The 215,760-nt window shown below is 38.4% G+C and overlaps 1 protein-coding gene and 1 pseudogene across 2 annotated transcripts; one reads left to right on the forward strand and one right to left on the reverse strand.

The window, feature by feature from the left end:
- The first annotated feature begins 28,247 nt into the window (after window positions 1-28,247).
- LOC125120647 (piezo-type mechanosensitive ion channel component 1-like) lies at window positions 28,248-30,522 on the forward strand (annotated as a pseudogene).
- A 14,187-nt stretch (window positions 30,523-44,709) lies between these two features.
- On the reverse strand, window positions 44,710-155,523 carry HACE1 (HECT domain and ankyrin repeat containing E3 ubiquitin protein ligase 1). 2 transcript variants are annotated; one of them, XM_047761639.1, is made up of 24 exons: window positions 155,181-155,523; window positions 143,243-143,297; window positions 141,739-141,828; window positions 140,856-140,960; window positions 133,671-133,746; window positions 125,077-125,208; window positions 110,743-110,825; window positions 106,592-106,688; window positions 105,522-105,623; window positions 104,824-104,930; window positions 98,588-98,738; window positions 90,913-91,247; window positions 84,286-84,354; window positions 83,955-84,042; window positions 80,410-80,521; window positions 80,217-80,314; window positions 79,945-80,032; window positions 72,828-72,977; window positions 72,117-72,313; window positions 62,479-62,610; window positions 54,755-54,853; window positions 54,406-54,476; window positions 46,911-47,024; window positions 44,710-46,244 (listed from the first exon to the last, which is right to left on the reverse strand). In XM_047761639.1, the coding sequence occupies exons 1-24, from the start codon at window positions 155,254-155,256 to the stop codon at window positions 46,142-46,144; spliced, it is 2,730 nt and encodes a 909-aa protein (XP_047617595.1). In that variant the 5' UTR covers window positions 155,257-155,523; the 3' UTR covers window positions 44,710-46,141. The 2 variants fall into 2 exon arrangements, with proteins under 2 accessions (XP_047617595.1, XP_047617602.1); XM_047761646.1 differs by lacking the exon at window positions 125,077-125,208.
- Window positions 155,524-215,760: the final 60,237 nt, after the last annotated feature.

Here is a 215,760-nt window from a genome sequence, read left to right on the forward strand (position 1 = left end):
AGATTCTTTGAGCTTTTTTTTTCTGCTCCCCCTTACTTCTTCTGGGAGACCGAGTGTATACATGTTTCCAGAGCCCTGAATGGTTATTATTGATAATGTGGTCCAGTTTTATGCTTGCTAAGTTCTAGTTAGAGTTCTCAGCTGTTAACAAAAGTCCCTGAGTGTTTTAATGTCTTTCAAGAAACTGAAGAAATGGGGTTTGTTTTTTAGAATTACTGTTAGTAGTGGAACTGTCCACTTTAGGTCCAGCTTCACTACAGAGCTGTTTCTAAAAACAAACAAACAAATCCTAACTCTGAACCATTCCTGAAGATTTTCATTAAGGGGAGCTGGTTAGGAAGCAGCAGAGGTATAAATTACAATGCACAACACTTGGTAACCCTTGCTAAAAACAAACAAACAAATCCTAACTCTGAACCATTCCTGAAGATTTTCATTAAGGGGAGCTGGTTAGGAAGCAGCAGAGGTATAAATTACAATGCACAACACTTGGTAACCCTTGCTAAAAACCCTCCTTACTCATCTCTGTCCCCCGGGTCCTACTTCATGGCACAGCTGCCCCTGTTCCTCTTCTGTGTCTCTTAAAATATTCCAGCAGCAATAAGTTCTACATCTCACTAACCTATCAGCATCTTTCCTTTATACTCAGATAGTTTCAGGCTCTTTCATAGGTTCAGTCATCAGTCTTCCAAGGCTTCTTCAGTTTTTACCTCCAAGCATTTCCCCAGCTGGATCCAGTAGTTCTACAAGGAATAATATTGGCTCCTGACAAGGCAGAAGAGGAACACAAATTGCTTTTTGCATGTTCATTCTTCATCGTACACACAGAGGCACTCCTACACCACAGTTATAGACTCTATGGAGAAGGTGAAGTTAAAATATTCACTAATGAGCTGACTCTGTTTGCCCCCCACTACTCACACTTCATCTCTCCACTCCCATGCTCTCTGAGGTCAGAATTTGGGTTAGTACCTGGCTGTATGAGTTTCTTGTTACTACAAACCAAGTCCCTTAAAACAACACACATCTCTTCTTTACAATTCTGGAGGTCAGAAGTCTGACATGAGACTAGAGGGATGAACATTAGAGCATTAGCAGGGCTTCCTCCTTCTGGAGCTTCCCGGGAAGATCTGTGCCTTGCCTCCTCTAACTTCTAAAGGATGCAGTCTTCCCTTGGTGAATGGCTGCATCACCCCAATCTCTTGCTTTCATCATCACATTTACTACTCTGATCTCCTGCCTTCCTCTTATAATGACCTTCGTGGTTGTGTCAGACCCACCCCAATAATCCAGGATAGCATCCTTATGATTTCAAGAGCCTTAACTTAAGCATATCAGCAAACCCTTTTGCCATATCAGGTGACATGCACAAGTTCCACAAATTAGGATGTGGAGGGTAGGGGACGGGGACTTTTCAAACTCTCAGATGTGATAAACTTTATAAAAACTCAGTACAAATTCAATGCAAGATGACTGCAAAGTAAATTGCCAGACTCACAAAAGATAAATTAATTCATCAGGGCAACAAAAGTTATGGTTGAGAATTGCTGGAATTATGAGTAAAGCCACTGACAATTCATAATTCAGCAGAAAGAAAATCCTTTATAATTGAAAAAAAAAACAGAAAATCAGCAGGGATTATGACATCTGGGTAGAAGAAAGAAAAAAATTATTTAAATACTGTCTCTTTAAGACAGAATCTTAGAACAACTGATAAGGCCCTCAAATTTTTGGTTTATGATGCAAGAATGTGAATTAAATGATATCATCTATATGATCATACAGTTGTCTTAGACAAAAAAGTTTACCAAAAGTGAATCAACCCTGATGAATACCTTGTTCATTTTAACTTTATATTTGTAATTCTTGTTCATTGTATTCCAGTAAGAAAACTTATTTTCATAGGTCTTAGTTTTATTTTTCAAGACAAAGAACCAGTTTAAACTTTTTTCACTGTTTACTATAAAGTTTTGGTCCCCCTATTCTAAGCCATTCATTTTAAATGGCCATTTTCTAGTAAATTTCATCTTAGGAAAAAAGGCAGGGAGCTTCCAACAAAGACAGAAATGACCATAAAGTTGCAGACTTGAAGACACGACACAGCTGAATTGGGAAAGATGTGGAAAGCAAGGTCTGTGCCACCTTAAACAAAGCCCTTTTCCATATCTGGGCCAACGATTTTCCCCTTATTACAGCCTGAAACTTTAGTTGTGGGGGTAGGAGGGATAAAAATCACTAGTCTGGTAAACTTCACACTACAAAGTAATCATGAAAATCACAGTGATACATAGAAACGTATTTAACCTTACTGAAGAGGGCAGGGAGGGGGGTAGTTTTCATTTATTGAGTGCCTTCACAGTGCCAAGTAAAGTAGGGTACATTCTCACCAGCCCCCTGCAAATTAAGTACCATCCACCAATAACTGAAGAAGAAACTGAATTTCTACAAAAACTGAATAATTTTTCCCAACATCTCACAGATGGGAAATAGCAAAGTCATGGAGGAACTGGAGTCGTCCCTTCCCTAAAGCTTTGTTTACTACACCAAGTTTTTGAGCACGATTGTATGTCATGACAGTGTACTCCATGACCTGTCCCTCCCTGTCATGAGCCGATTGATGAGATTGGCTGGTTGTGTAGATGGTGCACTGCAACAGAAAAATCAGCAGGGTGAGGGAGAACATCTGGTTCTAGGCCCTTATCAAGACGTCATTTTTATGACTTTGAGGAATAAGGATGTTTAGAATCTCTGGGAAGATCTCTGCTTTCTCTATAAAATAAGAATATTACTCTGTTTTTGTTTTTCATCTTTTGCCCTTTTAGGGCCATACCCGTGGCATATGGAGGTTCCCAGGCTAAGGGTCTAATCAGAGCTATTGTTGCTGGCCTACACCACAGCCACAGCAACGCCAGATCCTTAACCCACTGAGTGAGGCCAGGGATCGAACCTGTGTCCTCATGGATGCTAGTTGGATTTGTTTCCCATGAGCCATGATGGGAACTCCTAAAAATATTATTCATACTTGTCCTCATACGTTTGTTAACTTCAAGATAACCTACCTTAAAATACAGATGGACAGCTTGTAAGGCTCAGTATTAAATTAAAGATGTTGGAGTTCCTGTCGTAGCTCAGTGGTTAACAAATCCGACTAGGAACCATGAGTTTGCAGGTTCGATCCCTGCCCTTGCTCAGTGGGTTAAGGATCCGGCATTGCCGTGAGCTGTGGTGTAGGTTGCAGATGCAGCTCGGATCCCGAGTTGCTGTGGCTCTGGCATAGGCCGGCAGCTACAGCTCTGATTCGACCCCTAGCCTGGGAACCTCCATATGCCACAGGAGTGGCCCTAGAAAAGGTAAAAAGACAAAAAAAAAATTAAAGATGTCCATTTAATGCTATCCCAGTAGAGACACCAACAGGAATATTTGGGATGAAACAAGCTAGTTCTAAAGTTAATATGGAAAAATAAGCTCACAAAGTAGTCAAAAATATTCTGGAATATTCTGAGAAACTTGCAAAATAGTTAAGAATATTCTGAGAAGGTAAGCCCAACCAGAGAGAAAAAGATACTATTAAGCTATACTAATTAGGGAGTTCCTATTGTGGCTCAGCAATAACAAACCTGATTAGTGTCCATGAGGACATGGGTTCAAACCCTGGCCCAGCTCAGTGAGTTAAAGATTTGGTGTTGCTGTGAGCTGCAGTGTAGGCTGCAGATGTGGCTCAGATCTGGCATTACTGTGGCTGTGGTGCAGAGGCTGTAGGTTCAGCCCCTGCCCTGGGAACTTCCATATGCCACAGGTTTGGCCCTAAAAAGCAAAAGAAAATTAAAAATTTTTAAAAAGCTATACTAATTAAAGCAGTATGGTATTGTGCCTGAAGAGATATAACAAAAAAGTAGAACAGAAAGTTCTGAAATGGATGAAAATATACACAGAAATTTAAGATTTAAGAAAAGTATCCTTCTAAATTGGTAGGTAAAAGATGAATTGGCCAATAAATGTTGTCAGAAAAATTGAGTAGCCATCTGGGGAAAAATATATTTCTACTTCTCACCTTTCACAAAAATAAATAAATTATGGATGGAGAGAAGTTTTCAGCATACAAAATAAAACCATTATAATTGCTAAAAGAAAACATGGGAGAAATTTTTACAATCTCGGATTAGGATGGTCTTGAAATTACTTTAAACTTGTAATATAAAAAAACAATGAATGTGACTACATAACAATTTTTAATTTCTGTTGAAAAGATATCACAAAGAAAAATAGCCTCACTGTTCTCTCTATTCTTCTTGCATGCCTCAGGATATTTTCACTCACTATTCCCTATGCCAGAAAATGCTCTTTCTCCAGCTTGCAAATAACAAATGGGAGAACATATTTGCAATACATATTAAGATTCCCAACAAATCAAGAAGAAAGTATCAATAGCTCAAAGGAAAAAATGGACAAGAACAGTGAGTTATAGAGGATGAAACACAAATAAATGGATTTCCAGCATATAGAGAGTGGTCAACCTTACTCAAAATAAGTGAAAAGTCACTTTTTTTTTCTTTTAACCACCACACTTGCAGCATATGGAAGTTCCCCAGCTAGGGGTGGAATCAGAGCTGTAGCTGAGGCCTATGCCACAGTTTGTGGCAACACTGGATCCTTAACCCACTCAGCAAGGCCAGGAATCAAACCCGCATCCTTATGAACACAATAGGAGTTCTTAACCTACTGAGCCATGACGAGATCCCCAGTGAAACTCACTTATGAGTCCTCTTTTTAACTATCAGACTGGAGAAAAACAAAGTTTTGATTGTATATTATATTGAAGAGATGAGACAAATGCTCTTATACAATGTTGGTGGGAGTATAAGTAGAACAACTGTTGGTTCGTGACCTTGGGAGTCCCCACATGGAATCTGAAGCCAGCCCCTGCACGTGAAGGACAAGGAGAGACTGAAGAAAGAGGCAGCCATTCCAGAAAGTTAGTTGGTGGCAGGATTAGCAAGCAAGAGACCTCATCCACAAGGCTTGTCTTGGGCAACTGTGAGATGAGTCCATCTCCACACCCACCACCAGAATCTTAAAAGTTTATACAGAGGCCTTAACTGGGTTCAGTCACATATACTGTTCAGGGGCTCTCAACACCACATGACCCTCTCAAAGTCGGGTCCTTGAAAATGGCACCAACTGTGGGAATGGTGGGCGGACATACATTCCAAGAACAGGGAGGGGTGAGGGGCCTCCTACTGCCCAGGTCTGGCTTGCAGGTCAACCAAGTTACATTCTCTCAAGGACCTCCTCCATCAACAATTTCTTTACAGAGAAATTTGAGACTATCTATCAAAAACATAAATGTACATATTTTTGACACATGAGTTCCACTTACATCAAAATTAAACATCTATGAAAATTTTACAGATACATAGTCTGACCCTCATATGTCTTATAAAAATACCCTCACATGGGAATCCCCACTGTAGTGCAGTGGGTTAAGGATCAGGTGTTGCCGCATGTGTGGCATGATTGCAGTTGTGGCTCAGATTTGATCCCTGGCCCAAGAACTTCGATATGCCACAGGTGCAGCCAAAAGAGGGAAAAAAAACTCTCATACGTATAGAAGTGAGTATATAAAGGAAAATTAAAATGTAGCATTTTTTGATATTAGATAACAGATAAAAAATCAAATACCCAGAGTTCCTGCTATGGCTCAGTGGTAACAAACCCAACTAGTATCCACGAGGATGCGGGTTCAATCCCTGGTCCCCTCACTGAACTAAGGATCTGGCACTGGAGTGACCTGCAGTGTAGGTTGCAGCCAAGGCTTAAATCTGGTGTTGCTGCGACTGTGGCCTAGGCCGGCAGCTGCAGCTCCGATTCAACCCCTGGCTTGGGAATCTCCCCATGCACCAGGTGCAGCCCTTAAAAAAAAAAAAAAAAAAAAAAAAAATCAAATACCCTTCATTTGAGGACTGGTTAAATAAGTAATAGCACATACATAAAATGAAATATTCTGCAGCTGATAATAGGAGTTAGCTCTAAGTAAGAATATTGCAGTATGAAACAAATCAAGGTACAGAACAGAACATACGGCTACCGTGAATGAGTGTTTTAAAGGATGCATGTATACAGTCACATGTATACACTGTAAGATCTAGGATGGCAGAAAACTTGAATTTTTTATCATGTTCATATATTATCTATTTAAAAATTAAGAAAAATATTCAAGCAAGGCCTTGAAACATTTGGGCAATTATCTGTGACTTAGTATTGCTGGCACCACTGAGCCTTGTTGACATATAGTGAAGAACTGACTGTATTTAATTTCTTACTGTTCATTGAGCATTGAATTCAGTGAAATCTGAAGTTCAGTGGAAGAAAACATGATGCAGTGTGAACATATAGCAAGTATTTGGAGTTAGAAGACCTGGGTTCAGTTTCCAGCTCCATGTCTTAAAAGCTGAGTGATCTAGAAAAAGGCACTTAAATTTTAAACCTAGGTTTTCTCAACTCTCAGTACTATAGGGGTTTTGTGTGAGGTTCCGACTGGGTAATGATGAAATTGAACGTGCTATGTAAAATTAAAGTGACACAAACATGCTAGTCACTATCTAAGAATTTAGTGCCAGATAAACCGAAGAATTTAGATAAGTTAAATCATCTAAGAATTTAGTGCCAGATAAACTTTAAGTGGCATAAACAAGCTAGTTAATATGTAATTAATTTTTATAAATTAAGAAACTCAGTGGTCTGAGTAGAAGACAATAACATGGACAATCTTGACGAAGATCACGCGACAATGAGGATTAAACAGAAAAACTCAGCAGCTGCAGACAAAGATGTTCAACGTGCCCAACCAGAGGGCGCTGTTCACACATTTGTCCAAAGAGTGGCTTGTGTGTGTCTGGGGTCTGGGTGTGTGTTGGGCGCAGGGGGCAAATATATTTCTTCCTCTCAGCTTGAACCCTACTCAAGAAGTTTTTCTCCCTCTTGGAGGAATTCAATGACTTCAACCCCTCCCTCTGCCCTGGCAGATGCTAACACAAAGGGACACAGCCCAGAGGCGGCTGACCACACAGCCCAGAGCTCAATGAAAGGCAGGAAACCCTCACAAGCCATCTCCAGGTGGGCCAGAAGCATTTCATGGAGTAAATTTGCAAGTCATCATTCCATACAATCATTAAAAGACATATTATTTAAAATCTAAATTTGACTAACCTCAAATGAAAACTGAAAAAAAAAAAAAAAAAAAGCTACAGATAGTGCTAAGGACCCTCCAGTAAGGAAAGAATAGTATGCATGCAGCAAGAATGAAAAGAACGACCAGCAGAACACAGAAAATGCCAAAACAAAAGGAATCAGAAGAACTGCATGCGAGCATTTTAATACACATTTGCAAATTCTTTGACACTCCTGTCACCACAATGTAGGTTTCTCCGTTCCTTGTCCCTGAATCTGGGCTGGCCTAATAGTATATTGGGGATCTATTAATAGCATATGACAAGATTGACACTCTGACTTTCACAGTTATGGCCTGTGAAGTCATACAGGGCCCCATGCCCAGAAGGGCCCCTCATTTGGTTTAATACTCTGATTGCAATCTTGAGATTCTCAGTAATTTCTGAACAAGGAAGCCACATTTTCATTTTGCACTAGACCCCACAAATAATGTAGCCAGTCCTGCTTCTGATCCTGGGTCATAAGGGAGATACAGCTTGCTTTTGATTCTCTAGAACACGTATGCTGGAGCCCTAAACCAACATACAAACACTCTGAATTACCCGAGGCCAATGTGCTATGAGAAAACCAAACTAACCCCACTGGGAACCACAAGTGCTGAGATTCAAGAAGAGAGAGGTGCCCAGTCGGCCCCCCGGGCACCATAGGCCCCTGAGTTCCAGTTCCAGCCACTGCCTGATGTAAACACAGGAGAGACCCAGAGCCAAAACTGCTCAGCTGATTTTGCCTTCCCCAAACTCCTGATAAGAAACTGTCTGAGATAATGCAATGGTTGTTGATGTTCTAAGTCTTTATACTTCAGGCTGAATTTTTTTTTTTTTTCCACAAAAACAGCAGTTAACTGAAACACTGGAATATGCCAGACTCAATTTACTTCCTTAAACCATACCTTCTTTATCTTTATGCAACCAAGGAGAGGGGAGCAGATAAGAGAGAATGGAGACCCTTTCTTTAGACCTTTTCTATAGCCATTAAACAAGAAAGGGAGATCGTTTAGGAGATGGGTTGGGCCTGGCACCCAGGAAACAAGGCACATCCTGACCAGTCACTGCTGAGGCTGGAGCATGACCCGGAGCCTGGTGAGCCGGGTACATCAACTCCATGGGCCTAATTAAAAGAGGTAAAGAGTGAAAAAGAGACTGTATCTTATTAACCTAACTAATCTCCATCAGGTTTGTGTGTCTCATGGGATCAACACTCTCACTACTGAATCCTTCTGCAACTCCAACCTCTGATGAGGTTGGCAGGGCTCAGGGATAATGGTCACCATTCATCTAGGACTCAGCGTGAGCCAGACTCTCCACCTACAGCAGCTCTAATTCCACAAACAACGCCGCGGAGAGGGTTCTAGGGTCCCCGTCTGAGGATTTAGGACAGGGAGCTTAGAGTCATGAAGTGACTTTACAAAGCTGATGTCTACCAAGCGCCGATCAAGGGCAGCTCTGCTGTGTGCCCCGAACACATTATCCCACTGACTGTTCACAGCTGTGCTCTAAAGCAGGCACAGCATCATCCTCATTTACAACAGATGACGCCTAGTTTCAGAGGGGTTAAGTAACTTTCCCAGGGTCACAGAGCAGCCTCGAGAAAGCAGGGTTTGGCTGGTTTGAAATCCTGCTCAGAGCCTCTCTGCTATGGCAACTCTAAAGGCCAGGCTCAGTCCACAGGACACCTTGTTGCCTCCTTGCAAAGGTCCCTCATGAGAAGGAGGAGCAACATCAAGAGTATGATCTTTGGAGCAGGAAAGGGGAGATATCCCTTATTGCCAAGGTCTTCTAATGAGATTATTGAAATGCACAATCTTTACAGGTAGGGAGATGCACAAAGTCTATTTTATAACTGATATCATCACATAACGTCAGTGAGTTCATTCTGCGCCCCACAAAGTCTCCCATCAATGGCGTGTACATTTAGGTTAAGTGTAGCAAACAGCTTAAGAATTGGCAGTGGCCCAAGGAAAGCCCTCTGGAAACACAGGCTCATCTCTCCTGTACTTGCATGAACTGTCTTTCTGTTTCTACAGACATGACTTGTTTAGTTCCACTTCTCTCAGACCAGCAAGACAGTCCTGCTTAAAATAAGCCATCAGCTGTGCCATGCAGGGCCAGGCCCTACCTTCATTACAGGGGTGATATGGAGCCACAGAGAAGCTAAGCTCTTCCTGTCTTTTCAGCTAACAGTCACAGTATTTTATAACTTTCAGAGCCAATTGTGCTGGCAATTCCTAAGGTTAGCAACATCACCCCCATCAGACACCTCTTTTCCATCTCCTAGATGGGATCTTACACCATCTATTCCCAATCATTGCTTCTCGCTTATTGTGTAAATTGCATTTATCACTCTAAAAGGACTTGAGACATCTTGACCATTTTCTCCTCTGTGGAACTTGAAATGCATCGATTTCTGTTTCTCCAGCCCTAGCTATATGTTTATTATCTGTCAGTTCTGGTTTACTCAGAAGTTACCGCTACAGAACGTTAACGGTCTAAAACCAGCTCGCAAAATGAGAGAATCAAAAGCCATATTTCGTCCACAAGCTGACACTTGCCATCCACCTTCCCACTTCTACCCAACATGATTCTACTGAAAAGGCCCGTGCCCTCGAGGGCCCTCTCTCTTTCAGGGGCCAGCAGAAAAGCCCTCTAATGCCTCCATTGCTAGAAGAGAACAAAGTTGTCATTTCTTATGATCAAATTCAGCACCTCCTGTTATTCCTGGCACCGTCATGAATGTTTGTCACACAGCAAAGCCATGTAAGCCTGAGTCCCAGGATACCCATAAAGCCAGAAATACACACAGTTATCTCCATGCAGGTTCTGGGGAACTACCCCAGAGAAGTCAAGGCAGGTCTGGAGGGCAGGGGGTGGGCTTTGGAGCCAGATAGATGCGGTGTTGGAAAAGTCACCGAAGGAGTTCCTGTTGTGACTCAACAAGTTAAGAACCTGACTAGTATCCACAAGATGCAGGTTTGATCCCGGGCCTCGCTCAGTGCATCAAGGATCTGGTGGGATTGTGGATGCAGCTTGGATCTGACGTTGCTGTAGGCCGGCAGCTGCGGCTCCCATTCGACCCTAAGCCTGGGATCATGCCGCAAGTGCAGCTCGAAAAAGACCAAAAAAAAAAGTCACCGAAATTTTCTTGAGGAGTAGTTTTCTTATCATGGGGATGATAACAGCTCACTGGCAGGGTTCATGTAAAAATTAGAGATAATGTCTGAAAAAAAACTTATTTTCATGCCTAACAGATTGAGGGTCCTCAGTAAACAGTGGCTATTATTGTTATGAAAAGAAGCTAACAAAATAACCATCTTTAAAATGTTAGTTTTTATTTTTAATAAAGTTATACATGTGCATATTTTCAGTGATCAAGTGGGGCAATCGGTCTTCCTATAAAAAAAAAAAAGCACTACTTTCCACTCCACATGTAGTGCCAAATTGGTTTGATCCATCTATACTCTCAGGAGTCCACGGGCTCTTTGATTCTGGAAACTCTTGTCCTTCAATACTGGAATGTTGTACCCCCTGTCGAGTAGGCATTTTCCCTATCTTAAAACTGGGCAAACTAAGGCACGGGTAGCCAAGCATTTTGCCAGAGCCTTTATAAATAGTAATCAGTATTTCCAGGATTTGATTCAAGCCGTTCTAATAGGTTTCTGGTGGTATCCTGTGATTTTCATTTCTCATGTGCTTATTTGCTATCCCTATCTCTTCTTTGGTGAGTTTTTTTGTCCACTTAAAAAAAATTTGTTGTTTATTACATTGATTGGTTTTTTTGGCTTGTTAAAGTTTTGAGAGTTCTTATATTCTGGTTACAGGTCCTTTATCAGATACATGCTTTGTAGATATTTTCTTTAAAAAAAAAAAAAACACTGGAATGGGAGTTCCTGTTGTGGCTCAGTGGTAACGAACCCAACTAGTATCCCTGAGGATGCAGGTTCAAGCCCTGGCCTCGCTCAGTGGGTTGGGGTCTGGCATTGCCGTGAGCTGTGGTGTCGGTCTCAGATGCGGTTTGGATCCCACATTGCTGTGGCTGTGGCGTAGGTTGGCAGCTGTAGCTCTGATTCGACCCCTAGCCTGGGAACTTCCACATGCCACCAGTGTGGCCCTAAAAAAGCAAAAAAAAAAAAAAAAAATACTGGAATGTTTTAAAAATTATTTTTGGTCTACCTTCTGGATTACTTCTTCAACTTTACCTTTCTGCCCTTACACTGAATTTTCATTTATTCTCTCATAGTTTAAATTTTTAGGATCTCATTGTTTTTTGAATGTTACTTTTTTTTTTTTGGTCTTTCGTCTTTTGTCTTTTGTTGTTGTTGTTGTTGCTATTTCCTGGGCCGCTCCCGCGGCATATGGAGGTTCCCAGGCTAGGAGTTGAATCAGAGCTGCAGCCACCGGCCCACGCCAGAGCCACAGCAACGCGGGATCCGAGCCGCGTCTGCAACCTATACCACAGCTCATGGCAACGACAGATCGTCAACCCACTGAGCAAGGGCAGGGACCGAACCCGCAACCTCATGGTTCCTAGTCGGATTCGTTAACCACTGCGCCACGACAGGAACTCCTGAATGTTACTTTTTTATAGCCACTATTTTTTGTCCATGGCTGCAGTATCTTATTACATCCCTGACTATATTAATAAGTCTTCCAGTCACATTTTCATCTTCTCTTGTTTTCCTAGTGCTTATTCCCTCCAAAGCACTTTGTTTTTGAGGTTGTTTCTGTCTCTGTCTGCCTTATTGGATGCTTTACTAAAAGGTAGGAAGATCTCCATCTCTGATTGTCTGCCTCTATTTAAAAGTGTTGCACTCACAAGTTCACTGAAGTTCTGTGTGCATCGATAACGTCTGGCAGCTTTGTTCTTCTGTGTAGTCATCTGCTCAAGCCCACTCACTGGCAAACACTCAATGTCAAGAGATGAAGGTCTTTCTTTAAGGCTAGTCAGATTTTTCAGGTAGGACTCTTCCAAGACTCCTCATGTAAGTAAAGCCTGACTCTATTCTTGGAACCAGCAGGAGAAGTGGAGGGGGAATTGGAGCCACACTGCCAGTATGTAAACATTCACTTAATCTCCCTATTTTCAGTATGGTCCTGGATAAATAAACCTCCTGTCTTCTCCCAGAAGCAGACACCTGGTTGTGCAGAGAAGGTCCTAAGATCTGTTTCTGTGTTAACTATGAAGATACTTCATTTTTCTCCCAGATGGCCCTGGATAGGTAGGCTGCGCTCTATGAGGAGCAAAAAACAAAACAAAACAAAAAACAGATCCAGGTGCATTCTATCTGTTCCTCTACCTTTTCGTCTAGGAGGTCGTCTTTGCCTGCTTGGTCAAGGTTAACTCATCACATGATATCCACATTCCAGCCCACAGGAAGAGAGGAGAGAGAAACTGACCGGCAATTAGCTTCTTTTCTAAAAGCCTCACCCATCCCATCCCATTAGCTAAACAGACTTATGTAGCCATCTCTTCCTGCAAAAGTCTGAAAAATGTCATTACCATCTGGGCAGCACATGCTCAGCTAAACCATACTGACCAGGGGCTTCTGTTCCAAAAGGAAGGAGACTGGACGTGGGGACAGCATCTTTCTCTGCCACCACTTCTCAGACAGATTTTCAATCAGTCCTCCTGAACTTGACCCACCTCCACTTCTTCTAGAACTTGTGACATCAATTTGGGGGCTTTATTGGGGTTTTGTGGTACTAATCAGAATGCTTTTTTAACTTTCCCAACTCTGGGCCAGGGTTCAGATTTCTAGAACCTGCTTTGGCATTTGTAATGAATCCATCTGCTCTCCAGCTTCCAGAATTTCATGGCTGTTGTCTTCTTCTGATCTCCTTTTCCTCAAAGATGTATTCCTTGTTAAATAAAACTTTTTACTCTTATAGTGGGAGCAGGGAAGGGAGTGCTGGTTAAATACATATGCTTAATCAGCTGATTTTAAACAACTCTGATTTCACCAATTCTGAGTTTTAATCAGAATGAAAGGTGATAGACATGTACTTTTGGTTCTTTTGTTGGTCATATTTCATATACTCATTAATTAATTCCATTTAGTGTCTCTATATCTATTTAGTGTATGCCATATGGCAGTCTTTGTGATAGGCGCTGGAGAGACAATGGCTTTATCAGTCTCATAGCCCAAAGTAAAAACAAGTAATACATAGATTTTTAAGAGGCAAACATGACATAAAACCTAAGCAACATGCAATAAAGAAAACAAACATTGGAGTTCCTGTCGTGGCACAGTGGTTAACAAATCCGACTAGGAACCATGAGGTTGCGGGTTCGATCCCTGCCCTTGCTCAGTGGGTTAATGATCTGGCGTTGCCGTAAGCTGTGGTGTAGGTTGCAGATGCAGCTGGGATCCCGCATTGCTGTGGCTCTGGCGTAGGCCGGTGGGTGGCTACAGCTCCGATTGGACCCCTAGCCTGGGAACCTCCATTTGCCGCAGGAGCAGCCCAAGAAAGAGCAAAAAGACAAAAAAAAAAAAATTACACGGAGATAGAAAATAAAGAGATAAGAGAAGGCTTCTGAAGTGGTAACATTCCAGATGATATTTGAAGAAGACCTGGAGGCCACCAAAGCAAGGCACATGTGCTAAATGTGCTTGTCCGCAGGACTAAACTGATGCTACTATGCTTTCATGGTTTCTTATCGTTACAACTTCTTACCTGGTGACTTTTAAATAGTCCTATAAAGCTTTACTTGCTTTTCCTTCTCAACTACGGTTTCTGATAGTATCATAAATAGAACATTATCCTTTGACTCAAAAGACAGGGGTTCGAATTCCAGTTCTTCCATTATCCAGCAGTGTGACTCAGCCAAGTTATTCAACTTCTCCAAACTTCAGTTCCTCAGTTGAAAAGTGAAACATTATAAAAGGCTTATTTATCTTGGGAATCAAATTCGATAATTCATGTGGAGGTGCCTGGCATTTAGTAGGAGCTCAGAAATTGTGGGAATGAAATCTGAATACCAAACACATTCTCGAGAGAGGACAAGATGGCGGAGGAGTAGGGGGACATGCTCGCCCTCTCCCACAAACACAACAAAAAAAGCACATCTACAGAATAAATGACTCGCACAGAACAGCAACTAATCGCTGGCAGAGGAACCTAAACTCCAATAACGGCAAGAAGTTCGTGACATTACTGGGCAGAATGGGAGAAAAGAGGAGAGTGAGAGAAGGTGAATCCAAGCGGGACCAGCGCTCCCGAAAGGGAACTGCGGAGGAGAAAGAGATCCCGCACCCTGGAAAGTCACCTACTCGGGGGAAAGATCAAACGAACCGGAGGAATCTCCAGATGCAGAGAAGAGTATAGCAGTAAGTTGGAGTACAGAAAAGCCGATCAAGAACCGAATGGACCATCTGAACTACGGGCACAGTCACCAAAAATTGACTGTGTGGGGGCTGGGCACCGAGCTCTCGCCTCCGAAGTTTAGTCCCTGAGAAAGGGCCGGGGATGTCTGGGTGGGGGCCGGGCACCGAGACCTCGGCTCCAGAGGTTAGTCCCCCGGAAAGGGCCGGGGGACGCCTGGGTGGGGGCCGGCACCGAGACCTCAGCTCCAGAGGTTAGTCCCCGGGGAAGGGACGGGGGACACCTGGATGGGGGCTGGGCACCGAGATCTCGGCTCCAGAGGTTAGACCCCAAGAACGGGCTGGGGGGGGCGGGGCAGAGCGGAAACTGCTTGGGAGGTCTAGAAACCATTTGACGGGGCAGAGACTGCCTGGGAGACTAGAAAACAAAGCTGTAGCAGAGGAAGGGAGCAATACTCTAGGGGCGGGGAAGTGGAAAGCCACATCAGAGGGAACCTGGGAGAAGAGCCTGGTCTGCACCCATGCTGGGGAGGGGAGAGAAGAAGGCGTGGGTCCCCATAGAATACCCCCCACGCCACAGCAAGCTTACAGGCCCGCTAGCTAGCTGAAAGCTGTGCTTCCCAGTGCATCCCCTCCCCCCACCCCCACCACCCCCTATGCTCTCCCCGAACCTGGGGCTGCCTGCCATCCGGGAGGGCTGGCCTCAACAATTGCCTGAAGCCTACCACAGCAGGGCTGTCCCTGCACAGGCCTGCTTGCCCTTTGGAGGGGCTACACTTCCACAGAGCAGCACCAAACACCACCAGCCCCCGAGAAAAGGCCTGCAGCCCAGAAAAGCTAGAACAAGCCTAGCCAGGCCGTGAACAGATCTGCCTAATTCTCGGACGGTTTTTCTGAGTCAGGCTGCCCCGGAGAGGAGCCTCTTGGATTTCCAGCGGCCCTGCTACCTGCCCAAGCCCCCAGGGGGTGCCCTAGTGGATCAGCTGCATAGGACTGCCAGCTCCAGGCAGGACCCCTCTGCAGCCCAGAAAAGCTGCAACAAGCCTGGCCGAGCTGGGAAAAGATCTCAGACGGTCTTTCTGAGTCGGGCTGCCCTGGGGAGGAGCCTCTTGGGTTTCCAGCGGCCCTGCTAGCCACCCAAGCCCCCAGGGGGTGCCCCACTCCCTCGGAATAGCTGCTCAGCACCACCAGCCCCCTAGAAGAGCCCCTGCAGCCCAGAAAAGCTGCAACAAGCTTGGCCAGACTGTGAAAAATCCGCGTACATTCTCAGGCCATCCTTCTGAGTTGGGCTGCCCTAGGGAAGAGCCTCTTAGGTTCTCAGTGACCCAGATAGCTTCTCCAGCCCCCAGGGGGTGCTGCACTCCTGAGGAACAGCTGCCCAACACCGCCAACCCCCTGCAAGAACCCCACAGCCCAAAAACACCAGAGCAAGCTCTGCATGACCAAGTAAATCTGCTACCATCGTGGTGTGGACCTCCCAGTCCTGTCTGCCCTCAGGAAGCCCTCCTTTGCTTCAAAGAAACACTGTTAGCCCCATCAACACTCCAGAAAAGCCACACTGCCTCAAAAAAGATTGACCAACAATGCCAGCCCTCAGGAAATATTCCACGGCAGTGACAAGGCAAACACTGCCCGAACGGATAGTACAACTCCCTCAGGAGAAAGAAAACAACAAGCAAGATGAAGAAGCTGAGAAACCACCCCCAGTCAAACCAACAGGAGAACTCACCTAAAACAGTCAACAATGAAACAGATCTCTGCAGTCTGACAGACCTGGAGTTCAAAAGAGAAAGAGTGAAAATACTGAAGGAATTAAGAGAAGATATGAACAGTAATGCAGATACCCTCAGAAAGGAACTAGAAAATATAAGGAGGAGCCAAGAAAAACTAGAACATTCATTTGCAGAGATGCAAACTGAACTAAGGGCACTAAAAACCATAATGAATAATGCAGAAGAACGAATCAGTGATATGGAAGATAGAATAATGGAAATCACTCAATCCGGTCAACAGACAGAAAACCGAATCAAAAAACTGGAAAGCAATATAAGAGACCTATGGAATAATATAAAGTGGGCCAATCTACGCATAATAGGAATTCCAGAAGGAGTAGAAAAAGATAAGGGGATGGAAAATATATTTGAAGAAATTATCGATGGAAACTTCCCAAATCTAAAGGATACTGGGTTCAAGATACAAGAAGCACAGAGGGCCCCAATCAAACTGAACCCAAACAGACCCACAGCAAGACACATCATAATAAAAATGGCAAAAGTTAGTGATAAAGAGAGGATCCTAAAGGCAGCAAGAGAAAAACAGAATGTTACCTACAAGGGAACCCCCATAAGAATATTAGCTGACTTCTCTACAGAAACACTACAGGCCAGGAGGGAATGGCAAGAGATATTTAAAGTGCTCAAAGGAAAAAATATGCAACCTAGAATACTCTATCCAGCAAGAATATCATTTAAAATAGAAGGGGAAATAAAATTTTTTCCAACAAACAAAAACTTAAAGAATACAGCAACACAAAACCCAGGTTAAAGGAAATATTGAAAGGGCTTCTCTAAACCAAAAAGAAAGGAAGGAAAAGGAAGAAAAAAGAAAAGAAAAAAAAAAGAAGAAGAGGAAGAACTAGGACTGAGGAAACCGCAATCAGAGAGCAGTCACTCAAATAAGCCAGTATACAGATTTAATCATGAACATGCTTCGAACAAAATAAAATTACAAAGAAAAAAATAAAACAGAGTCATCAAAACCATAAAATGTGGGCAAGGGATGTTAGGAAGTAAATAACCCTTTTTGTTTGTTTGTTTGTATGTTTCTCTTCTTAATTTTAATATAGTAATGAAGTGTTTGAACTTACAGGACCATCAGGCTAAAACACACAATTATGGGAAGGGGTTAGCATACTTAAAAAACAGGGTAACCACAAGCCAAAACCAAATACTGCATTTGCAAAAAATGAAGAAAAAAAAATACACCCAAACACATTCTCAGCTAACATTAAACTTGGATTCTCCCCTACACTAATTCAAAAAAGATTTGTGAATTAGGTTTCTATTCAGATAATGAGAAAGATAAATAAATACCATTGGTGCATGTGACAATCAAGTGTCCCAAGTAATGAAATCAGAATTACTGGGTCCGATCCCTGGCTTCCCCACTTAGAACCGCACCTGCTGGTGACATCCAGAACCAGGTTGTATGAAGCTGCAGTTAGACACCTTGACATCTGTTTCAAGAGGAGGGTTGTAACACTCTCCCCTCCCATAGCCTGTTGCAAACTACTACTTATCTGATGGGGTTTTAAGTAATTCTGTTTTTTCAACACATATGAAGTAATGGAAGGCATAAGTTCCATAAGCTTGCATTTGGAGTAGTGTTCACTTTTCCATAACTTAATGTCTTAAATGTTGTGAAATGCTCCTAGTGGCTTTATTTAGACTTAATTCAACAAAACTTTATCCCTGCTTCCTAGAAACGGTTCATGTAGTGGGAAGAATACAAAGATGATCTAATATAATAAAAATACAGCTGCCTGATGGGAGGGGGAGGGAGTGGGAGGGATCGGGAGCTTGGGCTTATCAGACACAACTTAGAATAGATTTACAAGGAGATCCTGCTGAATAGCATTGAGAACTTTGTCTAGATACTCATGTTGCAACAGAAGAAAGGCTGGGGGAAAAATGTAATTGTAATGTATACATGTAAGGATAACCTGACCCCCTTGCTGTACAGTGGGAAAAAATAATAATAAATAATTTAAAAAAATATATAGATAATTCTAAAGTCTGTTTACAGTGATTCAGGGGGACCTTTATCATCTGAGAACATCCCAGAGTAATCATTCTGCACATCAGATACTATTCTCCATGATCACGCTTGTAAGGAAAGGCTGACAAGGTCTATTAGATACGAAACAGTGGCAAAAGAGTGAGTTGTTTTCTTCATGCTCGCATAGGGAGCACTCAGTTCTGAATGAAACTTGGAGATTTGCAGTAACCCAAATGCAGAGAGAACTGCCCTCCCGATTCTGAAGGGCTTAGTGGCCAGGTATGTCCTGTCCATTTTTACATCCTCAGTACCTAAAATCAGGTGAGGCATGCAGTGTACACTCAATAAATGTGGAGTGTTGGCTAGATAGAGGGCTAGCTAAGCCTTTCTCTTTCTATTTATTGCCCCACAAACTATTCAATGATAAATGTTAATTTAAAGACACTATAATAGCACACTGAAGCTTGGTATTAGCGTTGCATCTAGTGATGCTACCATTTCTACAGTAGCATGTGTGAATGTAAATAAAGGGTTAACATCAGGCCTGGCTGAGGCAGGCCTGCCTGAGAATGACCTCGGTCTCCCATGGCCCTGTTTCCTTGGAAACGGTAGAGTTAAGATAGATGGGGAACAGTTGTCTCTCCCTCTGTATTGTGTGAAACAAAAACCTAGGTTAGGGGATCTGCAAGCTGGCATGCAGCCCTCAGGCCTGATGAAAACCATATACAAGATTGGTGGGGGAAAGGGACTATGGTCCCTTTGTGACAAGGTGATCCCACACATCTTGTTCTCACACCTTGGCCCTGTATGGGTGAGAGGGGAAAAAAAAAAAAGCTGCTGCTAGGGTAGCTCTGGGCCTCCCCATGAGTTGACAACACGGTATCTCCTTGCTGTGTCTCCTGCCATTTTCCTTCCAGAAAATTCAGAGAGAGAAGTATTAGATTAAAGCCTGTCAGTGTCTCCCGAGTCTGATTTGCCAACTCAAACTCATAACAGCGGCTGAGCTGTCGTGGTCAGTCATCTTCATACCTACTCTCCTGCTCCTAAATGTCACTCTCAACACAGAGAAGAAGGAATTTAAAGGAAAAACAAAAAAGAAGAAAAACCTTCAGTGCTGTGTCCCCAAGGATGGAAAATAAAATGTTTGTATAAATTTGGGGTTGCTGTGAATTCCAGGCAAAACCCAGACTGGCTCCTGAGAGGTCAGCATGCTTGATGGTCATGCCCCAGCAAGATCAGAACAGAGGGGATTAAAATTAATCCAAGTGGCAATGTCTGGAAGAGACACTGCACAATTTAAACTACATCACCAAAGAAAGGCCATTTGGGAAAGGAAGTGCCAAAGAGAAAAAGCAGGATGAGGGTAATTTGATGACTAGGGAAAGGTCAAAGGGGCATATTCACCGAAGGTCCCTCTGGATCGGTGAAACAAGATGGAATAAAAGCACATGCATGTTCATGGAAATCAAAACCCTTTTTAGATGGTCCTCTCTGCTAAATTCTTATGGCTTGAAAATGATTTTAAAATCCTGAAAGCAACTGCTTCCCCACTGATTGACTGCGTAGCCACTTTAAGATGCTTTGCCTGGGAGTTCGGTGCATGCCTTCAGCCAGGAAAAGTTTTAATGGCATGTACTATTCCTCTCAGGCACAAGCCACAAACAAAGTGGGAGTCCACAAAGCCTAAAACGGCCGTAGAGGTGACATCAGGCAGAGCACCACCCAAAGCACCAGGCTCAGAGCCCTTAGGAAACTCACATCCACTAGGCTGACCATCTTCAGTATCCTTCCTTCATTTATTGTATTGAGAGCCCACCATGAGCAAATCATATTGGCCCTAAATTTCTTCTACTTCATTTACGCCATGTGTTTAGTTCCAAGGAGAAATACACCATAGGTCACAACTCTCCATATACTTAAAAATATCTAAACGACCTTCAGTAGACTGACTCCAAGAAATATCAATAGTTTTAGTTACATCAACATAATAGTAAGGTAGATGCATCTGTGAAATGATGTATCTTGCTCCAACAAAATCCTAAATGCAGTATATTTAAAGTGGTCTCTACATGCTAATATTATTTTAAGTAAACTTGCTTATATACCTATAGCCCTTTATATGTCTAAACATTCTGAATAAATCATATCATTTTATATTCTCATAGTCTTCTGATATGGCAAGGCTAATATTATTACTATTCAGCTGTCTTAGAAAAAGAATCTGGTTTTAAAATGTCCATAAAAACACAGAAATTTGTACAATGACCTTAAATCACCACCCAGGTATTCTGACTTCTAGCAAAATACTCTATTATAGAATTAATAATAAAAATAATTAAAAATTAATAAAAATTTAAAAATTAATGTAAAATATTTTTTCAGTTCATTTCTTCAGAATTTCAGTCAGCTTTAAAAGTTGTTAAACATCTCTCTCTCCCTCAGTAATAAAGTAAGTAGGTAACTCATTTGTAAATTATCATGTAAAAATTCAAGATTTTGAAAAACATGTAGCCATTTTTGTGAAGCTACCAGGTAAGGAACTTATCCTACTTTTTATTTTTTCAGGAGGGATTTATTAGGCAAATACCAAGTGTAAAAATTTATAGAGCTCAAGCACAAGTTCAAAAAATTTAATCCTAGCAATACAAATATTTTAATATCCTAGGAAGAAAAAAATTTTTAAATCAAAATTTGGACCCACTTCCTTTAGTCCTCATTCTAACAGTTCACCAAGTCCATATTTTGTTTCAGAACAATTCTAGTGGGCATTTCAACCCATTGGGGTAATCCTCAGATTTGCTTTAAATTCTTCTGGAAGATTCATACTTTCATAGTTGGGAAAGGAAATTAATGACTTCTATAAAGGATGGGGGAAAAGTATTTATAATGGGATTTAGGGGCAGGAGCTTTGCAATTAAAAATACCATTTAAACATTTTACTTAAATCCAACCAAACTGGAGTGTCAGCGCAATTCTATTCGTTAATTTTGACATGATTTACTGAGTATAAACCCCTTAAGTCAGAAGCTGACCTCCACAGCATTCAAGCTTCCTGTGGGATCAAAAGGAATAATAAGAAACATGTTACTACTGTAAAATAAGCAAGTCTGGTGTTGTGTGCAGGTTTGTTCCTATGTTGTCAAATAGACAAGCATGCAGCAAATACACAGCAATAGCAAAATAAATGTCCAGAGACCTTTTCCCAACCAACGAAGTCGACAACTCAGCAACTTCAAACAGATTTTTTTCTTTCAGAGCCAATTCACTTGCAGTGTAGGCTGATAAAGCAGTATTAATCTCCTGCTTTAAATCAAGTTTCTGTCACTGGGCTCCATTAATCTCCCCCCGTTATCAAGTGTCTCCATGGCAGGAAATTATATTTCTAAATTGAATTTTGCTCTGTTTCGATGCAGTAAGAAATATTTTCCAGACTACTAATAGGATGCATAAAGATTGTGACTCTGACAATGCCGTTAGATAAATAAAAGCTATAAATTAAAACCACCTTCATTCACTAACCAGCATAATAGCAAAATAGAAAGCATTGATTACCTGGAAAGAGTAATCAAATAAAAGATTTTAAATGAAAAGTGAGGTAGCAGATGGTTAACTTTTTAATTTACCTTTTTATAGCAATTGCCCATAAAGGTAAAAAGAAAAAAAAATCAATCCAGTGAGTCTCTCGGTGCTAATAAAACACATATTGATTCTTAGTGCGTATGCTTACTCTACAAGATTCTAGAACTGGGTTCTACCACTGGTAATGGAAGCAGATACTGTTTATGAACACTTCAGTGAAGACAAATTTACAGTAAAGGAACGTCTTAGTACTATATTTATGATCAAAGAACAAAAACTTATAACCACAGGCAGCAAAGAGATTGCATTTTATGGGCAGGAACTCACTCACAGGAGGCCAGGACAATTCAGCCAAATGGCAGTTCAGTCACTGGAAGAGGTCTTTAAAATTACAGTCTCCTTTTTTGTTGGTGAATATTACAGTGATCTTAATAAAGTTTAAATTGTTTCCATTAATATCAATTGCTCTGTACTGCCTTCTTTGACACATCTAGGTTCTCCTTGACAGCAGCAATGTGGGGAAGCCTCCTCAATCTGTTATTGAAAGGATGGTGCCAAGGTGGTCCATTTAAAACTTCTCATATTCAAAGAAACATGGCATGAAAGAAGCTTTTCATTGGGCTTCAATGTAAGAAGCTTGTGGAACACATAGTTAATGCTGCCTATACCGAGACACTTGAAGGATAAGTGGGATTTAACAAATACACAAAGGAATGGGGAAAAGGCTTTCCAGACAGAATAGGGATGAATGGGTAGCAGCACCTTTTTCCCCCTCTAACCTGTAGACATTGCCTGAATAGATAAGATAGGTGAATCAAATCACAAATATCCTCTTTTATCTCACATTTGAAACATTTCAAACAGAATTATCATGGTAGACTTAAACCACTGCTACACATACTATCTTGATCAGTTTAAGTATTTTGAAGCTCCATTAGATTAAATCCATAAAGGTTATTTATAATGGATAAAGAAATAATAAGAAATTGAAGCCACAGGTCTTAAAGTTGACAAAAGTAAAACTAAGAATCTGATGAAAACTATGAAGAATACCTTCAAAATAAGAAATAAATATTAGCCAGAACTGGAAAGCAAACCAAAATGGAATAAATTACTTTCAGAAGAAGAAATGCAGCATGTTCTTTTTTATTAATAAAAGCAGATGGTAAAAGAGAAGTCAAAATTTGAAAAACATTCATCCTCCTTCTTTGTCCTTTGAGCAGATTGTACCTATATGTGTGAAAAAGAAAGAAACTACGGCATCACAAAGTAGGGATCATAAGTCACATTCCCTAAGAGCAACCAACAGCTAATAGTAAGTTTGAAACCCTGTGAAGCTTATTTTTCATTCTTATTATTGTTTAATATAATTTTGACTAGCAAGCAGACACTAATGTGTTCCTGAGAGGAATGACAGCAAAAGAGAATAACAACCATGGCTTTTCTATATGCTCCAATTTGACAATGTATTTTACATAAACAACAACTCCAGATGTCTAGCCTCTGGACTCACTTTTTAATCAGGAAGACCAGCCATCTCATCAAGTATGATGTACATTTCAAACATTAATAGCATGCTCCATTTAATGCCAAAAGGTTTGGTGGGGCTCCACGCGAAATTAATTTATGATCCCGAAAGCCAGTTTAGGACATTCTCAATTTTAAGCTAAGTCCATCTGCCAAAACATTGCTTCACACATGAAATGTACTTGCTAATGGCTAATTTTCAGAAGCATCTCATATACTTCAATGGCCTTATTCGTTAAGGGGGAAAAGATCTATATTGCCTAAATGGAGTACAAAGCAGACGTCACACACAAAGGAGGGAAAGCACTTCAATCTTTCAGTAGAGAGTCTTACACCACATTTACGAAAAATTTTCCAGCAACAGGCATTCTCCTGGGCTGACTGTTCAAGATCTTCATTGTCATTATTAAATGGTCCCACTTTAAAATAATTGCCTTATTTGGCAAAAACATTTTAGACACCCAGTTATGTAGGTTCAAAGGCTTCTAGTTCTAAATGTTTATAGGTAGAAAGGAGAAGGGTTAGGAACCTCCTTCACCTCGCTTTTCCTGAGATTTGTAAAAGACTGACCACACACCAGAAGGTCAGGATGTGGCCAGAGGCTTCATTCTTCTGCTATGAGATAAAGTTTCCCCAGGAAGGAAATCTCAAGTAAGAAAGGAATCAGGAAACTAGGGACTATGGCAGTCATCTGTAAAGAGCTCAAAACACTCTGAGAGCAAAATGTTCAACACAGCTCTTTTTCTGAACAGAGAAATCATATTCCAAGATCAACCAAGGAGAAAAAAATCACAAGGGATAGTCTACCTCCAAAAAAAATTAGCACTCCTTCTCAATTTTTAAATGCATCTTTAGTTATTTCCAAGTATAGCTTTAAATATATTGAGAGTTTTGCTTTGAATAATGGTGCCAGATTTTCCATGGGCCTGTGTCCCAGGCCACTCACCTCAAATGTCAAAGTGCCCAGGCTGCTTCTTTACAGGAGCCTCACTTCCCGAAGACACTAATTCTTAAAACTTGAGCTGAAGAGGAGAACAGATGCTTGATTTTAAAGCATTTTGTCAAGTTCTAGCTGAATAAAAGGGACAGGTCCCAGGGCTAACATAAAGTGGCTTTAAAGATCCAACTTTATAAATGACTGGCTAATCAAGTGTGAAAGCTTAAAGAGGGAAAAAAGTTCACTGACTTAGCTTCTTAATACCTATCTGGTTCCAAATAGCCAACATTTATATTAAAAGGCTAAAGCTAATAACTTTCTTTCTTGCCTGTATCAGTTTTAAGATCTAGTAAGACCTATAATCTTCTAGAACTCCTTCCATTATATTCTTTAGCTACATTATCACCAATCTGCAGCATGCTTAGAACAGAGCAGGATACAAATAAACTAAAAGACAAGGGCCCTTGACTTTAACAGTTTTAAGAGTTTTAATTCATTGCTGCCATTGAAAATGTTGATTTCCCATATATTTGCAGATTTCTGTTTTGTTTTGTTTTGTTTTTTCTTTTTTGACCACACCTGTGGCATATGGAATTTCCCCAGCTGTGGATCTAGCGTGAATCTAAGCCAGAGCTGTGACCTACATCACAGCGGCAGCAATGTTGGATCATTAACATTCGTGCCACAGAGGGAACTCCATTGCTTTGTTTTGTTTTTAATTGAAAACACATGAAAAGATGCTCAACATCACTAATTATTAAAGAAATGCAAGTCAAAATTACAATGACGTATCACCTCAGACCATCATAAAAGAGTCTACAAACAATGAATGCTAGAGAGGATGTGGAGAAAAGGGGGCCTTCCTACTCTGTTGGTAGAAGTGTAAATTGGTGCAATCACTATAGAGGACAATGTTTTCTTAAAAAACTAAATACAGAATTATCATATGATGGAGCAATCCCACTTCTGGGCATATATCCAGAGAAAACCACAATTCAGAAAGAGACATGCACCCTTATGTTCACTGCAGCACAATTTACAGTAGCCATGACATGGGAGCAACCTAAGTGTTCATCAAGAGAGACCTGGATAGGAATTCCTGTCATGGCGCAGTGGTTAACGAATCCGACTAGGAACCATGAGGTTGCGGGTTCAGTCCCTGCCCTTGCTCAGTGGGTTAAAGGATCTGGCGTTGCCATGAGCTGTGGTGTAGGTTGCAGACGTGGCTCGGATCCCACATTGCTGTGGCTCTGGCGTAGGCTGGTGGCTACAGCTCCGATTCGACCCCTAGCCTGGGAACCTCCATATGCCGCAGGAGTGGCCCAAGAAATGGCAAAAAAAAAAAAAGAGAGAGAGGAATGGATAAAAATGTAGTACAAATATACAATGGAATATTATTCAGCCATAAAAAAGGATGAAATAGCGCCATTTGTAGCAACATGGATGGAACTAGAGATTATCATACTGAGTGAATTAAGTCAGATAAAGACAAATATATATCAATTACATGTGGAATATAATAAAAATGATCAAAAGAAATTATTTTAAAAATCAGAAACTCAGATTTCAAAATGAATCTTATGCTTAGCATAGATGAAACCATTTCTGAGAGGGAAGAATTGAGGGGGTGGGAATAACATATACACACTACTGTATAAAATAGATGATTAATGAGAACCTACTCTATTATAGCACAGGAAAATCTACTCAATAGTTTGTAATAATATTTGCAAAAGAGAATGGATATAAGTATGACTGATTCACTTTGTCATACACCTGAAACTAATAGAACATTGTAAGTCAACCATACTCCAATAAAATTAAATTTTAAAAAAAGATCCATCATCTCTAAGCCCTCAGTCCAGTCTACCAATAACTGACAGACACTGAGTAGCTTCTAAGTAATCCCTCAGTCAGATATTCTCCAAAATCTTTCCAGAAACAAAATTCTGAGTGTCTAAATAGAGAGTTTTTTGTTGTTAAACTTTTCATTCAAATAGCATTAGCAAAACAGAATTAATAAGTGTGAAGCTCAGCACATTTCTTCTTTGAAGTTAAAGTGAATTCCAGAATTGTGATTATTTTAAATGACTGGGTATTTCCTCCTATACTAAGTAGGATTTCCATGACAACAACACAACATCAGTAGGGTAAAACTAACCTGTCTGGAGACAATGTAATCCCAGCTCTCCTTCCCTATTAGTAGGTGAACAATCAAATCCAAAACTTGGTGAACTATGCTTCACAATGACAAGAGAGCCAACACCGAGGGATTGAAAAGCAGCATCACTGTGAATGTTTGGCCCCAATTTCATGGTCTGTGTTTCTACTGAAAATCGAGATCAAGTGAGCTTTATCTCCTCTGCCCCATGGGAGGTTTCTCTCTTCCCAGAGCTTGCCTTAGGACAACTGTCTTACCTTCTGACAAGTGTACAGCCCCAGTCCTGGGTATCCTGCTGGTCTCAATGCCGATGTGCTTGTTGAAGGAGATGTTGGAGGGTGAGGGTCGCCCAGCCCTAGTACTGGATGTCAGAGGAGGCTGAGATAGCATCTTTGTCCAAGTTCATCTGCTCCAGACCCATGACCTTGAACTGCAGCCTCTTAAAGACCTCTTCCAGGGCCTGGCATTTCTTATAGTTGAGCTTCTGAACCTCACTCCCAAAGCTCTATATATACCCTTGGACCAGAGGAAGGACATAGCCATGGATAAGGAGGAGGATGGGACATGGAGATGGAGCTGATGGAGGTGGATCAGTGGCCCCAGGACCAGGCTGGGGCTAATGCTGCCAAGGAAGAAGAAGCTGCCCAGAACATGATGCCCATGCCCACAGGGCCTGATACCAAGGATGACAACTGGCCTTGTCTGGTCACATGCTATCCAGACAACACGACTTGTCTGGTTATATGCTATCCAGCAGCCCCAGGCTGGCTAGACCTAGAGAGACACCTCCACTGCATGGCCTGAACCTCCTCATGAAAGTGTATGTGTGTCCTTATCACCATGATGGTGTGGAGCAGCCCCACACAGATGGCTAACCTTTGTGCTGCTCCTCTGGGCCATGTTTTGCTTCCCCTTCATCCTGCTTTATGAACTGTGCAGCCTGTGCTACGTGTGGGCCATGGCCTACAACCCAAGCTGCCACCCTGGGCCCAGTCAGCCTGAGTGAGCTAGGGTAGGGCTGGAGCACACCCACTACCCATGCCTGGACCTGGATGCCGTGCTGCTTTGCAGTCTGACCTTCGAGCCCCTGCAGTGCCAGTCTGTCGAAGGGAAGCTGCTGAAGAAGGCGAAGGCCTCCATGGCATCATGGACATCACCATGGCAGACACAGAGCCCACAGAGATGTAGATGCTGCTACAGAGCCTGGGGGAGCTGATACAGACCTTTGTGTCAAGTTCGTCAAGTTCTGGATCCACCTGTGTGCCGGCATTGTTTATGCGGTCAACTTCATCAGAGGCTTCTGCATCCAGGAGATTGTCTACACATTCCTCTTTCTACTCTGCCTCACCCTCTTCCAGGTCTGCTACCTGTGATGGAAGCTGCTCAAGTTGTTCTGGTAGCTGGAGGTGGCGTACAGAAGGCTGGTTCTCAAGGCTGTCTACACCTTCCAGTTCCGGGACTGCCCCATGATGGAACACATCTGAGCTAAGCAGGAGAAGCCCAGGCAGGGCCAGGCTGGCCATGGCCCCCTCCTGGACCCCAGTTGGAAGCCAGGGCCTGACAGTTCAGGGGGGTCCTCCCTGCCATGGCCCCTGCTGGATCACATCACAGTTCTCCACTCCTGGGACTGCTTCCTTTTTGAGTCAGACAGTGGAGGAGAAGGTCCAGATCAAGAACTTCAGTTCACAGGCACAGAGCACTTTCCAGAAGACTTCCAGGCGTGGATGGCCACAGCCCAGAAGGTGCTGAGACAGTGCATTAGGAGCTTCACGGGACCCAGCCTGAGCCAGGAAGTGGAGCTGGCAGTGGCCAGGAGGACCAGGCGGCGGGCAGGAGCGAGTGCTGGGCTTGCGGCAGCTCCTGCAGGTGCTGAGGCTGGCACCAGTGGCTGCCTACCTTCTTGGGCCACAGCCACCCAGCTGCAGTGCACTTCCTTGCAGGGGCTCCTGAGGCAGGAGGTACATGCGGCCAGCTGTAGGTGAGCAAAGCCCAGGCCTTGCTGACAGTCCCCTCGGAGGCACAAAATGCACCAAGCTCAGCGCCCAGAGGCCTGGGGGATGAGGAGCCACTGAGCAGCCCCCTGAGCCTGGGCTACAGTTCCTGCAGCAGCAGCAGCAGCAACAGAGAGGAGAGGGTTCCCCAGCATTGCGCTCCCTGCGCAGCTTAGCACCTGAACGCCCTGGGCCGGTGAGCAGCTCCTCAAAGTGCGCCTGCGCATCCGGAGCTCTTCGAGGAGCATCCAAAGTGGGAAGACACTGAGCAGCTCAAGGCACGCAGGCTGACAGGGCTGGCACTGCGGCTGCAGCAGGCCGTGGACCACTGTGTGGCCCCCCTCTCAGAACTGCTATGCTCCTTGGTCATCATCCTCAACTGCATGGTCACCGTCTTGCCGCCTCCCTGGCTCTGCCCACGCTCGCCTTCCTGCGGGTCAGGCTGTCCATCTCACGGGCCAGCCAGCGCTTGTGGATGACAGGTGTAGAGAATAAGCCCTACTTCTCACCTTGTATTCTGGGCATTGACAGCTACAAATCATAAGACCTGGTGCAGCTCATGGCCTTCTTCTTCCACAATTCCCAGCAGCTGTGCCATGGCCACTGGAGCAGGACCCGCTCTCCAAGGAGCACAACAGGAGCAGTGGGAAGGAGAAGGGGGCTGAGAAAGAACTGTCTGGGCACCCAGACTGTAGAGGCCACACAGGCTCCAGGAGAAGCCAGAAGTGGCCCAGGACCCCCGCCAAGGAAGACATCTAGGAGGAAGCAAGGGAACAGCCCAGGGGACAAGGCCCCAGTGGAATCCCAGCCCTGGGACAAAAAAGAACATGAGTCTGTGTTTTAGAAGGGAGATAGCCCCAAACCCAGAGGTTCTACAGCCATGTAAGGGCGGGGAGGGAGAGGAGGCAGTTTGATCCCATCTGTTGGCCATGCAATTCATCAGCCGGTACAGCCCCAGAGACATCTGATGATGCAGATCGAGGACACCTGCGGAGTGCCAGGGCTCACCAGCCTGCCAAGCCACACCCAGGTGTAGCTGAAGCTGTACAAAGACAGCTTTTTTTTTTTTTTTAATGGCCAAACCCACAGCATATGGACGTTCCCAAGCCAGGGATTGAATACTCAGCTGCAGCTGTGACAACACCAGATAATGACATGTCCTTTAACCCACTGCACCAGGCCAGAGATGGAAGATTTGCCTCCATCACCACCCAAGCAACTACAGTCAGATTCTTGACCCACTGGGCCATAGTGGGAACTCCAGAGTCACCCTTGACATCATCCTGCACTTCACCTAGAACTTCCAGGGGGACTTGGCCAAGGGCAACACAGTGGAGTACACCAGCAAGAAGCACAACCTGGCCCTGGCCCTGGCCCTGGCCCCCAACAGCACCGTGGGATGGCAGCTCCAGCCTGCTTGAGGGCACCTCAGAGCAGTTAGTGGTCATCCCTAACCTCTTGCCCAAGTGTATCCATGTACCCAATGGGCCTAAAGCCAACCTCAAGAAGCAGCCTGCAGCCTAAGGAGAAGGCTGATGACCTTGGCACACACATCCAGCTTTGGCAGGAGCACATGGGTCACTGAGCTGCTAAACTGACTGGCTGACTGCAGTCTGCTGCCCATGGTAATCTTCAGTGACAAAGTCAACCCCCAGCCTTGGCTGCATGGGGCTCAGCTCATCCATTGTGTTAGTCACTGGCAAGTTTGTGCATGGCTTCTGCAGCAAGACTCCACATTCCAGGGTGTTCAAGGAGCTTCCATGTGTGGACTGCCCCCTCAGATTCTGCCAGAACATCTTCCTGGTGTGGGAAACAGGAGCTGGAGCTGGCGAAGTTGTACGGCAAGTTCACCTTCCTGTTCCACTCCCCAGAGACCGTGATCATGTGGACCTGAGAGAAGGAGAAGGAGCCAGACTCAATGTACTCTGTGAATGAAGGAGATGGCCAGGCAGGTGGTGTTCCTCAGGCTGCCAAAACAGATGCCTTAGTCCAAGGCCACCAGCTGTGACACATCCTCCCAGCCCACTGAGCCCTGGTGCTGCTGTCAGAAGGAAGTCATGGCCCCTCTGAAGCCTAGCACAGGACTCCTGTCCTTTCGCATCATTCCTGCTGGACTCAGGGTGGCCAGTGGCTGGCCACATGGGCCAGGAGGCTCAGGCTGCCTTCCCCATGCTTACTGTAGAATTTTCTAATCAAAAAACTTTATTTATCCAAACAAAAAAAAAGTTTGTTTAACTGGGAAGGACAAGCTCATGCGCACCATCTTTCAACCTCCCCTGGCTACAAAGGAATGGCCTTGGGCCTGGAACACTTTCTTACCGAGAGAAAAAGAACCCACCACCCAGCCTGTGCGGAAATATCTTTTCCTGTTTCCGACTCAAGTGCTCCTTTGTTGTGCTCAATGGCCCTCAGGTGCACCCCCAACTTTCTGTTTCAGACCCCATAGGGGAGGGGTCGAGGTCCATCTGCTGTGGCACAGGATGGGTGTGTGCAGGCTGATTGCTCTGTGTGAAATGCAGCAGGGGGAGTGCTGGCCAGAAGTGACCAGCATATCCTCTTAGAGCTCATCTTGCTCCACTTCTTCTATATATGAATAAGGGTATTGCTCCATGCAGCATGTGACTGTGGTGGGTTTTCCTAGGTGACTCAGAAATGCAGTGGGCAGCATGTTGGTACTTCTATTCCTGGTGGCTTGCACTGTGCTGCCTTTTTTTTTTTTTTTTTTTTTTTTTTGATGTACAGGGCTGTACCTCAGGCACATAGAAGTTCCCAGGCTAGGAGTCAAATTGGAGCTGCAGCTGCTGGCCTATACCACAGCCATAGCAACACGGGATCTGAGCAGCATCTGTGAACTACACCACAGCTCATGGCAACCCTGGATCCTTAACCAGCTGAGCAAGGCCAGGGATCGAACCCGCAGCCTCATGGATACTAGTCGGGTTCGTTACTGCTGAGTCACGGTGGGAACTCCGCACCGTGATGATCTTTACTCTCCTCCCGTCGTTGGAGTCCTCCCCTGGCACTGAATCCTGGTACACAGTGTCCAGCTCGACAGACTGGAACAGATACCTGGGTTTCTTTTGGGTGGTGAAAATGGTCTAAACTCAGGTCATCCTGATGGTTGCACAACTCAACAAACATACTAATAGACAGACATGGTAAAGATACTCTGTTGACAAAAATTCACCACAAGTTCTTAGAACTGTCTAACCAAGGCTTTCCGTAGCCTCAATCCATGTAAGGAGTACACTGTCAGAGGACTTGGACTCCTAAAAAAGTGGAGAGAAGCCCATCAAGGCAGGCTTCTCATCTCCTCCTTTTAAACATCCCAGTCAGCCTCCATATTCAAAGAAATCAAGGAGCCTTAACATAAAAGGAAGCTGTGATGAAAGGGATGGTGTGTATGAGACTTTCCTCTCACTCATACTCGTTTCAATGCTCTATTTATTTGCTGATCCACCAGAGATAGGTTGGATGTCAGCTTAGTGTCATCTCAGCCTCTTTTTTATCTATAGCTCATGCAGGCTGGGAATGCAGTTTCAGGCATTAGGCTTAAATTTCACTTAAATCAGATATTCCATTCTTTTTTAAAAAGGATGATTTCCACCTGACCATACTGCTATTCCACTCTCCTTGATAGTATTGTTTTTTCTATTAAATCCCTGAGTCCATTTGCAAAGGGGAAAGTATGAAACACCTGCCTATATCCCCAAATATTTTCCATTGTTCACCCAGATGATGAGTCCTTGCTGCCCCAGTTCTAACAGTGGTCAGTGTTGCATGACTGTGGAGCAGAGTGGTACCTCACACACCCGTTACCACCTTAGCAGTATCTCGGGCACAAATAAAGATGCTACTGAAAGCAATGTACTCTTCCCTCCCTCATGTGTGACTAAGGTCACTTTTGTTTGGCATCTACACTCCTTCAAGCTATCACAAAACCATATCCTGAGAGTATTGCTAACTCAGTTGTCTTCACTATGGTCGATGTAATTTTCACATCAAGGTGTTGCTATAGACCGGACAGAGTTGGTGTTCAGCTTCTTCTAGCCAAAGTGTTTAAATCTGACTAGACAGCAGCAATTGCTTTTTAATCTAAGCAAACTGATCTGTCAAAGGCAATCAACTCAGGGAAGTTATTCCTAGAGGATCCTAATAATCCCGATGAATCACACTGCCCTATGTGAAACTCAGCCGCTGAACTCTTGACATAGTGTGTCACAAGTACTTGGAGGAATAAGTACATATGGCTGAACTCTGTGCTGACACACAAACTATAGCCTCTTGTGCACAGGTTAATGATCGCTATGTTCAGTCTTCGGGAGGAGTATACTCGTGTGGTGATGTCAATTCATGTTTGATGATATTATATCAACTAGGCTTCATGTTATAAAACCCACTGTCCTCACGAGCACCTGTCAATAGTGTGCTCCATTTCTCAAAATGTAACTAGAAGTTTGTGTTGTTGATATTGTTTTTAATGACCTCCTATCCTTGAACAAGTGTTCCTAATCTCTTCATATTGTTTAATTTTCGCAACAGCTCTGGCAGGTCAGTAAAAATGGTAACATCATTTACCTCATTACTAAGTCACAAGACTGAGACTCAAATCTAGGTCTGATGGTTTCAAGTTTTTAGGTCTTCCCAGTGCCGGAGATCTTGTTACAGGAGCTTTGGCTCCAGTGTTAGTGCAGGGTAGCTAGGCTAGGGAGGAATAACAGTGTTCAGAGTCCTAGTCTGAGTAGGGCAGCCCTCTCAGGGTCTCTCTGCTCCCTACAGAGAACCCTTCCACACTTTAGATAAGGAAACAGAGAGCAGACACAGAGGCAGCAATAAGTGAGTGGGGTCTATTAGAAAGCAGGGCTGAAAATTCTCCCTAAGTGATGGGTCATTCTTTGAGAATGACCTCCACTTGATAACAGTTGGAGAATAGCGTTAAGAAAAATATCGACAGACTTGTGGTTGCCAAGGGGGCAGGGATTTGGGGAGAGATGGAATGAAAGGTTAGACTTAGCAGATATAAGCTATCATATATAGAATGGATAAACAACAAAGCCCTACTGTATAGCACAAGGAACTCTATTCAATATCCTATGATAAACCATAGTAGAAAAGAATATTTTAAAAAAAGAACACACACACACACACTTTGCTGTGCAGAAGAAATTAACACAACATTCAGCCATACAATGAGACACCAACATCAAATGCTATCACTGACATGTGGAATCTGAAAAAAGGACAGAAAGAACTTCTTTGCAGTACAGATACTGACTCACAGACTTTGAAAAACTTATGATCTCCAAAGGAAACAGTTTAGGGGGTGGGGGGATGCGCTGGGGTTGTGGGATGGAAATCCTATAAAATTGGATTGTGATGATCATTGTACAACTATAAATGTAATAAATTCATTGAGTAATAAAAAATAAAATAAAATTAATTAATTAAAAATAAATTAACACATTGCAAATCAACTATACTTCAATAAAAAATAAAGAAAAAATATTGGCACACAGTTCAATCAAAGGGCAATGAAACAATAGATTAGATGAAGGTATATGACAGAATGACCAAAATAGTAATAACAATAGCTAATATATGTTGAGCATTTAATATATTTTCCACTATTCTAAGTGCTTTATGTATGCTAAGGAACAGGAGGTTGATTAAATTACCTGTGGTCACACTGCTAATAAATGTTAGAACTAAGATTCCAGCCTAGGCAAACTGATTCTACAACTTGTGCTCTGATTATTGTGTGACAGTAATGATGAGTTTGGGAAGACTTCCTGAATTCTGGTAAATTTCATTAATTTTTCTGACTAAAACCAATAATTAATATTTCCATTTCAGGCCCCAGTATAGACTCGATAGTCAGTCTAGCTGATCTTCTCATGGAAAACACCCAAAACTGATGCATAAAATTCAAAGGGAAAAAATTTTTGAACATGCTAACAAGCAGGAAAGAAAGGAATACTGAGGTGTCTAAAATTATAAGAAAACATGGGGAGTTCCCGTCGTGGCGCAGTGGTTAACGAACCCGACTAGGAACCATGAGGTTGCGGGTTCGGTCCCTGCCCTTGCTCAGTGGGTTGACGATCCGGCGTTGCCATGAGCTGTGGTGTAGGTTGCAGATGCGGCTCGGATCCCACGTTGCTGTGGCTCTGGCGTAGGCTGGCGGCCACAGCTCCGATTCGACCCCTAGCCTGGGAACCTCCATATGCCGCAGGAGCGGCCCAAGAAATAGCAAAAAGACAAAAAAAAAAAAAAAAGAACAAGAGAAAACATGGACCTAGAGAGACAAGATGAACCATGAAGTCGATTTTCACTCTGATGATATTCACAGATTCTGAGGACCTCGCTCTTTGATTTCCATAAGGTCATGGGGGTGGAGACAGAAGTCAAAGTCCAATCCCTGACCATGATGAGGAGTCTAATAAGAGATCCCCAGATCCACTTCCTCCTACATTAGAGATAGTAAGACTAATTTCTTAATCCCTAGTGCTAGCAGAGGGGAAAAAAAAAAAAAAAAAAACAAACTCTCCTAAGGATTCGTAACAACAAAACAGACTTCATTTGGGTATTTAGTCCAAATTCACATGACTAGAGTGATACGAAAGAAATGTCAGGTTAGAAAAAGGGTTTAAAATTATTCTGGGTTGATGGTGTACTCAGATGTCTGGCAGAATCAAAAGCAGCCCCTCTCTAAAGGAGCCAACCTTAGAGTCAGTTCTCTTTTTGGGTCTCATTTAAGTTTTTCCCCATTCTCAGGCCCAGTGTCCTTTAACTAGTTTTAAGGTTTTATCTCCAAAGGTTTTTGCACTCTTTGAGAGGTTATTTCATAGATACTTTATAGTTTCATCAGCTATTGTAGATAGCATCTAATTTCCAATTAAATTTTATGGTTGGTCCTTGCTGATAAAAATGAAAACTCTCATTCTTATCGTCCATTAATTCTAATAATTGTTCTGTTTGTTCTGTTTCTTTATGTACATAATCATAATATCTGCAAATAATTTCAATTTTGTCTATTTCCCATCTTAATAACTCTTAATTCTTTTCCCTGCATCATAGCCAAACCTTCAGTAGTATGTCAGACATTAACAGTGAGTTATTATTCTTGTCTTAAAGCAGATCTTAATGAGAATGAAAGTTTCTCCATTAATACATTTACTTAGAATTTTTCGTATATTTATCAAATCAAGGAAATTTTTACCTTTTAGATTTTATGATAATTTTTTATCATCAATAGGGGTTGAGTGCATTTATTTCTACATTTATTGACAGAGTCATATGCCTTTTCTCCCTATTCTAATGTTTTGGTATCTAGAACTGTTAGAATGATAAACATGTGTGGTTTTAAGCCACTGAGTTTGTGATAATTTGTTACAGCAGCAATAGGAAACTAACGCAATATGTAATTCTCATAATTTTAAATCTTTGTACATTGCAGCACAGAGAGGTTAAGAAACTTGCCCAAGATCACACAGCTGAGGAGTAGGTACAAGTCCTGTTTAATTACAAAGGCTTCACTTGGCATTCCTCACTGGGAAGGCTGTCCTCCCCACACCAGACTTGGTGCACAACCAATGCACCACAGTCTCTGAAGGAAAATGCAGTCAAGAACTCAGCCCCCTGGCCAGTCGTGCTCTTTGCATGTTGCACTCCCAGCCCTGGCACCCAGACCCTTCATTCCTAGGTCTTTTTATCTGAGGCCGTGGGTGGAAATCTTCTGGCTGAAACCTTTTTATGAGGGGGCAGTGGGAAGCCTTGAAAACACTCCTGCTCCTCTTTTTCCTAATACTTTTACAACTGACACTACAACTTTGCCTCCCCGCAACCTGAGGGCCCATAAAACTGCTGGAGCCTTTAGTCTGGAGCTCCCTCAACAGTGAGACAACCCCATATCTGCTGATGCAGCTGATCCTGGATCAGTGCGCCCTTCCATGGGGGAAATGCAACAGGGAGAGTTGATGTCATCTCCACTTTGAGACTCTTGATTATACCATCACAGTAAGTGATTAAAGGCTTAACTTTTTCATCTGGGGTTTGTTGTTTTAATCAGCTACTACACCTGGCAGCTCAGCACTCTCCCAGCTCAGCTGAGTTCCTGCAACAGCTAATAGTGGGAAAGCTAGAATTCAACTGCAGGCTTTCTAGCTTTAAGACTGCACTCCCAACCGTGATGCTTTGCTGCCTTCTTTTGTGTTAGACCACTCTGGTCCAAGGACCTGATGATGGGGGATTGGACAGGACAATGGAAGTTGACTACATTATAGCGGACAGGTCAATTCAACAAGAGTTGGTGATGGGTTGGAAGTAGATAATATAAGAAAGGGATCACTTCTCCTAATCCAAAATCCCTCCTTCTAGGGCCCTCAAGAATCTGACTGACTTTCATTGCTGATTTTCCTCCTTTTCTCCTTTTGTCCTTCCTCGTCGGCCCTTCTCTCCCTCCTGTGCTATTAGGGCTCATGGTCAGGATTCTCAGGAGAGACCACAGTGTGCTGTCCTGGAGAAGAGGAGGGTGGAGGAAAGGAGCACTGGGGAAGTCTTCTGAGGCCACAGGAAGCTGGTGCACTGATTAGGTCCACAAATCATAGCTAACATCTGCATAACACCAACCATGTGCCAGCACATGGATTAACTCATTAAATCCTTCCAATAACCCAATCAGTTGTTTTGCTATTTCTTATCCCCGTTTTATCGATGAGGAGATCAACGCAGAGGGGTTAGGTGACTTGCCTAAGGACACAGATAAATGTCAAAGTTAAGTTCTTTAGGCTACACTCTTGGCCATGATATCAGTGTCCTTTGAAAGCGAGGATAGCTGTTTGCTGAGACCCCTGTAATTCAGTGCTTCTCAACTGGAGGTGATTTTGCCTCCCAGGAGACAAGTGGCAATGTCTGCAGGCATTTTAGATGGTTATGACTCGGGGGCAGATACTACAGACATTTAGTGGGTAGAGGCAGGGATGCTGTTAAACATTCTGCAGGGCACAGGACAGCCCCTACAACAAAAAAGAATCCAGTCAAAAATGTCAATAGTACCAAGGTTGAGAAACCCTGCTCTCCTTGGACATATGCTGCATATGTAGTCTGAAAATAACAGAATGACAACTACCTCTCTCTTTGGCAAGAAACAGCTAGATACTAATAGCTAGCTAGTAACATCGACTTACTAATGCAGCTAGATAGTTTGCTGACTTCCTAGTATTCATTCATGTCACACTGTTCACTTCTATGGAGCCAGTTAGTGGTCACTGAAAATCCTCAGGGCAGTTTCCCCTCATTAATTACTCTCAAGCCACATGTTCCCTGTATTTTTCAATCTTTTTTGGAAACCAAGATATAAAACTCTTAGCTCTTCAATTTTCACTTTATTAATTCCTATTTTTTCCAGTCCATAGATTACATTTTAAAAACTGAGATATACAGACTTCCTGTTGTGGTTCAACAGGTTAAGAACCCAACGTAGTGTCCCTGAGGATGCAGGTTTGACCCCCTGGCCTTGCTCAGTGAGTTAAGGATCCATTGGTACCACAGGCCAAGGATTAAGTCACAGATGAGGTTCAGATTTGGTGTTAATGTGACTGCAGCCTAGGCCTGCAGCTGCAGCTCTGATTCACCCCCTAGCCTGGGAACATCCATATGCTTCAGATGCAGCCACCAAAAGAAAAAAAAAAGTTGGAGATATAATTGAGATGTATCATATTAGTTTCAGGTGTAAAACATTGATTCAATACTAGTTTATATTGCAAAGTGGTCACAGTCAGTCTAGTTAACATGTCCATCCATATACAGTGACAAAAAATTTTGTGATAATTTTTAATATCTTTTTTTTTGTCTTTTTGCCTTTTCTAGGGCCACTCCCTCGGCATATGGAGGTTTCCAGGCTAGGGGTATATCTGCCTACCTATGCCAGAACCACAGCAAGGCAAGATCTGAGCCGCGTCTGCGACTTACACCACCGCTTACAGCAACGCCAGATCCTTAACCCACTGAGCAAGGCCAGGGATCGAACCCGCAACCTCATGGTTCCTAGTCGGATTTGTTAACCACTAAGCCATGATGGGAACTCCTTTTAATATCAATTCTTAGCAACTTTGAAATATGGAGTACAGTATTATGAACTACAGACACTGATGTACTTCATATCCCCTTATTTACTTTATAACTAGCAGTTTGTACCTTTGACCCTCTTCACCCATTTCACCCACCCTCTACCCTCCTGCAACCACCAGTCTATTCTGAGAATGTTTTTTCATTTTCATTTTTAAGATTCCACATATGAGATCATATGGTGTTCATCTTTCTGTCTGACTTACCTCACTTTGGCATAAGGCCCTCCAGGTCCATCCATGTTGTCACAAACGGCAAGACTTCACTTGCTTTTATGGCTTGAAGAATAGTCCATTGTATATGTGCACTGCATTTTCCTTCTCCATTTATCCATTGATGTACACGTGGGCTGCTTCCATGTCTTGGCTACTGTAAATAATGCTGCAGTAAACATAGGAGTGCAAATTTCTTTTTGAGTGTTTTCAATTTCCTCAGATAAATATCCAGAAGCGGAATTGCTGGATCATATGGTAGTTTTATTTTTATTTATTTATTTTATTTATTTTATTTTTTTTGGTCTTTTTGCTATTTTCTTGGGCCACTTTCGCGGCATATGGAGGTTCCCAGGCTAGGGGTCGAATCGGAGTTGTAGCCACCGGTCTATGCCAGAGCCACAGCAACGCGGGATCTGAGCCGCGTCTGCAACCTACACCACAGCTCACGGCAACGCCAGATCGTTAACCCACTGAGCAAGGGCAGGGACCGAACCCACAACCTCATGGTTCTCCTATTTTTAATTAATTTTTTTTTGTCTTTTTTTAGGGCCACCCCAAGGTATATGGAGATTCCCAGACTAGGGGTCTAATCAGAGCTACAACTGCCGGCCTACGCCACAGCCACAGCAGATCTGAGCCACTTCTGCAACCTACATCACAGCTCATGGCAATGCTGGGTCCTTAACCCACTTAGCAAGGCCAGAGATCAGACGCGCAACCTCATGGCTCCTAGACAGATTCGTTTCCGCTGTACCATAATGGGAACTCCCTATTTTAATTTTCTGAGGAACCTCCATACTGTTTTAGAATTCGGGAATTTGAATATTAATTTTATTTGAATACCAGATAGACATCACGTTAAGTACTCCTCCCCACCTTTACAATAAGCTTTTCAAAAAGAATCAGATATTGCTACTCAGAGAAAATGCAGAGCCATCTGGATACAATAGCCCCTAAACCATGAAAGCCACCAGATCAGAATTCTCAAGGAATAACCAGAACATAGAACTGAGCAAGCTAATAATAATGCACTAAAATTTAGAACCCAATAACAAGCTCATACCAGTTTTATTTTACTCTAACTTTATCATGTTTAAGCTTTTCTGTTATTTGCTCAACTGAGGCTGATCAATTCATTTGTCTCCAAATCTAGAGGACCTATAGGCCAGGTACTTGAAGCTACCTTGGACATTCATTTTATATTAAACTCTTCTTCCCCTGCACTAGTACATTTCTGTAGTTAGTTTTTACACTTAATCATATGCTACATTGCACAGTTTTAAAAACCTGTTTCAAGAAGGCCTCCCATCTGCCCAACTGAGTTTTATTTCCTTTGAGGGTAGGGACCTGGTCACAGTCCCTAAACCAGTATTGAATATAGAAGGCATTAACGGGAATTTGTTGAACTGATTGGAAAAGTTTTCTCCACTAAACGCATATCCAGCACTCACCCAGGACTACTTCCTCTCCATTTCACTCAGCTCGACTCCATTCGCTCATACGAGTACACCGCGATAGTCATTATAGTCTCAGTTTTCGGTTTTAATGGTTTTGCAACATTAGATGTACCACGTATTTCCAAGCACCAAGTATGCTTGAAATTGAACATTTTTATAAAGATAATAAAAGTTAATGACGAGAGATGATCTACGATCTGACAATACATCTGTTCTTTTTCATCCTGAGATGGTAAAATACGCACCCTAGCTTACTGTGGCACAGTGGGAGAGAAGAAATATAGTCCTATTAATCACTCTTAACTATCAGCTTATTAAGTTATAGTTTCCCAACAGACTTGTCTTACAGGACTATTAGTAGGCTGCAGGTGTTTTTCTAAAAGTGTCTTTTTATAATGTAGTTATGTCAAAAAGAGATAGTATGGAGTAAAAGAAAACCTAGTGGTCTAAAAGTCAGAAAATTAAGGTTCTAAATTCTAGTTTGGTTAAGCAGCCATGAAACATGAAGGAAGTCATCATCTCTCTGCTCTCTAATTTTCTCATCTGTAAAAGGAGAGGACTGATTATATAAACTAAACAAATACATTTGGCCTACATGTCCACCTGACCAATAGACAGGTAACCATAACCCAGGACCTAAGAATTCACAAAGGACATTCTAACAGAAATCTTACCCACATTAAAATATCTTAAACCAAACTATGAAACTGGGATTTCTGTTACTAATGTTAATTTTTTTTGTCTTTTTTTACCATTTCTTGGGCCGCTCCCGCGGCATATGGAGGTTCCCAGGCTAGGGGTTGAATCAGAGCTGTAGCTGCCGGCCTACACCAGAGCCACAGCAACATGGGATCTGAGCTGTGTCTGCGATCTACACCACAGCTCATAGCGACGCCAGATCCTTAACCCACTGAGCAAGGACAGGGATCGAACCCTCAACCTCATGGTTCCTAGTCAGATTCGTTAACCACTGAGCCACGACGGGAACTCCATTAATGTTAACTTTAAAAGTAAGTTTTGTTGCCTAACAACTGTGGAAGCACACGGGAACAGAGGAACGTGTCTCACACGAAAAAAACCATTATAACTATAGATATACATTGATAGGCCTACATTGCAGTGAAGATAACCAAAATTGTGATATACCTAAATGCCCATTCATAAAGTCAGCTGTTATACATACCTTCTCTGACAAAAGGGTTGTACTCTAAAAGATTGTAGAAGTCCATTTGGGGGAAACTTTATAAATGGGGAAACTTTATAAATGGAGGCTAACCCCTAAGAGCAAAAGTGAGCCTTGATGTAGCTGTACGTATATGTTGTGTATATAACATTACATTAAATGCTCAAGTTCTGGGTTCTGAGACTGGGGTTTGTATCACATAGAAGATGAATTTTCTCTATTCTGAGGAAGAATACTGAAAGTAAGCAATTATTAAAACTAATTTACCTTTGTCACAGCCTTCTACCTCTTTCCAACCCTTTTATATTTTGGTAAAGTACACAGCCCTAATTGTGCTGCTGGAATAATCCTATCTGGTCCTACTGAAGGGTTCTGTGTTCCAAGTGCCCCTTCTTGAACCTTCAAAGAGTAAGCCCACAACTCTGGAGCAACTGATGAACATTTCAATAAATAATTCCAAAAATGTTACTACTCCTTGACTACACCTAGTGTTGAAAGAGGTCACTTGTTATTTATAAAAGCAAAAATATTAAAAATCTAAGTGTCAAAAATTTTAGAGATATGATCAAGCAAGTTAAGAAACATCCATATAATAGAATATTATGCCACCATTTAAAAAAACTTTACAAATAAGCTATAATAACATAGGAAATGTTTAATACATAATTTTGGGGGGGGGGGCACGGTGTAGCATATGGAAATTCCCAGGCTAGGGGTTGAACTGGAGCTCTAGCACACAGCAGCCACAGCAATACCAGATCTGAGCCACATCTGTGACCTACACCACAGCTCACGGCAACACCAGACCCTTAACCCACTTAGCAAAGCCAGGGATCTAAGCCACATCCTTATGGATACTAGTCAGGTTCTTTACTGATGAGCCACAATGGGAACTCCCTATAATGCTGAATAAACAAAGAAGATACTAAATGCTATTTTCTTTATGAATCTGACTACAGAAAAAATGCATTAAGATTAGAAATATATATAATTGTTGAGTAGTATAATTATAATATTTTGCTTTTTTCCAGTCAGTACATGAAACCACGCTTTCCCGATTTTCCCACATTGAATAAGTTCCTTTATTTAAAAAAAAAGGAAATTGGGGGGAATGTAAATTCAAATAAGTCTCTAATAGAATCTGAGGGAGCTATGAACAGTGCTAATTATCAGGCAATATGGAAAAAGAGCTTTGTGGGCAAGGGAGCATTCCTTCCTTTGACTTTGTTAGCAAGAGTTTAATTAGGAGACATTTTAAATTAATCTCATTATAAAATAAGTTTTGAGATTATGAAAATATTGCTTATCACCACTGCAATGGCATTTTATAGATTCAATAAAACTTATTACTGAAACTTCTCTTGATTTAGGATACTGGACTTTTATATATATATATATATATCTCATATAGAAAATAACACAGGCTTGTGATCTAAACAACACAGGCTTGTGATCTAAACAAACAAGAAATAAAAGTTTTATGGTGAAAAAGTCTTCATCCCATCTTATAACAGTTTCCCAGATACAGTAAGTCTCTGGCCCAGAAATTTTTTCTTGCATATAACCCTACGTATATTGTATTTACACACTAATAAGTCTTCTATACACCTTATTTCACTTGACACACCTTAGAAACATTTACATATCAGTATGTGTAGATCCATTCTTTATAAATACTCACTAATATTCTATTATATGGATATAAGACAATTAGCAACCCCTTACTGATAAATCTTTAAATTATTTCCATTTTTCTCTATCACAAACAAGTTTTCAATGAACATTCTTGTACAAATATCTTACATGAGTAAGTATCTAAAGATAAACTGTTAGAATCATTGAGTCAAAGACTATGGTGTGCATTTTAAATTTCTGATATTCCCAAACTGCCTTCCAGAGAATTCGAATCACTTCACACTCCAAAGGAACATTTCTGATCAACACAGAATTTTCTTTTCTTTTTTTTTTTTTTTAACCAAACTCCAATGCTGTCAATGGCCAGGAAAATAAATGAGTAAAGCAGGCAGGGATAAGAAAATGGTAGAGTGGAGAGCATGTTTAGTCACTGAAAAAAGCCACCTCTACTGGAGCCCAGCCTACTACTAATGACCAATGTTAAACTGTCTGATTTCTCAAAAGCCAAAAGTATGGACTTCTGCATGAAATCTCCAGATGTTTAAAATGTTGACAACCCAGAACTTTAGAATTAGCATGACAAAATACGTGTGAGTGGGAATCATCTGTTGAGCCTCCAACTTGTGACTTGTGCTTTAAAGTTGTTACTCCCCCACCACAGCCCACAAAAAACAGTATGGCAACTAGCTGTGTTCAGCATACTGCTGTAAAATCAGGATCTCCTTAGATTACATTTTGGTTTTGGATAAATTAGAAGATAGGTTTTATTAACTACTGGTCACTATCCTCTCAAACTATTTGAGTAACTTAATCTACTCTTGCCCAGAGTAGATTAACCATTTACATTACATTAACCATTTTCCTAAAATATGTTCTCCTACCTTACAGTTTCATTCCTATAGAGCGCTGTATTTGTTTTCTTCCTTATGTGGAACTACCACGTTATAAGAATTATTTTCCTATTAGTGTAATCTTCTTTTACCGAAAGAGGAAGAAAATCTCTAATCACTTTTCTATACTACCTTTCATTCAACATATCCATCTACTTACAGAAGAAATTGTGGGTAAACTAAAAAGACTGGCTGCCTCTACTTTAATAGTATTTTTAATCTATATAAGATCTTTTTATATTAAATTCTTATAGTGTAAAAGCTAAATAATATAAAAGAATAAATCCTAAAACTGTTACTAGCTCTATATATAAAAATATTCAAATTCATGGATATAAACTGAGATTTTTAATATTTCATTATCTCTTCTTAAATACTTGCAAGAGGACCAATCTGACAAAACCAATGGATGAATATAAACAGAAATTAATGTTTATAATATTAAAATTATAAGTAACATGAGTCACTTACCTATTTGAAGTCAGAAGACAATGACCTCTTGCACCATTAAATTTTGAAAACCAACATTTTAAAAATTATTAACTTCATTCATTGTAATTAAGTATCTGAATCCTAATTTTAGAGCTAACAGTGATTTTTAGATTTCCTAGTTTTTAATGTAATCTGTTGAGAAATGTTTTCTTAATATTAAAAAAAACACATAATAACAAAAGAGGACCAAAAAAACACATATTAAAGAAGTTTTATAATTTAGCAAAGCTTTTGGTGTATATGCCTATATACATGTATATACAACACGTATTTGTCTATACTCACACACACATTGTTTACACTTGTCAGTGACAAATACACTGATGGCTCATGTGAGAAAATATGTATAGTGCAGCAGAAATTAGCACAACACTGTAAATCAACTATAATAGAAAAAATAAAATAAAATATAGACATCATTTTACCAATAATGATGCCACTAGATAGAATATTTTTCGTTTCCAGAGGCAAGACCCAAAACATTACAAATTCCTCCATCAGTATTTTTAATGTGTGAGGGTTCCTCCTTTCCCAAAAGGTATGCTATAACTATCCAAATGTGTCTTTTAATAGAAAACTGATTAGGCCACCCTAAAATTAAAAAACCCAATGTTCTGTATTATGTATATATCACCTGAACTCAACATTCTAATTACAAAAGCAAATTTGCATTTCCCTGGTAGCCTAGTGTTAAGGATTCAGTGTTGTCACTGCTGTGGCTTGGGTGCAATCCCTGGTCTGGAAACTTCTGCCTGCTGCAGGCACGGCCAAAAAAAAAAGTAAATTTAAGAAAAAAATTAACATAAATTGTAATCTACAAAATGGATTACATCTTCAAATACTACCACTAGAGCTCACACAAAAAAACAAAAGTAATGAAAAGAAATATGGTAAAATATCATATTTATCTAAAATATAAATTAAAATAAGACATAAGAAAAACCTTGAGACAATATATGTATATGAAAAAGTGACCACTGAAAGATGCAAATAATACATACAATATAGCATAAGTTTTAATATATAAATCAGACATCATTTCATCAGCTGTTTATTAGTCACATCAGTCTGAACTTTACATATTAAAATATTTAAAAGCTAAAAAACATCATTGCAATATAGATTCAATATGGGAAAATACGTATTTGTGGCTTTATACACAATGTAAATTAATCCATTCTATACAACAGTTTTCCAAAATATAAATGGCACTTTACATGCAATAAGACATACCAGGCTGGATGCCCTAATATAATTTACTACACAGGAAAGTAAAGAGACAGCAGGTTTTAAACAAAACAATTATGCAGCAGATGTGGAATGCAGAATATTTTGCCTTAACACAATCTTGGATTAGATTAAAGACATGAAAAAGGACAGTTTCTACTACTTTCAATTAGCATTTTTTAAATGAAGACTACTGTGATTTTATATTTCCAACTGTATCACGACCTGAGAAAACATAACAGGGAAAAGAAAGCAGAGGACAAAAGAAAACCTGATCCTTTATGAATTTTAAACATCAGCCCTGCCTATGGGCTGCATTTAGGCTGCTTTTCTGTTGACAGTTTCCTAAATTACTTCTGCCACTCTGAATTGCACATCAGCAGTCAGGTGAGTTTTCCAGACTTCATTATGCCATTGTGTAACCATAGCTGCCACAATGCAGAGCCACAAGAAGCCTGTCCTTGAGTATTTCCTTACTTGGGTATTCAGGTAACTTGAGCATGTTGATGCTTTAAAAGAAAAATATACCACCATTAAATAGGAAATTTCTTAATTTTTTTATTGTCTTGTCTGGCAGTGAAAACACTACTCAAAATCAACATAAAACCACTCTCTCAAATTTGCATTCAAATTGGAAAACCCTGAAGTAGTATTTAAAAAGGAAAAAAAAACAACCAAAACTGCTGCATTGCGGTTTCCTTTAGCATGCAAATATAACGGAAGAAAATAAGTTCCCTTCAGCCTAAAATAAATAAGTAATACGACAATTTAGTTTGAAATGACAGTGTAACTTCAGTGATACTTGTATTACACACATTCAATTAGAGTATAAGTAGGTAGTTTCCTCAACTTCCCACTTCCCTACCCCAAAATGGGAAGGCAAGAACCTTTTTTTGGCTGTGCCTGTGATATGTAGAAATTCCCAGGTCACGGAATGAAACAGTGCCACAGCAGAGACCCAGACCTGGGCTGCAGCAGCCATAATACCAGATCCCTAACCCACTATACCACAAGGGAGCTGCTGTAGCTACTTATTTATCAGTGATTATAAAACGCTGAACAGAGATCACTGTTGAGATGTTCCTCCCAATGCACCACACATTAGTTACAACTATGATTACTCAAAATTAATCAGAACAACTTTCAATGCTTTTAAATAAACCAATTTTACATACCACGTGCTCGAGGTCGGTAGAAGATTTGGAGTATATGGCACAGCAGCAATTGTAAAGTTCTGCAATCCACTTCCACCCATGATATTAGCAAATCCTCCATGTGGGACCCTGGAACTAAGAGCTCTTATCTTAATAAGTGGTAGTACAAGTAAAATCTTTGCAATAGATATATTTCAAATTAGCAAACACAGACATTCATTAAATATTTGCTGAATAAATAAATGATTTGCTTCATTAATTCAAGCAACAGAGGCTCTTAAATGTAATCCAAATGATTTCTCTGTGAAAAATATCTAGGATCAAAGGGTTTTGTTTTATTTTTCAAGGTAGGAAACTAGAAAAATTTTTAAACTTCTCTTTCCAGAGATTTATAATATCAGCTGTATTTTTTTAAATGTCACCTAACATAATGAGACCACAAGGTGAGCAAAGTCAGAAGTCTCAGTTCCAAATTTTGAAATTTAAACTACAAAACTACAGTAATCAAAACAGTGTGGCACTGGCATAAAAACAAACATATAGACCAATGGTATAGAATAGAGAGCCTCAAAATAAACTCTCACAAATCTGGCCAAATGACTTTTGAAAAGAGTGTTAAGAACATTCAATGGGAAAAGTATAATCTTTCCAACTAACTGTGTTGAGAAAACTGGATATCCACTACAAAGAAAATGACAGTGAACCTGTACCTAACACCATATACAAAAATAAACTCAAAATGAATCAAAGACTTAAATGAAAAGCTAAAATCATAAAATTTTTATAAGAAAATATATGGGAAAAACTTCATGACACTGGATTTGGTAGTGATTTCTCAGATATGACATCAAAAGCACAGGCAAGAAAAGAAAAACAGATAAATTGGACATCATCAAAATTAAAAACTTGTGTGCCAAAGAACACCATGAACAGAATGAAAAGGTGAGCCATAGGAAAAAATATTCTCAAATCATAAATATGATTAGGAATTAATATCCAAAAAATAGATCTCCTACAACTCAACCACAAAAACCCAATTTAAAAAGTAAGGAAGGACTCATACAGACATTTCTCTAAAGAGGTACACAAATGGCTTAGCTGAATATAAAAAGATGCTCAATCATCACTTGTCATTAGAGAAATGCAGATCAAAACCTCAATGAGACAGCCACTTCATATGCATTGAGTTGACTATTATTAAAAAGAAAAGAAAAGACCACCAGAAAATAACAAGTATTGGAAAGGAAATGCAGCTATCTAAACCCTTATGCATTTGCTGCTGGAAATGTAAAACAGTACAGCCACTGTGGGGAACATTATGGTGGTTTTTTCTCAAAAAATTAAATAGAGAATTATAGTGTATATCCAAAAGAACTGCAAGCAGAAACAGAGATATTTGTATACCCATGTTCACAGGAGCATTATTCACAATAGCCAAAAAGTGGAAGCAACCAAAATAACCATCCATGGATGAAGGGATAAGCAAAGTGTGGCATACACACAGACAACAGAACACTCTTCAGCCTTAAAAAGAAAGGGGATTCTGACATATGCTACAATATGGATGAATCTTGAGGACATTATGCCAAGTGAAATAAGCTAGTCACAAGAAGACAAATAGTTTATGATTCCACTAATATGAGGAATCTAAAGTAACAAAGTAGAAGGTGGCTACCAGAGGCTGGGGGTCGGGGAAAGGAAAAATTAGTTTTAATGGGTACTATTTCAGCTGAGGAAGATTAACAAAAAAGCTCAAGACAGGAATGGCAGTAATGGCTGCACAACAATGTGAATGTTCATAGAACTGTACACTTTAAAATGATTAAAATGTTAAATGTTATCTATTTTTTACCATACACACTAAAAAAAAAAAAAAAAAAAAACTGTTGAAAAATGTACCAGGACTTTCTGCTTGAAATCACAGGTGATATGAATACTATCACAGGGGGAAAAGCAAAAACAACCCAATATAAATAGATCTCTAAAAACAGCAGTTTTCTTTTCTAGTTGAGAAGCAGTTTGGTTGCTATTAAACACTTTATTGATGAAATGCCTAAGCTTACCTTAGAAATCCAAGTGAATGTTAAAAAGATACCTGAATCTTGTTAATAAAACACTAACACATGAGCAATTCTTACTTAGGGCAAGAGAATACCTAAAGACCTGAAAATATCTGTAAAGTGAAATAAAAATTCAACCTTAGTTTATCTATGCATATTAACCTTTGCCTAAAAAATTAACAAAGGCAACCAAAAATGAAAAAGGAAAAAGCTGTTATCAACTTCCTAGAAGCAAAAGGCAAGTTGTTCTCAACTTCCTAGGAGCAGAATTTAAAAACAAGTACCAAAAGTCACTTCACCAGGACAAGGTGAGAAAATGAGCCTTGACACTGACTCTCATACAAATTATAGCACAGTATTTCAGAATCAGAATGAGCAATCTATGTGGAATCTAATTTTGTAAATTATACAAATGAACTTATTTACAAAACAAAAACAGACTCACAGACTTCAAAAAACAAACTTTCAGTTACCTAAGGGGAAATTTGGGGGTGGGGAAGGCAAAAATTAGGAGTTTGGGATTAACATATACACACTATTATACATAAAACAGCCAATAAGACCTACTGCATAGCACAGAGACCTCTACTCAATATTCCAAAATAACCTAGATGGGAAAAGAATCTGAAAAAGAATGGATATATGTATAACTGAATCACTTTGCTGTACACCTGAAACTAACACAACACTGTAAATCAACTATATGCCAATAAAATTTAAATCATCAATCTAATGTCTTTCACATAAATAAGTTTACAGGAGTTCCCGCCATGGTGCAGTGGAAACGAATCTGACTAGGAACCATGAGGTTGCAGGTTCTATCCCTGGCCTCGCTCAGTGGGTTAAGGATCTGGCGTTGCCGTGAGCTGTGGTATAGGTCGCAGACGCAGCTCGGATCTGGCGTGGCTGTGGCTGTGGCAGAGGCCGGTAGCTGTAGCTCTGATTAGACCCCTAGCCTAGGAACCTCCATATGCTGCAGGTGTGGCCTTAAAAAAAAAAGCAAAAATAAATAAATAAATTTAAAAATCATATGACCCTCCAATTTTAATATCTAAATTGAAATTATTTTGTAAACTGATACTCAGAAACAATCCCTGAAAACTTACTCCTCGTCTAAACTACAAACAAACATGACTGGGTCCCATACTTGAATAACCAGTGGATCTTATGCTACGATTATGGCTCATCAAAGTTAATGCATATATGAGAAAAATAAATTGTCTTTGGTTGAATATTATGACATCTGAATTATATAATGTAAAATTACATTACATTAATAAAAGTGAAAATTTCTATTTTATACACAAAGAAATCATCAACTCTGACTTTCATTCTTCTTAAAGGATAATGAAATAAGAGTAAGACATGTAGATCAACAAAATACTGTCACCAACATAAATACATTTAAAAGTTGCTGTTAATACTGATTCTCAGAACAGTTAGAATACTGATTCTTGGAACAATTAGGATGCATCTGACTCTTTAGTAAAACTGTTCTAAATTATCTATAGGTATGAAGAAAGACTTTTTACCATCTAAACAGTAGTCAGAATTTTCCAAAAAGTACAAAAAGAAAAAAAAATACACATTTTATATCTAGATGGGAAATGATACACCTGTTGATAATAACTGGGTCTAGTGTAAAAGGAGAGCTGAGGTTTAAAAGAAATTAGGATTTAGTTTGAATTCAAAACAATGAATCCAAGTAGACTAAGTGCTGAAAAGTGAGTTCTTCAACCTGAAGGTGAAGCTCTTCTCTGCACTGTCTCCCCTCAGGTTCCTTGGCTCTACTCTTTACCCACTTCCTCCACCTCAGTTTGAATGGATTTGCAGCTACACTTCGTGACCAGTTAAATAGTCAACAGTGCACTTCTTTCCAGCACTGCTAACCATGATTATACTATTGACATGGGAGAGGCACTAGGCCTTACCAATCCAGGTGCTTTTTATTCTACAAGAGCAGCAATCCAAAAGACATTTTTAGTACTAAAGAACTTGAGTGTTTTCTTCATTTTAAAGATTCATACCAACCAAATCATGGGGGAAAATATAATAATTAAATGTTGTTTAGATGTAAACCACTAGAAAAACAATAAAAGAGCCCTAGCTTACAACATAAACCAAAATGAAGTCCAGATGGCTTAAAAATTGGTATGTAAAAACCAATTACAGTCACAGAAAAAAAAAAAAAACTGGAGATAAACATATATATACAAAACCTTGGGAGTAGGTAAGAATGTATAAAAACCATAAAGGAAAGTACTAATAATCAACTTCCAACATAATTTAAAACTTCCATTATATAATTTTTATAAATTAAATTTATAATTTCAAATATATGGAAATATCTATGTTTATCTCAGGGAAAAGTACTTGCAGAATTGATGCCCCTCTATATATAAAGAACATTTAAACCTGAACTTTTGAAAATGATGGCAAAATAATACACAAAAAATAAATGACAGGAAGCCCATACCACCTAAAAAGGTATACAAATAAGAAACTATTAAAAATGAGAGAGTTCGTGTTGTGGTGCAGCGCAAACAAATCCGACTAGGAACTATGAGCTTGCGGCTTCCAATCCTATGTATCCTATATTTATCCTATATTTATAATAATCAAACTAACCTGCACGTATATAAGCATAAGAATACTTTATTTGTTCTGCATTATTCATTAAACAGAAAAATTTAGCAAAAAAGGACAATTATCAATTAAGGGAGGTCCACAGACTGAAGAAGAGACAGCCATTTAAAAAATAAAATCTAGGAGTTCCCATCGTGGCTCAGTGGTTAACGAATCCAACTAGGAACCATGAGGTTGCAGGTTCGATCCCTTGCCTTGCTCAGTGGGTTAATGATCCGGTGTTGCCGTGAGCTGTGGTGTAGGTCACAGACATGGCACAGATCCTGAGTTGCTGTGGCTCTGGTGTAGGTCAGCGGCTACAGCTCCGATTCGACCCCTAGCCTGGGAACCTCCATATGCTGTGGGAGTGGCCCAAGAAATGGCAAAAAGACAAAAAAATAAATAAATAAAAATAATAATGACACATTGCTAAGTTCAAACAATAAAATAGTAGTGATTTTGAAAAATGAAAATTTATATATGTAAGAAAAATTCTGGAAGAATAACCAAAATGTTAAGTGATTACCCTCAGAGTCTGAGATTAGAGGTGATTTTTTAAAACAATGAATTGTCTAACTTTCCTACATAGAAAATATAATTTTTGTTTAACTATTAAACTACTCAAATCTCTAGGTATTTCTTGGCACTAAGAAGCCAAAAAAACAAAAAAAAATGTCAATAAAGTTTTCTTTCATATCTTTAAGCTATAATCTATGAATATTGTTTCAGTGATTCTTTGAAACTAGGTGTATAAGGTGACCCCAACTATTTTTCTAATTACATAGGTTTTTTAAAAACTAAGAAAATATAGCAAAATATTAAGGGTGCTATCTCTGAATAGTGTAATTACTTAATAGAATTTTCATTTTCTTCTATCTATAGCTTCTACTTCCCAAAGTTTCTATAATGGTTATAAACCACTTTAAAAATAAAATTGTTGGAGTTCCTGTCGTGGCGCGGTGGTTAACGAATCCGACTAGGAACCTCGAGGTTGCGGGTTCGGTCCCTGCCCTTGCTCAGTGGGTTGACGATCTGGCATTGCCGTGAGCTGTGGTGTAGGTTGCTGACGCGGCTCGGATCCCGCGTTGCTGTGGCTCTGGCGTAGGCCGGTGGCTGCAGCTCCGATTCAACCCTTAGCCTGGGAACCTCCATATGCCTCGGGAGCGGCCCAAGAAATAGCAACAACAACAACAAAAGACAAAAAAAAATAAAATAAAATAAAATTGTGTGGTTTAAATTACATACATGTAATATAGATATATATTCACAACTATGTTTTAAAAGCAGGCAGAAAAAAACAAGTTAATACATCAAATTATTTATAGTGCTTATTGCTGGCAGGCGATGGTTTTTCTTCTAATTTTCTGTGTTCCAACTTTCTTAGAAGAATCATGTACATTTATACTGAAACCAGTGAACTGTATTTTCATAAACAGAAGGGCAGATAAAATTCTCTATCAAGAATGAAAATCAGGAGTTCCCGTCATGGCACAGTGGTTAACGAATCCAACTAGGAACCATGAGGTTGCGGGTTCAGTCCCTGCCCTTGCTCAGTGGGTTAACGATCCGGTGTTGCCATGAGCTGTGGTGTAGGTCGCAGACGCGGCTCGGATCCCACATTGCAGTGGCTCTGGCGTAGGCTGGTGGCTACAGCTCCGATTCGACCCCTAGCCTGGGAACCTCCATATGCCGAGGGAGCGGCCCAAGAAATGGCAAAAAGACAAAAAAAAAAAAAAAGAATGAAAATCAGGAGTTCCCATCGTGGCTCAGTGGTTAAGGAACCCGACTTGTATTCATGAAGATATGGGTTCGGTCCCTGGCCTTGCTCAGTGGGTTAAGGATCCAGCATTGCCGTGAACTGTGGTGTAGGTCACAGACGTGGCTCAGAGCTGTGGTGGTGGTGTAGGCCAGCAGCCACAGCTCTGATTCAACTCCTAGCTTGGGAACCTCCATAATCATGGGTGCAGCCCTAAAAAGACAAAAGACAAAAAAAAAGAGAAAGAAAATCAGACCTTTTCTTTTACATCTTTCAAAACTGTAAGTTAAAAGAGGTTTAAATCATCTAGTTTTCAGGAGTTTCCACTGTGGCTCAGTGGTAATGAAACTGACTTGTATCCATGAGGATGCAGGTTTGCACCCTGGCCTCACTCAGTGGGTTAAAGATCCAGCACTGCCATGAGATGTGGTATAGGTTACAGACATGGCTCTAATCCTGCACTCCTGTGGCTGTGGCGAAGTGCAGAAGCCATAGCTCCCATCTGACCCCTAGCCTGGGAGCTTCCACATGCTGTGGGTGCAGCCCTGGAAAGCAAAAAACAAAAAAATTATCCAGTTTTCTAATATCTATGGTAGTTAATTGGTTCCAAAACCAGACTTTTCAAAGTGCGGTATCACAAATTATTTTTTAGGCCATGAATCTGGAGACCTCAAAGTAAAACGTGATCAGAATTGCAGAAAAATTGCTATGTATGGGTATTATATATATATAGTGTGTGTGTGTATCTGTGTGCATGTGTATTGTCCCAGCAACATATAAATACTGGCTGCTATCACTGACTAACCTGCAGAATGAAAAAAACTATCAAATTAAAAATTCCACCCTGACTAGAACAGTTTTAATACCTTAGATAAAACAAACATTTCTTGAGCACTACTATGTATGTTTTAACTGCGATGCCTAATAAGCCTTTGTTTAATACCTAAAAAAAGTGGAAAAAGAGGTGAGAAACTGACAATTCAGAGTAATAATTCATCTTGGGTTGTTTATCTCTAAGCCATTAAAATGGAATATATTAAATTCTTTCCACATTATCATAAAAAACACTTCTTACCTGCCAGTAACAAACTGCAAGAGAAGAACTCTCTCCTCCGGTGTAATATCTTCCACAACTTCCCAGAACCACTAAAAACAACAACAAAAAACTTAGCTCATATTTCAGAGCAATTGTAGGCTTCTTAATACCAGAGAAATATGCAATATTCATAAAGCATATTTTATTCTATGAAACTCATTTATCAAAAATGATTTCACACAAAGCTTTCATATGAAATTCCCATGAGAGGAATTTAAGGAAAAACTTTACTTTGTTAATTAATGTAGGTTTTCATCCAATAGTGCTGAAAGCTTACAAGATTAAACGGCAAAACTTAACTTCATTCTAAGCTCTAGAGAGATTTTACCTGAATAACTGGATCTTCTCTTTCATAGCCACTTGTGTATTCTGTATTTTTTATCCAATCACTCACATCAATTTCTGGCATGCCAGACAGCAGGAGCTCCTTCAGGGAAGAAGTAAAATATTTCATTAATCTTCTTTGGGGGAAAAAAAAAAAGCAATTACATTTAAATAGTAAATGTGCCTTAATTAGAAACTAATCCTGTGTAAAACTGATTTATTTTTGTGACAGTGTCTGCATGTCATCAATAACAAGTATTACATGGGAGAAAACCCTTGATACAGATAATTTCAAATACTGTGAGATGTGAAGATGTCTCTACACTGATACAATTTAATTAAATCATAAGAAATAATAGTTTATGTCTATATAGAAATACATATGCTACAACAGTTTATATGTACAAGTTCACAAACATTCTCATCTTTGGCTTATGTTTTGGTTTATGTTTATGAATTTGTTAAATTCTATAAAGAATTCCTGTCATGCCCCAGCAGAAATGAATCTGACCAGGAACCATGGGGTTGAGGGTTCGATCCCTGGCCTCGCTCAGTGGGTTAGGGATCCGGCGTTGCTGCGGGCTGTGGCATAGGTGGTGGACATGGTTCAGATCCTGAGTTGCTGTGGCTGTGGCATAGGCCAGCAGCTGTAGCTTCAATTGGACCCCTAGCCTGGGAACCTCCATATGCCATGGGTGTGGCCCTAAAAAAGCAAAATAAAACAAAACAAAAATTCTATAAAGAGACTGTACTTTCAATATTAAAGTAACAACAAATACAAAACTACCATATGATACAGCAATCCTACTCCCGGGCATATATCGGGACAAAACTTTCACTGAAAAAGATACATGCACCCCTATGTTCACTGTAGCACTATTCACAATAGCCAACATGTGGAAACAACCTAAATATCCATCAACAGATGAATGGATTAAGAAGATGTGGTACATATACACCGTGAAATACTACTCAGCCATAAAAAGGACCGAAACAATTCCATTTGCAAAAACATGGATGAACTGGAGACTCTCATTCTAAATGAAGTAAGTCAGAAAGAGGAATACAAACACCATACGATATCACTTCTATCTGGAATCTAATACATGGCATAAATGAACCTATCTACAGAAAAAAAAACAAACTCATGGACATGGAGAACAGACTTGTGGTTGTTAAGGGGGAAAGGGAGGGAGCGGGATGTACCGGGAGTTTGAGAGATGAGATCCTGCTGTATAGCACAGGGAACTATATCCAGTCACTTGTGATGGAACACGACAGAGGATAATGTGAGAAAAAGAATGTACATATATATATATTGCCTGGGTCACTTTGCTATACAGCAGAAATTGACAGAACATTGTAAATCAAGTATAAATTTTTATTAAAATTTTTCTAAAAAGTAATAACAAAGACCTAAATAAATCTGTATTGAGGAAAGGAAAAGATCAAGAAACCCTAATCACCAGAAAAAAAAGTTGTTATAATAAAAGGTTATTATTTAAAAAAAAAAAAAAAACAAACCCTAACAGATTCAGGCCTTTGAAGAACTCTGAAGAATAATTCCAATCCTTTAAAGTCAAGTTTCCCCAAGGTGAGAAAAAAATTTAATTTTCGTAATAGTGACTTTTGGTATTCTTTTGTCCAGGAAGATCATCAAACAAACTATCAATCAAATAACTAAGAATGAAATTAAGAATTGCAAAAGTATTTACCATTCTTTCCCAAGAGAAAAGAGAACATGAAACAACCTTGTCCACATCTCTGAATCAGCTCATATTTCACAGTTGGATGTGTGTGAGGCAATAACTAGCCTATGCTTAACACTGACCAGCAGGAACAGCAGGGTTTGTTATTACAGAGATAGACAGAGTGTGGTTCAAAATCACTTCTCCTATAGCAACTACTCTAATATGTACCTGACAAGTATAGGGTATGCCCTGAAGAAGATTAATGAAGGCCAATATAAGGTAGAGTCTGAGAACTCCTCGGCATTTCTGAGATCTATTCAAGAAGTCTGCAAAGTTCTCCCTTTTCCAACTTATCTGGAGCTAGATTTTCTCCATAAAGTACAACCAAAGAACATACCACAACAGATTATAAGCAGAAGCAGATTTAAGAATCCAGTTTCTTCTATTCTGCCAGATATGAAAGAAACTTGCCAAGATGTAAAACAATGCCACTTTTCTATTTTACTCTGGAAAAATGAAATTTTCATTTCTTAAATGTTATTTATGTTAATATGTAATGAACTGTTATTTTCATAGGAATTAATAAAAATATTTTAAATTTGTCTGAATTTCAAATACAGTAAATACCAATTGCTAGAACCCACATTAAAAAACCCCTCTTTTCTTGTAAAGGGTCCTAAGACCAAAAAGTTTGAGAACTGCTGGTCTAGGGTGTAAACTTGCCATAGCATTATGAAATACTTTTACCAGATGAAGGCACTCTGGTTAGGGTCCATTTGCCACCCCCAAATACATTCTCTACCTTCCTTTGCACATTCTGTGTCCCAGGAGCCTGATCTCCGCAGACTGGCTCTCTTGCCTGTTGGTTTCAGGTTGGCTTTCATCACTGGGGAACAGGCAGGAGTCTGCAGAATTTTCTGCTCTCTCTCTCTGCTTCACTACATCTTTGTGGCAGCCATGGTAACCTACACTTACCACCTGGTTGCCCCTGGTGGTTCAGGCTCATTGGGCTCCTCACAACAATTCTTCCACTTGGTTACAATTCTAGGGGTGATAAAGGCTGTTTATAGTTGCCAGTCTCTGGCTGTCCCAACCATATCTTGTTTATACTTTACCTGCCCATGCCTCAGTAAGCTCTTTCATTAAAGTTCCTTTATTTGAACCACCTGGGGAAAGTCTTCACCCTGACAGGACCCTGATACAGATCTGCCAAAAGGGAATGTAGATGACTGTTACACGTTTCTTACAATCCTCTTCCTTTCCAAGCTGAAGATAAGCTTTTCATAATATTACATCTGCTTTCATTGTTAATAATTGTGAATAAAAATGCCTGAGGCTATATATTCTCTCAAGAAATTTGTTGGAGTTCCCGTTGTGGCACAGTGGTTAACGAATCCGACTAGGAGCCGTGAGGTTGCAGGTTCGATCCCTGGCCTTGCTCAGTGGGTTAAGGATCCGGCGTTGCTGTGAGCTGTGGTGTAAGTCACAGACGTGACTCAAATCTGGCATTGCTGTGGCTCTGGCGTAGGCTGGCAGCAACAGCTCCGAATGGACCCTCAGCCTGGGAACCTCCATATGCTGTGGGAGCAGCCCTAGAAAAGGCAAAAAGACAAAAAAAAAAAAAGAAAAGAAAAGAAATTTGAAGCATTTCATGAACATCATATGTTACAACTTTGTGAAAAGGACAAAAGATCTTTGTTTTCCCATTTAACATTTGGGCAAATAAAGTTAATAAATTGACTGAAAACAAATAGATGAAATGGGAATGCCACAATACAAAATGGGAATACAGGAGTTCCCGTTGTGGCTCAGTGGTTAACGCACTTGACTAATATCCATGAGGATGTGGGTTCAATCTCGACCTCGCTCAGTGGGTTAAAGATCTGGGGTGGCAGTGAGCTGTGGGGTAGGTCACAGACGTGGCTTGGATCATGCATTGTTGTGGCTCTGGAGGAGGCCAGCAGCTGCAGGTCCAATTCGACCCCTAGCCTGGGAACCTCCATATGCCACGGGTGTGGCCCTAAAAAGACAAAAGACAAAAAAAAAAAAAAAAAGGGGAATACATATAACAAAAAGATGGTGAACTCCAATCAATAATTTATTATTTTTTAAAAATGTGACAAAATAACTGAATTGATTTATTGGAACTGAGTGCAATATATATAACCCACTAAGAGAAACTGAGTCATGCAAGTGTTCATAGCTATTACTTTACCTAGTATTCACACAGCTCAATATTTTAATATCTTGGTACCACCACGGATAAATTTATAAGCAGCACAATATAGCAGAACAGTCCCTCAGACATTTGGGGAACACCTCAACCATAATAATATTACAGCTATGGATAGTAATAACAACAATGCTGTCACCATTTCGGACCCGAAGATTATCTCCTGACTTGACAATGCATTCTCTCTCCAATGGATGAATACACCTCCAGTTCAGGACACTGATGCTATCAGATAACTCTCTTTCCACTGAAACTCTAAAATCTAACCCTTATCTCTTAAGTCTGATAACATCTAGCGTCGATGTTTGTGCCAACTTTTTTAAAAAAGTTTCTACCTTAGTGTAGCATAGCTCTTTCCTATGAAAGAGACAAAGTCACACAAAATGTTCCAAGACCATGTCCCATTTATAACTCATGCCCTTGAGAGGCAATACTGATGAAGAGAGACTGGGCTGTGGGTCAGAAAACAGGGATTCAGTCTGGCTATAACATATACTCTATGAATATGAGAAGCTCTGTACCTTCTTTGGCCTAGTTTTCCTCATCTGTAAAATGGGAATAATAATGCTTACCTCAGGGTTCTGATACAAAGGTTTTAAAAGTTAATACACACGAAGCTCTTGGCAAATACTAAGTGTTTTAATAATAATTATCATCACTGCATAAATCAATGTCATGCCTACAACACTGCTCTTCTCAAACAATCCCACCACATGAACCACTCAACTCAGTAAAGCCAGAGTCTAAGACAGACTAGGAATCCTGACCTAATTTCTAATATAGGTACCACAATTAAAAACTTACTGGTAGCAGGCCTAAATGTGAAAGACAAAGGAATAAAGCTTTTCGAAGAAAACACAGGAAAACACTGTTATAACCTTGGAATAAGAAAAAAAATTCTTAAACAGGACCCACAAAGCTCCATTCATTAAAAAGAAAAAGAGAGGAGAGAAAACAAGTGATAAACTGAACTATATTAAAACTAAACATTGGAGTTCCCGTCTTGGCTCAGTAGTTAATGAACCCAACTAGGAACGATGAGGTTGCAGGTTCGATCCCTGGCCGTGCTCAGTGGGTTAGGGATCTGGCGTTGCCGTGAGCTGTGGTGTAGGTTGCAGATGCAGCTCAGATCCTGAGTTGCTGTGGCTCTGGTGTAGGTCAGCGGCTACAGCTCCGATTTGACCCCTAGCCTGAGAACCTCCATATGCTGCGGGAGCAGCCCAAGAAATGGCAAAAAGACCAAAAAAAAAACCCAAAAAACAAAAACAACTACACACTTTCAATAATTAAAAGACACCAGGGGAAGTTCCTCTGTGGCTCAGTGGGTTAAGGATCTGGCATTGCCACAGTTATGGCACAGGTCACAACTGTGGCACAGATTTGATCCTTGGCCTGGGAACTTACACATGCCACGGGCGCAGCAAAAAATAAATTAATAAATAAAAATGAAGAAAAAAAAGCAGAATAGGAGAAGACTTTCACAATACATATACCTAACAAGAACGCCTATAAACAATACATTAAGACTCCCACTGATTGTTTAAAAAAAAAAATAATAGAAAAATGGACAAATTACTTGAACATTTCGGTAACAGAGAATACAAATGGCCAATAAACATATAAAACATGCTCAATCTTACTGATCACCAGGGAAATGCAAGTTAAAATCATCAGGAAACATCACTACTACTTCATCAGAATGGAAAAAAATAAATAGAAAAATATCAAATGCTGATTAGGATGCAGAATACCCAGAACTCTCATACGTGCTAGGGTGTACACTAACATACTACTGTGGAAAACATTTTCTAGTACCTACTCTAATGGAATAAGTGCACACTCTGCATCCCAGCAATTCCACTCCAAGGAATTGCAAACATATGTTCTCCTAAAGACAAGTACTAGAGTGTTGGTAGCAACACTATTTCAAACAGCCAAAAACCAAAAAGTGCCCGCCAAATGTTCATCAAGACTGGAAAAGATGGGAGTTTCTGGGGTGGCTCAGGGGTTTAAGAACCTAAGACAGTGTCCAAGAGGATTCGGGTTCAATCCCAGGTCTCGCTCAGTAGGTTAGGAAGCTGGCGTTGCCACAAACTGTGGCATGGGTAGGAGATGAGGCTCAGACCTGGAGTTGCTGTAGCTGTGGTGTAGGCCAGCAGGTGCAGCTCTGATTAGACCCCTAGCCCGGGAACTTCCATATGCCTTGCGTGTGGCCCTAAAGAGAAAAAAAAATGGATAAGACAAAAAAAAATTATATTAACACAGTGCAGTACTATAGAACATTACAACTGCATGCAACGATAAATAGGACTCTTACAAATAAAAAGATGTGCTGAAGAAGTCAAATATATTTTAGGTGATTATTTCACTTACATCGAGTTCAAAAACAAGTAACCTATATTACCAGAAGTCCTGAGTGACAACCCCATGAAAGGTTGAGGGGTGAGAGTGAAGGGGGACATGAGCGGGATCTGGGGTGTTAGGATTTCTCAGTTTCTTGATCTGGGTGCTGTTTCAATGGGTGTATACAGTTTGTGAAAATACAGTAAGCTAGACATTTATAATGCATGTATTTTTTTCTATGTATATGGTAATTCAATTAAGTTTCAAAAACTTACTAGTATCAGTAAATTATGAAGCAAAGTTTTTGTCAATTATTTGTTTGCTGCTATTTTTTTTGATACAGAGGTCAAGAAAATAATGCAATTTTCTGTTTAAGTTCATAAGTACTCCTCCATTTTCAAATACTAAAAACAGTAACTTTTATGGTTATGCAAAAAACTAATGAGCCTATGCTAAATAAAATTATTCATCTTAAAATCTAAACACAATGAAAAACACTCAAAACTGACATTTAATGAAACTAAGTCAGAATAGACTTCAAAATTATTTAGCAAGTTTATCCATTACTATAATGACATATACTATGAGTGATAAGTTGAAAATACTGATATATGTAAAATCGACTGGTACATACCAGAGTACTTATTCATATATTAAAATAAAAGGCATGGGGGAAACTAATTTTATGAGACAGAATAAAAACCAAAGGATACTTTTTCCATTGACCTAAAATTAATTATTCTAAATTATAATTTTAAAAATAAGAAAACAGCTATATGCTATTTAAGATACTGTGTGCTTTTATTAAGGAGCTGGACAACTCAAATTAAAGAAAATAATTTGTTACCAAAAATAAAAGAGAAAAAAGGAAATGGGGAAAATGCAGACATAAATCATATAAAATTAGAAATCCTGTTAGATCATAGTAAAAGGCAGGCAAATCAAGAAAGGAAAACAAAACATTAGGGACTAGAGGCTAGCAAAGACATAGGACTACACATAGGTTTAAAATGGAAAATTATAAAATTGTATGATGAAATAAGCTGGAGAAGATAACACAAATACAACAGGAAAACCTCTCAATTTTTCTTTTCAGAAGTACAAGAAGTTAGTATCCTTTAACTAACAGGGTCAAATAAAAAAATATAAAATAATGTGAATACTGCTTTTGGGAAGATTGGCCTTCAACATCTCCCATGTTCAACACTTTGGAAATACATTCCATTTTGGTTTATCACCACCTCATTCCATTTCATAGGAAGAAGTTGCTACTCTGGTTATCAAGCTTGAGAGAAGCATAATCACATCTCTTACAACAGCTCTCTCCACATGAACATTACGTTTAATGTCTCATACATCATTCCATTCATCATGGTGCTCCAAAATTATTTCTAAATTACATCAACTGAGTTTGGTGCGGCTGTGTTACGTAACAACAAAAGAACAGATGTTTTTCCTTACCAATTCATATTCATCAAAAAGCTGTATGAGGGAAGGTGGAATGAACATATGAAAGCCCTGTAAAAAAGCATTGATCTGAGGCTGGATGGCTCTGGTCATTCGAAGTTCAGTGACAAGCTGGACATACTCCGCCTAGTAAAAAAAAAAAAAAAAAAAGTTTTTATGATGTCTTTTTAATTTCACATACTGAAGATATGGTTTATTTGATCATTTCTCATTTAAGGGGTAAAGTTTAGAATTAATTTGGCACCAATATTCATACATTTCAGAAAACCAGTAATCTACCATTTACTAAGCTGCTTCAGCCAAAATCCTTAGAATCACTCCTCCGGGGTTCTCTCTCATTCTCTATCAGATAGTGTGTGCCATCACATCTACCTCCAAAAATGTTCTCAATCAGACCTTACCCCACCACCTCCATCTGTCACACTTTAATCCAAGCTCTCACCTGGATCACTACAACATCTGGTGTCACTGCTGCCATGTTTGCCTCAGTACTGCTGCTCCTCCACACCAGAGTGAATTTTTAAAAATATACATGTATTTTCTAATATATAATGCAGATCACATAACCCTCCTTCTCAAAATCCTACCATGATTTTTCATGATACATGGGATAAAGCCCAAATTCTTTTCCTAGTCCATAAGGCCCTACATGACCCAGCCCCTGCCTTGCTCTCTCATCTCATTTCCCTCCACTCTCCCCTTTGCTCCCTCACTCTACTCCCCAAACACAAGTCTGCTTAGGGCTCAGTGTCTGCATACATCCTGGTACCTCTGACTGAAATGTCTCACTGGACTGCAATCTCTCTGCAAGCAGGGGCTCTGTTTTGTTTACCAGTATATATTCTCGGCTCTTAAAAAAAATTCTGTCACTTTCTAAGTGTCCAACAAATACATGATGAATGCATATATTCAACAAATTCATTTAAAACACAATTAGAACATGATAAAACGGCTCATTTAAGTGCGGCCTATTTGATTCTGAGTTAAGGTAATAAGCTATTTTCACACAATTTACTTTAAAATACACACTATCAAAGTTCCCATCGTGGCTCAGCGGAAACGTATCTCATCAGGAACCATTAGGACGCAGGTTCGATCCTTGGCCTCACTCAGTGGGTTAAAGGATCTGGCGTTGCTGTGAGCTGTGGTGTAGGTCACAGACACAGCCTGGATCTGGCAATCCTGTGGCTGTGGTATAGGCCTGCAGCTATATCTCTGATTCGATCCCTAGCCTGGAAACCTCCATATACCATGGGGTGGCCCCAAAAAAGACAAAAAATAAAAATAAAATACACATTATCATCAAAGTAGTGTCACTTAAATTTAACTAGTAGTAAGAAGTGTATTTTGGCTCAGGCCAGAATGAATGATCATATCTCTATGAAACTCTATAAATTGTTATTATTCATATATTTTAAATTATATCTAAGTTAAAGTAATATGCTGTACATCAGTCTCCCCTCCTGGGAGCGAATGCTCTAAACACAGAGTGAGAAAGCCATTTTAGGCACCTTTATTTTATTTTATTTTTATTTTTTAGCACTAATATGATACTCTGTTCCCCTCTCCCCTCCCCCCCGTTAAAAAAAAAAAAAAAACCACAGGCACTGAGCCAGCAAGTTCTATATGACTTTGGCTATGAATTCTCCATACATCTCGGTGCTACAGAATGTCACAATGGATTGCTCACAGCTCCCCGCAAACCCCACATGGCTCCCTGTGCAATCTGGCACATGGAAATCTCCATCTCTGCTATTCAATGTACTCCCACCCCAAATCCCACTTCCAATCACTCAAAAGTTTTTCTCCACTATACAGGAATTAATCAGTTTCTGCAAGTTATATCCAGCTAGCTAATAGAGAGAAAAACAGAAATGTGCGCCAAGCAATCAAACAGAAACACAAACTAAATTTTCAGGATCCAACCTAAGAAATTATATATATAAAACACACTGTCAAGTGATAATCAGAAATGATTTCAGCATTAACACATGATCATCTTTTAACTGAAGCCTGCTCTAACTAAAACTGCTTAATGAACAGATTAAAATTTCTCTGCTCAATTCATTCATTAATTACAGATTTTCCCCCCAAGAGTTCTGCTCTCATAAATCTTTTTTTTTCTTTTTTTGCCATGCCTGCAGCATGTGGATGTTCTTGGGCTAGGGATCAAACCCATGCCACAACAGCTATGTGAACCACTGCAGTGACAATGCCAGATCCTAAACTCGCTGAGCCACAAGGGGATTCCTGGTCTTATAATCTTAAGATACTATTCAATACTCATTGTTAAAGACATCAAATTATGAAGCATCAACTACTCAAGTACACTTTACCTAGTTTAATTTGCCAACGCATTACATATTTATCTGAATAGTACATGTTCTCTTTTCTACCAGTTCCTATTATTTCCTCCTATGTTCTATGTTTAAAAATTAATTTTCAAAAGTACACTAATGTTCCCTCTACTATTAATAATTTCCCATGTTTATTTCCACAATTATTGGATATAGATTTGTGAAAATCAGCTCCTTCAGAGACGTCTCCATATTAAGGAGACATCTTTAACTTAAATGTGGATGAATATTGGTCTAAATTATATCTCAGTAAAATAATAAAATCCTAACCATCACAAATTCCCCTGAGTGGTTTAGTAAGAGTTTTCCAGGTAGTTGAAAGATAACTGTGTTTAACAACAACAACAACAAAAAATTTAAATCCAGATGCTGGAGTTCCCATTGTGGCGCAGCGGAAACAAATCCAACTAGGAAAACATGAGATTGTGGGTTCAATCCCTGGCCTCGCTCAGTGGGTTAAGGATCTGGCGTTGCCATGAGCTGTGGTGTAGGTCACAGAAGCCACTTGGATCTGGTGTTGCTGTGGCTCTGGCATAGGCCAGCAGCTACAGCTCCGATTAGACCCCTAGCCTGGGAACCTCCACACGCCATGAGTGAGTTTCTAAAAAAGGACAAAAGCAAAGAAATTATAATAATAAATAAATAAATAAATACAGATGCTTCTAAAATGTTTCCCTACCCCATTAAAGAGGACATCCTCAAACAGAGTAACACACATAAACATGTTCTTGGCAATACAATTAATACTATGAACATTTAAGGTTTTGACTGTTCCTACTGTGCAGAAATACACTGGCTGTATTCCCACCACCTACAAAGGCATCCAGGTGACTCATCCTACTCTTTACATCCCTGGGTAACTATATCTAATACCTTAAATGCTTTAAGGAAACAGTCAACATGTAAATGACAATCAGTCCACAAACCATTGGCATAAAAAGTTGCTCAAATAGACAAAGTATAAATGAAGGCTAAAATCTCATTTTATTTAAGGTATTTAAAAAGAGATGATATAACTTGAGGGTAAGGGATCTTTATCCCCAACAGACGGCACATTGTAGGAGTTGTATTTGTTCCCACTTGATTTGCTGTTAATTCTTTGAGGGCATAAAATAATACCAGATGCCACAGAATTAAACTGAAGAATTAATGATATTAAAGACTCTGAGTCAGTTACTTGCTCTGGTGAAGTAGTTATGTTTATACTAAGTTTTCATCTCAGAAAGCCTCAGCATATTTATTTTCAACAATAAAAAAAGAAACTTAGTTTTTTCTACTTCAACATCTGAGCCTCATAACTGATATAAGATAAATAACCAAAAATATCTTCGAAGGGAAAATATAAAAACACTAAGATTGAGATTCAACTTTCAGACATTATGTTCCAGTTAAATTACATGTCTAGTTACAGAAACATTTTGTGTTAATAATCTTCTAGTCTTCTGAATGTGTGGAATGAATAACATCACCCCTTGAAAGTCTTCCTTAAAATTTTAACTTCTCTTCAGCCTTTGAACCTATGTCTTCTTATAAGGAGTGGTGGTTAATGCTTGAAAACTGATACCTTTTTCTGAGGCTACTTTTCTTCTTGAATTTTTTTTATTATTTCTTGAAAAATATGTATACAAACCATTTTTATTTAAATAATAACTTCCAATAGTGAAAACAAGATGCTCGTATTCCCCCTAAGTAAAATGACAAACTTGTACATATTTGTAAAACTGTTTGAAAGTTATTTTTACTTTTAAATTAACAGTTTAAATGGCATTATGACTGGCATAATTCAATTCACTGTTTGAATATAAATTCTCTAGTAATCAAAGCTTATTTAAGAGTTCTTTGTGAAAATTTCTTCACTGAAAACTCAAAGGATACCAGGTTTCTTCTGTAGGAAAAAGTAGATGTAAAAAAATGGAGATCAACTTTTTTACAATGTAACGTTTTTCAATAATTTATTATTTACCAGTATATTCTTATTTTTAAGGTCATAAATTAGTTTCAAAGACTGATAATCTGGTAAAAACCCTATTATTTTAGTTTCTTTGGAACAAAGTCAGTCATTGAAAACAGTGAATCTTGAGGTTACCATTACATAGATTTGGTAATTTTTAAAGTGAATTTTTAGAATATACCAACTAAAATACAAAGAAAAAATATGTTCTCCATGTTGACAAGAAGATACTAAAGATAATTTGAAGCCTAACCTAATAATACACACAAACATTCAATATGAAGAACTTTAGACCTAAATTTTAAGTTTTCAGAGTAGAAAAAGATCTCTCATAGTAATTTTCTGAAGATGTACATAATAAATCCACTTTAGGTCAATAATCTATATAGGCAAGTTTGTATTCTGTGCCTGTATGCACATCAAATGTGTTTGTACGTGAAATAAATCAAGCGAAACCAGCAATAAAATATAATGTATTAACTATACAAAAATGAAATGCAGGAAAACATACCAATTTTTTTTTTTTTTTTTTTTACTGAAGTATGGTTGATTTACAACTGTTAAGTTTCAGGCATACAGCAAAGTATAAGTTTCACATATACATATGTGAAAATTTCAGATTCTTTCCATGATAAGTTATTACAAGATAATGAATACAGTTCCCTGTGCTATCCAGTAGAACCTTGCTGTTTATCTACTTTATATAGAACAGTGTATATATCTCTTAATCCAAAACTCCTAATTTATCCCTCCTTCCCTTTCTCTTTGGTAACCATAAGTCTGGAAAACACTAAATTTGTATATGTTACCTTGTTCATATTCACTGCTGTAGTAAATGGGAGGCCCAGCAGTTATACAATTATACAGATCTTGATTTAAACTGAGAGTTTACCAGTTACTAATTTTGAGCCCTTAGACAGTTATTTAACTTCTGAAGAAATACAGTGTGTAGTTACAAGCTCAGGCCTTAAATTTATAGGCTGCCTGGGTTCAAATCCACCACTTACTATTAAGCATGTGATTTGGAAGAAAGCTACTTAACCTCTTCATGCTTCAGCTTCTTCACCTGCAGCAAGCAGTATCTACACCTCACAGGATTATTTAAGTATAAGTTAACACACATAAAGCACTTTTAACCAGTACCTAGCATAAAATAAGTACCTAATAAATGTCAGATGCTTTTATTATTAAAGCTATTTCCATACTGAATAAACAGAAATAACTATCTCAAAAGGCTGTTATAACAGTAAGTGAGAAATGTACAAAGAACACAACTCAAATACATGAAATACACACAAAGCACTCAACAGGCAGTGGCTATTACCATCACTAGAAAACAGAACTGATATGATGAGGCTGATGACAAGGAAGATGACAGCACCACCCATCATTCTGGAAACATCCACCTAAGTGGCTCATCTTCATGTCCTTCTTTTTCATCTTTCCAAACAGCTAATCACCATGTTCTATAAATTCTCCATCCTCAAAACCTATCTCATGTTCTCCAATCCCTCATGCATGCTCCCCAGAATAATGCCACAATCATCTGTCAGTTGCCCTGGCTCCAATACTGCCCCATTTCAACCCAGTTTTCACACATTAAGTTGAGCTGGGTTTTTTCTTAAAAAACAGAAATTTGATCACATCACTGCCCTCCAGAGAATGTGCAATCATCCCCAACCCATCGGAATAATTTTCAAATTCCTAACTGGGAATGCAAAGTCTTTTAGAATTTGGCTCCTGTCCACCCCCCCACCTCATCTTTTCCCACTCATTTTGCCACCTAAGATCTCCAACCTGATCTACCTGTGGTTCCCCAAATGTACCATGCTCTGTCTTCTCTTGCCCTCTTGTAAGCCCAGAACAAATCCTTCTTCCTCTTCCTTACTCACATTCTGACCACTAATGCTTCTCCTCTATAATTCAACAGTCTATGCCACCCTTCTCCATTCCCTGGTATCCTGTCCCATACAACCACATTTTTTCCCTCCCAGTCTAAATGAACTTTATGATTAGTATGATAAAAGTGCTGTTAACACTTAAAACCACAAAACTTAATTCTTCAGTTCTAAGAGCTGGAACCAAAGGTAGAGCACAAATATGTCACTCCTAACTTAAGACTTTACGGTTCTACAATTTTATCATTTGGTAAAGTATTCAAAAGTGAAAAGTGAACACAAAACTCAAAAAGCTGAAAATACCATTTAAATGTAAATGTTCATCCACTTTCCAAAGTTAGACCAAGGAGGTTTTTTTCTTATCTAGATTTTAAAACAAATCATTGACAGATACAAAATTAAACTTAAAAGAGCATTTTACTTCAAATGTGGAACCGATATATATTGTTCTGCCTGCATCACTTCTATTTATTAATGTACTACTTTTTAAACGAAAGTATTTTATCTATTTGGTTTCAGTCTGTTACTATCAACGCCTTTCAACATAACAGGAATAAATGACTCCCCCATGTGGAGATCAGCTTGCATAGACTTTTTCTTACTAACAAGTATGGCAAGTCAGTTGAGCTTCAATATGTTTACAGATTCTGAAGTTGAACTCCAAATATGACAATTTTAACTTTATACCTAAGTAAAAGGCTGACCCTAGAGTTAACAGAAAAGTTCATGACAGGACTGTAAATTAAAAAATAACAATAATCACTAAAGAACATGGTTTGAAAATTTTACTTGTAAATTGAAAATACTTTAACAATTCTAAATCAAGTGATCAATTTAAGACATAGGTTATGTTTCTAAAGATTTTCAATTAAAAAAATCCAGTCGCTTACTGAACAAATATTAAATGTTTAAGCATCAACAACTATACTCAACTGTCACTGATAATATCAGAAAATGAAGAGGCTCAATTTATTGTGAGAAATGCCTATATTAGAAAAACAAAAACTGAGAACTAACATATTAGTGATTGAGATCCTGCTTTTACCTCTATTAGCCTGTCATTAACAAGGCAATGTCAATAATATAGTTAAATAAAAATGTGTTAAACTTATAAACAAAAGTTTTAAGCGCTTTATAGCACTATTCCAGTCACAGGCTAGAGTCACGATAAAGGGTATACCCTCAATGTAAGTAAATTCTTATTTGTTGTTATTTATTAAATATCTTCCTTCTTTCTAGATTTCAATAAAAGATACAATTGCTAAAGAATAAAATACATACTTTAAAAATCTAAGCAAGAATCACATCATAGTGGGAGGGGGCTATTAGGATATGCAAATATAAATCAGCTATCTATCATGCAATTGTTAGTGAGTCTCTTCATCTTGTCATATAAAATACATCTGAGAGGAGTGAGAAGTCCGCTCACCAGATAGTGTATTCACAGACAGGAATCATGTATAAGGTTCTCTCATGAAAAGCAATCATTTGCCCATAATGAAGACTCTACAACTTCATAACCCTTAATTGAGAGGAGGTCCCCAGTGTAAAATAAAATAATGAATGTATTATGAGGTGGATAATCTAATAATTAAAAGATTTTTTTAAATATTTTCATTCACTGACAAGCTCTCATATAGATTTAAAAAATTAAGCATCTTATTACTTTAATCTTCTAGAGCTTAATATGATATTACATTAAAAATCAAGTAAGATCTTCCTCAGCATGATTAATTTAGGTATCAGGATGAAGAACATTAGACTCGAAACTAGGAGACCTGGGTTTTGGCTTTAGCTTTACCATTTACTATTCAGGCTTTAGCATCCTTAGGTGTAAAATAAGAGAGCAGACTAAAAAATTTCTAAGTATAAGTGCACAAGAACTTGGCTCTAATTTTATTTTCAAAAACTAAATTTCATTTTTTAAAATACATATAGTATCTAAGTTTAAATGGTAAAATTAGGAATTCCCGTCGTGGCACGGTGGTTAACGAATCCGACTAGGAACCATGAGGTTGCGGGTTCGGTCCCTGCCCTTGCTCAGTGGGTTGACGATCTGGCGTTGCCATGAGCTGTGGTATAGGTTGCAGACGCGGCTCGGATCCCGCGTTGCTGTGGCTCTGGCGTAGGCTGGTGGCTACAGCTCCGATTCAACCCCTAGCCTGGGAACCTCCATATGCCGCGGGAGCGGCCCAAGAAATAGCAACAACAACAACAAAAAAGACAAAAGACAAAAAAAAAAGGTAAAATTATATAGTTTAATTTAGACTTCATTTCCATATAAATGTGAAACTAAGAATCTATTTTTATGGAAAACTATCTAGTAATAACTCACTTTTGTGTTTTTCAGTTTACAAAATGTTGGTAACAATTCTGTATGGAAGGTATTATTAACCCAATTATACAAAATAGAAAACTGAGGCTCAAAGAGTTTAAAAACATGGCCAAGTCTCTTGGCCATAAAAAAATTTTTTTAAAAACTATATTTTACTAAATCTCTAGTCTACAAAATGATTTAATGGACATTGTTTTTGACAGATAGCTAATCCTAAAACTGTCTTGGAATTATAATCCAACTAAAAGAAAGGAAAAAGAGTCTGGTCCTATTTAAACAGAAAATGCCACTGGTAAGTGATGGAACTGGAATTCCTAAAACTAGATTTTCTGACTCCCAATTTCCTACATAATATAACAAAACATAAAATTGTATTAAAGTAATACAACTTTAAACAGTATAATTTAAAGCATCTACCTAATTTTTTTAAAAACGTACAAACAAGAAATATAATAATAAATAAAAATAACTAAGTTATAAAGTTAAAAAAAATCAAGTTCAGAGGTCTAAAAGAATTTATTGGATCCCAAAAATGTGTTCCAGGTTTAAACCTTGGGATTTCTTCTCTCTCAGAACTCTTAATATCGTACACTAAAAACATGAAATAGTGATTTAACCCAAATATGACACTATAGTAAGTTTATATTTCTAATTGAAATTATCTGATAGGCAGATGCCCAACTTACACCATCAACTGAACTGTGCTCTAGGCTGCTTCAGAACTACCTCAGAATATCTAACACAATATTGAAATGATCCTTTATAATTCAAAATTTAGTATCTGATGATTTAGTTATTTTATTTTTTTTTTTAATTTTTATTTTCCCACTGTACAGCAAGGGGGTCAGGTTATCCTTACATGTATACATTACAATTACATTTTTTCCCCCACCCTTTCTTCTGTTGCAACATGAGTATCTAGACAAAGTTCTCAATTGATTTAGTTATTTTAAATACTTTATCTGTTATAAATGTTATGAAACTTTAACAATGAAAGTGTTTCTAGCTAGTGCCAGGAAACTTTAGAGTAATTAGCAAACCATCAGGGCTAAGTTATAAACAATGGCTGAGGTAAAAATTGGAATACTTACTTTGTTATTTTGTGTAACAAGAATACTTCCACCCCCAGGTTTCAAAGGCACCTCTTCCATTGCTCCAAACACATCAGTCTCAACAGAAAAAGTCAGTTCTAGACCCAGATCACTAATATCATTATCTAAAATCCACTGCAAATTTTTGGCATATTCTGGATCAATGGATGCCACATCTTGGTAATTCACAGGAATACCTAAAAATACAAACATAACAGCAGTTATATTCTAAATGTTTCTGCCTTTCCTTATCTGTTTAATGATGAAATACTGCCCTCTACAGATACTCTGTAAAACTGCAAAATATAATCCAATTCACAGCATGATTTAAATGAATGCTAATTCCTGAATTTGGAAGTCTGTAAATTTAAGCTTATGTTTCTAACACATTTTTTACAATGTAACCTTTCTTTAAAATAGCTATTCAGGAAATTATTGTAAATTTTTTAAAGTGCCAATTCTTTTAAGCATATTTGTATTAAAATGCATTTTTAGGATAAATATACAAATACTAAAATGGAAAAAAATTATCAAAAATGTAGGTTGTTTTCTTCTCTCCCTCAGGGCCCAAAAATACCTTACATACACAGTCAGTTTCTAATTGAAATGAAAATTATTCATCAAAAATGCCACCATTATCTACTTAGTTTTCCCTAAAGTCTTCAAGAAAAATAATTTAAATAAATGCTTACGAAAATAACAGACCCATACCAAGAATGTGCTTGTAGAATGACCTCGTGAAGTAAATGTTAACCAGCTGCCTATGGTTCAAAGCTAATCCCAAGATCTGTCCAGCAAACCGGAAATAGTTCAAATGATCAGGATTTACATAGGAGTTGCTATTAGGTTGAAAAGTTGTTCCTATTAAAGACAAAATAATTTATTTTTAAAGACCATACAGAAGAGAGATCAATTCAATGTAGGTAAATTAGTTCACATACAAGTTCAGCAAAGCCAAGGTTACACTATGTATTAACTTTCACAAGAATGTCTTTTTGTGGAATATTTAATAGAGAATTAGAAGTACTAAAGATAATCATTAATTCATACATACTTATCTGAGTAAGTCTTTGTACAAGGAGAAAATTTTAGAATGCTTTTCACTGAAGTATTTGGAAGAGGTGTCAAAGATCTTGGAAACACACACACACACACACACACACACACACGCACACACACGTTTTCCCAGGTAGTGTGGAAATAACTACCTAGGCTGTGAATTAGGGCAAACATTGTTCAATTCATCAATACATGCCCAGTGCAGCAGGTATTCACCACATTTTGCTCAAGGAATAAACATTACTAAAGAATAAGTAAAAATTCTTAATGTACTACTGTTTTCCTCATGACAAAAAATCAAGTTTTCATACTGAGGTATGAAAGTGAAAATGACATTGGCAATAGTTACCAACTACTGCTAAATTCTAGTGCAATGGAGTGTACTTTCATTTACATGAAAAAAGTCTGAAAATTGGTAGTGGTAAACATACTTAATGGAACTGAACTGTACACTTTTAAATGGTTAAAATGGTAAATTTAATGTTATGTACATTTTACCACAACAAAAAAAAAGGTCTCAAAGGAGTTCCCATCGTGGCTCAGTGGAAACGAACCTGACTAGCATCTATGAGGATGCGGGTTGGACTCCTGGCCTCACTCAGTGGATTAAGGATCCGGCATCGCCACGAGCTGTGGTGTACGTCACAAACACAGCTCGGATCTGGCACTGCCGTGGCTGTGGCATAGGCCAGCAGCTACAGCTCCGACTGGACCCCTAGCCTGGGAACCTCCATATGCCTCAGGTGCAGCCCTAAAAAGACAAGAAATTTTTAAAAAGACCTCAAAAAAAAATCTAGTACAATGGAAAAACATAATACCAAGATCTCAACTTTAAATAACTTTCCTTCCTTTTTTTTTTAATGTGAAAACTAAGTCAGATTACATGTTCTCTCCTTCCACTCTAAAAAAGAAAATTACGGGCCAGTATCTTTGATGATTATAGATGCAAAAATTCTCAACAATTCTTAGCAAACCAAATCCAACAACATAACAAAAAGATTATACACCATAACCAAGTGTGATTCATCCCATCTTCATAAGGATGGTTCAACATATGCAAATCAATCGTCATACACCACAGTAACAAAAGAAAAGTCAAAAATCACATGATTATCTCAATAGATGCAGAAAAAGCATTTTATAAGATTCAACATCCATTCATGATAAAAACTCTTACCAAAGTGGGTAGAGAGGGAACATAATTTCAACATAATAAAAGCTATTTATGACAAACCCACAGCCAATATAATATTCAATGGTGAAAAGCTAAAAGCCTTCCCACTAACATCTAGAACAAGACAAGGATGCCCATTCTCACCACTCCTATTCAACAGAGTATTGGAAGTCCTAGGCACAGCAATTAGACAAGAAAAAGAAATAAAAGATATCCAAGTGGGAAGGAAAGAGGTAAAACTGTCATTATACACAGATGACATGATACTATACATAGAAAACCCTAGAAGTTCCCACTGTGATGCAACGGGATGGGTGGGGTCTTGGGAGCGCTGGTATGCAGGTTTGTTCCCTGGACTGCACAGTGGGTTAAGGATCCAGTGTTGTCGCAACTGTGGCTCCGATCTGATCCCTGGCCCAGGAACTCCACATGCTGTGGAGAGGGCCAAAAAGAAAAAAGAAAGAAAATCCTAAAAACCTCACATAAGAACTACTAGAATTGATAAACAAATTCAGCAAGATAGCAAGATATAAGATTAACATTTAGAAACTGGTTGTATTTCTTTATTCTAACAATGAAACATTAGAAAGAGAGTGTAAAAAAAGATCACTTTTAAAATCACATAAAAAAAAATGCTTAGGAAGAGTTCCCGTTGTGGCTCAGTGTGTCAAGGATCTATCTGATATTGTCTCTGTGAGGATGCAGGTTTGATCCATGGCCTTTCTCAGTGGGTTAAGAATCCAGCACTGCCTCAAGCTGTGGCATAGGTCAAAGATGCAGCTCAGATCTGGCATTGCCGTGGCTGTGGTGTGTGGCATAGGCCTCAGCTGCAGCTCCAATTCAACCCCTTGCCTGGGAACTTCCATATGCCACAGGTGTGGCTGTGCGAAGAAAAAAACAAAAAAACAATTTAGGAATAAACCTGACCAAAAAGGTGAAAGACCTACATGCTGAGAACTATAAAACATAAACAAAGGAAACTGAAGATGATTCAAAGAAATAAAGATATTCCATGCTCTTGGATTGGAAGAATTCATACTGTTAAGATGGCCATACTATCTAAAGCAATCTACAGATTTAATGTGATTCCCATCAAATTACCCATGACTTTTTTTCACAGACCTAGAACGAATAATCTAAAACTTTATCATAAAAGACCCAAAATTGCCAAAATAATCCTTAGGAAAAAGAACAAAGCAGGAGACTTTAGACATTACAAAGCTCCCAGCTTTCAGATAATACCACAAAGCTACAGTAATCAAAACAGCATGGTTCTGGCTCAAAAACAGAAATACAGATCTATGAAACAGTATAAAGAGCACAGAAGTCAACTCACATATCTATGATCAAAGAATCTTCAACGACTGAGGCAAGAACATACAATGGAAAAAAGACAGTCTCTTCAGCTAAGTGTTATTGGGTAAGCTGGACAGACCACATGTAAATAAATGAAGTTAGAACAATATCTTGATACCATACACAAAAATGAACTCAAAATGGCTTAAAGACTAAAATATAATACATGACACCATAAAACTTCTAGGAGAGAACACAGGCAAAACATTCTCTGACATAAATTGTGCCAATATTTTCTTAGATTAGTCTCTCTAAGCAAAAGGAATAAAAGCAAAAATAAATGAGACCTAATCACACCTACAAGCTTTTGTATAGTAAAAGAAACCATAAACAAAACAAAAAGACAACCTATAGACTGGGAGAAAATATTTGCAAATGATATGAGCAACAAGAGCTTAGTTTCCAAAATATATAAACAGCTATACAACTCATTAACAAAAAAAAAAAAAAAACCACCAATCAAAAAATGGGCAGAAGACCTAAACAGACATTTCTCTAAGAAAGACATACAGATGGCCAACAGGCACACGAAAAGATGCTCAAAGTTGCTCATTATTAGAGAAATGTAAATCAAAACAACGAGGTACCACCTCATACCAGTCAGAAGAGCCATCATTAAAAAATCTACAAATAACAAAATACTGGAGAGGGTATGGAGAAAAGGGACTTCTCCCACACTGTTGGTGGGAATGTAAACTGGTGAAGGCACTATGGAAAACAGTATGGAAGCTTCCCAAAAAACTAAGAATAGAGTTGTCATTTGATCCAGCAATCCCACTCCTGGGCATCTATCTGGGCAAAACTATAATTCAAAAGATACATGTACCCCTATGTAGCACTATTTACAACTGCCAAGACATGGAAGCAACCTAAATATCCACTGACAGATGAATGGATAAAGGTGTGTGTATGTGTAAGCAATGGAATGCTGCTCAAACAGCAACATGGATGGATGTAGAGATTATCATACTAAGTGTAGTAAGTCAGAAAGAGAAAGACAAATACCCTATCACTTACGTCACTCACATGTGGAATCTAAAATACAACATAAATAAACTTGTCTACAAAATGGAAACTGACTCACAGACATAGAGAACAGACTTATGGTTGCCAAAAGGGAGGGCGGTTTGGGGAAGGATGGATTGCAAGTTTGGGATTAACAGATGCAACTTTTATGTAATAGGGGATAAACAAAGTCCTACTATATAGCATAGGGAACTATATTCAATAGAATGTGATAAACCATAATGGAAAAGAATATGAAAAAGAACGTATATATGTATAACTGAATCAGTTTGCTCTACAGCAGAAATTAACACACTGTAAATCAACTATACTTCAATAAAATAAAAAAAGATTCTCTTACTCATTCAATAAATATTTATTGAGCTCATGCTATTTACTACTCTTTTAGGCAACAGGGCTAAAAGAATAACTGATAAATCTAATGAAACAGCATTAAAAATAAATATAATGAAGGAAAAATGATAAAGCATTTGAAAGTAAAATGTCTGGTATTTAGCATACATGGTTTAACAATTCTTTTTGTGCTTTATGGATCTTCTGTTTACCAGTGCTGGCACTGGAATAAAGGACTGCGACCAGTAAGTTTACTTAGATATAAGGTACATTTGGAAGCTTATGGCTGAATAAATTAAAAGGGCCACATGAAGAGAATTATTCACTGCTCAGTACCTTTGGAGAATCATTCTTAGTCACGCTGTAAGTCAACCCAAAGTTTTATGAGATGAAGAAAGACTTCAAAGGCAAACAACTGTAATTCCAAAAATATAATATTCTGAATAATCACAAATATTTTTACCTATAAAATAGTGAATGCTTAGGGTTACTGATGAACCAGCAAAGACTTCTTATGATTCAACTTTTTCTCCCCTAGGTCTATTATCATTCTTTCTCTAAGTACTTTCTGGGAAATCTGGGTTATTAAAAAGAATAGATATAGAGAAATAAAAAGAAAAAAACAAACAAACAGGGAAAGGTCTTCGAGAAATGAATAAATTTTTTAACTTGAAAATGAAATAAGAATATAAAGTTTATGGCCATGTTTTAAGTTAAAATAAATATGTAACACTCAGCTATTTTCATCACCTCAGAAAAATGCCATTGCATAAGAAAGTATCATTTTCATAGAATAATAATAATCATAGCATCTCATATTATTTCTGAGTACTATGTGCAAAGCAGTGAGTTAAGCATTTTTACACATCAGCTAACTGACTTCCCACTACATTTCACAACAAAGGTTATTACCATTTTCAAATGAGGAAATCAAGATCCAGAAAGGTTACATTTTCTGGCCTGAGGTCATAGCAAAAAGAGGAACAAAGCCAGGCTTTAGATTCAGTGGAATGTGGCAAAGGCCAAACTCTTAGCCCCTCTACCCCATTACTACTGCTCTATAGTAAGCGTCTTAATTTAATTAGAAAGCAAGTTTTAAATAAATTATTATAGACATTAGGTCTATCCAAACATTCCCCACATTTAAGAATTCTTAATACCTAAATTAATTTTATTCTTGTCAACTAAACATAAGAACAAGGAAATATTTCATCTATACTTTAATTTATTAATAGTATGACCCACCCAAAGAGAAGAATTACATGGCTTACAAAAAGGATGAATCACAATCTTTATGATCTATGTGCTTCAGCACATGATCTGCTGTAAGTCTGTAAAATGCACAAGTACTTCACCAAATGATTCCACACCAAATCTGTTTCAGGTATAAAACTAAATAGGGGGAGTCCCCATCATGGCTCAGTGGTAACAAACCTGACCAGTATCCATGAAGATGCAGGTTTGATCCCTGGCCTCGCTCAGTGGGTTAAGGATCAGGCATTAGCGTGAGCTATGGTGTAGGTCACAAACACAGCTCGGATCTGGCACTGCTATAGCTGTGGTGTAGGCTGGCAGCTACAGCTCAGATTCAACCCCTAGCCTGGGTAAATCCAGATCCTGCAGGTACGGCCCTAAAAAAACAAACAAAACCAAAAAACCCCAACAACTAAATAGTCAGGCTCAGAATAAGGGACTTTAAAGAAGAGAAAGAACTCTAAAATACAGTGCTCTAAAGTAAAATATTGCTTCCAAGATTAGGCCTAAATAACTAAACACGCAGCCTCATCAAACTTGTCATGTCATAAAATCACAAAGACACCAAGTTCACCTCAGAGAAAATAATCAAAGATTAGAGAATTAAAGAAGGAAGTCCCATCTTCCTAAATAATTTCAAATACATCAGGTGTGTCTGAGGATCCCATCACATAGGGGAATGCCTGCAGCTCCCTAGCATCACTGCAGCCTACCCCTACTTGCCTGTCTTAGAGTCATTCCTATTGAATGGAGATTTGCTGCGGCTTTGGTTAGATGCAATTCAGAAACTACAATTAATGAGATACCCTCTCCTCATACAAGAATTTAAACACTGGGAAAGAAAATTTTTTCAGGAAATAAAAACAACTGTGCAAAGTATTTAAAAACTGAAATCCCACTCCCACGTTCACTTGGATGTAAGTATTAAGTTAGAGCCTCTCAGGTATATCATACACAAATGAAGTGGTAACCATTTCCCTTTAGTCTACAATATCAGATTACAATTCTGTAGGTAGCAAACACCATTTCAATACAGAGGTTTTTTTATCTGTATTACATGGTTAAATAAGAGCTAAGTTGCCAGGTCTTGATCTTTTAAAAGGACTGAAAACAAAGTTACTACCTATAAACAGATTATAAGTTAAGATTTAATACCATAATTTCTAGGTTTTGTTTTTTATGACGAATAAATTTTGACTTGGAAACTCAAGGTTAGCAAATTTTAATTTTTTTCAAGATAGATTTTCTTTGAAGTTCATCTACTATTTTACAAAAGGAAATTTTAACTCAAGAAAAGTAGACTAAAGGGAAATCCTTAAACTGAATAAATTTAGTTTTATCTTATAAAGAACTGATGAAAACTTCCCTGGGGCCAGCACAAGTTCTTGAGACAAGCAGATGAGAACCAACTGTTTTAGAGAAGAGAATGCCAGAATGAGTCAGCTTCCACTCAATGATCCTATCACTCATTAACTGCTAACATTGACAGAAGCTCTGTATTGCTATTTCTCTTCTATGAAATAGGAACACCCCACCTATCTCACGAATTAAAGAATAAAAAATACACCAAAGTAGCCTGAAAATGTGACAAGTCACAGAAAAAGTCATCTAGACTGTACAACTTACCATCAGCTGATTGGGTAAACAATGCATAATCGGGATTGACTATCTCATTAGATAGAATATCAAACCACTCACGCACAACACCTTGACCCTGAGTTTAAGAAAATAAAATTATGCATCAACAGAAATATATGGCAAAGATTTTTTTCTAGATAATAATAAAATTTCAATTATATTAAATTTCTATCATTATCAATTAAATATTAAATTTTATTCAAAGGCATTTCAATCCTTTATATATAGTGATCTTGACACCACTTTATTTTTCTACCCACCATGCCTTCTTCTCCATGGAACCGTACAGCAATTCCTTGCTTTAGCTTTGCACAATTTGCTTTTGACACAACTTCACAGCTACTCCTAAAAATAGAATCTAAATATGTAGCATTGGTTAATTTTACATATTAAAATTTACAATAACTTGTATTTTGTGCCTCACGCACACATCACTCTATTTGTTAAACATACCTCTATGGACCAGCAGGATATCATTTTCATTCACTGGCCGGTGCACCATGTCTGAGTCTGGCTGTCCTGAATGCAAATGTTCATAGAACCACTCACAGCGATCTTTAAATGGCTAACACAACAAATAACAGTGAACTATGTTAGCAGTATTTCAGTCACCTAGCTATCAGGTTTACTTAACTAAAATGCTAAACGCCCTTTCTACAAATAATCATTCTCAGACCTTTATTTGTATATAGTAAGTAGTTTTACATAATGTTCTGACATTTCAACCACTATTCACAAAAAGGCAAATCTGAGTTGAAACACTCTACTTAAAAAGAATGGATTTTTTAAACTCCCTAAATTTTCAACAGAAAAAAACTTGACAAATTAAGAGAATTTAATATCAGATATACAACTGAATACACTCTCAATTTCTTTTAAACCCAAAAAGACTTGTAAGACTGAATTTCCACATCCAGAAAAATTTATGTTGCATGTTCCATTTAATTTTCCATGAAAATAATCTTTTACACCTAGTTTTAATTTCTATTCTTTGAATATATGCAAGCAACTAGAAAGGAATTTGTCATCCTTTTTTCTTCCCTTCTTCCACTCTAAAAACTGAAGAATAAGATCTCATGAACACTAAAAAGTCTCTACCTTTCATCCATTTGCCAGATATGCAAACTGCAAGTGATTTTTAATTTTTACTATCAGAAAATATTACTAAGTATCTAGTATGTGCCAATACTGCAGGTAACATAAGAGCTGTAAAAATTTCACCGATAAAATTATTCAATACAGTTAAAGAGATGAGACTAACAAAAACAATACACACATGTATAATAACATCAAGTACTAAACAGTGAAGTTCAGACTAGAGTGTACTGAAAATCTCTAAAAATTTACAAACTGTACAGATAAGCAGAGTACAAAGGTTTCATGAGGTCCTGGTTTGAACCAGGACTTAAAGATGGATAGGACTTGTTAAAGCAGCAAAGAAAGAAAGCACACCAGGCTAAGGGAGACAAGGAAAAAGGCACAGATGGAGAAACTGTGTCCCTGGAAGATGGAGTGAAGGCACCAGCACAACTCCACACATGAGGAAAGAAATGTTTGTGTAAGTAAATCAAACACATAATTACTGATTCTTCTAATCAAGTAAAAGACACAAGGTCTACTGAAGATATTTGGTCGGAGAAATAACATGGTAAATGCTAATTTACCATGGTAATTAAATGCAACTAGTACCAAGATAAATGGTAATCAAAATGTGGCCAGTACCAGGATAAAGTGAGACCATTTAGGTAGCAGCTGAAATAATAGGTACTGAGGAACAAGGAAAGAATAATAAAGTAAATCTGCAAGACATTAACTCCTTTGAATAAAGAAAAGTAAGAGAAGCTCTTGAGGGACAGAACTTAATAACAGAAAGAGCTTAGAGGTGGGGAAACTCTTCCCTCATAATCTACCCCCACACTCCTAGAAGGCACTGGTGAAAGATAATAAGTAAGGTTTCACATATTCCAAATTTAAAGTTAATTGAGATATAACTACTAGAACATGGAAATAAATACTGGAACATGCTACAGCTGAGACACTGTAAAAAGGGTCGTGAACGAAGATGAAACTGGAGGCAAGGTAAGGTCCCTTGTTCAAGGGATTAAAGATACTGGGACAGACAAGCTTCAATCCCCAACACTGAGCCATCACTATGCAGGTGGACACCTGCACTGGTCAGGCAACAAAACCCTCTCTTCTGATCAAAAATGTTGATAGCTAATGCAGATGCTTTTTGACTGACTCATTCAGGAAGGATGAGGGAAAAGGAAGTGAAAAGCAGTGACAGTATTAAAAATAGTAAACTTCCTTTCTCAAAACCTAAAGCTTCTTTCACCTATAATCTCATTTACCCTAAAATGGAGTGACCTGGCACAGGTTAAGAAACTGAACTTCAGAACCAGCCAACTTTTAAATTCTGGTTCTCCTACTTGGTAGCTGAATGACTTAAACAAGTTACTTAATCTCTTTGGCTTCAGCAAAAGTGTACCTATTTCACAAAATTGTGATGAAAATAAAATAATCTATGTAAAGCAAATGTATGGAAACTGACCTAAAGTTGGCCTTCAATAAATTTAAGTTATTATTACTACTTTATCTTTTACATTATTATTAAACCAATGTCAAAGGAGACCTATGCATGTGTATGATTTTATAAGGACTGATTCTTAGATTTCTTGAATGTTTGAAAGGGTCAGTGTCCCTGAGGATATTTCAAAACACCTATAGCATTTATGCTATTGTGGTTATGACTATTAACCAAACTACTGCCTCCAGACTATCCTACATTTTGAACAAATTATTCCCTAAAACCTAGCCAGGATCACGTCATTCAGTTATCAGTGGCTCCTGATACCTAGCAAATGAAATTCTTCAATCTGGCAATCAAGCCTCAACAGACTTTAACCCCAAGCTACCTTTCCGGAATTGTATCTGATTCCTCACCTACACAAAACTTCTGCTTAGCCAACCATTATTTTTATACACTTTTCTACCTACATCTTCTGACCTGTATCTCAGCTAGAATGTTCATCATCCTCATTTACTATCAAACGTTTGCAAGTTTTTCAATGTCCAAATTAAAATCCACCTCTTTCATCTCCCTTACCTACAGGAGCCAAAAGCAAGCTCTTCCTCCCTTAAACTGCTAAAGAACCAGGTACATTTTTATAGGTACATTTATTATCTCCCGTGCTAGACTGAATTAAGATTCTCTTGGAGAAAGAACATATGCTTTCTATCTCCAAAACAACTACCATTTGTTGAACAGACATACCAGTCACTATTTACAATTTATTCTTCAAAGAGAAGTTTTATGGGGCTGTTGTCATTATCTCTATTTTAAGATGAAAAATTCAAAGCTCAAGGATGTCAGAAATATGCTCAAAGTCACATAGCTGGTAAGTAGTAAAACATGCTTTTCCCTAGCATGTTTCACAAAACATGAGATATATGAAATGAACCCTGGTGGGTTAAAGCTCTCCAGTCAAATAAGTTTGGAGGATTAACAATGTTAAGTCACCGTTTTTACCAAAGGGCTTCTCAGAGCCTTTAGCAAGCTACTGATATCCTTTATAAATCTTCAACAGGGCATATGTTGTATTTCCTAATGTAGTGGGGGATAAAATTCCCAAGGACCAACATGCCGCCTTTGTTACAGTAGTCATTCAATACACATTTCTTCTTTCCTTTTTTTTGGCTGTACCCTTGGATGTGGAAGTTCTCAGGTCAGGGATTAAACTCCTGTCACTGCAGTAACTGGAGCCACTGAAGTGACAATGCTGAAATCTACTGAGCTACAAGGGAACTCTATCAATACACATTTCTTAAAGTCACTCCTCACACTAAAGTAACTCCACATACTAAAATAAAGAATAAGGTAATGTCACTCCTCTTACAGCAGGTGGTCTCAAGTATAATTATTACTTCACTAAAAAGTATTCAAATTGAAAACAATTTTCATTAGACAGACTATAAACAAAGTTAAGAGAAACTTCTACCTGTGCTTTTATGATATGCATAAATCTTGACATCAATTCAGGACATTCAAGGAGGAAGTGAAAGTGGTCAAATATAATCTTGGGATTTCTAAAAGAAAAACATATTCTGTTTATACGGACAAGAAAGATGAGCAGCATTATGTGACATCAAATTTAAGATATACAGATACCAAAACAGAAAAAAAATACATATTAATCCACATCTACAATACTTTCACTTGTCATTGAGCATCTTTTGAATAGTAACAGAGATAATATTTTTTCTATTGAGATAAAAATTAGAAGAAATAAAACGCTACAAAGGCAGTCCATGAAACCAAGAAAGTCTTACCTATTAACAAAACATTTTAAAACTTCATCATGTTTGCAGACAAATTCAATGAACCGAGGTGAAGTCATTCTGTGAGGGGAGTAAAAACCAATCAGAACACACAGACAAAATTTGGTAATACAGCAAGTTTTAATAACTATGCATTGAATTCAATTGGCTTCTAGACAAAAAAAATGGGGTCTGGACTGTCATTATGGAATCTGAGGCATGCCTAGTCAATTATAAGATGATATATACATTATTTTACATACATATAAAATAATTTTTCATTAACAGATTAAATGGATGATATAAACTGATAAAAAAAGATTTTTAAAAAAACTGAAATTAAGCATCTTTGTATCCTTCAATACATAATTAAGTGATCCTATAGAAAGTAACCTTCACCATTCTACATGTTAATAACACATATAATGCTTAAAACTCAAATATTTTGTACTAATTCCAAATCAGTACGAGTATCATACAGATCAGACTAAAACCTAAAAACATTATTATCTGCTATTTCTGAAATTACAAAAGAAAAAATCACAGCTTTTCTTCATCAGCAAAGGAAATAAATAATAAAATGACAACTGGGTTTTCTCTATTTTGTAATGCAAAAAAGAGACTGGCAACTGGTGTAGTCAGCAGGATTGCACACTTGCCCTTGCAGTGAACCAAGGGGAATGTCCTTCAGCTGTCACTTGCTTACTTCTTCCTAATTCAGGTGGTTAACACCATCCATCTAGGAAAGGAGCCCCACTTGCTGGTGGTCTGTCTTGCTCCAATGTGCTTTTGCATATTGCCTCTGTCACGTGTGGCCTGAGGCATCCAACCCTAAAGGTCATGGCTGCCATAATAATCCAACAATCTCCCCTGAGCAGTGTGATTGAGATATGGTCTAATAAGATGATTATACTGTCGACTTAAAAAAATGCACAACCTACAATTGATAATGGAAAAAATGAAAATCATTAACAAATTTAAGAAAAAAGAATACAGGGGGGAAAAATGCACAACCTAAAAGTTGAGAGTTAAGTTTTATTTGGGACAAAATGAAGACTATAGCCTGGAAGGCAGCATTTCAGCAGGGGCAAGTATCAGTATATACATGATTTTGGTGAAGGGGGAGGTACATGCAGCCATGCACACATTTTACAGAAGTTTGCCGCTGGTCTCATAAAGGTTACTACTAGTCATGAGAAGCAGATGTTACTACGAAGGATTTTAGTGCTTCTTTAGATACAAGTAGATGCAAGAACTGGGCTCATAAAATCTTCTAAAAGTATCTATCTGAAGATCTGTTCTGCCAGTTTTCCCAGAGCACAGAGTACCTCATTCCTGACCTCTACCTTGAGCTCCTTTCAGGGGGTGTTGAGGGGTCAGCAGCTGCAGTGCTTCATGATTTAATCCATGTAGAGACTGATGGCAAGGGCCAGTCTCCAGTTCATAAAACCAACTAATTAGAAAGGTCTCAGTTGACAATGTGTGTGAGGGTCCTCTGTGCTTCAAGGCCAAAGAAAGGTAAACGATAGGAAGGTTATTACCGTCATCTAAGGAGAGGCTCTGTGCTAAAGGCACAAGGAGAAGATTCCCTAGGGGAGGAAGGGAGATCTCTGCCTGCAACCGTGGAGCTGGTGGGCCATGCCTAGACTATGTGTCCTAACATAAAAGAGCAAAACAACCTGGCAACAGAAACCAATAGCACCACCAGAGGGTTATATACAACAGAGGCCAATGGTCTCTGTGTCACTACATCACTCACTACTGTTGCTCTTTGTCCTCTAACCCAACGGGATATTGTGGGTCCATTCCAGGGTGTAATGTTGCTAAGAAATTAATGGATAAATATAAATGCTCTAAACTTCTGGTGTAACTGCCTCTTCAGAACCCCGAGGAGCTCCTTGATAAATGCGAAAGCCCATAGTAGCTTCCTGGGCGTTATTCAATGCCACACATTCTAAAGAGCCAAGACTCTGGTATTACATTCCCAAAGAGCCTGTGCATATGCTGCTAGTGGAGGCAGAGCACAATCCAGGTTATGTTTGGAATGAGCTCTAAATTGTTACAACTGCCAAAATGCATCATCTGGTCAGTACCTCTAAACACTCTAAAATCCCTAAACTTTCTTAAAGATCCATCTGGGCTACAGCTTTGCTTCCTCCAAGAGACCACAGATCTTGAACTCCCTTCCATTTTGAATGGAGCAGAACTAAGAAACATGCCTCTGAGTTCCCATCATGGCACAGTGGAAATGAATCTGACTAGTATCCATGAGGGGAAATGTCTCCAAAGGAAAGTAGGATGTATGTTGGGGTAAGAAAGGTATGAGGTATGAACATGCATTTTTGTTAAGGGAAATGAAAGTAATTTTGTCCTAAAATAAAGTTGGTTATTTCAGAATGAGAAAGAGGAAAATAAAGGACAAAATGGTTCTGAAAGTTGGGAAGACAGAGAATGACAGGACTTTACCTTGTGTGGTCAAGTTGGCTAAAATTCAATTACTATCATAAGAGTTTTTTAAAAATAACAACTAAGCTTTAACAGCAATCAGATCAGTGGTATGTTTATGTAATTTTCTTTCATCTGCTAAAACGACAGTTTTCTTTCCGTAATGGTCTGCTCCTGCTAAGAGACTGTGAAAGGTTATTCTTTACCCTTTTAAGTAATGTCTAGAAAAAGCAAAGATTTTGTATTTTATCAAAATAATTCCTTGTGCTTCATGTTGTCTTAATCAGGTCTTTGATTACTTAAAAAATGAGTCTTCTCAATATAAAGAGTTAACATTTGCTCACAACAATCACTGTCACTCTGGTTAAATAGATAATTAAGCATTGTTTCATAATAATCTGTAAACCTATTTAGTCAAGTGCCCAAAACCTTGCAATATTTTTTGACAAACGTCCCAAAATAAAATTCTAAATGAGGTCTTTTTAACCTAGAAATAACATTAGGATTTTTCAAAGGGCCCCTAGAAGCTCTCAAAAGATATGTTCTCTCTTGCCTTAGAAAATGAAAAACATTAGTTATTAGGCCTATTTGATATGTTAAATTACATGTCAAATAAGAAATAACACTAAATATTCTTTACAAATACCCTTGTGTGGATATATGTTATTAATATGTTTTCCAGAAGTAATATGAATTTTCTACAACTTTTATATGTAATGTTATCCATCATAATTACAAGTATTATCTTAAAATGTTGTATGTCACAGAAATAACCAAATTCCCGTCAAGTGCACTATAAAGAATCCTCATCAGATCGCTAATCACAGACGTTTTTAAGTGTTTTCCCATTTATAGGCAGTTACTGTTTTACTCTGATGCTTTTGCAGAAAATACTTCATCTTCAAGGAGATTCATGGAAAGGACTCTGACAAAACACAGGTTCTGGATAATTTTCAAATCATACCACTGAACTGAGTAGGCATTTAAAGAACTCCAAGGGAAAACTGGATTCATAAAATTGCTAACAAAAGATCAAAAATCAAGAATTACAGAGGACTGGATAAAGAAGATGTGGTACATATATGCAATGGAATATTATTTGGCCATAAAAAAGAATGCAATAATCCCATTTGCAGCAACATGGATGGACCTGGAGATTATCATAGTAAATGAAGTCAGTCAGAAAGAGAAAGACAAATGTTGTATGAGATCATTAATATGTGGAATCTAACTTAAAATGATACAAAAGAACTTATTCATAAAACAGAAACAGACTCAAAGATTTCAAAACCAAACTTATAGTTACCAAAGGGGAAATACTGAGGGAAGAGATAGATTGGGAGGCTGGGATTAGCATATACACACTACTATACACAGAATTGATCAGTAATAAGGACTTATTATATAGCTCAGGGAATCTATTCAAGTGATAGCTTACATGGGGAAAGAAATTGAAAGAGAATGCATATATATGTATATGTATAGCTGGGTCACTTTGCTATAACCTGAAACTAATACCACACTGTGGGTCACCTATACTTCAATAAAATTTATTTTTTTAAATTAATTACATAAGCTGATGAGGATGATTTATAATTTTTATGAATTTTTGTTTGAAACATTACTAGTTCTTTAATCTTTAATCTTTTGTTTTCCAGGTTGAAAGAAATCTTTTCTTTTAAGCTAGCTATGACTCAGCAATTTGCTAAAGTATACTTTTGTGAACAAAGATGAAACAATTACTTTTTCTCCTTACCTTATCCCTTCAAAATGTGGAAACTCTCAGTGAGTATTTTTATTTTCATGGCAATATATTTACTTGCATAAGTTCAGTAAGAATCAGTTCTCTTTGTAACAGGACACAACTGAAAACACTGGTTATATTACCAAGGCTTCGATTGGAATGTCATATTTGAGAGAAAAAATACATAGACTCAGATATGACTAGACAACTTTAAGGAACTAAGGGTGTTAATTTTATGGAGCTAATAAAACCTTGGGAAAAACCCACCTGGTACCTTGGTGGACCTTCCTTATTCACCTGGTAAGTTTTACCAGGTGAATAAGGAAGGTCACTTTTTGGAAGGCCCAGAAACTTCAAGATATTCTGAGGACCTCAACAAGAGAGGAATTCATCCAAATGTATAGGTATGGCAGGCAAAATGTGAGGACAAGTTCTTGGTTTGGCTTCTTAGCCTCCAGAGGTTTTTAAATGTTCAGTCTGAGATTCTCTGTGAAAATCTCCAGCAAAACAGACTTAAAATAGTCTATATCGCCAGTTACTATTCTTGCTCCACTTACATAAATAACCAGGTCAAGTTTAATGGAACTAGACATTTTGCAAAAAAATTGCTTTATCACTGATAAAAATGAGATTTATGTTAGAGAAAAATCATGTTTTAAAGGAAAACTATTGTACAATCTTGTGGACATCAGATTCTAGTCCATCTCTAAACTAGACTGCATACTGAATTCTTCTCATTTCCCCCAATATCTGGCTATAATTCTCCAAATTAATGTTTCCACTTTTTCTTTCACCTATCTGACTTGGAATCACTGAAAACTAAAACTGCCCCTTTTCCAAAACCATACAAGATAAAGTGGGACAACTCGATGCAAACTTCAGAGAAATAACCAAACAGTTCATAAATGGACAATCTTTGTGCCTATTGCTATATTGGCCCCTCAGAAAAATTACCAGATACATTCAAACTACAAGCCAGGAAAATCTATCAGATTGCTACTGGCTCCCTTTACTCCACCTGAACATGCCTTAAGGAGTTCCCATAGTGGCTCAGCGAAAACAAATCTGAATAGTATCCATGAGGACGCAGGTTCAATCCCTGGCCTCACTCAGTGGGTTAAGGATCCAGCATTGCCGTGAACTGTGATGTAGGTCGCAGACATGGCTCCAATCTTGAGTTGCTATGGCTGTGGTGAATGCCAGCAGCTACAACTCAGATTTGACCCCTAGCCTGGAAACCTCCATATGCTGTGGGTACGGCCCTAAAAAGACAAAAAAAAAAAAAAAGAAAAGAAAATGCTTTGAGCCCAGTATCTAGAAATTTTCCTGACTGCTTTTCAGAACGCAGAAACTGGACTTATCATCTCCACTAATCATTAACTTTTCTTTTGTTTCCATAGAAATGCCTCTTATAAAATAACCCGATGCTAATAATTGCCCCCCTCCCCCAAGGCCTAACTTGGAGAACCTAACTCCTGAAAGGACACCACCTTTTTACTGAACTTAGTCCTATTCTAAGGACCGATACTGGCTGGATAAGATATGGAGCAATCTACCCTCTCAGGACAAGTTCAAACCTATTTACATCAGATGGCCCAACATGTTAAAATATTTCACAGTATTGTCAAAATCTCTGAACAGATTCTGAAGACCCCTAGATCACTGACTTAACTTCACTCCAGGACCCTTCAATTTTAGGATCCTGGCTAGGGACTGTACTTCAGACTATCGCCTGTATAATTAATATAGGGTTTGCTACTATGATACTATTTAGATATACACTCTCTGGGTTACAATGTGCACTGCCCCTGACTTCTACCATATCAGCTACCGAGGCAGTTAATGTCCTCACCATTGACTCAGACTGATGCTTCAATACCATATAGTGGATTATGGTGTAAAGCCTGACAGCTGGATTTTCTCTTTTTTTGTAATGCAAGTGAGTGACTTCAGCTTTGCATGCAGAGGCATCTCAAATAAACGCAATGCCAGACCCACAACCAGATAAAAAGCCAGCCCACCCAACCGCTGCCACATCCCCCCCAACTCCAGGTTCCTTTGTTTTTATAGATCTTGATTGATTTTAGTAAATGACCATTTGGGTCACTTACGTTTTCTCTTCCCATGCTTTAAGTTCCCGCTCTTATGTTTTAAACTCACCAATAAAGAATGAGCTTTCAAAACCCTAGGCCTCCACCCTCGACCCCAATAAAAGCAGGATCCCAGGCCAGAGAGCTCTCTTTCTACGAGCGACCTTGCTGTGTGGCCCCAGGTGTGCCATGTAATTTCCAGGTCCTGTAAGTAATAAAACTTTTTTTCCAAAGTTTCCTGGTGGTTATTGCTGAAGGGCGTCTTGCAATCATAATAAGAACCACAAGGGCTGCTCCCGCCACAACCTTGGTCATTGATAGGCAGAGACCAGCACACAAACCAAGCAGAAACCTTCTTACCCTGGAGGCATCTGACAAGAACAGCACATGTAAAAAGCTTGAATGACAGCACTTAGCCGGTTAGCTGTCATAGAAATAACATCCTGACAGTCTGCACTGGCTTCCTGTTTCCCTCCAAGAGCATCTGGTTTAGATTCCCCTGTGCCAGTGGATAGATTTTCATAGCTCCCAGGTCCTGGAGGTTCAAATGAAGGAATGGAAGTACCATCTTGATCTTGGCCTTTTTGTTTCAGTAAAATAGAAGTGATATCCGTTGAGTCCTTTTTGTTTTTCATCAGTTCTGTAGCTATTAAAACTAGCCATTCATCTAAAGAGTGCCAAAGCAATTCAAGAGGCTAAGAGCAAAAAAAAAAAAAAAAAAAGGTGTTTTTTAAACGTCATTCTTAAACTGCAGGATAAAAACCCCACAAAGCCAAATATTATAAAAGAAGATATTTATACTAGATAACTTCTATTTTCCCAAGTTAATGTGACAACAATGCCTTAAGGCAAGTAACAAAAACATAAATGTCATATAAATGACAATTTCTTCATTTATAGCAAAAATTTAATCTGCTTTTATTTATTCCTTGTAATAAAGGAAAAAAAAACTTTAACCAAAAAAATGTATAATTTTTCCTCTTTTAAAAATTTTCTAATATCTATCTTTAAAACCATACATTACTTTTATAAACACAATCCCCCAACCTTTACTGTATTAATGTATCAACTTTTTTTTTTTTTGTCTTTTGAGGACTGCACCTGAGGCATACGGAGGTTCCCAGGCTAGGGGACTTTGAAACAGAGCTACAGCTGCCGGCCTACGCCACAGCCACAGCAATGCCAGATCCGAGATGAGTCTGCGACCTACACCACAGCTCATAACCCACTGAGCGAGGCCAGGGATCAAACCCGCAACCTCATGGTTCCTAGTCAGATTCATTTCCGCTGCGCCACAATGGGAACTCCTCAACTAGTTTTAATTACAACTCTTTTTTCAATTTAAAAAAAATTAGAATTCCAAAAGAGCTTTAATAAGTAACTTAGTTTATCGAACTCTTTTCTTTACAGGTAATTACTGAGATTTTGAAAATGTATAATAAATTTTAAAGTATGATACAATTCTATATATACTCAAAATACACATATACAGGTGTATACACATACATACACGAAATCCATCTCATAAAAATTGGTAACTATCAAATACTGACCAGAAAACTCATTCAAAGCAAAAATTAGCAGCTTAATAAAAAAGGAAAAGATGAGAGTAAATAGTTTATCTCTACACTATTTAAAATATTCCTTTTGAGAATAATGTAATGTCTTCTGCAAATCAACAGCAAATAGAATTTTACTTTCAAAATATTATGTGATCACAAATGCTACAAGACTAAGTACTACAGAAGATGAAATGCATACATCATCTCTAGTAATTAATGGTTTTTAATACAGGGAGAAATACGAATGCCCAACTACTATTAAAGGACAAGCTACTGGGGATCTAATGTACAGCATGGTGACTACAGTTATCAATACTGTACCCCTGAAGGTTTCTATGAGAGTAAAACTTAATGTTCTCACCATAACAACCACAAAGTGGTAATTATGTGTGGTGAAGGATGTGTTAACTAATAACCCTATTGCGGTAAACAATGAGCTATATATACTTGCATCAAATTATCACACTGTGTACCATACTCAACCTTATATAACAATTATATCTCAATAAAGCTGGAGGCAGTGGTGGGGGAGACCTGCTAGTACATTCTTAATCCTAAATAAAGATTAACTGTGAAGGCATGGGGTAGGAGGAAGAGAGGTGAAGGGGATAGTGGTTAAATGGTCTTCCATTCCTACACTATTATAAATATTCCTACTGAATCTTACAATAACCTATAACAGAAGAAAATATAAAGAGAGAATATATATAAACATATATAACCAAATCACTTTACTGTACACCTAAAACTAAATAGTACATCAGCTATATTTCAATAAAAATTTTAAATAAACATTGAGAATTATACTTTTTTCTGAAAATTAATATAAACGTTAATCTTTTTTATTCTTTTATGATCACAGAATGATACAAACTAGACCATACACTTCTGAAATACTCACTCTTAAATATTTCACCTAAAAGAAATATTTTTTTTTTAAGTCTTAAAAAAAAAAGAAAGAATTCCATTTGTAAAGACCACTATGTAAAGAGATTATACAACCATTTTTGGAACTTTAGAAAATGTTTAAATAACCTGTTCTGTCAAGAAATTCTTTCCACTTATTATCTAATAAATTCCCCTGCTATTATCTTCAGCCTTTCTTCAGATCTCCCAAACATTCTCTTTTTGAGAATATTCTACTTATTGAATTTGCAAATAATTAAATCACCTGTAAATCTTCACCTAAATATTACACCAAAAAGCTGGGGGGGCCAACTCTACCACTGTCAACAAAAAGCTAATTCACTCCTTCCACAAATATTTAGTTATTAGTACATCCTAGGTAAACAGGTTATCAAAGTGAGAAAAAATTTCTGAGAAATCCTTTCTGAGGTTGACATGAGCACTCGTTTCCCCCACAAAGAAGGTTTCTTCACAGTGAAGCACAGCAGCTGGGTGCCTAATTGCGTGGAAGAAGGGCAAGGAGCAGAAGCACCAGCTGAGGTACATGGTACCTCCACTGGGGAAAATGTCCTAACTTTAACCATGATCCAAGTTTGGGTCTATAGTTTCTCTTCATGAGAAAAACACTAAATCTGCTATAAAATATGAAAAAGAACTCTTTATGTCAGCAAAACTATTTAGCTTTACATCAGAAAAAGGTCTTCAAAAAAGTAGGAAGAGGCAGTGACATAAAACTGTTTGAAACAAAAGAAAAAAGTAATAATTGACCCCTAAAGGAGAAGGCTAAAACCCCAAAAATCCCCACACTGCATGGAAGTGACATTTAAGGCAGGAAGCGATACCTGCTGCTCCTGCAGATGAGAACACTGAGCCTGAACTACACCATCCTATTGGCAAATACTGACGGACCTATAAAAAAGAAAGGCCAATTTCCAATAATCCAGAAATAATATTCAAAAAAGCCAGATCTGTGTAAAAAACCATAGTGACAATAAAGATGCTGAGGAAAGCTAGAAAAAAAAAAATACCAAAGAATTAAGAGAATGAAGGCGGAAAAGGAAGATAAGGAAAAAGTTATCTTAGCCCTTTATTTATTTTCTCTTTTCCCCATCATTTCTTTTTCATTCACACAGACACTAACACTAAATTCCAACCTTGAAGCATTTTTACCAGAAAGTTGTCACTTTGTAGACTTGTTCAGAAAAGTCGTTCCTCAATTACAAAAAAGAATACTATGAAAATAGCTTTAATTTCTAATTGTAGTAGTAGACATAGACATTTTAAAAATTTAAACAGGTGCAAACCACATCTATGATGCTTTTTATATTCATAAATAATAATGATAAAAAACATCAGATACAAAGCACTGCACATATCAATTGTTACAGAAAAACAAGTCAATGACTATTGAAAATAGTAGGCTTCTTGGCACTACGAAAACATTTCATTTCAGAGTACCATATGATTTTCACCACAGAATTATATTCTACCTGTAATAACAATGATTTGACAATCAAATACAACTTTCAAAATATTTCAAATTTCAAAACAAGGCAAAGCTATCATATATAATACCAAACTTGATGGACAATTTAAAGAATTTAAAGATCCACGTGCCAAAGTGAGATACAAATTTGACAGGAAAGCATTACTAGCTTAAATTCATTAATACTATCTTAAAACTGACTATTCGCAAACTTGATAAGGTCAAATGCCACAATCCTAAAGATCAGATCTTAAAGTTTTCAATCTTTCCTGGCTTCTAAATTTTCCCAATTACAATTCTACGAAACTACTAACAGTCATAGCTTACCACTCACAAAAAAAGAGCATATCAAGATTCAGAGGCCTAAATTGTCCCCACGCTCACCCTGCTTCAATAACCAGAACTACCTTCTCCTTCAGATGTTCCAAAGTTCGAAAGGCTCTAGATAAAAATCTCTTAACACTGAAAGAATGGCTAAGTGTTAAGATTAACTTAAAGGACTTTTAAGATAAATCAGAAAACTAGTAACAGGATGTTAAACAATTTCACCTACTAAAAACACATGGCCTATAAACCCACTAATTCTTAATGGAAAACCCATTAGCTAATCCTAGCAATAAAGAGACATGTTAGAGTACCTAGTTAATGAAATGGAAAGTAGGGATCAATTGCTACCTTAGACAAAATGTGGTAAAAATTAAAACGGTATTTTCAGGCTAACACTGCAGCAACTCAGCAAATGGTTCAGATTTTTACAACTTCAATCACCCCGCAATGAACAGAAACCCTTACACACATGGATGGTAATACAGTTTCTATTTTTATCCTTATAAGTGGGAGGGCAGATCATTTTGCCATTCCCCAAAGAGTCTACATTTAATTCATAAAATTAGATAGAAAGAGACTAATCAATTCCTTAATAACACTTGTTAATGTTTTTTAAAAAACTGGCTATGTTTCATAAAAAAATGTTTTAGCAAAGTGAAAGGTCAAAATTTAAAAGAAATTAAGTGGTCAGAGACAAAAGCAGTTGTCAATAATACAGAAAAAATTACCTTAAAAAAAGAAACAGGGATACTAGCAAATGAAATAAAACAGAAATAACTTTATATATTTTATATATATATAAATATATACCATTGATATATAACAATCAAAACCAGAGTCTGAATTCCATAAAAGAAAAACACTTACACCCTCTTCTACTGTTTTATCTGTACTGACCAGCTAGGTAGAAAAATAGCATTTAAATCAAGCACTATGGAGTGCCCATCATGGCTCAGCAGTTAACAAACCCGACTAGCATCCATGAGGAAAAGGACAAGGGTTCGATCCCTGGCCTCACTCAATAAGTCAAGGATCTGGTGTTGCCATGAGCTGTGGTGTAGGTCACAGACACAGCTCCGATCCTGCATTGCTGTGACTGTGGTGTAGGCTGGTGGCTATAGCTCTGAATCAAACTCCAGCCTGGGAACCTCCATATGCCGAGGGCATGGCCCTAAAAAGATAAATAAACAAATAAATAAATCAAGCACTAAACCCAGAGTTCCCATTGTGGCTCAGCTATAACAAACCAGGCTAGTATATCCACGAGACCCAGGTTTGATCCCCGGCCTCGCTCAGTGGGTTAAGGGTCCAGCATTGCTGTGAGCTGTGGTGTAGGTCGCAGATCCTGCTCAGCTCCCACGGTTGCTGTGACTATGGCACAGGGCTGCAACTATAGCTCTAATTCAATCACTGGCCTGGGAACTTCCATATGCTGTGGGTGTGGCCCTAAAATGCAAAAAAATAAAATAAAATAAAATGAATCAAACACTAAATGCCTACAGAGAGGCTACTTAGCACATAGTTATTCCGATATCATCAGCAATATGTGAGAGATTGGAAATATTGACAATAATGAATGAATATAATCTATATGTAATTTACATAATAGTGACATGTCTATGCCTGGTTTGACTGTCTATTCATCATCATAGATTAGAAGAAAATAAATCAGGGGTAGATTCAGTAACTAAAAGCATGAGCCATACCTGAACACATTAAGAACAAATTCCTGTAATGTGAACCTCTGAACAGTAAAACCTACTTAAAACAGCACTAACGAAACAGAGGATCAATAATTCAGATTCAAATTTTACAGAGAGTAAGTTATCATTTCTGACTAACTAGAGAAAGTGGTTTGTTAAAAAGCTAAAATCTACAAGAAGATGCATAACTTCCTTCTTCCAGGAGATGGCACAATAGGGGAAAAGAAGGAACACACACACACACACACACACACGCACGCATGCGGGAGAAGGAGAAGAAAAAGGCATGCACATGTGTGGCTGTGCACTTGTGTGGCTGAACACTCTCCTGCCCCAATTTTTTTTTTTAAAAAGAGAGTGAAGTAGACAAACAGATGCACAGATACTTACATATACCAATTCTAAAAGGCTATCATACCTATTCTAGGTATTAAAGAATCAACTAGTATCAAAATGTTTGCAGACCAATTACTCGTGTCTGCCAAAAATTTGCCATGTAAGAAAAGAATCATTTAGTGTACATCATTAATTTAACTTTACATAACTTCAAATTTCATAGATAATAAAGTTGTCAATCACTACAAGTTTTTTGAAGGAATGCCTCATAAAAACATTTACAGTACCTTTTAGATAGACACTCAAAAGATTGTTTAAAAAATATAATTTTTCATGAACCCAAAAGCTAATTTTATACTATGAAAAGCTCCAGAGACAAATTACCTTTAAAAAAAAATTACATGAAAAGTTACTATACATTTGTCCAAAATCTGAGTTATCTGAAAATATAATGCCACAAAAAAGCATTAACAGGAATTCCCATTGTGGCTTAGCAGTTAACAAACCCAACCAGTATCCATGAGGATGCAGGTTCGACCCCTGACCTTGCTCAGTGGGTTAAGGATCCACCATCGCCGTGAGCTGTGGCGTAGGCTGCAGACGCAGCTCAGATTCCGCATTGCTGTGGCTGTGGCCGGTAGCTACAGCCCTGATTGGACCCCTAACCTGGGAACCTCTATATGCCGTGGGAATAGCCCAAAAAAGACAAAAAAAAAAAAAAAGCAGCAGCAACTGAAGCAATACAAATACATTAAGAAAATATCTCAGGAGTTCCCGATGTGGCATAACAGGATCAGCAGAACCAGGATGCTGGTTTGATCCCTGGACTAGTGCAGCGGGTTAAAGGAACCAGCAATGCCACAGCACAGCATAGGTCATAACTGTGGCTTGAATCTGATCCCTGGCCTGGGAACTCCATATGCCATAGGGTGGCCAAAAAAGGAAAAAGAAAAAATCTCAATGATTATTCCTTGAATGATTAGTAAACCCAGTAAATGAAAGTAAACCTACACATGGACATATAGAGGGACACAAAGAGAAGACATACAGTAATAAAACCTAAATAAAAACTGGACATTTTATTTCTTTCTAAATAAGAAATATATTTTTTGAAGTTCTCATCGTTGCACAGCAGAAACGAATCCGACTAGGAACATGGTATTGCAGGTTCAATCCCTGGCCTCGCTCAGTGAGTTAAGGATGCAGTGTTACCATGAGCTGTGGTGTAGGTTGCAGATGCAGCTTGGATCTGGCATTGTTGTGGCTCTGGTGTAGGTCAGTAGCTACAGCTCTGATTAGACCTCTAGCCTGGGAACCTCCATATGCCGAGGGTGAGGACCTAAAGTGACAAAAGACCAAAAAAAAAAAAAGAAAGAAAGAAAAGAAATATGTTTTTTTATGTATGATGGCTGCATACTGCCATATTAAAGACCTGTACGCCAATTAAAAAGTAGATTTAAGCATATCTTTACTCTTAGAATAAAACAGTAAGGAAATTAAAATTTTCCCTCTAAGAAAAACATAAAAAGCTCACCAATTAAGACAAGCTGTTGATTAAAGATGAAAGGAGAAAGGTGTGTCTAAGTTTAAACGGTAACATGGGTATAAACCAAACTTACATCCTGCTTATGAGACTTTGGATTAATGAATACATGCTTTGCCAAATTAATCTCTTCTATATTTATCTTCCTAACAGTATCATGTACTTTTCTGACCTTAAAAACCTGGCTTCTTGGAGTTTTATTCCCATTGTAGCCCATATCGATTCCATTACTGGGAGAGGATGGACCAATTCGAAAGACATGACAAAATATCCTCACGATCCTTAAAAGGCTCTTCATTTGAGCATCATAATTACTAGATATGCTGAAAATAAAAATTAAAATATGAACAGATTAGATGGAATAAAACAAGTTACATCTTAAAATACTTATTTCAAAGCATTTTCATTACATTTACCATCTGTTTCATAATATAACAAATAAAATTTCTTTACTATCATGATATGGGATGGAATGCTTTACTTCTCAGGAAGTTAGTAAATACATATTATTTGGATTGCATATGAATGATTTGTTAATTTTTAAGCAACTAGGTGTTCCCTTCATTACTCAGCAGAAACGAATCGGATTAGCATCCATGAGGACACAGGTTCAATCCCTGGCCTTGCTCAGTGGGTTAAGGATCCAGCATTGTCATGAGCTGTGGTGTACGTCACAGAGGTGCTAGGATCTGGCATTGCTGTGGCTATGCCATAGGCGGGCACCTGTAGCTCTGATTAGACCCCTACCCTGGGAACCTCCATAAGCCAAGGGTGCCGCCCTAAAAAGACAAAAAACAAAAACAAAAAAACCTTTTAAGCAACTAGAATATAACCAATTAACAAAAGCATAAAATGTGAAGAATATCACCACTATAGAACAGTGTATTTGTAAATTAAACTGATTGTTTAAAACTCTGAGAACATTTCACTAAGAACCAATAGAAATGTTAAGGAGTTCCTGGTGGCCTAGCAGTTAAGGATTTGGCTTTGTCACTGCTGTGGCTCAGGTTCAATCGCTGACTGGGAAATTTCCACAGGCCATTGGCACAGCCAAAAAAAAAAAGAAATGCTGATTATGATCTTGGGCCAAGCCACAGCTCAACTGCAGAGCTGAACTCTACTATTCCATCCACAGTCCAGTTGCCCCTAACCCACCTCAAAATAACAACCAACTGTTCACATGTAGAACATGTACACAATGAATAGTCTTAAAGTAACCATTTGTATCAGGGTGATTCTCTATATAATGGGTTCTCTAATGACTGTACATAATAAAGGAAATACATCCTCCTATGAAAAAGACTAAGATCCAAAAACACTAAACCATATTAGATATAATATAAACTTTCTTTGACAAATCAAAAAGCCCTTCAGAAATTCACAGTGCCTAGGGATTATTCATCATCATGAATATCAATCATTATCTTTACACAGAAATACCAGGGATTATTTGGCTAAATGTGTATCGAATCTAATGACACATCTTTTTAAAAAAATGTTGTTCAGCGGTGGTTTTATTTTGAAATCCCCAATATTAGTTACCTTGCATTACAATAGTTAAACAAAAGCAGAATAAAGAGTTGCATAAAATTTTGGGCAGAATGGAATGACTGTGTCTGTATAAATTTAATCATTAAAGCTTACCCTATCTTAGTTCCTTAGTTCATTAAAATCTCCCTCTATGTTATTTTTAGGTATCCTCTACCATTAAAAACAATAATGATTAGTAACAAATAGTAAATGTTTTCTCTAAGTATTCCAATTTGATATGTGACAGTGTATTTTCTACTCTGGTAAAAACTGAACCAAAACTTCCTGACATTTTTACTTAAACATTCATCTTGTTTTATTCTAAAAATCATTAAATGGTTAAAAACAATCAATAAAAATTATCTATCAGTTACAAGTGTTAGTAAAATCTAACAGATATTGCTACTCATGCTGTATATGAGTAAGATATCTAAAAACATTAGCAAAACTTTCTCTATTTTAGTAACTTCGAATAAAATGCATGGAGAATCATTAGTTTAACCAGAACTGATTTTTATATATTTGTCTTTACAAAGTTGTTTCTAATTCTTTATCATAAGACTGCTGATTCTAACAAAACAGAAATGCAATTTGAAACTATTTCCTTCTTTTAGTGTTACAGCTCTTGTAAAAGCTAACTCCAATGACTCAAGTTCTTCTATGAGAAAGATGTGAATTTAATTTCCCTCTGCAAAACTACCATAGAGAGATATTTTAGTTTCCTAATCTAGTGAACACCTCATGAGTTATAAAGTATTAAGTATTTTCTTACACAATGGAACCTAAATATCATCAATTATTAATACAGTCTAAAAATCTTATATTACTTTACCCAGTTTAAACTTCTTCTAAGCTAAGTCGCTGATCTAAAAAAAAAAGTCATTTTTCACTTTCCAACCAATGGAATATCACTTTCATATGATACAAAAAGATCATAAAATCCAAACTTCATCACAAACTTCTCCAGTTAGTTCATCATAAAATAACAATTTCTTCCCAAGACACCAGGTCTTAATATAAAAGCTTAGGAGTTCCCGTCGTGGCGCAGTGGTTAACGAATCTGACTGGGAACCATGAGGCTGCAGGTTCAATCCCTGGCCTTGCTCAGTGGGTTAAGGATCCGGCATTGCCGTGAGCTGTGGTGTAGGTTGCAGATGCAGCTCGGATCTCACGTTGCTGTGGCTCTGGCGTAGGCCGGCAGCTGCAGCTCCGATTGGACCCCTAGCCTGGGAACCTCCATATGCCTCAGGAGCAGCCCTAGAAAAGGCAAAAAGACAAAAAATAAATAAATAAATAAAAATAAATAAAAACTTAAAAATTAATTTCCTAATTAAAAGCCTTGTCAATATACTTACCTTTGGTTAATATAATAGTATACTTTCATTCAGTGTCTTACTTAACAAATAGCCGTGATTTCCCTTTTCATTTGCACATTGACAATTATCTTTACCTTCAACCATATACAGAAAGCAAGATAACTCCTTAGTTTAGTGAAACACAACACTATATGCAAAAGGACCCTCAGTAAATATTTATTATCTTTAGCAAATATTCCTAGAATCCATTAGACAAAAGGCTATTTTCCCCAAAGTGTGCTAAACAACATCTCAGTCATCATTAATTAATATATATTTAAATCTGTTATTCTCTTAATTAAAACTTCTATTAACATAAGTGGCCAAAATTACATCACATCGTGAGTTAAGAAACAAAAAAAGATTGACGAATAAATGAACCAAAGGAAGACAATCTGCAAAAGTACCATTAAACATAAATTGGCAGAGAGGAATGATTTGTATTTGAGGTGCTTTTAAAAACCTACGTTGGTAGCTGTGGTGATAGAAAATACACATATTGTTCTCTGCCCCAGGACGGGTTCCTGGCACCGAGCTCCCAAAACCATTCGAATTCCCTAAGTGATAAGAACACTAGGAGCATCTTTTGTTCTAAGATTTGGTCTCTGACCCTAGTTCCTGATAGAGAGTTTCTAAATTTCCTTGGAATTTCCTAGGTGACAGCAGTATCTTTGGTTCTAATGAGGCAACTCTTAGTGGGCTCTTGGATGGCGGCTCATCATCAGAAAGACCAAGCAATAATTAGAAACCTGAAATTTTCAGCCCCATAACCCATTCTCCAGAGAAAAGTGAGGCGCTGGGGATGAAGTTTAATAATCAGCATGCCTATGGGATGGAGCCTCCATAAAAAACCCCAAAACAGGGGTTCAGGGAATTTCCAGGTTGGTGAACACAGACATATAAGGGAGGATGACACACCCCATTTCCACAGACAGAAGCACCTGTACTGGGACCCTCCTAGGCCTCACCTATGTATCTCTTCATCCAGTTTCTCACCTGTCTCCTTTATCATATCCTTTAACTAACTGGTAAAAAGAAAGTGTTTCCCTGAATTCTGTGAGCTGTTGTAGGAAATAACTGAATCCACGAGGGAAGAGGTCAAGAAAACCTCCAATCTGTAGTCAGAGTCAACAAAAGTCGGGGGTAAACCACTACTTGCAACAGCATCTAAGTTGGCCCTAACAGCAAATTCTATAAAGCATTTGAAAGGCATCGTTGTAAGTGGTAAGGCAGTACAGTTTAGCAAAGAAATTTTAAAACTTGTTCTGGCCATGGATCCTTCTCTATTACCCTGTTTCTCCTGTTCCACTAATACCTCTGTCATTTTTAAGAGCTAAATTGGAATCCAGGACCTGCTCTTTATTAGTAAGGACATGGATCCCTATCCTTCTATGCATTAGCCTGGCAAATCGCTGAACTTAGCTTTTCTTATATATAAAATGGAGATGATAACATCTAAACCACAAAGCTACTGTGAGATTTAAATGAAATAATGTATTTGAATGTTCCTTAGCTTATCAGTACCTACTTAGTATGTATTAAAGGTGAAATTAAAAGAAAAACATAGACACATAAAAACCTAAATGCCTTCTGATTAATATGTAAGAGCAGAAAACAGAAAAAAAGATTTAAGTAAAGAAAAAAAAGTTTTCTAATGTAAGAAAACAAGTTAAAAGTATTATGGGATAATTTTTTAAAAAATCATCATTATCGGAGTTCCCATCATGGTGTGGTGGAAGCAAATCCGACTAGGAGACATGAGGTTGCGGGTTCAATCCCTGGCCTCGCTCAGTGGGTTCTAGGACCAGAGTTGCTGTGAGCTATGGAGTAGGTCACAGACGAGGCTCAGATCCTGTGTTGCTGTGGCTGTGGCATAGGTGGGCAGCTATAGCTCTGATTCAACCTCTAGCCTGGAAACCTCCATATGCTCTGGGTGCGGCCCTAAAAAGACCAAAAAAAAAAAAAAATCATCATCTCTAACAGCAGCAGCATCTCCACTAGGTGCCAGATACTTGCCTGGCATGTTAAGCACTTATCATTTCATTCTTACAACAATGTATTAAGATATTTACTATCATTTTCCAAGAAAATAAAATACTGACTAGACTATAAATTAAATGTAGGGTGAGATCTTATCTGTTTTATTCACCATTATGTAGCAGATAGCCTAGTAGACAACAGACACCTAAAAGTATGTGTTGGATGGGTGGAAGGAAAACTAAGTCTCTTACTGAGGTCACACAGTAAATGATGATGTTTGGATTTAAACCTGAGTCACGCTGACTCTAGAGCCCATGCTTTTACTTAGTATATCCTGGAAAGTCCTTATCATATAAATGGATTAACAGAAATGACTAAATAAAAAGAGAGCATTATATAAAGCTGGAATTAAATGAGTCTTACAGTCTAAAGTAGCCTCAAAGGGAGAAAGAGAATAATTTTTTAAAATTGGCAAATGAGTAGAACTGCTGAAGAAAGACTTTGTGGATAAAAAAAACACATGAAGGTGATCTTAGCACCCTTAAGTGTAAGGGGCCTTCTAAGAAAATAGTACAAAGTGTGATTCTGGTTTGAAGTATGTGAAAAGTATGAAAGAACATAGAAACAAAGGGCTAGCACAATGAACTTGACAATGTAGCTGATTTATTGAACAGCATGGAGTAGGAAGGAGGAAATTCCAGTTGCAAGTAGAGAGATGAGAGAAGACCATGATGTAGTCTATGACCGTCAACCTATTAAAAGCTGAGATGAGGAGTTCTATTGTGGCTCAGCAGGTTAAGGATCCAGCATTGTCACTGCTGTGGTGCATGTTCAATCTCTGGCCTGGGAACTTCCCTGTGCCTCAGGGACAGGAAAAAAAAAAAAAAAGTTGAGGTGAAAAGAAAGCTACAAAGGAAGAAAGCATCCAAATTAGAAGTGTGCCAAATTTTTAAGCAAAGAAGTAACACCTTAACCACTTCTAAACGGCTGATTACTCCTAACTGGGGTGGCTAACTACATACCCAAGAAGTGTAGTTGCAGAAAACGTATACAGGCATTAACCTCAAGGACTCGGCAATGAGCCATTAAAACCACAGAATTGGAAAGCATAAAAACCTGAACTGAGAGGGATAGTTCAAGGAGAAAACTTTACAAAGAACGATGAGGATTCTTCAGCACTAGCCTATACTCAGTTTATATAATATTGATCAAGATTCCTAAACTACTTTTTTGATTCTTCTATATGAACATTTTACATGCCTAGTCAACACAATCATTTTATAAAACTGTAGTCAAATATGCCCAAATCCACTTAAGTCAGTTTCTATTTTTAGTCTTCTTTAGAGAGACTCAAGCCTCCTCGGGAATAGCTGATTGCCCTGGTCCTTTGAAATAACACAATGATAACTCAGCAAAGCTTTATAACATCTTATACTGACAAAAAGAATCCAACAAAATAAACTATTCTCAGACAAGCCTAAAAGAAGACAACGTTGACAGATACTAATTCCCACTGATTTTGCTTATATTTTGAAACACTTACCTAAGCAATTTATGACCATTTGTTGTGGCAACTTCAGCAAGGCTTGTTAGAATCTTTAAATACTGGCTTTCACTTTGCTGAGACAAATGTTCCAGAACCTGCCGTAACTGAATTTTTTTACAAATAAAAAAAAATGTGATTACATAATAATCCATAAACTTTATCAAGAAATTAAGTACCTTTAGTTTAATAAATATTACAAATCAAGTCCTTTATAGTTATATAAATTCAAAAGCTAAGCTATAAAATAGTTGTTTAAAACCACCCAGTAAAAAAGTATAAACAAGAAAAACAAAAATCACCAAGTTTATTTACGGAAAATTCCAAACTTCTAAAATGTAAGAAAAACTTAAACCTTGCAACAATTCAAAGAGTAGAGCTATTATAAATACAGAGTTCAGTAACCTATGATTACCAACCATAACATGATATTCCTTCTTAGATTCTTTACCTCTACCTATGGGAAATATTTGATTATCTTAAGGAGAGACCAAATACCCAGAGAACAGCAGATTCATAGGGCCAAATACTAGCACAAAGTTTATTAATTGTCATAAAATTCATACTTATAATGTAGATAAGCAAATTCAAATTATTAAAATATTTATAATAAAATTACTAAACATTTATAAAATATCATACATACTAAAAACGAACAAAGGTTGTTCATTTACAAGCTACAAGCACAATTATATTACCATGTTTTCTCGGAGATCTTCATTCTGTGTCATTTGAATAATTGTCTGGAAAAGCCTAGGGTGATACTGAATTAATACTTCACACGTCTCTCCATAACCACCCTAAAAACAGCAGTTTAGATTACCTTAGGTTAAAAACAAAGTTCCTAGAAGAAAATTTGTTTCTTCTACACATAAATCTGACACTAAATGTCTGAGTTTTCTACTCCAAGCAATTCTCCAATTCTCCAATTGGCTGTCCTACTCCAATTCTCCAACTGGCTATCAATTCTGATGCTAACAAGGCAGAGGTAGGGCAGACCACACAGTAGGGGCTTAATCCCACAAGAGTGCCCCTACTTTGGAAGCCAATCACAAGTCCAACTCACCCAGACTTCTAACTAACCAGCTATAGATAAGGAATTCCCATGACCTCATCCTGAGGTTTGATCATTTGCTAGAACAGCTCACAGAACTCAGGAAAACATTTTACTTACCACTAACTGTTTACTACTAAGGATACAACTCAGGAACAGCCCAATGGAAGAGATGCGCAGGGTCAAGTATGTAGGAAGGGGCAGAGAGCTCCAGATCCCATTCTGGGCATGCGGCCCTCCAACACTGTGATGTGTTCATCAACCTGGAAGCTCTCTAGGAACCCTGCTGTTGGGGGTCTTTATGAAAGTTCCATTACAGAGGCACAATTAGTCACTGGTTATCAGTCACTGGTAAATGAACTCAAAGTCCAGTCTCTAACTCCTCCTCAGGAGTGGGGGAGGAGGTTAGCTCCTCTGTCAACCAGTTAGCCCCTTTCCTAAAGCTATCTAGGGCTTCTCATCTGCCAGTCATTTCATTAATAAACAAAAAGATATTCTTATCACTCAGGAGGTTCCAAGAGTCTGAGCAGCTCTTGTGTTAGGTACTGGGATGAAGACCAATACTTATTTCTTATACTATCACAGTTCCTCTTAAATATCATATTCTTCGCAGAATAAAAATCTTTACACCTATCTCATTTGAGAATAAAGTGATTTCACCTGTCTCAGTTTCAATTACAATGTAAGAGACTAATACATGCATTACCAACATACCTGTACACATAAATCCAAAGGAGTTACTCCATTTTTATCTGGCAGGTATTTGGCTCCTCGTAATAAAAGAATCTGTGCTGTATCTCTCTGACCATGACTGTACAGAAATAGAACCAAGTTAAACCTATAGTCTTTTTAAAGTCTTCCTCTATAAATTATGGACTATGAATATCAACCAACACAGGATTAACAATTTTAAAAAATTGAGATTAAGACCTGAACTATAAACTCAAAAGTTAGAAAAATTTCCCAGTGTTGTCATACTTTTACAATGTAGATAAGAAAATGACCTACTAAATTGCAGTAGGCACATGAAAAGATGCTCAACATCACTAATTATTAGACAAATGCAAACCAAAACTACAATGAGGTGTCAAACTCACACTGGTCAGAATGGCCATCATTAACAAATCTACAAATAACAAATGCTGGAGAGGGTATGGAGAAAGGGGAACCTTCCTACACTGTTCACAGGAATGTAAATTGGTACAATCACCATGGAAAACAGTACATAGGTTCATGAGAAAACTAAAAATAAAATTACCATATGATCCAGCAATCCCACTCCTAGGCATATACCCAGACAAAACTATAATTCAAAAAGATACATGCACCCCTACATTCACAGTAGCACTATTCACAATAGCCAAGACAAGCAACAACCTAAATGTCCAGGGAAAATAAACGGATTAAGAAGATGTGGTACAGGAGTTCCTACTGTGGTACAGTGGGTTAAGAATCTGACTGCAGCCTCTAGCAGCTCAGGCTGCTGCAGAGGCACAGGTTTGATACCTGGCCCAGTGCAATGGGTTAAAGGATGTGGCGTTGCCACAGCTGCAGCACAGTTAGCAGCCGCAGCTTGAATTCACTCTCTGGTCTGGGAACTTCCATCTGCCAGGAGTGTGGCCATAAAAAAAAAAAAAAAAAAAGATGCAGTACATATATACAATGGAATACCACTCAGCAATAAAAGCAAATGAAATAATGCCATTCGCAGCCACATGGATGCAACTAGAGATTATCATACTAAATAAAGTCAGAAAGAGAAAGACAAATACCATATGCTATCACTTATACGTGGAACCTAAAATATGGCACAAAAGAACCTATACAAAACAAAAACTGACTCACAGACATGGAGATCAGACTTGAGGTTGCCAAGCGGAAGTAGGGAGACAGTGGAAGTTTGTGGTTAGTAGATGCAAACTATCACATGCAGAATGTATAAGCAGGAGTTCCCATCATGGCACAGTGGAAACAAGTCCAACTACGAAACATGAGGTTGTGGGTTCTATCCCTGGCCTTGCTCAGTAGGTTATGGATCTGGCATTGCCGTGAGCTGTGGTGTAGGTCAAAGGGGTGGCTCGGATCCTGCATTGCTGTGGCTGTGGCTGGCAGCTGTAGCTCCAATTCTTCAGTTTGACCCGTAGCCCGGTAACCTCCATATGCTGCAGGTGTAGGCTTAAAAAGAAAAAAAAAAAAGGATAAACAACAAGGTGGTCCTACTGTGTAGCACAGGGAACTATATCCAATCTCCTGGAAGAAACCATGATGAAAAATAATATATAAAAAAAGAATGTATATATGTATGTATGACTGAGTCACTTTGCTGTACAAAGAAATTTGCAAAACATTGTAAATCAACTGTACTTTCATTTAAAAAAAAAACTTAATGACAGGTATTATAATAGCAGAAAGTAATTCCAAAAATTCTTTTACCATATTCCCAGGCTCAGACTATGTGAATATCCCAGTCCTTTATAACACTAAACACCTGTAGTTTACCAGTAAATACTGCATCTCATAAAAGATATTTTTCAAAAATGTAATTATAGTGATTCATTCATTCAAAACATTTACTAAGCATCTAAGCACAAAACACTGTCCTACACATGGAAAATAAAGCGATGAATAAAATAAACGAAAACTTGCTTTTATTGAGCTTTCAGCCCAGCAGAGGAGACAAATTATAAACAAGTAAATAAACATTACAAACCACAAAGTGCTATGAAGGAAATGATCATGATTCTGTGATGGGAAATGAGGAGAGGCCTACTTAGACTGGTGAGGAATTACCTTCCTAAAAAGTAACAGTAATATGGAGTCAGCCCCTTAAAAAGCCCAGGGAGGAACATTTCAGGCAAAACAATCAGCACACAGAAAAGCCTGCTGGAATGAGACCACTATATTTGTGGAACTCAAAGACAACAAATGTGGTGAAGCACACAGTGAGCTACTCAGGATCAGACCCTGCAGGTCACCTGAAGGAATGCAGAGTTTGGATTTGACTTGAAATGCAACGAAGAGGCAGTGAAAAGTTTAAACACAGGTTTAAACACAAAGTGATAAGAACCCAATCTTTTTTTTTTTTAGATCACTTTTGCTTCCAGGGAAAGAACAGATGGGAAGGAAACAATAGAGGAATCAGGAAGACCAGGTTTAGAAATTACTGCATACTCTAGACAACTTTAAGGTGGTTTAATGAAGTGGAGAGAAGAACTGACATTCAGAATATATTCTGAAGGTAGAATTGACACAACTTACTAACACATTCCAAGATGAGGGTCAGATTGAGAAAGAGAGAGAGAGAAATAAAAAATGACCTAGTTTCTGGTTTACACAACTGAAAGGATAAAGGTTCCAATGACTGAGATGAGAAAAACTGCAGGAAAGGTTGGTAAAGGAAATCAGCTATAGTCTGAACATGCTAACATCTGAGATTCTATGAGACTTGCACGTGATGATGTAAATCAGCAGATGGACATTCAAATCTGAAGCTTCAAAGACAGGTCAGATCTAGAGATAACCCCCCAAGACAGGATATGATTTCAGGAAATCAATGACATCATAAATTCAGGACACTATGGAAAGAACTGGTGTTCTACCCAAGCAACAAATCCTAAATGTAATATAAGAAAAAGCCTGGGTTCAGAGAATATCTAAGTCCTAGAGATCCAGAAGTCCTTTTATTCTAATTCAAGGCTGTTCAATGATGATTTGAATCAGTGATCAAAGCAACATCAGAGATCCTAAAGAGAAGCTAAACAAGAAGAAAAGCAGATCATTCATCTAAAACAAACCTCCTATAAACTACTGCATTTGGAGTGGATAAGCAATGAGATCCTGCTATATATAACACAAGGAACTATATCACTTGTGATAGGTTCTAATCACTTGTGATAGAACATGATGGAGGATAATTTGAGAAAAAGAATGTATAAGTATATATTTAACTGGGTCACTTTGCTGTACAGCATAAATTGACAGAACACTGTAAATCAACCATAATAAAAAAATTTAATAAAACAAACCTCCTCTAATATGATATAAAACAGAAAAAAAAGGGTAAGAAAAGAACTTTCTGGAGAGCTCTATATCTAAAATTAAGAGCCTAAATAAATAATACAATTCCCACAATCTAAACCAAAGAGAAAAATGAAGTATACTGTGAGGTTTCCTAAATGGAACTAAATTTATATAACATATTACATGGGGAGGAGGGTATATGTATTATATACCCAGTGTAATAATTATACACTGTTAGCTCTTTAGGGCCTGGGGTTTATTTATTACTGTACCACCAAAGCCTATAATAATGCATGGCACACAGTGATGCTAACTAAATGTCTGTTTTTTTACATGACTGAATCAATGAACAAAATGTATGCTCTAAGAACATGAACCAAGACAGAAGTTTGGAAACACGTCAACATCCAACAGCTACCAAGAATCATCAAAGAATTTTCTTAAAAGTTACAAATCCAAAGATTGCAAAAACTCGGCTCTGGCCTAAGACATACTTTGACAGCTTACCCACTGGAACTGATCTGGTACTTGATAAAGAAAACCGTGGAAATTACTGGATTATTGCTATGTCTTTTTCATTGTTAAGTAATTAGTCTAAAATTTAAATAATGAGGTAAATCAATAGTTTCCACTTATAACATATAAAAATACCGGTGACAAAATAGAAAATGCTTTTCTTCATGTAGTTAAGTAACAGAACATAATGCTATATTTCATCTTAAAAATGGAGCATAGTATTTCTGAGAAAACAGGAGACTTTTAGAAAATATACATAAGTGTTTGTGTTTAGAAATACAGGAGATACACTCTTTAATGAGAATATTTGGAAATATAAAATATTATACCTGCAAGCAAAGTACAATGGAGTAGCTCCTGATACATTTGGCCTGTTAATATCAGCGCCACTGTCTAGCAAGCACTGGACTGTCTGAGGGGAAAAGAAACAAAAGTAAACCAAAAAAGTCAAAACAAAGACACAATTATCACAATTTTAATCCATGTAAGAAAAGTTCTTACCACAACCAGCTTTAAAGAAAAAAGAGTAGGAACATGACAATTACAATAGCTGAACAAATTACACTTTTCAGTCAGCTCTGAGCCTAAGGCACTACACAGAATAAGTGGAATTATCAATGCAATATAAAGTGTTTTAATCTGGGAAAGTTCGAGAAAATCACTGATATGTAGTAGCTACCAAGGACTTGAAATGTGGCCAGTGCAACCTAGGAACTGAATTTCAAATTTTATTTTGCTATAATTAAGTTTAAACAGCCACATGTGGCTAGTAAATTGGACAGTGCTTCTCTACATATTTGAATTTTAAAACCAGAATTTTTTGCCTTAAAAAATAAAGTAGGTACCAGAGCTCTAAGTTTCTCAAATTCAAAGAGCATAATTATTAAAGTACAAAATGTTAAAAGCTAAAAAATTTTTTTGTTATTAACAGTGGCCAATTCAGTTTCTCTGGCAGTCATTCATATGTATTCTAGCCCCAAAGCTCTAATTTTGCAACCATCTGACTTGTACTAAGGGAATATGAGCCAAAATGAAATCTTAAAAAAAATCTTATGATTAGGAATGGGGCAAGGCTGACCTGAAAACCTTAAAAAAGAGAATCTTTTCTGTTTTTATTCCTATGATCCTCTTTTGAGTTTCTCCTACAAAAAGGAAGACAATATGCAAAAACTTAGAAGTTTTTATAATAAGACTTTCAGTATTACTTATGGATTAAACACACACGTTCATCTTTGTCACTGCCCTAAATAATATCAGCAAAATATTAAGACTATAAACTGAATGGAAGCATAGGAAAGAATACAACAGCATACTAGATAAGAAAATAGGAAAAATGTGAAAACTGGTAGATCAATCTAGAGAGACATACTGTAGAAACCGAGAATAAAGAAAATGAAGGAGATAGAAGACCAAAGGGAAATAATCATGAAGTAATACAAAAAATTTCCCAGAACTGAGAGACAAGAGTTGTTAGACTGAAAAAGCCAGCCAGCACCCAGTTTAACAAATTAAAACATCTTCAACAACACACACTGAAGTGAAATGTCATAATACCAGGGATATAGAGTCCAGATCTAAACAGAATTCAGATTGATGTTACATTTTTCAACAGCAGCACTGAAATCTAAAAGGTGAAATGCCCTCAAATTGTAAGGTAAATGACTTTCCAATACAGAATTCTATGGCCTGCCACACTATCATTCAAATATATCATTTTAAACAAAAAACATGCTCAGGAGTTCCCGTCGTTGCGCAGTGGTTAACGAACCCGACTAGGAACCATGAGGTCGCGGGTTCGGTCCCGGCCCTTGCTCAGTGGGTTAATGATCCAGTGTTGCCGTGAGCTGTGGTGTAGGTTGCAGATGTGGCTCGGATCCCACATTGCTGTGGCTTTGGCGTGGGCTGGCGGCTACAGCTCCGATTCGACCCCTAGCCTGGGAACCTCCATGTGCCGCGGGAGCGGCCCAAAGAAATAGCAAAAAGAGAAAAAAAAAAATGCTCAGCTATTTAAGAGTTCAAAAAACAATTACCGGGAGTTCACAAACCCAACTAGCAGCCATAAGGACACAGGTTCAATCCCTGACCTTGCTCAGTTGGCTAAGGACCTGGCATTGCCATGAGCTGTGGTGTGGGGTCACAGATGCGGCTCGGATCCCACGTTGCTGTGGCTGTGGTGTAGGCTGGCAGCTGCAGCTCTGATTCGACCCCTAGCCTGGAAATCTCCATATGCCATGGGGGCGGCCCTAGAAAGACAAAAAAAAAAAATTATCTCCAGAAGATATGCTCCTCCAAAATAAGGGAATATAATACACCAAGAGAAAAGAAGATGCGGAAGCCAGAATTCTGAAGATCAAACACAGGAGAGATTAAGAAATTCCCATGTTTAGAGAAAAAAAATGGAACTGACATTATCTAATGAATTTCTCTTTGTAGAAAACAGTACTGAGAAAGGTTTTGAAGGAGCACATAAGATTTACTGATTCATAAAAATAAAACTGAGCAAAGCCAACAGTCACTATAGTAGAAAATGTAATTACAGTTTACTACTTGATGCAGCAGTAAAAACATTCACCTAAATGCAATATACAACTAATACTGTCTCATCAAAATTTATAAAGTCAATTATATGTAAATAATTTTAGATATGGGGGACAAGGAGAGTTATAATATTATACTATAATAATATACAATTAATTTTAGATACGGGGGAACAAAGGGAATTCGCATCATGACTCAGCAGGTTAAGAAGCTGACATGATCTCCATGAGGACGTGGGTTCCTTCTCTGACCTCACTCAGTGGGTTAAGGACCCAGTGTTACCAAAAACTGCAGTGTAGGTCACAGATGTGGCGTGGGTCTGGTGTTGTTGTGGCTGTGGTGTAAGCCGGTAGCTACAACCCCTACTCGACCCCTAGCCTGGTAACTTCCATATGCTGCAGGTGAGGCCATAAAAAGAAAAAGAAAAAAAAGGGGTGGGGGGGCAGGGCATGGGAAAAGAGTTTAAATTAGTAAATCCTCACTTACTGTAACAAGAAATGATTCACTGAGATCTAAAAGCCATAAACTGAGAAAGAGCAGTAGAAAGAAGCATATTATTTGGAAATAGATAACAAAAGAAAAGCTAAAAGAGTTGAAAACTATTGCCTGGTGATCATAAATTGACAAAGAAGAATGGTGATTTAAGGGACTAAAACTTTTTATTACACATATTTTGATCAAAATATTTTAGGGAGTTGCCATCGTGGCATAGTGGTTAACGAATCCGACTAGGAACCATGGGGTTTCGGGTTCCATCCCTGGCCTTGCTCAGTGGGTTAAGGATCTGGCGTTGCCATGAGCTGTGGTGTAGGTCACAGACACGGCTCGGATCCCGTATTGCTGTGGCTCTGGCGTAGGCCAGTATCTGAAGCTCCGATTCGACCCCTAGCCTGGGAACCTCCATATGCCGTGGGTGTGGCCCTAGATAAAAACAAAAAGACAAAAAAAAAATATATATATATATATATAAATTTTAGGATATTAGAGTTCCCGTCGTGGCGCAGCGGAAACGAATCCAACTAGGAACCATGAGGTTGTGGGTTCAACCCCTGGCCTCGCTCAGTAGGTTAAGAATCCGCCATTGCTGTGAGCTGTGGTGAGGTCACAGACCCAGCTCAGATCTGGCGTTGCTGTGGCTCTGGTGTAGGCAAGCAGCAACAGTTCCGATTAGACCCCTGGCCTAGGATCCTCCATATGCTGTAGGTGCGGCCCTAAGAAGACAAAAGACAAAAAAAAAATTTTAGGATATGGTATTCATGTTTTGCTACTTGAGTTTACTGCTATCTCAAGAGAAATTCAAAAATCTATGTAATTGAAGAATTGTTAGATAAAACTTCACTATCAGCTTATAATTCTTAAACTGAGGACAAGTGGTCCAGTAGCTTTCAAATATAAGAACATAAACATTTAGGCTTTTTTTTTTTTTTTTTGCCACGCCTGTGGCACATGGAAATTCCCAGGCCAGGGACTGAACCCACTCCACAGCAGTGACCCAGGCCACTGCAATGACACCATACCAGAAATCCATTGTGCCACAAGGGAACTCCTGGGCTATTATTTTCTAAGACAAGGCCCACTTGAGCCTTTTGAACATGGCTTTCCCCCTTCTGATATCTGACCTAGAGACTTCTGATATCTGACCAAATCAGAAAAGAGGGAAAGTAGCAATAATGTTCGCTGACTGTTACAGAGATTACAGACAATAAGATATCTCTCAAAAGGCTTGGCAGAGATAAAAACAATTATATCAAAAGCATATATTAATATTCAATTAAAATCCAGCAATCCAGATCAAAGCCGAAATAAAGTATTGACAAAACAGAAGTTCCCTTTGTGGCACAGCGGAAAACAAATCTGACTAGAATCCATTAGGATACAGGTTCAATCCCTGGCCTTGCTCAGTGTGTCAGAGATCTGGCATTGCTGTGAATTATGGTGTAGGCTGCAGATGTGGCTCAGATCCTGCTGTTGCTGTGGCTGTGATGTAGGCTGGCGGCTCTAGCTCTGATTCAACTCCTAGCTGAAAACAAAACAAAACAAAAAACCTATGCATTCATAAAAATTATATGGTTGTTAAAACTGTATGATATAAAAATATCAATAACCTTAGCATGTGCCTAGACACTGGGCTAATAAGCATTTATCATTTCATTTATTGCATTCTTTGAGGAAGCTGATATTCTCTCCACTTTCACAAGTAGGAAACTGAGTCTCAAAGAGGTCAAGCAATGTGCACTCCAACACACAAATAAACAGGGGAGCAGGAATTAAACCTAAGTCCATGTTCATAACCACTAGGCAAATTACAAAGAAAAAAAAAAACACAAAAATTCTAATCTTTCTAAATTGAGATTACTAAATAGTACTATGAGTAACTTGGCATATCATCTGCTACATTAATCATAAATGTCTACTAATTCCCTACAAAATAACTATTTAAGAGTCAAGCTCAAGTGCCTAGACACCTTTTGGTGTTCAGATTTCAAATAATGCCAATTCTAAATCCATATACTTTTTACGGTTCTTCCATATTTTTACTTATACTATAGAGTTCACAGTATAAAAGCAAATTAGCCATTAGACTAACATATTCCTCTACAAAGTGGTAAGACTGGAGTTCCCGTAGTGGCACAGTGGTTAACGAATCCCCTGGCCTTGCTCAGTGGGTTAAGGATCTGGCGTTGCCCTGAGCTGTGGTGTAGGTCGCAGATGCGACTCAGATCCCAAGTTGCTATGGCTCTGGCGTAGGCCAGCAGTTGCAGTTCTGATTCGACCCCTAGCCTGGGAACCTCCATGTGCCGCGGGTGCGGCCCTAAAAAAGACAAAAAAAAGACCAAAAAAAAACAAAGTGGTAAGACAAACTTGAGGCAAATCATAGCCAGAAAGCATGATTTATAATACATACTGTCATATGTTTCTATTATTTCCTTGGATATAGGAAATATCCTACAAAGACATTAAAAATTCTGTTCTTGACAGAAAAACACCTAAAGTGTAAACAGCTCACATTTCAGCATTTTCTTTTAAATTCACAAATCTTTCTGCTTTAGTTTTAACAAAAGTATCTCAATTAAGACCCTCAAAAAAAATACAAATATGAAAAGAAACATACATTTTTCCTTTTTTTTTTTTTTTGGCCTCACCCACAGCATGTGGAAGTTTCCAGGGCCAGGGATCAAACCTGCACCACAGCAGCAATCCAAGACGCTGTGGTGACAATGGATCCTTAACCCGCTGCCCACAAAAGGACCCCAAGAAACATATGTTTTTAAAAAGATTCCAATAGCTTACTTGTACATAAAATGCTGCCTGAAGACAAATGGGTAGAAAAAGCCACTTCTCTCAGAGTAGAATAAAAAAATATATAAAGGGATTTGAATGTGAACAGTAAAAAATTGCCTTGCAGCACTGAAATGAGTGGAAAGTCATCAATCTGTATAATTAAAAAAAAAAAGTTTGCAGATTTATTTTTGTGAAAGTGCTGAAACAGGAAGAGTAAGGAAAACACAGAATTCAGTTATCAATTAAATGGCATAATAAAAAGAGCAAGAAAGTCACATAACCTGAATCACAGGGTCGCTTTTTTAAAAAATTTTCAGTCTATGTAAAACTACTTCTATGTATTCAAAGGGTAAAATAAACTTTGAATCTAGTAAAACTCAAATGGAGGAAACTGTATTTATTAAATTAAAAATATAAAAGCTCTTAGGAGTTCCCATCGTGGCTCAGCGGTAATGACCCTGACTAGCATCTATGAGGATGCAGGTTTGATGCCTGGCCCTGCTCAGTGGATTAAGGATCCAGAGTTGCCATTAGCTACAATGTAGGTTGCAGACAAGCGGCTCAGATCTGGTGTTGCTGTGGCTGTGGTGTAGGCTGACAACTGCAGCTCCAATTCAACCCCTAGCCTGGGAACTTTCATATGCCATGGAAGCAGATAGATAGATAGATAGACAGACAGATAGATGTATATATTTAAAAGCTCTGAAACAAACAATGCTATCTGAGGATTTTAAATTATATAGATGCATAAGAGAATAAATTCTGGATTCAACTACTAAAATCCCTAAGGACTCTCAAAAGGAGAGATTTTCAGGAGTTCCCTTGCGGTGAAGCAGGTTAAGGATCTAGCACTGTCACTGACGTAGTTCTCTGGTTTACATCTGTGGCACAGGTTAGATCCTTGAACCAGAACGTCTCAATCCCCGGCCCAGGAACTTCCGCCTGCCATGGGCATGGCCAAAAAAAAGGCAGAAATTTTTAGCAATGGACACAAATCAGATAAGACCTTTTATAAGAATCAGCACTATCAATATATACTTCACTTCAAAGGAAAAGGAAAAAAACGACATTTGGAAATGGAAAGAAAATGGTGGAAAAACTGCTCTGAATGATAATGCATTTGATTAATCCATTCCATCTTTCAACAAAAATTTCAGTGCTCCTATATGCTCCTGCAGGGGATCACTCTCTAGATGCTGGGGTCACGGCAATGAACAAAATGGACAAACATTTGCCTTCAAGAAGCTTACAACGGGAAAGAAATAAACAAAATAGATAGTATGCTAGATGGTGATTAGTGCTATCCAAAGAACTGATCAGACTCTATGAGAGATCTTATTTCAATTTGTTTTAACAAATTTCTCACCCCTAAACCCCTACACACAAATATTTTTGTGAAAACTGCACTGTGTCTATTTAACAAACTATAAGCCATGAAGTCAAAAAAAAAAACACTGTAATTTATGATGGTCATAAATTCTTCTGTTTTCAAAATTGTATGGCTTTTCATTTACTTGCAAAAATTAACTCAGCAGCTTAAAATTTAATAATGTAAACATGTAAAAGCATACCAACATAAATATCTGGACTGATAACTGATTACCTGTATCTTTCAAGTTAATACAACAAATATAATTTTAAGAACTATGCTGAACTGAAATCAATTTTATGTGTCTAATTTAAATAACCAAAATATGCTTTTAAAATAATTTAGAACTTCAAATTCCCTGTCCAACCCTTTCCTCCTTAAAACACACACACAATTGTCCTAAATACTCTACAATGGGAGTCTTCCTCCTCAAAACATAAGAAATTGCTAGGCTCTGACATCAACCTCATGAATACTTTCTCAGGTCAGTCTCCCAAAGCAATAGAAATTAGAGCAAAAATAAACCCATGGGACCTCATCAAACTGAAAAGCTTTTGCACAGCAAAGGAAACCAAAAAGAAAACAAAAAGACAACTTACAGAATGGGAAAAAATAGTTTCAAACGATGCAACGGACAAGGGCTTAATCTCTAGAATATACAAGCAACTTATACAACTCCACAGCAAAAAAGCCAATCACCCAATGGAAAAATAGGCAAAAATAGGCAAAAGACCTGAATAAACTGTTCTCCAAGGAAGATACACAGATGGCCAACAAACACATGAAAAAATGCTCAACATCGCTGATTACAAGAGAAATGCAAATCAAAACTACCATGAAATATCACCTCACACCAGTCAGAATGGCCATCATTAATCAATCCACAAATAACAAGTGCTGGAGGGTTGAGGAGAAAAGGGAACCCTCCTGCACTGCTGGTGGGAATGTAAACTGGTACAGCCACTATGGAGAACAATTTGGAGATACCTTAGAAATCTATACATAGAACTTCCATATGACCCCACAATCCCACTCTTGGGCATATATCCAGACAAAACTCTACTTAAGAGACACATGCACCTGCATGTTCATTGCAGCACTATTCACAATAGCCAAGACATGGAAACAACCTAAATGTCCATGACAGAGGATTGGATTAGGAAGATGTGGTATATATACACAATGGAATACTACTCAGCCATAAAAAAGAATGACATAATACCATTTATAGCAACATGGGTGGAACTAGAGACTCTCATACTGAGTGAAATAAGTCAGAAAGAGAAAGACAAATGCCATATGATTTCACTTATAACTGGAATCTAATATACAGCACAAATGAACATTTCCACAGAAAAGAAAATCATGGACCTGGAGAATAGACTTGTGGCCACCCAGGGGAAGAGGGAGGGAGTGGGAGGGATCAGGACCTTGGGGTTATCGGACACAACTTGGAATGGATTTACAATGAGATCCTACTGAGTAGCATTGAGAACTATGTCTAGATACTCATACTGTAACAGAACGAAGGGTGGAAAAAAAATGTATACATGTAAGTGTACCTTGGCCCCCATGCTGTACAGTGGAAAAATTAATTAATTTAAAAAATAAATAAAGTGTTCTAAATTTAAAAAAAAAGAAATTGCTAGGAAGAAATCTTGAAAAGCATTGAAAGAAAATTTTCATATGGCCTTCAAGAAATCCTTACAAAGAAACAACACATTTAACAGACTTCATGGCTTTTCAAGTGATAAAACAACATCCTGATGGAAAACTAATGTGCCAAGCCGAAGTTTGGGTTAATCTCAAAAGTCATTTAATTAAAGGCAGAGACTAACTAAGACCACTTGTGCCTGATACACTGATAAATTATAAATCGAGAAATCTAAAGCAGCTCTACTTTATCAATGTCAAATCCCTGAACAACACTGATCAAACTAAAAAGAAATACTCAGTATTAAACTACAGGCAAAAATTTGAGTTGCGGTATTACCATTTACTAAAACAATGATAACCAAACAACGAAAAAAAGCACCTTTTAATGTCTAATTAAAAGTAATTCTCATGATAGGATGGCAATGCACAACTTATGTACTAGGAAAAAGGCCAATTCTCTAATCAGTGACCGGTTTATATAGGTCTTCTCTAGAAACCTGTCCACTTAAGCCTATCAAGACTTTGAAGGCTTATGTAATATCTAGCAAGAATCAATTTTAACCAGTTGCGTTAGAAAAATCATAGTAATAGAAGAACTTTCTATTATTGCTCACATTTCCCAGAAGTGATTAAAGGAGGATTTAGAAGAAATAAAATTACTCTGAACCTAAAAATACATTCTGAAAAGTTAAGTACATCAACCTTTGTTCTTCAAGGCTGAATCCGGTTAACATTTTTGCAAAGGCTTTCAATTAAGTTTTGCATGGCTGTCCTGTAATTCTCAGGATGAAAAGCTTGGAAGCCAGCTAAAGATATCAAGAGAGCTAGCTCAATGTAGGTGAGCACTGTTCCTTAACAAGCCTACAATTTCAGTTACCAAAAAGATGCAGTCAGTCCTACCAAAGATAATCTACTCTAAGCAGGGTTCAACTATCATTTTATACTGTTTGTGAAGCTTCATGTTCAGCTATATAAATTTAGCAAATAAACTTTATTCTGATAAAAACACAATTTCCTTTTTAAGTGAACTTAATCCAAAAACTAACCTTGCTATGTACTCTGAACTTAAATAAACTGAGACTGAACCATTTGAAAGTTTGAGAGAGCTTCTGAATCCAAGTTATTCCAGGAAAACAGCAAACATTTGCAGCAATTTATCAAAATGCAAGTTCTATTTATGGCCAAGAATAACTGGAATCAATTATACCTATGTAGAATAATATTAGGTTTTACTATACTTCCTAAAAATGAGACTAAAACCAAACAACACACTGGGCCTAGCTTACTTCACAAAAGGAAATGAATTAAAGAGCACTGTATTTGCGGCTCAGCAGTAACAAACCCGACTAGTACGCGTTGAGGACACAGGTTCAATCCCTGGTCCTGCTCAGTGGGTTGAGGAGCCAGCGTTGACTGGAGTTGTAGCGTAGATCAGGAACTGTGATGTAAGTTCCAGATGCAGCTCAGATCCCACGTTGCTGGGGCTGTCTGTGGTGTAGGCCAATGGCTGCTGCTCTGATTCGACCCCTAGCCTGGGAACTTCCATATGCCGTGGGTACAGCCCTAAAAAGACAAATAAAAATGAATAAATAAAAGAGTATTGTACCGTTCCTGCAGAATCTCACACACACATATATGTATTTATTTTTTGGGCCACACCCACAGCATATGAAGGTTCCCAGACTAGGGGTCAAATCAGAGTGCAGGTGCTGGCCTAAGCCACAGCCACAGAAACACCAGATCCTTAACCCACTGAGCAAGGCCAGGCATTGAACCTTCGTCCTTATGGATGCCATTGAGATCTGTTTCCACTGAGCTACAACAGGAAATCCACATCATCCATTTTTAAAATGGTAATAATGGTATCAATACTATGATTAATTACTCTTTTTTTTTGGTCTTTTTGTCTTTTCTAGGGCCGCACCTGCTGCATATGGAGGTTCCCAGGCTAGGTATCTAATCAGAGCTGTAGCCACCGGCCTATGCCACAGCCACAGCAATGCAGGATCCAAGCCACATCTGCAACATACACCACAGCTCAGGGCAACGCCGGATCCTTAACCCACTAAGCGAGGCCAGGGATCAAACCCGCAACCTCATTGTTCCTAGTTGGATTCATTAACCACTGAGCCACGATGGGAACTCCTGATTAATTACTCTTAAGTTGTCTTCCAAAGCATTCACAACACTTTCCTCAGTTATGTAATCAGGAGACAGAATATACCTCAGGGAGTTCCCACTGTGGCTCAGTGGTAATGAACCTGACTAGTATCCATGAGGATGTGGGTTCGACCCCTGGAGTGGCACAGTGGGTTAAGGATCCAGCATCGCTGTGAGCAGTGTTAGAGGTTACAGATGCCACTCGGATCTGGCTTTGCTGTGGCTGTGGCTATGGCTGGTAGCTATAGCTCCGATTTGACCCCTAGCCTGGGAACTTCCAAATGCTGCAGGTGCAGCCCTAAAATAGAAAAAAAAAAAAATACATAGGAGTTAGACAAGGGCAGAAGAAGAAAAAGTTGCAAAGACTATATAATAAGCCAGGTGAAAAAGCAAATTTTCCAATGATTTTTTTTTATTTTAAATCAATATCCAAAGAAAAACCATAATTCTGGTATTATATAGCTAATAACAGCTGACCTAAAGAAGATTATAAAAAATTAAGAAGTTATGATCATTTCTTTCAACTGATCATTTTTTAAAAAGGAACAGCAAGGACAAAAACGGTCAGAATGCACTCTTCAACTGCCCAAAACAATTCCTTCCAACAAGAGGATGAAGAAACCCTTATCTTGGTTTACCTCTAATGGAAACAAATGCATCTATATGAAATCATGGCCAAAATTACTTGACTTCTTAGATATATCAAAGATCAATCTTTCAAATCTTTTGTTAAAAAAAGTAATGCAAATCTGAAAATTACTTGTCATCAAAGCAGGAATACAGTATTCAATTTTAAATTCTACAAAGCTTTAGAGCTCTTAGCCGGTTTTTCAAAACTTTTTCACACAATCCCAAGATTTACCCTAAAATGAGATCAGAAGGTAAATTTTAGAGGATTTCTTTATCATAGCAGCCTCTTTAATTTTAAAAGCTCTGATATGCTTTTTTAAATATTTTAATGGAGTTTCTTTCAAAATATATTATTGAATATATATATTTTTTTTTGGCCTTTTTTTTGCTATTTCGTGGGCCGCTCTCGCGGCATATGGGCATATGGAGGTTCCCGGCTTGGGGTCGAATTGGAGCTATAGCCGCCAGCCTATGCCAGAGCCACGCAGGATCCGAGCCGTGTCTGCGACCTACACCACAGCTCATGGCAACGCTGGATCGTCAACCCACTGAGCAAGGGCAGGGATCGAACCCGCAACCTCATGGTTCCAAGTCGGACTCATCAACCACTGCGCCACGACCGGAACTCCTGAATATATTATTGATTTTAAACTTAAAAATAAAATCTTGACATCTATGTGCACTGGTATATATCTACATGGACACAAGTTTTGAAGACCTTTTAATAAATTTATGCAAAAACTGGCTACTGTGAAACAATGAAAAGGCCATTTTCATTTGCTGATACTTGACAAAGCATTTTAGACTCAGTGTTCAACCTATGGACAGATATACAAAGGGCTAAAAAAATCAATAATCCCTACCTTGTAATAACTTATCATATCTCAGAGCCCTTAAATCATGCCCAACTCAAGATAAAAGGATATGCTTATCCACTGATATTTGAATATGTCCCAGAAATATATGAGTAGTTATGAGACATAGGGAATATCAGCACAACTATCAACACAGATTCTTTTAGAGGTATAATTCAGCCTGGAGGCCATGAGACAGACTGATTTTTTTTAGATTTCTTCTCATCCTAATTGAGGGATTAAAGTTGCATAAAATGAATCAGACAACAGTACTAAACTTTCTCTTTGTATCTGATCTTCATAGGTAACTACAATGGACTAACTATGACAGATAGGAACCTCACTCACTTATACAATCACTCACAAGTCAACGTGACTTTTTGTACCCTTCCTCCTCTACTATATCTGCAAAATCTCACCCTGTGAAACTCATCACCAGTGAAGTCAGGCCCCCTATAAATCTTCCAAAAACACAATTCTTCAAAGGCATTGGACTATGAGGAATTCTCCTTTACTCTACCACACCTGCTTTAGGTTGTAAACCATATGGAGTATATTATACTTAAACTACTCTTCAATAACTTTAGAAGGCAATTCTAAATTTTTAAGGCACCCTGTAATGCACAAGTTTTGAACCAAGGTATTCTGAATAATTCTTGCTTCTTCACTAGTTCAAGGCAGCTAAAAGTAGCTTTTGTAGATAATTTCTAATATGTACTCCAGTTTTTTATTACACAAATTCGTAAGCAACGAGTGTGGTTTGCACTCTTAGTAAATGACACGTCACTCATTTGTTATGACAAAGAGTTTTTTTTGTCCTGTGAGAGCTACCAGCAGGACCCTTTCTCTAACAGGAAACAGTTGCTTAAAAACCAGGGCCAGTCAAGATTAGTACATTTCAGATATTTCTTTCCACACAGAATACTTTTTAAATTTAAAAGTGTTGACTTGGAGAAGGGAAAAACTATGAGAAGGAATACTCCTTGACAACACTGGGTTAGTTTTCAGATGATAAAAGACAAAGAATAAAAATGAACATTGGTGTTCAGAAGAAATTCCAAGGGAAAAAAAAAACATATATCCCTCCTTTTATCCATCTCTTATTAAACATAAGACAATGTCAGCCTTGGCCTCACAATCTTAAGGAAGTGCAATATTCTATGAACAAAGGTCATATATAAATCATCTCAATATACAGGCTCCTACATCATGAACACAGGTTAGGAAGAAAATGTTTGCAGAGACAGAAATCCAGACTCCACTAGAAATTCTCCCAATGAAAAGATAAGACTCACAGAGAATGTGTACAAAAAATACACAAATTTTTGTACCTTTGAAAATGTTGGTGTTATTTTTTGTTTTCAGTCGGTTTTTGTTGTTGTGGTTAGCCAATAAAATAAGCAGTATTCTATTGTCAATAATGTTAAATACAGAGGAAAAAATACTGAAAGTAACCAGGATAGGAAATTATACAAAGCAGAAATTCAATCTAAAATCTTAAGCTAACAAAAAATAAAAATTAAAAAATTAAAAATTTAAAAATTTAAAAAAATAAAATAAAATCTTAAGCTAACAATCTTTAAATGGGTGGCAATCTCCTAATGAGAGAAAAAACTATCAGCAATTTTAAAAGCCACATGTCTATACACAGGGATAACAAGAAAGTATTACCATAAAACAAATGTACAATTTTAGAAATCAAAAGAAAAAAAAATTTTGTCTCTATTACTTGTCATATTCCAAGAGAGTAGAAAAATATGATAATCCAAGCTGGACCATTTAGGCAATGTCAGAGCTCACTTTCTTCACTATCTAATCCCAAAAATTGAGACTTAATGGTAAATAATATGAAAAAGTTATGTGATAAAACTGAGAACAGAATACACATTACAACTGTTAAAATTATATGTGAACATACACTACATTTACATTATTAATATATTCAGCTATTAAAATCTGAATCAGAAATAAATTGAAATCCAATTACAAACCCATTACACATATATTAAAAAGACTATTTTCTATTCCTTTGATCCACACAAAATATATTAATCAAAAGTCCATATGATGCAGAAAATGTTGCTATGATGCTTCATGTTTCCAATTATGCATGAATTCAGTTTTAAAAAATAAGCACATGCAACTTAATTTAAAGTCCTCAAGGCTTAATTTACCGTCTTGTGACCGTTCTGGCAGGCCACATGCAGCGCTGTCTGTCCCATGGCATCTTCAACATCGACGTCACTGACATGCTGTACAAGATCATGGAGTAGTTCTGTCCGCCCGTTCACAGCCAGCCAGTGTATCTGTGTAGCCATTTAGTTACTTAACATTTATGCAAGAGTGTTTCATATGAAAACAGCAGATAAATAATGCAATTATTTCTCACCTGAGAGCATGACATGCACACTAAGGATTAAAATAAAAATTTAAGGCAATATACTTTTTTCCTATACTTCTACATGGGGAAAAATATGCATCAGGATGTGACACCACCATGTATTTCAAAATCAGGCACTTCATGATTCAAAGGAGTTAAGAATCCTAAACTGAGGCTCACCAAATCCTCTGCTTCTTAGATGACACTAGACTGTTATGTACAGCTTGTCTCTAGAGGAAGTACTGGATAGCTTTCCTCCCCAGAAGCAAATGTAAGTTAAAAAGTAACCCAGGAGTTCCCGTCGTGGCACAGTGGTTAACGAATCCGACTAGGAACCATGAGGTTGCGGGTTCGGTCCCTGCCCTTGCTCAGTGGGTTAAAGATCCGGCGTTGCCGTGAGCTGTGGCATAGGTCGCAGACTCGGCTCGGATCCTGCGTTGCTGTGGCTCTGGTGTAGGCTGGCAGCTACAGCTCCGATTGGACCCCTAGCTTGGGAACCTCCATATGCCGCAGGAGTGGCCCAAGAAATGGCAAAAAGACAAAAAAAAAAAAAGTAACTCAGTAGATGTCATATTCTTTATTTCCTACATTTTACACATTAAAGCATATATCATATATAAATAACATATAGAGAGAATAAAAAAATATAAAACACCTATAGATCTACACTCAAAAATAATCAATATTAAAACTTTGGACTATACTGTCTATACACTTTTCATCTGACTTTTTTTCCATTACAAACTATGTAATAAATTCATTGAGTAATAAAAATTTAAAAATATATAAAAAAAGAAAAAATATATCATGAAACTTCTGTTTTAAAATGGTAACTCTGAACCTATGTATCAGCTTCTACTTATTCCCCAATCATCACTGAAATGACAGTAAAGAGTACCTTTTCTTAAACGATAGATCTATTAAGATAAAGAAAAAGAAGGACTACAATAGCAACAAATTTTGGAAGCTGGAAGCTTTTGTCAGACCTGTCAGAACAAAAACATGAATCCTAAACCAGTAATAGAGAGTGTCAAGAAGGTAGATGCAGATTACAGAACTCCCAAAAGGCTGAAGAATAGTAGTAAGCACCCTGCAACATCTCTTGAAGTGAATGCGGGGCTTAAAGCAGATCACTGGAAGTTTATTTAATAAGATTTAGATCCTTAGATTCCCATCTCTTCCCAAATCGGCAAGGCCAGTAACCACCCCTCCACAATCAGAAAGAACACCAGATGCTTGAAAACAGAGCATCTGGATAAGGGACACTAAGCCCACTGAAGCAAGTCCATCACACTGAAAGGGGGAAATAAAGTGCAAGTTTACATACTGAATACGGAAATCCCAGAGCATTCTCTTCAACCCAGTATCCAGAATGCTAACATCCTCCTGGCAACTGGAAGAGCTTCCTTTGAGAAATCTGACCAGCTTAAGAGCAAATGCCTAGAGAAACTGACATGAGAAAGGATTCTAAAGGCAAATGCCCAAGCAGATCATCATATACTGAAGCCCACAGTGACCAACTGCACACATTCAGACAGAGCTTTCAAATAGCCTTTTCCTGATCCACCAAGCATCTGACAAATGCATCTAATTTGAAAGACAAAACACAAAACAATAAAAAGCAAAAAGTAGAGGAGAAAAAGAGCCATGAACATTCAAGAAAAAAACTTCGAAAGGAAAAATATTTAACACTCTCAATACTGACTGCATCCTTGAAACAAGAACAGGATACTATTTTTCTAAAAGGAATGGGGGGAAGCTCTTGGAAATATAGTGATTAAAAACATACATACTCAAAAAATATTAGAAGATAGTACTGAGGAAGTCTCCCAGAAAACAGAAAAAGACCAAGAAATAGAAAAACAAGAGAAAAATGGTGAATTACAAACAAAAGAAAATTAAAAGCTAGCCCACGAGGCCCAATGTTCAAATAACAAATTCAAAAAAGTAGTGAACAAGGAAGAGTAGAAATCATCAGAGAAATAATTCATGAAGATTTTTCATGGGTTCCCGTTACACAAGTTTCCTGGTTAACAGAGCCTCAGTATTATCCAGCCAAAAGGATAAAATTAATCCAAACCAAGACACATAATCATAATATTTTAAAACACTGAGGACATAAGAAATTCCATAAGTTTCTAGAAAGTAAAATCAAAATAAGATTCATAAGATTCAAGAATAAAAATGGCACCAAACTTCAAAACTGAAAGCTAGAAGATAACAAAGCAATGCTTTCAAAATTCTAAAGAAAAAAGATGGCCAGCCTAGAATTTACTATCAACCAAACTGTCAATTACATAATCAGACAGATTCAAAGATTCAAGTATTATCGTCATGCCAAGATCAACAAATTTACCTCCCATGCACCCTTTCTCAATTAACAACTGGAAAATGTGCTCCAGTGATGAGACAGAATAGTTATCAGGAAAGTCAGACACAGAACCTATATACAGGCATACCTCCCTTTATTGCACTTTGCTTTATTGAGCTTCTCAAGATACTGCGTTTTTTAGAAATTGAAGGCTTGCGCCAACCTTACCTCAAGCAAGTCTATCAGCATCATTTTTCCAACAGCATTTGCGTCTCTGTGTCACATTTTGGTAATTCTCACAATATTTCAAAGCTTTTCATTACTATCATATTTTTTATGATGCTTTGTGAGCTTTGATGTTACTTGTAATTGTTGTGAGGCACCACAAACAGTGCCCATTAAGACAGAAAACCTAATTGATTGTTGAAATGACAACAAAGGATTTAGAATACCACATAAACTTAAGAGATAAGGCAGCAGCTGGGCTTTAGAGGATTAACTCTAATTCTGAAAGAAGTTCTCCTGAGGGTCACATGCTATCAGACAGCACTGCTTGCTACAAACTGTTCATAAGAGAGTCAATCAATAAAGCAAACTTCACTGTTGTCTAGTTCTAAGAAATGGCCACAGCCACCCCAACCCTTAGCAACCACCAACATCAAGGGAAGACCCTCCCCCAGCAAAAAGATTAGGACTTACTGAAGGCTCAGATGAGAGTTAGCATTTTTCAGCAATAAAGTGTTTTTAATTAAGGTTTGTACATTGTTAATTGTTAGACACTACTGCATACTGAATAGACTACAGTACAGTGTAAATATAACTTTCACATGCACTAGGAAACTAAAAAATCTGTGTAACTCGTTTTATTGCAATATTCATTTTATTGAGGTAGACAGTACAGAATCCTCAATGTTTCCCAGGTATGCCCATAAAATAAAAACCCAAAACAAGAGAAAGGCAAAGGAATCTCCAGGATAATAGTGAAGAGAAATTTTAAACAACACTGTAAAGGAGGCCTAAAAAAAATGAACAAATCTAGCTTAAAGAACTGTAGTCTCTGTAAAAGATTCCTTCAAAACTAATCAAGAAGAAGAAATGTATTAAATACACGTTATGACAATATTTATAAAGCTCAGGGGAAGTCTAATAATGAATTAACGATAAGTATTTAGAAAACTTAAAAAAATTAAGCTCCAAAAAAAAAAGACAGAAATAAAAGACATATAGATTGGAAAGAAAAAGATAAAACTATCTCTATTTGCAGAGTTTTCTTATGGCTCAGTAAGTTAAGGATCCAGCATTTGTCACCACAGCCGCTTAGGTCGCTGCTGTGGCTCAGGTAGCTGCTGTGTCACACGTTCATTCCCCGGCCCAGGAACTTCCACATGCTGGGAGTGTGGTCAAAAAAAAAAAAAAAAAAAGCAACTGCATTCCTATGTACTCGCAATGAACATGTAGAAATTGAAATTTAAAACAATGTTGGGAGTTACCGTTGTGGCACAGTGGTTAACGAATCTGACTAGGAACCATGAGGTTGCGGGTTCGGTCCCTGCCCTTGCTCAGTGGGTTGACGATCTGGCGTTGCTGTGAGCTGTGGTGTAGGTTGCAGACGCGGCTCGGATCCCGCATTGCTATGGCTCTGGCGTAGGCTGGCGGCTACAGCTCCAATTCGACCCCTAGCCTGGGAACCTCCGTGTGCCGTGGGAGCAGCCCAAGAAATGGCAAAAAGACAAAAAAAAAAAAAACCAATGTCACTTACAACTGTTCCAAAAAAAATAAAATACCTAGTTGTATGCTTAAAACATACACAAGATCTGAATGCTTAACACGACAAAATTCTGATGAAAGAAATCAAAGACCTAAATAAATGGAGGAACATACCATTAGTAGACTGGAAGGCTCAACACAATAAAGATGTCAATTCTCCCCAAACTGATCTATATAATTAAAGCAATTTCAGTAAAAATCTTAAGGGCTAAGCATAAGGATGAAGGAAAAGAAACATATGGTTATAAAAGAGCATCACAAAACTTCTCTGGAGTTGAAGTATTCAGAACACTGACATCTGGTAGCGGACACATACAGACCTACACAGGTTGTAAATCTATCTAGAACTTAAATACATATACATACACAAGGAAACGTGGATACAAGTAAACCTGGAGAAATCTGAGTTAAGATAAACTGTAGCAATGTCAATATCCTGGTCATGGCATTATACTGGGGCTTTGTTACCATTGAGGAAAACGGTATAAAATATACAGAGGACTTCTTTGCATTATTTCTTAAAATTGCATAAGGATCTACAAGTATATATCATTTTCGAAAATGTAATTATTAACTACATGAAAAACAAAACGCTGTATGAGAAACAAAAGCAACTATGGCAAACTACTTGGCCTAACTATGAATAGTTTTTATACAGCTGAAAAATTACAAAACTGAAAAATGATCTATGAAAAAATTATAACTATATTGGAAGGGTGTGAAGGAAACGTGCTTATACATTATAGGATAAGGAGAGGTAGGGCTGAAAAAGAATAATGACTTTATCTTCCAAAAAACCAAAAGGTGATGCCTCAAACTGCAAAATCAAAAAGTAGCAATATTGTTATTTAGATAAAGGAAAACAAAATTTTTAAATCCATTAAAATAGCTAAGAGAAGCTGACTATAGAGTGAGAAATTCGGGAGGTAAGGAAGAAGGTCAAGAGAACATGTTTTCTTTTTTGCCAAGGAGTTGGGAGTGGGGGCACAAGGTAGCTGTATGTTTATTTGACATAAAATGCCATACAATTCGCAGGCCATACAATTCATCTATTTAAAATATACAACTTACTGGTTTTTTGGTATATTCACTGAGTTGTACAATCATCACTATAGATCAATTTTAGAGCATTTTCATTTTCCCCAAAAGAAACCCTGTATCCATTAGCACTCCCATTTCCTCCATTTCCTGAGATGGATACAGAAAGTACAATCCCACTCCGACTTTGTCACCTGGGTAAAATAGGTCATCCATTGCCTCCAGTTTTTCTTATTGATGCCTTTTTTGCTTCTTCCTCATAGAATTTGTTAGACCATGAATTCTGACAGTATTTGGAAGATGGTATAGGCAACACAACCGAACATTCCATCATTCCTATTGCCTCACTTTTATCATTTTGCTGAGTTCAGAACAACCCAACTCAAATCTAAATACCTCACCCCTAACAGCAGTATGTATAAGACAGAGAAATTTCACAAAGCACTACCATATATTTATGGTTAATGGTGCTGAATGATGGAGCCTTAGCAGACAGCAATATCTTGAACTGTTATTTTGTTTAACCTCATCCCTAGCTGAACCGTGACAATGTGCCTTGTCACTATTTAGGATGGGTGAGCATAAAATTTCATTCAAAATATAATTAGAAAAAAAATACCTGAACCACTATGCTGTACACCTGAAACACAACATTGTAAATAAACTATACTTTATATAAATGAATGAATGCGATGGAAGAGTGATTTCGAAGGTGAAGGTGGGAAGGTCAGGCTCTCCACTGAAGGATGTTCTTGACAAGATCAACTTGAGGTAGGAGCACACATAGAAGCTAAAGATCTAGAAAGTGATCCCCTGAACTATCCATACCATAGACTTTTCAAAGTCTTCATGAACCCCCAGGGAAATCTAAACATCAGTCAAGCTCACCACTCCAATGTAGCCTGCTCTCTTGTATCTCCAAGCTTTGCCAATCTATTCCATAGAGCTAGACCTCTCCACCCCACTATCACCATTTTTACCAGTTTAATCTCTATTTTATCCCTTTAGCCTCAGTTCAAGTGATACTTCCCTCAACTGCCTCCTCCAGTGCCACAGGTGAGGATGGGTCCCCTGCTATGACTTTCATAGCATCTCCATCTTCTGAGTTAACATTCATTACACTGTGTCACCATTGCCTATTGACTTTCCTATCTTCCTTGGAAGTTTGGGGAAGACAAGGACAGGTCAGTCATATTCACTGCTCTATGCCCCCAGGCACACCAGTACAATGCCTAGAACTAATAGGTGTTCAAGAAATTCCTGTTCAAAGAACAAATGAATGAAGAAATCTCAAGAGTCCTTTGGGAGAGTGATCAGCCTAGAAAACATGCAGTCAACAGTACTCGAGTCATTTTGTATGAAAAATCCTGGGGCTCTTAATTCCCCATTGAAGGTTCTTCCATCTCAGGAGCCCTTGGCTTTACTGCCCCACATCCTTGGCGGCAACTACTCAATCCTGCAGCAACACATTTTCACTATCCTAGCTTCCTTCGGCTGAGGGTCAATGTGTCCAGGAGTGGAATTAACTCCACCACTTGGCAGTAACATGCTTGGCAGCCAGAATAGTTTCCAAGAGAAAGAGACATACCATACCATTCAGGGCTAGAACATCAAGTTTGGTGCCAGGCAGTAAGACAGCAGAGACTGTTTTTATATAATAAGCCTTAGAGAATCATCTGACTCTTCCAACTACACGTATAAATAATTTTTTCAATACAAATTTGACTTTTTAAAATTTTCTAATTTATTTCACTTGAAGTTTAGAGTGAAGGGAGAAAATTAGCAGATAAAAACTTAAGCAACTAAACAGATTACGTTAACACTGAACATCTTATCCTGCCTCTACTAGACAGTGTCCTAGGGATAGAGGTATGTTTATTCCATTGTTACGGCTGCACCTACAGCATATGGAAGTTACCAGGCTAGGGGTCAAAAAGGAGCTACAGCTGCTGGCCTACACCATAGCCACAACAACTCAGGATCTGAGCCACGTCTAGGACTCACACCAGAACTCAGAGGAATGCCGGATCATTTAATCCACTGAGCAGGGCCAGTGATCAAACCAGCATCCTAATGGATACTAGTCAGGTTTGTTACAGCTGAGCCACAAGAACACCTCCACAGTTTTATAACTCTGTGGTACCTAATGCATTCATTATAGAATCCTACAGATACCTAGAATACAGTTTTTCTTTGCAGAGTGGATAGTGTTAGCCCGCTACTATATAACAAAACCTGGATTACCATAGGAATTATGGATTCCATGTGAACATCAGGATTGATCTTATTTTGTAATAAGACATTCACAGAATAATTCAAATCTTATTAGGAAAGCTAGTTTTTCATGCCCCAGCTCTGACATGGCCCACTGAAAAGAAATTTTTATTCAGAAAGGCCTTGAAAACTAGCATGGTGTGTAAATACTCAATATTCTTCTTTATTTACAAATTAAAATATTCAAAAACTATAAATACTGAAAAAAAAGTTTCTGACACTACTGAGGTATAACTGACAAAACTGTAAGATCTGATGGTTTGATACATATTGCGAAATAATTTCCACCATCCAGTTAATTTAAAGCTCAATAAATTTATTTTCTATCACAACTTCAAAACAATCTCAATAATCACATAATTCTATTTTACCTCTACTTCTAAATCAAATAATGCTCCATTAAATTAGTTTAATTAAAATTTGTAGATTTCAATAATCTCTTCAGAAATATCCTACACCACCTCCCTATAATATCCATGTGGATCAAAAACATATTAACTTATTTTTTGAAAAAAAAAAGTGACACAGCAGAGTTCCCATAGTAGCTCAGAGGGTTACAAACCCGACTAGCATCCATGAGGATGCAGGTTGGATCCCTGGTCTCTCTCAGTGAGCTAAGGATCCGGCACTGCCGTGAGCTATGGTGTATGTCACAGACACGGCTTGGATCTGCGTTGCTGTGGCTGTGATGTAGGCCAGCAGCTGTAGTTCTGATTTGACCCCTATCCTGGGAACTTCTGTATGTCACAAGTGTGGCCCTAAAAAAAAAAAAAGAAAGAAAGAAAGAAAAAAAAAGGAGAAAGGAAAAACAGAGTGAACCATAACTTCTCTTAATAATTATGGCTGAGAACTATATCTCAATTCATTCTGCACCTTCTAAATCACCACAAAGAGGTAACCTGCAGAAATACTTGCACTACACTTTGTATTACTATCGCCTTCAATATTATTTTCTAAAAAGCACTTTTAAATCTCAGATAAAAATTTTTAGCACTTACTGCTGTAAGGCCTTCATTATTACAAATGTTGACATCAGCACAGTATTCTAATAATTTACTCATGCATTTCTTCTGCCTGAAAAGAAAAATGAGATAGTCACAGATAAATGGTACTAGAAAAATCAACAAATGGCAATCGTTTTACTAAAATATTAACTATACTAAACATTAATTGATGGTATCAACCTGTATCTTCAATATTTAAATAAATACTATAACATTTAAAACAAAACAAAAAATTATTTCTATAAATAAAGATAATAGGATAAAGGCACAATGAAGTTTTCATGTGATTGGGACAAATTCATCATTCAAAATGCTAAGTAATTTCAACTGTTGACAGGATTATCTGAAATAGCCCTCTCCATTAGAAATATAAAACAACATGAGTCTAACAGAAGAGGAATGGATAGAGCAAAATGATGTCCCAATGTTGTACCTTACATTCCTGATTGTAAAATATTTAAAATACTAAGATGAGTTATAAAAACCACAAAATTAATAAAATGAGTATCTATGCATCCCCCCAGCCACTTTATTTTTTTTCAGTTTTTTTTACTGTGGTAAAATACAGATAAATTTAACTGCTTAACCATTTTTAAATGTACAGCTCAGTGATATTAAGTACAATCATATTTTTATGCAATCATTACCACCATTCATCTCGAGAACACTTTTCATCTTGCAAAACTGAAATTCTACATCCTTTAAACAGTAATTCCCCATTCCTTTTCCTGAGTCCTGGCAACCACCATTCTAATTTCTCTCTCTCCAATGTGGGCTTATCTAAGTACCTCATTAAAACAGAATCATAGAGTAGCTGCCCTTCTGTGACTGGCTTATTTCACTCAGCATAATGTCTTCAAGGCTCATCCATGTTGTAGCATGTGTCAGAATTTCCTTCTCTTTTAAAGCTGAATAATATTCCATTGTATGTATATACCTCTTTTTGCTTATCCGTTATCTGTCAATGGATAGTTAGGTTCCTTTTTTTTTTTTTTAGCTATTGTGAATAATGCTGCTATGAACATAAGTACACAAATATTTCTATAAGACCTTGCTTTAAATTTTATTGGGTATATATACACAGAAGTAGGATTGCTGGATCATATGGTAATTCTATTTTTATTTTTTGAGGAATCACCAAACCAGTTTTCAGAGCATCTATACCATTTTCCTTTCTCATCGTCAGAGCACAACAGTTCCAATTTCTCCACATCCTCATTAACACTTGTTATTTTGTTGTTGTTGTTTTAGGATAGCCATACTAACGCATATGAGCACTCAAACTAAAGAGTGTATGTTGCCATTTCATTGTAGTTTTAATTTGCATTTCCCTGACCAGTGATATTGAGCATCATTTCATGTTCAAGAACAGTTTTGTAAGATCTGAACATCTTATTTGGAGACATGTCTACAAAAGTCCTTTGCCCTCTTTTGAACTGCCTACCCATTTTGTTTTGCTCGCAGCATTTCCTCCCAGTCTACAACATTCCTATCACTGCTCAGTATTTATCTCAATTTCCCCTACATCAAATAATTAAAAGTAATGTTTTGGAAACAAAATGATATACACCATACACATACTACATACAAATATATATAATAAATATAAAATATACATCATATATATTTGCTTAATCTATGCTCAGTACTGGATTAAGGAAATAGGATTTAATCTATGGAATGAAAGAAGTTTACAATCTAGCTGAGTGAATGATTATATATATACATAAAAATATAAAATAGGGTACATATAATAACATATTGTGTATAATGTACAATATAGTGTGTGTGTATATATGTATATATGCTATATATAGTATTAACATGGAGTATTGAGATACTGTGATTTATAGGAAAAATATATATTTGGTCTTAATCCACACTTCCTGGCTCACAGCTCCCAAAACCTCAGGGTTACCTAAGTGATGAAGAGCAATGTGGCATCACAGCCTGAAAACATTTCAGGGAAGGCAGCTTTGGGTTGCCATCCAAGAGTGGGGGCTGAGTGCCAGGAGAACCAACCATGTCAGTAGAGGGTACTTTCAGTCCCACCCTGATTTCCAAGAAGGGGAAAGGGACTGGAGGTTGAATGAATCACTAATGGCCAACACCGGACTTCCAGCGGAGAGAAATGGTGCTCTCCGACAATGGTCCCAGGCCTAGATCACATAGATCGTTCTTCACCTGCCTGCCGAGATCCTACACCACACTCTTTTTCTTGCTTCCCTTTCCCAGTCCACCTCGTCAGCGTTCCCCAGAGGATAAAAAGCCAGAGAGAATGATCGCCTACTGGTGGTGGAATGAGGTAGTACACCATCTGTCCCCTGTCTAGCCCTCAGGGGACCTCTCAGCATGTCAGTGTCTCCTCAGACCACAGCCTCATCTATTCAGCAAGAGACCTGGGACTTAACCAAAGTCGGGCCAGCTGGGCCCTCTGTGCCCCACTCCTCCCGTATGAAACAGAAAGCCATGTTTTAAAGCAGAGCCAGCAAAACCCACATCTACCCTCTTTGGTGTTTCAGAGCTATAAAGGAGGTGGGGAAGGGGCAAAAAAAAAAAAAAAATCACTAATGGCCAATGATATTAAGTCAATCATGACTATGTAATGAAGCCTCTATAAAGACCCAAAAAGAAAGCTTTTTGTCCCTTTCAGGGAAAACTTCCATGTAGGGGAACCAAAAACACTTCTCCATGCCACCATGCCTGACAGAAGTTCCTTTGTTCAGGATCTCACCCTATGTATCTCTTAATTTGGCTGTTGATTCATATCCTTTAATAACCTTTTATAATAAATCAGTAATGTAATGAATAAACAAATAGATTTCCCAGAGTTCTGTGAGCCATTCTAGCAAATTAACTGAACCCAAAGAAGGGGCTGTGGGAACCTCTGATTTATAGCCAGTTGGTCAATAGTACTGCTAACAACCCAGACTCAGACTCGTGATTGGAATCCTGAGTTGGAGGGGGCTGTCAGAATCTCCAGTTTACAGTCAGAAGCACCACTTGCAACTGAGCTTGCAACCCATGTCTGAAGTGGAGGGTGGTCTTATGGGACTGAACCTTTTACCTAAGTAACCTACTTTTACCTCCAGGTACACAGTGACAAAGTTGAGCTGAATTCTCAGACATTCTGATGGCATCTGAGAAATCACTTGTTGGTGTGGAGAAGTATACACGTACAAACACATACTACATATATATGGTATGTAGAGGGTATACGCAATATATATAGTATATTACTCAGCCATAAAAAAGAATGAAACAATGTGATTTGCGGCAACATAGATAGACCAGAGATTATTGCATTAAGCAAAGTAAGTCAAAGACAATTATCATATAATACTACTTATATGTGGAATCTAAAAAAATGATACAAACAAAATTTACAAACAGAAACAGACTTACAGACATTAAAAACAAAGTTATGGTTATCAAAGGGGATGGGGGGAGATAAATTAGAAGTTTGGGTTAACATATAAATACTACTATATATATAATATGTAAATAAAGATCTACTGTACAGTACAGAGAACTATACTCAATATAGTAATAACCTATATGGAAAAGAATCTGAAAAGGAAAAAAAATATATATATATATATAAAATTGAATCACTTTGCTGTATACCTGAAACCAACACAACACTGTAAATTAAGTATACTTAAATAAAAACATAAAATATACATAAATATACAACTATTTACTCAGATCATAAATTTCTTCATGCCATGGATTATATCATACTTCTTTAATCAGTTCAATACAAAGTATAGGTAGGCGCTCTCAGTAAAATGTGACAAATCTTTGTTGATTATTAATTATTCAATCTTATAATCAATAGCTAAAATTTTTACCTGACTGAGTGAACCTTTTAAATGAGAACAAATAACTTTTCTTGCTTTAATTTTTATATCTAAAATGAAATTAAATGTCATTTAAAATCAGCATTATAACTGAAGAAATGGAATAATGATAAGTAAACTTGTAAATTCAAACATTTACAAAGTTCCTTCATTGAACACATTGCTATGAAAACCTTAGGAAATAAATCTTCCACAACCAAGAGACAAAAGACTAGAAAGTCCTACTATGATTATTATTACATTATTTAAATTATGCTTGTTTGTGTTTGTGTGTGTGTCTGTACCCACATTGCTGAATTCCTACAAATTATTCAGAAGCCTGCCATGGATCACTGGCCTACTGTCAAAATAAACACTTAGGTAGGACTGTGCCAGGTAAACAGTTCTAAAGAAGTGTTTAGGGTAGAGGATACTGAAGAAAAGCAGCAACCCATAATGCTCCCCCCTCCAAAAAATGAACTGCAAAAGATACAGGGCAGTATGAGAGAAGTATATCCTTCTTTTCTTAAAATCATGATTGCTACTTTCCAGAACCTGAGTAAATGCAAACAACCCACTAAATAACCCACTATTTTACATTGAATTGGAGCTAAAATTTTAACTAACACATTAGCTCTGCCTTTTATGAGCTTACAATCTAGTCCAAAAAATAAACGAAAAATGCTTCAAATCTGACCAGTATACAATTCAGTACTGAGGTACCCAGCACTGACGGTGAAGAGAGAAATGCAAGAGCAGGCCACGAGAAATATCCCACCAGTCTGACAATGACAGACGGGAACAAAAATTAAAAACCCCAAAGTCAAATGTACCAGAAAAAAAGGGGCAGAATTCACCTATGACTTTTGCTTCAGTCTAGACAAATTTGAACTCAAAGAGAAATTACAGGAAAAAGCTATTTCAGAAAACATCAAAAGCTACAGGAAGCAACAGGTAATCAAATCACTTTCCAAACATTCATTGAGCACCTCTAAGTTATACTAGGCACCCATTCAATAAATAAAAACCAAAATAGGTACTGAATATCAAAACTAATCTTTATAGATATAGAACAGCATCCAAGTTAGATGTTATGTTAAGGTTATAGACTCTTCTTACTCCTTTTATCTTCACTGACTTGTCAGGTAAATTATGTGATAATATCTGTCATATTTCTTTATCTTTAAAATGTAATGATCTAGGATTTCCTGTCATGGCTCAGTGGTTAACCTGACAAATATCCATGAAGACGCAGGTTCAATCCCTGGCCTTGCTAAGAGGGCTAAGGATCTGGCATTGCCGTGAGCTGTGGTATAGGTCGCAGACTCGGCTTGGATCTGGTGCTGCTGTGGCTGTGGTGTAGACCGGCAGCTACAGCTCTGATTTGATCCCTAGCCTGGGAACCTCCACATGCCGCAGGTGTGGTCCTAAAAAAACAAAAAGACCAAAAAAAAAAAAAAAAGTAATGATCTCCAACTTGAATGTCTCACCAGAAAAAAAAAAAAAAAGGTGAAATGATGGATATGATGATTAACTAGATGGGAGAAATTTTTTCACCATGTATAGATCAAATCATCATGATGTACACTTTAAGTATATTATAACTTTGTCAATTACACCTTAACAAAGCTGGAGGGAAAAAAAAAAAAGCTATGGTCTCCTAAATGACTACCACAATGGTAGCATTTTATCCCTGCTGTGCACCAATCTGTCCTTTCATTTACAGTTGCTGAGACAGTGAACTGAGATAGTTTTCTATGTATACCTTTCTCAAAGAGCTTTGTCACTATACTACCAACACCTATCTAGATCTGAGGCCAATTCAGCAAGGGAATGAATGATTTACTTTATGACCTTGGGTGTGACAAGCTACAACTCACTTAATGTGGCCAATTATTTTAAAAGCAGCAGTTTAATCAGCACTTTACCTCTTACAACAGTGGACAACTAAACTGGTTCACTGCTCAATCAGGAAACAGGACCAACCAGACAGAGTCAAAGGACTGTGCCTCTCCCCTATCAAGCTAGACATCACTATGGTTCCTATCTTTCTGGTTCCACTTTAAATCCCTATATGAAAAAAATTGGCTTCATACTGATACAGGGATAATTTTAGCCCCATATCCATCTCACTTAGGCAGCCACCTTAACTACTTAGAATCCCAGGTCAAAATAGACAACAAAAATATTTTCAAAAGTAATCAAAAGAAGAAACACAGAGGAATATTCTTTCATGGAAAAGTTTTCTAGCATTCAAAAAATACTTAGTGTATAAGGGGATTCCCGCTGTGGCGCAATGGGTTAAGAATCTGACTGTAGCGCCTTGGGTCACTGCAGAGGCACAGTGGGTTAAAGGATCCAGTGTCGCCCAAGCTATGGCATAGGTCACAGCTGCAGCTCAGATTCAATTCCTGGCCTGGGAACTTCAATATGCTGTGAGTACAGCCATTTAAAAAAAAAAAAAAAAGAAGTGTTTAAGTTCCTCAAGCCCTTAATCAAACACTACTTATTTTCATTTTAAACATAACTTCAACCATTTTGGTCTCAAGCCAAAAGAATTTTAAGAAGTGCAAAATATTTCAAATGCAGACAGTAAAATGTGATACCTGAAATTCTTGAAAAAAAAGGAGAAACCACAAAAAGTATAGTAGGGTTTAAAATAGCACACAATGGGAGTCCCCGTCGTGGCGCACTGGTTAACGAATCCGACTAGGAACCATGAGGTTGCGGGTTCGGTCCCTGGCCTTGCTCAGTGGGTTAAGGATCTGGCGTTGCCATGAGCTGTGGTGTAGGTTGCAGACGTGGCTCGGATCCCAACTTGCTGTGGCTCTGGCGTAGGCCAGTGGCTACAGCTCAATTAGACCCCTAGCCTGGGAAACTCCATATGCCACAGGAGCGGCCCTAGAAATGGCAAAAAGACAAAAAAAAAAAAAAAATAGCACACAATGAATTAGTACGGCTCATTCACAAATAATTATAAATAAACTGGGTATAACATATTTACGCTATCTTTAAGTGCATTAATAAAATTAAACAAGCAATTTGGAAAATAAGTCATGCAGGTAGATGAAGCTAAAAAGGACACAAACAAAGAGGTGATAATTATGTCATTATAAGTAAAAATAAACTTTAACAAACATATTTTCAAGAAGAAAAAATTCATAAGCAGCCTAAGAAAATATTAAATATTATAGTTATTTAAAAGTTGAACATAATAATCTAAGACCCTCTTCCCAAGGCAAATATTGAGGGAAAAAAATCACCAAATCAGAGTGCTTTGAATACTCTTCGTCATAACTGAAAACACAACTTAAATTATGTAAGAAAAAATATTTACCCATTTCTAGCTGCCAAATGAAGGGGTGTACAGCCTGAAATATCTTGATAATTAGGATTTGCTCCTTTCTTTAAAAGCAGAACCAAGCATTCCACTGATCCACAACTAAAACAATATTAAAAAACAATTCAGATACACTTAGCAGTTCAGATACACTGATCCACAACTAAAACAATATTAAAAAACAGTTCAGATACACTTACAGTTGATGTAGCTTAATTAAAAAACAAAAAGCTCTACTAAACACATTATTTTGGGGGTCCATTTCACCCTACACAGATAGTAAATATCCCCTATTTTCAAGACGGTACATTCTTACAATCTATGAATTATTTGAGAAATTCAAACAAAGCAAAATAAAGTGTTAGCACATAAAAGAAACCATATAGTACTCTTAACTTTTGGCTTTCCGGAAGCCAAATTTATATTGAAAAATCAATCCTGAAAGGTGTCAAGATATCAAAAAACTGGTTACACACTGGAAGGTTATAAATAAAAATCATTCTCACACCTAAGTGAAAAATATAAAGCCAATAATTTCATGTGTAGTCAGCATAAAGAATTTCATATTGGTAGGATAAAAGGAAAATTTTGGTGAATGTACCCTCTTGAGAACATCCAGGAATGATAATCCCTGCACCCAACCTCCTCTACTCTGATCTCAAACATGCTAAAACAGGAGATATAAGACTTGAGTCCAATCCCAAGATGAACAATTTATCTAGAGAAAGAACACAAGCATATAGTGCACTATGCCTTCAACAAAATAAAGAACCTCTCAGTGTTCTCATCTCTCGCTATAACTACTGTGGAACACACTGATTCGATGCTTACTGATCATTACTCTAGATCAGCATTAACTCCAAAATATCTTTAGTCTTACTTTGCTGCAATGTGAAGCAAGCTTCTTTTCACACGTCCAAATGCGTAATTGACATCAAACTTTGAATTTGATAGTAGTTCAGAAACAGACCTATGCCAAAAGAAAATTATGAGTCAATGTTTAAAAAAAAGTTTTTAAAAACATAACTCAAGTTAAAAGTTCTTTAGTTAGTCTTAACAATTATTCAAAGGGTTCTGTCCCACATCAGCCAAAAAAACAAGGCACTACTCTCTAAGCACAGCACAGCAGCCAGCACAGCATCAGTCAAAAACCATATGCCCTCACCTATAAACTGGTGCTAAAGAGTTCCTTGTTTGCCACTCTGACTATGTCACCTGCTCTGAGGACATCTAAGCTCTTGAGAAACAGAGTAGGGCTGGCTGCTCCCCTTGCAGAAAGCTCTTGAGAAACAGAGTAGGGCTGGCTGCTCCCCTTGCAGAAAGCTGAGCCTATCTATATTAATTTTCGCCAAATTAAGAAAAATCAGGCAAAAATATGTTTTAATTATACCAGACAGGAAGTTTAAAACAGAAAAAAAAAATCACTTATATTTTGAACTTGCTTCAAAATACATTGTCTCTTTACTTTCTCCTAATAACAAGTTACCCAATGACTAACCACATCAGAGCTATTACAAGTATAAACACCTCATCACACAGCCAGATAAATAACCGTAACTCACACATGCCCTGTAAAAAAGTGCCAACACTACACCAATAAAAAGAACATCAACGGAATTCTCCTGTGGCTCAGCAGGTTAAAGATCCAGCACTGTCACTGCTGTGGCTTTGATTACAGCTATGGCACAGATTCTATCTTAGCCTGGGAACTTCTGCATGCGGCAGGTACAGACAAAAAAAAAAAAAAAAAACCATCAAAATAGTAGAATATTAGGGAGTAAGTTTTTCCATCAGCCTTAAATGTTTTGCTATAAATATCAGTAGTAACATCTAACAGAATCCATCACGTTTTTTTCACTGTCAATGACCAAGCAAATACTTGTCTTAATATTTGATTTTTTTTTTTTTCAACTTTTCAGGGCCACACCCACAGCATATGTAAGTTCCTAGACTAGGGCTAGAATCAGAGCTGCAGCCGCTGGCCTACACCACAACCACAGCAATGTGGGATCCAAGCCACATTTGCAACATATACCACAGCTCATGGTAACGAGGGATCCTTAACCTACTAAGTAAAGCCAGGGATTGAACCTGCATCCTCACGAGTATTAGTCAGATTCTTAACCTGCTGAGCCACAATGGGAGCTCCTGATTAACCATTCAGAAAATCTCTTACAATATAATTTTACAGTTGATATAGATTTTAGGAAATCCTTCTTCCTATTTCACACATAGAAAATTATAACAGAATTAAATAACTTGCCCCAGGACAACATCTATGTCCAAACTGTGTGCATCTTTGTGTGTACATATATGCATTTGTATACAACATTTAGGTAAATTTATATTCTCAAAAAGTGTAAATATGTGAAACAAGCACTCACCTGTGTTGATCAGCCATAACCATAGGCATTAATGTATAAACAGCAGTTTCATTATCTAAGTATTAAAAAAAAAAGAAAGAATTAATTTATCTCCTACTTTTTCCAAAAGGTGGTAATTATGACTACTTTAGAGTTTTCTTAATTCTAAATAAAAACCTAGGAAAAGAGGTGGAAGAATGGATAGGGCAAAACACCTGAGGTACTGCAAAATTTGCAATAATGCAGAATTCCCTATCTCCTCTAATGCTCATCTCCTCTATACCATCAGAAAAGCGCTTTGATTTGGGGGGAAAATTAGAGACCTAATATTTTATGTAGCTTTAACAACTGAAATTTCTTTTTCTTCCAGAATAGTGTATCAACTTTGTTTTATCATATTTAACATGTACTTGGAAGGATTTTTAAGTATATATGAATAGCAAAGATATATATGTTAAAATAATTTTAAAACATTAAATATATATACTACTTCTTGTCAATATTATAACAAGAGAAATTATTTTAGGAGTTCCCATTGTGACGCAGCAGAAACAAATCTGACTAGGAACCATGAGGTTGCGGGTTCGATCCCTGGTCTTGCTCAGTGGGTTAAGGATCCAGCAATGTCATGAGCTGTGGTGTAAGTCACAGATGTGGCTCGGATCTGGTGTTGCTGAGGCTCTGGCATAGGCTGGCAGCTGTAGCTCTGACTGGACCCCTAGCCTGGGAACCTCCATATGCTGTGAGTGCGACCCTGAAAAGACAAAAAGACAAAAAAAAAGAGAGAGAGAGAGAAAGAGAAAGAAATTATTTTAGAGGCTTTTATGAAACAACATTAATGTTTCACTTTTACTTATTACTTAATTCACATTCCATTTATTATCTTTTATAGAATAAACTCATAGAAATACGATCCAAAAGAAAAAGTTAAAAGTCAACATCACCCATGATTTTATACTTGAGCACAAATTTCAGCTACTGTTTAAATTCACTTTTATGTATTACTAACAGCCACTTCTCAATTCAATGCATTCTAGAGGTTTATGTTTTTAATAAGTTATTTACAGATAAGAAACCCTGAGAAGTTCAATTTAGTCCTTAAAAACATAATAGCAATGCTAAAATTAATGAGTTAAAGTTTGAAAAAAAGAATATTTGCATAGTATCAAAGTATCTCTCCCAAGTATTGATTACAAAGGAAATATAGCGAATTTACAGTGGAGAACCCAGAAGACCTCACCTTAATCATCTGATAAAAGATAACATCACCAAAAATTATACATGTTGATATCATATAGCAATCCACTTAGAAGGGCACATGACTTTTGTAGTACACTTGCCAAAATCCGTAACTTTAATCTACTCATGAGAAAACATCAGAAAAACACAAGTAAGGGGAATTCCACGAAATACTTGATCAGTTCCCTTAAGATGTCTGAAAACAATTACAGACAAGGAAAAACTGAAGAACTATCACAGTTCAGGGGAAGCTAAGGAAACAGGGCAACGAAATGAAATGTGATATACACAGGACTGGATCCTAAAATCAGAAAAAAAAAAATTACTGGGAAAACTAATGAAATCCTGTTAAAGTCTGTAATGCATTAGAAGTATTACACCAATATTAATTCCTTACTTTTGATAATTTTACTTTGGTTGCATAAGACTTGAACATAAGGGGAAGCTGGGAGAAAGATGTATGGGAACACCACTATGCAACTTTTCTTTAAGTCTAAAATTATTTAAAACTAAAATGCTTCAGAAAAGAAAAGAAAAGGCAGGGGAACTGTTATCATGAAAAGATTCTTGGTTTACATATCAAGACAGTAGAGGAGTAGGACATAGAGCTCACCTTCTCCCACAAATACATCCAAAAAAAAAAAAACCACAACAATCTACATGTAGAAAGATACTCACAGAACATTTACTAAATGCTGGCAAAAGACCTCATATTTTCAAAGGGCAAGAAAATCTCCACATAACTGGGTAAGACAAAAGGAAAAAAATGAGAGAGAGAGAGAGAGAGAGCAAGAACAGAGAAAAAGGAATCAGGACAGGATCAGCACCCCTGGGAGGGAACTATTAGAGAGAAAAGGTTTCCACACGTTGGGAGGAGAGGCTATCACTGGGGAAAAGGGAGTACCTCAAAGCCTCAAAGAAAGAGCATAGGAACTGCTCTCAGGAGGGTAAAGCAGAGAGAAAGCCACACAGAAGGTCACTGCCACCACCCAGGGCATCCCAGGCTGTGATGCTCACCTGGGGCAAGTGGGATCTGGGTGCTGAAGCTTCAGCTTCAGAAAGTCAGACCTGGAGAGAAGACTAGGATTGACTATGTGGAAACAGCTGAGGGGGCTGCATGGGATTAGGCTGGGGGCCCCCCCTGAGAAGCAAGGCACCATTGTTGGGGAGCATGAGAGGAGGAGGGCGGGACCACCATAAGAACTTCTCTGAACGCATGGGTTCTCAGGTAGCAGGGCTCCGCTTGTGTGGGCTATGAGGGCAGATACAAGCCTCTGCTGCCATCTCAGCCTCCAGAGGTGGGCAAGGAACAGCAGAGTGAAATAATGAGAGGAACGAATAAGTGACTTGGAAGATAGAAATCACCATAGAAGACAGAAATGGAAATCACACAACCTGGAACAGCAGACAGCCAAATTTTTAAAAAGTGGAAGCAACGTAAGAGATCTGTGGAATAATATAACATACGCCAATCTACACAAAACAGGGATTCCAGAAAGACAAGAAAAAGGAGATTGAAAATGTATTTGAAGAAATTATGGTTGAAAACTTTCCAATCGAAAGAAGGAAACAGAGGAGTTCCCTTCATGGCACAGCGGTTAATGAACCCAACTAGGATCCATGAGGCTGCGGGTTCAATCCCTGGCCTCACTCAGTGGGTTAAGGATCCAGCATTCCCGTGAACAGTGGTGTAGGCTGCAGAAGTGGCTTGCATCCTGCATTGCTGTGACTGTGGTGTAGGCCGGCAACTGTAGCTCCAATTAGACCCCTAGCCTGGGAACCTCTACATGCCCCAGGTGTAGCCCTTTAAAAAAAAAAGAAGAAGAAGAAGGAAACAGATATCCAGACTTAGGAAGCACAGAGGGTCCCAAACAAAATGAACCCAAACAGACATACACCAAGACATATTATTACAAAAATGGCAAAAGTTAGTAGTTCCTGTTGTGGCTCAGTGGTAACAAACCTAACTAGTATCCATGAGGACGCAGGTTTGCACCCTGGCCTCGCTCAGTGGGTTAAGGATCTGGCATCATGGTGAGTTCTGGTGTAGGTCACAGATGTGGCTCGGATCCCATGTTGCTGTGGCTGTGGCATAGGCTGGCAGCCATAGCTGCAATTAGACCCCTAGCCTGGGTACTTCCATATGCCTCTGGTGTGGCCCTAAAAAGACAAAAAAAAGGTAAAAGTTAAAGAGAGGATTCTAAAAGTAGCAAGAGAAAAAGAGTTAATTACCAGGAAACCCCCTTATGGGTATCAGTAGATTTCTCTGCAGAAACGCTGCAGGCCAAAAGGGATTTTTTCTGAAAGGGAAAAATCTGCAACTTAGAATACTCTACGCAGTAAGATTATCACTTACGAGGAGAAAAAATGAATTTCTCAGATAAGAAAAACTGAAAGAATACAACAAATCTATCCTAAAAGAAATACTGAAAGATCGCCTCTAAATAGAAAAGAAGCAAGGAGATATAGGAAGAAATCACAATTGGAAAGTAATCCCTTAAATTAACCAACATATTGATCAAAAAGAAAAAAAAAACCTATTTAAGAAAGTGATGATAAACACAAGGGACAGCAAAAGGATAAACATGAAGATATAAAAAAGGACATCAAAATCAAAATGTCTGGAAGGAGAGTAAGAAAATATAGACTTTTTTTTAGAATGTGCTTGAGCCTGTATGAATATTAATCTAAAGCAAGCAGATAGGAAAGGGTTAACATACTTGAAAAACAGGGCAACCACAAATCAAAAACAACCAACAGGAGTTCCCTCGTGGCTCAGTGGTTAAGGATGGGGTGCTGTCATCACTATGGCCCTGGTTACAGCTGTTGTGTGGGTTTCATCCCTGTCCCAGGAACTTCCACATCCTGCAGGCATGGCCAAAAAAAAAGCAAAAAAAAAAAAAGATTCACAAAAGCCAAAAAGAAAATAACACAAGCATGATATAAAAGGAAAGGAAATCATCAAACCACAAAAAGAAACAGGAACAAAGAAGAAACATAGAATCAACCAGAAAGCAAGCTTTAAAATGGCAATAAACACATATCTATCAATAATTACCTTAAATAGCAATGGACTGAATGCTACAAAAAACAGAGTGGCAGACTGATTAAAAAACAAGAGCCCACAATATGCTGCCTACAAGAGACCCACCTTAGGGCAAAGGACACACATAAACTGAAAGTGAGGGGATGGAAAATGGTAATTCATGCTAACAGAAATGACAAGAAAGAGGGAGTCACTCTACTCATGTAAGACAAAATGACTTTAAAACAGAGGCCATAAAGAAAAAGAAGGACATTATTTAATGATAAAAGGATCAATTCAAAAAGAGTAAATTACACTCAACACACATGCATCTGATAAAGGAGCACCCAAATACATACAACAAATACTAACAGACATAAAAGGAGAAACTGATGGGAATACAATAATAGGACAATTTAACACCCCACTCACATCAATGGACAGATCTTCTAGACAGAAAAGCAACAAGGCAACAGAGATCGTAAATGATACAATAGAAGAGTTAGACTTAATTGATATCTTCAGGACATTACATTCAAAAAAAAAATAGAATATACATTCAGGTGCAAAACAGAAAATTCCCTAGGACTGACCACATACCAGGGCACAAACTAACCTCAACAAAGTTAAGAGTATAAAAATTATTTCAAGAATCTTTTCTGACCACAATGGCATGAAACTGGAAAGCACAGGAAAAGAAATGAAAAATAATTGACTACATAGAGACTAAACAACATGCTACTAATAACCAATGGGTCAACAAGTAAGTTTTTTTGTTTGTTTTTTTTTCTTGTCTTTTTGCCATTTCTTGGGCCACTCCCACAGCATATGGAGGTTCCAAGGCTAGGGATCAAATTGGAGCTGTAGCCACCAGCCTACGCCAGAGCCACAGCAACGTGGGATCCAAGCCGCGTCTGCGACCTACACCACAGCTCACAGCAATGCCAGATCCTTAACCCACTGAGCAAGGCCAGGGATCGAACCTGCAACCTCACGGTTCCTAGTCAGATTCGCTAACCACTGAGCCACGACAGAACTCCAACAAAGAAGTTATTTTCATCTTGAGACAAACAACAATGAAAACACCACTACACAAAATCTATAGGATGCAGCAAAAGCAATTCTTAGAAGTTCATAGTGACACAGGACTTCCTCAAAAAAAGACAAGAAAAATCTCAAATAAACCACCTTACCTACCACCTAAGAGAATTAGAAAAAGAATAACAAATGAAACAGTAGAAGGAAGGACATCATAAAGACCAGAAAGGAAATAAAATAGAGATTTAAAAAATAGAAAAATAAAATCAATAAAACCAAGAGCTTGTTATTCAAAAGGATAAACAAAATTGACAAACTTCTGCCCAGGCTCACCAAGAGAGAGAACTCAAACAAAAAAATAAAAAAAATAAATAAGAAATGAAAAAGAAGAAATCTCAACTGATGGAGTAGAAATACAAAAAAATCATAAGAGAATACTATGAACAGTTATATGACAACAAAGTTGAAAACCCAGAAGTGGACAACGTCCTAGAAACACACAGCCCAACAAAACTGAATCAAGAAGAAATAGATAAATGTGAACAGAACAATCACTAGAAGTGAAACAGAATTTAAAAAAAAAAATTGCTACAAAAGTGTAGCAGATGGCTTCACAGGCAAATTCTACCAAGCATACAAAGAATTTACACCAATCCTTCTCAAACTCTTCAGTCTTTTGGCTGAAGAAGAGGAAACATTCCCAAAGACATTCTATGAAGCCACCATCACTCTAATACCAAAACCAAAGATACTACCAAAAAGAAAATTATAGGCCAATATCTTTGATGAATATAGATCCAACCACACATTAAAAAGATCACACACCACGACCAACTTGGATTCATTCCAAGTTCACAAGGATGGCTCAACATATGCAAATCAATCACTGTAATACACATTAACAAAAGAAAAGTCAAAAACCACATGATCATCTCAACAGATATAGAAAAAGCAGTTGACAAAATTCAACATCTATTCATGATAAAAACTCTTACCAGAATGGTTTTAGAGGGACCATATTTCAACAAAAAATCCATTTATGGCAAACCCACAGCCAATATAATAACCTAGAAAAGCTGAAAGCCTTCCTGCTAAAATCTCAAACAAGGATGCCCACTCTCATCACTTCTATTCAACATAGTATTAGAAGTCCTAGACATAGCAATCAGACAAGAAAAATAAAAGGTATCCAAATTGGAAGGAAAGATGTAAAACTGTCACTATATGCAGATGACATGATACTATATATAGAAAACCCTAAGGCCCCCACACAAAAATGACTAGATATGATAAATGAATTCAGCAAAACAGTAGGATACAATATTAAAATTCAGAAATTAATTGCATTTGTGTACACTAAGAATGAAATATCACAAAAAGAATGTTAAAAAAAACAGTATCTTTTTAAATTGCAGCAAAAAATAAATACCTAGGAATAAACCTAACCAAAGAGGTGAAATACTTACATGCTGAGAACTATAAAACGTTAATAAAGGAAATGAGAGAGGATTCAAAGAAATGGAACGATAACCCACGCTCTTGGATTTGAAGAATTAATACTGTTAAAGTGGCCATATTACCTAAAGCAATCTACAGATTTAATTGGATCCCTATCAAATTACCCATGACATTCTTCACAAAACTAAAACAAATAATCCTAAAACTTACATGGAACCATATAAGCCCCAGAATTGCCAAAGAAATCCTGAGGAAAAAAATCAACAAAGTAGGAGACATAACTCTCCTAGACTTCAGACAATACTACAAAGCTACAGTAATCAAAACAGTGTGGTATCAGTACAAAAATAGACATACAGATCAATGGAACAGAACAGAGAGCCCAGAAATAAACCCAGACGCCTATAGTTAACTAATCTTCAACAAAGGAGGCAAGAATATAAAACAGGAAAAAGACAGCCTCTTTGAAAAGCAGTGCTGGGAAAGTTGGTGCATGTAAATCAATGAAATGAGAACACACCCTCACACAATGCAACAGAAATAAACTCAAGACAGTTCCCTTGTGGCACAGCAGATTAAAAAATCCAACGATGTCACTGCAGCTGCTCAAGTCACTGCTGTGGAGTAGGTTCAATTTTTGGCCCATGAATTTCCACATGCCACAGGCATGGCAAAAAAAAAAAAAAAAAATTCAAAATGGCTTAAAGACTTAAACATAAGACATGACACCATAAGATTCCCAGAAGGAACACAGGCAAAACATTCTCTGACATAAATCACGCAAAGGCTTTCTTAGATCAGTCTCCCAAGGCAATAGAAATAAAAACAAAAATAAACAAATGGTATCTAATCAAACTTAAATGCTTTTGCACAGCAAAGGAAACCACAAAAAAAAGGGGGGGGGGGAACCTACAAAATGGGAGAAAATAGTTGTGAACATGACAGACAAGACCTTAATCTCCAAAATACACAAACAACTCACGCAACCTTATGAAGCAGGTACTATCATTACCCCCTTTTTAGAAATGAAAAGGCTGAAGCTAAGCAAAGTACAAGCTGTGACGTGGCATTAAGTGCCTAAACTGGAATCCAAAGCTGGCTGATTCCAGAGCCCTCACAATAAAAATCTTACAGTGTACCCAGTATACACTATATATAGTAACCAAAAGGTCTACAATTTTATTCTATCTCATTTTTCAAAATGCTGACTACAACCACTAAATTATTCTCATTAACTACTAGTGAGTCACCAGTAGAGTTTAAAAACACTGCACTAAGCCTACCTCATCATGGCAACATTCTTTACCTCTCATGTAATACATGCCCCAATTAAAATCTGAACTTGGAAACCAAGACAATTTCAATTAAGTCATTCCATAATAAAGCAAAGTCATAAACAGGAAATATCCTTATTTATGAATTTAAACTCAGAAATCAAGATAGTACACAATTTTAAGTGAGCATCATAAGGTTCACATGGATTTTACTTACAGGGTATTTACTTAGATAAAATTTAGATGTAGATCTTACCTTTTAAGTCACACCTAACCTTATAAAAATATATATATATATAGTTCACAAATACTAAAAGGTATGAAGACACAAATATAACCACAATTATGATGCCGAAAGGAGACTATCCTGAAAATACTGTACTAAGAAAGAAATGATTAAAATTTGTTGTCAGGCACTTTCTTCTCCACACTCATGAAGAGGCCTTGAAAACAAGGTATACAATAAAAGCTTTCAGAGTAAGGAGTTCCCATCATGGCGCAGTGGAAACGAATCTGACAAGGAACCATGAGGTTGCAGGTTAGATCCCTGGCCTCTCTCAGTGGGTTAAGGATCCATTGTTGCCTGAGCTGTGGTGTAGGCTGGCAGCTGTAGCTCAGATTGGACCCCTAGCCTGGGAAGCTCCATATGCCTCGGGTGCCGCCCTAAAAAGACAAAAAAAATAAATAAATAAGTTTTCAGAGTGATGAGAAAAGCTTAATTTCTCATGTTATCAGGTATGTTGGTTATTTTTATTAACAGGTTCGGAACTTAAAAACTACAAGAAAAACCTTAAAGAACAGGAAGCTCTGATTCATTAGGCTAAACACAATTTCTCTTGAAACCACAAAATGGTAGCAATTTAAAAAAAAAAACTAATCATCAGTCAAATATATGTTCAAATGAGCTCAAGTTCTATTGTTTTATTAGGCAAACTGCAGTCACCGTAAATGCAGTAGTTTTATTTTTCCACATAACTGAACAATATAAAACAAAAGAACTGAGAATCTATATTCAAAGATTTTTTTAATCCTTAAAGTCAACTGAGAATCTATATTCCTAAAATAATTGCTTTCCCTTCACTTCCTCGCTCACAAGAATATTCCTATATTAGTCCTGCCTAGGATGGCTCAATCACCTGTACTCCATTACTTAGCAGGAATACTGTACAAGAGAAAAGATAATTTTTGAGTGAAAGCTGACTAAAAACTTTCCAACCTTTATAATTTGTTCAAATCAAATGTTTATTAATCGCTGAATTCTAACAGGCCAAGATAAACATCCGATTATTTCCTAAATTTAGATCTCAGAATTTCTGCTTGGCTCTTAAAATTGAAACACAACAGTCTAGATTATTATGTTCGGAATATAACACACACACATTTGAAAGAGCCAATCTCAGAGAACTGAAAAAGGATTCATCAGAACTTAAGAGACAAAGATAAATTAAAAGAACAAGATGAGCAGGAGTTCCCACTGTGGCAACATGGGTTGAGAATCTGACTGCAGCAGCTTGGGTGGCAGGGGAGTCACAGGTTTGATGCCCTGCCCCATGCAGTGGGGTAAAGGATCCAGCACTGTCGCAACTCCAGCTATGGCTCAGATTCAATCCCTGGCTTAGGACTTCCATGTGCCTCGAATGCAGCTATTAATAAAAAATAACTAAAAAGAAAAAGATGAGCAAATTCATAAAGTCAAATAAAAACAAATGTAAGGAACCAGGGAAAAGTTTTATTTTTTATTTTTTTGTTTTTTAGGGCCACACCTCAGCATATGGAAGTTCCCAGGCTAGGAGTCAAATCGGAGCTACAGCTGCCAGCATACACCACAGCCACAGCAATGGAGGATCAGAGCCACGTCTGCAATCTACACCACAGCTCAAAGCAACACTGGATCCTTAACCCACTGAGCAAGGCCAGGAATCAAATCCGCATCTAATGGATACTTGTGGATTCGTGTCTGCTGAGCCATGATGGGAACTCCTACTTTTAATTACTCTAGTTTCCATGGACTCTTTTTGTTGGAAATATCTAAAGAGTTGAGACGTTAACAACACAGAGCCTTAAAAATGTTGATACAATTTTATCTATATTCTTCTATGTAATAAGCCTAAGGAAATATTTATACAGGCAGACTAAGATTTTAAAATGTACAAAGCTGTTCTTCATAAAATCTATTATAAAAACAAAAATTAGGTTCAATGTTTGCTACAGGTTATCCAATGAAACCCTCAAAATCATCAAGAATATTTAAAGATATAAAAAAAGTGTATGTTTTCTGAAAGCAAAAGACTATATGCAGTATGACTTTAACTTGGTAGAGGAAGAGAAAGAAATAATAATAGAAGGAAATAAAATACTAACATTGTTTACTAATGAGTACGAAATAAAAGATTTTTTTTCTTTCTTTTCAAAATTTTCTGCAGTAAAAATAAATTACTTTTAAAACCAGGAAACAAAGTTTTCTAAATCACATTTTTTAAAAAAATTAGGATTTAAACTAAGCAATACAAATTGCCATATCAATAAAACTATATATGCAGTCTTCCTCACCAACTGACATCTTTAATTTGAATGTGGAAAATGAGTTAGAGCAGCACTAAGAAATGGACTCTAAAGTGAGCAGTTTTCTGGTGGCACAGCAGGCTGACTGGGCGTTGTCACTGCTATGGCTTGGGTAGCTGCTGTAATGTGGGTTGGATTCCTGCATTGGAAAGTTCTGCATACCGCAGGCATGGCTGGCGGGAGGAGGGGGGGGGGGGTAAAGAAAACAGGGAAAGAAAAAGTTGAAGCTGAAAGTCTTGTTACTAAACTCAGGATTATCTTCAGTCTAGTACTTTGCACTAGCAATATACCAAGTGCAAAATTCTTTTTGAGAAAACGGTCACCACAAATCATCCTGTTCTGAATCCTAGGTAGAGAGCAAGGAAATTTTTCTTCAAGAAAATTATCTCCAAAGTCCCCAGTCCCACATTTCTGGGATGACTCTCTGCCAAGGTGTTCTTTCCTAACCTACAAACCACCTCACAGTAGCCATTCCAAGAAAGTTTCGGGGAAAATGATATAAAATAAACTAATACAATGCATTTTTTTTAAAAAATCACCAGCCATAACCCCTACCCCTACTCTCACTCGGGTACACAATCAAAAGCTTCTTAGAGGCAGCACTGCCATCTCCCACTGCCACTTAACCCTCTGAATTCATGAGGCTGCTAATAAAACGGCTTTCTTTCCCACCTCTTTCATTGCCAGTGTTTTGTCCTGAAGCAACCCTGGCACCCCGAACAAAAGTTCCTAAACTACAGGGATCATGCCTTCCTCCTCTTTGTAGAAGCTCCCCAGCCCCCACCTGTCTGATAAATAAATGATTAAGGCAAACATGCTTGTTAAAGAAAAGTATATATGCATATAAACACACAGTACCTCAAGTACACATTCGATATTTGACACCCTTTTATTTACCTGTCCATTGTCAAAATACAATAGTACTCTAATTTTAAAAGACTGCTTAATTCCCTATCAGCCTTTTAAAGTAAAACAATACTTTCCGGGAGCATCTCTCTATCCCCAGCAGCCAGCGACTGTAAAATGACCCACAAGGGTAATGTTTTCTGAATCCGGGTCTCCGCCATCCCGGCGATAGTTCTGCTCCTATGCCAAAACCCCTAATCCATACTCTGGGGAGATTTTGTCTGATCTCGTTCTTTCAGCAGCAGGACCCGGACCCTCCCGGCCCGTGCCCCTCCTGCAAACTCCCAACTGCTCCCGGCGGGAGCTGCGGGCGAGGGGTGGCCGGGGTTCCCAGCCCCGCCCCGCCCCTCCCTGCCAAGGAAAGTGTGTGTGGGCGTTTGCTCAGCTATCGCCGAGTTCTCCCACCCGACCTCGCCGAGCCCCGCCCCCAGCACCCCCTACCCGGCTACCAGCTCACCGTCTGGCAGCTCCACGGTGCGCGCGCGGCGCAGAGAGCGCGTCAAGCGGTTGAGCTGCTCCATCGCTCTCTCCATCCTCGGCGCGCCCTCCGCGCTCCCCCTGCCGCGCCCGCGGCCTCCGCGCCCAGCGCCCTACATCTCGCCTCGAGCCAGTCCTGCGGGCTGAGACGCCAGATCTCCCCCGCCAGCGGCCAGGGCTTCGGGGGCACCTCGGGGCCGCGTCCTCCGTCAGGGGGCCGGAGGCAGTCGGACAGACCACCGAAGGGACACCGGCCGCGTAGCCACGGCTCGCGCCCTTCCTGCAGCCGCCGCCGCTTCCCTTCTGGCGTCGCGCAGCCTTCTGGGAACCGTAGTTCCGAGCCGGCGGAGCCCCGCGCTAGGGGCGGAGCCACTCTGGGTGCGCCCGTGGCTCCTCGCCCCTGCCATGCACACACCGCCGCGGCGAAGCCATACTCGTACTGGGCGTACCCGCAAGTTCCTGGAGAGGAGTCTTGGGTGTTCCCATACCTGCTGCGCACAGCTGTAGAACAACTCCGTTCAATTCTGTCACTCCCCCTGTACAGCCAATTGGGGGGTTGCACATTTGTTCTTAAATCTATTAGCAGTCATTACAGTTTTGGCAGTTTTTTTTCCAGATACGTGCACTGTTGAAACATTGTATTTCCATATGTCAAATTTAAAGAATGATAAAGTCAAACAAATCCAAACGCAGAATACACATTTCCCTTCATTGCAAGTAACCGTAGCTTAATTACTTGTCCCCCCTGTTGGGAGATTTCCTGAGGGCAAAGCCTCGCTCTGTCTTGTGCCTGTATTCCTGTACTTACTAGGACACCTGACACAAAATGGAAACTTGGGGGAAGTTATAGATGATGACACCCTGAAAGAAAATTTAAGTTTATTTGGTACAATGCTCAAGTGTCAAGGTGATGACGGATCCCAGTAGGAAACCCAAAGACTGATTTTGTGAGTAGCAAAACCACTTTGACAATACCAACAACGTGTGGAAGAAATGAATTATAAGGAAATCAGTGGGGAAAAATCGTACTTGTCAGTTCTACCCACAAGTTGAGCACAAGCCAGGCAAAAGCAAATTTGAAGCAGCCGAAACATGAAAGAATTAATCCAATCCAGGTGACTATGAGCCTACCTAACACCACTGACAATGAAAAGGGAGGAATTTTCTCTTCTCACATATAACCAGTGCCAAGATGATTCTGGAGTAAGAGAGAACCAAAGAGTTTGGTCTTTCTCAGACAAAGCTGTTCCTGCAGTGAATGAGCACATATATGCTGGTGATATATATTGGCTGGCCCAGAAGAAGAGACTCTCACCTGCCCTTCCAGGATACTAGGGGCAGATGGTGGCTGGCATGGGTGTTTCCTGCCAGTGCCATCCTGAACCAGTTCCAACTTGCATCATCTGTCATTTGTGCCAGTGATGCAACAAGCTCAGGGTAGACCTCCTAACTAGTTGGTTCAGATAAAACCTAAACCAGTCCAGCAGCAAGGTGGAGACTCTCAAACTTCAAAAGAATGCCAAATACTATGGGTCAGGCCATTTCCAACCCTTTGCTACCTGTCTTTACCTAGAAAGCCTTTCCTGGCTTCCCCATACCATTCAGAAAGTCCCCACTGCTATACAGAAGTTAGCTTCTCAGCCTCTGCTATCACTGCTATTCCTTAAGCTGTTGTTCCATGTAAATCTTTTCCATGTCCTGTGGGCACCAAGCCTGGAGTTTACGTGCAGAGCAAGAACCCCCAATAACCGTGGTGAGCATCACTCCCTGTGCTGGTCACTATTCACCACAGGAACAGAAGATGTTGGAAGAATGTTACAGAATGCTGCTGTAGATTGTCACTTCTAAATTTTGCAACCTGATGCAGTCTCTGAAATAGCTCTGCTCCAAGGTGTATGAAACTGTGATACCACCATAGGCTTATCACATTCTGTCCAATAGAACTTTCTACAATGACAGAAATGTTTTATAATCTGCACTCTCTAGAAGAGCAGCCACTAATCAAATGGGGCTACCTAGAGCTTGAAATGTGACTCATGCAACTAGATTTTATATATGTACTTAAGTGTAATTACTATAGTTAATTAATTTAATTTAAATAGCCACATGTGCCCAGTGGCTACCATATTGGACATGGCAGTTTATTACAAGAAGGAAGCTGCCCATGAGGAAAATAAACTAAATAGCTTTTTTTTCCCCTTTGGCCTTGCCCAAAGCATGCAGAAGTTCCTGGGTCAGGATCCAACCTATGCCACAGCAGTGACAATGTCAGATCACTAACCTGCTGCACCACAAGGCAACTCCCCAAGTAACTTCATATATCACAGCTGAAGAATTGAAGATTCTCATTTGCCCTTTGGAAGCCAACACCAAGAATATCAAATGAAAGCTTTAAAAGGATATTTTGTATCATAAATTATACTATAGAGCTTTGGGAAGTTCCCCTGTGGTGCAGCAGGTTAAGGATCCAGCATTACCACAGCTGTGGCAAAAGTGGCAACTGAAGGGCTGGTTCAGTCCCTTGTCCAGGGAACTCCCACATGCAGCAGGTGCAGCCGAAAAACAAACAAACAAAAAAACAGCACAGAGGTTTTCACTCATAATAATCCAGATTATTCTGTGATTTCTGTGACCCAGCTTTAACTTTCTTTTTTCTGAGCTTTACCTTTTTTTTTCCTATTTCTGGATGTATTTTCTTCCTTAAAATTGATTTTATTAGAGATACCCAAGCTTGCTTAAATTTCTCCATTTAAAAGAAGAAAACAATTCAATAAAAGGAAGAGAGCAGGGGAAAAAAAAGCAAAGATCAACCATGGTAACAACAAAACAAAAATAAGTTGGTAGAAATAACTCCAAATACATCCTTGGCCATACTCAGAGATGATATAAACAGAGTAAACTGTGGTTAAAAAACAGAAATCTCAGATTAGATGAAAAGTGAAAACAACAATTTACTCTTTCCAAGAGACTACCATTTCCACAAGGACATGGGGAAAGAAGATATATCTAATATATATTAACAAAAAAATCTGATAGTGTTATGTACTGGTCAGGGTTCTTCAGAGAAACAGAATCAATAGGATGTGTGTGTATATGTGTATGTGTAGACATACATACATGTATATAAAAAGAGATTTATCACAAGGAATTGGTTCATGTGATTACGTTGGCTGTCTACTTCAAAATATTCAGTGTGGGCCAGCAGGCTGGACACCCAAAATAATGGACAGAGCAGATAAATTCTGAAAGCAGTATGCTGAAGAATTTCCTCTTGCCGGTCTTTTTATTCTATTTTGTCCTTCAAATTATTGGATGAAGCTCAACCTCACTGTGGAAGGAAATCTGCTTTAAGTTCACTGATTTAAATGTGAAGGAGAAAAGAATAGTTTGCCCCAAAATGTGCTATTTTGGCATGAGAATTGTTTGGAGCTGTAGGCAGTTAGGACCCAGAAGATTCAAGAAAAACTTTGACCTCTCCCTCAACTACCTAAAAGAATTCATTTTTTAAATTTTTATTTATTTTTTTTTTCTGAAGGCTGCACCCATGGCATATGGAAGTTCCTAGGCCAAGAACTGAATCCGAGCCTCAACAGCAAACTATGCCACAGCTAAGGCAACACTGGATCCTTAACCCACTGTGCTGGGTGGGGGAATCAAACCTGAGCCTCCACAGCAGCAGTCAGATACTTAACCCATTGCATCACAGTAGGAACGCCTCCTAAAAGAATTTACATGGGGGGCCTGGCTCAGAAAGAGAACTATTTCCAGAAAAGATGTTTTATCTGAATGACCTATAGGTATGGCAGGGCAAACATCTAATTACCAAACTTCTGCTCTTCCTATCTTCCTACAAATTACTCCCCTTCCCTTTAAGCTGCAAGCCCCCATCCCATTCCTTAGCTCAGGATGGCATATAAGCCTAAATTGTCAGACTTACCCTTAGGTCGCATATTTTTAAGGGGTTTCGGTAAGTACAGAAAATTTGCTTTTCTGCTATTAATTTATCTTATACAAAATTAAGCATTAGACCAACCAAAGAACGTAGAATGAAAAAGAGGAAAATTCTTCTTCCCCTGCAAAGGTTAATCTTATCCAAAACACCCGTCAAGCAGAAAAATAAAAGAACCAACACAAACAATATTAATATCACCAAAATAAACTCTAAAACAAAAACATTTTCAGAATCGGGGTTCCCGTTGTGGCTCAGTGGTAACGAATCCGACTACTATCCATGAGGAAGCAGGTTTAATACCTGGCCTCGCTCAGTGGGTTAAGGACTGGTGTTGCCATGAGCTATAGTGGAGGTTGAAGAACGGTGTCGGATCTGGCATTGCTGTGGCTGTGGCATAGACAGCTCCTATTGGACCCCTCGCCTGGGAACTTCCAAATGCCGCAAGTGCGGCCCTTAAAAAAAAAAAAAAAAAACCTTGTTAGAGCCAAAGAGTCACCAAGAAGTTTATAATAGTCCTTGAATTTATACCTAATAACATAGACTGAAAATAAATCTGCACTTGGCAGAATTATAAGTCCCAGGATCAACAGTGGTAGATTTGTAACACCTTTCTGCAACTGATAGAGCTAGGAGGAAAAGATGGGTAGGGAGATAGAAGATCCAAAACATTCAACTACAAGTATCATCAGGACAATGTGAGGAACACTCATCTAACAAAGAAGGAATACATGGAGTTCCCATCATGGCTCAATGTTAACAAACCCAATTAGCATCCATGAGGACGAGGGTTTGATCCCTGGCCTTGCTCAGTGGGTTAAGGGTCTGGCATTGCCATGAGCTGTGGTGTTGGTCCCAGACGTGGCTCAGATCCTGTGTTGCTGGCAGTTACAGCTCCGGTTTTACCCCCTAGCCTGGGAACCTCCATATGCCACAGGTGCAGCCCTAAAAAAAAAAAAAAAAAAAAAAAAAGGTATACGCTTTCCTTTAAAGCACCTTACAAAAGGACAGGAGTTCCCTGGTAATCTTGTGGTCAAAAAACAGCATTGTCACTGCTATGGCACAGGTTGGATCCTTGGCCAGGAAACTTCCCCATGCCATAGGCACAGCCAAAAAAAAAAAAAAAAAAAAGACTACAGTTAATGGTAGTCAGAAGTAAGTTCTTTTGAGAGGAAAAAGATTGTTCAAAAGTTGCATATTCTGTGTCTCTAACTCCAAATCATGTGACATCAGCTACTGTATGTTAAATAAAAAAATGTATTAATACAACAGGATGGCTCAAGGACCCCGAGAGGCACCATTAGAACTCTCTCTGATCTCTGACAGAGTTATCCTTTTTTTTTTTTAATGGGTGTCAAAGGCTTTTTCCACGTCTACTGAGAGGATCATATGGTTTTTATTTTTCAGTTGGTTAATGTAGTGTATCACACTGATGGATTTGCGGATATTGAAGAATCCTTGTATCCCTGGGATAAATCCCACTTGATCGTGATGTATAATCCTTTTAATGTATTGTTGGATTCAGTTGCTAGTATTTTGTTGAGGATTTTTGCATCGATGTTCATTAGTGAAATTGGCCTGTAGTTTTCTTTTTTTGTGGTATCTTTGTCTGGTTTTGGTATCAGGGTGATTGATGGTGGCCTCATAGAATGAGTTGGGGAGTATCCCTTCCTCTGCAATTTTTTGAAATAGTTTCAGAAGGGTAGGTGTTAGCCCTTCTCCAAATGTTTGATAAAATTCACCTGTGAAGCCATCTGGTCCTGGACTTTTGTTTGTTGGAAGTTTGTTAATCAGTACTTGTGATTGGTCCATTCATCATTTCTATTTTGTCTTGGTTTAGTCTTAGAAGATCGTACTTTTCTAAGAATGTGTCCATTTCTTCTAAGTTTTCTGTTTTATTGGCATATAGATGCATGTAGTAGTCTCTTATGATCCTTTGTATTTCTGTGATGTCGTTGTTACTTCTCCTTTTTCATTTCTCATTTTATTGATTTGAGTCCTCTCTTTTTCTTGATAAGTCTGGCTAAGGGTTTATCAATTTTGTTGATCTTTTCAAAGAACCAGCTTTTCGTTTCATTGATCTTTTCTATGGTTTTCTTTGTTTCTATTTCGTTGATTTCTGCTCTGATCTTTATGATTTCTTTCCTTCTACTAACTTTAGGTCTTGTCTGTTCTTCTCTCTCGAGCTGCTTTAGATGTAAAGTTAGCTTGTTTATTTGAGTTTTTCTTGTTTCGTATTGCTATAAACTTTTCTCTTAGAATGGCTTTTGCTGCATCCCATAGGTTTTGGAGTGTCGTATCTTCGCTGTCATTTGCTGCTAGGTATTTTTTAATTTCCTCTTTGATTTCTTCAGTGATCCATTGGTTGTTTAGTAGCATGTTGTTTAGTCTCCACGTGTTTGTGTTTTTTGCAGTTTTTTTCTTGTTGATTTCTAATCGTATAGCATTGTGGTTGGAAAAGATGCTTGATATGATTTCAATTTTCTTGAACTTACCAAGGTTGGATTTGTAGCCCAGGATGTGATCAATTTTAGAGAATGTTCCATGTGCACTTGGGAAGAATGTGTATTCTGTTGCTTTTGGATGAAATGTCCTATAAATATCTATTAAGTCCATCTGGTTTAATGCTTCATTCACGGCCTGTGTTTCCTTATTGATTTCTGTCTGGATGATCTGTCCATTGCTGTAAGTGGGGTGTTAAAATCCCCCACTATTATTGTGTTATTGTCGATTTGTCCTTTTAAGGTTGTTAGCATTTGTCTTATATATTGTGGTGAACCTATGTTGGGTGCATAGATATTTAAAATTGTTATGTCTTCTTCTTGCAATGATCCTTTGATCATTATGTAATGACCTTCTTTGTCCCTTAAAATAGTCTTCATTTTAAAGTCTATTTTGTCTGATATGAATATTGCTACTACAGCTTTCTTTTGATCCCCATTTGCATGAAATATTTTCTTCCATCCTCTCACTTTCAATTTGTATGTGTCCCTAGAAGTGAAGTGGGTCTCTTGAAGAAAGTGGATCTCTTGAAGACAGCATCATACATGGGTCTTGTTTTTGTATCCATTCAGCCAGTCTATGTCTTTTGGTTGGGGCATTTAGTCCATTAACATTTAAGGTAATTATTGATGTGTATGTTCTTTTTTTTTTTTTTGTCTTTTTGCTATTTCTTGAGCCGCTCCCGTGGCCTATGGAGGTTCCAAGGCTAGGGGTCCAATCGGAGCTGTAGCCGCCAGCCAACGCCAGAGCCACAGCAACTCGGGATCCGAGCCTCGTCTGCGACCTACACCACAGCTCATGGCAACACCGGATCGTTAACCCATTGAGCAAGGGCAGGGACCGAACCCGCAACCTCATGGTTCCCAGTCGGATTCGTTAACCACTGCGCCACAACAGGAACTCCTGATGTGTATGTTCTTATTGCCATTTTATTAATTGCTTTGGATTTGTTTTTGTTGCTCTTTTTTCTTTCCTTTTTCTCTTGTTCTTTTCTGCCTAGAGAAGTTCCTTTAGTATTTGTTGTAAGGCTGGTTTAGTGTTGCTGAATTCTCTCAGCTTTTGCTTATCTTGAAGGTTTTTATTTCTCCTTCAAATCTAAATGAGAGCATTGCTGGGTAGAGTAATCTTGGTTGGAGGTTGTTTCCTTTCATCATGTTAAGTATATCATGCCACTCCCTTCTGCCCTGCAGAGTTTCAGCTGAGAAATCTGCCAATAACCTTATTGGGGTTCCCTTGTATGTTACTTGTTTCTTTTCCCTAGCTGCTTTCAAGATTTTCTCTTTGTCTTTAATTTTGGTCAATTGGATTAATATGTGTCTTGGTGTGTTCCTCCTTGGGTTTATTTTATATGGTACTCGTTGTGCTTCCTGGATTTGTGTGAGTGATTCCTTTCCCATGTTAGGGAAGTTTTTGGCTATTATCTCTTGGAATATTTTTTTTGTCCCCTTCTCTCTCTGTCCTCCTTCTGGTACCCCTATAATATGGATGTTTGTGCATTTAACGTTGTCCCAGAGTTCTCTGAGACTCTCTTCATTTGTTTTCAATCTTTCTTCTCTTTTCTGTTCCGCATCCGTAATTTCTACTAATCGGTCCTCCACCTCGCTTATTCATTCTCCTGCCTCCTGTATTCTGCTGTTAGCTGCTTCTAGTGAACTTTTTATTTCAGTTATTGTATTTCGCATCTTTTCTTGTTTAAGTTTTATATCTTGTATCTCTTTGGTCAGTGTTTCCTGTAATTTATCCATCTTTGCCTCCAGTTTTTTTCCAATGTCTTGCATCATCCTCAGCATCAACAGTCTAAAATCTTTCTCCTGGAGGCTGAGAATCTCCTCATTGCTCAGCTGATTTTCTGGGGTTTTTCCTTTCTCCCTCATCTGAGTTATAGTTCTCTGTCTTTTCATTGTTATAGCTTTTTGGAGTGGTGACCTTTTTACAGATGATAGAGTTGTAGCCTCTCTTCCTTCTGGTGTCTGCCCCCCTTGTGGCTGAGGTCGGTTATGGAGGCTTGCTGTAGGCTTCCTGATGGGAGGGGCTGATGCCTGCCCCCTGGTAGGTGGAGCCGATTCCAATTCCTCTGGTGGGTGGGGCTTAGTCTCTGGATGGGATTAGAGGCAGCTGTGTGCCTGAGGGGTCTTTAGGTAGCCTGTTTATTGAGGGGCGGGGCTGTGATCCCACCTGGGTTGTTGTTTGCCCTGGGGCTTCTCAGCGGTGGGGCCAGATTTCCCCAAAATGGCCACCTCCAGAGAAAGGCACTGCTGCTGAATATTCCCAAGAGCTTTGCTTTCAATGTCCTTCCCTCACAACAAGACACATTCACCCTGTTTTCCCAGGATGTCCTCCAAGAATTGAAGTCAGGTTTGACCCAGATTCCTAAGGAGACTTTGCTTTACCCTGGGACCCAGTGCACGTGAAGTCTGTGTGCGCCTTTTAAGAATGCGGTCTCCATTTCCCCCAGTCCCATGGAGGTCCTGCACACAAGCCCCAGTGACCTTCAATGCCAAATGCTCCAGGGGCTCTTTCTCCCAGTGCCAGATCCCCACACGTGAGAGTTTGATGTGGGGCTCAGAACTCTCACTCCTGTAGATGAGTCTCTGTGAACTAATTAGTTTCCAGTCTGTGGGGCTTCCCACCCAGGAGGTATATATCATGAAATCGCCCCTCCTACCTCTTGATGTGTCCTCCTCTTTTTCTTCTGGAGTAGGATATCTTTTTTAAGGTTTCCAGTCCATTATCTTCTTTCTTTTGGTGGGGGGTGTCAAACCTACACCACAGCAGCAACCCAAGCCACTGCAGTAACAATGTCAGGTCCTTAACTCACTGTGCTGCAAGGGAACTCCTAGAATTATCACCTTAAAGAACAATTTGAAACATTTCACTTCCTGCATCATAATTATACAGGTGATACCATTCTCCATAATTTAAAGTCTAAGCTTCTAAAAATGCTATTCAAAGCCTGATACAATCTGTCCTCAATCTTTCCAGTCTTGTTATAATAATTGCTTGCATTTGTGGAGTGCTTACTGCAACCAGGATTTGTTTCAGAGGAAAACAAGCTATGATTAGAATTCCTAGAAGTCGCCATGGGGCAAAGCAGGTTAAGGATCCAGTGTTGTTTCTGTGGTGGCATAGGTTTAATACCAACCAGCACAGTAGGTTACAGATCCAGTGTTGCCAAAACTGTGGTGAGGTCACAGCTCTGGCTCTCGGATTTGATCCCTGGCCCAGGAACTTCTCTATGTCATGGTGTGGCCATAAAAAATAAAAAATAAAAAGTATTCCTGGATCTATCCCTAGTAACTTCCTTTCCCCACTAACTTTTTTTTTGCCTTCTTTTTTTGGCTTTTTAGGGCCGAACCTGTGGCATGTGGAGGTTCCCAGGCTAGGGGTCCAATCAGAGCTGTAGCCGCCAGCCTACACCACAGCCACAGCAATGCAGGATCTGAGCCACGTCTGCAACCTACACCACAGCTCATGGCAACTCCAGATCCTTAACCCACTGAGCAAAGCCAGGGATTGAACCCGCCTCCTTGTGGATGCTAGTTGGGTTCATTAACTGCCTAGCCACGACAGGAACTCCCCTACTAACTTCCTTAACTGCTAGAAACCTCCATTTTCATATTTGCAAAATGTGGGTAATTACAGTATCTGTCTTATTTCACTTATTTCATTCTGCATTTCATGATGGGAAACATGGTCTCACATCTTACAGCTTTTTTTTTTCTGCTGCGCCTGTGGTATGTGCAGGTTCCTGGAACAGGGATAAAACCCTGGCCACAGCAGCAACAATACTGGATTCTTAACCCACTGAGCCACTACGGAACTCCCTTACAACTTTTCTTGAAGGCCCATTCTTGGATCAAGCTGCAGAGTTGAAGTATTTAAATAGGCTGCTCTCAGGAGTTCCTGTTGTGGCTCAGCAGAGATGAATCTGACTAGTATCCATGAGGGTGTGGGTTCAATCTCTGGCCTTGTTTAGTGGGTTAAGGATCCCGCGTTGCTATAAGCCGCAGTGTAGCTTACAGATGCAGCTTGGATCTGGCATCACTGTGGCTGTGATGTAGGCTGGCAGCTGTAGCTCTGTTTCAACCCCTAGCCTGGGAACTTCCATATGTCACAAGTGTGGCCCTAAAAAAAAAAAAAAAAAACCATGTGCATGAGAGATGTAGTTCCCTAAAAGGTAGAAGCTGAGAGATGAAAAATGATTTGGCCAATACAGAGGATGTGGACTTATTTATTCAACTCTACAAGACTGTGTCTGGTAAAAAAAATCCTTATTTTGGTAAATCTTAGCTATCTATTCTTCAAAAATATTCTTTTTATGCTTCTTTTGCTTATATTACTAGCCTTGCATTTATCTCCTGAATTCTTCATCATTTTTAGCACTACCGTACTCCCAGGAATCTTTGATTAATTGAATGTCTTAGCACTTGTTGCTTTAAAAAAAAAAGCTAGAGCTCCCATTGTGGCTCAGTGGATTACGAACCTGACTAGTATTCATGAGGATGCAGGTTCGATCCCTGGTCTTGCTCAGTGGATTAAGGATCCAGCATTTCCACAAGCTGTGGCGTATGTTGAAGATGTGGTTTGGATCTGGTGTTGCTGTGGCTGTGGTGTAGGCTGGCAGCTGCATCTCCAATTCGACCCCTAGCCTGGGAACTTCTGTGGGCCTCGGGTGCAGCCCTAGACAGGAAATAATAGTAATAATAATAATAATTTTTTAAAATTAAGCTGAACTGATCTAACAGAATTTGCTGTCCCCTCTACTCTTTGTAATAACTCTTGTGGAGGACTGTGCCTCTCACCATTCTCTTAACCCAAATTAGCCGTCTGGGACAGTGTCAAGAATACTTGGTCATGGGAGTTCCCATCGTGGTGCAGTGGTCAATGAATCAGACTAGGAACCATGAGGTTGTGGGTTTGATACCTGGCCTTGCTCAGTGGGTTAAAGATCTGGCGTTGCCGTGAGCTGTGGTGTAGGTCGCAGATGCGGCTTGGATCCCGTGTTGCTGTGGTTCTGGCGTAGGCTGGTGGCTACAGCTCTGATTAGACCCCTAGCCTGGGAACCTCCATATGCCAGTCACGGCCCTAGAAAAGGCAAAAAGACAAAAATAAATAAATAAATAAAAATTTAAAAAATAAAAAAAAAGAATACTTTGTCAGTTCCTCTACTCTGAGCCTTGGACATGGTGGACGTCATGCTATCAAGGGAGAGCAGTTTCCTTACAGCTTTATTTCACCTGGACACATACCATGACTCCAAAGTCCTTATTTAACCTTAGTTCTACCTGATTAACCATTGATTTCTGTGCCCCAACCTGCTTCCTACCCGATCCCACAGTTCTAGTTTAACCCCTACATTTCAATGTTCAGGGCTCTGGTTCTCCAAATTACATTTATGACTTAGTGTGCCTATAGCATTCACAAAGATAGGGCTTCACTTCATATGGAGATCCACACCGAGAAAACAATAAAGATGGTTGGATCTATGTTTTCTTCACAATTACCTAAAAGTGTGGACACCTGGGAATGCAAATACATAGACATAGCAAATCTTTGATGCTTAGTGGTACTTTCTTAGATGAACATTAACTTAGTTGGAGAGATGGAGTTCCTGCGGTGGCTTAGCGGTAATGAACCCGACTAATATCCATGAGGACAAGGATGGCTTTGCTCAGTGGGTTAAGGATTTGGTGTTGCCATGAGCTGTGGTGTATGTAGGTCACAAAGGCAGCTTGGATCCTGCATTGCTGTGGCTGTAGTGTAGACTGGCAGCTACAGTTCTAACTTGACTCCTGGCCTAGGAACTTCCATATGTTGCAGGTGCACCCTAAAAAAAATAAATAAATAAACCTCAGTTGGAGAGAGAGCTATCTTTTCATCTTCCTAAATAATCTATACAAAATATTTCATTTCTTTCTCTCTGAATTTCAACACAGAATTTGTTTGAATTTCAGTTATACTTCCTGGATCATATGGAGAGAGGTTTGGTGGGGGGATTAGGGCACAAGGCAGATGAGAGGGAAAGCAGGAGCTCTAGACTGGATCCCTGAGAAATAGTCAAGTGGTTGGGGGAAATCATCTGCACTCCTGTGCTCAGACTCAGCTTTCTGTTAGAGAATTAGATGGCTCTGACCATCTCATTTCTGGAAGGGGTTGTTCCCAGGAGCACTGAGGGTGGGAAAGGGTCTGATTCTCATTGAGGGACCCACATGGCTATGTACTACTTACAGTGACACTCAGAGAAGTGCCACGTAGGCTAGCATTATTCTATTAACAGCTATTCTATTATCATTATAGAATAGATACTATACTAGCTATTCTTTTCTGAACAGCTTTTTATAATTGAGTTGATTATAACTTTAAATATTTTGGGAAGTTATCATCAGACTGTAAGGCTAAAAGAAAGCCTTTCATCCTTCTGACATCTCTTTATTTCTCCAAATCTCCATTTCATCGTGTGTTCAACAGATGGTAAAAGGGCAGAGCCTTGCACTTCATGCTGAAGGAGACACTAATTAAATATAAGGTGCTGTCCTTGTCTTTAAGAAAATAACAAGTGAGAGCTGATGGTGGAGATGAGGAAGAGATGAAATACTTGGCAGAAAACAGATTAAAACATGCACGTTTTGGAGTTCCCTCGTGGCTCAGCAGGTTAAGGATCCAGTGTTCCTGCTGGTGTGGCTTGGGTTACTTCTGTGGTAGGGGTTCAGTCCCTGACCCAGGAACTTCTGCAGGGATGGCCAAAAAAAAAAAAAAAAAAGACATGCACATTTTAATTCACTGAACACGTATTATTGTGCACCTATTCCATTCCAGGCACTGCTCTAGTTACTGGGGACATAGCCGTGAGCCAGACTGTCAATATCCCTGGGTTAATATTCAAGCAGAGAAAACTTAAGATATGAAAATAAAAATAAATATTAGATACTTTAAAATACTGCAGCAGAAAGAAGGAACCACAAGTACGAAGGTCATGAAATGGAAGCTTGAGTTGTTTGAGGAACAGCACAAAGGGTAAACGAATACAGTGAGCTTGAGAAATGAGGTAAGAGACCATAGTGTAAAGAACCACCAAAGGAACCAAAAAAAGAGTGATGTAATCTAATGCGTATTTTTAAACTATTTCCCTAGCTACCAAGTAGAGAGCACACTGTAGGAGTGTAAAATTGCAAACTAGAAGGTCTAGGAAATTATTGGAACAATTCAGAAGAGGATGGTGGTAGCTTGAACTACAATTATTTCTGATGAGATCTGATGGTTTTTGAGAATTTGCTGTCCCCGAGGATGTGTTTCTCCAGGTGTTGAGACCTATGTTCTTTGCTCCTGTTTCTCGACGTCGCTTCTCTACTAGCACAACTTTTTTCTTAATGCAACTTTGATCTAAGTTCTTAGTGCCACTACTTCAAATTCTTAGTCCCCTTGTTCTTCCTCTATGACCTCCTGAAAACTGCTACTTTCAGTCCATTGATGTCTCCAAGGTACATGAACATATTGAGTATTTATTTCTCTCTCTTGTCATGTTTGTTAATATTACCTTGAACACACACACACACACACAAGGTTTCTGGAGCAGAGACAGCTATTATTCACTTAAAGGCAAATAACCACCTTGTGATTCCCATCCCCCCTTCCCAGTCTTCCCCTGGGCTAGTTACTGGGCTGATACAAGAAAAGCCAGATATTACTCTACAAATACAGATATTGTATTGTAGGAAAGGAATCCTCCCCCTGCTACCACCCTACTGTCACTAACAAGAATCAGGACATTTCCATAAAAAAAAGGTAGCTGTCCCCTTCCCTACAGAAAGTCTCCTCAGAGGTGGGATGGAAAGGATCCTGGATTCTCCTAAATCTCCCATGGGAAAGATAAAACAATTGCCTTCAGTTTTATAACCCAGGATGCCTCCAGGGTCCTGGCTTTCACACCTTCCCCCCAACCCAACTCTACACACTGGCCTCTCTGAGGTAAATCTCTCCAGAACTCTCTTATTATCCAATTAGTCCTAAGTCACCTTTAAGGTTTTGCTAGAACCAAATTCCAATAACATTTGTTCAGAAAGTCCTAGCTGGATAGAAACATAAAAAATATTTTCTCTACAGCCCTACAGCGTCTTACCTTCTAAATTTGCTAGTATCTATCAAAGAACTTAATAGATTTGATACCTATTACCTTAATAGATTTGATACCTAGACAGGTAAGCATCAGAAACTTTCTTGGCTGACTCAAGCTGAAGAGGAGTCATTAGGAAGTATACATCCGGGCTTGGGAACGAGGCAGATCCAAGGGGATCTGGACAGCAGCCAGGGTTCCAATCAGGATCACTCCACAGAAAGAGTTTGATGTGACTGTTGATGAATGCCAGGTACCACAGCTACATAGCTGCTATCAACTATTAGCTGCTGACACAAACACTGCATGCCACAGCAGAACTTGTACTTAACTACTATGGTGGGAGGTGGGCTCTGACTGTGGCTAAGGCTTAGAGAGAGTTGTCCTCCAAAAAAGAATGGAGTTCTAATGAGAGGCAGCCACAAATAAAACAAAAGTCCACTGTCTTGCTAGTCTATCTATATTCTTTATCTCAGTCTTCCATCTCAGATCTACATTCATCCAAATGCATAAGCTGGAAATCACGGCATCATCTTTGAACTGTTTATTTTTATACCTAATAGGTCTCACAATTCTACTGCTCCTGCTCATGCTCTCTTAAGTGCTTCTTCTCCCCTCCTCCAATGTTTATTGAGGTATAACTAACATATAACATTGTATTAGTTTAAGTATACAACATGTCAATTTGATATATATATATATGTATTGCCAAATGATTACCACAATAAGTTTAGTTAACATTCAGTCACCTTAGCTACAATTTTTTTTTCTCATGATGAGAACTTTTCAAGTCTTTTAGCAACTTTCAACTGTAGAATACAGTATTGGAGTTCCCGTCGTTGCGCAGTGGTTAACGAATCCGACTAGGAACCTTGATTGCAAGTTCGGTCCCTGCCCTTGCTCAGTGGGTTGACGATCCCGCGTTGCCATGAGCTGTGGTGTAGGTTGCAGACGCGGCTCCGATCCCGCTTTGCTGTGGCTCTGGCATAGGCTGGCAGCTAAGCTCCGATTCGACCCCTAGCCTGGGAACCTCCATATGCCGAGGGAGCCGCCCAAGAAATGGCAAAAAGACAAAAAAAAAAAAAAAAGAATACAGTATTGCCAACAGTACCATGATGTAAATTACACATAAGCTTATTTATCTTATCATTGGAAGTCTTTACCTTAGGACCCCCCCTTTACCGTTTCCTCCACCCCCTGCCCCTAGGCATTTCTTGCAGCTATCCTTTTATCTCTACTGGCAATAACACAGCCACAATTATGCTTTCCTCATTTCCTCTTGGATATACTCCTTGAATATTTGCTGTAGTACCCTACTTGGTTCGCCTGAGCCAGGCCACTCCCGCCCAAAATCAATACACCATACTCCTATTATACAGATGTCTTTCTAATATTTGATCATTCCCATTTAGTCTATCAGGTGGTCTTTATCACATTCAGAACACAGTTCAGACCAGTGAAGGACCTTCTAAAGCCCCATTTTCACCTTCATCTTCTTTTTTTTTTTTTTTTTTGTCTTTTTGCCATTTCTTGGGCCGCTCTCGCGGCATGTGGAGGTTCCAAGGCTAGGGGTCCAATCGGAGCTGCAGCCACCGGCCTACGCCAGAGCTACAGCAATGCGGGATCCGAGCCGCGTCTGCAACCTACACCACAGCTCACAGCAACGCGGGATCGTCAACCCACTGAGCAAGGGCAGGGACCGAACCCGAAACCTCATGGTTCCTAGTTGGATTCGTTGACCACTGTGCCACGATGGGAACTCCCACCTTCATCTTCTTTTAATATTCTGCCTTATGAAACTCTCACTCCAATCATGACAAAATACTTATTCACCAAATATATAATGTTTTCTCACATATAGCATCTATGCATGTGCTGTTGCCCTTCCTTGGAATGTCCTTCCAACCTCGTTTATTTGCTTAATTCTTCCTTTTTCTTCCAGCTTCATGCCACTCCCCTCCTTAAGGGGCAGCCCACTGTGGTCCCATTGTTTATTCTACTCACATACATTACAGTTTAATTGCCATGTGTTAGGTTATTTTACTGTTTGTCTCCCTCACTAAGTGATTTCTTTGGGGTAGAGTCCTGCTATCTCTATATTCTCATTGCCTTAAATATTCAATAATTATTTGGTGGTAGAATAAAAAGCATTACCAGAGACAGAAAAGAATTTCCATTGGACAGATGAGACTGAGATCTAATACATCAGATGAGTTGTCCAGAGCTACACAGCTAGTTATGGCAGAACTAAAATTAGCATTCTTAATATGCACTACTGTCTCTTCTCTACAATAGTCCATCTTCTATAAGACATATTGCCTTTTATGAAAATCTCACTATAGATTTGATTCTGGAAATATGCTCCTACATATGGAAGGGACACAGATCTGCCTCAGTGATGTATGAAGTGATGTTACTTACATGAAGGCAAATATCTGGGTTTTGAGAAAGATTAATAATGTACAACATCACTTATTTGTGGAATCTAAAAAAGAAAAACTTAGAGAAACAGAGAGTTAGAGTGGTGGTTACCAGGAGTTGGGGGAAGGGGGAAATGGAGAGATATTGGCCAAATAGTACAAATTTCAGTTATAAAAATAACAAGTTTAGGGATCTAATGTACAGCATGGTGATTATAGCTAATAATATTGTATCATATACTTGAATGTTGCTAGGAGTTAGATCTTAAATGTTCTCATCACAAAAAAGAAATGGTAACAATGTGATAGGACTGAGGTGGTAATCATTTTGCAATTTTGGGGGGTCTCATCCTCGGCATGTGGGAGTTCCCAGGGATCAAACCAGAGCCACAGCAGTAACCTGAGCCTCAGCAGTGACAATGCTGAATCCTTAATCACTAGGCCAGCAGGATTAATTACAATTATTACTGTAATTGATAAAATTTCTAAATGTATCAAATCAACACATTGTATACCTTAAATTTATACAATCACATCTCAGAAAAGCTGGGAGCGGGGAATAGCTAATACAAGAGGGAAAAAAAATCTGAGATTTAAGGGAGCAAGTAATGTTTTTAAGACCTTGTCAATAATATGGGGTGCTTTTGTGCTATCACCCCCATTAAGCAAATCAGATGATTATGTCCCTGTCAGTGCTTTTATGTTGTAATTGCAGTAATTGTATACTCAATCAAAGTAACAGAGAACAACTGACAGGCAGTCATGAGTGCATGGATGACCCAGAGTGAAGTTGTCAGACTCTACATGTTAGGATGTAATTATAGGACCAGAGCAGAATCCACCATGATTGGAAGTCTAATTTTGGCTTGGTACCATGACTCTGGGAAAACTAGAGAAGTAAAACACTACTGCCAGGTATTTTATAAGCTCAGACTAACAATTCATCATGTCTACATGGATTGTGGTAATAATAGATGGTAAACAGTTCCTTTTATCTTTAAAATTGCATCCTTTTTTTTTTTCCTACACACCAGGAAGTCCCCAGAAGCTTGTCATTAGAAAAGTGAGGCAACAGATTCAGTCCTAAGATGAAATAGGTTTGTTTTTTGGGTTTTTTGTTTGTTTGTTTGCTTGCTTGTTTTTGTTTTTGCTTTTTAAGGGCCACACCTGTAGCATATGGAAGTTCCCAAGCTAGGGGTCAAATCGGAGGTGCAGCTGCCGGGCCACAGCCACAGCAACGTGGGATCTGAACCATATCTGTGACCTACACCACAGCTCACAGCAATGCTGGGTCCTTAACCCACTGAGCAAGGCCAGGAATCAAACCTGAATCCTTGGAGTTCCTGTCATGGCTCAGCGGTTAACGAACCTGACTAGTATCCATGAGGACTTGGGTTCTGGTGCGTCCCTGAAATGACATAAGGCAAAAAACAAAACAAAACAAAAAAAAAAACCTGAATCCTTATGCATGTTAGTTAGGTTCGTAACCTGCCGAGCCACAACAGGAACTCCAGTATCTTAAATAGAGGAGTAAATTCCTTTTTCATAACTATTACTATCTCTCGAATGCAGTTAAGTTTAAAATTCAATTGGCAGGAATTCCCATCATGGCTCAGTGGTTAACGAATCCGACTAGGAACCATGAGGTTGCAGGTTCGATCCCTGACCTTGCTCAGTGGGTTAAGGATCTGGCGTTGCCTCGAGCTGTGGTGTAGGTCGCAGACGAGGCTCAGATCTGGTGTTGCTGTGGCTGTGGTGTAGGCCGGCAGCTACAGCTCTGATTAGACCCCTAGGCTGGGAACATTCATATGCCATGGGTGCAGCCCTAGAAAAGACAAAAAACAAACAAACAAAATAAATAAATAAAATTCAATTGGCAAAGAAATTGTACAATATTTTAATGCATATGTGTATAACAGACCTATACATTGATTGATCACATTTAAATTTACATGTTGATATTAATTCTTTTTTTAAGTCTTCAAGGATAGTACCCACAAACCTGATAATGATGTCAATTCTGAGGAGGGACATTATATTGAGATAAGAAAAGTTAAGATTACATACAGAAATTTATGTATTCCATGTCTCTGTATTTTTTAAAATGTTTTTATCAAAAAAAAAAAAAAACAACAAACCTAAGTTGGGAGTTCCTGTTGTGGCTCAGTGGGTTAAGAACCCCACTAGTATCCATGAGAATGAGGGTTCAATCCCTGGCTTCAATCAGTGTGTTAAGGATCTGGCATTGCCAAAAGCTGTGGTGTAGGTTGAAGATGTAGCTCAGATCCCACAGCATAGGCCAGCAGCTGCAGCTCTGATTAGACTCCCTAGCTTGGGAACTTCCATATGCCTCAGGTGTGGCTCTAAAAAGAAAAAGAAAAAAAAAAATCCCAAGTTGTTTTTTGTTTTGTTTTGTTTTGTTTTTTCTGCTTTTTATGGCTGCACCTGTGGCATGTGGAGGTTCCCAGGCTAGGGGTCAAATCGGAGCTACAACTGCCAGCCTACACCACAGCCACAGCCACTTGGGATCCGAGCCACATCTGCAAATTACACCAAAGCTCACAGCAATGCCAGATACTTAACCAGCTGAGTGAGACCAGGGATCGAACCTGCGTCCTTATTGGATCCTAGTCGGGTTCGTTAACTGAGCCATGAAGGGAACTCCTGCATTAAGTATTAATCTTGCAAGTTTAAAAAAAAGAAAAACTCATGAATTGTTAGAGCAGGATTTGACACCGACTTGATAGAAGTTCCTATGCCCTTAATAGCTCTGCTATTGTGACATAATTCTATTATAAGCATATTTACATAAAACATTCAAAATAATTTCAATATGTATCTGGTATTTTATTATGCAGATGTAATGTAATTTTATTCATAAGTCTTTTCTTTCCAGCTATGTAAAACAAATTTAGAACTTTTTGTAGGAGTTCCCCATGTGGCTCAGTGAGTTAAGGATCTTGCTGCAGCTTGGGTTTCTGCCGTAGTGTGGGTTCAATCCCTGGCCAGGGAACTTCTGCTTTCCATAGATGTGGCAAAAGAAAAAAAAATTCTGTTATGCTTTTCAGACACACAAAAAAGTAGAGGGAATATATGTAAGGAACCCCCAAGTATCCATAACAGCATCAATAATTATCAATTCTTCTTTCTTCTCTTTCTCTCTCTTTTTTTTTTTTCTCCATGCCTATGACATATGGAAGTTCCTGGGCCAGGAATCAAATCCATGCCACAGCAGCAACCCAATCATCTTTATCTGAAGATAAAGAAAATATTTTATCTTTTTTTTTTTTTTTGTCTTTTCAGGGCCACACCCGCAGCATATGGAGGTTCCCAGGCTAGGGGTCCAATCAGAGCTACAGCTGCCAGCCTATGCCAGAGCCTCAGCAACACCAGATCTGAGCCGCGTCTGTAACTTACACCACAGCTCAGGGCAACATCGGATCCTTAACCCACTGAGTGAGGCCAGGGATCAAACCCAAAACCTCATGGTTCCTAGTTGGATTCATTTCTTTCTTTTTTTTTTGTCTTTTGTCTTTTTGTTGTTGTTGTTGTTGCTATTTCTTAGGCCGCTCCCGCGGCATATGGAGGTTCCCAGGCTAGGGGTTGAATCGGAGCTGTAGCCACCGGCCTATGCCAGAGCCACAGCAACTCGGGATCCGAGCCGCGTCTGCAACCTACACCACGGAGCTCACGGCAACGCCGGATCGTTAACCCACTGAGCAAGGGCAGGGACCGAACCCGCAACCTCATGGTTCCTAGTGGGATTCGCCAACCACTGCGCCACGACGGGAACTCCAGGATTCATTTCTGCTGCTCCACAACGGGAACTCCTTTTTTGTCTTTTTAGGGCTGCACCTGAGGCATATGGAGGTTCCCCAGATAGGGGTCGAATCGGAGCTACAGCTGCTGGCCTACACCAGAGCCACAGCAACGCCAGATCTGAGCCGTGTCTGTGGCCTACACCACAGCTCATGGCAATGTTGGGTCCTTAACCCACTGAGCGAGGCCAGGGATTAAACCTGAAACTTCATGGTTCCCAGTTGGATTCGTTTCCGCTGCGCCAGGATGGAAACTCCCAAGAAGATATTTTATAAATATCTGGATTCTGTTCCACTGACCATTCTCAACAGCTTTAACTAGGCTTTGGAACCATCTTTCATTACTACCAAGGTCGTTTATCAGAGTTTCAAACTACTGGGGCAAGCTTATGTAAAATCTAGGTCCCCAAAGATTTCTCTACCCCTGTGACAAAAACAAAATATAAAAAAAATACAAATCCTGTGCAAAGAACTATAATGATAATTATGGATATAAACCTATCAGTGTATACTAACAGATATTAAAAAGGTAAGTAAAATAGAGGGATAAGAAGGAATTCCTGTCCTGGCTCAGTGAAAAAGAACCTGTAGTATCCATGAGGACACAGGTTTGATCCCTGGCCTCACTTAGTGGGTTAAGGATCTGGTGTTGCCACGAGCTGTGGTATAGGTCACAGAGGCAGCTCAGATCCCATGTTGCTCTGGCTGTGGTGTAGGTTGGCCGCAACAGCTCTGATTAGACCCTTAGTTTGGGATCTTCCATATACCGAGGGTGCAGCCCTAAAAAGAAAAAAAAATAGTGACAGGATATAAGGGTTGTACTCACACTTAACAATTTCTTTCAAGTCATGGTCTTTGGTTTTAAACATCTTTTGATCAAATGAAAATAAACTCAGGTGGCAGATATAGACAAATTCACTTTTCAGTATCTCCACCTAGTATCCTCTTGGAGGTGGCTGCAACGTAAAATAGTGTTCATGTCCAGTGCTTGGCCAAGACCATGAACAAGGCTGGAGAGCAAGATAAATGGTGTGTAGGTAAATCAGAGAAGACACCATGGTGTTTTAGCGCAGCGGTGTTTCAGGACCATGGACAGTGGTGTACATGCCCATGCCCCCTTATCAACTTATCTACTTTGGATAGTTTGCTTTTCCGGAAAAGCATATTTTATTGTATATCAGGAATGACTGGAGTGAAAGCACAGACAGTTCAGAGGCCAACTGCAGAGTCCAATCTGACATCCACAGAACTCAAGCAGAGGCATGGTAAAGGTCTTAAAATCTAAGGGCAGATAACCAGATAGGGGAAAAGAAAAATCAAATCTGAGGGCAAAAGGAAGGCTTGGTGTACAAGTTAAGGCTGAATAAAATAGAAAAGGGAACGTATCCAGACTTGAGAATTAGAAAAAGTGAAGAAGCAGGCAAGCAGATGCCAACAACTGTGCACTCAGAATAAGGTCTTCCTGCCCTTGACCTGATTCAATTCAAGTTGACTCAAACTCACAAGTACTCAGTGCATGCCAATAATAGGGAGATAGTGGTTTTAGGCAATAATTCATGTGGACAGATAAGCGCTGACAGATTTGCTTGGCTCACAGGTGTGAGCAGCATTAAACGGAGGCCATTGATTACACCTGTGAATAGGTCTTCTGGAGCACTCATGATCTTGACATTTTGGAAGGAAATACCTTAATTCAACTACCAATTATTTTGCACTAACCCATAGAAGATCTTTTAAAAAACAGAATGAAAAGAGGTGAGAGGTAATTTAGGGAAGGGGGAAAATTAATGAGGACCGACATGACTATTCCCATCCTTATGTTAGGTATTTCATTTCAACATTTTTCTGGTCTCTTGAGACAAAAAAATGACTTTATATAAACTTGCTTTAGGAAGAAAACCATAAGTGTGTGTGTGTGTGTGTGTGTGTGTGTGTGTGTGTGTGTGTTTGTATACATTTGCTTGTAAGTTGAGAAAAACTTTTGATTTCATTCAAAACAGTTAAAGGGGTGCTATAGACAAGTAAATATAGTATATATAGAAAAGTTTTTTTAATTCAAGAAGAAAATCACCTCTTACTTAAAGTAAGAATCCTTTTAATCTTTTTTTACATATTTTAAATAAAGGGCAGTCTTAGGAGAAACAAAATAAGAGTACAAGAGGTTAGATGCTTAACATCAGAGGCTCTTTTCTAGAGACTGGCAATGCTAGCTGGCCAACTTAGTGGGAAGAAACTATAAATAGAAGTTCAAGAGTTAGGCAAATAAGCAAGCAGAATAGTAGAGGACCATATACCCACTCTGTTTGCTACATCACCAGTATAATTATCATAGATACAAATGTAATGTGGTATTAACATAAGTTTATTGACCTCTACCATGGATTGGTATGATGTGAGTGACCGTATGGATGTCTTCAAACCTCCAAGTGTACTTTTTCCAAATTTGTGCTTTGATGGTCGTAAGATAACTTTCCAGATAAGAGATTCACTCTCTGGTCAGAGATATACATGAAACTATACTACTGCCTAAGACATTCAGGTATTCCTTAATAACTAGGAATATCAAGGGCCAAGCCTAGACCATAATGATTTTTATTCTGTACACACTATGATTGGAGCATTGGAGCCAACTCCTAGAATAGGGGTCAACTAATTTTCTATAAAGAGCCAGATAGTTAATATTTTTAAGCTTTTGTAAGCCCCAAATTCCTATCACATATGCTACTTCATTTTAAAAAGTTTTGAACAACAATTTTAAAATGTAAAAAAGCAAAACAAAACAACATTCTTAATTTAAACAGACCACAAGCCAAATTTGTCCCATAGGACATAGTTTGCCAACTCCTGCCAGGAAAATGTTTAGATGATTAGAGTTACTTGGCCTAAAGGAAGTAGTGGGATGAGGGGAGGGCCTATTAATTAAACCAGGCTAATATAAATGACTTTCTAAAGAAGATGTACCACTTTTTTTTTCAAAGGAATAATATGGCCATGTTTTATATATTTTGGGGTTTCTTATTTGCAGGGGGGGTCATCTTTTTAGGACTGTACCTGAAGCATATGAAGTTTCCCAAGCTAAGGGTCAAATTGGAGTCATGGCTGCAGGCCTACGCCACAACCCTACAGCAACGCCAGATCCCAGCTGCATTCACGACCTATGCCTCAGCTTGCAAAAACAGCAACACTGGATGTTTTAACCCACAGAACGAGGCTGGGGATCGAACCCATATCCTCATGGATACTAGTCAGGTTCCTAACCTGCTGAGGCACAACAAGAACTCCTATATGTTTTGGTTTTTTTGACAACCAAAATTAATTTGTCCCTTGGAAAACAATATGATGTGTCCATTCCACATGAGTAGCAATGTTTACAGCAGTAAATTAAGAAAGACAGCTGATGAATTCAAGTGGAGTCCTTGAATTCATTCTTGTCCTTGATTTTCTTCCTTAGAACTGTTTAAGCAACAATTCAAGAGAGGAAAACTTCCCTCTATATTGTGTGGAGAAAATCTGTATGTGTATAGGTATGTATATATAGGAAATAGATAAAATATGTGTTATATACACACATATATAACAACAAATAAAATAAGCACAGATATAATATACATAGGCATGTATTTACATATTTTCACTAGTTCATGTCTCCTACTTTTGCAGGACACAGCTTTCACACATAATTTTAAAAGATATATAAAGGGGGTAATGGAGTATGATTGGGCGAGTAGGAACAGTCATTGCACAGCCATCTAATTCACTAGTTTTGTGCAGTCATTGCCTTCCACCCCATAAGGTACTAGACATACCCAACTTATGTAGCAAAGAAGTTTCCAGTGTCACATTAGAGCAGTGGTCATATCTGAAGTGAAGAGACTTCTGCACTTGCCTGATGACCATGGCCAAGATACACCTGTTTCCAATTATCAATCTGCCACTCCTCTTAGGGGAAAAAGATTTTCATAAATGTATGTATTTGGATTAAATGTATTGTCATGGAGGTGACACTGCTTGCTACAAGTGGATCCCATATGTGCTAATTACCTTACAGAACACAGAAGCTATAGAGAGATTAGGGTAATGACTTGCATGGATGAACAAATAGGTCAGCTAGAGATGAGGGAACTGATTTGTCTAATATTAGAACCAAGCCCTACAAACCCCCTGCCTGAACTAAATCATGCAATTTCTTCTGCAGCTTCAGAACTTAAAGTATGATTTTAAACCTTTGAAGTTTTTGATCTTAATGTATTTGCAGGTCTCCTGCCTCTGGAGAATTATGGGAGAAGTAAAATCACACTATCTACCAAAATTACTTTCCTAGAGATTTAGGATTTGTCAAAAGATTCCCTACCATTCTGTAAGGCTTTCCTGATTTCTCTAATACCCATTATAGAAAGGTTTTGGGCATGAAAATCCTCAGCAACTGCCTGAGCTGCAGTCATGAACAAATATCAAAATATAACAGAAGAATGTTCCTCCGTAATATTTATCAGCAGATTGCATTTTATGATTTGAGTAGATAATAGAAGGTGATAAACTAAGCAGCCAGTACAGAGGGTTAGTTAGCCAGTACAGGCTCTTAGTTCATTTCTGCCTCCAGGGGCTTTGTGAAATTAAGATATTTAACCCTTCAGTGTCTCATTTTTCTTCTTATAAAATTGATTTCACATGCTAGAATCTATACCTACACTAATGCTAACATCTGAAAGAAGGAAAGGAGAGGGTTCTTTAATATTTTCTTTTCTTTTATTTCCTTTTGTCTTTTTGCCTTTTCTAGGGCCACACCTGAGGCCTATGGAAGTTCCCAGGCTAGGGGGTCTAATCAGAGCTGTAGCTGCTGGCCTACGCCACAGCCACAGCAACGTGGGATCCAAACCGCATCTGTGATCTACACCACAGCTCACGGAAATGCCGGATCCTTAAGCCACTGATCGAGGCCAGGGATGGAACTCTCAACATCATCTTTCCTAGTCGGATTTGTTAACCCCTGAGCCACGATGGGAACTCCAGGAGAGGGTTCTTTAGTGTGCATTTCCCCCTGCCTTTCAATATAACCTTCTTAATTTTTATCCCACAAAAGTAAAAATGCCAGATTTAGTGACAGGATGAGAAGGAGCATTGGTTAAAAAAAATCCCAAAAGCTAAGCTATTGAACAATATGCTCTGATGTAACAGATTTTAATTTCCTTAAGAAACCAAAGACCATCTCTAAATGTGCTGCCTAGGCATCTCACCTCTACGGTAAGAACTAGGTCAGAGAGTTTAAAAGAGACCAGTTCTTCCCACCACAAGAAAAACTGAAGGTTGTTCATACGATTTGATGTAGCAGGACCTTACTAAGTCAGAACCAGCATTTAGACACGTCTGGACCAGACTTTTATTTTTCTACTTTTCTTTTTTCCCCGGCTATCTCCCACACTTGCACATTCTCCACAACCTCAAAGATAAAACATTATGTTCTATGACTTAGGTGCTCATCCTCCAGCTCTGTTCCATTTATTCCTATTGGAGTCCTTCAGAAAGAGAAGTTACAAAAAATTTCCAAGGAACATGTTATATACAAAAAATTTCCAAGGAACACAGCTTGATATAAGCATTGTTGTATGCTTGATATAAGGTACATTCTCCACCTGTCTTTTCACAGCACAGCACGACTTGGCATCATCATCATCATTTTCAAGAGCCTCAGAAAATGCAGGGCTGCTTCAGGACCTCCAGATTTGGCAGCTCTGAAAGCAATGCAATATGGTACCTTCAATAGATTCAATATTGTATTGGAACATGGGCAATGAAGCCAGGTACCACTTTCAAGGACTTCTCTTTTTGGGCAACCTATTAACAAAGTGACCAGAATTCCAGAGCATATGAGAGGATGTCCTAAGCTGATGTGAAACATACCTTAAGGATTTAGAGGGATCTTGAAGGTCCAGTGATAGTAGGTGGGGGCAAGAATGTGAAATTTGATCATTTATTTAACACCATTTGTAACCATGGGCTGGTGAAGACTGAGGAATTCAACATATGCGGATTTTCTGGTGAATTCCAGATTTCAGATAAACCATGGAAATGCATAAATTTCATCTTCAAATTATATGCCCATGGTTCCCATCATGGCTCAGCAGTTAACAAACCCAACTAGCAACCATGAGGACGCAGGTTCAATCTCTGGCCTTGCTCAGTGGGTTAAGGATCTTGCGTTGCCATGAGCTGTGGTGTAGGTCACAGATGAGGCTCAAATCCAGCATGGCTGTGGCTGTGGCACAGGATGGTGGCTACGGCTCTGATTGGACCCCTAGCCTGGGAACTTCCATATGCCTCGCGTGCAGCCCTAAAAAGACAAGTAAATAACAACAACAACAAAAACCCCAAATTATATGCCGTAATTAGGGCAGAAATATGGTTACCATATTCATTTATTATTATCAGAGAGGGATCGGGAGACCCTTGCTAAGAGAATAATCATTTTCATTGATTGCTGAAATTCCACCATAAATAATGTACTCCTTTTTGTTGAGCACAGCTCTCTGACAGATCTGTTCCTTTATCAGATGAAAAGAAGATGGAAAGGGAGTTTAGATAGTAGGAAAAAGTGAAAATGAGAGGAAACAATGAAGAAAATATCTTGTGCCATATAGTCTTCCGCTGTCTGGAAGGCAGAAAGAAAGGGGCCTTTCAGTCTCTGCTCAGTGTCCCCCTCCCAGTGTGTCTCTGAGCAGTTTTTAGTTATGCTGGTGAGACGGATGGCATGGTTTGGTGAAACGATCACTCGACTTAGGAATAGGGAACCTTGTTTTAGACCTGTATCTCTACTAGCTAACAATAGGTTCTTGGAATGAGGGGTGGTGAGAGATGAGTGGCCATGATTTGTGGTATTTGTCAGTTTCCTTGATGTATATATTCCCACATGAGCTATATCAAACCACCAGCTTGAGGTCAATGAACGTGGAGTTGGGAAAAGTGGCACAACATCATACAGTATTGCCACTATGCAGATAAAACAGATGTAAATAGTAACCCCAAGAACATAGACGACAATAGAATGTAGTAAAATAACTGGAAACTAATGAGCTCTGAGTGTTTCTTACCTGTGTGTTTGTGTGTGAGTTCATAATAGCTAAATTTTATTGAATTACCACTGTGGGTCAGAATTTTGTTTTGTTTTGTATTGTACACTTATTTAAAGTGTACGATTTGATAATTTTTGATATATGTGTGTACCCATGAGCCCATCAACAAAATATCCATTCCCCCCAAAATTCCCTTTTACACTTTTATAACCCCTGCCTTCTGCCCCTCCCATCTTCACTCGATTCCTCAGGCTGATCTGCTTCCTGTCACTATAATTTGGTTTTTCTAGAACTTTATGTGAGTAGAGTCATACAGTATGTATCCTTTTGTTATCTTGCTTCTCTCACAGACTAATTATTTTGAGGTTCACTTATGTCATATACATCAATAATTTATCCTTTTTATTGCTGAACCATATTCCATTGTGTGAATATACTATAATTGCGTATCCATCTGCCTACTGATGGATGTTATGTTTGTTTCTATTTCATAGTTCAATGGTGCTCATTTCATTAAAAAAATTCTTTTTACTTTTTGGATTTCATTTTATCCAGTTTCTATTGCTGTGTATTCAAGTTTGGCAATTTTCTACAATGTCTAATCAGCTGTTAATCCAACCTAGTATATCTTTTCATCTCCGACATTGTCGTTTCATCTCTAGAAGTTACGTATGAGTCTTTTTTTCTTTCTTTGATGTTTCTACTTAAATATTGAGCACACAGAATATAGCTAAAATAAATGCTTTATAGTCTTTCTGATAATTATGACTTCTATCTAGTCTGAGTTGGGTTTAATTGATTTCTTTTCCTTTTTATGGCTCCTGTTTTCCTGCTTCTTTGCAATCCTGGTAATCTTGGATTAGATATTGTGAATTTTACCTTGTTGAGTGCTGCATATGTTTGTACTCCTCTAAATTTTCTTGAGCTTTTTCCAAGATGTAGTTACGTTACTTGAAAACACTTTGTTCCTTTTGGGCTTCAAATATGAGATTTTTAAGGTGAGGCCAGGGCAGTATTTAGTCCAGAAATAGTTATTCCCCACAACTGAGGCACGACCTTTCTGAATCTTTATCCACATTATAAGTTTTTACAGCTAACCAGAACAGATCCTATTTCAGACCATGTATAAACACAAAATACTATTTCCTGTAATCCTTTCAGATAGCTGTTTTGCCAGGATGAAGTAATTTCCTTGGATACATGTGTTGGTTGGTACTCTACAGGATACTGCAGAGGAACCCTGTCCAGGGCTCTGAGATGCTCTTTCCCCGCAGCTCTCACCTCTAGTACATCATCCTGAAGACGGTAGCTGCCTTGGTTTTCCTGGACCCTCAGCTCTGTCTTCTCAACTCAGGGAGTCCTGGCCTCTGATTGTGTGTTCCCTCCCCGCTCCATGGCCTGGGACCTTTCTCAAGGCAGTAAGCTGGGGCCATGTGCAGGCTTGTTTTTGTTTATCTCTCAGGGATCACTCCCTTTTGTTATTGGATGTCCCATATCTAGAAAACTATTGTTTCATGTGCTTTGTCTAAATCAGAAAAATTTTTTTTCAGGTGGAAAAATCAATCCATTTCTTGTTACTTCATCATGGCTGGGAGCAGAGTAATTACCTTTACTTTTAGTGCAATTTATTTCATTATATGTGTATACTTTAATTTTTAATAATGACTGTGTAAATCAACTGGTTCACCAAATTCCTGAAAATTTAGCAATTGGCTCTCATAAGCCGGTATAAGCTGCCTCGAGCCCACCTCTGAGCTTCCCTTTCTATATTCATCTGATAAAGAGGTAATGTCAGGAGTTCCCAGCATGGTGCAGTGGAAACGAATCCGACTAGGAACCATGAGATTGTGGGTTCAATCCCTGGCCTTGCTCAGTGGGTTAAGGATCCAACGTTGCTGTGAGCTGTGGTGTAGGCCAGCAGCTGCAGCTCTGATTTGACCCCTCGCCTGAGAATCATATGCTACAGGTGTGGTGCTAAAAAAAAAAAAAAAAAAAAAAAAAAGGAGGTAATGTCAAACAATTTAAAATTTCTTCTAATTTATTAAGTCTAATTTCCATGACCTAAAGAAGAACTGAAGATTTATTTAGTAATTTAAGAAAATGAAGTAAATGGGGAATTTCTGGTGGTTCAGTAGGTTAAGAATCTGGCAATTGTCACTGCTGTGGCTCAGGTTACTGCTGTGCTGTGGGTTTAATCCCTTGCCTGGGAGCATCCACTTGCTGCAAGCACAGCCAGGAAAAAAAAAAAAACAAAAAACAGGAGGAAATAAAAATAAAAATAATAAATTCTTCAAAATTCAGCCTCAGGATTTAACCTACTGTATTACTCTCTTCTCTTTACTCAATGGAGTCTTCTGCCTCTATGCAAGCCAAGGCACATTTTTAGCTTAGGCCTTTGCCTAAGAATAACTTCTAGAATAAGAAGTTACTGCAACTGGCATTTCTGCTTTTAGTTGTGCTTCTTTTCAAGTCTACTCTCCATGGCATCAGGGGAAGCAGCATTCTAAAATCATAGGTTTGATCAGGTGTTTTCCTATCATCTGTAGGATGAAGTCCAAGCTCCTTAGGATAATATGAAAGTACTTGGCAATAAGAGAAATATAACAAAATAAATCACTGCCAAATCTTATTCCTTTTGGTAGTATTTTTTTTTCCCCACACCCATGACATATGGAAGTTCCTGAATTGGGGATTGAACCTACCTGGCCACAGAGACAATGCCAGATCCTCAACCTGCTGCACTACAGCAGAAACTCCCCCCTCGACAGTATTATACCTTCACCTCCTTCTCATCGGGGTCCTTGACATGGGGTGTCACACAGGGCCTCCCCACCTCTGACTTTGGACTTAGCCATGTGATTGTCTTGACCAGTGGTATGTTTGGAATGTGACTTGAATGGAGGCTTCAGATGAGCTTGCATGGTTGGCCTTGTGCTTCTGCTATCACTATAAGAGCATATCCTGATAGCCTTTGTCCCTACAGCCTGAGCTCAGGATGAGATATATGGGCAGGACCTGAGGCAGAGCTTCCCAGCCAATACCAGCCTAGACCAGCTGATTGGCAGTTGACCTGCAGATCAATGGGCATGAAAATAAATACTAATTATTGCAGGCCACAAAAATTTTTGTGGTTATTATGCAGCAACAGATGACAGATACAATAATTAACATTTTAGTCCTTATTCAATGGCAGGAAATTTCACATCTATTACCTCATTTAACTTTCCTGATAACCTATGAAACAGTCTTTCTTGCATTGCCTGGATAGGAGAACTGATACTTGTGAGCTTAGGTTATTTGCTTAAGTATACAGACTAAGTAAGTGTGGTAGATATGGGATTTGAACTCAGATTTGTCTTTCCCCACTTTATAGCTTCATTTCCTACTGTTTCCCTAAATTCTCCTATTTTCTGCTTTAGCAATAACATACTCTAAATACCATTTCTATCTCCAGCCTTTGCACATGCTGCACCCCATTAGGTGCCTACTATATAGTAGATATTCAATAAATATTTATTCACTTTTTCTTTTTTTTCTTTTTAGAGTCGCACTTACAACATATGAAGTTCATAGGCTAGGGAGGGGTTGAATCAGAGCTGTAGCTATTGGCCTATGCCACAGCCAACAGAAATGCCAGACTGGAGCTGAATCTGTGACCTATGCCACAGCTTGTGGCAATGCTGGATCCTTAACCCACTGAGCAAGGCCAGGGATCAAACCTGGATCCTCATGGATACTAGTCCAGTTCTTACCCGCTAAACCACAATGGCAACTCCCAATAAATATTTATTGAATGGGAGTTCTGTTGTGGCTCAATGGTTAATGAACTTGACTAGCATCCATGAGGATATGGATTCGATCCCTGGCCTCACTTGGTGGGTTAAGGATCTGGCATTGCGGTGTGCTGTAGTATAGATCATGGACATGGCTCGGATCCCATGTTGCTGTGGCAGTGGTGTGGGCCGGTGGCTGCAGCCCTGATTCAACCCCTAGCCTGGGAAACTCCATGTGCTGTGGATACGGCCCTAAAAAGGCAAAAAAAAATTTATTGAATGGCTAATGAATAAATGGCTAACTATAGTGCCTCTTCTCTGTCACCTAGGTAATTCATAGATAATCTCCAAAACCTGGTTTAGAGATCACTCCTATGTGAAGCTTTTCTTCATCTCTTCAATAATTTCCTCTTTTGTGCTTTTCAGTCTTTACCACAGTAAAACTTTTCCCTCTCATACAAACTTGCAATTATTTCATGACAAATTTTCCTTACCTTAAAATTTCTCAATGTTAAATTTCACAATAATTCACTTTATATTCCTAGGGCTAATCTGGGCCATGTCTAATAAGTGTATGTTTTAATTCTGATTTGGTCTTAGTGATCACCAAAGTAGTATGAGATCTAAGCTTCCAGGAAATTCCAGTGAATTTAAACATTATGATCATCCAGCAATGCTATCCACATTCATAAGCAGACACTAAAGAAAAACTTAAAACCAGAAAGTTTCAAGAAGTTTAGGAAACTCTTTACTTTTACCCTTGGATTCCCACCTCTATTCCTTTTCCTTCCTAAAAATCATTGAAATAGTAGGATGCTATGATCTGAAAGCACTGAACTTGTGAAGGGCATACTTCAAGGGAGAAAAGTTTGAAAATCCTGTATTTAATTTCAAGATTGCAGAATGATTTTTCCTAACCAAAGTATTTGAAATACATAGAGTTTTATGAAGAGGGATAAAATTACCTAAGTTTTGTAGTAAGTTCTTTTAAAATCACTTATTTTAATAGAACATGCAGAAAAGACTCCCTGGATATTAACTTTCTCCAAGAATAGCAACAACCACTAGATGTCAGCACTTATGAACTGCAAGGCTGCCAATGGGTCTGGTGTCAGTTTCATTTTTTCTTTGCGTTTATAATTTAGGGTAAATGATAACTGGAAAACGTAAGAAATGTTTGCTTAAATTATACATATATAATGATATATTTAGAAAATAACAAACTCAATTATGGTGTCAGTTCTTTTTTTGCCGTGCCCATTGGCACATGGAGGTTCCTGGTCCAGGGATCAAACCCTCATCACTGCAGTTATGGAAGCCACAGCAGTGACAATACAGATCTCCAACCTTCTGAACCACAAGGGAACTCCAGTGGTGACAACTGTTAAAATGAGAATAAAAATCTAACTTTACATGATGTTTTGCAAGCCCTGGAGGTTCATGAACTGGCTCTTTGACAAAACAGGACCAGGACAAAATTCTATACGCAAGGACTCTCCATAGGTAATACACTAGCATCTCAAGAACTGAAGAAGTGGACTCTGAAACTACGTATCTGGGATTTTCTTCAGGTTGTGAGAGCAAGATGCTCTTCTTCACAAAAGAACCACACTAATTATGGTCCTGAACACTTGCTCCCTGTGTTGCTTCTTGGCACCTGCCCAACAATCGTCTTCAATCTCTCCTTTTAGATTTAAGCCATGAAATCACTAAGTTCCCTAGTGCACCTCTTTTGAAGTACAGTCAACAAATCAAAAAATCAGTGCATGACAGGCTATTTAAAATACAAAAGTTGTTTGTTTGTTTTTCCTAGAACATAAAAATCCCTCTTGGGCTGCTTCTGAACAGCAAAACAAAGTGAGGTCCATCAGAAGAAAGGAGACTGGCAAAGGTGTGCCCACTGGGCGGGGTCTGTGAGCCTGTGGCTGAAAGTAATGCAAGTCTAATTAGCTGCTTAATGAACCATTATTAAGCTGTCTGGGGTTGAGTGAGGAATGCACACACTTGGCTCAGCTGACAGGCATCATTTGCTCAGAGTCTGAAATGAAACAATAGAATTTGTTAGGCCTTTAGATATTTTCACAGGTATGCTTAAAGATCTCTTCCATAAGCAACTGTGAGGCTAGTTAAATAGCCCCAGTCTCTTGCAGCACCTGACCTTAATTTTAAGAAAAGAAAAATTTTTATTTTAAAAATATGGTAAAATCACATCATAGAATTAACATTTCTATTTAGCCTGCCTTTTGACAGTGAAGTAAAAGAAGGCATTAATATTGCTTTCCATTTTCCCCAACTTCACATTTTGGTTTGCATGCTCTGAGAAGTATTACAATTAAATTATTATTATACATAAAGATTTTCTTTCAGTGATTATAAGATTTATATTCTGCTTTTTAAACTATAATTACCAGTTATTTGAATATAATTCTATGTTTAAGTGGCTTCAGTGTGTATTGATAGTTCTTTCCTACACACTGCTCGTATATTTTAATATATTTTATTTACATTTTAATAATAAAGAAAAAAAATTTTTTTTGGCCATGTCTGTGGCATGTGGAAGTTCCAGGGCCAGGGATCAAACTCTCACCGGCAACCTAAGCCACTGCAGTAACAACTGGGTCCTTAGACCACTGTGCCACAAGGGAACTCTAAGAAAAAAAATTTAAGTGCTTTTGTTTAATTGTTTTAGTAACTATTATACAGAGGCCAAGAGATAGAATTGGTATTAGACATTGCCTTGTTTTGTAGTATTCATATTTTCTTTAGTCGTTTTTCCTGTTTATATATTTTAAACCTTTTTAAAGATTGGAGTATGGTTAATTCACAATATTGTGTCAGTTTAGGGTGAACAGCAAAGTAATTCAGTTATGTTCATATTCTTTTTCAAATTATTTTCCATTATAGGTTATTACAAGATATTGAATATAGTTTCTCGTGCTATACAGTAGGTCCTTGTTGTTTATCTATTTTATATATGGTAGTGAGTACATGTTAATCCCAAACTCGTAATTTTATCTCTGCTCCCCATCCCCTTTAGTAACTATAATTTTGTTTTCTATGTCTGTGAATTTGTTTTTATTTTATAAATAAGTTCATTTGTACCATATTTTAGATTCCACATAAAAGTGATATCATATATTTTCTTTCTCTGTTTGACCTGCTGCACTTAATATGATAATCCCTAGGTCCATCCATGTTGTTACAAATGGTGTTATTTCATTCTTTTTTACTCCTAAGTAATATTCTGTTGTGTATACATACCATATCTTCTTTATCCATCTATCTGTCCATGAACACTTAGGCTGCTTCTATGTCTTGGCTATTGTAAATAGTGTTGCTATGAACACTGGGGCGCATGCATGCATCTTTTAGAATTAGAATTTTCCTGAGATATATGCCCAGAAGTGGGACTGCAGATATGGTAAATCTATTTTTAGTTTTTAGGAACCTCCATACTATTCCAATAGCTGCTGCACCAACTTAACATTCCCATTCCCACAAGTGTAGGAAGGTTCCTTTTTCTCCACAACATCTCTAGCATTTATTATTTTTAGACTTTTTGAAGATGGCCATTCTGACAAGTGTGAGGTGATACCTCTTTGTAGTTCTGATTTGAATTTCTCTAATAATTGCCAGTGTTGATCATCTTTTCATGTGCTCGTTGGCCATATGTATGTCTTCTTTGGAGAAATGTCTATTTAGGTCTTCTGCTCATTTGTGTGTGTGTATGTGTGTGTGTGTGTGTGTATGTGTGTGTGTGTGTGTGTGTGTATTTAGGACCACACCCACGGCGTATGGAGGTCCCAGGCTAGGGGTAGAATCAGAGCTATAACTACTGGCCTTTTCCAACAGCCACAGCAACACAGGATCCAAGTTGCATCTGCAATCTATACCACAGCTCTCGGCAATGCCGGATCCTTAACCTGCTGAGGAAGGCCAGGGATTGAACCTGCATCCTCATGGATACTAGTCAGATTTGTTTCTGCTGAGTCACTATGGGAACTCCTTCTGTTTATTTTTTGATTGAGTTTTTTTTTTTTTTTTAAATTGAGCTTTATGAGCTGTTTGTATATTTTGGAAATTAACCCCTTGTCAGTATCATCATTTGTAAATATTTTCTCACAGTCCAGGTTGTCTTTTTGCTTTTTTTAATGATTTGCTTTGATGTGCAAAAGCTTGTAAGTTTAAATAGGTCCCCTTTATTTACTTTTGTTTTTATTTTACTGTAGGAGATGGATCCCCCCAAAATACTGCTGCAATTTATGTCAAAGAGTGTCCTGCCTATGTTTTTCTCTAGGAGTTTTATAATATCTGGTCTTACATTTAGGTCTTTAATCCATTTTGAGTTTATTTTTGTACATAGTATTAGAGAATATTCTAATTTCACTCATCTATATGTAGCTGTCCAGTTTTCCCAGCACCACTTATTGAAAAGACTGTTTTTTTCTCCATTGTGTATTATTGCCTCCTTTGTCGTAGATTAATTGACCATAAATGCATGGGTTTATTTCTGGGCTTTCTATCCTGTTCCATTGAACTCTATGTCTGTTTTGATTAGGGTAGCTTCTTAGTATAGTCTGAAGTCAGGGAGCATGATGCCTCCAGCTCTGCTCTTCTTTTTCAAGATTGTTTTGGCTATTTGGGGTCTTTTGTGTTTCCATACAAATTAAAAAAAATTTTTTTTTGTTCTAGTTCTGTGAAAAATGCCATGAGAATTTGATAGGGATTGCATTAAATCTCTAGATTGTCTTGGGTGGTATATATTTTAACAATATTGATTCTTACAGTCAAAGAACATGATGTATCTTTCCATCTGTTTGTGTCATCTTCAATTTCATTAGTGCCTCCTAAGGTAGGTCTATTCCTAGTTATTTTATTCTTTTTGATGGGATGGTAAATGGGATTGTTTCCTTAATTTCTCTTTCAGATCTTTTGTTGTTAGTGTATAGAAATACAACAGATTTCTGTATATTAATTTAATATCCAGCAACTTTACTGAATTCATCAATGACATAGTGGTTTGCTGATAGCGTCTTTAGATTTTCTATGTATAGTATCATCTGACTGCTATGGCAATCAGAAAGAATTTTATCCTTCTTATTCAGTAGGATGTCCTTGAGTGTTGATTTATTCTCTAGTTTAAGTGTGACTCAAAGAATCTGGATAAAAAAAAATCAGGTTAGTGTGACAAATCCAGGATTTGTTAACCATTTTCTTTTTCTCTTTCTTTCTCCCTTCCTTCCTTTCTCTCCTTCTTTTCTTTCTTCCTTTCTTCTTTCCTTTCTTTCTTTCTTTGAGTCAACCTATACTTTTCCACCCAATCATTTTTGTTCCTCTGCAGCAAATCTGCTTTCTAATATAAACTTCCCTCTATCTTACCTTTGAAAGCTCTATTACCCTGATTAAGAAGCCAAATTAAAGAATTTTAAAAACAGCAGCTAGGGGCATAGGGCCTAATACAAGTGACCATCTGCAGTGAGGGAATGGGCTCCAGGAGGCTTCATCTCTGCTGTTCTTGCTGCCGCCCATGCTTTTAATCTTGCATCTTCAAAACGAGGGTATAATGGAAACCTTATTACCTTGACTTACTTATGACAATACTACAAATGATGAGAGTTCTCACTGTGGCACAGTGGGTTGAGAATCCAGTGTTGCCACAGCTGTGGTGTAGGTCACAGCTGTAGCTCAGATTTGATCCCTGGCCAAGGAACTTCCATATGCTGTGGGTGAGGTTGAAAAAGAAAAAAAATGCTACAGCCTCAAGTAAGGAAAATGCTTTGTTGATGCTATGGAAAAGCAAATACTGAACTCTTAACTCTGAGAATTCTGCTAGTTACATTACATACTCTATCATGTTCTAATTTTTCAATAAACTTATTTCATTTAAATAATTTTAAGATTAAAGTTTAAAAAATTAGTCAGCTTTAATAATGCAGCAAATAAATTTTTAGTACTGGAAATTTAAATGTGTAATGTATGTAAAATATAAATAATAAGAAAATACTTTGTAGAAGAAAATGGATAGAACTATGATTAGAAGTATCAATAATAAACAAATATTTCTAAAATGAAGATAAATTCACCAGAACAAGTACATGAGCTGAAGAAAGAAAGGGCACTAGTTGCAATGCAATTAAAATTATATTAAATATAATTTAAATATCAATTTGAAGAAAATATTGAAGGAAAAGGGGTCTACAGCTTCTTATTGAACTAACTTCAGAAATGTTCAAACTTTGAAGATGCTGGAACTGCTTTTGCATTTATAGATATGCTCTGATTTTCCCAATTATCATGAAAATGATTCCAGTTCAATAAACCACAGGCATCAATCATAAGCCCTTGAAAGAACCTTCCAGGTGTTTCTATGAGTTGGTGATTATATTGCAGATGCTCACACAGATATTATAACTTGAACCAGACAATTCCCTCATCATACATTAATTATTATTGAAACCCCTTCCAAGTCACCTGAACAGCTAAGTAAGGATGCCTGTGTTCCAAGCCACTACAGAACCCTGCAGAAACCTGAGAGTTTAAGGAATTTGAGCATCTCCACACCACTCTAAATCAGCAGTTTATTTTATGGCTAACTGCCCCACAGGTTTATTTTTTATTTTATTCTTTTTATTATCAATGAGCATTTACTAGATGTTCATCAGAAAATGAGACTTCCATTTGTACAGAAAGTTTCTTTTTTTTTTTACATTTTTTTATTACTCAAATGAATTTATCACATCTATAGTTGTATAATGATCATAACAATCCAATTTCACAGGATTTCCATCCCACAACCCAAGCACATCCCCCCACCCCCCAAACTGTCTCCTCCAGAGACCATAAGTTTTTCAGTGCCTGTGAGTCAGCATCTGTTCTGCAAAGAAGTTCAGTCTGTCCTTTTTTCAGATTCCACATGTCAGTGAAAGCATTTGATGATGGTGTCTCATTGTATGGCTGACTTCACTTAGCATGATAATTTCTAGGTCCATCCATGTTGCTAAAAATGCTGGTATTTCCTTCATTTTAATGGCTGAGTAATATTCCATTGTGTATATGTACCACATCTTCTTGATCCACTCCTCTGTCGGTGGACATTTAGGTTGTTTCCATGTCTTGGCTATTGCAAATAGTGCTGCAATGAACATTGGAGTACATGTGTCTTTTCGAGTCATGGTTTTCTCTGGATAGATGCCCAGGAGTGGGATTGCTGGATCAAATGGTAGTTCTATGTCTAGTTTTCTGAGGAATCTCCATACTGTTTTCCAGCCACAGGTTTATTTTGAAGACAGGAGCATCACCATAGCAAAGTGAGTTGTTAGATAAAAGCATTGTTCTATCAATCAATATCATAGGTCATATTTTAGTCCCAATTCTGCTTCTTATTAGCTGTGTTAAACACAGCCCCATTCGTCTCCAGTTCATTTTCCTATTATTGGCCAAACCCCTTGGAATAACCATACCATACCTCCCAATGTTTTGGAAGGTGATGAGAATTGGCTTGAGCCTCTACCTACCATTAGGACTGGGTCCTAATCCCTTTCTTTGACTAGCCCATGTAGTTCATGCTTTTCTTTGGTAAATATTGCAGGATTCTATTCCTTGGCAAGGCTTTCTAGGCTACCATTTTCACTATCATCCTGAAGTTGGCACACTTCTTTGCATATCCATCCATAAATGTTTTCCTGGTGGTTGTTGTATTGACCCCACAGTGGAAGGCAGAGAAGTGATACATTGTTCTTTCTAAATAATACCCTTTTAGCCTCCAAATTTAACTGCTACTATGAAATAATTTCTCATTCTACCCTAAAGTGCCCTCTATGAAGGAAGGCATCCAACTCTGTCTTGTTCATTTCCACATCTCTAAGGCACTTCCCGGCACATAGTAAGTGCTCAATAATATTTGTTCCATAAATGTTCCAAGTCCCTCAAGGATTGGCTAGAGAATATTTTAAAGGACAGCACTGCTCTTTCTTTCTTTCTTTCTTTGGCTGTGCCCATAGCATGTGGAAGTTCCTGGGCCAGGGACTGAATCCATGCCATAATAGTGACTCCAGCTGTTGCAGTAACAATGCCAGATCCTCAGCTCACTGTGCCACAGAAGAACTACAACACTGCCTTTTAAAATAGTCTTTCCAGTTGGGTTTTTCATCCAGATAACATAGTACAGACTTGTCTAAGTATGATTATAAATCCTGAAAATAACAAAAGAGGCAATCATAGAGGACTCTGAAAGGTAAAAAGGGAAAGGCAAACTGGCTAGAGACTTGAGACTGGAGGAACCACACAGTGGCTGGTATCTTATGATCCTCCCTACCAGCAATAATAGAAGGTAACCCACCCCACCTCCCCTTGTCTCCCAAACCTCAACCTAGTGGCAGAAGATGACCCAGGAGGGCTCATCCCACTCCTGGATCAAACACAAGCCCCACCAACAATACCAGGCAGGCCAAGTGGCACCGGCAAGGGGGACATATTGGAAGCACCCCTGAAAACAAGTGGCCTGGAAGAACAATTCATCATCCCTGTGGGCTGAAGACTTCCTTTTCCCACCTAAAGGCCAGATGGCCTAGGACCAGGGAAGTGTCTTTCATTCACACAGGGATCAGTGGGAACCCTAGTGGCACTAGAGGAGCCAAACAGACCAAAATAGCACAGCAAAGGCTTTGAAAATTAAATTGTCAATGAAATCACAGGCTACAAGAGGGCCAGGCCCCGCATACTAAACCTAAACAGAGTGGTTGCCTGCTAAAATAGCAGATTTCTATAGGATCTAGAATTTCCCAACACAACAGCCCAAATGTCCAGGATACAACAGGAAGTCGCCTGTCACACTTAGAGCTGGCAAAATCACAACCTGAATGAAAGAAGACAAAATGCAATGACCAACACTGAGATGCGTCAGAGGTTGGAATTATCTGTCATGGATTGTTGAGGACCATCATAGAAATGCTTCAATAAGCAATTAGAATTTTCCTTGAAACAAATGAAAATGCAGAAAATTGCAGCAGAAAAACAAAGTTAGGAAAATAAGCCAAGGGAGCTCCCATTGTGGTTTAGTGGGTTAAGAACCCAACCAGTACCCATGAGGATGCAGGTTCGATCCCTGGCCTCGTTCACAAGGTTAAGGATCCAGCATTGCCCGCAAGCTACTGTGTATGTCATAGATGCCGATGCAGCTCAGATCTGGCATTGCTAGCTGTAGGCTGACAGCTGCCGCTCCGACTTAACTCCTAGCCTGGGAACTTCCATGTGAAGGAGAAGGAAGAGAAGGAGAAAAAAATGAGCCAGGTGGAAAAGAGAAAACTGAAAAATTCAATAACCAAAAGTTAAAATATCAGTGGATGGGCTCACTTGTTAGAATGATGACAGGATAGTAGCAGTGAACTTGAGGACAGATAAAGAAAATTCACTGAGCCCAAATACCAGGGGGAAAAAAATTAGACTGAAAAGAATATCCTTTTTCTGATGATCAACAAGAACCTCTTTTGCTATGTGGTGCACTGTTTCCCCTCCTAATGCATTAATCCCAACCCCTCCTGCACAGAGGCTGAGGGATTTCATCTCCCATTTGCCCTAATTTCATTATCACAGGGACCTAGCTGTTAGGTGCAAGTCTTTCTCCAAGGGCTCCTAGGACTCTAAGCAAAACAGGAAATTCTGTAATATGCTGTGAGGTTCACACTGGGTGGATTAATTACCAATGCGACTTTTTGCATCTTTCTATCTCCCACTCATCAGATATTTCTTTTCTTTTTCTTTTCTTTTCTTTTATTTTTTTGGCCACACTTGTGGCATATAGAAGTTCCCGAGGCTAGGGGTCTAATCAGAGCTGCAGATGCCGGCCTACACCACAGTCACAGAAACACCGGATCCGAACCTCATCTGGCAAATTACAACATAGCTTGCAGCAACCCTGGATCCTTAATCTACTGAGCAAGGCCAGGGATCAAACCCACATCTGCATGAACACTGTGTCAGGTTCTTAACTCACTGAGCCACAATGGGAACTCCAAATATTTCTTATGGTTCCTCATTAAGACAGAGCTGGGCTGCCCCACTAGGATTCAGAAGCACATGCTCCTAGCTGGAATCTACTCATGACAATTCTTTGAGCTCTAGAAGTTAGCTCTGTAAATTTGAGAAGCAAATGTTTAATGTAAATATAAAACTTTTATTAAAAGAAACAAAAGTGGAAAAGTATACAAAAAGTAAAAGAAACATATTTGAGGTGCAAGTCACATTCCTTTCAGAGTAAATCTTATATCTAAGGTTCCTTGATCTTTAGTTTTCTTTGCTACCTTTAAGAAAAACAGATATCTTCCACTTCTGGTATTTGGGACCTGTTCATAACTATGTTTGCTGTTTCAATTTGCATGTTCTACTCTGGGAACAATTTTGACATCTAAAGACTTTGGCTGTTTCAGCTGCTTGTAACTCTATGTTGTTAATGCTTAGGCAGAAGGTCTGTTGTTAAGTAATTAGCTCTGGCTAATTACTTACATAATATAATTGCCCCAGCTATCTATGACTGAATCCACCATAATCTCTGGGACCTGATTTCTCGGCACTTCTCTCACTGTCAGATCTGGCTTCTGTCTGTTTTGATGCTTGCCTGCTAAACCATCTCCTTCCTGTCTCTCTTCAAACCAGGAGCCTAACAGAGGGAAACATGGACTCAAATCACAAATCACAAAATGTGATTCCTGCCATTTCCTTCCCTCCAACTCATGATAAACTCATCATGGTTATTCACACACAGAAAAATTCAACAGGTGCTTTGGTATTCTAGGGAAATGCTCTGTTGAGAAAAGTAACCACACTTATGCATCTTCCCAGTTAAGTCTCTCTTCCCATTTGATCTCCTGGGGTTTGTGCTTAGAATACTTTGCATATTATTCTTCCTGAGTTTAATTCTTAAGGACTGTGTGTCCATGAGTAAACTATTTAACACCTACTCCCCACCCCCCAAGCCTCAGTTTATCCATTTATAAATAAAGAACTCCTTTAGGACCTATTAAAGTTAATTCTGTGGTTAGGATCAACTGAGTGTTATGATCACCTGGAATATAGTAAGCATATAATACATGCTGTCACTCTTCTTATTTCTATTACTGAAATAAGTTGTTCCCATCTCCTTTATTTACTAAACTATAAATTCTGCGAGGGTGGGACAGTCTTATTCATCTCTGAGGCTTTACCTGAAACTGGTTGACCCTGTTTCATGGTTTCTATTGCCACTGCTAATTGTCACCATCACCACCGACTGTCACACTCTTCCAAGCAGAGCTCTGTGCTATGTGGCAGCAAAAAATAAAAAATAAAAATAAAAAAGCAGAACTCTCTATTATATGGCTACAATACATACTTATATATATTCTAAATGTCTCAATATAAATGTACTAATATCCATGCCCAGCTTAAAACTATCTGCTAGAAACCTGACTGGAGGCTACTTACAGTTGTCTTTGTTACAACTCTCTGGACTTGACATTTGAAGCAGTGATTCCAGGTAAGTGGGTCACTCCATGGTCTAGACAGTGAGAAGCATTACAAAGCTAGATTGGTTGTTGATCTAAGCCCTAGTTTTCAAACTAGCTTTTCTTCTTCTTCTTCTTTTTTTTTTTAATCTCCATCTGCCTTCCTTCTCTCTCCATAACTTAATTGTTTCAGAACTAGGAAAGGAGAATGGAGTATTATTTAATGTCTCATCAAGTCAGCAGAAACTAGTGACAAACTCAAAGCACAGCAAGGAAAGAAAAATTAGTGTACTGTAAGAAAGTAGAAAAGAGGCCAAAATAAGAAAAGCAAAATAAAAAGGATATATTTTAAAAATAACTACCAGTGATAAGAATGGCACTAACAACAGCTTTCAATGCTGTTTTTGACAGTCAATTGAGAACAAGACTAGGTAGACACTAAAGTCTAGAATGCTGGTCCCTTTCCTCTTGATTAAGCTGTCTTCATTTGCAGATTCAAAAAATAGTAATGGTCTGTTTATAGTACAGACCATTATAGATACAGATACTGGTCATTAAGGAATTTTGTCATGAATGGAGTTAGATTAACTGACAACTTTACACTCACTCACCAAAGGAGTTCATATATTTTATACTTTTTGTGTAATTTGGTTCTTTGGTTCTTTGTTTCTCTTGAAAGTGTCTCAGAAATTATGTCTCAGGGGAATCTGATTTGAGGTCCAATAATTTAAACTGCTACTAAACTCTCTAGGTGATATTGGTGTAGGTGATTGGTGGAACACCTTTGAGAAACATGGAGTAGCCATAGAATCCTCTTCTGTAAAGGGAAATGATTATGATTACTTTATAGGTTTTTAAAAGAGATATAAATGAGATAATGTACATAAATGCTCAGTACAGGGTCTGGCACTTAGCAAAGATTCAACACAGTTAATTCTTCACCCACATGTCTTCCTTTCTATTTTAGAGGTCATTTTCCACTATACAAAAAAAGAAAAAGCAGTGAATTGCAATATAATTTCTCCCTACTCAATTAGATCACAGTAAATACATTCTGGTGTTCAGCTAGATTTACTTCTTTTCTTTTTAGGGCCAAACCTGCAGCATATGGAAGTTCCCAGGCTAGGGATAAAATTGGAGTTGCAGCTGCCAGCCTATGCCACAGTGGCAGCAATGCCACAACTGTGAACTACAACGAAGCTGTGGCAATGCTGGATCCTTAACTCACTGAGCAAAGTCAGGGATAGAATCTACATCCTCAGGGATACTAACTGGATTCTTAATCACTGAGCCACAATGGGAACTCCTGGATTTATCTCTGAATAGCTTTGCTGACTGTGTACCACTAGTCTATCACCTGCCACAGGTTAACATCCATTATATTATGTTTCTAATAAATGGAGATCAAGAAGGCTACCACCATATTTTAATTCTGTCCCATAATTTAAGCTAACTTGTTCATGCTTATCTTAAATAACAAATACAATTTGTACTTTAACAATACCTTTCCCTGTCTTGATCTATAGGGCTGAAAGCACAGCAATTTCAGTTACTAAGGTAAGACTAATGGAGGAAATGACCCAGGGAAGGTCATCAGTTAGGGATTCTTCACCCATCAACTCCATAATGCTTTTTTAAAAATCAAGTATTTGGGAGTTCCCACCGTAGCTCAGCATAAACGAATCTGACTAGCATCCATGAAGATGCAGGTTCCATCCCTGGCCTCACGCAGTGGGTTAAGGATCCGGCGTGAGCTGTGGTATAAGTCACAAACACGGCTTGGATCTCACATTGCTGTGGCTGTGGCTGTGGTGTAGCCCAGCAGCTACAGCTCTGATTTGACTGCTAGCCTGGGAACCTCCACACGCCATGGGTGTGGCCCTGAAAAAGACCCCACCCCCCAAAAAATCAAGTGTTTAATACTATGCTAAAGTTAAATAACAAGACAAGCTGTGTGCAACTCTGTAAAGTTTTGAGGCATCCTTCATTTTCCTTCTTTAACATTTCAAAATACGTTGCAATGGATTAAATCCATTCTCTTTCTATTCTCAGTTGATACATTCTTACGACAATCCTTGACCCTTCTGTGAATTTTTTTTGGGGGGGGAAATCTAGAATTTAAAACTTGAAAATAGGCTCTAAAAGTTAGATACATCTTCATGCCTACCACCACCTACAATCCTGATGGGCACTTCTGGTTAAAAAGAGAAAACCATTTACAAAATTATTTAAAATACATCATCTTATATGTTGTGCCTCTGACAAAACTAAAAGCTGATGACTCCAGGCACTCCTCTTCTGCATTAAATGATTATACAACAGAAACTTGAACTATACTGCCATAGTACCTCTTATGATTTATATTTAGAAAAGTTTGAGTAAGATTATTGAAGGGAGAACTGTAGAAAGATGCAAGTTCCTGAATTTATTTTTATTCATATGTCATTCTTTAACCTTTTTATTCAGTGGCTAGTGAGTCAGTAATAATTTTATGTAAAAAAAGATGAGCATAATTTGAAGATCAACAAAGTGTTCTCCATCTATGCTTCCCAAATACCATTCCCTACTCCCCCACACTGCAACTGACTCAAACCAAATTTGCCTGTTCTGGACATTCTTCGCCAAGAGTCCTGGTTAGAAAGCAAAGATAGGAAAAATTGTGTGAGAAGCCACATAAACAATACTAGCCTATGATTACATGTACACAAACAGTTTATTTACCAAGTTAGTTCTTATCTGAGTGAAAGTGGGTGTGGATGAAAATGGGAGGGTAGCAAAGAGGCCATGGAAAAATGCCCTGACCCACTTTTCCGGATGTGAGTGAGTGGACCCTCTTATCCTAGAGACATCATACGATAGAGGCTGGCCATGGGTCTCAGGATCTGAGTTCATATCAATTACCTTCAGCTATGTAATAACCACCCGAAAATGTTGTGCCTAAAATCTCAAACACTTAGTATTTCTCATTTATCTTTGTGTTGGCTGGGTGACATCTGGTCCGGATTGACTTGACTTGTGGCTAGATGGTCTTGGATGGCCTTATTCACTTGTAAGGCAGTTGGCCTGCTGGTTGATCTAGATCTTACCTGGTAATGCCTTTGGCAGAATAACTCTAGCAAACTATAGGCTTCTATTCTATATGATAACAAGCCAGTTACTGGCTCACTGTGCCATGAACAATACCCATAGTTTATTCTGATTTTTTTTTCTGCCTTCTTTTAGGGCTTCACCCACGGCACATGGAAGTTCCCAAGCTAGGGGTTGAATTGGAGCTACAGCTGCAGCCTACACCACAGCCACAGCAATGTGGGATCCAGAGCCCCGTCTGCAACCTATGTGGGATACTTAACCCACTGAGTGAGGCCAGGGATCAAACCTGCAACCTCATGCTTCCTAGTCAGATTCGTTTCCGCTGTACCACAACGGAAACTACAGTTTATGCTGATTTGAATTATTTCCCCATCTGTCTCTCTAATGATGAATGGTTTGAAAGATCCATACCTTAGCCTCTTTTTCTTGAGACAACAAAAAGCATCCCAACATCCCAATGAAGATTTATGGGTGTTCCATCCTTGATTTGATCTTTGTACTAAGATATCATGACCCTTTCAGATGTTTTTTGTTTAATTTGGTTTCTGATTCAAGACCAATTTTTAATTAGCCAAAGCTTTAAAAATTCTTTTAAAATGTAGAAAAAAAAATGTAGTCGCTTTTTTAAACACTGCAAGACCCTGAATATCTGACCCTCTCTCGGCTAGTGTTAGTAAACCCTTTCCTGCCTCAAAGTTCTGGAAGAACTGAATGAAATTAGTGCAAGAATTGAATCTATTCTACAACTGTTTGTTGTATACCTACTCTTTTTTTTTTTTTTGGTCTTTTTGCCATTTCTAGGGCCAATCCTGCAGCATATGGAAGTTCCCAGGCTAGGGGTCTAATCAGAGCTGTAGCCTCCGGCCTACACCACAGCCACAGCAACTCGGGATCTGAGCCGCATCTGCGACCTACACCACAGCTCAAGGCAACGCCGGATCCTTAACCCACTGAGCGAGGCCAGGAATCGAACCTGAAACCTCATGGTTCTTAGTTGGATTCGTTAACTACTGAGCCCCGACGGGAACTCCCTGTATACCTACTCTTAAGAATAAAAATAAGCAAATACACCTGTCCTCATGGGGCTAAATTATTATTATATTATAACACTTGAGGTGTACGCATTGTAGCTCAGTGGTAATTAACCCAAATACTGTCCATGGGGAGGCAGGTTTGATCCCTGGCCTCACTCAGTGAGTTAAGGATCTAGAGTTGTGGTGAGCTGCGGTGTAGGTTGCAGATGTGGCTGGGATCTGGCATTGCTGTGGCTGTGGTGCAGGCCGGCAGCTGCGTCTTGGATTCAACTCCTAGCCTGGGAAAGTCCATATGCCACAGATGCAGCCCTAAAAACCAAAAAAAAAAAAAATATATCTATATATATATATAGATATACATACATATATATATGTGTGTACACACACACACATACACACACACACACACACACACACACACACACACACACATATATATATATAAAACATTTGAATATGATGCTACAAATTTAGTCATTAAATCTTGGGTCTTAGTTTTCCAGAAGTCAGGAAATGAGGATACAGTTCCTGTTAATCTGTACCTTTTTATTTTATTTTTTTTTCTTTTTCTGTTTTCACTGTGCCCTTATGCAACACCAGGGCAGGATTAGGATTGTGTACTGTCCCTGGAATCCAGTCTGGATGCTCAAGTTCAGCGGTCTCCAAGTAGAATGAGCACAGAAGAAAACCCAGTGAGAAATGGGAAATACATGATTACAATTTGATTTTTCTTTCATTATCTTAAATTTCTACTTTGTACACATTTAAAAATGTATACAATGTATTAGTACACAACTATATGCACACTCTCTATCTGTGTATCTACTGGAGGTGTGTGGTCACTGCTGGGATACAACGTAAAGATTTTTACACTGTGATTCTAATAATTTAAAATACCATTAAAATGCAACTAGAGATTATCATACCAAGTGAAGTCAGAGAAAGACAAATATTACACGCTATAACTTATATGTAGAAACTAAAATATGACACAAATGAACCTATCTAAGAGACAGAAACAGACTCAAAGACTAGGAGACCATACTTGTGGTTACCAAGTGGGAGGGGATTGGGTGAGGGCTGGGGTAGGAGGTTGGGGTTAGCAGACGTAAGCTATTATACATGGGAGGGATAAACAACAAAGTCCTACTATATAGCACAGAGAACTATATTTGATATCCATGATAAACCATAATGGAAAAGAATATTTTTTAAAAAGTATATATATGTATGTATATATATATATGTATATATGTATGTATATGTGTGTGTATATATATGTACATATGTATGTATATGTATGTATATATGTATATATATGTATATATGTATAAAACTGAATTACTTTGCTGTAGAGTAGAAATTAAGACATTGTAAATCAACTATACTTCAACAAAAAATAAAATACAATAAAAATTTTTAAAATGAACACTAATTACTCTTTTAGAAGTTGGAGCTAGGTGAGGAAGTTTGATTTTAAAACTCTGGGGTCTAGGAGTTCCTTGGTGGCTCAGCAGGTTAGGGATCCAGCATTGTCACTGGGATGGCTCGGGTAGCTGCTGCTGTGCAGGTTTGACCTTCTGCCTGGGAATCGCTACATGCTGTGGGCATGGCCAAAAAAAAAAAAAAAAAGTTGGAGTCTATGGCAATATGTATGACTATGACAGGTACTGTTGACAGGGCTGTGGGTTGCATGCAGTAGGATACTATAATAAGGCTTTCTGCCAAGCATTTCTTTCCTCCTGATTGGCTTACTTGAACAGACTTACCCATTCAAAAAGGTTTTAGTGGTTATTTCTAGCCAATTGCCTTAAAACCTTGAATTAGGTAGACTTCCCTAAAGCCAGGCATTTCAGGAATTAACATTTTTTTTTTACTGTCTTTTTAGGGCCGCACCCATGGCACATGCAAGTTCCCAGGCTAGGGGTCTAATCAGAGCTACAGCTGCCGGCCTAGGCCACAGCCACAGCAAAACTAGATCCAAGCTGTATCTTTGACCTACACGGCAATGCCGGATCCTTAATCCACTGAGCGAAGCCAGGGATGGAGCCTGTGTCCTCATGGATGCTAGTCAGATTTGTTTCTGCTGAGGCACAAGTGGGAACTCTAGGAATTAACATTTTTAAGTGACATCTGATTTCTCTTTTTAGAAATTTATCCAATTTTTAGATAACTCATGAGATTTTATAAATTCTAATGATTATGAGAACATTAGAATTATGATGGTCAAACACATAAAATTAAAAAGACCATTACGATGAACTATTCAACAGTTAAGATTTTGCTATGTTCCTTCATTGATCCATTCTCTTTCATTTTTTTGAGACTTTAACAATTGAGCTTTCAAAAACCAAAAAGGTTTTATAGAGTGTTTTTCATACAAGTAGCATTAATAACTTGTCATACTTTATTGCTTTGACTAAAACTTTTTCAAATAAGTAATACCCTCATATGGTTCAAATATCCAAACTATGTAACAGCATATATTAAGTCTTGCTCCCACCCCTATTCCATCCACTCTGATCTCCCTATCTGTCCCCAAAAGGCAAAGGTTTCATTTCCTATGTATCCTTCTAGCATTTCTATATACAAAATAACAACAAATATGAGCAGTATATTCCTATGATCTCTTCCCTTTCTCATAGGACAGGCATCATATGGGGTGTCTGGCATGCAGCCTTTTATATTTAACAATGTATCCTATAGTCCTCTCCACAGAGAGATTTTTCCATCCATTGTGTCCATGTACCATTGTTTTTTATTTCCTCAGCCTTTCTACATGGATACAGGTTATTTCCATTGTTCTGCTATGATAAAAATTTTCAATCCAGCTACACACATAATTTGCTGTATATGCACTTATACCTGTAGGATAGTTTCTCAGGTCAGAGAATGTAATTTTAATAGATTTCAGCAAATTGTCCTGAAAGCTGTGCCTTTCTGCACTTCCACAGCCTTGCCAAGGGAGTATGCTGTCAAACCAGGATTTTTGACAGTTTTGAAAACAAGTTTTGCTAGGTGAAAACAAGTATGTCATAATTTATATGAATGTTAAACTTTGTGCCCACTTTTTTCTCTTCTATATCTGAGGGACAGTTCAATAGATCCCTTTTAATTTGGGTGACAGTGCTTGCTTTATAAATTTTTAATTTTTTAAAATAAGAAAAACTGTGTTCTTGATAGGCATATAGAAGTTCTAAAACAGGCACTTGTCACTGGAAGGAGTTAGTTTTTTAATTAAAGTTTTTTTTTGTTTGTTTTTGGCGATGCCTTCAGCATGCGGAAGTTCCTAGGTCAAGAATCAAACCTGAGCCACAGCAGTGACCCAGACCACTGCAGCGACAATGCCAGATCCTTAATCCATTGTACCACAAGGGAACTCCAGGAGTTATTTCTTTTACCATGATACATGGGGGGAAAAAACTCAATGTGGATCTAGTCAGTTCTCTGTAGGAAGATGCGCATTTTTTTTCGGTGAAGAAACAAAATCATCTAGTTTTAACAATGATATAAGTTGAATTGTGCCTTTTCCAAAAGATATTGAAGTCCTATCCCCAGTACCTATGAATGTGATTTTATTTAGAAATAGGGTCTTCACAGATGATTAGGTTAAGACTATTAGGGTGTAAGACTATTAGGGTGAGCTCCAGCAAATAAATCCAGTATTATACTTTCCTTATTCTTTTGTTTGTTTGTTTTCGGGGCCATAGCTGTAGCATATGCAAGTTCCCAGGCTAGGGGTCGAATTGGAGTTGCAGCTGCCAGCCTACACCACAGCCACAGCAACTCAGGATCCGAGCAGCATCTGTGACCTACACCGTAGCTCACTGCAACACCAGATCCTTAAACCACTGAGGCCAGGGAACCTGCATCCTCATGGATACTAGTCGGATTCATAATCTTCTGAGCCACAATAAGAACTGCTTCTTTCCTTATTCTTAAGCTCTACTTTAGAAGTTGTTTTAGAGCAGGAGAATTAATATGTAAAGAGCCTAGTTTTCCAATATTGTAACATCCAATACTTGTAATTCATAAGTAAAATGACATGATGTCTGCAATTTACTTTCATATATTATAGTCATTTAAAAAAAGAGAGGATAAGATATAACACACTGTATTCTATATTTTCTAAATGTCTTGTTACTTATTTGCTTGAAAAATGTAATCAGGGTGCATTGTTATGCACTAATTAAAAAATGACATTTCCTTCACATCCACTCTGTGCCAGTTCTGTTGTAGGCACTGGGGATATCAAGAAGAGTAAGATAAAGCCTGTGCTCTCAGGGACTAATTATCAGATATAATTTTAAAGTAAAGCAAATTACCACCATGGCCCCAGGTAGAAAGATACATTTTTAGAAAGTAATTGCCAAGGGCCACATGCAAATGATAAATTCACTTGCCTTTAACTTTCTCTTGTGGCTTTTAATCCACTTCTAATCATGCTAAAATATTCTTTAGTAAGTATTTAGTCTATCAAAGTTCATTATCTCCTCTTCCTGGCACCTGGTATAATACATTAAGTATTATAATGGCCCATTTTTCATTTCTGCAACAGCAACTGATGCCATGATGATAATTAGTTTGAAGTAAAAAAGATGACTTCGTGATTGTTTGGAATGCTACCTCTAGGTTATATTTTAATGTTTTTTGTTTTCTGATTAAAATTCTCCTCAGACTTTAAACAGGTAAATGTACTTAAAGTCTTATAAAGCACCTAAAAGACATAGGATTGGGAAAAAAAAACAAACCCAACCAGTTCATTCTGTAAGCGTACCATCTGTAAGTTCCACTCATAAATAAAAAATCACTAAAATGCTTTTAAGTCAAAGCATATCATATTTCAGATGGTGATATATAATTAATTGCTTTGTTTTTATTTCTAGTGACCAATGTCTGCATTCTTTTCAGCTAAGTTATATTTGAACTCATTAAGTATGTAACATTATATCAAATCATTTGCAATGGATTGATACAAAGGTTATAACTAACAACTGTATCTAAAAGACTCCTCAGTATATTCAATGAGTAATGTGAAATACTTTATGTACTTGCCAAGGAAAAGGCAAGTTTAAAGTCATATTAGAAAAAAAAAAAAAAGAGAGAGAGGACAACAATAAAAAAACTCCCCCAAACCCAAAGTCAGTCATGTCCTACACATGCTCAGTGGAAAACTGGGCAGGCCTTTTAGGGACTTGGTCAGAGGTAGCCAATTGGGACATTCTTAGGGAGTCAAGTGGGATTTTGCTTCTGATCAGTCTGCACTTACTTCACCCGCAGGCTAGAAACTTTTTTTTTTCCCCGAGATTGTGGCTATCCCTGACAGATGAACTGATTTCCTAATCTTAATCCAAGGATTGGAAGGGAGAATATGATCATTTCACAGGAGTGGTTTGGAGGCTTGCCTTTTAGTCACAGGTTATCCAGCTGACTGGCCTTTATTCATCATGTTCAAAGTCTTCCAATTTTGTTATAGATACACATCTGGTTTTTAGTTTTCTGAAATATTTAACCCCTTTAAGCAGTTCCAACAAATAGACTTTATTTGATCATATCTATTAACAGATCAGAAGGCTGTGTTCAGTTTTGTAGCTGGTCAGACTATGATTGATCAGGACTATTTGTTTCTCAGAAAACAGAGAAACTTTGACAGGAAAGAACTCTGAAGTCATTAGGTAGAACATAATAGGGGAGAAGGCAGTAATATTGAAAGAAAAGAAACCAAAATACCACGGTTAGGTATACACATAGCATAGTGTTTTTGGCCACAGATCTTTTGGCACCGTGTGAGATAATGTTTGTATTCAATTTAAGGGTGAGTACTTTATCGTTTAGGAAATGCAATGTAGACTACAGCTGACAATAGTATCAACTTCGACACTGTGATGCTCAAAGGATTCTGATACATACTCACTGCTTTGAATTGCACAGTTAGGAATTCACTATATCCTATTTTCGTTTGTTAGTTATGGAGCAGACACCGGGGCTGAGGACAGGATTTGGTACCTTCTTAGAGTTTCGCTCCCGCCTCCCTCAAAGCGCACCCCAGGGGCCGCCAGCTGAGGTTCCTGTAGGATCCCATGCAGCCGAGGAGGGACCCGAGCGACAGGCCTCGACGCTCGCAGCCGAGAAGGCGGGCAGCGGCGGCAGCGACCGTGCGCGCCCACAGTTCGCGCGAGGACGCGCCTTCGGGTCGGGGCGGGCGGCGCGCGTCCCCGAGAGCCCGCGGGGAAAACTGCGCCGCCTCCGCGCGCGCCCGCCGGGCCCAAGAATGAATGGAAAGTTCAATCTCGCGCGCTCGGCGCTGTCAGCCAATGGCGCAGCCCAGAGCGGCGGCGGGCAGGTGTGCGCGTGCCGCCGCCTGACGCAGGGCTCCAGTGTAGCAGCCTGGTGCCGCCGCGCCCCGCGCCCCCCCTGCCCGGCCCGGCCCCCTCCTCCCCGCCGGGCAGTGGCGGCGGAGCGGCGGCGACAGCGGATTCCGCGTCCGGCAGCCGAGCGCCGCCCTTGCTCTCCGGCCCTTCCGCGCCGCGTCCCTTCGCCGGCTCACAATGTGCTGACCCGCCTGGCCCTGCCGCGCGCATCCAGGGTCTCAGGCTGCCGCGCTCCCTCAGGAAGTGACAGACACCAGGCCCCTTCCTCCGCCCGGTCCCCCCGGACTGAACGCCACACACGTACTCACACCCAATCCCCCGCTCACACCCGGGCGAACGACGCGACCATGAGGCCCCGGAGGTAAGCAGCGCGCCCCGCGGCCGGGCGAGTGAGACTGTAGCCGGGTGTGCGCGCGGGAGCGGACGCCGCTCGCGGCCCCGGGGCTGGCACGTGAGCAACGTCGAGGGGAGCTGGGTGCCGCCGTGCAGGAAGAAAGGAGGAGGCGCGAGCGCCAGGGACGGGGAAGGACGGGGCAAGGTGGGGAAGTGACAGGTCTCGCAGCAAGTTGCAGTTCGGGAGCTGGAGCGGCGTCCTGCCTTCGCCGGCCCTGATTTATTGCCCCGGTGTTCCCACCGAGATGCGGGAGGGCGATGTACTTCCGGGTTCACACCTTTCTCTCCCCGCTCCGCGCCGCTGGGTCGGCGCTCTGTGCTGGCGCGGCATCTACTGCGAGGCCACCTGATCTCGCCGCAGCGGTCGCCGCCCGGCAGCTGGAGCGGGAGGGCCCTGTGGGGAGGGGGCCGAGGCGACTCTGGCGCTGTGCTGATGGTGGGCTGGGGTCCCGGCGGCCTGTCGGCGCCTCGGGGGTGGCCGCCTTGGGCCCGCGAGGTTGCGCCGCCAGGGGGCGTCCGCTCCTGCCCTTCCCACACTCCGCAACGGAGCTGCTTTGTAGCCGGCAGGCGTCGGGGATCCTTTTTGCTTCGGGATTGGTAATGTAAATTCATGAATTAAAATTAAGGATTTGAGGAGAACGGAGAAAAACGCACTTGGATTTAGATTGCTTTTGGAAAGAAAAACCAAAGAAGAATTGATACATTCGCAGGAGCAGTATCTGACTACTGACCGGAACACTGGATGCGGGTGTCTTACGACGATTTGTACTCCAAAAACTTTCTTTCTTTCTTTTCTTTTTTTTTAAACTGCATGTTGGTAAATATTGAGGGTTTCCGAATAACATCTTACAGTATGTATTTAGTGTCCTCATTGCGGAAATTTCTTAAATGTAAGTAATAGTCCGCCATTTTGAATTGTTTCATGTAACACAGACTGAAATCTTACGTTCCTGTGTTTCCTTGGGTTTCTTTCTGTTCTTTCTGTGGATTTGTTTTCATCTATAGGACTTTAAAGTTATCAGGTATAATTTTTCAGTGAGAATTTTTATGCCTACAGTTGTTAATGCGAGGGGGATATGCTCGTGTTTTAGTGTAGTTTTTATTCTTGGTCAAAATATTGTGGAAGTTAAAACTACACCTGACAACTGGTATTAGAATGACTTTAAAACATTTTACAACATCCTTGGAAACGTGTGACTTTAAATGATTTTTACCCGGATCAAAAAATTCCTCGTGTTTCATTTTTTGTGCAGATTACCACATTTAACTAAATGTTAATGTTAATAACGCTTTTTAAATTGCATCTGTGGGTGAAGCACATTTTTGGGTCCAACAATAAGGTATGAAGCATCACGATTTAATTTTATAAGGACTTAGGGAAACTTTAAAATTTTAAACTGAATTATTGGGAATTCATGCCAATTTAAGTGATTTTCAAAATGTAAATTTAATTGTTATGAGATTTATGCCTTTTTTGTTATGGGTTTGCGCAGATGTAATAGAGGAGTCATATAATAAATGAACAATACAATATGTAATGGTATTTCATTTAGACTAATAATTAATTAGACCCTTGTTCATTTGTGGGAGAATTTCTGCTTCCCATATTCCTTATCTCTGAACATATGAAATAAGGAGAGTCCAGTGTGCCTAAATTTCCAAAAAAGCTTTAGGAATTAAACTGACACAGGCCTCTTTCTAGTACTTGGTGGGAGGGGGAAGGTTCTGCAAATGAATAAAATGCTCTGACGTTTCCATTTTACTAATAGGATCAGCTAATCATTGCTTGATAATAAAATGTCAAAAGAATGTAAGGATCTAAATCAATTTGTGGTGCATATTGGTTATTAAAAACTGTTTATAGCTGCTTCGCGGTTGCTCTGGAATCAAATGAATCAACGATCAATTCTCATTAATTCTTGTCAAATTGTAAAATGTCTTATTGTATGTCTGTGCCAGATTTATTTCAGAAATAATGAAAAGTTTGTTGTGAAATTAATCAGGATTTAAATAAAAAATTGACTATATTATGGGGGAAATGCAGTTAACTATACCTCTTTGTAAGTCAAGCAGATTGTTTTAATATGGTAGTGCTCAAAGTCTTCAGAATGACTTAAAGTTTGTTGTACATGTAAATTAAAGAAATCACTAGAATTTTAGTAAATATACTGAATTTAAGGGTTTTTTTCCTCCCTGTTTACTCTGAACAAAGAGAATATTAAACAGATCTTACCTAACAGTTTGGTAATGTTTGGTATCTGATCAGTAACTTTTTTTTCTCTTTGTAACACACTGCTATCATTATTTACAAATCATGATTAAGAATAAAGTAAGCTATTAAATGAAACATACATGCATGTTTTCAGGTAACAGTCTTCGTAACAATTCTCAGGTAAAGAATTGATGTTTCTTTTAAAATAATTGAAGTGCTATTCAAAACTACCAAATTTGGGGACTGTGTTAGAAAGCTCAGGTTAAGAAATGATCTATTAACATTTACCTTAATCCATAGTGAAGCTGATTGAAAAAAAAAAAAAAGGAAAATGGAGATTCAGAGATGAATCAGTTCAGGAGTTAATTAGAGCTATGGATTATGAAAGAGACATTACAAAATTTTGGTCAGCTAAAGGATTTCCTTATTTGGTAATTTTTAGTAGAATGTTATTTCTTTTCAAATTCTATCGTCCATAAATGCCCCAAAGTTTTTATGTATAAATGATTTAGAGCCTGTACTTTATTTTCTTGCCTTTTAAAAGGGACTGTATTTTCTTTATAAATAGTACTGGGTTTGATGAACCACAAGGTAAAGAATTTCTAGCTTGCCAAGCAGACTGATGAAAATCCTTTACAATATAAAACTTATGATTGATTTATATGAACATATATATGAATATATGAAGTGTAGAATCACGCTGGTTTGAGAAATTTGCCCAGTATGTACATGTACACTGTTGGATTTCTCTGACACAATGACGCTCTATGAAGTCGCTGACCATAGTGCTGAACCAAGACAGCCATATTGGTCACTGCTAAATCTGACTAAAAACTGTACACAGAAATTGTGTAGGTGTTCAAGTAGCATCATCACTGTAGGAAATATATACATATATTTCACATAATCTTTTCTGTATATTCTTTTTACCCACATGTATTGAAATCAATGAGAAATTGTGATAGAGAAATTTTATCTCTGAAGTATATTAATGTAACATTGATTTTTGAGTCATGTCGGTAAAATCAATGGGATCAATGCTAGAGGTTTTTTTTTTCTTTGAAAGCTGCCACTTGCAGATGAAGACAAGATTTTAAAACCAATTTAAGTGACCAATGAGTTCTCTCAAAAACTACAATTTTAGGGGATGCCACTGTAAGCTTGAGTATGAACTTGATATTTGCAATTTTTGATTCATGTGTATATATCACTGTCAAACTGGCACTATCAAAACCAACATCAAAACATGGTGATCAGAAATAATAAAGTTATATCACTCATGAAATAAATTTGACTTAGAAACAATAATGCAGGCAACTTTTAAAATAGAAAAATGTAAGTCTTGAAATTATAATGATCTTGACTTACCACTTTGGGGAAATTTTCTATTGTTTGAAGCAGGACAAACACCAGACTGTCACTCCTAACAATATTATTGTGTTCTGCATTGTAGGAAATGAACACTGGTATGAAACCATTGCAGAAATTACCTGAAAACAATGTTGTAATATGTTTAATATTTAAGTAAAAAGTACTATTTTAGGCATAGAACTTTGACATTATTTTCCTAAAAATAGAATGGGTTGACATGAAGGATCATCAAATTAAGGGTCAAAGGTGACAAACCAGGACAAAGGGCATGCAGCTCATTTTCAAGCAATCAGTTTCTAGTTTTTTCATGGCTGAACAAAAGCTTAATTATATAGGGAAAAGGACTTAGTATTGAATGACCAGTTCTAACGGTGGAAAAACATGTTTTAAATTTTTTAGATATTTTCAAATTAGTATTTCTTATTTGAGAATGCAAGAGCTGAAATGCTACTTTTATATTTTTCAAATAATTCTTTTACGTAACATTTCTTTCAAGACACTACAAAGACATGCCCACTAAAATATTCTGTACTGTATAGATAAAAACAAACTTTACTTGTTTGTAGACTTAAAGTTTTAGGGAAAAAATCTATAAATTAAGTTTTGTCTTTTTTGCATTAGTTTCCCGGCATAATCTTTGCTAGTTAAAATCCTAATTTTTAAGAAATGTCAATTTATTACACTATTAGATTACTGGCAGGGATGTAAGTGAGCAGCTTCTAAAGCATCTCTTAATCTTTATAAAATGTTTATTGAAACTATTTCAAATGCACTAAACGTTCTCATTTAGTTGTTAATCTCTTGATATAAAATTTTAACCACTAATGTTGTAAATTAAAGTGTATATCAAACAAAATTTCTTGTTAACACTGTAATTATTTAGAAGTATTCAGGTTTACTTAGAATTATTTTTGCTTATCATATCAAGAAGCTACTTCAAGTTTTTAAAGTTATGGTGGGTCTTGAAAATATATGTGATTAGCTTATTTAAGACAGGACTTTTGCCATTATTTTGACTCTCTAATCTAAAACCACTTTTTTTATGCGATATGACTGCAACAATAGTTCAGCTATGAGCTTTATTATATGAAACTATTGTTTGATAAGGTGAAAAATAACAGTGATTTACATTAGCAAAACCAGTTGTATCATGACCTGTGTTATAACATTCACTTTGACCCAAAGAATTGTCTTTACCAATTAACATTTATGTTATAGTTTTACTATACATTATTATATATTTACTACATATTAAACATTTCTGTAGAGGACAGTGTAAGAAAACATTCTCATAAAGCACACAATTCACATCAGTGTTGACCTTCCACATTTGATGTTTCATTTCATGTGTCTGTATGTTATATTTAAGTTATAATGAATGTAAATAAGTACTGTGCTTTAGTTTTTACTCTAGGGTGGTATGTTTGCTGTATGATTTTAAGTAGTCATTTAAAAACTTTTCTTCCAACTATTCTTCTAACAAAGGAGTCACATTATTCCTTATTTTGCTTTCCAAAGAATGTTTTTAATTCAGTAATGATTGAGATGTGTTGTAAACAGACTAGAATTTTTGTTATAAACCACAAAGTGAATATTTAGTAAACTATAATGTGCTTTATACTGACATTATTTTAGAAAATACCAATAATAAGAAAAACAAAAACTTGTTATCGTAAATATTTTTTATGTTGAGAAATTGTAAAGATAAGAATAAATAATGAAACAATTTTCATTTTATTATGGTGAATATTGATTGTAAAATCATTTTTTTGGCAACCTAAAGTAACTTTCACATTTTAATATTAGAAGTAAAAGCTGATATGATGTAAACTGAATTGAAATAAAGTTCTCAGTAATATGTTATGTGGTAGTATTTTATTTTATTTATTATTATTTAGTTCTCTGGGCTTGACAGCTTGGCAATTTTTCAATAAATTACAGTATGTAATGCATAGTAGTAATCATTTTCCTTTACATTAAATAGTTAGAACAGTGTATTAATAGCAATATGTTATGTACTTAGAAGAATATTGTTAAATATTTTTTTGGCTGCACCCCAGCGTACAGAAGTTCCCAGGCCAGGGATCAAACCCCATGCCACAGCAGCGACCCCAGCGGCAGTGACAATGCTGGATCCTTAACCTGCTGTGCCACAAGGGAACTCCTTGTCATGTATTTTAATAGAAGGAAATATGAAATCTAGGAGTGTTTGCAGTGAATGGTGTTAAGATAGGCAATTTTGTAACAGTAAGTCTATAGTATATTTAAAAGGAAATTATTGAAGTCACTTTGTATGTACACATTTTATATTTGCAACAAAAAATTTATTGCCTATCACATTCTCTTTTGATGAAAAGATGGTTTTTAAGAAAATTTGTGTACAAGTCCATTTAATTCAAAAAGGCCTCCTAGAGATAATCAGCACAGGTTTGGAAATCCATTGTTATTGATTCAGTAAAAAAAAAATCCATATTGAATACTAAAGAAGGCTAGGATTATAATGATATATGTTATATTATATACACAATCCTTCTCACATGGAGCATAGAATCAAGTTGGGAAAGAGAACATCTTCATGGGCTATTACAGTCAATTTCAGTATAGTATTATATGGTAGAGGCATTGTACTCAGTATGAAACAATAAGAAAAAGAGATCTAAGTGGAAATTTAAATGATGACTAGGGATAATTCTGGTGAAGGGGCAGATAAGTGCATTATGAGAAGTAAAAATACCTGTGTGTAAAATTACAAATAGCTGTTTGGGAATATTTAAAGAATTACTTTCTTTCTTCATGGTTATTATTTCAAAAGTAGTCAACCAATAATAAGAATATGACATTTAATATTGTGAATATTTTATATACCATTAACCTATCTAATTGCTATCATAGTTGTTCAGTAAACATTGGATAGATTTTAATATCCATATTTAAACTTAATTCTGTTTACCAACTCTTGTTTTTGAAATATTT

Source organism: Phacochoerus africanus, chromosome 2, assembly GCF_016906955.1.
Source record: "Phacochoerus africanus isolate WHEZ1 chromosome 2, ROS_Pafr_v1, whole genome shotgun sequence".
NCBI classification, from domain to species: domain Eukaryota; kingdom Metazoa; phylum Chordata; class Mammalia; order Artiodactyla; family Suidae; genus Phacochoerus; species Phacochoerus africanus.

Bases quoted from the DNA above. Each gene is read 5' to 3' on its own strand.
- HACE1 (XM_047761639.1), bottom strand. From the start codon at position 155,256: ATGGAGAGAGCGATGGAGCAGCTCAACCGCTTGACGCGCTCTCTGCGC. The intron at 143,298-155,180 runs GTGAGCTGGTAG...TTTAATACTTAG, and splicing joins CACCGTGGAGCTGCCAGACG to ATAATGAAACTGCTGTTTAT. The intron at 72,978-79,944 runs GTAAGTTGTACA...TGTCTTTAATAG, and splicing joins GTTTACCCAATCAGCTGATG to GAACAACTTTTCAACCTAAT.